The 256,367-nt window shown below is 46.7% G+C and overlaps 1 protein-coding gene across 12 annotated transcripts; it reads right to left on the bottom strand.

The window, feature by feature from the left end:
- Positions 1-66,050: 66,050 nt before the first annotated feature.
- LOC147114196 (prolyl 4-hydroxylase subunit alpha-2-like) lies at positions 66,051-219,875 on the bottom strand. Of its 12 annotated transcripts, XM_085995853.1 has the most exons (17): positions 177,448-177,536; positions 172,716-172,806; positions 166,692-166,795; positions 147,406-147,502; positions 146,437-146,588; positions 136,273-136,410; positions 133,437-133,676; positions 122,458-122,654; positions 118,758-118,934; positions 112,616-112,686; positions 104,186-104,285; positions 102,217-102,270; positions 94,011-94,070; positions 93,871-93,936; positions 81,403-81,471; positions 72,457-72,553; positions 66,051-69,353 (listed from the first exon to the last, which is right to left on the bottom strand). In XM_085995853.1, the coding sequence occupies exons 3-17, from the start codon at positions 166,771-166,773 to the stop codon at positions 69,283-69,285; spliced, it is 1,671 nt and encodes a 556-aa protein (XP_085851979.1). In that variant the 5' UTR covers positions 166,774-166,795; positions 172,716-172,806; positions 177,448-177,536; the 3' UTR covers positions 66,051-69,282. The 12 variants fall into 12 exon arrangements, with proteins under 12 accessions (XP_085851979.1, XP_085851985.1, XP_085851981.1 ...); XM_085995859.1 differs by lacking the exons at positions 172,716-172,806; positions 177,448-177,536 and adding an exon at positions 219,745-219,875; XM_085995855.1 differs by lacking the exons at positions 172,716-172,806; positions 177,448-177,536 and adding an exon at positions 216,444-216,779.
- Positions 219,876-256,367: the final 36,492 nt, after the last annotated feature.

A 256,367-nucleotide genomic window follows, 5' to 3' on the forward strand; every position in this document is an offset into this window, starting at 1 on the left:
TTGGAGTGCATGTCCACAGATCCCTGAAGGTAGCAGCCCAAGTAGATAAGGTGGTTAAGAAAGCATACGGAATGCTTGCCTTTATTAGTTGTGGCATAGAATACAAGAGCAGGGGGGTTATGCTTCAACTGTATAAAACACTAGTTAGGCCTCAGCTAGAGTACTGCATGCAGTTCTGGTCACTACATTATAGGAAAGGTGTGATTGCACTAGAGAGGGTACAGAGGAGATTTTCAAGTTGCCGGGAGTAGAGAATCTTAGCTATGAGGAAAGATTGGATAGGCTGGGTCTGCTTTCCTTGGAACAGAGGAGGCTGAGGGGAGAGCTTATAGAGGTGTATAAAATTACGAGGGGCATAGATAAAGTGGATAGAAAGGACCTATTTCCCTTAGCAGAGGGGTCAAAACCAGGGGGCACAGATTTAAAGTATTTGGGGGAAGGTTTAGAGGGGATTTGAGGGGAAATTTCTTCACCCAGAGGGTTGTGGGGGTCTGGAACTCACTGCCTGAAAGGGTGGTAGAGGCAGAAACCCTAACTACATTTAAAAAGTGCTTGGATGTGCACTTGGGATGCTGTAACCTGCAGGGCTACGGACCAAGAGCTGGGAAGTGGGATTAGGCTGGATAGCTCTTTGTTGGCTGATGTGGACACGATGGGCCGAAATGGCCTCCTTCTGTGCTGTAACTTTCTATGATTCTATGAGAGGTGTTCTCATTGAAACATAATAGATTCTGAAAGAGCTTGACAGGGTAGCTGCAGAGAGGCTGTTTCCCCTGGTTGGAGAGTCTAGAACTATGGGGCACAATTTCAGAAAAGGGGCCGGCCATTTAGGACTGAGATGAGGAGAAGTTTCTTCACTCAGAGAGTGGTGAATCTTTGTTATTGTCTATCCCAGAGGGCTGTGGATGCTCAGTCATTGAGTATATTCAAGATTGATATCGATGGATTTTTGGACTCTAAGGGAATCAATGGAAATGGAGATCGTGTGAGAAAGTGGAGTTGCGGTCGAAGATCAACCATGATCTTATTAAAGGCGGAGCAGGCTCGAGGGGCCATATGCCCTACTCCTGCTCCTATTTCTTGTGTTTCTTATGTTATTTCACAGTCATGTGATAAGTCTTTTATCTTTCTTTAAAGGTCTCTGACATCTCACTGATTACATACACTGTGCGGATTAGTATTGGGCCATACAAGCTAGGCAGGCACCAGGCTCCATCCATGGTATATGCTGAGCATTGGTGCAATGGCTGTTTAACAAGTGTGTCTATTATATGCCATTACAACAGTGACTGCACTCCAAAAAAGTACTTCATTGGCTGTAATGCACTTTGAGACATCCGGTGGTTGTGAAAGGCACTATATAAATGCAAGTCTTTCTTTCTTTTTAGGAGGTTCTGGGCGGCATGGTCTCCCAGAGCATGTTCATCTCTAACACGCCATTTGATGCAGCATTTCACAGTAGAATGCATTACATTATTTAATGGTAATTGGAGGACTGGGTATGCTGGAAAACACTGCACTGCTGACTGGCTACACAGAGAGATCCCACTTGCAAACTAGTGAACTGAACACAATACTGTTAAAGCCCGCTGGACGGACTGTTGAGTGCAGCAACACTAATTGAATGGGCCACGAGGCACCAGAGGAACAAGTCTCGTTCACTGTCACTCCTCCCAGTTTTGAAGTCGGCAATGCCAGGAAGCACACTTGCCAATCTAGAACACAAGCAAAAACTGACCAGTAGCTTCAGAAAATGCCGACTCAGCCCCCAAACTCAAGAACGACCCTAATTCTCAGGATGTGGATGTTGCTGGCAAGGCAGGCATTTATTGTCCATCCCTAGTCGCCCTGGATAGAAATGAACGGCTTTCTAGGCTGCTTCAGAGGGCAGTTATGAGTCAACCTTGGTGTGGGACCGAAGTCACACAAAGGCTAACCCGGGTGAGGACAGCAGGTGTCCTTCCCCTAAAGAACACTAGTGAAAGAGTTAGGCCTAGAAATTGAGTTTGCGCTGCGCCAGGGCTTTAGCGCCGGAAGTTAGCGCCGGCGCTAAGTCCCTTTGCGCGCGCCAAAAATTCAGTAGCGCCGCGCCCAAATGGCTGCCGGCGCTACTGAAGGGTTTTAGCGCCTGAAAACTGGCGCAACGCGCCGCATTGCGGCGCTATTCCGTTGAGGAGCTGCCTGCACCCGGCCGCGGCCCGCGCAAATCTCTTCAAAAATGAGCCCGGCACCTCGGACAAGTGCTGGGCTTGCATCTGTTCCGGGGGGGGGGGGGGAGAAGTCCGGGGAGGGAGCTGCGGGCAGGCGGCCGGCGGGAAAGCGGCCGGCCGCCGCGCCTCCTTAAAGCGCCGGCGCAGACTCCGGCAACACTCGTTTGCCGGAGTCTTAGTTGCGGCTGCCACTGGCGAGGCGGCCGCAACTGAATTTCGGCTTGGGGCCGGGTTACCATGGCAACCGGGATGCTGCGCACACCGATGATGTCATCGGTGCCGGCGCAGCGCTACCGGTCTACCGCCGCGGAAGGGCCCCAGGCAATTTAGGAACCGGCGCCAATTGCAGCGCTAGGCCCTCTAGCGCCGCAAAATCGGTGCTAAGGGCACTGAATTTCTAGGCCTTAGACTTTTACAACAACCCAACAGCTTCATGGTCACTTTTACTGATACGAGCTCTTTTTTTAATTCCAGATTTTTATTTAAACTGAACTCAAATTCTCAAACTGCCATGGTGGGATTTGAACTCATGTTCACAGGATTATTAATCAAGTCATATAAATTACTAGTCCAGTAATATAAGCACTACACTACCACACCTTTGAATATTCACAAAGCAGAGATTCAGCACAAACTGAACTGTGGATTGTGTGGTGTATGTAACCTGTTCCACCTTAAGAGATGTACTACTTTCTCTGGCTGCTGTATACGTAATACCGGTGGTGACCACACCGGTATATAAGCACTGTGTAGTAATATTGTATTAGTATAGTCCCGACCTCCAACCAGTAAAGACCTGTTGAATTTACTCTTGTAGTCTGTGTAGTAATTATCACTATAACACACAGACTTAACAGTGGCGACGAGTCCGATTCTTACCCTGCGGCAGTTATTTCCACGGCGGCTTCGTCCACAGACAGGACGTCGAAGAGAGGTTTCCACCCTCATCACCCTACTGGAAGACACGTCGAGCGGCAGGCATCGAGAAACCGGAGTGCAGAAGACATCCTGACCTCGAAGCCTCCATCAGCGACTGTCAGCTTTCTTCTTTCTACCTCGGTGGTGGGTAAGCCGGGCAGCGACGCGACAGATAGTCAACCGCGTTGGCTGTACAGACGGGGCTGGGAAGACGGAGGAATAAGGGCGGTGAGATCGATCGCGACCGGAGATAAGGGCCGGGCCGCTTTCGAGCGAGAGGCGCAGCGCGGGGACATCGATCGCGACCGGAGATAAGGGCCGCATTCGGGCTAAAAGGCGCAGCATCTGGGGAAACTGAAGGCGCGAGAGCCGCGGTGAAGCGGAGACAGCGTCGGGGGACGGTTGAAGACCGCCAAGCGCGGGAAAACCGCCATTTTGTGGGCGGAGGACGACGACAAGAGCGGGAAGCCGCCATCTTGGATAACATAAAAATACAATAAATTGCAACAATGCCTAAACATGGGAACATTAATACCTTTGATAGTGACATCGAAGATTGGGCCATGTATGTAGAACGCATACAAAATTATTGTAAGGCAAATAAAATTCCTGATGCAGATAAAGCACTAACATTATTAAATTTAATGGGTGCGAAGACATAAGGGCAATTGAAACACCTGTTATCACCAGATGAACCGGCGGATAAGATGTTCGATGAGATTGTTACTGTCCTGAAAAATCATCTAAACCCCACGCCGCTGATGCTAGCGGAACGATTTAAATTTTATGACAGAAGGCAGCTGCAGAATGAAAGCAATGCTGAATATTTGATGGAATTACGTAAGCTAGCAAAATATTGTCAGTTTGGAACAGGACTGACAGAGGCACTACGAGATAAATTTGTGTGTGGTTTATTTAAACAGGATACACAAAAGCGACTGCTCGAGGAGAATGAGCTGACGCTTGAGAAGGCGGTCACTATGGCAGCAGCACACGAAGCCGCAGCGAGAGGCACGGCAGTAATGCAGCTACGGTCACCGGAACTCGGTACAAACAAATTGGGTTTGAGTTCTGTCAAATGTTATCATTGTGGAAAGACAACGCACGATCAGAACCAGTGTTGGTTTAAAAACCAAGAATGCAGAACGTGTGGCAGGCTTGGCCACATAGCTAAAGTATGCCGGTCAGGAAAGAAGACCAGCAACAAAAAGTCACCGCAAGGAAAATACGCAAAGGTACACAAGGTGACAAAGAACAGTTTGACCGAACAGAAGTCAGATTCAGACGCTAGCAGTAATGAACTGGATAGCTTAAGAGTACACAACGTTGGTAAGGATGCAGATCTCCAGACAATTTGGGTCACTCTTCAGATAGCAGGAGTCCAAGTAAAAATGGAATTGGACACTGGATCGGCATTGACGGTCATGAATAAGAAAGATTACAGAAGGTTATTCCAACATATTCCCCTACAGGATACGGAGATTATATTGAAAACATACACGGGGCAAAGAGTGTACCCCATCGTAAAAATAGAGGTAGAAGTGGTCCACAAGGGCGAAGAAAGCCAAGTAATGGACTTATATGTGCTACCTGAAGGAGGTCCACCACTACTAGGACGGGAGTGGATTAGGAAAATGAATATGGACTGGCACTCCTTGAAGGCACTAATGGTAGATTCCGGGGAAACAGATGTCAAACCTAACCGATTGTCCAGAATATTGGATGATGCTAAAGAGGTGTTCTAGCAGGGACTGGGAACACTGAGAGGAATTACGGCAAACATCAAGATTGATGAACATGCACAACCAAAATTTTTTAAAGCCAGACCGGTACCCTATGCAATACGACCTACTGTTGAAGCGGAACTGGAAGCACTAGAACGTTCAGGTGTACTGTCTAAGGTAGATTGGAGTGAGTGGGCTACGCCCATTGTTCCCATTATGAAACGTCCTGCAAGCAACAAGCCAGGAGATCCAGGGAAGGTTCGCATCTGTGGAGATTTCAAAATCACCGTTAATCCGGTGCTTCACACGGTGCAGTATCCGCTTCCACGGATTGAGGATATTTTCGCTTCATTGTCTGGTGGGAAACACTTCACCAAGATAGACCTGGCGCAGGCGTACTTGCAGATGGAGGTTGAGGAAGAGTCACGCCAATACCTCACGATCAACACGCATCGAGGGTTGTACCGGTACAATAGGCTGGTTTTTGGAGTGGCATCGGCTCCAGCAATTTGGCAGAGGGCCATGGAGCAGGTATTACAGGGAATTCCAGGCACACAATGTTACCTGGATGATATTCTGATCACAGGTGATGGTGATGAACAACATCTCGCAAACTTGGAACTGGTGCTCAACAGACTGAAAGAGTATGGACTTAGAGTAAATCGGCAGAAATGTGAGTTCTTCCAGAAGCGGATCTCGTACTGTGGCCATGTCATTGACCGGGAGGGGCTTCATAAGTCTCCTGACAAGATTGAGGCAGTTGTAAAGGCTCCCGCTCCGGAGAATGTCTCTCAGTTGAGGTCGTTTCTAGGATTAATTAACTATTACCATAAATTTCTGCCAAATCTATCCACGGTACTGCACCCGTTAAACACTCTTTTACAGAAAGGGGTACCATGGGAATGGGGCGAAAACTGTAAGAAGGCATTTCGCAAAAGCAAAGAATTGATCACCTCAGAGGAAGTGTTGGCTCACTTCAACCCGACACTGCCTATTCGGTTGGCTTGAGATGCTTCTCCATATGGTATTGGGGCAGTACTCTCACACAAGTTGCCAAATGGCACGGAAAGGCCAGTCGCGTTTGCATCCAGATCATTGACCTCCGCTGAGCGCAACTATGCGCAGATCGATAGGGAGGCTCTTAGCCTTGTATGGGGAGTGAAGAAGTTTAATCATTACCTGCAGGGCCAAAAATTCACACTTCTGACAGACCATCAACCGTTGGTATCCATTTTTAACCCTAAGAAGGGTGTTTCGGTGATGACAGCGCAGCGTCTCCAGAGATGGTCTCTTTTCCTAGGGGCACATCAATATCAAATAGAATTCAAAGGTACGAAACAGCATGGCAATGCTGATGGGCTGTCGCACCTGCCACTACCTGAAGAAGAAGACACGACGAAAGTTGACCCTGTTGAGTTATTTCATTCGACCATCATCGAGTGTTTACCAGTCACCAATGCAAGTATTGAAAGAGAAACCAGGAACGACCCGACACTGTCCAGAGTCTACGAGGTGACAGTGAAAGGATGGCCAACACGGGGTGATCCTCTGTTACCGGCATTTTCGGCAAGGCGAGACCAGCTGTCCGTCTGCCATGGCACCTTGATGTACGGGACAAGAGTGATTATTCCTCCCAAGTTAAGGGAAAGAGTTTTAAACGAACTGCATGAAGGTCATCTGGGGGGAGTTAAAATGAAAAGTCTTGCTAGGGCTTATGTATGGTGGCCGGGTATTGACCAACAGATTGAGGAGTTAATGAAAAGCTGCGCTGGGTGCCAAAAAGTGCAAAATGCACCTCTGATAGCACCGCTACACCCATGGGAATGGCCTTCAGCCCCATGGCAACGCGTACACATTGACTTTGCTGGTCCATTCATGGACTCCATGTTCCTAATCGCGGTGGACGCACATTCCAAATGGCCAGAAGTCATCAAGATGAATACCACTACTTCAGAAAAGACAATTGCGGTGTTAAGAACAATATTCGCAAGGAACGGATTGCCAGAACAGATCTGTTCGGACAACGGACCACAGTTTGTATCAGAAGAATTCCGACAATTCTTAAAGAAGAATGGAGTAAAACATTATGGGCTAGATTTTCAGTATAGGCAGTTTTGGGGCGCTAACCTTAGCGCCCGCCCGAAGTTAGCGCCCGCCCCAAAGTAGCGCCCCGTTGCCGGGAATTCAGTGGCTTCGCCCTAAGAGGTTGGTGGAGCGCTAAAAGAGGCGTTCCACTACTCTCTTTAGGCGCTAAGCCGGCGGTCCAGAGGGATAGCGCCCAGGCGGGGCGCAGCACGGGTGCGGTCATTTTTGCACTGACAGCAGACCCCGTGGTGCCGACCAGCTCTTAAAGGGGGAAGGGACGAATTGGTCTGCTGCCACGCCCTGCACACTGCAGCCTTGCAAAGAGGCCTCAACACTACTGCTCAGCCCCAGGGAGTCATGGCAACGCCAGAGAAGGCCCGTCAGCGTGCCCTGCGCTTCTCAGAGGGTGATCTGGACATCATGGTCACAGCTCTGGAGGTGAGGCGCAAGATCTTGTTTCCAGACAGTGGGAGGAATCCAACCCACCACGACTACACCAAAGCCTGGAAGCAGATCGCCCAGAGGGTGACGTTCACCGGCGAGGCCCCCAGGACCCACACACAATGCCGTAAGAAATACAACGATCTGACCAGGATTGTGAGGGTGAGTAGCCTTTCCAGTCTCCTCCTCATTCTTGCATGTACACCTGACATGATGGGCAAAGGGACCTGAAAGTCCTTTTGGCCAGCCCTCAGCCAGCAGCATTGGGACAGTCATGAGCATCAAATGGCCATTCGGCACTCTACACTTTGGCCAAGCTATTCCACCATGGGAGGCAGTGGACAGTACATCAGGGCTTCACTCTGTCCAAGCTATTCCACCATGGGAGGCAGTGGACAGTACATCAGGGCTTCACTCTGTCCAAGCTATTCCACCATGGGAGGCAGTGCTCACTACATCAGGGCTTCACTCTGTCCAAGCTATTCCACCATGGGAGGCAGTGCACACTACATCAGGGCTTCACTGCGCACTTACAGCCCGTCCTTTCTCTTGCAGGCTAAAGTAGCGTTTAATCGCCAGGCCCGTGCCAGGGGTGGCCGCGCCAAGCTGCAGAAGCTCACTCAGCTGGAGGAGCGCGTGTGTGTGCTCATGGGAGCACGTGTGATTGTCCCCACAGCGTGCGGTGTATCCGACCCTCCACTGCCCGGCAATGGTAAGGACCTCGCCTTTTGGCCCTCTCGCGTCGCACTGGCCCATCCGAGCTACCTCCTTTGCCACTGTCCCAACAATGCGCTGAATCCCACCAGTCCTAACTCCCTCGCTGACGCCGTCTCCTCACTCTGAAGCTACTCTTGTGCATTCCTGCTTTCAGCTGGTGACGACCAGGACCCTGAGGCTGCCAGTGACAGCACCTCCAACCAGGAGGAGGAGGAGGAGCAAGCCGGACCTTCGGGGGAACAGTCACGTCCCGCAGGAGAGGAGGAAATGCTCGACACCTCCTCACTGGACGAGTGCCTGGAGGAACTGTCGCAGGGCAATGCAGCTTCTGGGACCAGTGGCGTCCAGCCACCCAGCAGCCGTGCGCGTGGCCCGCGGCCTTCCCCCCAAAGGGGGGAAGGATCAGAGGGGAGTGCTGCTGCTCGGCACACTCGCCGTCACCAACGCGGCAAGGGTCCCCTAGTTCGGCCCCCTCCTCCCCAGCGGGAGAGTCGCGACTCCAGTCCGGACACCTTCACTTCGGAGGAGGTGCGGAAGCTCGATCAGATGGCCGACGACTCGGACCGGCGCCACACGGAGCTCATGAGCGTGGTGGGGCGCATGCCTGAGGCCATCGAGTCGCTGGCGACCAGTGTGCGCGAGTTCGGGGCAGCAACTGCCGCGACTGGCCGCATGCTAACTGATGCCGTCAAGACCCTGGCGGATGTGATGCGCGCGCACACCAGGACCACAGGGCCACTCACTGCTGCCACACGCGCTGTCTCAGGCAGGCATCGCCAGGGCAGGCGCCGCGCTGGACCATCCCAGCAAGCCGGCCGTCGGCTGATTGCTGCGGATCCTGCAGTGCGGGCCCGGCCGAGTGCCACCGCGCCACAGCACCAGCCAGCGCATCCCAGACGCCTGCTGGCCCACATTGCGCCATCCGTCGCCGCCATTCCCCCTCTGGGCCGTCAAGGGCAAGCGGCTGCAGCTGATGGTGGCCAGGCTCAGGTGCGCCACTCAGGAGACGGCCCCTCGAGGCCCAAACGCCGTGTAGGCCGCCCCCCAGCGGCATCTGGCGGAAGGGCATCTGAGCCTCAGGCGCCTTCCCCCAGCCTCGCAGCAGCCACTGGGCAGAGCTTGCGAAGGAGCAGCAGGCAGGGCAGGGGAGGCAAAATGCTGGCCAAGGTCTCGCCCTCGCGGGCCACTCAGTAGAGGGTGTGGCCAGCTTTCCTTTAATATGGCGGTGGCCATCTTTATTTTGCCCATGGTTGTGCTTTTGGAGGGCTTTTTTTTTGCGTTAGGCCGACGTTGAGGCCCGGTTTCAATAAAGGTGGAGTGGCTCCTCCCCAGTTTGTGGGAGTGAGTCGTTTGTTGGGCTTTTTGTGGGGCCCGTTTATTGTTTTTGGGGATTCATGTGGGAAGGGCTTTTCATTTTTGTTTAATAAAAAATTATCTTTATTCATGCAGTCTCCATGGTTGTTCTTCTTAGTGTTTGTTGGCTTCGCCGGCTGAGGGCTTGCGGAGCGGCTGCATTCATCTTCCCTCATGGCCCCTGGCCATTCCCTGACAGGGGGCTTAGAAGTAACGTGTAATAAGGTGGCGTCGTGCGGCCCTTGGCCCTGGTCGCTCCCTCCTGGGAACGTACTCCTGCTCCTCCTCCTCCTCCTCCTCCTCCTCCTCATGCTCCTCCTGCTCCTCCTCCTGAGGTGCTGGTCCAACGTCAGGTGGCAGTGCCTGAGTCCTGCGGATAGCCAGGTTGTGTAGCATGCAGCAAACCACCACAAATTGGGAGACCCGGTCCGGCGAATACTGGAGAGCTCCTCCGGAGCGATCAAGGCAGCGGAACCGCTGCTTGAGGACCCCAATAGTTAGCTCGATGATGTTGCGGGTGGTTTGATGGCTCTCGTTGTAGGCCTCTTCAGCAGCGGTCCTGGGCGCGCGGAGCGGGGTCATGAGCCAGGTGCACAAAGGATAGCCTTTGTCCCCGAGTAGCCATCCTCTTGGGGGAGGCTGTGCCTGGAACATGTCATGCACAGTACTCTGCCGCAGGATAAAGGCATCGTGGCTGCTGCCTGGGAAGCTGGCATTGACTGCCATGATGCGCTGCTTGTGGTCACAGACCAGCTGCACATTCAGAGAATGGTAGCCCTTCCTGTTGCGATACTGCTCGCCATGCTCCAGAGGGGCCCGCAAAGCCACATGCGTACAGTCAATGGCGCCCTGCACCAAGGGGAATTCCCCGAGTCTGGAAAATCCCAATGCGCGCTGATGCTGGCTCTCCAGGGCCATGGGGAAGGAGATGAATTGGCTTCTCCTTCTGAACAGTGCTTCGGTCACCTGGCGGATGCAGCGATGCGCGCCGTACTGGGAGATGTTTGCTATGTCCCCAGCAGCGTATTGGAAGGAGCCGGTGGCATAGAAGTTCAATGCCACTGTCACCTTCACTTCCACCGACAGAGACGTCCTGCACCTGAGCTTTGGCCGCAGATCTCGGCGAAGCAGGTGGCAGATCTCTGCAATCACCCCCTTCCGGAATCGGAGCCTTTTAACACATCGCGCGGCACTCATGTTTAGGTAGGAGCGCTGCTGGCGGTATAGCCTGACTGGGTAAGGCCTACGTGGCCGACGCCTGTAGCCCCCTCTGCCTCTAGCCAGGGCTGCCCCTCTCACAATGCGTCTGCGAGCCCTACGGACATGGAGCTGCAGCTCCGCGTTGGCACCCCATGCAACCCCCATCAAATCCTGGCAAACACTCTAATTTCCAAATGGCCACTTGCAGCGCTGTTGCCTGAGTCCAAAAATACCTGGCTCTTGCTGCTTGAAACCAGTTAGCTATCCTCCTTGTTGTGTCTCCAGAAATGCGTTGCACAAGACTGTTTTCTGAAATAATGGATGGCCTTTATACTGGAGAGGACGGTCCCTTTAATTAGCGCCCCCCGGGGCCCGCGCTGGTTGTGTTGCGTTCCTTTTTCCAAACGCTCCGGCCGCCCGCCGCACAATGGGGCGGTCCGACTGAAGTTTGCAATCGGGGCGGCCAAAGGGCGTTGCACGAGGATGTGACGTCATTTTCTGCGCGCGCATCCGGGCGGGCGCTAAACTTTGCGCCGGCGCTAACGGGCAACTTAATTTGGGGCGGGGCACAAACTGCGCTGCGCCCGGGCGCTACACGCATAGTGCCCGGAAATCACTTCTCTTAAGGCGCTAACTGCTGGCGCAAGCAACTGAAAATCTAGCCCTATACCTCTGCCCCATATCATCCGGCGACAAATGGGTTGGCTGAAAGATTTGTCCAGACATTCAAAAAGGCAATTAAGGCCATGAACGATGATCAGATTCCGCTGCAACACAAGGTCGACAAGTTCCTGATGTCATATTGAAACGCCGATCATGCAGTGACTAACCAAAGTCCTGCCATGATGTTTTATAACAGGAGGTTGCGGTCCAAGTTGGACTTGTTAAAACCAAATGTGCGGAGGGAAGTGGAAAACAAACAGTTTCGGCATATTAACAACAAGACCACTCGAACTTTCGACGTAGGACAACCAGTGTTGGCAAGGGGCTATGGAAACGAAAAATGGCAGTCCGGAACAATTCGGGCCAGACGAGGACCTCTGATGTACACAGTAGATATTGGTCATAATGTGATAAGGCGTCATGCGGATCAACTGGTAGAGTCGAGAGCAAGGGTCGAACCCATGGTTGTGACTGAGACAACTGTGGAAGACGTTAATGAACCTGAAGCATCTACCTCGGCAGGGAATGTACTTGATGATGATGACACCCAATACATTGGAAACCAAATAGAGGAGGCACCTCAACAACAAGAATCAGAGACTACTGAGAGGCGTTATCCAAGCCGCATCAGAAAGCCTCCTGAGAGACTGAACCTTTGAACTGTTATACCTGAAGTTATATATGTATATATGTTATTATGTTATGTTAAATGGGGATATGACTGTTAAGCTAAAAAGGGAGGATTGTGGTGTATGTAACCTGTTCCACCTTAAGAGATGTACTACTTTCTCTGGCTGCTGTATACGCAATACCGGTGGTGACCACACCGGTATATAAGCACTGTGTAGTAATATTGTATTCAGTATAGTCCCGACCTCCAACCAGTAAAGACCTGTTCAATTTACTCTTGTAGTCTGTGTAGTAATTATCACTATAACACACAGACTTAACAGATTGAATACTATTTCAATAATTAGGAAATTTGACAAAATGTTATGTTATTACATAGAAACTCCATTGATATATAAATTGGGTGAAAAGTAGACATTTACTTCTTTAAGATTACGAATTCTACCTGGGATGAAAGCTCCGAAAGTATCAATATTTTATTTTGATTACACCTCCGTGAAGCACCTTGGGATTTTTTTCTACATTAAAGGTGTTGGCGGTGGTGGTAGCAGTGGCAGTGGTGATGATGAATATGTTAAATAGAAGGTTAAAAAGGATCTGCTCCAGAGGTTATGGTCTGCTGAGTAACTCTTTTTGGATTCCGCAAAAACATTTTGTCCACATCCAGTGCTGCACACGTATGCTGCTTGAGAAGCGTGTAGCAAGTGGCTGAAAGTACGAGCTGATAATGGTGCAGAGACAGAATCGGGGACTCTGGGACCTGAGTGAACAGGGCAAGCAAAAAAGTGTCTCCTTAACCAATCAAATTGTGAAATTAACAGCGCAAGGACTGAGAAGGAAGTGTAAATTAGAGTGGGTGAATTCAAGGTCAAATCAGGTACAGAAACAGAAATAAAGAGAGGGGAAAAAGAAGATTGGATTAAGAGAGAGAGAAAAAAGAGACAGAAAGGAAAAGTAAAAAAAAATGTTTAAATTAATATTTACATTTTTTAAATTGCCAACAATAAGTAAAACCTGAAGGGATGAGACTCCACACTTGTAGGTGTTAATTTTCAGTGCCAGAGAGGTTGTCAGGCAGTAATTAACACTTATCGCGTTGTTAAAAGGGTGTTTAGACTGAAATAGACAAGATTTAACTTTCTGTGGCGAGTTTAGTTCGTATCTACCGCGCAAGTACAGCAACTTCTTGCCATTCAATGCAGTTCAGTGGTGAGCCACCAGCGAGATGCCGTTTTCGAGAAGCTAACGGCAGACCGTCGCAACTCGGACAGCAAATTGTGATTATTTGAGTTGAACCACTGCCTCTGCCCCTCGCCTGAAGTTGCTGTGCCATTTATGCATAAATAATGGAGAGCGCCATTAGCCTCATTGCTATTTTGACAGCAAATTATGGCCCAATATTATTTTTCAGAGAAGCACTCTCCCTGTCACTTGAGAAGAAAAGATTTTTTATTTTTCAGCAGGTCCCTCTGCTCCAGCGTTGTAATTTTTGATAGCAATTGAATTTTGTAACCTGAGACTAAGCTACACTGACTAAACTAAGCTATAGTCAATAGATATAATGACATGGGGTTGATGTCATTAAAGATAAAGTGGCAGCAGTAAAGTAAGAATCAAAGGTCAAAAGTCAAACTCTAGAACTGGTCCATCCCTGTAACACAGTCCCAGAGTTCACGTGACTCTCCAGGTTCAGTCTCAATGGCTCTGACTTCTTTCAGGAGTGTGCTGAAGCTTTACTACCTATGGTACCTCATTTTCTGTAGTTTACCTTCAGAATAAACTTCCTATGAACATATTGAGCCTGATTTTGCTGCCAATATAATAGCGAGTTTAATGGCGCTCTTCTGCTATTAATGTGTAAATCGGCCAGTCATTTGTGGTGAGGAAGAGATACCCTGTGAATTGTGAATTGCCACGAATTGTTGAATGGTTTGCGCCGCTCCGCCATTAGCCTCGCGAAAATGGTAGCTCACTCTCAACCTCCCTGTGATTTTCATGAAATTGCTACATTTGCACGTTAATTGGCAAGTAAACTTGTCGCAGAAAGTTTGGTCTGCTACTTATCTGTGTAAGTCCCACTATCATGATGAGATTTATGTTCCTGCAATGCCGTTCAACCTCTCTGGCCCAGAAAGGGAATAATTGAAACTGTGGAGTCTCATTTCTAAGGTAGTATATTGTTGTTAAAGATTTTTAAAATGTAATTTTTTTTTCTAACTTTTCCTTTCTGTCTTTCCTTTTCTCTCCCTTAATCCAATCTTTCTTTCCCTCTCTTTATTGCTCTTTCTGTACCTGGTTTGACTCTAATTCACCCTATTTCCCTCTCCGTCATTCCTCGCACCAAGTCCTGTTCGCCCATCACCCCTGTGCTCGCTGACCTACATTGGCTCCCGGGTAAGCAGTGCCTTGATTTCAAAATTCTCATCCTTATTTTCAAATCCCTACATGGCCTCGCACCTCTCTATCTCTGTAATCTCCTTCAGCCCCACAACACCCCCCGAGAAATCTGCGCTCCTCTAATTCTGCCCTCTTGAGGATCCCTGATAATAATCGCTCAACCATTGGTGGCCGTGCCTTCTGTTGCCTAGGCCCTAAGCTCTGGAATTCCCTGTCTAAACCGGTCCGCCTCTCTTTCCTCCTTTAAGACGCTCCTTAAAACCTACCTCTTTGACCAAGCTTTTGGTCACCTGCCCTAATTTATCCTTATGTGGATCGGTGTCAAATATTTTTGTCTTAAAATACTCCTGTGCAGCGCCTTGGGACGTTTTACTATGTTAAAGGTGTTATATAAATACAAGTTGTTGTTCCCGTCATTCACCAAGGTTCTAGATGCCCCGTTGCTCTCGTTGCGCTGTTATCAGCTCACACTTCCAGCAACTTGCAGCACAATTTTTTTTTGAGCTGAAAGGTGAGGGGAAAAGGTCTAACTAACGGAGGATGCCACGAGATGTCCCACTCCAGCAAATTCTGGACCAATGCAACTCATGTGGTATAACAGAATGCAACCATATATAATGGACATTAGCATCAATCCCAGAATCTGAAGCAGGAATTGGGAACGGCAGACATATCCATGCCAAACATTTGGGAAGGGAGAGTGTGTGCTACATTGTCACTTTTGGTCATAACAGGTGATGCGCACGGTAGAGCTCCAAAGAAACCCTAAAATTAAAGAGAAAATGAATGTTTCAGTAGAGGGACTCTGATGAAGGGACACACTCAAAATGTTAACAAATTAACCTGCTGTGTGTTTGCAGTATTTTTGGTTTTAACTTTATGTTGTACATATATCAGATGATCTTTTCTTCATTCTCCATTAGAGAAATAATTAAAATAGTCAAAATAGTTAAAAACAAATCCTTAAATGTGTATATATTTTGGCAAATTTGTTTTTTGTCAAATTTGACTTTGCCTGCAGTGCCTCAGTTGATTTTTTTACATTTCTAATATTTCTGTATAGAATCATAGAATCATAGAATGGTTACAGCACAGAAGGAGGCCATTCAGCCCATCGAGCTAGTGCAGGCTCTTTGCAAGAGCACTTCAGCTAGTCCCACTCCCCCGCCCTTTCCCCGTAGCCCTGCAAATTGTTTTCCTCCAGGTACTTATCCAATTCCCTTTTGATAGAATTATCAGATTTAATTAATAAACTAGCAGCCTAGAGCCAGGCCGGTTACTGTGGTAATTTGATTTGTGAATTAGCTATTTAAAGGGAGGATCCTTTTGCACAAATCTGAAATATTTGGGGCTGTTGGTGAGAAGATCACTCTTTGCAATACCCAAGCATCCAGATGTCAATCCATTCCATTTACAAAACAATGGGATTGGCTAAATCTTATGCGGGAGAGCCACCTACTCCCGTATCAAATGGTCGGCATTCACCACAGGGTAGTCACTGTAGCTGATAGATTGGTGGACTCACCCACTATCTCACAGACATAAGGGGGCACTCTTTTTATCTCCCAGGCACAGAGTGGGCTTTGAGGTTAGCAGGCTGGCTGCAATAGAGAGGTGGTCGCATTTTAAATATGTGAGCCATAAGAACATAAGAACATAAGAAATAGGAGCAGGAGTAGGCCAATCGGCCCCTCGAGCCTGCTCCGCCATTCAATAAGATCATGGCTGATCTGATCCTAACCGCCAATCCACTATCACAGAACCATCTCCTGAATCTAACAGAATTAGACACACGAAATAGGAGCAGGATCAGGCTACACGGCCCCTGGGCCCGCTCCGCTACCCATAGGGCCATGACCGATCCGAACCTAGACTCATGTCCAAATTCCTGCCCGCTCCCCGTAGCCCTTAATTCCCTTTCTAGGAAACTGTCTATTTCTGTTTTAAATTTATGTAATGATGTAGCTTCTACAGCTTTTTGGGGCAGCATATTCCATGGACCTACCACCCTCTGAGTGAAGTAGTTCCTCCTCATCTCAGTTTTGAAAGAGCAGCCCCTTATTCTAAGACTATGCCCCCTAGTTCTAGTTTCACCCATCATCGGGAACATCCTCCCCGCATCCACCCGATCCAACCCCTTCACAATCTTATATGTTTCAATAAGATCGCCTCTCATTCTTCTGAACTCCAATGAGTAGAGTCCCAATCTACTCAACCTCTCCTCATATGTCCATCCCCTCATCCCCGGGATTAACCGAGTGAACCTTCTTTGTACTGACTCGAGAGCAAGTATGTCCTTTCTTAAGTATGGACACCAAAACTGTACGCAGTATTCCAGGTGCGGTCTCACCAATACCTTGTACAACTGAAGCAATACCTCCCTATTTTTATATTCTATCCCCCTAGCAATGAAAGCCAACATTCCATTGGCCTTCTTAATCACTTGCTGCACCTGCATACTAACCTTTTGAGTTTCGTGCACCAGGACCCCCAGATCCCTTTGTACTTCAGTACTTTCCAGTTTCTTGCCATTAAGATAATAACTTGCTCTACGATTTTTCCTGCCAAAGTGCATAACCTCACACTTTCCAGTATTGTATTCCATCTGCCAAATCTCTGCCCACTTACTTAGCCTGTCTATGTCCCCTTGCAGGTTTTTTATGTCCTCCTCACTCACTACTTTCCCTCCCATCTTAGTATCATCTGCAAACTTTGATATGTTACACTCGGTCCCCTCCTCCAAATCGTTAATATAGATTGTAAAGAGTTGGGGACCCAGCACTGACCCCTGCGGAACACCACTAGTTACTGATTGCCAGTCTGAGAATGAACCATTTATCCCAACTCTTTGCCTTCTGTTAGATAGCCAATCCTCTATCCATGCCAGAATATTACCCCCAATCTCGTGATTTTTTATCTTAAGCAATAATCTTTTGTGTGGCACCTTGTCAAATGCCTTTTGGAAGTCTAAATACACTACGTCCACTGGTTCCCCTTTATCCACCCTATATGTTACTTCCTCAAAGAACTCCAGCAAATTTGTCAAACATGACTTCCCCTTCATAAAACCATGCTGACTTTGTCCTGTTAAATTATGATTATCCAAATGTCCTGTTACTGTCTCCTTAATAATGGACTCCAAAATTTTACCTACCACACATGTTAGGCTAACCGGTCTATAGTTTCCAGCCTTCTGTCTACTGTCCTTTTTAAATAAGGGTGTTACATTAGCAGTTTTCCAGTCTGCCAGGACCATTGCCGAGTCCAGGGAGTTTTGGAAAATTATTACCAATGCATCCACAATCCCTACCGCCACTTCCCTCAAGACCCTAGGATATAAGCCATCAGGTCCAGGTGATTTATCCGCCTTGAGTCCCATTATTTACCGAGTACCACTTCCTTAGTGATTTTGATCGTGTTTAGCTCCTCCCCCCCTTTAGCCCCCTGTTTGTCCAGTGTTGGGATATTCTTAGTGTCTTCTACTGTAAAGACTGATATTGTGGGAGACTACAGTCTCCCACGTAAAGAAATAGGCAACACAGCGAGCTACAAGAACTAGGTCTTTACTCCAACTCTCACAATACAGTACTGAATTCGTAAAGCCTGCGAGCCTGTGATGACTCACGGATTGGTCACCTGCTGGAACCTGATTGGTTTTCCTTCTCTCAGCAGCAGGCAAGTCTGAACATGCCTTATTCCTCTCAGCTTGCAACTGTCTTGCGGGGGGAGGGGAATACAGCAGTTAAAAGGGAATTATACAGGTTTATCTACATACACACAGTGTTTCCCCAACGCCACAATATAAAATATTCATTCAGTGTTTTTGCCATCTCCATATTTCCCACCATTAATTTCCCGGTCTCATCCTCTAAGGGACCAACATTTACTTTAGCCACCCTTTTTCTTTTTATATAACTATAAAAACTCTTACTATCTGTTTTTGTATTTTTTGCTAATTTACTTTCATAATCTATCTTCCCTTTCTTAATCAATCTTTTTGTTATTTTTTGCTGTCTTTTAAAGTTTTCCCAATCCTCTATCCTCCCACTAGATTTGGCTACCTTATATACCCTTGTTTTTAGTCGAATACTATCCTTAATTTCTTTACTTAGCCACGGATGGCTGTCTTTTCTTCTACACCCTTTTCTTCTCAGTGGAATATATTTTTTTTGGAAGTTTTTTTTGGAAGTTTTGAGCAGTTAAGCTAGAGAAGACGAGTCCGTATTTAGCAAGTTAATGAGTTGGGTTTTTATTATTTCTCATAAATGAGGAAAAAAGGTAAAACTACAAAAAACTGTACACTGTTCATTCATAAATATACCAGTTGTTGGTTTGAAACTGTGCCATGTATCAATATTGTGCTTTACAAAAAGAAAATAATTCACAGGGCAGCACATAATACATAGGAACATAGGAACAGAAGTCGGCCATTCAGCTCCTCGTCCTGTTCCACCATTCAATGAGGTCATGGCTGATCTGTGACCTAACTCCACTTAGTCGCCTTGGCTCCATGGCCTAGAAATTGGGTATAGCCCCGCTTGAGGCGTTAGAACTGGCGCTGCGCAAAGTTTATCGCCAGACGAAACTTATCGCTGCCTGGCGAGATATTGGGTTGCATCGCCCCCAAAGGGGATTGAGGCGCTAACTCAGACGTTGCACGGGGCTCCTAAGGCGCAAAAGTTCAGGCGCTACCCAATATCGTCGCGGACGGGCGCAGCGCAGGTGATCTCAATTACCGGAAACCACGAGACTTCCAGGCGCCGGCCGGCTCTTAAAGGGGTGGTTCAGTCAGCCTGAGCTGCTACACTCAACGCCCTGTAGGCCTCAGAATCGGCGCTCGCCCTTCTCTGGCGCAACAAGCTTGGTGAGGATGGAGAAGGTGAGACAGAGAGCAGAGCGCTTCAGCACTGAGGCCCTGGACCACTTGGTGTCTGCAGTTGAGCGCCGTCGAGATGTTCTGTATCCTGACAATGGCAAGAGGCCGAATCAAAAGGCTTACCGGCGATCTTGGAGGGAGGTTTCTCAGAGGGTCAACTCCAACAGCTTGGCGACCAGGACCGATGTTTAGTGCAGGAAGAAATTCAACGACCTCACTCGGGTCGTTAGGGTGAGTGTTGGTTATGCAAACTTCTGATTCCCTCCATCTGCACCTAACTTCGAGGACCCTGTTGCCATGATGCCCCAATGGCCATCTGTCAGCAAGCACCCATGGCCCTTTCTGGGCACACACATGGACATTTCTCTCAAGGCATCATGTAAGGGCCCTTGCACCATGGGGGGCATGAGATGATCTCTCAAGGCCACATGTAAGGGCCCTTGCACCATGGGGGGCATGAGATGATCTCTCAAGGCATCATGTAAGGGCTGTTGCACCATGGGGGGCATGAGATGATCTCTCAAGGCATCATGTTACAGAACTTCCCCTTCTTTCCCCTGCAGTCCAAGCTGGCGACGATGCGGAGGGAGCAGCGTCGAACCGGTGGCGAACCTCCACAAGTCATCACTCTGACGGATCTCGAGGAGAGAGTGCACCAGATTCTTGGAGGACGTCTGTCTGGTCCTGTTACCAGTGCAGCTGCCGACCCCATTTCCGACAGCGAGGGTAAGGCTCTCTCCTTTTTCAGCTGTTTCCTTCCACTTGGTCTCCCCGCCAGCACGCTTCCTCAGTGTGCAGCCATGTCAGAGCCTTGCCGCAATCTGCCATGCCTTTCCGCCAACCTGTCCTTTTGCTAAAGCCACTCTTCCACCTCCCTGCTTTCAGATGATGCATCACCAACTAGGGATCCACGCCCTGAAGCTGCCAGTGCCAGTGCCTCCGGAGTTGAGGATCAGGAGGAAGCCGGCCCATCTGCTCCAATCTCAGAGGAGCATACACATGTACAGACTGGGGATAGTAGTTCCCTGGAGGGGAGGGGGGGGGCTCTGATGATCAGGCAGTTGCCGGACCAAGCGGCATGCAGCAACGCAAAGGGGGTAGGCAAGTTCGGCCACCGTCTCCCCGGAGGGCAAGGCAGGTAGTGATGACTGCTGCACAGAGCGCAGAGGAGGTGCGTCGCTTGGCTGAAATGAGCACCCAGGCCCGGCTCAGGCACACTGAGCTGAAGGCTGCAGTGGGGAGGATGCCTCAGTCAATAGATTCACTGGCAAAGAGTGTTTTGGACTTCGGGGCAACAATGGAGAGGACTCTCCAGGGCTTCGGGGCAACAATGGACAGGACTCTCCAGGGCTTCGGGGCAACAATGGACAGGACTCTCCAGGGCTTCGGGGCAACAATGGAGAGGTCTGTCGAGGGCTTCGGCACAACAATGGAGAGGTCTGTCGAGGGCTTTGCACCAACAATGGAGAGGACTGTCCAGGGCTTCGAGGCCGCTATGGAAAGGACTGTTCAGGGCTTCGGACAATCCCTGGAAAGGTCTGTCCAGGGCTTGTCCGAGGCAGTGGAGCGGTCAGCACTGGCCTTGTCCGAAGCAATGGAAAGAACTGTCCAGGGCTTCTCCGAAGCACTGGCACCTGGCTCACAGGTCCTCACTGCTGCCACGCAGTCACTTGCCGGCCTCGTCCACACCCAGATTGAGGCAACACGAACTCTCACTGCAGCCACCCTATCTGCCTCAGCTAGGATCACCCCGGGCCCTTCCAGCACCACACGAGGCCAGGAATCAGTGGAGCAGTCGCTTGTGGCGGTGGAGCCGAGCCGGTCCCCTCCGACAGCCAGTGTGTTGTCCGACCATGGTGCAGGTGTCCTCTCTCGGCAGGTGGCCATTGCTCATGCCACCGCTGGAACGTCTGCAGTCCAGCTGCCACCACCTGCAGTTCACACTGCTTCCAGCCATGGCCAGATCAAGCAGCCAGCCTCCGCACCCTCCAAGCCCAGAGGTTGTCCAGGCTGTCCATCAGGGGCTTCTGCACTTCCAGACAGTCAGCAGGCGTCCCCCAGCCTTCACCCTGCCACTGGGGTTCAATTACGTAGGAGCAGCAGGGAGGGAAGGGGCCGAGCGCGAAAGAGAAGTCGTTCTCCATCAAGGGGCCAGCAGTAGAGGGAGGTCCTGAGACGTTTCTTTGGCCAAACTCAAGGAGACCCTCACCTGTTGGAATTGTTGGAAAAAGTTTGTTCAGTTTGGCGGCTTTGCCGAAGAGTTTATTGTTATTTTGTTTGTTATGGTTTCTGTTGACATGACGTTGTTTTGCTGTAAGGAAAGACTTTTGTGACAATAAAGAGAAGTTTAAATGTGCTAAGGTGTACGTGAATAATTACAGTGATGCTGGCCTTCAGATGCTTTCAAACATCCAAAGTGCGCAGCAGTTAAGACACTCATCATTCCGCCAGAGGGGCCTCGAGACGACTCCTCATGAGCCAGTGACGGATGTCCCTTCCACTTTCAGGAGCCCTTCCATCTTCCTCCTCCTGCTCCTCCTCCTCCTCGTCCGCATGCTCCTCCTCCTCCTCCTCCTCCGCCTGCTTCTCCAGGGTCAGAGGGAAGGTGATGAATTGACGCCTTCTCCTATAAAGGGCAGCTGTAACTTGCCGGATGCAGCAGTGGACTGCAGCCTGAGAGATATTCGCGATGTCCCCAATGGCTCACTGAAAGGATCCGTTGCCATAAAAATTGAGGCCAACAGTCAGTTTAGCGGCCACCGACAGAGAGGTCATGCACCGTTGACGTGGCTGCAGATCCTCAGTAAGCAGGTGGCACAGCTCAGTAACAACGTCCATCCCGATTCGGAGCCTTCGCACACACTGCTCCTCCGACATTTCAAGGTATGACCCCTAAAGACCCTCGCAGCATACCCTCAGATTAGGCAACCTCCATTGCCCCTCCTCCTTCTGGCCAATCTCGGCCCTCTCTCCCACCGTCTTTCTGCCCCTTCATAGTGTTCGGCCAGGAGCCCGTCGCCCTCCAAAGCATCTCCCATTCCGATGCCAGTTGGTCAGAAGGCTGTTAGGTCTAGTGCTCCAACTGCTCCGGACAGGTTTGAGGGTCCCAATTATTCTAATGCTAAAATCCAAAAACTCTGCTCCACAGTAGCTCCCCAAATCTCTCCACCAACGATCGCAATGAACAGGCCAAGTGGCTGAAGCTTCTATACTAGAGCTGTCCCCTTTAAATAGCGCCCCCCGACGCCGAGAAGGGCCTGCTAACGCTCCCTCGAACTGTCACTAATAGCGCTAGGCGTTAAGGCTCCGGGCGCCACCCAATATCCGCTCAGGCGCCCCTAAAAGGCGTTGCACGATGAAATGACGTCATTATGTGCTTGCGCGCGCGGGCGCGCGCAAACACTTAGTGCAGGCATTAAATGTATAGTCAATATGGGAGTTGTCGCTATCTTCATTGCGCCCGCCCCAACATTAGGCAACGCCCCAATTCTCGGTCTCTTAAGGCGCTAACCGCTGGCGCAAACAACCCAATTTCTAGGCCCATATCTCTTAATACCCTTGGATAGAAAAAATCTAGCGATCTCAGATTTAGAATAATTAATTGAGTTAGCATTTACTGTTTTTTGAGGGAGAGAGTTCCACACTTCTACCTTTGCATGAAGAAGTGTTTCTTAATACTTTCAATCGCCGTCATATGGATATTACAATCTGTGGGTCATGCTATCATTTAGTTAGATATTTGCAGGAAAAGATGCACTCTTGTTAATGGGAGACTTGTGATCGGCAATACTGAACCGAGAATATCTAATGCAAAAAGCTGAATAGTGTGACAATATATAATTAAAAATTACAGAATAATACAGCTCAGATTGTTTTAAAGTTAGTGTAATGACTCGATAAGAAAATGCGCCATTTTTCTTGTAGCTTATGATATGATCTTAACTGCTAAGCATGCTATTGCCTTGTAGTAGACTTTGGACTAGGTGTTATCCTATGTAATGATACAGAAGTTTGAGTATGAGAATTTAGAAAAGCTCCCTTAACACCATTAAGTGTTGTATTAATGTTGCAATCATACAACCAGTTAAATGGACAAGTTAATCAATCTGCGATAGATGAAACAATTAGCAGGAGCTGTTGCATACTGCTGCATGTGAACTGCCTGTAAATTTTCATAATCCATTATTTCATCACTCAAGCTTGGATTTGAATAAACCCTAGAGCAATGTTAATATAAGAAACTTATACTGATATTATTAACCATGGTCACAAGCCCCAGTATAAATTTCTATAATTCAACACTATTTATTATACAGTGGAACTTCTCATTCTCAATTTTCTACCACAATTTTCACAGGACAAAGCATTGTGGTAGATTTTACCTCATTGGGCAGTCTGTTCATGCAGCTTTTGTTGTTTGTATGTCATATTTTTTGGTGGAAAAATTTATGTTTGTTTTGTTATTTGTTTTCGTTCCTGTGCCTAGAATAACTGCTCCATCAAATGGACAAGATCAGATTTTGAGGAGTTTCCATTATCTACAAGTTTCCAGTATCATCAGGAAGCTTCCCTTCCATTATGGTGGATAATACAAAAAGACACGTGGATGGTTGGAGTGGGAAATGGATGTTTTTCATTAGTGCTGTGAGGGCACCTTTATGAGGTTGGAGATACGACACAATGGGGGTAATTTTGGCGATAGTGTAAAATGGGTGATAGTGAATCGGCAGCCTGTTTTACACCTCTCACAATTTTTATTTCCATTGAGTGGCTTCCACTGGAAGGGGCGCGTGCATGCATGACTGTTGGTTGTAGACTGGACCGGGCTTGACTGGGAGAAAAGCTTGCTGACATTCATTGCCGAGGCTATACACTTGAAGAATACCTTCAAGTGAGGAGGGGTCACAAGGGAAACATTGAGGGGGAATATACCCAGTGTGGAGAATGGGGGCAGCAGATATTCCCTTTCTGCCTTCCTTGCTTCCTCTGTTTTTTGGGGTCCATTCCTGTCAACTTGTTAATTACCAACACACTGACAGCAGCTGTAAAGACGTCTACATCCCACATTGGCTGTTCTTACTGACTGAAGGTGAGCTCTTACTGACTGTAGGTTGACTATTAAGTGCTTTCTGATGTGGCCGAGCGAACCATTCAGTTGTATCTAACCAGGGCAACTACGGATATACAGTAAATGCCGACCTTGCCAGCGACACCACATCCTCATAGAGTCATAGAGTTTTACAGCACAGAAAGAGGCCCTTCGGCCCATCGTGTCTGCGCCGCCCATCCATCCCTGTCCAGTCTAATCCCATTTTCCAGCATTTGGTCCATAGCCTTGTATGCAATGGCATTTCAAGTGCTCATCCAAATGCTTCTTGAATGTTGTGAGGGTTCCTGCCTCTACCACCCTTTTAGGTATTGAGTTCCACATTCCAACCACCCTCTGGGTGAAAAAGTTCCTCCTCAAATCCCCTCTAAATCTCCTGCCCCTTACCCTGAATCTATGCCCCCTTGTTATTGACCCCCCTACTAAGGGGAAAAGTTCCTCTTTGTCTACCCTATCTATGCCCCTCATCATTTTGTACACCTCAATCAGGTCCCCCCTCAGCCTTCTTTGCTCCAAGGAAAACAACCCCAGCCTGTTTAGTCTTTCTTCATAGCTGAGGCGCTCCATCCCAGGCAACATCCTGGTGAATCTTCTCTGCACCCTCTCCAAAGCAATCACATCCCTCCTATAGTGAGGCGACCAGAACTGCACACAGTACTCCAGCTGTGGCCTCACCAGCGTTTTGTACAGCTCCATCATAACCTTCCTGCTCTTATATTCTATGCCTCGGCTAATGAAGGCAAGTATCCCATATGCCTTTTTAACCACCTTATCTACCTGTTCCGCTGCCTTCAGGGGTCTATGTACATGTACACCAAGGTCCCTCTGACCCTCTGTACTTCCTAGGGTCCTACCACTCATTGTGTATTCCCTTGCCTTATTTGTCCGTCCAAAATGCATCACCTCGCACTTTTCAGGGTTAAATTCCATTTGCCACTTTTCCGCCCATCTGACCAACCCGTTTATATCGTCCTGTAGCCTGAGGCTTTCCTCCTCGCAATTTACCACCCCACCAATTTTCGTGTCATCTGCGAACTTACTGATCATACCTTTCACATTCTCATCCAAATCATTTATGTAGATCACAAACAACAAGGCACCCAGCACCGATCCCTGAGGTACCCCACTGGACACAGGCTTCCAGTCACAAAAGCAACCTTCGACCATCACCCTCTGCCTCCTGTCACTCAGCCAGTTTAGGATCCAACGCGCCAAGGCACCCTGGATCCCATGGGCTCTTACCTTCTTGACCAGTCTCCTATGCGGGACTTTGTCAAAAGCTTTACTGAAGTCCATGTAAACCACATCCACAGCATTTCCCTCATCCACCCCCCTAGTCACCCCCTCGAAAAATTCAATCAGATTTGTCAGACATGATTTACCCTTGACAAAGCCATGCTGACTATCCCCGATTAATCCTTGCCTCTCCAAGTGGAGACTAATTTTGTCCCTCAGAATTTTTTCCAATAATTTCCCTACCACAGATGTTAGGCTCACTGGCCTGTAATTCCCTGGTTTATCCCTGCTACCCTTCTTGTATAATGGTACTACATTAGCTGTTCTCCAGTCCTCTGGTACATCCCCTGTGGCCAGAGAGGTTCTGAAAATTTGTGTCAGAGCCCCTGCAATCTCCTCCTTTGCCTCCCACAGCAGCCTGGGATACATCTCGTCCGGGCCTGGGGATTTATCCACTTTTTGGCCTGCTAAAACCGCTAGCACCTCCTCCCTCTCGATGCTAATATGTTCAAGTATGTCACAGTCCCCTTGCCCGATTTCTATGTCTGCATCGTCTTTCTCCATAGTGAACACAGATGCAAAAAATTCATTTAAAACCCCGCCTACATCATCTGGCTCTACACACAGATTGCCACTTTGGTCCCTAATGGGCCCTACCCTTTCCCTGGTTATCCTCTTGCCCTTAATATACTTATAAAACATCTTAGGATTTTCCTTTATTTTGCTCGCCAGTGTTATTTCATGGCCCCTCCTCGCCCTCCTAATTTCTTTTTTAAGTATGCCCCTGCACTTTTTATACTCCTCTAGGGCTTCTTCCGTCTTTAGTCTTTTGTAACTGCCAAAAGCCCCCCTTTTATTTCTAATGCATTTTTGTATATCCCTTGTCATCCAAGGTTCCCTTTGCTTGTTGGTCCCACCCTTGACCTTTACAGGAACATGTTGGCGTTGTACTCTCTCTATTTCCCTTCTGAAAGTCTCCCACTGTTTTGATGTGGATTTTCCTATAAGTAGCTGCTCCCAGTCCACTTTGGCCAGATCCTGCCTTATCATATTAAAATCGGCCTTCCCCCAATTTAGAACCCTTATTTCCGGGCCGTCTTTGTCTTTTTCCATGACCACCTTAAATCTCACCGAATTATGGTCACTGTCGCCAAAATGCTCTCCTACTGATACTTCCACCACTTGCCCGGCTACATTCCCCAGAATTAGGTCCAGTACCGCCCCCTCTCTTGTAGGACTTTCTACATGTTGGCTCAAAAAGCTCTCCTGGATGCACTTTAAGAATTCTGCACCCTCTAAGCCTTTCACACTCTGACTATCCCAATTTATATTGGGGAAGTTGAAATCCCCCACTATTATTACCCTATTATTTTCACACTTCTCTGAGATTTGCCTACATATCTGTTCCTCTATCTCCCCTTGACTGTTTGGGGGCCTATAGTACACTCCCAGCAAAGTGCTTGCCCCCTTTTTGTTTTTAAGTTCTACCCATATGGCCTCATTAGAGGAACCCGCTAATATATCGTCCCTCCTTACAGCAGTAATTGACTCCTTAATTAATATTGCAACACCCCCTCCCCTTTTACACCCCCCTCTGCCTCGCCTGAAGATTCTATACCCCGGAATATTGAGCTGCCAGTCCTGACCCTCCCTCAACCATGTCTCCGTGATAGCAACAATATCGTACTCCCATGTGTTCAACAACAACTTCAGTTCATCCACCTTATTTGCAAGACTCCTTGCATTAAAATATATGCCTTCCAGCCCTGCCATATTCCCTTTTGCCTTCACATATTTGCTCTGCCTTCCCAGCTGACTTGTTTTTTCCTCTGTATTTGGCTGTAAATCACCCCCTACTATAGCTCCACTCTGTACCCAATCCCCCCAGCAGTGCTAGCAAACCTCCCCGCAAGGATATTGGTTCCCCTCTGGTTCAGGTGTAAACCGTCCGACTTGTACAAGTCCCACCTTTCCCAGAAGCAGACCCAGTGATCCAGGAAACTAAAGCCCTCCCCCCTGCACCATCCCTTTAGCCACGCATTCATCTGTTCTATCTTCCTATTCCTATACCCACTAGCACGTGGCACCGGGAGTAATCCAGAGATTACAACCTTTGAGGTCCTGCACTTTAATCCTTCACCTAGCTCCCTAAATTCTTGCTGCAGGACCTCATCCCTCTTTTTACCTATGTCGTTGGTACCAATGTGGACCACGACCTCTGGCTGTTCACCCTCCCCCTCCAGAATGCCCTGCAGCCGCTCAGTGATATCCTTGACCCTGGCACCAGGGAGGCAACAAACCATCCTGGATTCACATCTACGGCCACAGAAACGCCTATCTGTTCCCCTTACTATAGAATCCCCTACCACTATTGCTCTCCCACTCTTTTTCCCCCCTTCCTGGGCAGCAGGAGCACCCCCAGTGCCAGGAAGTTGGCTGCTGCTGCCTTCCCCTGGTGAGTCATCCCCCTCAACAGTATCCAAAGCGGTATACCTGTTTGAGAGGGGGATGGTCACAGGGGTCTCCTGCACTACCTGCCTGCTTCTATTGCTCCGCCTGGTGGTCACCCATTTCCTATCTTCCTGTGCAGCCCTTCCCTGCGGTGTGACCAACTCACTAAACGTGCTATCCACGACCCTCTCAGCATCGTGAATGCTCAACAACCCATCCACCCGCAGCTCCAGCGCCTCAATGCGGTCTGCTAGTAGCTGCAGATGGATGCATTTCCTGCACACGTGGTCATCAGGGGCAGTGTCCCTGAATTCCCACATAGAGCAAGAGGAGCACATCACGGGGCTGGGCTCTCCTGGCATGACCTTCCCTTTAATTAATTTAAATTAAATTCACTAACACCAATTAAAGATATCTCTAAGGCGCTTGTATAGTCTACCTACAGTCCCTGCTACACCAGAAAAGACCCTAGTAACTATAAACTACAGAGTTAAAGTTTAAAAAAGAGAAATACTCACCAACCAATCACTTACCTGCTCCCTGGTGACGTCACACACTGATTACTTTTTACCTCTCTCCCCGCTGCTGAGTTGGTATGCCTCGCTGCTTGCGCCGGCTTTTCTCCCGAGCTCCTCCTCGCCTCGCTGCCGCCCCCGAACTGGTCGGGCCTCGCTGCTTGCACCGGCTTTTCTCCCGAGCTCCTCCTCGCCTCGCTGCCGCCCCCGAACTGGTCGGGCCTCGCTGCTTGCGCCGGCTTTTCTCCCGAGCTCCTCCTCGCCTCGCTGCCGCCCCCGAACTGGTCGGGCCTCGCTGCTTGCGCCGGCTTTTCTCCCGAGCTCCTCCTCGCCTCGCTGCCGCCCCCGAACTGGTCGGGCCTCGCTGCTTGCGCCGGCTTTTCTCCCGAGCTCCTCCTCGCCTCGCTGCCGCCCCTGAACTGGTCGGGCCTCGCTGCTTGCGCCGGCTTTTCTCCCGAGCTCCTCCTCGCCTCGCTGCCGCCCCCGAACTGGTCGGGCCTCGCTGCTTGCGCCGGCTTTTCTCCCGAGCTCCTCCTCGCCTCGCTGCCGTCCCCGAACTGGTCGGGCCTCGCTGCTTGCGCCGGCTTTTCTCCCGAGCTCCTCCTCGCCTCGCTGCCGCCCCCGAACTGGTCAGGCCTCGCTGCTTGCGCCGGCTTTTCTCCCGAGCTCCTCCTCGCCTCGCTGCCGCCCCCGAACTGGTCGGGCCTCGCTGCTTGCGCCGGCTTTTCTCCCGAGCTCCTCCTCGCCTCGCTGCCACCCCCGAACTGGTCGGGCCTCGCAGGAACATTGATCCTGAGAATGAATTTCTAAAGTAGGCCCTAAGGAGAGGAAACTAGGAGAAAATGGGACAGAATGAAAACCACATTCAATATGACATTCATTAGCATTAAGGAACATTGATCTTCCATCATTTAAAATCAATTGCTATAATTATTATTGCCAATCTGTCCAAGGCACACAAACTATATTTCATATTTGGGAACCCAGAGCCAAGCAGCAGATGAAAACTTTGAGTTAGCTCTTTTACATCTAACCATACTTTTACTGTTGACTCCCACCCCACTTCAGTACCTTATTGTCTGTATTACCTTAAATCACTCCTTACGGGAGATGACAGCGCATTTGTGAAATACACACTGCTTTTAGAAAATGCTAAAAATTCATGTGCAGCAATGAGGCTGGATTATGCGGTTGAATGGAATTTGTGATCTACATTGACTCCCAGTCCACCAACACCTCAATTTAAAAATTCTTATTCTCAAGTTCAAATCCCTCCATGGCCTCGCCCCCTCCCTATCTCTATAACCTCCACCAGCCCTACAATTCACTGAGTTCTCTGCGTTCCTCCAACTCTGACATCTTGTGCATCACCCACTTCCTTTGCCCCACCATTGGCGGCTGTGCTTTCAGCATCGAGGCCTTAAGCTCTGGAATTCCCTCCGTGAAACGCACCCCTACCCTCTCCCCTTTTATGATGCTCCTTAAAGCCTACCTCTTTGACCAAGCGTTTGCTCACCTGCTCTAAAGCCTCTCTATGTAGCTCGGTGTCCATTTCTGTCTGATTACGCACCTGTGAAGCACCTTGGCACATTTTACTATGTTAAAGGTGCTATATAAATGCAATTTATTATACTGGCAAATGGCTCCAGAGTAGTTTTTAGTAATAAGGGAGTTTCAAGGGAGATTATTCTTGCGTGCTCCCCAACCCAATTGTGTCACTTCAATCAGGTCTTTTACTCCACCACAAACACCGTCAGTCTGTACTAAATCACAGATTTCTAATATTTTTAAAACATATGTTTCCTTGATACAAAGAATCAAGGCATTTACAATCTGATCATAAGTGTTTCAAAGAATTTATATTAAAATAAGACTTACATTTATATAGCACCTTTCATGACCACCAGACATCTCAAAGCGCTTTACAGCCAAAGAAGTACTTTTGAAGTGGAGTTACTGTTGTAATGTAGGAAACGCGGCAGCCAATTTATGCACAGCAAGATCCCACAAACAGTAATGTGACAACAACCAGATAATCTGTTTTTGTTTTGTTGGTTGAGGGATAAATATTGGCCAGGACACCGGGGATAACTCCCCTGCTCTTCTTCAAAATAGTGCCATGGGATCTTTTACATCCAGCCTGAGAGGGCAGACGGGCCTTGGTTTAATGTCTCATCTGAAAGACGGCACCTCCAACAGCGCAGCACTCCCTCAGTACTGCACCGGAGTGTCAGCCTAGCTTTATGTGCTCAAGGAGTGGGACTTGAACCCACATCATAATCATAATCAACTTTATTGTCATTGTTAGTGCACAAGTGCAGTACAACGAAATGTAGGCTTGTAGAAATGTAACCTTCTGACTCAGTGGCGAGTGTGCTACCCACTGAGCCACAACTGACACAATTAAGGGATTATATAAGATTTGATAAGGTTTCCCAAGTGTATTTTGTTTCGGCCACTGAATTACTAATTACAGGTAGACTACCTTTTATCCGAACTTCCGAAAACCGAAACCCTCTAAAAACTAAAGGTTTTTTCGTTCAGCGTAAGTCGTGCGCACGACATGACCAGAGTGGTGCACGACCCCGACCCCCGCCGACGACTCCCCACGGACCCCCCCGCGGACCCCCGCCGACCCCCCCGCCGACCCCGACCCCCGCCGACGCCCCCGCCGACCCCCCCCACGGACCCCCGCCGACCCCGACCCCCGCCGACCCATCCGCGGACCCCGACCCCCGCTGACCCCCCCGCGGACCCCCGCCGACCCCGACCCCCGCCGACCCCCCCGCGGACCCCCGCCGACCCCAACCCCCGCCGACCCCGACCCCCGCCGACCCCCCCGCCGACCCCCGCCGACCCACCCCCGACAAATTTCCCAGTCTTATAAAATACCTTCCGAAATCCAAAATTTTCCGAAAACCGAAACACGGCTGGTCCCGAGGTTTTCGGATAAAGGATAGTTTACCTGTATATATTGAGGGGAAGTGATTCTTTGGTACTATGGCCTCAGATAGACTGCAATTTATTTTCCATCGGGATAATTTCCCAAAGAAATTTGGTTGGACATACTCAAACTAAAATGTAACAGTAAGATGATAAATAAATAAAGCTAAAAAATATCAGCTGTTGGCACTTGGAGAAGACTATAGCAACTTCAACTGCATTTCTTCATCTTCCCACCATGTGCTGGTTATAAAGCACCCCATGTGCCTGCCACCATAGCTACAGAACTTGGAGCCAATGTGCACGGACACAGTCAGACTCCCAGCATACAGAGCCCCTGCAGATCTGGCTTTCTTAGATGCTTAGAGGCAAGTGGTTCAATAAGTTCAAAGTTCCCTTATTCCCTTCTCCAGAGAACCGTTAGCTTAGTCAGAGTTTATAGTCACTAGTGGATAGTGGCAACTCCCACCCCCCACCACCCCCACTCCCAATTTTCTCAGGTCCTCTCCTGAAGGCACTGACTAACTTTGGTTTTAAGGCACCAGCACCCTTCCAGTACCTTGCCTGGATTGCCATTCATAATGGGGAGCCGAGACCAATAATACCTGGAGGTTGACCGAGACCGGAGGTTGACCGAGACCGGAGGTTGCTAAACATGGGGACAACACGGCCAAGCTCAATTCTGTATTCAACTGAATTACATAATATTACATAGAATTTTACAGCACAGAAACAGGCCATTCAGCCCAACAGATCTGTGCCAGTGTTTATGCTCCACACGAGCCTCCTCTCAACTTACTTCATCTCACCTTATTTACATATCCTCCTATTACTTTCTCCCTCATGTTCTTATCTAGCTTTCCCGTAAATGCATCTATGCTATTCCCCTCAACCACTTCATGCGGTAGCGAGTTCCACATTCTCCCCAACTAAGGATTATTAGCAAAGGGCACTGGCTGATTCTTGTCCCCTCCATAGCCCAGAGGTACTGAGAAGTACAAAGATCAGCACAGTGAACAAGACCTTTAGGCTCACCTCGTCCATCCTTCAGAAAAAACCTATAGTCCTCCCATGACAGCATCCAACTACCTTTTAAATGATTTCAGACTTGCCCAACTGCCCTGTTGCTGCTCCACTGAGATCAGCTAACTCAACAGAGAGCAAGGTCTGTGGCTCAAAACCACTGAACTGTCAACTACTTTCAGGTTTATTTTACTAGAATGGAACCAGGGATGAAGGACCTCAGTTACATGGAGAAACTAGAGAAGCTGGGGTTGTTCTCCTTAGAACAGAGAAGATTAAGGGGAGATTTAATAGAGGTGTTCAAAATCATGAAGAATTTTGATATAGTAAATAAGGAGAAACTGTTTCTGTAGGATTCGCAAAATTGTACTTTATAGTATAAAGGGTCGAATGGCAGAAGAGGCCATGATTTTAAAGACTATTTTAAAGGAAGCCCAGAAAAAGGGGGCATTCAAAATGGCTGCCAGACCCCGTGATCAGCTTATTGGGACACTTTAAAATGGTTCCTGCAAATCCTCAGACAGCTTTGTGGATTCAGCCCAAAGTAAGTTCTGGAAGCCGTTTCTGAGAGAACGAAACCAGACACCCACATATACATATAGATTGGATACAGATACAGTCGAGATCGGCCTGTAGATAAAGGCCATCTAAATGTTGACCCAGACAAAAGGGAACAGTTTCCTATTCATGAGAAGAGCATCAAGGGCCAGTTAAGGACATCACCAGGACATTAAAAACAATGAAGGTCATTCCAGACCAGAGATGGGCCGTTACCGGCCATCCAAGAACAGTTTAAAATATAATAACTACCCCGTTGTGCAACAAGCCCGCCAAAAGTTCAACAAAGACTAACCTGATTTGGCGCGAGATAAGGGCTTCTGGAAAAGAAGTATAAGTGTGAGACCACACGGGTAGGGGTACGACAAGGAGACACGGAGACATGCTCGTCAGCTTTCCAGTTTGCAGGCCTGCCCAGCTTTTGAGCTGGGTGAAGAGGAGTCGCTTCGGGAGAAGATCAGCGGGACTCCTCTCCATCGACGGAGAGGAAGGAGAAGAAGACCAAACCGCCATCAAGAAGACCATTCAAGCCAGCGTCCCGCCCCGGGGTCAAAGATCGGGAGATCATCGACCAACCCCGGGCCGTTGACGAAACGAGAGGCCCTCTCCAGGCTCAGGAGAAGAGACAAAATCAAACTACGGAAAGAACCTGACCGGGGTCGAGCTGACGATCCCCGACCCCGCCGACATCCAGGCCAGCCGGTGTCCAGCCGCCCCCGACCCCCACCTCAGGAGAGAGGTGTGGCGCAGCTCGCTGGGGCTCTACGATCCACATGGAGACAGGACACCTGAAAGGATCAAACGCAGACCTGTTTCAAAACCTTGCACCTCCTAGTTGGATTGGTGAGCATGTTTCTGGCCCTCCATAATCAGATCTAGATAGGTTTAAGGGGGTGGATATTTAAGGGTATAATTAACATGAGTTGTTATCCCTCGATGTTCCGTGTGTTTCCCTATTTCATGATGATTTTTGTAGAGTATAATATGCCTGTATTTGCCTTAGTTAGTATTGTGTCATTATGATTTGTTTGTGTTTTTCCCTCCCATGTACTCTCTTATTTGCTTGCATTTGATTTGTGTTTCCATTTGCAATAAAATTTCATTTCGTTTCATCAAACTTGGTCTATAAGAGTTTTCTCTACATTGTAGTTCCTGCCCCAAAGTCCAGAGTATAGAATCTAAGGGGCGAGTGGGTCGAACCACTCAAGGTTTTACTGTGCAAGAAAGAGAGGCCTCTAGAGAGGGAAACCTCTGCGATCTAAAACCCCTTACAGTTTCCACTGGCAAAAGGCTCGGTAACCAGAGGACACAGGTTTAAGGTCATTGGCAAAAGAGCCAGGTGGGAGTTGAGGAGAAAGCTTTTTATGCAGTGAGTTATTATGATCTGGAAATCACTGCCTAAAAGGGCGGTGGAAGCAGATTCAATGGTAACTTCCAAAAGGGAATTGGATAAATACTTGAAGGGGAGAAAATTGCAGGGCTCTGGGGAAAGAGCGGGGGAGTGGGACTGATTGGAGAGCTCTTTCAAAGAGCCGGCACAGACACTTCTGTGCTGTAAGAGTTGATTCTATAATTCTATTTTTATGTTTGAGTGCTTGCAATATCCATACACTAGTTGCTGTGCTGCACCGCACAGAGTTTCCATGTATTCAGCATGTTTGGGATTCAAGTCAAATCAGAGGCCAACCAACACATCACCCATATTAAATAAAGACTAAAAATAAACGTGGGTATTGAGATTTTAAATGAGAGCTAGGAGCTAGCTACCTAAAATAGCTCTTTGGAAGTGCAGTAAAAGGCATGTATAAACTCATGTCCCAGTAGGTTACTCAAAGATGTTGACCATATGTACGAGAACATCTCCAATTGAGAAAAAATAGGAATAAAAGAAACATGCTATGAAATTCTGAGTTGCCAGTGTTCCTTTCTTTTTATTTCTCACAAGTACTTGTCAGCCGTTCCTGAAAGGTGGTCAGGTTAAACAAACAAATACAGATCGCTGACGCCACACTTGGCTCTGGGGCGGTGTGACAGACTGAGTAAATACTGAGTGCTAGTTAATGGACAGTGATAGACTGAAGAAATCACTGCCAGGGCTACCTTAATGGACAATTATCTACTGCATTCTGAAAACCACGGAGGTGACCAGGGCACTTTTTATTTCACAGTTTCAAAGCTAGCAGGAAAAACAAGACACGTTTACACTGGTAGAGTGCACCCTGACAGTAGAACTCAGTTCTCACACTGCTGGCTGCACCCAGTACTGTGCATCACCTGACATCCAGGGCGACAAAGGCATTATAGACCTAAGAAAACATGGGTCTATGAACCTGCTATTGTGTTAAGGCTGGCTTCAGTCAGAATGGTGAGCCTGCCCAGTGTGTCTAATCTCTAGGCCTCCACGTTATACAGCTGAACACAACACGATATACACTTCAAATGGTGAGGCCGAAAACCAGGAGAGCAGTGCTTGGTGGTCACAGTCTCATAAAATGATTTCTTGACCCAATGCTTAAGCATCAAAGTAAATTCTCCTATTAAGGGTAATAAAAACAAGCAAATTCCTTCTTATAAGCCATTCATCTGTAACATCTTCCAGCTCTGACGAAGGTTTATATACCAGAAACATTAACTGATCTGCTGGATGTTTTCAGCATTTTTCGAGTTTATGTTTCCTATAAAGGTTCAATGATTTAGGGGCTAAATTCAAAATAGCATTGAATAAATAGCTACCCTATGCATTATACCGAACTAGGTCAGCCTTGCCTCAGTGGTAGCACTCTTGCCTCTGAGTCAGAAGGTTGCGGGTTCAAGTCCCTGGGCAGTTTAGCACATAATCTAGGCTGATACTGATAATAGGGTGACACTCAGTCAAGTACTGAGGGAGTGCCGCACTGTTGGTAATGCCATCATTCAGATGAGATGTTAAACCGAAGCCCCGTCTGCTCTCTCAGGTGGACGTAAAATAGCCCGTGCCACTATTTCCAGAAGAGCAGGGGAAGTTATCCCCGGTGTGCTGGCCATCAATTAATCCTCAAATAACATCACTAAAAAGCAGATTATCTGGTCTTTTATCTTATTGCTCTTTGTGGGTCCTTGCTGTGCATAAATTGGCTGCCACATTGGCCTACATACCAAGAGTGACTACACTTCAAATAGTACTTCATTGGCGGTGAAGCAATTTGGTATGTCCTGACATTGTGAAAAGTGCTATTTAGCATCGTAGAATCATACCGCACAGAAGGATGCCATTCGGCCTGTCGTGCCAGTGCCGGCAAATGCAAGTCTTCTTTTCATACAAAAGTGAAGCTTTTTAACTTAGTTCTTTCTTCCTAAGAGTTAACTGTGCACAGTCCTTTTTTAAAAAAAAATCTAATTTTACACTTACTATGGAGGTATAATGCATTGGAGACATTGATAATTATGAATTTTCGTCATCACCAAAACTAAACCTGAGCAGATGATGTCTTCCCTCAACCTGCTCTAAACCTGTTCAATGTCCATTTGGTTTCTGCAAGAGGCTAAGGCTTATGGTCTTAACCGGCGGAAAACCTTGTAGGCTCCGGATTGCCCGCACTGCCCTCTGTGCCCAATTTCCTGATATTACACAGAATTACATCAAGACAACAGCACAGAAACAGGTCATTCGGCCCAAATGGTCTATGCCAGCATTAATGCTTCACACGAGCCACCTCCCACCCCTCTTCATCTAACCCTATATGCTTTCCTGTCAAAAACGGCACTGGGATTCATTTCTCAGCCTTGGGCCATGTTGCAAAGTAATGTCTGAGTGAAACATGAGTCACTGCTGCATTCAATGAGCTTCCGTGGGCCCAATGGCCTTTTCTTTCATTATAAGCTTGTTTAATTATGTTGCATTTCTGTATTGGGACTCAAGCCAAATGACCTTCACATAATACGCTGTGTTGCGCATAGAGCTGATTCAATGAATGTCAAAGCCCATTGTTCATAAACGACATAAGCCTAGATCTACATGCTGGTTATACTGGCCCAGAAATTCCGTTCGCAGGCCTCTCGCGGGTGGAGGGCTGCGATCTGGAAAAATCTGCACCTAGACCGGAGGGCTCCCGGGAGGCGCAGAGTTTCATTGCTGGGCCTCTCCAAACTGCTGGTGGGCAGGGCCCACGTATCCCAGAGGCGCAGGTGGTTCGCAGCGTCCCTGGGATCATGTGGGCATGGGGAGCCAATCAGAAAAGGGAATCGCCCTTCAGACATTTGACAGGAAGACCTGTCAAGTATATGAATGGAGATCAATGAAAAAACATAGTAAAACTTTAAATAAATTTAAGAAAAAAAATCAAATTTATAAAATGGCTTTAAATTACATAAATTAAGTATTTTAAACAAAAATTTTATTTTTTGAAAAAATTGATTAAAGTTTTTAATGGGGCTAAAAATAAACTTACCTTTCTTTAAAGTATTTTTAAATGATAAATCAGTGGAAATTTTTTTTAAACTTTTTTTCAACTCTTATCCTGGTAAAAGCAGGTCTTACGCCTTGCTTTTACCAGGCGCAAGGTCTCCGGGCGGAGGGTCTCCAGAAAACGGAACTCTCCACCCGCAGAGGCCCTGCTCCAGCGCAGCCGGAGGATCTGTCCATAGCTTTCTTGACAGATCGGAAATGCCAGTTTCCAGCGCATGTGCAGTGCATGCCTGAAACCGGCATTTCCGTTGGCCCTACGAGTGAGTACACAGCGCGTACACACCCGTAGGGACCGGAATTTCTGCCTCACTATATCCATCAGTCTTTGTGGGAGCTTGAATGGGAGAATATTAAGAAAGCTGGGGATAACAATAAGGGCTGGTAATGTAATTACATAACTAGGCGCCATCTTTGGTTCAATGGTAACACACTTTACTCTGTGTTAGAAAGTTGTGGGTTCAAGCCTCATGTCACTCATTTAAGTACATAATCCAGACCAGCACTTCACTGCACTATTCAGGGAGTGAAAGGCATTATGTAAATGTAAAGCTAATTTCTTTCTTTTTCACATAGAAATTACAACACAGAAGCTGGCCATTTGGTCCAACCAGTCCCTGTTTGTGTTTACCCTCCACACAAGCCGAACTCTTAATCCAATGTACCCGCCCTGTTTCTATATCCCTTTATCCCCCTTACCTCCACCTACCTATTTAACCTATTTCTAAACATTGACTGACACTGAGAATTAGCGTGGTTTCCACCAAACTTCTGCCAAAGTTATGGCAGCAGAGTGAGAAACCCAAGGAAATTCCAGCCCACGCTCTCTGCTTCAATCACCAAATACGGTAGTGCATTCCACAGCCTCACAACCCTCTGTGTAACTGAAGAGTATCTCTTGTCCTAAATCTCTTACATTTAATATTATATCAACATCCCTTTGTTCCAGATCCCTGAATCACTGGAAACAATCTGTTTCTATCTGCCCGTTTCATCCCTTCATAATTTCAAGCACCTCAGTGTTTCCAAGTCTTTCTTCATATGCTGCCTCATCGCAGTGAATCTGTGCTGTTAATGAAGAGGATTACTAATTATCACATGAGAAAGTGTTCAGGGTAAGAATGATTGTGTCAGGGCGAGAGCGGGGAACAATCTGCCAGGTTCCCACTTTTAAAACACTACTTCATCATCTTTCCTGGGACATTCTGGGATGGGCGGCGCGGACACGATGGGCCGAAGGGCCTCTTTCTGTGCTGTAAAACTCTATGACTCTAAAACTCTATGATTCAACAGTTGCCAGTTGATCGCAACATTGACCCTTCCTGTTAAACAGCCCGGAAAAACTCAAGTTTCTGTTCACGCACAACGAATGTCTATCTAGATGAGTTCCTTGGAGGGTGACCTGCTGTAGAACAATACCCTAGTGTGAGGTCAGGAGTGGAATGGAAAATAAAATTAGAGAAAAATAAATGAATAAAATTTAGTTCATTCTGTAGCAAGTGTGCAAAGTGGGTCTAAATATATATGCTTGGTAATGATCTTAGATATAAGGACATAAGAAATAGGAGCAGGAGTAGGCCAGTTAGCCCCTCAAGCCTGCTCCGCCATTCAATAAGATCATGGCTGATCTTCTACCTCAAGTCCACTTTCCTGCCTGATCGCCATATCCCTTGATTTCCTTAGTGTCCAAAAATCTATCGCTCTCTGCCTTGAATATACTCAAGGACTGAGCCTCCACAGCCCTCTGGGCTAGAGAATTCCAAAGATTCACAACCCTCTGAGTGAAGAAATTTCTTCTCATCTCAGTCCTAACTGGCTGACCCATTATCCTAAGACTATGCCCCCGAGTTCTAAACTCTACAGCCAGGGAAAAAGCCCTTGGTGAGACATCCATCTGTCATTATGCTCGTTCTAGTTCCAAGGTCACTCTCACTAAACAGAGAAGGGCCTGGGTCCTGCTTTCTCTGCCTGACAGCATTCATTTCCATAGCAACTGCCTTTTGTAAAACGTCCAGATAGTAAAATAAAGTTCACGTTGACTTCTTCCGGCTAATCGAAACTGCTCATAGAGTGTGGGAAGGGACCTTGGGATCGCCCCATCAAGCACAGTCGTAAAACTTTACTTAAAACATACAATGTGGTTCTGTTACAAGGCTCCACCGTGAGATTATTTCTCAGATGTAAACACCACAGATTCTGGCATTAGCTGTCCTTAGTTGACATGCTCCTTCAGATCCCAAACACTATACCTGGTTTTGATTTTAGTGCTAAGCTCACTCACCGAGGTGGTGCTGGAACTGGAAACTCTAACTGGACAGCAGTTTGTAAAAAGAACCGTACAAGTAAACTTATCCCACTAGAGGGTTGATTGATTTATTTTTCAAAACCGCAGCACAGCTCGTATCCTTGGCTCCTCGTCAGGTACAGTCAGAGATGGAAATGGATTGGTCACATCTGTTTCCAAAGCATACGCTGCCAGGAACATAAGGTTAGACTGGAGCCTGGGGCTTGGGGAGAAGGAGAGAGAGCTGTTCTGTCAGCTCTCATTTCAAGGATAGGATCCTGGTCGGGCCGCACTTTGAGTATAGTGCACTGTTCTGGTCTCCAAACTATAAAATGACATCGAAGCGCTGGAGAAAGGGCAAAAAAGATTTACAAGGATAGTACCACAACTGAGAGATTACAGCTATTGGGAAAGATTGAACAGGCTGGGGCTTTTTTCTTCAGAAAAGCGAAGACTTAGAGGAGACCTGATAGACAACTTTAAAATTATGAATGGGTTGGACAGGATAGATGTGGAGACAATGTTTCCTCTTGTGGGAGAATCCAAAACTAGGGGCCATAAATACAAGATAGTTACTAAACTTGTATCAGACCTTGGTTAAACCACACTGCGTGCACTTCTGATCACCATATTATAAAAAGGATATAGATGCACTGGAGAGGGTTCAAAAAGGATTTACAAGGATGACACCAGAACTACGAGGTTATATCTATCAGGAAAGGATGAACAGGCTGGTTCATTTCTAGGGGATAGAATTGAAAAGCAGAGAAGTTATGTTAAACTTGTATAGAACCTTGGTTATCAGGAAAGATTGAACAGGCTGGGTCTCTAGGGGTGGTGGGGGGAGGGAGGGGTCGCGAGGGGGGGGCTCCAAGGCAGTCGGGAAATGCGGGAGAATTTAACGGCAGGGCCTGATTTGAATGGGAAGCCTCTTGTTTCACACCTGCAGCCAGCCAGATTGAGAGGCTGGCTGTCTCCGGGCGGGTAGGCCTGTGGCAGTAGGCTGCACAGAGGAGGGAGGGAAGGATTTTGTGGGGGCCGGGGTCGGCCGGGGGGTGGCGGGGGCGGGGAGGGAGTCTGAAAAGATCGCGGGCCGGTCGGAGGAACTGTGGGGGTGAGGGGTGGTGTCCAGACCCCGTATAAGTGATTGAGGAAATGGATGTCTTTTGTACGCCACAGAGTCCAAGAACTTGAAGGCCCTTGTTAAGTCCGTGAATGATTGAGACACGGACTAGCAGGAGAGAAACAAACAAGTCTTTACTGGTGAAAGGCATAAACGAATCTAAACAGAGGCTCTCTAGCGCCTTTTATACAGGCATAACGGTGGCATAATGGTTAGCACTGTTGCCTCACAGCGCCAGAGACCCGAGTTCGAATCCGACCTCGGGCGACTGTCTGTGTGGAGTTTGCACATTCTCCCCGTGTTTGCGTGGGTTTTCTCCGGGTGCTCCGGTTTCCTCCCACAGTCCAAAGATGTGCGGGTTAGGTTGATTGGCTATGATAAATTGACCCTTAGTGTTAGGGGGATTAAATACGTGGGGTTACAGGGATAGGGTGGGATATGTGTTGGTGTAGGGGTTACGGGGATCGGGTGGGATATGTGTCGGTGCAGGCTCGATGGGCCGAAATGGCCTCTATCTGCACTGTGGGGTTTCTGTGATTCTGTGAGGAGTGGTCACTGCCGGTACTGCAGTCTGAGACCAGTTATTCTCTTAAAGGTACATACACAACAATTCCTCCCCTTTTAGATAAACAGTACATAACATTCATTTAACAACTAATGATAACGAATTACAATCACAATTACTGTTGCTAGATACATTGGTTAAGTTTAAGCAATTATAAGTTCAGTCTTTGAGGAGGCTTCCTAATTCTGTCTGGATAACGCCTCTTTGGAGTATCAGGTTCTTCTGGCAATGTTGAGTCGGAATCAATGTCGTTGTTTGGTTCATCTGCTTCCAATATTACCGGTTCTGCGGTAGCTGCAATTGGAACGTCGATTTCATTTCCAGGTGTATCAGATCGTGGTGTGGAGTTGACGTTTTCCAGTGACTCTAGAATCTGGTCAGCATGGCGTCTTACAATGCTCTCCCCAACGTCCACGGTATACATGAGAGGTCCTTGTCGTGTACAAATCGTTCCTGGCTGCCATTTCTCAGTGCGGTAGTCCCGGGCCAAAACTGGTTGACCTATCTTAAAACTCCTGGTCGGCCTTTCATTCATATTCTGAAACTGCCTGTTCTCCACATCTCTTCGGACGTTTGGCTTAACCAAATCCAAGCGGCATCGTAGTCTTCGATTGAAGAACATCATGGCTGGAGTTTGGTTGGTAACCGCATGTGTCGCATTCCGGTAGGCAAACAAGAAGTTGTCCACCTTGTGTTGTAGGGGTATATCTTCTTGATAGCCTTCTTGAATGTTTGGACAAACCTCTCGGCCAATCCATTAGTGGCTGGATGATATGGGGCAGATGTGTAATGCTTAACACCATTGTTCTTTAAGAACCTCCAGAACTCTTCAGACACAAACTGTGGTCCATTGTCAGAGCAAATCTGTTCAGGCAGCCCATTCCTGGCAAATATGGTTCGTAAAACTGCGATAGTTTTTTCCGTGGTGGTTGAGGACATTTTTATTACCTCTGGCCACTTTGAATGTGCATCCACCGCAATTAAAAACATCGAGTCCATGAAGGGACCAGCAAAATCAATGTGCACCCTTTGCCATGGAGATGAGGGCCACTCCCATGGATGCAGAGGAGATTGTGGTGGGGCGTTTTGGACCTTCTGGCATCCTGCACAGCTCTTGGTCATCTCTTCGATTTCTCTATCGATTCCCGGCCACCACACAAACGCTCTGGCTAAGCTCTTCATTTTCACCCCACCCAGATGACCCTCATGAAGCTCATTGAGCACTCTATCCGTCAACTTAGGTGGAATTACTACTCTGGATCCACACATCAAGGTTCCTCTGCACACTGACAGCTGTTCTCTTCTTGACGAAAATGCTGGCAGCAGTGGTTCGCCATGTGCTGGCCATCCCTTCACCGTTAAATCATAGACCCGTGATAGTGTCGGGTCATTCCGTGTTTCCTTTTCTATGTTTGCATTCGTCACAGGGAGACATTCGACTATGGTCGAGTGGAATAACTCCATTGGATCAACTGCAAGGTCTTCTTCTTCCACCGTCGGCAACGGTAGACGTGACAATCCATCAGCATTTCCATGCTGTTTAGTTCCCCTGTACTCGATGTCATATTGGTGTGCCCCTAGGAAAAGGGACCATCTCTGCAGCCGTTGTGCTGTCATTATCGGTACGCCCTTCTGAGGGTTGAAAATGGAGACAAGAGGTTGATGATCGGTTAGTAGAGTAAATTTTTGACCGTGCAAATAGTGATTGAACTTCTTCACCCCCCACACTAGGCTGAGGGCCTCTCTGTCAATCTGGGCGTAGTTACGCTCGGCAGAAGTTAACGAGCGTGACGCAAAAGCTATCGGCCTCTCCAAACCATCAAGGAATTTATGTGACAGTACCGCCCCAATGCCGTAGGGAGACGCATCACACGCCAGCCTGATTGGCAGTGCTGGGTTGTAGTGAGCCAATACTTCCTTCGAAGTGATTAAGTCCTTGCTCTTCTGAAAAGCACGTTTACAATCATCGCTCCATTTCCATGCTACCCCCGTTCGTAGCAGGGCATTCAGTGGATGCAGAATTGTCGACAAATTCGGCAAAAACTTATGATAGTAATTCACCAACCCGAGGAATGACCTCAGTTGCGACACATTTTCAGGCGCTGGGGCCTTAACAACCGCTTCAATTTTGTCAGGGGACTTATGTAACCCCTCTTCATCAATCACGTGGCCACAATACGATATCTGTTTCTTAAAAAATTCGCACTTGGGGCGGTTGGCTCGCAGCCCATGTTCCCATAGTCTAGTGAGCACCTGTTCTAGGTTGTTAAGGTGTTCACTGTCATCTTCACCTGTTACAAGGATGTCGTCCAAGTAACACTGAGTCCCCAGAATCCCTTGCAGGACTTGTTCCATCGCTCTTTGCCATATCGCCGGAACCGATGCTACTCTGAATACCAATCGATGATACTGGTAAAGACCTTTGTGAGTGTTTATCGTGAGCTACTTCCTAGAGGACTCTTCAACCTCCATCTGCAAATATGCTTGTGCTAGGTCAATTTTTGTAAAACGCTTCCCTCCAGACAGTGAGGCGAAGATGTCTTCTATCCTTGGAAGAGGATATTGTACTGTGTGAAGGATAGGGTTCACCGTCACCTTGAAATCCCCACAGATGCGAATCTTCCTTGGCTCTCCGGACTTATTGCTTAACGTTTTCTTCATGACAGGAACGATGGGTGTCGCCCACTCGCTCCAGTCGACCTTAGACAACACGCCCGCCTTCTCCAGATTCTCCAGCTCTGCCTCGACAGCTGGACGAATTGCATATGGTACCGGTCTCGCTTTGAAAAACTTGGGAACTGCATTCTCTTCTATTTTTAACGAGGCGGTTACGCCTTTAAGCGTGCCCAGTTCTTGTTGAAATACCTCTTTGGCGTTAGCTAAGATTGTTGACAATCGTCCAGGAGTGACGTCTTCATCTTTTTTACCGTCCACCGTCATTGCATGAATGGAATGCCAATCTAAGTTTATCTTCCTGATCCATTCCCATCCCAATAATGGTGGTCTACCATTTGGCAGTATGTAGAGATACAATTTCCGTATTTTCTTGCCATTGTATTCGACAGGCACCCTTATTTTCCCTCTGGGGTATACTTTTTGCCCCGTATACGTCGTCAAGACGACGGATGTCTCTCTCAAGGGTATGTGTGAAAATAGCCGCTCATAGTCTCGTCGATTCATGATGGTTAGCGCTGATCCTGTATCCAATTCCATTTTAACTTGGGACCCTGCTAACGTGAGGGTGACCCAAATGGTTCGGTGATCCTCTTTTGCGATTACATTGTGAAGTTTGAGACAGCTTAATCTCCTGTTCTCGGATTCACTATCGCTCATCTGGTCTTCGGAACTACTGTCCGTCATCTTTTGTACTTTCTTGTACGGTTCCTTAGTAGCCTTTTTGTTGTCGCTGGTCTTCTTCCCAGACCTACAAACTCGTGCAATGTGTCCAATCTTCCCGCATTGTCTGCATATTTTGTCTTTGGACCAGCAGTCCTTCTGGTCATGGTTAGTTCTGCCGCAGCGATAACATTTTGCAAATCCCCGTGTCATTTCGTGGGTGCCGTATTCCTGTGGTTTTTGTTGAATTTCTGCAGCTCCCCTGGCTGCTGCTTCATACGGTACTGCCACGCTGAAAGCCTTATCTAGCGTCAGCTCTTCTTCTGCGAGTAACTTCTTCTGTGTTCCTTCACTCAGGAGTCCACAGACAAATTTGTCCCGTAGGGTATCTGCCAGTCCTGCTCCGAACTGGCAGTGCTTTGATAGCTTGCGTAGTTCCGTATGATACTCAGCATTGCTCTCATCTTTGTGCTGAGTTCTCCTGTGGAATTTAAATCTTTCTGCTATCAACAGCGGTGCAGGGTTTAAGTGCTCCTGTAGAACAGCAACAATTTCATTAAAACTCTTCGCCTTCGGTTTGGCTGGAGTAATCAGATCCCGCAATAGGCCGTACGTTCTAGCGCCCATTACGTTTAGCAATATTGATGCCTTTTTCCCCTCCGCTATTTCATTTGCCTCGAAATATACCTCGACTCTTTCCATATACGTGGTCCAGTCCTCTAATGTATTATCAAAAGCAGTGATACAGCCAGTCTTCGGCATCTTGCAAATCTAAAATGGCGTCTCCCGCGCTTTGCCTTCTTCCCCGATTTAACAAAATGGTGCCTCCCGCGCTTTGTCTTCTTCCCCGCTGTTGTTAGCGCTGCTTTCCACGGTTTCCTGCGCGTTAAATATTAATTCATTTTCTTTTATTATCTTCCCGTCGTGGAGCGGACCCTCTGGGACACTTCCCTTCCTCTTCTGAGGTCCGAACGCTGCCCAGCTTTGAAACACCGGCCGCGCCCTGTGTGCTCCACCCTCTCTCTCTCTCCTTGCTTCCCGACTCGCTGCCCGGCCCCGTTGAAAGGCCACCCGATCGAGCTTCAGCCCGCCGCAGCCCAGGAAGGATCAGAGCACTACCTGCCACCAGCCCGATTAGCTGGGAAACCACGGACCGAGGAACCCAGCCTGGCTCTGGACAGTCTCTCCTGCAAGTTTTGAACTCGATGATTGACGGTCGACGCCTGTTTCTCGAGTTTCAATGGCTTATTTTTTTTTTTCTTGCTTCTGTCTCCGACCTTCAACAACGTCGTCGGAGCTGCTGCTGAGTTGCAGGTAAGTTCGTTTCTAACTCGTCGCCAGTGTTAAGTCCGTGAATGATTGAGACACGGACTAGCAGGAGAGAAACAAACAAGTCTTTACTGGTGAAAGGCATAAACGAATCTAAACAACAGAGGCTCTCTAGCGCCTTTTATACAGGGGTGGTCACTGCCGGTACTGCAGTCTGAGACCAGTTATTCTCTTAAAGGTACATACACAACAGCCCTCATAATACAAGAGGCCATTTAATAACACACAGCATCCTTAGCTCTTAGCTGTTCAAGGAAAACTGATAACTTTACTTGAGAACTTTGTTGAGGTAAAAATGATTCTGTTGGAAGTTGGTGTAATGCTCAGTACGGGAGCACTATTCTGTTCGGCAGAACCATTACAAATCTGCTTGTATTTTGAATTTGTTTCTGAAAAGTGAAGCAAGGTCACGGTATAACAGGGCTATTGTAAATTGACCTATTTAACATTCATCCGTTGGCGGCTGTAAAAAGGGTTGTGCTGCAATAGTAAATCTAATGCCAATCTTGGGAACATTGCAGCTCTAAAATGGGCATTGGCAGTGAGATATCCTCTTCAACTAGGGGGCATAGTCTCAGGATAAGGGGTCGGCCATTTAAGACTGAGATGAGGAGGAATTTCTTCACTCAGAGGATTGTGAATCTTTGGAATTCTCTACCCCAAAGGGCTGTGGAGGCTGAGTCGTTGAGTATATTCAAGACTGAGATCAGTAGATCTTTTGGGCACTAGGGGAATCAAGGGATATGGGGATCGGGTGGTAAAGTGGAGTTGAGGTCAAAGATCTGGTTGTTGCTTGTCTTGTCTGAGTGAAGAAATTCCTCGTCATCGCAGTCTTCAATGGCCGACCCCTTATCCTGATAAATGTCAGAGCAGGCTCGAAGGGCTGTATGGTCTACTCCTGCTCCTAATTCTTATGTTCTTATGTTTATTTTTTAAATTCATTTATGGGATGAGGGCATCACTGGCAAGGCCAGCATTTATTGCCCATCCCTAATTGCCCTTGAGAAGGTGGTGGTGAGCCGTCTTCTTGAACCGCTGCAGCCCGTGTGGTGAAGGTACTCCCACAGTGCTGTTAGGTAGGGAGTTCCAGGATTTTGACCCAGCGACGATGAAGGATCGGCGATATATTTCCAAGTCAGGATGGTGTGTGACTTGGAGGGAAACTTGGAGGTGATGGTGTGTGAGGGAATAAGCCATATTTCAGAAAGTTACACTATAATATTCTGATATTTATTAATACGTGATATTCTGGGTTTTAAAGTCTGGAAAGCCTCAGAGACACAGACTACAAACAGAAATACAGGCTTCTGAGATGGGATGGTTTGATATCAAAGTTGTAAAAACCAAACAAGCTTTGAAATGGGAATTTATTAAATATACTAATACAATGACCCTATTGAAATGGCAGTTTGGCGCTTCCAGAGGGTCTAGAGTTTGGGAATAACACAATGGAAGACCCAGTTTAAGGTGTTATAAGCTAACGCTTTGAACAGAAACACAAACATTAAAAGAACCATGTGTCTTTGAAAAGATGACATCAAGTAAAAGAAACACCTGCTGGTCAAATAGTTTTTATGTTAAACTTGGAAGACAGGAAAAATAATATTAAATATGCAACCAATTGAGATAGCTAGAAAACAAGTAAACACTCAGTCAAAGTGTCTTTGATATATACATAGTAAATATGATACCAATAAGCACACTTTGAAGATATGACTTCAATAGATACACCAAGCAATTACATTGTGTTTGTATTGAACTTGTAGTAGTTAGGAGACTCAACGTCTGCTAAAACCAGTAAAGCCAATATTAAGAATTGAATGAAAGAATTTTGTAAGAATGGCATCAAACAGAAACCATTGCTGTCATATTGTTTTTATGATAGTTTTTGAAACACCTAAAGGTAGAGACACAATTATGCATGCAATAGTTGAATTGACAGTAAGATAGAAAGTATTCAACAGAGGTATCAATAAAGACAATGGGGCAGAAATTCCTCCCCAAATGCGTGAGTACGGAAGGGGTACTCATGCGTCTGGCCGGAGGAAATGCCGGTTTTCAGCATGCACAGCGCATGCGCTGAAAACCGGCATTTCCTCTCCTCTCACCCAAGAGTTGAAGAGGCTAGCGTGTGCGCTGTAGGGGGCAGCGCATGCGTCTTGGATTTCCTCTGTTTTGGGGGATTTGCGCATGTGTAAAGGCCTCCAGTCTTTACACTTGTAAAAAGCACACGTATTTATTTTTACAGGTAAGTGGTGTTTTAGTGCAATTTAGAATTTTTTTTCCCACAGGTTTATTATTTTAAAGAATCTACAATAAGGTAAGTTTAGTTTTAGACCCTTTTTATTAAAAATTTATTTTTTTCAAAAAAAAAATTATTGTTTAAATTATTTTTTTTAACTTATTTATACTTAATTTAATGATTGGGATGTTTTTTAAAATTTTATTTAAAGTTTAAGTAGTGTTTTGGGGTGCAGTACTTCTCATGAGTTTGACAGTTCTCACTCTCAAACTTATGAATGAAGTTTCCCCTCCCCTGATTGGCTGAACAGTGCTCACCTGATCCCAGCCGGCACATCGCACTAACTACGCCGCTGGGTCAGGTTAGCACAGCGCGCCGACATCAGAACCTGGCCACTGAAAGGAAATCCACTGCGGGCCAGGTTTCAGATGTCGGCGCGCAGGGTGAGCGCACATCGGGGGCTTGCACGCGCAGCAAGCCCCCGACACCAAGTTCTGGGCCAATAAGCTTACATCAGCAGAGAACTTCACAGAATAAACCACTGCAAAAAGCGTATAGAAATAAGAGCTTTTCAAATGGAAAGTCAGAACTCACTGAATGGGCCAAGCGTTTCTCAACTTTACAGGCACGCTCTGTAAGTTTTTAACTTTAAGTTTCGGGTAATCAAAGTAATTGATTTTGGTGGATAATCTGGATTTAGAAATAAGTAAGAAATGTAGAAATGTAAAGAAGTAAAGATTTGAGAATAAGGATCACTGAGAAATAAGAAATGTAAGCTATTTGTATTTTGAATTGTTAATGTTGCGACTGATTCAACAGCTGTTAACTGAATGTCAGCTCTTAAATAAAACTATATATTTTTAGAATTGTCTCAAAGAGTATTTACGTATAAACTCGCAAACCCAATTTCTGTGCACTCTTTTGTAAGGAGTTGCAGAATTCTGGGGGGTATTCCGGACCCTCATAATATCTGGAACGTTACAGTCTAGTTAAACTTATTAAAATTAATATCTGGAGGACGGCAACATCTTCAGTCATTCCTTTCCTTTAGGGAGAGATAGCCTGAACCTTTAGGCCCATTTAAGCGTCTTATGGAATTCGGCTATCTCTAACTTAAGTTGAAGGCGAATGTGTGGGTAATATGCCTGATCTGGGGTAGCCCGAGACAGGGCTAGGACTTGTAATTATCCCTTCAGGTGTTCCCATGCGCCTGCTGCCCTTGTCCTTCTAGGTGGAAGAGGTCACAGGTTTGATAGGTGCTGCCGAAGAAGCCTTGGCGAGTTGCTGTAATGCATCTTGTAGATGGTACACACTGCAGCCACCGTACGCCAGTGGTGGAGCGAGTGAATGTTTAAGGTGGTGGATGGGGTGCCAGTCAAGTGGGCTGCTTTGTCCTGGATTGTGTTGAGCTTCTTGAGTGTTGTTGGAGCTGCACTTATACAGGCAAGTGGAGAATATTCTATCACACACCTTACTTGTGCCTTGTAGATGGTGGAAAGGCTTTGGGGAGTCAGGAGGTGAGACACTTGCCACAGAATACCCAGTCTCTGGCCTGCTCTTGTTGTCACTGTATTAATGTGGCTGGTCCAGTTAAGTTTCTGGTCAATGGTGACCCCCAAGATGTGCATGGTGGGGATTTGGCGAAGGTAATGCCATTGAATGTCAAGGGGCGGTGGTTAGACTCTCGCTTGTTGGAGATAGTCATTGCCTGGCACTTGTGTGGCGCGAATGTTACCTGCCACTTATCAGCCCAAGCCTGAATGTCGTCCAGGTCTTGTGGCATGCGAGCATGGACTGCTTCATTATCTGAGGAGTTGTGAATGGCACTGAACACTGTGCAGTCATTAGCGAACATCCCCATTTCAGCATGATAGCGGCATGTTGTCAGGGCCCATAGCCTTTGCTGTATTCAATGTGCTCAGCCATTTCTTGATATCACGTGGAGTGAATCGAATTGGCTGAAGACTGGCTTCTGTGATGGTGAGGACCTCAGGAGGAGGCCGATATGGATCATCCACTCGGCACTTCTGGCTGAAGATGGTTGCATACGCTTCAGCTTTGTCTTTTGCACTCAGGTGCTGGGCTCCACCATCATTGAGGATTGGGATATTCATGGAGCCTCCTCCTCCCGTTAGTTGTTTAATGGTCCACCACCATTCACGACTGCAGAGGTTTGATCTGATCCATTGATTGTGCGCTCGCTTAGCCTTGTTTATAGCATGCTGCTTCCGCTTTTTAGGATGAAGTCGTGTATTTAAGATGTAGTCCTGCATTGCAGCTTCCCCAGGTTGGCACCTCATCTTTAGATGCACCTGGTGCCAACCTGGCAGCTCTTCTACTCTCCTTATTGAACCAGGGTTGGTCCCCTGGCTTGATGGTAATGGTAGAGTGAGTGATATGCCAGGCCATGAGGTTACAGATTGTGGAGGAATACAATTCTGCTGCTGCTGATGGCCCACAACACCTCATGAATGCCCAGTGTTGAGCTGCTAGATCTGTTCTGAATCTATCCCATTCAGCATGGTGGTAGTGCCACACAACACGATGGAGGGTGTCCTCAGTGTGAAGATGGGACTTCGTCTCCACAATGACTGTGCGTTGGTTACTGTTACCAATACTGTCATGGACAGATGCATCTGCGACAGGTAGATTGGTGAGGATGAGGTCACGTAGGTTATCCCTCGTGTTGGTTCTCTAACCACCTGCTGCAGGCCCAGACTGACAGCTGTGTCCTTCAGGACTTGGCCAGCTTGGTCTGTAGTGATGCTACAGAGCCACTCTTGGTGATGGACATTGAAGTCCCCACCCAGAGTACATTCTGTGCCCTTGCTCTCAGTGCTTCTTCCAAGTGGTGTTCAGCATGGAGGAGTACTGATTCATCAGCTGAGGGAGGGCCGTAGGTAGTAGTCAGCAGGAGTTTTCCTTGCCCATGCTTGGCCTGAAGCCATGAAACTTCATTGGGTCTGTTGTCAATATTGAGGACTCCCAGGGCCACTCCTTCCCGACTGTATACCACTGTGCCGCCACCCCTGGGTCTGTCCTGCCAGCGGAGGAGTGTGGAACATTGGCTGTAAGGTATGATTCTGTGAGTATGATTGTGTCATTGACTAGTCTGTGGGACAGCTCTCCCAATTTTGGCACAAGTCCCCAGCTGTTGATGAGGAGGGCTGGGTGTGCCGTTGCAATGTCCATAGCCGGGTGGTCCGTCCGGTTTCATTCTTATTGGCCCAGTAATTCAGGTCCCAATGCATGAGTACGGATGGGGTACTCACGCGTGGGCCCGATGGAAGTGTCGGTTTTCAGCATGCACAGCACATGCGCGGAAAACCAGCATTTCCTTTCCTCTGAACCAAGGGGTTCAGAGGTCGAACGCGTGCGCGCTGAAATTCCTTTTTTTTTAAAGGTTTGCCCGTGCGTGAAGGCCTCAACTTTTTACGAATGAAAAAAGCAGACGTTTTAAAAGGTAAGTGGTCTAATAATTAAAGTTAGAAATTTTTTTCCACAGGTTTATTATTTTTAAAGACTTTACAGTAAGGTAAGTGTATTTTTAGACCCGATTTGTTAAAAAATTATTTTTTTCAAAAATTTGAGTAATTGTTTAAATTAGTTTTTTACAGTTATTAATAGTTCATTTAATTAGTGGGATTTTTTTGAACTTTTATTTGAAGTTTAAGTACTGTTTTGGGCAACCGGAGTTTTCATGAGTTTGACAGTTCTTACTATCAAACTCATGAATGAACCTTTGCAACCTCCGATTGGTTGCCCAGTGCTCACGTGATCCCAGCCGGCTCATCGAACTAACTACGCCGCTGGATCACGCAAGCACAGTGCGCCGGGAGCTGAACCGGGCCACTGACAGGAAATCCACGCAGGGCCAGGCTTCAACTGTCGGCGCGCTCTGTAAGTGTAGGTCGGGGGCTTGCACCCGCGGGAAGCCCCCGACACCAATTTCTGGGCCATTATTGTGTTTCTTAGCGGTTTGTTACAACTGAGTGGCTTTTTAGGCCATTTCAGAGGACAATTCAGAGTCAATCACATCTGCTGTGTGTCTGGAGCCACATATAGGCCAGTCCAGGTCAGGACGGCAGATTTCCTTCCCTCAAGGGCATTAGTGAACCAGATGGGTTTTTACAACAATCTGATAGTTTCATAGTTAGCATTACTGATACTAGAATTGTATTTCAGATTTATTTAATTAACTGAATTTAAATTCCCCAGCTGCCGTTGTGGATTTGAACTCATGTCTCTTTGGATCATTAGCCCAGTCTTCTGGATAATTAGCCTAGTGACATTACCACTATGCTACCGTTCCCATAACAATGGTGCTGGTGATGACACACCTTCCTTGATGAGTCGCAGTGGAAAGCCTCTTTAAAAGGGACACTGGCAGTTAGCTGCAGTCTTTAAATAGTATAATGGTTGCATGCATCCCTCTTTAAAAGGTGCATCTCTGATGAAAGTTCCAGTTGAATGGCTTCCAGTTCCCTTAATTTATTTAATACGTGTCTTTTTTCAATTGTCCAATCTGGAATTTTTTCAACAAGTTCAGAACCACAAATATTTTTTTGTCACTTCACAAACAATCATGGCAGTAAATATAAAAAGATTTTCCTGGAATAATCTTGTTATGATTCCCACAATAACTGTGAATTATTAACCATATCATAGAATCATAGAATGGTTACAGCACGGAAGAAGGCCATTCGGCACGTCGAGCCCATGCCAAGTTTCAGCTAGTCCCACTCCCCCGCCCTTTCACCGTAGCCCTGCAAACTTTTTTCCTTCAGATACTTATCCAACTCCCTTTTGAAAGATGAGATTGAGCCTGTCTCCATCACCCTTTCAGGCAGTGCATTCCAGATCCTAACCACTCGCTGCGTAAAAAAGACTTTTCTTACTTCGCGTTTGGTTCTTCTGCCAATCACATTAAATCTGTGTCCTCTGGTTCTCGACCCGTCCGCCAATGGGAACAGTTTCTCTCTATCTACTCTGTCTAGACCCCTCATGATTTTGAACATCTCTATCAAATCTCCTCTTAATCTTCTCTGCTCCAAGGAGAACAACCCCAGCTTCTCCAGTCTATCCCCGTAACTGATGTCCCTCATTCCTGGAATCATTCTCGTAAATCTTTCTGCACCCTCTCTAAGGCCTTCACATCCTTCCTAAAGTGCGGTGCCCAGAATAGGACACAGTACTCCAGTTGGGGCTGAACCAGTGTTTTATACAGGCTCATCATAATTTCCACACTTTTGTACTCTGTACCTCTATTCATGAAGCCCAGGATTCCGTAAGACTTTTCAACTGCTTTCTCAACCTGACTTGCCACCTTCAACGATTTGTGCACTTGTACCCCCAGGTCTCTCTGTTCATGCACCCATTTTAGGATTGTACCATTTAGACTATATGTCCTCTCTTCATTCTTTCTACCAAAATGTATCACTTCACACTTATCTGTGGTAAATTTCATCTGCCACGTGTCCACCCATTTCACCAGCCTGTTTATGGCTTCCTGAAATCTATCACTCTCCTCCTCACTGTTCACTATACTTCCAAGTTTCGTGTCATCTGCAAATTTTGAAATTGTGTCCTGCACACTCACATCCAAGTCATTAATATATATCATGAAAAGCAGTGGTCCTAGAACCGACCCCTGGAGAACACCACTACACCACTGTATACATTCCTCCAGTCCGAAAAACAACCGTTCACCACTACTCCCTGTTTCCTATCACTTAGCCAATTTCGTACCCATGCTGCCACTGTCCCTTTTATTCCATGGGCTTCAACTTTGCTGATGAGCCTATTATGTGGCACATTGTCTAATGGCTTTTGGAAATCCATGTACACTACGTCAACCGCATTGCCCTCATCAAGCCTCTCTCTTATCTCATCAAAAAACTTGATCAAGTTGGTTAAACCCAATTTACCTTTAACAAATCCGTGCTGGCTTTCCTTAATTAATCCACACCTATCCAAGTGACTGTTAAATTTTGTCCCTGATAACTGTTTCTAAAAGCTTCCCCACTACCGAAGTTAAATTGACTGGTCTGTAGTTTCTGGGTTTATCGTTACACCCTTTTTTCAAAAATGGTGTAACATTTGCAATTCTCTAGTTCTCTGGCACCACCCCCATATCTATGGAGGATTGGGAGATTATGGCCAGTACTTCCACGATTTCTGTCTTCAATTTGCTCAGCATCCTAGGATGCAACCCATCCGCTCCTGGTGATTTATCTACTTTAAGTACAGCCAGCCTTTCAATACCTCTTCTTTATCAATTTTGATCCTATCAAGTGTCTCCACTACCTCCTCCTTCACTATGTCTATGGCAGCATCCTCTTCCTTGGTGAAGACAGATGCAAAGTACTCATTTAGTAACTCAGCCATACCCTTTGCCTCCATGTGCAGGTCTCCTTTTAGGTCCCTAATCGGCCCCACACCTCCTCTTACTACCCGTTTACTATTTTTACGCCTACAGAAGACTTTTGGATTACCTTTTATGTTGGCTGCCATTCTATACTTATACACTCTTTGCCCCTTTTATTTTCTTTTTCACTTCTCCTCTGACCTTTCTATATATGGCCTGATTCTCAGATGTATTTTGCGCACTCTCTTTCTGCTTCATCATATTGGCTATCTGTTTCATCATCCAGGGAGCCCTGACTTTATTTGCCGTACCTTTCTCCCTCGTTTTGACAGCAATATTTTCCAATTTGCAGCTAACTGATGTCGTATAACTAATGTTTTGCTATCTTGAGTAATGCTTCCCCTGTTGGGGATGTACTTTCATCAGTCAACCAGACATCTGTTTCCTGTGAATTGGCGAATATGGTCTGTAGAAATGGAGAGGAGCAGCTTATTGCCAAGCTTTTGGGTGAATCGCAGCAATGTGAGTGAGACATGATCAGTGCGAAGATCTGTTAAAAATGTTGAAAGTCAACCATTAACGCTGTAATTAGTTATTTAGTCAGTGAGTGGAGAATGGAAAGACGACACAAATTATGATTGATGTGTTATCTTGCTGCATTGTGAGCTTCCAGCAGTCACAAAAGGCGGTCATATTGTGCTATGTTGATAACTGAGACAGAATCATATTTGAATTACGTACACACATTTAGCTTGTCTTGAACCAATTGTTTTAGTGTTACCCTCTCCGTAGATGGGCTCATCTGGTAGCACACACTATTTACAGCACGGGGGGTCCAGAACATCACTGGCTGGCCGGAGGAGTGGGGGGGGAACTTCCAGACCATCGCGGGCCAGCCGGGACCAGCACGGAGGGGTGGGGGTGTCGGGTAAGGATGGGGGACCGGGAGCAGATTAGGGGGGTGGGCGGGTGGGTGAGGACGGAGGGGGTTGGAAGAGCAGCATGGGGGGGGGGGGGACCTGAAGGGATCAGGGGCTGGAGGAGCAGCACGGGGGGATGGGGGGTGGTTGGAGGAGCAGGGGTGGGGGGGGCGGGAATCGGAGGTCTCGTGGGGGATCTCTGATTGCGGGGGGGTGGAGGGGTGGGTTAGGTAGGGATCCTGGCTCCAGGAGGTAAGTGTAAGGGCACTTACCGCCTGGATGCAGCAGTCCTCACCTTGCATTAGCTAGTGGGTTTCACGAGCTGCGCAAAACCCGACCAGCTAAAGTTCAAGACAAAATGGAGGCTAAAGAAGAGGCTTCCAGACTCATTATAATATTTACATGGGTGATCCGTCTTCTGGCAGCAGGTTGGCTGCCCGTTGCCCATCCCGCCTCCGTTAAAAGTGGAAGTGGACGGATTGGAGGCAGGTTCATGTCGGGATTCACATTTTTAACACTTTAACTGCCCTCATGCCCGCAACCCACCCATTTTTTAAGGTTAAAATTCCCCCAGACAGTAAGGTCGGAATTTTCAGTGGGCAGGATTGGTTAAGGGGCGGGTGAGAAATTTGATATTTTTGACAATGGGTTGGGAACCCACTGCCAACTCCTTCCCACGCAACTTTCCCGATGTCGGATGTGTTAGCGCTGAGCAGACCCGGCAGGCAGTGATGGGCGAACCAATATCAGTAATTAGTGGCTTGTTTAGAGCCACTTAATGATTTTCAGCTTACCTTCTGCATTTCACAGCTCGCCCACAGGGTCCACGCTGGTCATGGACCACGTCTGTCAAGCTGAGGCGGGAGTTCAGTGACCATTGAATCAGCTGATGTGTTGACAGCTTTAAATGTAAAGTAAAAGTTCCCACCTTACAGAGTTATCTTCCCTCAGCCACAAGCTGTTCCTCACTGCATTTCCACAACAGATTCAGGATGCTGCAAGTCTTTACACAAGTCTCCATCCAGTCTGACCTCATTACTTCTCACCATTGACAGATCGCTTCTGTCATCTCTACTTCACCTGCCATCTATTCCATCAACATGGGTGCCCTTTATACTCTCTCAGAGTCCCACCACGATCAGCCCAAACTCCAGCAGCACCAGGCACACCAGCAGCACCAACAACAACACCAACCTTCTGCGCAATCAACTGATGCTGCACAGGACACAGGGCATCAGCACCCGACCACATTGCTGCCTGGGAGGCCAGGGATGCCTCACCATAACCAGATTTACTTCACTTGATGCAGTACACCCTGGCTGCCACATGATGCGCCAGGTTGGCACCACCCCACACCAACAACATAAAACATCCCTATGATGCCCAAGCCATTCCTTTCACACTCATCACCATTGCGGGGGGTACCGTTATTTCTCACCATTCACTGAAACTCACTAAGCCACTTCCAAAGGTGCACATAAATCTGTCCAAGAACGCAAAGTGCTGCAAATAAAGGTTTCAATGTTTGACACCACGTTACCAGAAACTTCACATGAACATTGCATAAAACACCCAAGTGCCTACCCTTGTGTGTTGTTAGTTGGAATGTTTGCACTAGGATGAGGGTGAGTGCGAGGGGTGGCTAGTGAGATGGGGATGTGATAACATAGAGAGAGAGAAGGATGGGTGGAAGTGCAAGGTAAGTTGGTGTGAGTAAGGATGTGCAGGAATAGGGTAGGGAAGGCAGAGTGATGGGGATGTGATGAGAGACACAGCAGGACGAGGTTGAGTGTGGCTTTGTATTAACGTTTCGTGATCTACTGAGATCATTGAAATAGCTGAAGCGCTCCAGCCCAGGTAACATCCTGGTGAATCTCATCTGCACCCTCTCCAATGCAATCACATCCCTCCTATAGTGTGGCGATCAGAACTGCACACAGTATTCCAGCTGTGGCCTAACTAGTGTTTTGTACAGCTCCATCATAACCTCCCTGCTCTTATATTCTATGCCTCGGCTAATGAAGGCAAGTATCCCATATGCCTTTTTAACCACCTTATCTACCTGTCCTGCTGCCTTCAGGGATCTATGTACATGCACACTTGCGCAGGCAGCGCAAGGAGCGCACGTCAACCCAAGCACCCCACCCACCCGCCCTTCAACCACCGTCTGCCCCACCTGTGACAGAGAATGTAGGTCCCGCATTGGACTAATCAGTCACCTGCAAACTCATTTTTAATGTGAAAGCAAGTCATCCTCGGTTCCGAGGGACTGCCTAAGAAGAAGAAGAGGTACATGCACACCAAGGTCCCTCTGATCCTCTTTCCTTCCTAGGGTCCTACCATACATTGTGGATTCCCTTGACTTTTTAGTCCTCCCAAAATGCATCACCTTACACTTTTCAGGGTTAAATTCCATTTGCCACTGTTCTGCCCATCTAACCATCCCATCTATATCGTCCTGTAGCCTGAGGCTTCCCTCCTCGCTGTTTACCACTCCACCAATTTTCGTGTCATCTGCGAAGTTACTGATCACACCCCCTACATTCATATCTAAATCATTAATGTACACCACAAACAGCAAAGGGCGCAGCACCGATCCCTGCGGTATACCACTGGACACAAGCTTCCAGTCACAAAAACAACCTTCGACCATTACCTTCTGCCTCCTGCCACTAAGCCAATTTTGGATCCAATGTGCCAAATTGCCCTGGGTCATAAGAACATAAGAACATAAGAAATAGGAGCAGGAGTAGGCCAATCGGCCCCACTTACTTAGCCTGTCTATGTCCCCTTGCATGTTTTTTATGTCCTCCTCACTCACTACTTTCCCTCCCATCTTAGTATCATCTGCAAACTTTGATATGTTACACTCGGTCCCCTCCTCCAAATCATTAATATAGATTGTAAAGAGTTGGGGACCCAGCACTGACCCCTGCGGAACACCACTAGTTACTGATTGCCAGTCTGGGAATGAACCATTTATCCCAACTCTCTGCCTTCTGTTAGATAGCCAATCCTCTATCCATGCCAGAATATTACCCCCAATCCCGTGATATTTTATCTTAAGCAATAATCTTTTGTGTGGCACCTTGTCAAATGCCTTTTGGAAGTCTAAATACACTACGTCCACTGGTTCCCCTTTATCCACCCTATATGTTACTTCCTCAAAGAACTCCAGCAAATTTGCCAAACATGACTTCCCCTTCATAAAACCATGCTGACTTTGTCCTATTAAATTATGATTATCCAAATGTCCTGTTACTGTCTCCTTAATAATGGACTCCAAAATTTTACCTACCACAGATGTTAGGCTAACCAGTCTATAGTTTCCAGCCTTCTGTCTACTGCCCTTTTTAAATAAGGGTGTTACATTAGCAGTTTTCCAGTCTGCCGGGACCTTTGCTGAGTCCAGGAAGTTTTGGAAAATTATTACCAATGCATCCACAATCCCTACCGCCACTTCCCTCAAGACCCTAGGATGTAAGCCATCAGGTCCAGGTGATTTATCCGCCTTGAGTCCCATTATTTTACCGAGTACCACTTCCTGAGTGATTTTGATCGTGTTTAGCTCCTCCCCCCCTATAGCCCCCTGTTTGTCCAGTGTTGGGATATTCTTAGTGTCCTCTGCTGTAAAGACTGATACAAAATATTCATTCAGTGTTTTTGCCATCTCCATATTTCCCACCATTAATTTCCCGGTCTCATCCTCTAAGGGACCAACATTTACTTTAGCCACCCTTTTTCTTTTTATATAACTATAAAAACTCTTACTATCTGTTTTTATATTTTTTGCTAATTTACTTTCATAATCTATCTTCCCTTTCTTAATCAATCTTTTTGTTATTTTTTGCTGTCTTTTAAAGTTTTCCCAATCCTCTATCCTCCCACTAGATTTGGCTACCTTATATGCCCTTGTTTTTAGTCGAATACTATCCTTAATTTCTTTACTTAGCCACAGATGGCTGTCTTTTCTTTTACACCCTTTTCTTCTCAGTGGAATATATATTTTTTGGAAGTTGTAAAATAACTCCTTAAATGTACACCACTGATCATGTATCATCTTACCCTTTAATCTATTTTCCCAATCCACTCTACTCAATTCCACTCTCATACCTTCATGGTCTCCTTTATTCAAGCTTAGCACACTTGCTTGAGATCCAACCTTCTCACCCTCTAATTTAATATGGAATTCAACCATGTTATTGTCACTCATTCCAAGGGGATCCTTTACAAGGACATTTTTAATTAATCCTGTCTCGTTACACAGGACCAGATCTAAGGTTGCTTGCCCCCTGGTCAGTTCAGTTACATACTGCTCAAGAAACCCATCCCTAATACACTCAATGAACTCATCCTCAAGGCAGCCCTGCCCAATTTGATTTGTCCAATTAATATGATAGTTAAAATCCCCCAAAATTATAGATGTTCCCTTACTACAAGCCTCAACTATTTCCTGATTGATACTCCGTCCAACAGAGTTGCAACTGTTCGGAGGCCTATAGATTACGCCCACTAGTGTTTTTTTCCCCTTATTATTCCTTACCTCCACCCAAACTGTTTCATTATCCTGATCTTTTGACCCAGTATCATTTCTCTGTATTACAGTGATTCCTTCCTTTATTAACATAGCCACCCCACCTCCCCTTCCTTCCTGCCTGTCCTTCCTGATCGTTAAATAACCTGGTATGCTTAATTCCCAGGCATTGTCCTATGGGCTCTTACCTTCTTGACCAGTCTCCCATGTGGGACTTTGACAAAAGCCTTACTGAAGTCCATGTAGACTACATCAACTGCACTACCCTCATCCACACACCTAGTCACCCCCTCAAAAAATTCAATCAAATTGGTCAGACATGATCTCCCCCTGACAAAGCCATGCTGACTATCCCTGATTAATCCCTGCCTCTCCAAGTGGAGACTAACTCTGTCCCTCAGAATTTTTTTCAATAATTTCCCTGCCACTGATGTTAGGTTCACTGGTCTGTAATTCCCTGGTTTATCCCTACTACCCTTCTTGAACAATGGTACTACATTAGCTGTTCTCCAGTCCTCTGGCACCTCCCCTGTGGCCAGGGAGGTTCTGAAAATTTGTGTCAGAGCCCCTGCAATCTCCTCCCTTGCCTCACACAGCAGCCTGGGATACATCCCGTCAGGGCCTGGGGATTTATCCACTTTTAAGCCCACTAGAACCGCTAGTACCTCCTCCCTCTCAATACTAATTTGTTCAAGTATATCACAATACCCCTGCCTGATTTCTATGCCTACATCGTCCTTCTCCATAGTGAACACAGATGCAAAAGATTAATTTAAAAGCACATGGAGGGAGTGGACGGATTGGAGGCAGGTTCATGTGGTGAAGTTACTCCCACAGTGCTGTTAGGGAGTTCCAGGATTTTGACCCAGCAACAATGAAGGAACGCCATTATATATCCAAGTCAGGATTGTGTGTGACTTGGAGGGGAACTTGGAGGTGATCTTGGAGGTGGTGGTGTTCCCATGCGCCTGCTGCCCTTATCCTTCTAGGTGGAAGAGGTCGCGGGTTTGGGAGGTGCTGCCGAAGAAGCCTTGGCGAGTTGCTGCAGTGCATCTTGTAGATGGTACACACTGCAGCCATGGTACGCTGGTGGTGGAGGGAGTGAATGTTTAAGGTGGTGGATGGGGTGCCAATCAAGTGGGCTGCTTTGTCCTGGATGGTGTCGAGCTTCTTGAGTGTTGTTGGAGCTGCACTCATCCAGGCAAGTGGAGAGTATTCCATCACACTCCTTACTTGTGCCTTGTAGATGGTGGAAAGGCTTTGGGGAGTCAGGAGGTGAGACACTCGCCACAGAATACCTGGCCTCTGACCTGCTCATGTTGCCATAGTATTTATGTGGCTGGTCCAGTTAAGTTTCTGGTCAGTGGTGACCCCCAAGATGTTGATAGTGGAGGATTCAGTGATGGTAATGCCGTTGAATGTCAAGGGGCGGTGGTTAGACTCTCACTTGTTGGAGATAGTCATTGCGTGGCACTTGTGTGACATGAATGTTACCTGCCACTTATCAGCCCAAGCTGAATGTCATCCAGGTCTTGTTGCATGCAGGCATAGACTGCTTCATTATCTGAGGAGTTGCGAATGGCACTGAACACTGTGCAGTCATCAGCGAACATCCCCACTTCTGACCTTATGTTGGAGTCAAGATCATTGATGAAGCAGCTGAAAATGATTTGCAGCACCTCAATGCTATAGAACACTGACAGCACAAATGCCAAAAATGAATTTGGACACGGTCCCTTTCAGGAAACCAACTAATGACACGTCATCAAGTGACGTCATCAGACCCGCTTCCTCTAATTGGCTGGGAAACACGCTGGGCAAGCTTAATAAACCCAATCAAGGGAAATTTATTTCACAGAGCGGGATGGAGCCAGCAGCGAGGTCGGGACCTGCCACCGACCTCGCCCGCCACGGACCCGCCGAGGTAAGCAAAATCCAGGCCTAAGTTTCCACTTGTGGGTAAGAGCAAAACTAGAGGCTATCAATATAGTATAGTCACCAAGAATCAAATAGGGAATTCAGAAGAAACTTCTTTACCCAGAGTGGTGAGAATGTGGAACTCGCTACCACAGGGAGTGGTTGAAGTGAATATTATAGATGCATTTAAGGGGAGGCTAGGTAAACATATGAGGGTGAATTAATAGAGGGTTATGCTGATAGATTTAGATGAGGAAAGACGAAAGGAGGCTCGAGTGGAGCATAAATGCTGGCATGGACTGGTTGGACCGAATGGCCTGTTTCTGTGCTGTATATCCTATGTAAAAAGTGCTATATGAATGTAAGTTATTTTTGTTAAAGCTCTGGGGGCTGGGAGAATGTCTGAGAAACCACAATCGATTATAATAAGTATATCTTTAGGAAATTGACTTTTGCTCTTTGTTCTATGCAGCTTCTTACTGGGGAGTGTATGCGCTGTGTCCCTTCGGAAATGAATCATAACTAATAACTTACCCGGGAACATAGGAACAGGAATAGGCCATTTAGCCCCTTGAGCCTGTTCCACCATTCAATGTGATTATGGCTGATCTGTGACCTAATTCCATATATCCGCCTTTGCCCCATATCCCTTAATACCTTTGGTTAACAAAAATGAATTCTCTACAGTGTTATAGTGTCAGCTGTGGCTCAGTTGATAGCACTCTCGCCTCTGAGTCAGAGGGTTGTGGGTTCATAGTCCCACTCCAGGGACTTGGGCCGTGATTTTGCCGACTGAGGCGGGTCCTGGGTGGCCGGGGTCGGTGTCACGGTCCCAGCCCGCTGCCTACCACAGCCGGCACTCTCCAAGTGATTTTTCGTTGATTGGGCTTGTTAAGCCCGCTCTGCGAGGTTCAGCCCACTCTGTGAGGTTCCCGGCCAATTAATAGGAAGCGGGTCTGATGACGTCATTTGATGACGCGTCATCAGCTGGTTTCCTTAAAGGAGCCATGTCCAAATTGATCTTGACAGTTCTGCTGTCAGTGTTCTACAGCACTGAGGTGCTGCAAACACTGACAAGCACTGCACAGAGGTACATGGGTGCACCCAGGCTCTCCCATGACTCCCTCCATATGTTTATGGAGGGAGTCACAGCACACAGGGAGGTTCTCTTCCCTTCCCACAGGTGGAAGAAACCTCTTCAGGAGATCAACGCAGCCTGGTTGCACATTGCACAGGAGGATACAAGCAGGGATGTCATCAGGACAACTAGGCTGCTGTGGTGCAAGCCGTTCAATGATCTGAGCAGATCAAGAAACGTTACTGCCAAGCCACACTCAACCTCAACCTGCTGTGCCAATCATCACATCAACATCACTCTGCCTTCCCTACCCTACTCCTGCACCCTGCACATCCTTACTCACACCAACTTACCTTACACCTCCGCCCATCCCTCTCTATCTACATTATCACTTCCTCATCTCACTAGCTACCCCTCGAACTCACCCTCAACCTACTGCAAGCAGACCAACTAACAACTCACAAAGGTAGGCACCTGGGTGGTTTAGCCAATGTTCATGCGAAGTTTCTGTTAATGTGTTGTCAAATATTGAAATCTATATTTTCAACACTTTGCTTTATTGGACAGATCTGTGCTCACCTTTGGAAGTGTCTTAGTGAGTGCCAATGAATGTTGCGACATAACTTCCCCAACCCCCAAATAGTGATGAGTGTGAAAGGAATGGCTTGGACATTATTGGGATGCTTTATGGTGCTGGTGTGGGGTGGTGTCAACCTGGCGCATCATGTGGCAGTCAGGGTGTACAGCGTCAAGTGAAGTAAATCTGGCCATGGTGATGTCATCGCTGGCCTCCTGGGCAGCAATGTGGTCAGATGCTGATGCCCGATGTCCTGTGCAGCATCAGGTGATTACGGGAAAAGTTGGTATTGATGTTGGTGTGCCTGGTGATGTTGGTGTTGGGGCTGATCGTGGAGGGATTCAGAGGACCAAGGTGAGATTTTTTCAAGGGCACCGATGTTGCTGGAATAGATGAAGTTGAGATGACAGAAGTGATCTGTCAATGGTGAGAGAGCTTGTTTCAGGGAGGTGACAGTGGATCGAGGGCTTACTCCAAACACTTCCAAACTGCATACAGCTCAAAAGTGCCTTCTAAGTCCTGAAGGTTCAAGCTTTTGACATTGGAAAATGAACAGCTGTGAAATGGTAGTTTTCAAACCACTTTTGCAGCTGTCACCTATTCACAGCAATGGGGAGACATAGAGAACCCGACCTACTTACCTGACATGATCTCCAAATGACTTGAACCCCATTAAAAATGTGTTAAAATAGAAACAGGCTGGCAAAATAGTAGTTAACAAGCATTTAATTGTCTTAAATGCCTCCCCAGCCGCTTGGTGTCGGGTGTGTTCTGAAATTGCAGACCCGACACTTTGGAAACTTACCTGGAGGCGGGTTTGGAGTGGGTTCCCAACATGCTGTCAATCATTTTGATTTTGACAGCGGACCCACCTCCAAACTGGCATTCTGAGTGCCGGCAAAATTCAGCCCTTGAGCACAAAAGTCTAAACTGACACTCCAGTGCAGCACTGAGGGAGTGCTGCACTGTTGGGGGTGCTGTCTTTTGAATGAGACATTAAACCATGGCCATGTCTGCTCTCAGGTGGACGTAAAAGATCCTGTGGCACTATTTCGAAGAAGATGGGAGGAGGCTCGAGCGAGCATAAACGCCGGCATGGACTGGTTGGGCCGAATGGCCTGTTCCTGTGCTGTATATCCTATGTAATGCTGTGTAAGTAGAGAAGACCTGGTGAAGGACAGTTTCCAGCCTTTGCTACTTATTCTTTGATAAAGGACGGGGGGCTTGCAATAAAAGTTAAAAAGCTTCATTTTTGTGCAACATTCTGGACCTCAGTCTCACCCTGACACCATTAAGGCTGTAAAGGGAATGACCAGCATAAGGCCCAATTTCTACAGACAATCTGTTTGTCTTTTTGCTCCCCAATCCCCTCTGGAAGCATTGCCAGGTGTCAGCCTAGCTGAGAAACCACTTGAGCAAAATGTAAGCAGAGGATACTCAATGTCTACCACCAGGACTGTGGATTTGAAAGTAGGGTCGGGAACTGAGCGTGAGAGCTCCGAAACGAACGGTGAACTCGGGGAGTCCTGGGACGTGGATTTGAATGAATTCTCCCGGAGTCCCGCCCGAACCCAGCCAAATCCACTAGCTGGCCGCCGGGCGGGAGCGGCAGTTCGGCGGCAGGAGAGGGCAGCCGGGAACCCATGAGTGCGGTCCCTGGCCATCAGTCGAGGTGGGGTGGGGCTTTGGAGGCGATCCGAGGGGATCTCTGGAGACGATCGTAGGTGGCGGGTGGGCTTCATTCTGGCCATGGTCGAGGGGTGGGGGGCTTTCTGGCTGCGATTGGTTGGGGGGGGGGGGGGGAGGAGCCGGAGCTGGGGCAAAGGAGACCAAAAGCTTCCCTGTCAGGCCCGGAGGTGTCCTCATGCCCCTGCCGGCCCACAAGGATACCTAAACTAAAATGTTTCCAAGTAAGCTGCTTGAGCCTCTTCTGGCCCACAGGTCACCTCCCATCAGGTCTGGCCTGATGGAGAAGCTGTAACTGCTCCTCTGCTCAGGGCTCTGGCTAAAATTGCACTCAGGTCCCAATGACATCATTGGGACCCAGTCTGCATATTTAAAGAAAGACCCTACTTGCTCAAAAGAGCGGGTTAATATCGGGACCCAGCGGGTAGGTAGCTGGATCAGAGCTGGTAAGTGACTAGTCTCATTTTAACTGCCCATTGCCCGATTAAAATTGGGGCCTCTGGTTTGGAAAGGATTGCTCAATTGCCAGAGAGAGTTTGGGTCATGTCACCAGGTTTAAATAAAGTTTGAAGTACAACAGAACAGTCCAGAGACAAGTCCCCGCAATGATCTGATTTTCTTATTTTATTCATTCATTCTAGCACAGTAAACAGTTGGACCACAACTTCCTCCAATCACTTTGTGGCATTTGTGCTCCATTCAAAAAATACTAAAAACAAAATTAATTAAAAAAAAGTTAATAAAACCACTCTATATTTAACCAAAATATATGCAATGTAAACCACCAGAGGTAAAAAGGCAAATGAAATAAAACATCAGTAATATTCTGCATTTGCAATGACCCAACCAAACTTGCTATTCGGGTGGAAAAGCAATCTTTTCCCCGTCATCCTTGGAGTGAAATTGGTAAAAGCAGCACAGAATTACACAGGTAACATTCCGCTTCTGTGGGTTTTCAACACAACCTGCTCGATTGCCACAACAGTTAAGTAGAATGACTTAGAGAAGCAACTGTGGTTGGTTTTAGACTTATATAGGGATCAGGATGCATTACGCAGTTTTTGAAGGATAGAAATTATAGGCCACATTAGATCTATTGGTTCCTACAGATTCCAGTTCAGTTACATGGGAGACACAAAAAAGGATTTATAACATCACCGTCAGGTGCTGGCTCAGCACCTTGTCCTTCAAGAAGTGATGCATTATTTTCTTTATCGCTTGATATACACGAGTGCAGGGAGATATTTGACTTATTAACATGTTAAAGGACTTTTAAGGCCTTAAAATGTGGCTTAGCTAAGGCCTTCTTAATTTAAGGAATTACCAGAAGCAGAATCGATTTTGTTTTCAGCGCACTTTTTTTTTCCTCCTGTAAAACTAATTTATTGTGGTCATTTTAACCATTCCTTCTGGGCAGGAAATAAAATTTACAGCACAGAAACAGGCCATTCAGCCCAACTGGTCTGTGCCAGTGTTTATGCTCCACACGAGCCTCCTCCCGCTCTACTTCATCTAACTCTTATCAGCATATCCTTCCATTCCTTTCTTCCTCAGGTACTTATCTGGAGCTTTCCCTTAAATGCTTCTATGCTAGTGGCCTCAACTACTCCTAGTGGTAGCGCATTCCACATTCAAACCACTCGTGAGGTAAAGAGGTTTCCTATTGAATACCATATTGGATTTATTGGTGACTATTTTATATTCATGGCCCCTAGATTTGGTCTCCCCCACAAGTGGAAACATGGGCCCCAATATTTGTGGGGAGGCGGAGAGAGTATGGGGTGGGGGTGGGGGGCCGTCGTAGAGCCCGGAAATGTGAAGAACTGGCCAAATTTAACAGCAGGACCTCATTAGATTCTCTACTTTTCAATTTTATCCCTCTGGAAATTAACCCCAGTGCTTTGTTTGCTTTTTTTAATGGCCTTATTAACCTATATCCCTACTTTTAGTGATTTGTTTATTTGTACCCGTAGACCCCTTTGCTGCTCTACCCCATTTAGACTCTTTTTTCCAAGCAGTATATGGCCTCCTTATTCTTCCTACCACCTCACATTTATCTATATTGAAATTTATTTGCCAATTGCATGCCCGTTCTGCAAGTTTATTAATGTTTTGTATTTTGTCGCAGTCTTCCTCAGTATTAACTCCCCCCCACCCCCAATTTGGTGTCGTCTGCAAATTTTGAAATTGTACTTCTGATTCCCAAGTGTAAATTGTTGATGTAAATGGTGAACAACAGTGGTCCCAGCGGCGATCCTTGTGGAACACCACTTCCCACCTTTTGCCAGCCTGAGTAGCTACCTTTAATCCCTACTCTCTGTTTTAATGAAGGACAATCGGGCGGGGTGCAAAACCCCTGCCGCCCTTTTTCCTGCCTGGCGGGAACAGTAAAAATTGACCCTGTTATGTCGCTCTAACAATGGTATGCTGGGATAGTCTGACTGCTAGTGGTCTTGATTCTAAAATGGCCACGTTAGCGCCATTACAGAGAAGTCAGGTCAATAAAACAGATGGCCTGTATATCATTACTAAACATTTTGCAATTTTAATAACACGTCTAGTTCTGTTAATGTTTAATTCTTAAATTAAAAGCAGGTTTGAGAGAGAGGCTCCATGAGCTTATGTTTCCAGGTGGCAGGTCAAGAGCCAAGTCAAGAAGGAACGTTGCAGAAATAGACTTTGTATAAGGTTGTATCCCTTTCCCAGCATGAACCTGTGATGAGTTTGCTCATAAAATATTCATCCTCAAGTTGGAGATATTAATTTTTTCATCAATTTATTTAGTTTAATATATTCAGCTGAGCCCAATTATTATTTTTCTTTATTTGTTCTCAGGATGTGGGCAACACTGGCAAAGCTGCATGCACTGCCCATTCCTCACTGCCCTGAGAAGGTGGTGGTGGGCTGCCTTCTTGGGCTGCTACATATTAACCTCTGAACCAGGGCTAATTTTCAGTGCAATGTAGGTCCTCAGAGAAACAATTAAGACTGCCACTAAAAATAACTCAAATTGGTTGGACACTTTCTGTTTGCACTTTAGGCTTATTGTAATTTAGAAGAGCTTTGGATTAATTTAGTTGCTTAAAGGGAGCACTCAACATCTGCAATTTAGTAAAAAAAGGATAAAATTATGATCAGATGCTCAAAATCGAATGGAGTTCTGCTGAGGAGATCCTCAAAAGTGAAAATAAGCAGACAAAACGATAATATGAAACCCCCTCATGTAAATAGGTAAGTTAAGCTGGAATGGCCGAACTGTTTTCACGTGAACCTTCTACTTAACTGGAGTGTTTGAACAAGGTTTTGAGGGCCTCAAAAGGCAGAGGCTGCCCAGGAGAGGCGTCGCTGAGCTGTGGCGAATGGGAGATTCGTGGAGCTGCATCCATGTGGAGGGACGATGGGTCCAAACTGCACGTGTCTTGCTCTGTTTCAATTCGTAAGTCAGTAGGATACAAAGGATGAAAGAAAATTGATTGCTCTGATATTTTCATCCACTTCTTTTCCCAAAGTGAAACGATTGTTGTCTTCTCTCAGACAGCATTACATGAGTATTCTAGTCGAATTGAGGGTGAATTACCTGCATGTACACAGTGGACCACCAACTGAAAATACCACAAGGTGGTTTTTTTTTCAATGAATATCACAGTACGTCTCGTTGTGGGGAGGGGAGGGGGAAAGAAAAAAATGGAATGGAATGAAAATAACACAGTGATGAAATGATCAAAGGGGAATGCATAAGGATGCACTTGAAGGAGAAAAATCAAATCCTGACTGTTTGCTTGTCCTGATAAAAGGAGGGAAGGGAATAAAGATGGATAATAGCATGGACCACAAGCTCAATCCACCTCTGTCAATCCACATGGTCTCTTGAACTCTTGTCCTCGCTCATGGATCCATTTGTTGGAAACTGTGAATGAAACAAAATAGTTGGAGAGATTAAAGGTCTGCGACGCATCATTATAGAGTATAAGAATTGTAATTTGTAATCCATCTCCGTACGTCCCTTCCAAAAAAAAATACATTGGTCCGGATTTTGCGGTCAGCAGCGAAGGAACGGCGCTCGCCGCTGACCTCAAAAAAAGCTGCCCATAAAGATTTAGCGGGCTCTAAAGCGCAGACCTCCTCTTTTCCGATGTCAGTTTCAATTTGGCACCTTCTACAGGGGGTGTGTGGCGTCCAGCAACAGGGCAGGCAGCGGGCAGGCTGATCAGTCAATCAGATTGAAGAATTCTCACGGACAACAAAGCAGGGAATTTAAATCACATTTAAATCATTGTACAGACAGCAAAATGGGGTTAAGGGAGAAACGTAAATATCAGAACAAAAACTTAAAAAAAAACATTTTATTAAAAATCTGTGATTTTTAAATGTTATTCTAAGGGAATGAGACTCCACACTTATAAATTAGTTTTTCAGGGAGAGAGAGGTTGTTCAGCATTAATTATGATGTAGTATGCTGTTAAAAACTCAGTTACTCCTGATTGAACAAGGTTTAACTTTATCATTGCTCCTTACAGTAGAATAGTGTGTAAATAGTTAAAGTTGACTACAAATCAGTGATTACTGAATGATTCTATCAGTGAAGACTGAAACAGCGCACCCTGTGGAGGATCAGGGTATCACTGACAGCAACTTCCAGATTTCTGCGTTTAACTGCGCATGTGTGGATGCCAGAAGTTGCTGTCAGTTTTACCCAGTAATGACGACAAGTGCTGACAGCCTAGCCATTATTACTACCGCAAATTCCGAACCATTAATCTTGACTCCTTCATATTTCCTTCCTTCCGTGCTGCATTTCACCATTGTGGCCTTTTTTTTTTCCACGGATATCTTCAGCCAGTACATGCACAGTTGACAAATGAAATAGAGTGAAAGGTGCTCCCTGGGATAGTAAGTGAGCTACAGGAAGCCAGGATTCCTGGCTGTTTCGTTCCCTGTCAATTTGTGAAACTGGACCTAATGTCAATGGGTTGATTTAACGTGGATGTCCAGATTCATCTACGATGCTCCTTATTTGTTGCTACGAGGCAATAAGATCTGTTTTGGAGGCACCCATTTATTACTGAATCCTCCCTTTACTCAACAAAGCCACAGATTCATGTAAGTAATGAGCTATCCTCATTGCAACAATAACTCTAGTCTCCTGAGGGACCCTTGAAGGAATGTGAGGAGACGCGTATGGTGGTGTAATGGTTATGTTATGGGACTAATAATACACAGAATGTGAGTTCAAATTCCGATTTAGAATTTGTATTCATTTTTGAAAAAAATCTGGAATCAGTAAAAGTGACCACGAGGCTGTTGAATTGTTGTAAAAACTCAACTGGTTCACTAATGTCCTTTAGGGAAGTAAACCCGTCGTCCTTACCTGGTCTGGGCTATATATGATTCTTAACTGCCCTCCGAAGTGGCCGAGCAAGCCACGCAGTTTCATCAAACTAGCGATAGGTAATAAATGCTCACATCCTGGGAATTAATTTTTAGGACTGTTCCTTTAGTCTTGGTTGGGAGCACACTGGCTTTTCACTTCTCAGGACAGGGTTAAAATCAAGAGCATGTCAGTGACAGGCAAGAAACTGGAAAGTACTGAAGTACAAAGGGGTCCTGGTGCACGAAACTCAAAAGGTTAGTATGCAGGTGCAGCAAGTGATTAAGAAGGCCAATGGAATGTTGGCTTTCATTGCTAGGGGGATAGAATATAAAAATAGGGAGGTATTGCTTCAGTTGTACAAGGTATTGGTGAGACCGCACCTGGAATACTGCATACAGTTTTGGTGTCCATACTTAAGAAAAGACATACTTGCTCTCGAGTCAGTACAAAGAAGGTTCACTTGGTTAATCCCGGGGATGAGGGGATGGACATATGAGGAGAGGTTGAGTAGATTGGGACTCTACTCATTGGAGTTCAGAAGAATGAGAGGCGATCTTATTGAAACATATAAGATTGTGAAGGGGTTGGATCGGGTGGATGCAGGGAGGATGTTCCAGATGATGGGTGAAACTAGAACTAGGGGGCATAGTCTTAGAATAAGGGGCTGCTCTTTCAAAACTGAGATGAGGAGGAACTACTTCACTCAGAGGGTGGTAGGTCCATGGAATATGCTGCCCCAAAAAGCTGTCGAAGCTACATCATTACATAAATTTAAAACAGAAATAGACAGTTTCCTAGAAGAAAAGGGAATTAAGGGTTACGAGGAGCGGGCAGGAATTTGGACATGAGTCTAGGTTCGGATCGGTCATGGCCCTGTGGGTAGCGGAGCGGGCCCAGGGGCCGTGTAGCCTGATCCTGCTCCTGTTTCGTGTGTCTAATTCTGTTAGATTCAGGAGATAGTCTTGTCATAGTGGATTGGCGGTTAGGATCAGATCAGCCATGACCTTATTGAATGGCGGAGCAGGCTCGAGGGGCCGATTGGCCTACTCCTGCTCCTATTTCTTATGTTCTTATGTTCTTATGACATGCCAGCGATCAAGGTCAACTGATGATAAACCTGGGCAGTCCAAATGAAATTCCTAGTGGGTCTGGTGCTCACAGCGGGAAAGTGCTCACAAACTGGCATAAGAGTGTCCATTGCACTCAGAGGACACATGGATGATTGGTGCGAGAAATGGAAAAGAAAAATATGTTGATGAAGTCAGGAATGTTCTCTTGAGGCTGGAGTGAAGGCACATTTTGGGGGCTGAGTACAGGGAACTTTACTCTGCACTTGGGCTTTCTTACATCTGACTTGGGACTGCTCGATATTGGCACTGAGTGCCAAAGATGCAAAATAAATGTCATTACCGAGCACAGACGCTCTACACCTGAATATAACCGTTAATAAAACTCACCAAAAAAATTGTTAAAAAGAGGTAATTTAAAAAAGAACACGTCACATTCTGACAGAATCCAAGATGCAGCATAGACACGTAAATAGATAGAGAGCTCTATCTTCACTCACTTTACACCACTAACCACAATAAACAGACAGGCACATGGCTATCAACAGCAGCACATAGTGTAAGGACCTTACCCCATTTACTTCCTACTAATACTGGACAGGCTGCGTGTCGTGTTCTATAATCGCCTTCTCCACTTCTAAAAAGGTTATACCAAAAGACTGCCGTGCCCTGCAAATAACGAAGCAAAGTTCAAATTGTCCCCTTATGTATTAGACAGACAAAATGCTTTTTATGAGTAAAGGTGAAGCAGTCTTGTGTTTTCTTTTAAAGAATTCAAATGAAGGGGTTTAGATTGGTTCCCAGTACAGTATGGAAATGGAACACATTTTTGATCAAGGGAAAATTGCAGTGCTGGAGCCTTCATTTGTCATCGCTAGGGACGAGATTCAAATCTAGCCCTGCCAATGGGGGAGGGGAAGGAAAATCTCCACAATATATAGTCGGCAGCAGCATGTCCTAAAAGACCTTGGGGGGGAAAATTTGGTATCGACCATTTTGGGGTGCTAACATCGCCTGGGTGCAAATTTTAGCGCCCGGTGCTAATTAGCGCCGGTGACAGCAAAATTCAGTTTTAGCGCCCCAAGAGGGAGCTGGAGCGATAACTCAAGCACTCCACTTCCTTCTTGGAGCGCTAACCCTGAATACCAGGCCGGAGACTTCAGCAGCGCTACGCACTGGGCCGTGCAGCGCCGCCACGTTCAAAGGCTCCTTCTCTCCCTTAAAGGGAAGGGCCATCGCTGCAGGCTCTGCAATATCAAAAGTAGCTGCCTGGGCCACCAAGGCAGCCGTGATCCCGCACGATCAGCCCAGCACTGAAGCAAAGTGCTGGGCTGATCGATCACGGACAGGAACCCGGAAAAAAAAAACACCAACAGGAAAGGTAATTATATATTTTTTGCTTACCTCAACCACCTTGCCTTTAATCATCACCCCCGAAGCGGTTGGCCGCCCGATGCACACCTCCTGCAGCTGTCGGTGTTTTCGACCGGCGCTGCTGCAGGGGGCAGAAGTCAATTTCAGGTCTGGGGTGCTACCGGGGCGATGCGCACTGCAATGACGTCATGTCAATGTCAGCACGCACCCGGTTGCAAAGCCACTTGCGTCCCATTAACAGCATCCGGGGGTGCTAACAAGAGGCGCAAAGGTACCCAAATTCTCCCCCCTTCTTTTCATCTTTGCGTCTTGGATTCAAATCCAGTGCAGCCATTGGAAATGAGAGTCTTCTATGGAATGGGCACCAGATAGCATAACCTGCTAAAAGCCTTGCTTTACATCTATTTGCTGGTTTCAAATTTAGTCATAGGAACAAGAATAGGCCATTCAGCCCCTAAAGTCTGTTCTGCCTTTCCATCTGATCATGTCTGATCTGTGCCTTAACTCCATTTACCATCTTTTGTTCCATATCTCTTATCCAAGAAAAATCTATTGATCTCAGTCTTGAACATAAGTAGTAAGAGCAGGAGTAGGCCATATGGCCCCTCGAGCCTGCTCCGCCATTCAATAAGATCGTGGCTGATCATCGACCTCAACTCCACTTTCCCGCACGATCCCCATATCCCTTGATATGTCTAGAGTCCAAAAATCTATTTATCTCAGCCTTGAATATACTCAAAGACTCGAATATACTCAAAGACTCAGCATTTACAACCCTCTGGGGCAGACAATTCCAAAGATTCACAACCTCCTGAGTGAAGAAATTCCTCCTCATCTCAGTCTTACCCCTTATCCTGAGACTATGCTCCCTAGTTCTAGACTCTCCAGCCAGGGAAAAACAACCTCTCAGCATCTACCCTGTCAATCCTCTTCAGAATCTTGTATGTTTCAATGAGATCACCTCTCATTCTTCTAAACTCCAGAGAGTATAGGACCAATCTACTCAATCTCTCCTTAGGACAACCCTCTCATCCCAGGAATCAATCTAGTGAACCTTTGTTGCACCGCCTCCAAGGCAAGTATATCCTTCCTTAGATAAGGAGACCAAAACTGTGCATGGTACTCCAGGTAGAGTCTCATCAAGGCCCTGTACATTATAGCAAGACTTCCTTACTCTTATACTCCAACCCCTTGCAATAAAGGCCAACATCCCATTTTCCTTCCTTATTGCTTGCTGTACCTTCATGCTAGCTTTCAGTTGTCCTAGCATTCACAGGCTTTTTTTTTTGGGGGGGGGGGGGGAGCAAATTGTAGATTTCCACTACCCTTTGTCTTAAAGGGTTGTATTCCCACTACTTAGTGAATAAGATCAAATCCCATCACCTCAATCAGTGACTGGCCATCTACTGGCATCCCTTCCAAAATGCTCATTGGTTTGGAAAGTAAGCTGTGAGGAGGACACTCGGGGTAAAATTCAGTTGGTTAGCGCCTCCTGTTAGTGCCTGGCAGGGGCGCTAACAGGGCACTGATGCAGTAGCGCTGGGGTGAGGCGAATCCAGCACTGCACGGCAAATCTGGCCACCCCGTTGAGCTGCCGCTACCAGTTACCGCCAGGAACCTCACTGCCAGGCAGATCGTGACATCAGAGTGTGTAACGCTCACTGGGCACCCGATCAGCCAAATTCATTTTCGCCCCATACCTTAGCGGCTCTCCCCGACAGCGAGAGGAGGCGTCAAGCAGGTGGATGCTGGTTCCGGGGTGGTATTTAAAGGCATCCTCAGTAATGAGTCACAGCTGCCATGTTAGTGCTGTTTCACTGCTTACTTGTCAGTTTGACATTGAATTAAATTGTTGCACAGTCATTTAAAGGTTGTTTAGTATTAGGAGGAGTGTTGTGGCTACTAACAGTTAGTTACATTTATTCTCACAACATATCGAAGTGCTACACTTGGTTACGTTAATGGGGGCTGCACTGGCAGTCAATCTCACCCTCCAGCACCTACGGTGGAGGGAGCAGAGGCAGCGAGAAAGATTGCAAAATGTGGCCAGGGGGAGGAGAAGGGCCATGAGGGCTCTCAGCAGGAGGTTTTACCCTCCGAGGGTATTCCGAGAGCACTTCTCCTACCTCCAATTAAGCGAGGAGTAGTGTATTAGAAGGCTCCGCTTCAGCAAGGATGTGGTCACCGAACTCTGCCACCTCCTGCAACCAGACCTTGAGCCTCAAATCAGGGTGACCATGGCTCTCTCAGTGGCATTTGGCTCAGTGGCAGTCAAGGTCACCATCGCCCTCAATTTTTTCACCAGCGGATCCTTCCAGTCTGCAACAGGAGATATAGCTAATGTCTCTCAGTTCACCATCCATCGCTGCATCCGGGAAGTTACAGAGGCTCTCTACAGTAGGAGAAGGGACTACATTTCCTTTCCCATCACCAGAGAGAAGCAGGATGAACGTGCATGTGGCTTTGCCAGGATAGCGGGCTACCCCATGGTGCAGGGCACCATTGACTGTACCCACATGGCTTTGCGGGCACCACATAACAATCCTGACATCTTCCATAACCGTAAAGCCTACCACTCACTTAATGCGCAGTTGGTGTGCAACCAGAGACAGTGAATCCTCAATGTAAATGCCCGCTATCCTGGCAGCAGCCACGATGCCTTCATCCTGTACCAGACCAGTGTGCCAGCACTCTTCCAGCCATCACGTCAAGCTCACGGCTGGCTGGTCGGAGACAAGGGGTATCTGCTCTCCACCTGGCTCATGACTCCTCACCACAACCCCAACACTCCTGCACAGCACTCATAATGACAGCCATGCCGCCACCAGGAACATCATCGAGCAGACCATCGGGGTGCTCAAGCAATGGTTCCACTGCCTTGACTGCTCGGGAGGAGCCCTCCAGTACTCGGTTGAGCGGGTGTCCCATTTTGTGGTGGTCTGCTGCATGCTCCACAACTTGGCCATCATGAGGGCCCAACCCTTGCCAGCAGGGATTGCAGGACCACCTCGGGAGGAGGGAGAGGAAGAGGAGGAGGAACAGGAGCAAGGGAGGAGGCAGCCGCTCAATCGGCCTTCCGGAAGGGCAATCTGTGACCACCTCATCAGACTGTGGGGTTCCAATAAATTAAACCCCAGATCCCCATTGCTTAGCACATCCCCATCATTCCATCTCTGTCACAGACCACAACACAGCACAAAGCTGAAATGAGAGACACCACAAAATAATCCAAACTGAATTAATAAATTTATCAATAATCAGTGAACACATATTTACAACAACATTGACCCAGAAATTCGGGTCTCCATGGGTGAGTACGCATGGGGTACTCTCCCGTAAGCCCAATGGAAGTGCTGGTTTCGTGCATGCACTGCGCATGCGTGGGAAACCGGCACTTCCGTTCCCTTGAAAGAAGGGGTTAAGAGGTGGAATGCATGCACAGGAGAGGCAGCGCATGCGCTTAGAACTTACGTTTTTTTTGCAGGTTTTCCCGGGAAGGTAAGTCTCCAGAAGATAGACATGTAAAAAGCAGTCGTAAGGCCTGCTTTTTACAAGGTAAGTGGTAAATTAATTAAAATTAAAACATTTTTTCCAGAGGTTTATTATTTTTAAATACTTTAAAGAACGATAAGTTTATTTTTAGCCCTGTTGAAAAAATAATTTTATTTTCTAAAAATTTAAATTGTTTAAAATAGTTATTTCATGTAATTTATAGTTTATTTTAAAAATGTGATTGAAAAAAAATATTTGAAGATTTAGTGATGTTTTGGGGCTTATAGTATTTATAGGTTTGACAGGTCTTCCTGTCAAACTTATGAATGAAGCATTCCCTGGTACCATTGGCTCTCCATGGCCCACGTGATCCCAGGGGATGCAGCGAACTAACTGCGCCCCTGGGATATGCAAGCACTGTGCGCCGGCAGTTGGAGGAGGCCCAGGATCGCAATTCCACATGGGCCCACAGCTCAACGGCCGACGCAGTAGGCAAGTGCAGGTCGGGGGCTTGCACCAGTGGGAAGCCCCCATCCTGAATTTCTGGGCCATTAACAATTCACCCTTGTGCAATCCTTAAGTGCCTCTCGTTACTGTGCCTTTGCCTACTCTAGTGCTCCTACGAAGTGTTGGCCCAGTGGCTGCAGCAGGGCTGGTGGAAGGCTGCTGAGTGTCCGTGCGGGAGACTTCAGATGGCCTCGCAGGACGCTCTCGCCCAGCTCTGGGCCTGGAAGGCCCGGCTGTAGACTGCACCACCTCAGCATGGGCGGCAGCAGTCTGGGCTGGATGAATCACAGACAGCGACAAGGGCAATGGCAGAATGGCAGCGTTGGGAGCAGGAATGCTGTCATCCTGAGAGAGGACAGCAGGTTCCTGCTCCACTGACCCACTGGCACTCCCCCAGGGCAGCACCTCTGCATCCCTACCAGTCTGCTGAGCACAGATTGCTGGCTTACTACAACACCATGAAAGCCCCGGTCGACAGTGGTAGACCCAGCCACGATGGCAGCAGTCAGAGCTTGTGACTGCATGAGAACAGTCTGAGAATTGATGGCACCAAGCATAGACTGTATTACAGCACTAAGACGTTGTGTTGCTTCCGCCTGTGCTGCAATGGAAGCTGCCAGATCGCCCATCATACGCTGCATCAGGTGTGGGTCGCCACGGTCTCGTTGGGAGTCTACCATCCTTTGAGAACTGGAAATGATGGGCTACATGGTGTACACAGAGCCTTGTGCAATGTTGGAGGCTGACTCCTTCACACTTCTTACCATTGCCGAGGGGCTCTCAGGCATCCTTGCCATTGCACCTATCATCTCTGTGTGCAAGCCCACCACCCTTCATCTAAAGGCCTCCCCATCGAGGTCTTCATCTGAGTCCTGTGCAGCAGAACTCGCACACAAATTCACTCTCCCGAGCGCTGGCTCCTGAGCAACCCTTTCCTCCCGGCCTTGCTGCAGCCCAATCGTCACCCCGTGCCTCACCCTGTGCAGATCCCGCTACTATACTAGCCTCTAAAGAGTGTGTAGTGCCAGTATCTGAGCTGGTGCCTGCGGGTGAGACATGCAGTGACGCGATGTCTTCTTCGTCCTCCTCTTCTTCCGCCTCGCTCTCTATGATATCCTCAGGGACAGGCTGCTCTGCTGCTTGCTCATTATCTGAAAGCATAAAGGCGCAAGAGTCGGGTTAAGGTGAGGGGAGGGTGGCAGGGAGAAAGGCATGCATACAGCATGATTAGCTGGAAAGTACAAAAGGCTTCTGGGGTGAGGGGGAAGTGGGATGTGAGAAGAAGGAGTAGGGATGAAGATACTGTTGTTGTCCCCAAGGGGGCCAATGTCACCAGTGGCCAGATTACCCACCACCTGGTGCCCTTTAATCTGCAGCACCCGAGTCTCCAGCTCAGACAGTGGTTGGGCGTCGGCTTGTCCCCCACCTGTGCACTCCTGTTATGAGCCACCTTGGCCTGCAAGAGAAAGGAAAGTGTGTGAGTGAATATGGAGCACTGTGTTTGGGTGATGTTCCTGCCATAGTTGAATAGCTGTCATTGTGTGCAAGGTGTGAGATGTGGGTGTTGAGTGTTGGTAGGTGGAGGTTGTTGGTGGGTGAGTGCTGGGGGTGTGGTGCTTTGGGCAGTGTGTGCAGACTGAGGTTCAGATGGTGGTATGTAGCATTTGTTGAAGCATTGACTCACCCTGATCACCGGAGTGAGGTCGTTAAATTTCTTCCTGGACTATGTGTGGGTCCTGGGGACCACAGTGCTGCCTGAGACATGCTGGCCTACCTCCCTCCACAGTGCGGATGACTTGCAGCAAGGGCTTCCTGCCACTTGCCGGGTAGAGCACCACCCTCCATCTTTCCACTGTGAACACCAATGCCTCCAATGTATGATCGCAGAATCTGCGGGCTCGCTCCCTGGGGCATAGATCTGCCATCATTATGGCTGCTTGAGTCGTCTGGTTCCTTCTCCTTGACCTGCTGCATTTGGCTGAGATGGGTGCATAGCCAGCAATGATGAGAATGAGGTTCTGCAGCATCAATGAACCTCCCCTTTAAGAACTGGAAAGAGCCTGTGGCAATGATGACTTGTGATTAGACTGCACCTGATACTGGTCAGCGCTTCAAGTTTACTGCCACTGAGCTAGGCCATTAGCATTTGATTTAGCGCTCCAATCCTTTCTTTGTGCAATGAGACAACATTTTGCATGCAATCTGAAGCATTAGTGCCTGGCACTCAAACTTTTCTAAAGTTAACGCCCATTCCTGGGCTATAATGAATTTCTCCCACAAGGAGTCTGCAAAGGGATATAGATAGGTTAAGTGAATGGTCAATAAGGTGGCAAATGGAGTATAATATGGGGAAATGTGAGGTTATTTATTTCGGTGGAGAATAGAAAAACAGAATATTTTTTAAATGGTGAGAACCTATTAAATGTTTGTGTTCAGAGAGATTTATGTGTCCTCGTACAGGAAACACAGTTAGCATGCAGGTATAGCAAGCAATTAGGAAGGCAAATGGCAAACACCTTGAGTATTGTGTGCAGTTTTGGTCGCCTTATCTGAGGAAGGATGTTCTTGCCATGGAGGGAGTGCAGCAAAGATTCACCAGACCTGGGATGGCAGGAATGACGTATGAAGAGAGATTGGGTCGATTAGGCTTATATTCGCTAGAGTTTAGAAGAATGAGAGGGGATCTCATTGAAACTTATATAATTCTAACAGGACTGGACAGACGAGATGCAGGAAGGATGTTCCCGATGGCCGGGTAGTCCAGAACCAGGGGTCACAGTCTAAGGATAAGGGGTAAGCCATTTAGGACTGAGATGAGGAGGAATTTCTTCACCCAGAGAGTGGTGAACCTGTGGAATTCTCTACCACACAAGGCAGTTGAGGCCAATTCATTAAATATATTCAAGGAGGAGTTAGATATATTTCTTAAAGCTAAAGGGCTCAAGGGGTATGGGGAGAAAACAGGGACAGGGTACTGAATTTGGATGATCAGCCATGATCTCATTGAATGGCGGAACAGGCTCGAGGGGCCGAATGGCCTACTCCTGCTCCTATCTTCTATGTTTCTATGTTGCAAAGGGGTTGGAGTACAAGAATAAGGAAGTCTTGCTAAAATTGTACAGGGCTGTGGTGAAACCACACCTGGAATACTGTGAACAGTTTTGGTCTCCTTATCTGAGGAAGGATATACTTGCCTTAGAGGCGGTGCAACAAAGGTTCACTAGATTGATTCCTGGGATGAGAGGGTTGTCCTAAGGAGAGATTGAGTAGATTGGTCCTATACTCTCTGGAGTTTAGAAGAATGAGAGGTGATCTCATTGAAACATATAAGATTGTGAGGGGGATTGACAGGATAGATGCTGAGAGGTTGTTTCCCCTGGCTGGAAAATCTAGAACTAGGGGGCATAGTCTCAGGATAAAGGGGTCGGCCATTTAAGATTGAGATGAGGAGGAATTTCTTCACTCAGAGGCTTGTGAGTCTTTGGAATTCTCAACCCCAAAGGGCTGTGGATGTCGAATCCTTGAGTATATTCAAGGCTGAGATAGATTTTTTGACTCTAGTGGGATCAAACAAAATGGTGATCAGGCAGGAAAGTGAAGTTGTGGTCGAAGATCAGCCATGATCTTATTGAATGGCGGAGCAGGCTCGAGGGACCGGATATCCTACTCCTGCTCCTAATTCTTATGTTCTTATGTTCTAATTCTGTCGATTAGGAATTGAAAAATAAACAAGAATTGTTAATCATTTTCTAGATTTAGATTTTAAAATAGCAAAAACACAAAACTTAAAAGATTTGCCATTCCCTCTGGTCTTTTTTCTCAATCTCCAAACAAGCTTTTATTTTTGGCAGTGAATGGTGTGAGGAACAGTCACATTGCAGATCATGGTCTCTCTAACCGTAGGAATATGCAGAGGTCCAGATTCGAAGGGTGAGATGGGCTTTACCAGGCTTGGGCCTAGTATGAAAACTGTGGAAAACTTTCACTTTTGTTATTGAAGGAAGAAAAGAATAAATGACTATAGCCAATGAAATTTCCTTCAGATTTGACAGGACACCACTGATCCATTCGCTTCTCACTTAATCAAGTACAGAAAGATAAACAAACAATAACAGGCAATAAAAAAATCTTGTGTAAATAGTTACCTTTTTTGGGTGTAAGGCAGCACCAAAGTCAGGAAATACTGTGGCTCCTCCTGCTGGGACATCACTCATCTGGTGTACAGAATTGCAAACAGATTTGTAAATATTGTGCAGCTGAGTATTCAGAGAGGCTGCTTTCATGTTAACTGAATGCAGCTGAAGCTACAGAAATCCTGATTGAGACAATCACTTTTATATGTTAAAATGCATGCAGCTGATGCAACATAACCCAGCAGTTACGGGGACCGAAGCTGCAAACAATCGATGTCACCATAAGCAGTGTACCACATGTGAAAAACCATAGAGGATTAGAACGCAGCAACATCGCAGCATGACTCCACAAATGGTTCAAGAGGATGCGGCTCAAACTCCTGCCTTTGTATCTCATCTTCAAAGGCCCTCAATTTTTGTTTGACTCGCTGTCATTGACTGACCTGTAGTGGTGTTTTCTGTTTTTATTTTCTCACTTTTTAAATGTAGGTATGAATCCCGCTGCTTACCCTCCTCTCCCCGCCCCCCACCCCATCTCCCTTGGCTCCACCTGGTGCAGCTCCTGTGGCTCGGAAAGTGAGCAGGAGTACCACTGCAGGGTTCCGTCAAGGCCACTCTTCAGTTGGATACTAGGGAAACATGCGACAATGGCCCAGCAATGATCCTATCGCCTCGTATTAAATTGGGGGGGGGTGCCTGGCTTCCACTCTACACAGCAGCGTAGTTAGGGTTGAAAGTTCTGTGGAGACGAGGATAAACCACCATCACCCACAGCCATGGCAACTATGCATTAGTGGTTTAAGGCCTGGCACCGTCCTAAATCAGTCTTTTTTCCTCCATCAGTTTTATTTTACCCTCTCTAAGGCATTGAGTCCTTGCTGGAGATGGTTCCAAGGGCAGCTGCCAGTGCCTTGCATATCTCTATTCTTCATGTGGAAGTCTGGGTAGTGAGTGTGGCCAGACTAACCAGCGGCCAAGGCCATTGTTGTCCTCACAAAATGAGCGTGGGTGCACACGCGCACTCTAGAAGGGTCACTGGATAGGGTTCAGAAGCATGAATCCAAATGGGCTTTTCTCTCCCTTACCCTATGACTTTAGCTTAAAAATGATAAGTTTTTAATTGCAGAACTATGGAGGTGGAACTAGAACAGTGATGTGTTTATGTGCTTGTTCCTCGCTGTGGCAACATGGTATGAGTTTCCATGGAACAGTGGTTGGTCTTTAGTATCTAAATATGAGCCCAAGACACAGGCATACAAATGTTATCAACTCACTGGGTTATAGGATCTTACTTACTGAGGTTACAAATACTGGCTGCACATACATGGTCCATGCCACTAACAATGGCACACTGACCTTTGGCATGTATTCAGACAGATTGAGTGCACCATGACTAGCTCGACCATTGTAAGAAATCATGGTTGGGCTTTGGCCAGTGCTTGGTTCAGTTAAATTCAAAGGGCACTATGACCAGAGAACCCTGCTTCCCATTATTCACATCAGTGTCCTGAGAAATGACATACTCCACAAGTCCTCCCCCAACCCAAGGCTCCGTCTACAAAAGAAAGATTCTGACCCTCTCGCCCTTCAATAAGTAACTCAAACAAAATCTACAGGAGTTTACTATAATCCGCACTATATGGAACCGAAGGCACTGTGTTACTGGATAATTTATCATAACCCATGTAGGCTTTGTTGAATTCAATAAAAAGCCTGTTAAAAATAAATTTCTATGTGTATTTAGAACACTTCAATGATGCATTAAGACGTGTTGATATCAGACATTGTAAACATGACAATGATTTCTAAAATGTTGCATTCTTTTTAAAAGCATGAAGTAATGAAATGAAACAGATATAGCACATTTCTGGCACTGAGCAGCCAACAGGACAGTCAGTGAACATTGACAGGACAACAAAGCTCTAGACATTACACAAAGAAGCTGAAGAGTAACTCTGAGTGCTGGAAGAACATTGCAGTAAACACCCCTTAAATGGGACCTTTCTACGCAGTGAGAAAAAATAGTCCATTCATCCAACTGTTGGACCAGCCATCATAACGGTATCTCTACTGGTATCAACGCACAGTGGGAGACTGTCAGGATGCAGAATGAATGATTTCAGTGCCTGAGCAAAGACCCCACTTTAAGTGAAAGTCACAATTAACGAGCATCTACTCCGTGCATTTTCCACGAATGGGTTCTGGGCAAGTTTTCATGTTATGATTAAAAATGATGTCCACTTTACAATGAAACCACAGCTCTTCAAAAAATATTCGCAGTACTCTACTCAGAACACATCAAAACTACAAGACGGAAAACAGGCCAGTCGGTCCAACTAGTCTGTGTCGGTGTTTACCCTCCATGTGAGCGAAAAACCTTTTCAAATTAAAAATTAGTTAGTACACAGTATCAAAAAATAGAAAGTACTAGAAAAGCACAGGGAATGGTCAGCATCGGAATCTTTTAAGATAATTGCTCGGCTGTAAGTCTTTATCAGAGCTTACCTGGTCAAACTGGAGAGCTCGTTAATGGGACAAATGAGGATAGGTTAGGACACAACCAAGAGAACAAAGAGGGGAGAGGAGAAAAGGTAGGGATCAAAAGGGGTCATTTCTGATTCAGGATGTTTGCAAATTCGGTATCCTAGTTAACCCTGAGCTGAGCTTCCAAACCCATATCCTCTCCTTTACCAAGACCTCCACCTATGTAATATCATCGACCTCCGCTCCCGCTTCAGCCCATCTGTTGCTGAAATCCTTGTCCATACCTGTCACCTCCAGACCCGACTATTCCAATGCTTGCCTGGCCGACCTCAATCTTCCACCTTCCATAAACCTGAGTTCATCCAAAGCTCTGCTGCCCATATCCTAACTGGCACCAAGTCCCATTCAATCATCACCTCTGTGCTCGATGATATATGTTGGCTCCCAGTCTGGCAATGGCTTGAATTTATAATTCTCAGCCTCGTGTTCAAATCCCTCCATGGCTTCACTCCTTCCTATTTCTGTAACCTCCTGCAGCCCTACAACCCTCCAAAAACGGTGTTCCTCCAACTCTGGCCTCTTATGCATTCTCCCCTCTCTTCACCTCACCATTGGTGGCTATGTCTTCAGCCGTTTAGGTCCTAAGCTCTGGAACTCGCTCCCTAAACCTTTCTGTCACTGTTTCCTCCTTTAAAACCCTCCTTAGAACCTAGCTCTTTGACCAAGATCACCCCTCTTAATATCTCCTTCTTTGGCTCCATGTCAATCTCCATCTGTTATGCTTCTGTGAAGCATCTTGGGGTGTCTTCCTACATTAAAGGCGCTATATAAATGCAAGTTGTTGTTACACAAATACAAGTCAAAATGTGTGAGTAAGTCATTACCTTACAACAGAAGGGAAGCTGCACAATGCGACAGACACTACCTCACTGTGAAAATGGATGTCAACTCTTCACCTCGACCTGTAGTCCTCCTCTCCCCTCCTCCCTTTGTACTTTGGGGTATGTCCTGGTTAGTCTTTTAAAGGGGATTCTTCTAGCTGACCAGATGAAAGGTGCTACCCAATACACAAACCTATCTTTCCCTTTTAGACGCTGACTGCCCACTGTGCATTTTCTGCTTTTATTTCCAGACTCCAGCAATTGCTGTTTGCCTTTTTATCTCCATTGCTGCAGTGTCAATTCAGCACAAAGATAATAAGATGAAAAATGACATTAAAAAACGGTTAAACATGTTGGGCATAAGAAGCCACAGGTACTGATGCACAAACATGCAATGAGAAAAATGATCAAATTAGAATCAGCTTATAGCCCAGATGACAAATTACATTGTAAATATTATCTTGCATGTTATCAGAAATACCAGCATAAAGCATGCAAAAATAGAATTTAAGAGTCAAAAATCTTAAGGGTGGGATCACAAAGGTCAAGTGCCTGCTGAGTACAGCCAACATGTAGTAATTTCCTCATCAAAAGACACCAATTACCACATGCCTTTTGCCCCACTTGCTTCAACAGATCTGAATTTCTGCCACCTCCATTCAGGGTGTTTGCAATCCCCTCTCCTCCTGCCATTGTGACTTGTCCACAATCACCATTAATGCTCTCTCATAATTAGACAAGGGGGGTGGTAAATTTACACCATCATTGAATTCACGAACCATTCCTCCCGCGACCCCCTCCGCCACGTGGGAATGCGACACTTCATTAAGTGGCTTAAACTCACCAAACCTTAATTTTCCTCGCTATTTTATGCTTCACTGTGCTCTCCTCTACTTACTTGACTATTAGGCTCTCTTCTCTGATTAGCCTTCAATTTGCTGGGAGAATTGGTTGAAACCAAAAGGAGTGAACAATCAGCTAAACCAAACAGTCCCAGTAAAGCCTTTCTGAGAAGGATTTATTCAGGAGGAACCGGAGAAATTTGTCTGGAAGAAACCATCGGGGGTGGGGTGGGGTGGGGGAGGAGGAAAGCAGAGAGAATCACAGAATTATAGAACAGTACAGCACAGAAGGAGCCCAAAATAACAACAGAAAATGCTGGAAAAACTCAGCAGGCCAGGTAACATCCGTGGAGAGAGAAATAGAGTCAACGTTTCGGGTCGAAACCCTTCTACAGAGCCCATTCGGCCCATCGAGTCTGTGCCAGCTCTTTCGAAGAACAATCCAGTGAGTCCCACTCCCCCTGCTCTTTCCCCATACCCCTGCAATATTTTTCTCCTTCAAGTATTTATTCAATTCCCTTTTGAAAATTACTATTGAATCTGCTTCCACCGCCCGATCAGGCAGTGCATTCCAAATCCTAACCACTTGTTCCTTAAAAAGATTTTCCCTCATGTCGCCTCTGGTTCTTTAGCCAATCACCTTAAATCTGAGCCCTCTGGTTATCGACCCTTCAGCCATTGGAAACAGTTTCTCTTTATTTACTCTATCTAAACCCTTCGGGGGGAAAATTCAGTTGTTTGCGCCTCTCGTTAGCGCCATAAGAGGGCACTAATGGGGCGCAAAGCAACTAGCGTCCGGGCGCGGCGATGTTTGCGCCGCTCTCGAAATTAACTAGACATTTTGTGGCGGCGCTAAACACTACCGCCACGATCTCCTGCGCCGGCAGATTGTGACGTCAGTCGAGTGCGCAATGCCCCGGTAGCGCCCCGGACCGGATATTGAGTGGTGCCCCCTGCCTTACCGCCTGCCGCTAGCAACGACTGGTTGAGGGGAGCGTTATGCTGTCAGAAAGGGACTAGGGGAGCGCTATTTACAGGCGACTGCTTCTTGCCTTTTTTTGTCGGTGACATTTTTGCACCACGCATCCTGAGAGAGAGAGACTTCTGGAGAGATTCAATGCTGTGTGAAGGAGTTTTGAGTACTGAGCAGCACTTTGCAGGTTTATTTTGATTTGCCCTTCCTTGCTTCACCAGCACTCTGAGGTAGCGCCTCGCTCCTCGGCCTTTGCACCTTAAGACAGGTGTGACGCGCCTGATTTAGCGCTCCAATCACCTCCAGGGGCGATAAAAGCCAAGTTTGCCGTCGGAGGCGATAATTAGCGCCAGGCGCTAAACGTTGCGCACGGCCGATAGTGGCACCCCAAACGGGGCAATACTGAATTTTTCCCCCTTCATGATTTTATACATCTCTATCAAATCTCCTCTTGGCATTCTGTGCTCGAAGGAGAACAACCCCAGCTTCTCCAGTCCCCCCACGTAACTCTAATCCCTCATCCCTAGAACCATTCTAGTAAATCTCTTCTGTACATTTAACATCAAACGCTCTAACAATTATTCAACGCTTCACCCTGCATGACCTGAATCACCAGCTCAGTAGTACAAGAGGAAAATGTGTCTTCCTCTCAACCAGAAAGCCGTTAAGATTCATTTACCAGTGTCATCTACCACCACATTCCGCTCATTTCAGTTCAGGGAGAATCTTGGGAAAAGGCGGCAATTGTGGGTAATTCCACTCGAGTTTCCCTTTTGGAGGATTAAGCTACAGGGAGTTGGAATCCAACAACAACAACAACTTGTATTTATATAGCATCTTTAACGTAGTAAAACATCCCAAGGCGCTACACAGGAGTATTTTAAGACAAAAAATTTGATACCGAGCCACATAAGGATAAATTAGGGCAGGTGACCAAAAGCTTGGTCAAAGAGGTAGGTTTTAAGGAGCGTCTTAAAGGAGGAAAGAGAGGTAGTGAGGCAGAGAGGTTTAGGCAGGGAATTCCAGAGCTTAGGGCCTAGGCGACAGAAGGCACGGCCACCAAGGGTTGAGCGATTATAATCAGGGATGATCAAGAGGGCAGAATTAGAGGAGCACAGATATCTCGGGGGGGGGGTTGTGGGGCTGAAAGAAATTACAGGCTAAAGGGGCGAGGCCATGGAGGGATTTGAAAACAAGGATGAGAATTTTGAAATCGAGGCGCTGCTTAACTGGGAGCCAATGTAGGTCAGCGAGCACAAGGGGTGATGGGCAAACGGGACTTGGTGCGATTTCAGACACAGGCAGCCGAGTTTTGGATGACCTCAAGCTTACATAGGGTGGAAAGTGGGAGGCCAGCCAGGAGTGCATTGGAATAGTCACGTCTAGAGGTAACAAAGGCATGGATGGGGGTTTCAGCAGCAGACCCAGTAACATTAATATGGAAAGAATATTTACATCAGCCTCAGCATGGCTATTAATAGTGTTCCTTTACATCACACCAACTGAATACAATGGCAGCTTGTGTAGCTGGATGGATATTTAAACCGTAATTTAAAAAAAACTCTCCTCCCTTTCTGAAGGTGTTGACTGCTTGCTGGGGTAGCTGATTTAAGCTGATTATAGCAACAGTTGGGTTGCTATAGTTGGCCTCAGCACTCCTTAGCTAGGAAGGATGAGGGTGAAAAAAAAATCACACCGGGTTTCTATTCATGATCGCTAAACACGGACCCCTGTCAGAAAGTGCGCATGAGGAAGTCAGGTGAGAACAGTATCGAGCTCTATTGCCCTTTTCCATGATCGAACAGACTACTGGTAACTGTCTAGGTCATGACCATTCCTACAAAGGGCTGCTTGAATCCGTGGAGCTGTAGCCCAGCAAACGTCAGCACCTTCTGGAGAAGACGGTGGAAAATGGAAAAGAAAACAACTTACTCTATTAGCTAGGCCTTATTTAAGAGATTGCCACACAGCAAACTACAATGGCAGAGAGACCTTTGGCTCCCTTATATGGGGCAGGGAAATGCGGATAGTGAAAGGCGCAGGTTAAATAAAAAAGGGCAGGCTGACTATGTGAACTTGCAGCCGTTTGATTTTATCAGCATCCTAACCAACTGCAGGTTTAACAAGCAGCTAAGGCAACAGCAGTCATTGTGATATTTCTGCAGAATGTGAACCAGCACATGGACCTTTTCAAGTGGTTACATTCAACTTCCAGGAAAAACAACTAGAACTGGTATCTTTGTTGTAAATCTGTGTGACTGCAATTAAATGCAAAGCTCAGTGTGTGGGCAGCTTAACCCTTTGCTTCCCAAAGTGCTTCATAAGTCTTTTCCACAGTGGTGCTGGTTGAGGAGAGTAGCATAGATGCATTTAAGGGAAGCTAGGTAAGTACATGAGGGAGAAAGGAATAGAAGGATATGTCGATAGGCTGAGATGAAGTAGGGTGGGAGGAGGCTCGTGTGGAGCATAAACACTGACACAGACCAGTTGGGCCTAATGGACTGTTTACATGCTGTAAATTCTAAGTAATCTTTGTAATTCTATGTAATCTTTCTCTCTCACTTCTTTCTCCCACAGTAAAACAGTTCACAGCACAAAGGGTTAGTGGGAAGAGTTACTTTTCATTGAGAAAATAAAGGTCAGGGTTCTTAGTGCAGGATACCACCAGGTCTGAAAAGAGTGAAAGGGAAGGAAAGAACATCAGGAAATAGGGATTAGTGACACCAAGGGGATAACTTTCAACTTCAGCGGGGGTGATACATTGGCTCCCGGTTCGACAACACCTTGATTTTAAAATTCTCATCCTTATTTTCAAATCCCGACATGACTTTGCCCCTCCCTATCTCTGCAACCTCCTCCAGCCCTACAACCCTCCGAGATCTCTGCGCTCCTCCAATTCTGGCCTCTTGTGCATCCCCGATTTTCACCATCGCTCCACCATTGGCGGCTGTGCCTTCAGTTGTCTCGGCCATGAGCTCTGGAATTCCCTCCCGAAACCTCTTTGCCTCTCTCTCCTTCCAAAAGACTCTCCTTAAAACCTACCTCTTTGACCAAGCTTTTGGTCACTTGTCCTAATGTCTCCTTATGTGGCTCGTGGTCAAATTTTGGTTGATAACGCTCCTGTGAAGCGCCTTGGGACGTTTTACTGCATTAAGGGCGCTATATAAATGCAAGTTGTTGTTGTGATAAACTAGTGGTGGCGGATTGGCCAGCTGTTATATACCTCACCCAATTTTTCTTTCCATCGAAGTCAACGGGAGGATGGTCTACTACCGTCAGTTTTCCACCCACTGCGCACCCCACCCCCAACCCAAGCTTTTAAATTCCTGAAGACTGCAGTAGAAATAAAAGGCTGAGGGTGGTTTGGAGTTCCATCATTTTTGAGCTCCTGAGAAAGAATGAGTCAAATGAGACTAATTGCGAGACAGTGAGGATACAGGGAGAGTGTAAGATAGTGTGTTTGGGGAGTAGAAAAGGGAAGTTCTGAGGTGCAGGGACTACAGCAGTATTAAAAGAGACAAAAGAAAAGTTGCAATGGAGAGAGAAAAACTGAAATGTAAAAGTGAGGGGAAGGTCCCCTATTAGATGACGAGCAATTACTTCACCTTCACCATAACCTCTTGAAGTGAAGATGCAGCATCAACTAGACCTCTCCAAAGGTGAGGCTTCAAGTAGGTGGGCAAAAGCTTGCTGATGACGTCACCCCACAAAGGGTGTAGCTTGAATCCCCCAAACATAAAAGAACTCAAAGAAATCGGACAGCCTACCATAAATAATCATTACCACACTATTTGGCATTGGATTTCTTTGTGAGCAATACATAACTTGCATGTGTTGACCTGGAAATGGTCTAAAGAAGGACTCTTGTTTGCCAGCATCAGCATCCACTCTTGGTCTCTGGAGCACATTTATTGTGGGTTTACTGGAATTGTCACTGTGTCCTCTATTCTAACTGCTGCAAATTAAAAACAACACTCTGGGGGGTGGGGGGCAGGGTCAGAACACATGCATGAGCCTCAGATGTGCACATGATGTGGTACATGTGCATAGGGTACACTCCTTATCATGGAATGAAGAGTTGGCAACTGCACTCAGCCTGACCACGTGGATTTGAGTTCACTGACCGCGTTGTTGTAAGGTACTTTTAGATTAGTACTTCTGTAGTTCAGTATGTGGGACAGCCATGTCCAGGCACTTCACACATACACATTGCCAGAACTATTTTCACAGGCAGCCTGTTTTAGTGATGTAAATGTGGCAGGTTGGTTCACAGAGGCCACTTTCCCACGATCCGAGCGCCAAATATTAAAGGCATCTTTAGCTCGCCATCTTCTGAGGTAAAGTCCCTATCTTTCTCTTTCAGCATGGCACTGAGGAGTGTGGTAGCACTATTGTGCCTTGACTTTTCATCAAGCTTTAGTGCTGCAAATCTTTTCTTCCACCTTTCCAATGCTAGTACACATATGTTGGCTTAATGAAGAGGAGGATCTTTAAATTATAATATCGGCATACGTGCAGTGACTTATCACGGTCAAAGTATATTGGCATATTTCTTTTCATTTGGAGTTGTGCAGCAACTACTGTAATGTAGGCAAAGATGGCAACCATTCCGCAGCAGCGATGTCCCACAAACAGCATTGGGATGAGCGGCCAAGGAATCTGCTTTTCATATTATTGGTAGAAGGAGGAATTCAGCTGGCACATCCTTCAAAGACTGCCAGTGGATCTTTAAGCTGGTGTTTTCCACTTGTGCGTTCACCAGCCCTCGACTGCCCGACTACTCACTAATGGGTAGGAAAATCACAGGCTGGCGAGTGCCAACGCGGAAAACCACGGACTTAATAGCCATCTGAGCCACAGAACAGGGGTTTAGTTTAATCGCGTATTTGAAGGATGGGTAACATTTAAAAAAATCAAAGGTGGGAAATAATGCAGAGGAAGTTATGGTTTTGCTGAATATAAAATTGGGAGTGATGGTGGAATCATGAACATTAGCATTCCACCACCAATCTGTCATTTACAAATATATAATTAGAATTGTGTCTCATTAAAAGCCTTTAATTCACTCCTCCATTGGCCTTCCAACATGGATGAGGTTCCCATGACATACAGAAGTAGCCCAGTGCAGCACCACATTGACAACTCAATAAAAAAGTGCGACATTTACTGATTTTATGTGACCAACAACAGTATTCTAAAATCAGCTCAAAGCAAAAGAAAGTAGAATGCTAAGTAAACCGATGGTGGCTCCTTGTGCTTTGGAATATTGTACACAATGTTGCTTTGGGTCGCTCTGAGTGGCAGACTGGGCTGTACTGATGGACTGGCAGCACACTACAAGATGGGGAAAAAAGGGGAAGGCAGCACTCAGGCCCACACAAATGCCACACGAACTGCACCGGTTGAAGAAGGCGGCTCACCACCACCTTCTCAAGGGCAATTAGGGATGGGCAATAAATGCCGGCCTTGCCAGCGACGCCCACATCCCAGGAACAAATTTTAAAAATACACAAACAGGGCGAGTTTGAGCAAACATTAATGTAGTTGTGGATGTTTTTATATGACCACTAAACAGTCAATATTCCAACACCAGCAAGCCACCTTTAAACATTAATACAGAACGTTTTCTTCAGTTGGGACACTGTTGCTACCTAAAAGTAAAAACTTGCAGAGAATAGGGAGACAGGAATGATTCAAACTTGATTTACTGAAATTTTAACATCCTTTCCACTGATAACGGATGTTTGGAAGACTGCATTCAGGAGGTAAACCACTCAGATCATTCATTATTTATTGATATCAATATATCCATGCCTTGATGCCAATCGGCACAATCAGTTATTTGATTAACATTATAACAGTAATAAAATCCCTCGGGATTGAGTGCTACACTAACATGTAGCACTCAACTGGAGCCTGAATTTCAATTCAGACCAAACAGAAGGGAGTTCTTTTCTGATGGTTCGTGATATTGTTTTATGTTGCTGGGGACGGGGGTTGCACTCAAATGGAGATCAGTGACCCAAGTGCTGCTCTCCCCTTTTTTCCCCACATTGTAGTGTGCTGGCAGTCCCCGCTGAACCAATTGGAGACCCAACGGAAATGGAGGTCCATGTTTGCTCTGCCTCCGCTGACAGCATTTGGAACCCGTGAAAACTCGGGTCCCAGATACTGTCGGAGGCGTATAGTTCCAATCCTCGATGCTGTTGGTTGCTTGTAGGCGGTGTATTCGTGCAGGTACTGCTGGTGGCAAATGACCAAGGTAAGGTCACCATGAGGATCTCAATCAATTGTCTGATTCTATTTTAAAAGGGTGTAGGAAAAGAGCAGGAAAGGGTGGGGGGGGGGGGGCAGCTAAGCGGATCTCTTCAGAAAGCTGGACCGGGAGCGATGGCCTCTTTCCGTACTGTAGAACTCTATCATTATAACTCTAAAGTTCTGACACTGTTAAATCCCAACTCAGAGGTTAAGTAGATAGATGGTGTTCACACAAACCTCACTTCACCCTACGTGAGGATTCTTCTCTAGTGCTATGTCGCAGCCTGCACCCTTCCTTCCTCTAACTCTCATTTCTTCCTCCCTCTGCTCCACTACCTCTGGGATTCATTTGCAAAACCACTTTCCATTACTACCTTTCCCCATGCATTCAAAGGCTTCCTAGAAACCTGTCCCTTTAACTGTGCCTTTGGCCCTACGCCCTATATTCCTTCATGTTTGACTGGGTGTCTACCTGTTCCATTTGTAAACCACTCTGAAATGAGAGGAGTGCTGTATATAAATATAAATTGTTCAAATGGACAAGTCACACATTGGGCTTTGGCTAGCGGGCTAGGGGAATGTAGTTCCCTTACAATGTACTGAGTTAATACCATCCAGAAAGTATTTGGCACCATCACTGGATGCAATATAGAAATATAGGGACAGATTTTCCAGCTGTTAAGAACATCCATATTGGATTGTCGGGGGCACAGTGCTTAGAGGAAACAGAGTGGAGAGAGTCACACGTATGCAATGGAGCGTGATCAATTTTTTGTTCATTTTGAGTCAACAGATGGAAACTTGGGCAGGCTCCCTTACGGGTGTGCCTGCTTTTCCTCCTTACACTGCACCCAGATGATCCAATATATCCAGGCGGCATAACAGGAACATCCCTCCTCATCTTCAGCTCCTCTCACGTTGAAGAGCACAAGAAGCCACGAAGATATACTGGCTGGGTCGAGAATGAGAACATTAGCTTACCTGCTGACCCATTCAGTTATTAAGCGTACCTCCTACCCAGCTGACTGTCACATATACTTACATAGTTTAAAAAAGTGGCAAGGCGATTTCCAGTGCCTAATTCTTTGAAAGCATCAGGTTCATCTTTCTATAAAACGAAATGAGAATGAATACACGCACACCAAGAGCACGCACCACGGATGAGCACTCACGGGTACTTACATAATTTAGAAACGTGGCTAGTCTATTCCCCTGCGTCGCAAGGTTGCTGTCGAATGGGCGCTGCAACAGATTTTATTTTAAGAAACAAATTTATCCTGGATTTCTTCCTGTTAAGGCTTTAAACCCTCATCAGCTGCTTTCACCACACAAATCCCAACAAAAAGTTGTATTCGACTTTTTGGTTTACTATTTTTGAACAGGCCTATATTTGTGGAATTGGGTCTTGGCTGCAGTCATTAGCAGAATGGAGACAGATTCCTATTCTTCACCTTGTACAAAAGGAGGTTTCGGTCAAGCATTGTTACAAGAAAGTGAAATGTCTAGATGTAAAACAAGGAATGAATTCAAGGTTACCAGGAATGGAGGCCCGAGTAGGTTCAATCCGAATTTTCTCAAATAAAGGTGCTTTCAATGGAAACATTTTATTCCAACTTTTATATGGATTTGTGCCAATGAAAAGTTTAATCGATGAATGTAAATAGGCAATGGAATTAAGCAATGACTCAGTACTGTGTGACTGAGCAGCCGCAGCACAGCAATAAGGAACCAACGAAATGAATGCTGAGGGCTTTAGAGTCCCCTATTCCAAGGTGCGAGCCACTCAGACAGGGCAATGAACTATAGTAGATGGTTGGGGCTAAATCATTTATATTGGGTTAACATCTTTGTTTCGTTGACAGGAATTTATGTGTTCTAATAGATTTTCTTTTCTTCCATTTACTCAGAATAGTTAAGGATTTTGAACTTGTCAATCAATACCATGAATAGATGGATGCCAGCCAATCACAACTCTAGGTTTTATTCAACCATCTACTTGGAAGCATAAGCCAGTACCCTGCAGCTGATGATAGGCACTTGGACTGGTGGAGGCTAAAGATACTTTAGACTGACTCCATGAATGCAATGACCTTTCCTCAATCTCACAGCATACTGTTTTAAATTACTATTCAATCATACCTTGACACGGGAGAAGGCAACTGATCATAATCAGGTTTTTGCAAAACTCCTTTCAGGGTTATTCTATTCACAGACTCTCAAGGCAACTAGGCCAAGGAATGTAGCTGTTCCCCTTATGATTCCCAGGCATCACCTGGACACAGATGCAATGGATTAACATTCTTAAATAAGAGCAGTTCATTTCCTGGATCTTTGGAGATTTCTTGTAAAATTTACGGAACCCAACATGAGCTAAATTTCCTAGAATTTGTTATGGACTGGGACACACACAGAACCATAGCTTTCTTGATTTTTAATGTCCTTGTGATAAGCTAAAAATAAGGGACCTAGTTAGATTTCCCAAAGGCAGCACGGTGGCATAGTGGTTAGCACTGTTGCCTCACAGCGCCAGGGACCCGGGTTCGAATCTGGCCTCGGGCGACTGTCTGTGTGGAGTTTGCACATTCTCCCCGTGTTTGCGTGGGTTTTCTCCGGGTGCTCCGGTTTCCTCCCACAGTCCAAAGATGTGCAGGTTAGGTTGATTGGCTATGATAAAAATTGACCCTTGGTGTTGGGGGGATTGAATGCGTGGGGTTACGGGGATAGGGTGGGATATGTGTTGGTGTAGGGGTTCCGGGGATTGGGAGGGATGTGTGTCGGTGCAGGCTCGATGGGCCAAAATGGCCTCTATCTGTACTGTGAGATTTCTGTGATTTAGTAGCCATCACAGAGCTCATCTGAAATCAAGAAAAAATACTTTTGAAGTTTCACTTGACAGCTGAGACATTGGGAGATTAAACATATTTCTACGAGTGTCCTGGGTATTCTGGGAGACTGAATCAGTCAATTCCATATTTAATTCTCAAATGATGCATTTCAATTTGGGAAACACTCAGATTGCATTGCCAGCTCAGCTGAACAACATAAACTTTGGGCCAGAATTTGCAGTGGGTCGTCATACCGCCTTTGAAATGGCCCGCAAGTTCAGGATTTCCACATGCGCTATCCTGAACTTGTGATCTGTCAACGTACGCATTGACAGATCATCCGCACGGCCAAAGAAAAACCAATTGCTGGTGAAGAGTTGGGCTATTTGCCCATCAACTGCCCAGCAATTGTGTACAAAAATGTTACGGTTGATGCAAACAGGTCCAGGGCCTGTTTGCATCAGCGTAAGGGGATACCTCAGGCATGTTTTAACCATTTTCATCTCAGAATACGGATAGTTTAATTGTATCAAATTATTTTTTCTTGTTTCTGCAAAGATTGGATTTTAATGATGTTGATAATTATTATCAGCAAAATTAATTTTTTACTAACAGAACTAAGATGTAGTGAAGTTGGTGGGAATGAAGCTAATTAGGAATTAAATTCCAATCCTGTAAATTGTAATTAAATCTGATTATGGGATTCCATTAAATCTGATTATGGGATTCCCTTCTGAAATGATGTCAAATCTAATTCTGTTTCCTGATTGCTGGACCAGGACCACGTAATCCCAGGTATGCTTCCGCACAGGCTGCGTCCCTGGGATCCGTGCGCCATTACGCCGCCCTCAAGCACGCAGCGTCAGATCGCAAGTTTACGTAGGAGGGCCGCCATCAGGTAGGTGCGTATTCTTTTTGCAGGTCGGCGGCATATGCCGTGGACCGCAATTTTTAGGCCATTACATCTCTCACCTTAATGTGCAACAATGGATGAAATGTGATACAGCACCGAAGCCTATCATTAAGACTGTTGAAAAGGGGACCTTGTAAAGGTGGGACATGGCAGACTCCATTCAAACAGGAGATTCAAAATACATTCGCAGGTCAGTTTGATGAGAGGCATCCAGAAATTATTTGGAGGAGTCGGCACTTGTAAACCGTTGGGTTCCTGCCGAATCAATCAGCAGCAGATTCCAGCCGGGTATGATCGAATACGGAAGTAGCAGGTATATTTGAAAGCACAGTGCACCAAATATTGCAAAAGGTGCCACACAAGAGACCAGTGGGGCTGTTTTTGTTGGGGGTTGGGTATTATTGCACTATAGATGTCATTCAAGTATCTTGATGGCTATCATTTTAAGTACTATAATAAGTCTGAAAGAAGACCTGGGTAGCACAAAATTCTGATAAACTTGATATAAAGCTCATTGTGGACCACTGAACACTTCATTCACTATCAAGAGGTGTTAAGACTTGAAGACGCCAAGCAGAGTCCGATTTGCTCCATATGGCTAGGAGGTGGTTGGAAGCGATTACAAGGATTAGTGCATATTATTGTCTCTTACTTTCAATACCGCAGATGCAAGGAATTGGGCAATAAAATGGCTCTCTTAGTAAGAAAGCTGATAGGTTTCTGCCTCTAGGAACTACTGGCTGCATTAAACAATACAAATAGGCAAAATCCTAACTAGATGACAAACTCAAATTGATGGTCATCTTTCTTTTCATTTGCCTTTTTAAGGATATTGTGGTTTAACCTCTTTCTTCTCCAATTATTTAAAGAATGTAATAATTCCCAGGTTTCTCCCTGCCCAGCTGTTGACCAGAGTAAACACAACTTGTGCTCAACAGACACACATCTGCTACTTTAGCTTTTTCCATTGTAGGAGATCCAAGTGAAGAGGTTTCATGAAAGGCTCAATAGTGAAGATATGAGATCATCCCTTTTTTACACAGAAAGGAGCTGTTGTTGAAACTGGATATAAGTGATGGTGAAATCCATTAAAACTGAGCTGCAAGTAAACATTTACTGAGTCAACTAATGGCCTTTACTCCCATTCCTTCTGACCCAATTCCCACAGGGCTTATCCATTCTGAGCTCTTCTGACTCACACACTCTGCTCACACAAGCCCCCTCATTTCACTCTCTCACTCTGCTCATACATGTATTTCCCAGACAACAGTGGGCATGTGGAACAGGCTGTCGGCTTGTGCGGTGGATGCTAATTCACTGAATTCCTTCAAGCGAGAGCTGGTCCTGTTTCTGGCTGGGGCGTAGATCACATAGTAGAAAGTGTAGGTACTGCAGAGCATCATCAGGGATCAGAGTGATCGCCTGGACCAGTTTCGGTCGCCTAAGGGGGTCAGAGAGGAATGTACTAGATTTCCCCCTCCAAATTGGCCTGTGCTTTTGTCTGGTTTGTTGCCTCGCTCAGGAGATCACATGGTTTCGGGTAGAGTGTATATATTGCGATGCACAAGGCATTGCAACTGTGTGGGACAGGTTGGATGGACCAGCGGGTCTTTTCCTGGCCGTGATTGTTTGTACGGCATGTTATTCAATGGCTTCTCTTTCCATCACTGCTCTTCTGGGACTTGTCGCTTCACGTTCTCTTCTTGCTGATCCCACTAATCTGAGGTCGCTTATTCTGAAGTTTACTCTTACAGATCGACCCCACAGATCCGTGATCACTCTGGCTTCACAAAGTGACCAAGCACCAAGGTTATTGAAAACTTCAAGGGCTGTCAGGACCTGCGGCTTATTCGGATACCACTGGCACTTTTTACTTTGCTGATGGGGTTCCAGGAGAGCAGAGGCCAAGCAGATACCTGGGACCTCCAACTGCCTCTCTGTGTGCTTTCGATTACATAGAATTACAGAGCGTTTATAGCACAGAAACAGGCCATTCGGCCCAACTGGTCCATGCCAGTGTATGCACAAGCCTCCTCCTACCAATGAAGGAATAGAGAGCTGTACATCTAAGTTTGCTGTCGACACTAAGTTAGGCAGCACAATAAGTAGTGTAGATGGGAGCAGAAAGGTGCAAAGGGACGTCGATAGAATAATGTGGGCAAAACTGTGGCAGTTGGAGTTCGACGTGGGGAAGTGTGAAGTCATCCACTTTGGACCCAAGAAAGATAGATCAGAGTATTTTCTAAATGGCGAGAGGCTAGGAACTGTGGAGGAGCAGAGAGATTTAGGGGTCCAAGTAAAGAAATCACCAAAAACTACTGGACAGGTACAAACAAATCATTTAAAATGTTTGCCTTCATCTCAAGGGTTTAATTTCAAGACATTAATGTCCCTGTGTTGCTCTGACATCCTATTGAAGGGCGAATAGAAAGAGGTGCCTGATATCCGTGAATCCAACACATGCCCTCAGCAAAACCCACTGCATGGTGGGTTCCCAGGTCTTCTTCTTCTTAGGCAGTCCCTCGGAGCCGAGGATGACTTGCTTCCGCATTAAAAATGAGTTTGCAGGTGACTGATGAGTCCAATGTGGGACCTACAGTCTCTGTCACAGGTGGGGCAGACGGTGGTTGAAGGGGCGAGTGGGTGGGGTGCTTGGGTTGACATGCGCTCCTTGCGCTGCCTGCATTTGGCTTCTGCTTGCTCCCGGCGAAGAGACTCGAGGTGTTCGGCGCCTTCCCGGATGCTTCTCCTCCACTTTGTGCGGTCTTGGGCCAGGGATTCCCAGGTGTCGGTGGAGATGTTACACGTTTTCAAGGAGGCTTTGAGGATGTCCCTGAAGCGTTTCCTCTGCCCATCTGGGGCTCTCTTGCTGTGCCAGAGCTCCGAGTAGAGCGCTTGTTTTGGGAGTCTCGTATCGGGCATGCGGACAATGTGGCCCGTCCATTGGAGCTGATTGAGCCCACTGCCCATCCCCCGACCATGCCTGTTCTTTGTTCTCAGTGAGCACTATCTCTTTACTTAACTTAGCTCCCAAATTCCCAGACGTCTCTGTCGTCAAGACTACACTTCTCCACTAGACTAGTGATCTAGTGACTAGTGGATCGCGAGTGGAGCTCGGGGCCAGGGATCGCGAGAATATCAGGGTTCCCAGGTGCTGCTGTGTTGTCCCACCTTTGAAACCACTATTAAATGTAAAGGTGCCTTAGGTCATTTTTATTTTAAGTTAAGAAAAGGGATACCATCCAAGTTTGACATATTTGTGTATACAGCACTCATTCCAAGTGTAAAGCGAGACTGAGCTATCTTAAAATCCTTTGCCAATGATTGCACAATGAAAGATAAATTAATTGTTTAACACGTGCTGCTGCCATAAAAAATTGATTGGGAGCCCAACTTGCACTTTATTTATTAAGCCACTTTAATGTAGAAGTGATGTGAGTCAGTTCCTGCGTACTTGATCACTATAAGCACCATTATTCAAAGCCAAGATAGGGCTTTAATTCCCTCTGGTAATGCACCACTTTAATGCGTTTGTGTAAAATTTTTTTGTATTCCATTTTAACACAGTTATTAACAAATGTGGTACAATGCACCACCGAGGAATTTTGCCAGAGCATGTTAAGATGTGTGTGAGTACAGGGATTCAAATCCCCTGTCGAACAGAACACTTCGTAGATATTTAGCCTTCAGCTCACTTTTGTGAAAACAATATTCACACTTCACTTCTGTAAGTTGATCTAAACAGTATTTCTAATCATCAATTCCATCTTTCACAAAAATGTATTTTTATCCCCCGAAAATATTTTCTTTTTTTCTGTGCCTATTCACTATGTCTAGCAGTAAAAAGTGGCAAGAACATCTGTAGTAACACGGAGCAGCTTTTTCACGTCTTCAAGTTCCACAGACAGGAGGAACCAGCGGAGTTTCGGGAACATGTCCAAACTCAACAACTATCACGCCCAGAAGAAGAGCTCCAAGTTTGTGAACCCAAGCTCAGCTGGCCAAACAGAAACATATAGAAGAAAGTTTCCAGGAAACACACAGTGCCAGTGTGTTGGGTAAGCTAGCAAGGACTAACATGAGAGAATATATGAGGGTCCTCAATTCTCCCTGGATCACCACAGCTAGATATTTTGTTGAAATGCTTAAGTAATGATAAATTCTACTATTAAAAAAAAACCAGATGGCACTGTGACAAGACAAACAATGAAACGAGGTGGTCCATACATTAGGCATGTGAGCTCTTAACATAGAAACATAGGAGCAGGAGTAGGCCATTCGGCCCTTCGAGCCTGCTCTGCCATTCAATGAGATCATGGCTGATCCTCTATCTCAATACCATATTCCTGCTCTCTCCCCATACCCCTTGATGCCTTTTGTGTCTAGAAATCTATCTATCTCCTTCTTAAATATATTCAGTGACTTGGCCTCCACAGCTTTCTGTGGTAGAGAATGCCACATGTTCACCACCCTCTGAGTGAAGACATTTCTCATCTCAATCTTAAATGTCCTACCCGGTATCCTGAGGCTGTGACGCCTCATTCTAGACGCCCCAGCCGGGGGAAACATCCTCCCTGCATCCAGTCTGTCTAGCCCTGTCAGAATTTTATACGTTTCAATGAGATCCCCTCTCATTCTTCTAAACTCGAGTGAATACAGGCCTAGTCGACCCAATCTCTCCTCATACGACAGTCCTGCCATCCCAGGAATCAGTCTGGTGAACATTCGCTGCACTCCCTCTATGGCAAGTATATCCTTTCTTAGGTAAGGAGACCAAAGCTCTTACCAAATAAATTACAGGTGGAAGAGCGTTGATTTATTTCCTGTTGGTGGAGGACTATTCCCCAAACTCTCAATGAATACAAAATCAAAGGGCACACTGAGATCAGAGTGACAGGCCATAGCTCTGGAGCAGTGAGAGGAAAGCTCAGAGTGACAAACCATGTACTGCAAGGGCTAGGGTTACCAACTCTGGTTGGATGTATTCCTCGCGGTTTCACGCCTCCAACCTCCCCGCCCAGTTAAACGTCTTTTTCTCTCTGTCTCTAAAAATGTTATAACTAATAAATAAAAGTGTTGAAAGAAAATGAAAAAAAAAATACAATTAAAAAAATATCCCCCTATTGGTTTTCTCCCGGGTGATGCTCGCGACAGTGTCCCGGAGATTAGTCTTCAATTCCTGGAGACTCCAGGGCAATTCCGGAGGGTTGGCGACCCGAAACTGGGCTAATAAGAGAATTTGGAGGTTTAAGCCATGGCACCAGTGATAACGTGAGAGGTTAGTGCAGGATAAATGGACGTTGTGTGAATATGGTCAAAGGATAGTGTAGAATAATAGTCATTAGTTGAATCAATGCTTACATGCGGTTTGAACATAATGGGTTTCACCATTTTACCAACAGCGGCATCCAGTTTCAACAAATTGCTTCTCTTGGTTTAAAAGGGGCAAGGGTTACTTTTAGTCCCACATTTTAACCATTGTTCAGATTTTGAAAAGGTCATGCATTATGAGCCGAGTTATCAATTTTGGGTCGTGGTGTGACTTCAATCCATGGCCGAAGGTGCCAGAGTCTGAACTGCTGCACTCCAGTGCAGACATCTGCTGGAAACGTTTTGAGTCAAGCTCTGAATGGGTATTATCGCCACTTACTCTGGAGAAATCGAAATGAGGCTCGTACTGTCCTCCTACTCCATAATTTGCCACCTGCAACAGAGAAACAAACTCGTGAGAGGCGGATGAGCTTCCGAGTGCTCAGAAGGGACGTAGCTGGCAGCTTGCACAGCAGCACGTCTCAGCTGTGGTGCGAATATCACACCACAAAACAGGCGCCTTTCCGACCGCACAACAAACATTGAACTAATTCTAGGTGACGCTCGTCGATCCTGTGGTTGGCTTCACTCATGATGCAGTCAGGTGCGCCCCCCATTTAACCCTTTGATGACAAAAAACATTTGAAAAGGTGGCGTGTGGGGTTTCCGTCAATTTCTTTTTGGATGTGTTGAATATTGGAGGATAAAATGAGAAAGCCGACCTACGTGCCACAAAGCCAACCTCTTTCAAAGAGCCAGCACAGGCACGATGGGCCAAATGGCCTCGTTAAGTGCTGAATGATTCGACATGGGAATGTCTTCTATCTGTGGGAATGTCTCATGTCAGGATGATACCTGCGGTGGAGACAATTGCCATTCAAGGTTGCATGAACAAGTTTGGTTACCTGTAGAGTGCCAAACACTATTGCGCCGCGACTCTCGTCTCAACTGCTGCTGCTTCAACCCCTTCACGTATTCAGAGGACAAGCAGCTTTCCAGCATCTTATCTTGAAAGCATTAAAACGACCTCAGCTACATAAAATAACTTCTTTTGGACTGAGGGAATGGCGATCACATATTCTCACGAGAGCTTTTGTTGCGCTCTCAACAGTTAGTGACACGCCTCGAAGGTTTCTTTCCTCTCTATGTTAATCGGCCAGGTTTCCCTGGTTTTGTGCTCACTACCCAGCAATCGCTGCTGCAAAGCGTGACATGTGTGGATGCCAGGCAAGGTCAGGATCATCCTGGGCTGGGATACCCAACCTGAACCGAACAGTCTGGTGATCATAGAATGCTGCAGCATAGAAGGAGGCCATTCGGCCCTTTATGCCTGTGCCGGCTCTCCGAAAGTGATAGCTAATTAGTCCCACTTCCCTGCCCTTTCCCCACAGACCAGCAAATTCTCCCCCTTTGAGCATTAATCCAATTCCCTTTTGAAAGTTATTATTGAATCTGCTTCCACCACCCTTTCAGGCAGTGCATTCCAGATCATGATATCTCGCTGCGTAAAAATGTTTTTCCTCCTGTTGCCTCTGGTTCCTTTGTCAGTCATCACGTCTGGGCGAGATACCAGATGAATACCAGCCCCCTTGTGGAATTCTACCCGGGCACAAGTTACCAACTTCTGGAAAAGTGGAAGGAAAAATAAAAAGCTAAGGAGAGAAAACCGCAAAAGTTTCTTCTGTCTCCCTCAGGACGTGAACTGACCAACTGTAATACTGCCGTGCAAAAATACCCACAACTGGCATTCAAAACGTCACAAATATCTAAAGTTCTGTTGGAGTAGCTGATGATTCTTGATAATGATAATGACCGTCTTAATTCACATGGCACGCACATGACTATGATTTTGTACATGATATTCAGGCGTTCATGGCGGCCACCCAAAACAGGCACTGAGCCCTTTTCATATGTTAATGAGTGGCCTAGTTTCAGGACCCCCTCCTAAATTGGTCAGCACTGAGCGCACACGAGTCACTCAGGAGTTACTGCGTTTGTTGCAGCCTACCCAGCGGCCACTAACAAAAAAAGGTATGTTTATTTTTATATACTTACCCTCACGTGAAATCAGGAGGAGCAGGAGTGCGCCTACCTGCTCCACAGCACAACTGTGGGCGGCTGCCGGCCCACGCTAGCCCTTCTCCTGTTCTCCTAGCTTTGGGCGAGCCTCGGGCCTTCAGCGTCTGGTGCGTGCTCCTAGCGCGCTGGCCAGCTCAGACCCATAAATGGGCCTAGACGATTTTCTAGGCCATCGTCTCCAAATCCTTGCCCCTCCTTACACTGCAGTTTCAGAGGTTTGAATTGAGTACCTGAAGTAACTCGGCAGTCTCCATTTCCAGGCCCGTGATGTCCCCTATTCGCCGGTTGACTCGATTCACAACAGCATCTTCGTCATCGTCCAACCACGCGCTACAGGCAGGAAGTAACATACAAAACAAAACTAAACAAAACACAACACAACTCGGAGATGCATCCAACTTGGAGACTGTGCATAGCCAAAACTGGAATGAACCAAGATCCAATAATGGAGAAGACAATGGACATGCTGATATAGCAACAGTGCATAACTGGCATTCTGCTGTTGGGCTCAAGAATCCGCACACCAAAGTTGGACCAGACAGATTGTTGATTTTTTTTTTAAATTACCCCCACCCTCATAAGGTCAGGCTTCATATGGTATAGTGATTTCCCACTCATAAAAACATACAGGGGAATCCTGACTGGTAATGTAACCTTTGAGCGGAATAAGATGCAACAGTGCACAAACAAAAAGCACTTAAAAAGGAAGAGACTGGTATAGAGACAGACTGGACCACAGTGACACACTGATAGTGACAGACTGGTATACAATGACACACTGATAGTGACAGACTGGACCACAGTGAGACACTGATAGTGACAGACTGGACCACAGTGACACACTGATAGTGACAGACTGGACCACAGTGATACACTGATAGTGACAGACTGGACCACAGTGACACACTGATAGTGACAGACTGGACCACAGTGACACACTGATAGGGACAGACTGGACCACAGTGACACACTGATAGTGACAGACTGGACCACAGTGACACACTGATAGTGACAGACTGGACCACAGTGAGACACTGATAGTGACAGACTGGACCACAGTGACACACTGATAGTGACAGACTGGTATACAATGACACACTGATAGTGACAGACTGGACCACAGTGATACACTGATAGTGACAGACTGGTATACAATGACACACTGATAGTGACAGACTGGACCACAGTGACAAACTGATAGTGACAGACTGGACCACAGTGAGACACTGATAGTGACAGACTGGACCACAGTGAGACACTGATAGTGACAGACTGGACCACAGTGAGACACTGATAGTGACAGACTGGACCACAGTGAGATACTGATAGTGACAGACTGGACCACAGTGAGACACTGATAGTGACAGACTGGACCACAGTGACACACTGATAGTGACAGACTGGACCACAGTGACACACTGATAGGGACAGACTGGACCACAGTGACACACTGATAGTGACAGACTGGACCACAGTGACACACTGATAGTGACAGACTGGACCACAGTGAGACACTGATAGTGACAGACTGGACCACAGTGACACACTGATAGTGACAGACTGGACCACAGTGACACACTGATAGGGACAGACTGGACCACAGTGACACACTGATAGTGACAGACTGGACCACAGTGACACACTGATAGTGACAGACTGGACCACAGTGAGACACTGATAGTGGCAGACTGGACCACAGTGACACACTGATAGTGACAGACTGGACCACAGTGAGACACTGATAGTGACAGACTGGACCACAGTGACACACTGATAGTGACAGACTGGTATACAATGACACACTGATAGTGACAGACTGGACCACAGTGAGACACTGATAGTGACAGACTGGACCACAGTGATACACTGATAGTGACAGACTGGTATACAATGACACACTGATAGTGACAGACTGGACCACAGTGACAAACTGATAGTGACAGACTGGACCACAGTGAGACACTGATAGTGACAGACTGGACCACAGTGAGACACTGATAGTGACAGACTGGACCACAGTGAGACACTGCTGGTGACAGACTGGACCACAGTGAGACACTGATAGTGACAGACTGGACCACAGTGAGACACTGATAGTAACAGACTGGACCACAGTGAGACACTGATAGTGACAGACTGGACCACAGTGACACACTGATAGTGACAGACTAGACCACAGTGAGACACTGATAGTGACAGACTGGACCACAGTGAGACACTGATAGTGACAGACTGGACCACAGTGATACACTGATAGTGACAGACTGGTATACAGTGACACACTGATAGTGACAGACTGGACCACAGTGATACACTGATAGTGACAGACTGGACCACAGTGACACACTGATAGTGACAGACTGGTATACAATGACACACTGATAGTGACAGACTGGACCACAGTGACACACTGATAGTGACAGACTGGTATACAATGACACACTGATAGTGACAGACTGGACCACAGTGACACACTGATAGTGACAGACTGGTATACAATGACACACTGATAGTGACAGACTGGTATACAGTGACACACTGATAGTGACAGACTGGAACACAATTACACACTGATAGTGACAGATTGGATCACAGTGACACACTGATAGTGACAGATTGGATCACAGTGATACACTGATAGTGACAGACTGGATCACAGTGACACACTGATAGTGACAGACTGGATCACAGTGACACACTGATAGTGACAGACTGGACCACAGTGACACACTGATAGTGACAGACTGGATCACAGTGACACACTGATAGTGACAGACTGGACCACAGTGACACACTGATAGTGACAGACTGGACCACAATGACACACTGATAGTGACAGATTGGATCACAGTGACACACTGATAGTGACAGACTGGAACACAATTATACACTGATAGTGACAGACTGGACCACAGTGACACACTGATAGTGACAGATTGGATCACAGTGATACACTGATAGTGACAGACTGGATCACAGTGACACACTGATAGTGACAGACTGGATCACAGTGACACACTGATAGTGACAGACTGGATCACAGTGACACACTGATAGTGACAGACTGGACCACAGTGACACACTGATAGTGACAGACTGGACCACAATGACACACTGATAGTGACAGATTGGATCACAGTGACACACTGATAGTGACAGACTGGAACACAATTACACACTGATAGTGACAGACTGGACCACAGTGACACACTGATAGTGACAGATTGGATCACAGTGATACACTGATAGTGACAGACTGGACCTCAGTGACACACTGATAGTGACAGCCTGGACCACAGTGACACACTGATAGTGACAGACTGGACCACAGTGACACACTGATAGTGACAGACTGGACCACAGTGACACACTGATCGTGACAGACTGGACCACAGTGACACACTGATAGTGACAGCCTGGACCACAGTGAGACACTGATAGTGACAGACTAGACCACAGTGACACACTGATAGTGACAGACTGGACCACAGTGACACACTGATAGTGACAGCCTGGACCACAGTGACACACTGATAGTGACAGACTGGACCACAGTGACACACTGATAGTGACAGACTAGACCACAGTGACACACTGATAGTGACAGACTGGCATACAGTGACACACTGATAGTGACAGACTGGTATACAGTGACACACTGATAGTGGCAGACTGGATCACAATGACACACTGATAGTGACAGACTGGACCACAGTGACACACTGATAGTGACAGACTGGTGTACAGTGACACACTGATAGTGACAGACTGGACCACAATGACACACTTATAGTGACAGACTGGACCACAGTGATACACTGATAGTGACAGCCTGGACCACAGTGACGCACTGATAGTGACAGACTGGACCACAATGACACACTGATAGTGACAGACTGGACCTCAGTGACACACTGATAGTGACAGACTGGACCACAGTGATACACTGATAGTGACAGCCTGGACCACAGTGACACACTGATAGTAACAGACTGGAACACAATGACACACTGATAGTGACATAGTGAACCGCAGTGACACACTGATAGTGACATAGTGAACCGCTGTGACACACTGATAGTGACAGAGTGAACCACAGTGACACACTGATAGTGACAGACAGGACCACAGTGACACACTGATAGTGACAGAGTGAACCACAGTGACACACTGATAGTGACAGACTGGTGTACAGTGACACACTGATAGTGACAGACTGGACCGCAGTGACACACTGATAGTGACAGAGTGAACCACAGTGACACACTGATAGTGACAGACAGGACCACACTGACACACTGATAGTGACAGACTACTACACATTTTAATTTGAAGCCAACAATTTATTTGGTCCAACTTTATGATTCTTTTGTTTAATTTCAGAAAGCTCCGCCATGGACAGATTGGTATCAAAGATCAGGAAAGAGGAGGCAAGTTGATAAAGAGTTTCAGATTGAATTGAGAGCCCATTGTTTCAGTAGCAAACAATAAGGTGTTCAAAAAACAAAAGTGCCAAGCCTTTTAGTGCCTGCCAATGTGCCTACCACTGTTTAATGCCATCAATTAAGATGGGTTCATGCCCTTTCATCAGGCGCTGAAGGTTCTCACCGAAAACATGAATCTATTTTTCTCTTTCAGACACTGAGCAGCCCCACTGCGCATCTGTATAGCTTTCATTTGGGGAGACATTTTTAACGGGGGTGAGGGGGGCAACAGGAATGTCCTGTGCCATTGTTATCACACAAATGTTACGTGCAAGTGACATGTGTCTCACTGTGGCTAGCATCATTACATTTTGTGTTTTCAAACAAACCACTCGCCATTAAGCCCATAAATCTTCAGGAGACAGGAAAAAGCTAGTCATGTGACATGAAATCTCTCCCTCATCCCTCGTCTCCAATCTTTCTTGTGTATTTCTATTGATATGGCTGTGGTCCTTTAACCTACGAACTTTTCATTGTTCCAAGCTACACACTCTTCCTTCTCCCTACATTCTCAACATGGAAATTAAGCCATTCTTTCCCACAAATGCTACACTGCGGAATGCCTTAACTCCATCACTTATCCCTGTTCTTCCGACTTCAAGACTTTTCCCCTTCATTTTGTATCAGATTTTCTCCCTTCACTCCGCCTCACCTGAAGATGTCATCAAGGTACAATTCCACGGATGTTGCTTGCTCTCCGATACCTTGTCCAAGTGGTCACTCTCCACCTGAGCCCAGGCAGCGAGTGTAGGTGGGCTATTGGACTATGGGAGCCATCGCTGCGGATCCTGTGCTCACCAGGTGTTTAGACAGCCACACTTGCACCGGATGGAAACCCTGGCCAAGTTCCTGCTCCCTAACCCAAGGTGTGGAGACCAATGGTACTGCCACGAAGTTAGCAAGGACCAGGGCAATGCCAGTCTGTATGGATTAGCCACTCAATGGCTTAAGCAACAGAGCCTTCAGGGGCTTCTATCACCAAACTCAAGCTTGGTGTCAAACTAATCACTAATTCCCGATTTACTTTGGCTTCCTATCCACTCATTTCAACCTTGGTAGCGTCCTATACACTGAGCACTGGCCATCTACCTACGTTTCTAAATTTAAAAAATGTTGGCCCTAATATCTGATAAGATGGTGCCCCATTAATGCAGGAAAGTCCTTGGTAACCTCCTAAAGCTTTTCATGAAGTAGAAAAACTGGCATCAAATTCGAATTTCAGGAGGAGAGAGAAGCATAGTGCACTCAACACCATTCTTTTCTTTCATCCACTCAAATCCATGTCAGAGAGAGAGAATAAAAGTCTTTCCTCACTAATGGTTTCCTTAAAAAAAATACCCTTTAGTCCAGTTCCTAACTCGCACCAGGTCCCATTCGCACATCACCCCTGTGCTCGCTGACCTACATTGGCTCCCGGTGAAGCAAAGCTTCGATTTCAAAATTCTCATCCTTGTTTTTAAATCCCTCCATAGCCTCGCCCCATCCTATCTCTGTAACCTCCTCCAGCCTCACAACCGCCCACCGCTCCCCCACCCCGAGATATCTGCGCTCCTCCGATTCTGCCCTCTCGAGCATCCCTGATTATAATCGCTCAACCACTGGTAGCTTCTGTTTCTGAGGCCCTAAGCTCTGGAATTCCCTCCCTCAACCTCTCCTCTTCTCTTTCATCCTTTAAGACGCTCCTTAAAACCTACCTCTTTGGCCAAGCGTTTGGTCATCTGCCCTAATTTCTCCTTATCTGGCAAATTTTTTGTCTTATAATACTCCTGTGAAGCGAATTGGGACGTTTTACAACCTTAAAGGCGCTATATAAATACAAGTTGTTGTTGCTGTTCCTGGTGGGCACGAGTCCACAGCGCAGCCTGTAACTCCTCACTAACTGGGTAAGCTCAGACTGCAGGCTCAGAACAGCTAGTGTGAGTGGACAGCTGAACTGCGCAGAATTTACAGCTGCACGTGAGACTTGGCCCGAGTTAGCTGGGTATCAATGCCTGAGGAGGTCATTCTCTGGGTTTATGCTGGTGGCACACACGCTCACCCGCGGGCAGCACATGTTGGAAAATCGGCACTCCACTCATCGGCACTTACGTCTACTAACTAATCCAATATTTAACAGCAGAAAGGCATCGCGCCTGCAAAAGAAAATTCAGACGTCTGAACAGCTTTATGTTGCCATCTACTGTTGATCTTGACAATGGTCAGCTTGCACCTGGCAATCCTTCTCTCTCTGTAAATCATAAAGGCCACTTCTCAAGATTTGCCAAGACATCACAAGATCTATTTGGAATTCAGTGAGCTAAAAGCTTTTGAGTCATGCGGGCTAAATACATCATTTATCACACCAGAAAAACATAGAAACATACACCACAGAGAAGAAGGCCATTCGGCCCTACCTGCTTGTGCAGACTCTTTGGTAGAGCTATCCAATTAGTCCCACTCCCCTGCTCTTTCCCCATAGCCCTGTAAAATTTTCCTTTTCCAGTATTTCTCCAATTCCTTTTTGAAAGTTACTATTGAACCCGTTTCCACCACACAATTTCAGGCAGTGCATTCCAGATCATAACAACTCGCTGCGTAAAAAAAAAAATCTCCTCATCTCCCAGCTGGTTCTTTTGACAATTATTTTAAATCTGTGTCCTCTGGTTGCCAACCAACATTGGCGTAAATATGTAAGCTTTAAAATGACAGATTTAATCAAAAATATATTTTTTGAATAAATCTGCCACCTTAAAGCTGACATATTTATGCCAATATCCTACCTGTTCTGTCACACTCATTGCACACTCACTCTAAATCATCCCCAGTACCTCAAAAATGTGGAACTCTTTAACTCTCAGTCTGTCCTTTCTTTCAAAGCCTCTACCCGTCATCTAACAACAACTTCTCAACTTATCTCATCTTCTGCTCCTACTTCTCTGAACTTTAATGGTATTCCGCACTACCTGCCTTAGACGCCAGCTTACATTTCTCAACAAAATCTCCCCATTTTCCCTTTCATTGCTGTTGCCGCACTTTGCCTCCGGTTGGGGAATCACCGAGTCTGGGGCCACAGGCACCTCTTTGATCTTTGTAGAATTGTGACTGGAAAATGCCCTTCCTTAGAATCACTCAGTGATAACTCTGCCAGGCAAAGTGGGAACTGATGAAGCTCGCCCAATGACAATTGGTAAATTTGAATAGCCAAGGCTGGCAGTAAAACATTCGAGTACTGGCCCAAACATCAAGCAATGTAAAAATGGTGTTTAGTATTAAAATATTAGATCCATTTCAATAAAATGAGGAAAACCAATTAATTAAAACCCTCCAATTATGGAAACCCATAAAGAAATCATGTTCTTGTTACAATAAATGACAACCCTAGGGAAACAGATAAATCACAAAAGGAGCATTAGAAAAAAATCTTTAAACAGAGGGTGTTTAGAATGTGGAATTCCGTGTCACAAACCTGTTGAAGTAGGGTCCATAAATTATGTTAAAAGGGAATTTACATAGTTGTTTGATAGTAGCCATGGTGTGGAGATGCCGGTTGGACTGGGGTGGACAAATGTAAGAAGTCACACAACACCAGGTTATAGTCCAACAGCTTTATTTGAAATCACAAGCTTTCGGAGCGCTGCTCCTTCGTCAGGTGAAGTCACCTGACGAAGGAGCAGCGCTCCGAAAGCTTGTGATTTCAAATAAAGCTGTTGGACTATAACCTGGTGTTGTGTGACATCTCATAGTTGTTTGAGAAAGAGGAACATTAAAGGGTTTGGGGATCGAGCAAGAGAAGGCTCATGTGGAGAAAGACGCTGGTACACACTTATTGGGCTGAATGGTTCATTTCTGTGCTGTTATTCTATTCCACAATGGTTTAAGGACGTTAAAAGATACATCGAAGTGTGACCTATACACCAGATTTTACAAGAACAGTGTGTGTGTGTCTGGATGTGTGAAGCCTGCACAACCATGGAAAAGAAATAACATGGCCCTGAATGCTACTGAAACAGTGTCAGTTTCAAACAGATTATTTGCAAGAAGCTTTTGCACTAATATTAAGATTTCCACCTCGACATCCTCACATGCAGTTGTTTGAATATTACAAGCCATTCCTCTTTTTTTCTCCCTCGAGATGCCTTTAAGAGCAGAATATGGTTTGGCACCCAGAGACCCCATGGCTTTCTGTTCAAAGCTTACCTTTGTGACACTCTGTAATTGGCTACAGTTAGTTCACCCGTTTTAGGGTCACGCACTGTTGCTCGAGTCAGCTGTGTTAAAAAAATAAAATGTGATAAATCACAGGACAAGCACAGACAAAGACAACCAGCAAAGCCTCCAGGTTTTATTTTTGATTGACCATTTGATTTGACAGCAGACAGTTAAAAGGGGCTATGAAGCCAATCAAAAACCCTGTTTGCTTTGGTTGCCACGGCAATCATCTTACCTCTTACTGATTCTATAGTTCGCTGTCTCTAGCGTCCCTGTGACTGAGTTCCTAACTGTGGCTCGGGCCAACTGTGAGATTGAAAGATCAGAAAGTAAAGTTGGCTCTTTGCACAACAGAAATAGATTGAAAAGTGAATACATTTGGATTGTTTTATGGTGAACCCCTGTGCTAATCACCATTTGACCAGGGTGTCCCATAATGACCTTCAATTGAGTGACTGTCATCAAACAAATGGCTTTGTCCAAGATGCTTCATGAAACAGCTCTGATGGAGCTAGTCATATCTCATCAAATGGCTGTGGGTTCTGGCACTGGATCACGTCCTGCTCCACTGCTGGCCGAACATGACATTCATGAACAGCAAGGCACAGAACACAAAGATCCAAGTCATCCCGACCACTTGGCTCAAGGGTATTGTCAACAACAGCTGCCGCATGGATAATAAGTACCAAACATTGGGAGGAGGGGCAGAGAGTGAGGATTCTGTTTTCCTCATGTTTTGGGTCGGGATTTTCTGGCACTCTGCTGCACCAGCCAGTCACTATTTGTTCCATCATGACAACATTAGATTTATGCACCAGTAAGATGTCCGTCAAAGCTGCTGAGCTGTCATTAAAACCCAACCCAACTGATGTCAGGTACGTCAGTATCTGTAGAGAGATAGATAAGTTAACGCTTCAGGGGTACACCCACTGTTAAACTCACCTGTTCTCTCCACAGTTGCTGACTGACGTGCTGAGTGTTTACCAGCATTTTCTGTTTTTGTTTCAGATTGCCAGCATCTGCAATTTTATTTGCTTTTATTTTTATTCATTCATGGGATGTGGGAGTTGCTGGCAGGACCAGCATTTATTGCCCATCCCCAATTGCCCTTGAGAAGGTGGTGGTGAGCTGCCTTCTTGAACTGCTGCAGTCCATGTGGTGACGGTGCTCCCACAGTGCTGTTAGGGAGGGAGTTCCAGGATTTTAACCCAGCAACTATGAAGGATCGGCGATATATTTCCAAGTCAGGATGGTGTGTGACTTGGAGGGGAACTTGGAGGTGGTGGTGTTCCCATGTGCCCGCTGCCCTTGTCCTTCTAGGTGGTAGAGTTTGCAGGTTTGGGAGGTGCATTTGAAGAAGCCTTGATGAGTTCTGGTTCACTAATGTCCTTCAGGGAAAGGAACCTGCCACCCCATTTTGCTTGGACTATATATAACTACAATCATACACCACATGGCTGACTCTTAATGCCTCTGAAGTGGCCAAGCAAGCCAATCAGTTGTAAATAATCACCATGACCTTCAATAATAAGGCAAGAAAGCAGACAGACATATTGGCAATGATCCAACTCTTTGTTTTTTGGTCAACGTCCTGGAATTCCCTGCATAATACCACTTTGGGAGCACCATCACCACAAGGACCACAGCAGTTCAAGAAGAAGGCCTACCACAACCTTGTCAGGGCAACCAGGGATTAGCAATAAATATAGCCTTGCCTGCATCACCCACATCTAGGGAACAAAAAACATTATATTTTTGCAACTCAAATGACACCACTGTACATCAAGTTACATCGAGTCTATGCACAGAAACAGGCCATTAGGCACAATTGGCCTGTGCCGACACTTTTGCGCCACACAAGCCTCCTCCCACCCCTCTTCATCTAAACCTCTGCAGTTTCTGCTCTGGGCACAATTGGTGAAACGGGTGCAAATTGTGCCCAAAATTGTGCCTGTTTTGAGAAGTGTTTTTTTTTCCTTGAGTTTCCGTTCAAACTTATTTGCATATTGCTGAACGCAAATTCTGCCACGAACCAGCGCAATCGAGCAGCGCTCTAAAATCCAATTAAAAAAAAAATTGCTTTAAAAAATACTCCTTGATATAGTTAAGAGCGGTAACTTGGTGCAGTTTAATTAAAATGGGTTTATCAAAAAAAAGCATTTTTAATTGCAGCGTCAATCCACCACCTGTGAGTAACCCGATTTTAAATGACTGAAAACGACTTTTAAAAACTTTACAGAACCATTTCCCAGTTATATTGGTGTATAGTAGTCAGTTTCTTAGTAAATTTAAAAAAATTACATTCAAAAGCTTTTAAAATGTGCCTGTTAGTGTCCCTGTGACCAAAAGAACCAGATTTTAGAGGTCTGCAAACGAGTGCAATTAGCGGAAACCCCCAATGGTGACTGATTGACCCTGGGGGCGTGGCCAGTTTTGTGGGCGGGGCCTGTTTCTAACGTGATTTTTTAAAAACTAGCGCAAAAGATCGCGGAGACGCATGTCTCGCTGAACGTAATTTGTGCTTGAAATTCCGCGATCGTTTGCGATGGTTACGCAGATTTTGGCACAATTTACAGCACAGAAATAGGCTATTCAGCCCAACAGGTCTGTGCCAGTATTTATGCTCCACACGAGCCTCCTCCCACACCTCTTCATCTAACCCTATCAGCATATCCTTCTATTCCTTTCTCCCTCATGTGCTTATCTAGCTTCTCCTTAAATGCATCTATGATATTTGCCTCAACTACACCTTGTGGTAGCGAGTTCCACATTCTAACCAGTCTTTGGGTAAAGAAGTTTCTCCTGAATTCCCTATTGGATTTATTAGTGACTACCTTAGTGATGACCTCTAGTTTTGGAGTCCCCAACAAGTGGAAATGCTTTCTCTACATCTACTCTATCGAACACTTTCATTATCTTAAAGACCTCTGTCAGGTCACCCCTCAGCCTTCTCTTTTCAAGAGAAAAGAGCCCCAGCCTATTCAGCCTTTCCTATATTGTCCAATTGTCAATAAAGTTACAAAACTGCACTAATAACCGGAGAATGATGATGGTGATGCTCCCCCAATACTCCCACCAACACTGCCAATGACAATAGGATCCCACGTCCCTCCCACCCAGGACTGGCACACAACACACTAGGCCATTAAAGACTGAATCTGCCCCAGAAACCTGCCAACATCTATCAAAGTTAAACTACCATATACAGGTTCCTGGCATTACAATTAAATCTCCATTATCAGCCAGAATCTACACAGGACATCACCTCATTGCACAGCTTATTTTGTTATTTGGGATTCCAACTTCTTTTATTGGCGAGCAAAACTATACCATGCGTCTTATGCTATAGTCGCTTTATTGTCTTCACTCTTGTACCTGCATAAATGAGAAATGAAAACAGAAAATGCTGGAAATACATAACTAGGTCTATCAGCATTGGAAAAGAAAAGCGATGAGGCTAATGATTTAGCTGTAGACCCTTTGCCAGAATTGGGGACTTTGGTTTACTTTTGGGGAGTCTCAATTATCCTACGGTTTGTAATGTCCCTAGGGATAGGTTGGACCTTTTGTTATGTGGATAATGAACGGTTCAATGTACTATTTAAAAAAAAAATGCTATCCTGAGGTGACTTATAGTTGGAAAATTGGAGCCATTTGTAGACCAATCTGTATTCCACTCTTAACTCTGCCATGATAGGAGCGTTGTGTCCTAGAAGGATGAGGTTTGATAGGCTGAGTGGCATTTCCTCATCCCTGATTTTTGTCACATCTCTATATTCACCGACAAGAACCACGCACAACAACAACTTGAAGTTATATAGCGCCTTTAACATAGTAAAACATCCCAAGGCGCTTCACAGGAGCGTTATCAAATAAAGTTTGACACTGAGCCACATAAGGAGATATTAGGATAGGGAAAAGAGTTGGTTTTAAGAAGCATCTTAAAGGAGGAGCCAGAAGTAGAGAGGTGGAAAGCATTCCAGAGCTCCCAATGGAATAATGAAAATCTGTGATGTGCAAGAGGCCAGAATTGGAGGCCTCACATCTTCAGTGCACATTCAGTGCAAGCTGTGTGGCGGTGAGCAATGGTACAGCGACTGTAACATGTGGTTAACAGCTTGATGTGGTTAATACTGCTATAGTTGCCACAGTGCTATAAATTGGTTACAAACTTCCCCTAGTAGGGTAAATGAATCACTGGGTGAGGTACTAAGTTATGCAGAAAAGAAAGCTCCCAGGAATGCGCTGAGTTATCTGATCTCAGGGTTAATGGCAGTTAGGGTGCTTTAGTGACCCTTGGCTAAGGAGGGAAAGTCATCTGGAGAAAATGAGCATAAAAGTATTAAAAATTAATATATACTGGCAGGTCTCTTGTGGCAGTGCTAATGGTGAGTTGGAGGAATTACTGTTTTATAAAAACAGAGGTGTTATCAATAACGTGTGATGGGAGAAAAGTACAGAACGTAAGTGTGATACATGAAAGGAAGTGATTTTTGTACGCAAGCTATTTAATATATTATTGGGTGATACCTGATGGTATTGCACATGGGGAGTCAAGACCAAGTGTAGTAGTCTTTAAGTGAAATGGGGTTAGAGGGTGGGAGATATTTTGGGAGAGAGAGAGAGGAGGGGGGAAGAGAGAGGAGATCGGTGAGAGAGAGAGGAGATCGGAGGGAGAGAGTTACTTGATTACACATTCCAGATAAACTGCTGGGTGTGTCTTGCCCTTCAAGGGGACCAATCAGAAATCTGGTCTTGTCCTCCAAGGGACCAATCAGAAATCTGGTGTTGCAAATAGATGTGACCATATAAATGCAAGCCGTTGTTGTTGTTGTTGTAGGGTGCACAGAGGTAATTCAGGGCCTATTTTGCAGTCAAATATTCAGTCCTTATCTCTATTTATACTTTGCTTCTTTATTATTTTTAGTCGAATAATAAAATGTGTGGCAAAAGCAGAGACGTAGACTTGGTTGGAGCACAGGAGTTTCTCTACAGTAGTAGAGCTTCCCCCTCATTGCCTCTATCTTAGAATTTCGCTGAGATTACCATGGCCGAGATTGCATCAACTAAATCTATCGCAAAATAGCAGTATTTCCTTAACAATGTATATGGCTGGACAAGCACAACAAACCTGAAAAGGAAACTCTTTAAATTAAGCACGGTGAGTTTAAGGCCTTCTTTCCCCTCCAACCAGGTACTGATAAAGAAATGATCCAATCACAGAAACCCCACAGTGCAGATAGAGGCCATTTCGGCCCATCGAGCCTGCACCTGCACACATATCCCACCCTATCCCCGTAACCCCACGTATTTAATCCCCCTAACACTAAGGGTCAATTTATCATAGCCAATCAACCTAACCTGCACATCTTTGGACTGTGGGAGGAAACCGGAGCACCCGGAGGAAACCCACGCAAACACGGGGAGAATGTGCAAACTCCACACAGACAGTCACCCGAGGCCGGATTCGAACCCGGGTCCCTGGCGCTGTGAGGCGACAGTGCTAACCACTGTTTTGGCATACACGACAATGACTATCTTAGACTTGCAGCATGAAGGCCAGAATTGCACAATGATCTGATTAAAAAATGTCAGGTGTTGGGGGAAGGCCAGGGAATTCGCTGTTGAAATGAGTACTTATGATTTGACCTGAATAAAACATTTTCATCCAAACCAACATTCTTGGACTGTGTTGAACTAGGATATTTTACATTTGGTGCACAGAAGCAGTTGGATTTGTACATCAGCAATTCTATAATACTGTTCCGAGCTGGTCAATGAGTTTCACAGTGCTCGAATGACCGATGTTACTAGCTGATTGTAATATTTTCCACAGTCGATGATTCATGCATAAATAAGAATGCATAAGTGATGAAAGCATCATGCACAGAAAGGTCCTAATGTCACAGTAAAATAGGCACACTGGAAATGAGATGTGCTAGCGTTCTTCATGGGTTCAGGCAGAAACACTGATGCCACTTGAGCCAATCTTATTAATGGATTAGACCCTCAACAATTCAGGCCCAAAGGTCAAGCAGTCAAACAGCTGTGACAGACAATAAATCACAACAAGATATACAAAGCAGCGCGGAGCCGCACTTTAAGAAATTAAATGGGGTTCTTCACTCACCCTGGGCTTCGCCAGCTCTTTAATTCTTTTGATTTCTGCATTGGATAACACCTCATGGTAACGCACAATGTGAGGACTGTCCCACTCGTCCTCTTCTTTGATAGGGGCGATAATTAAGCGAGGGTGGTTGTTGTTGTTGTGATAACGGCAGAACAGCCTTCTTTGTCTTCGAGTGGTCTGCAGGAAAGTGAAAAGGTAATGAATGAAGTCCCTTTAAAATAAAATGTGGCTTCGACATGCTCTCCCTCCTCAAATGATGTGTTTACCGGATTATTTCGAGATTGCCCTGGTTGTCGAGAGACTGATTTATCCTTCTTCTATGCTGGAAAATCCTATAGCAGAAGGTGGTTTTATAGAATAGAATCATACAATGATACAGCACAGAAGGAGGCCATTTGGCCCATCGTGCCTGTGCCAGCTCTTTGAAAGAGCAATCCAATTAGTCCCACTCCCCTGCGCTTTCCCCTGCAAATTTTTGCACTTCAAGTATTTATTCAATTCCCTATTGAATGTTATTATTGAATTTGCTTCCACCAGCTTTTCAGGCAGTGCATTCCAAATCATAACAACTCGCTGTATAAAAATTGTCTCCTCATCTCACCTCTGGTTCTTTTGCCAATTACCTTAAATTTGTGTCATCTGCTTACTGACTCTTCTGCCACTTAATTCTGCAATTTAATTGGAAAATAGTCAAACAGCCCTCAAGATGGCACAGCTGGTCTCATCCTCCCGATCCTCCAGAACTACACCATGCATCCACGAACTTGCAGACCATTCCTCCAACACCTATATCTAGGTCATTTATTAAGGTAGTAAAAGCAATGGCCCTAACGCCGATCCCTGTGGGACACCACTGGTAACCGGCCTCCAACGGATCCACAGTTATCAACAACAACATTTTGCCTAGGGGAAGGCAGCCAGTTCTTAAACCACTGCAGCAACTTCCCACCGAACCCACAAGATTCTGCTTTGTAGAGGAACTGATTTCAAGGTACCTTATCAAATGCTTTCTGAAGTGCCAAGTAGACAATGTCTGCTGGGATACCCATAGAAACATAGAAGATAGGAGCAGGAGTAGGCCATTCGGCCCTTCGAGCCTGCTCCGCCATTCAATGAGATCATGGCTGATCATTCAAATTCAGTACCCTGTCCCTGCCTTCTCCCCATATCCCTTGATCCCTTTAGCCTTAAGAAATATATCCAACTCTTTCTTGAATATATTTAATGAACTGGCCTCCACCGCCCTCTGTGGCAGAGAATTCCACAGATTCACCACTCTCTGGGTGAAGAAATTCCTCCTCATTTCAGTCCTAAATGGCTTACCCCTTATCCTTAGACTATGACCCCTGGTTCTGGACTCCCCGACCATCGGGAACATCCTTCCAGCATCTAGTCTGTCCAGGCCTGACAGAATTTTATAGGTTTCGATGAGATCCCCTCTCAATCTTCTAAACTCCAGTGGGTATAAGCCCAATCGACGCAATCTCTCCTCATACGTCATTCCTGCCATCCCAGGTATCAGCCTGGTGAATCTTCGCTGCACTCCTTCCATGGCAAGAACATCCTTCCTCAGATAAAGCGACCAAAACTGCACACAATACTCAAGGTGCGGTCTCACCAAGGCCCTGTACAACTGTAGCAAGACATCCTTATTCCTGTACTCGAACCCTCTTGCTACGAAGGCCAACATACCATTTGCCTTCTTAACCGCCTGCTGCACCTGCATGCTTACCTTCAGCGACTGGTGCACAAGAACACCCAGGTCTCTTTGCACTTCCCCTTCACCCAATCTATTGCCATTCAAATAATAATCTGCCTTCCTGTTTTTGCCTCCAAAGTGGATAACCTCACATTTATCCACATTATAGTGCATTTGCCATGTTTCTGCCCAATCACCTGACCTGTCCAAATCGTACTGGAGTTTCATGACATCCTCCTCACAGCATACCCTCCCACCCAGCTTTGTGTCATCTGCAAATTTGGAGATATTACATCCAATTCCCTCATCCAGATCATTAATATATATTGTGAACAGCTGGGGTCCTAGGGCCGATCCTTGCGGTACCCCAGTAGTCACTGCCTGCCACTCGGAAAACGACCCGTTTATTCCAACTCTTTGCTTTCTGTCCGCCAACCAGTTCTCTATCCAAGTCAATACCTTGCCCCCAATCCCATGTGCCTTAATTTTGCATGCTAATCTCTTATGCGGGACCTTATCGAAAGCCTTCTGAAAGTCCAAATACACCACATCCACTGGTTCTCCCTTATCTATTTTACCAGTTACATCCTCAAAAAATTCCAGTAGGTTAGTCAAGCATGATTTACCTTTTGTAAATCCATGTTGACTTTGTCCGATACTGTCACTGCTTTCCAAGTGCTCTGCTATTACATCTTTTATAATGGACTCTAGCATTTTCCCCACTACCGATGTCAGGCTTACCGGTCTATAATTCCCTGCTTTTTCTCTGCCACTTTTTTTGAATAGTGGGGTAACATTAGCTACCCTCCAATCCATGGGTACTGTTCCAGAGTCTATCGAGTTCTGGAAGATGACCAGCAATGCATCTACTATTTCTAGGGCCACTTCCTTAAGTACCCTGGGATGTAGATTATCAGGCCCTGGGGATTTATCGGCCTTCAGTCCCATCAATTTTCCTAACACCATTTCCCTACAAATACTGATTTCTTTCAGTTCCACCCTTTCATCAGACCCTATGTTCCCCGGTATTTCTGGGAGGTTATTTGAGTCCTCCTTTGTGAAGACAGAACCAAAATATGTATTTAGTTGGTCTGCCATTTCTTTGTTCCCCATTATAAATTCCCCCGATCCTGACTGCAAGGGACCTACGCTTGACTTCACCAATCTTTTTCTCTTCACATATCTATAAAAGCTTTTACAGTCAGTTTTTATGTTCCCTGAAAGCTTACTCTCATATTCTATTTTCCCTTTCTTAATTAATCCCTTTGTCCTACTTTGTTGAATCCTGAACTGCTCCCAATCCTCAGGATTATTGCTTTTTCTGGCCAATTTGTATGTCCTCTCCTTGGATCTTATGCTATCCCTAATTTCCCTTGTTAGCCACGGTTGAGTCACCTTTTTTGTTTTATTTTTATGCCAAACTGGGATGAACAACTTCTGTAGTTCATCCATTCGGTCTTTGAATGTTTGCCATTGCCTATCCACCGTCAACCCTTTGAGTGCCATTCCCCAATCAATCCTACCCAACTCGCTCCTCAGACCATCGTAGTTTCCTTTATTTAAATTTCTTTATTTAGATTCCTCATCCACTAACCTAGTAACTTTCTCAAAAAATTCTAGCAAATTAGTAAGACACGGCCTTCTTTTTCAGAAGCTGTGCTAAGTGTCCCTAATGACTCCTTCTTTATCCAATTGATAACAAAGAGCATCTTACCTATAACTGATGTCATACTAATAGGCCTATAGTTCCCTGGATCTGACTTGTCACCCTTCATGAAAATAGGAATTACATGAGCATCCCTCCAATCCAAGGGAAGCAGGCCAGACTGTAGTGGGCTGTTAAAGATATGGGCAAGGGGCTTGCAAAGCACTTGTCCCATCTCTTTCATCACCCTCGGGTGGATGTCAACTGCAACCAGAAAATGGATTCTACTGTGGCATTCTAAACATTTCCCTTTTGTACATTCTTACTACTTTGACTTCCCTCATTTGTGTTCTTACCATTTTAATTTCTTCCCCTCTACACAGAGCTTCGTAGGAATCCCGCTCAGGTAGATCGCTGTCTGGTCGCGTGTAGACCCCCTCCTTTGACTGAGATTGAGAGAATTCTTCATCTGTTCTTTGATCACCTTGCCTCTCTTCACTCAGCAAATTATTAAAGTAACGGAGGTTACTCTTTGCCCTTACATGTGTTGGATCTAAACATGGAGGAAAGCAGTAAGATCCTTTTAACTTGCAATGGAAAATATATATATTTTTAACTACACTATTCAAGAAATAGCTAGAAAAGCAAACTCAAATGGTGACAGACACCATTGGAGTACTGCATGCAGTGCTAAGCGCCTACAGTAATGATTAAAACGGTGTCCTTGAGAGGTTACCGACACGAGCAATAAACTTGACTGAGAACTAAAGTTATGAGGAAAGTTAACAAAGTTGGACTTGTTTTCTTTGGGAAAAAAAGAGCACCTTTTGCTTCCATGTAGTAGTTAGGGTTGTGTTCAGTTCCATTCGCAATTCCTCAGATAATGAAGCAGTCCATGCCCGCATGCAGCAAGACCTGGACAACATCCAGGTTTGGCAGGTAACATTCACTCCACACAAGTGCCAAGCAATGACCATATCCAACAAGAGAATCTAACCACCTTCCCTTGACATTCAATGGCATTACCATTGCTGAAACTCCCACCATCAACATCCTGAGGGTCACCATTGACCAGAAACTCAACTGGACCAGCCACATAAAGGCCGTGGCTACTAGAGCAGGTCACAGGCTGGGTATTCTGCGGCAGGTGGCTCGCCTTCTGACTCCCCAAATCCTTTCCACCACCTACAAGGCACAAGTCAGGAGTCTAATGGAATACTCTACACTTGCCTGGATAGGTGCAGCTGCAATGACACTCGTCACCATCCATGACAAAGCAATCCGATTGATCGGCAGTTCATCAGATGCCTGCAGTTCGCCGGCAAACTGACTGTAAATTTTGGCGACGCCGGCAAAGGCCCTCATGTAGGTCCTAAGGGGTTGGGGGAATTGAGAGGGAGGGAAGCGATAGGGGGGTGAGCAGGAGGAAAGGGAGGTGATTGGAGAGGGGCCGTGCAGCGGCCATCAACGTTCTTCAGGACTGCTGTGGAGCCAGGAGGACCAGGAGTGTTCCTCCCAGCTCCACATTCAGACAAGTATATAAAAAAGCTCACCTTTTTGGGTGGCCTCCAGCGGTTCCGCTAAGGTCTGCCGGTTAGGCCACATGTAGACTTTGTTAGAACATAAGAACATAAGAAATAGGAGCAGGAGTAGGCCAATCGGCCCCTCGAGCCTGCTCCACCATTCAATAAGATCATGGCTGATCTGATCCTAACCTCAAATCTACTATCACTCTCCATCCCACCCGAACCCATGTGACCTCCCGGGAGAGGCAAAAAACCAGGTAAAAAAACCCAATGGCCAATTTGGGAGAAAAAAAATCTGGGAAATTCCTCTCCGACCCATCTAGGTAATCGAAACTCTTCCAGGAGATCACTCTGTCCCTATATTTTCTACAGTACTTACCTTCTGTAAAAGGCGATCTCCACTCCAGCCAGGAACAGGAATAGAACCATCTCTTGAAATCTAACATAGAATTAGAACACCAGAAGTAGGAGCAGAACCAGGCTACACGGCCCCTGGGCCCGCTCTGCTACCCACAGGGCCATGACCATTCCGAACCTAGACTCATGTCAAATTTCCTGCCCGCTCCCCGTAACCCTTAATTCCCTTTACTTCTAGGAAACTATCTATTTCTGTTTTAAATTTATTTAATGATGTAGCTTCCACAGCTTTCTGGGGCAGCAAATTCCACAAACCTACTACCCTCTGAGTGAAGAAGTTTCTCCTCATTTCAGTTTTGAAAGAGCAGCCCCTTATTCTAAGATTATGCCCCCTAGTTCTAGTTTCCCCCATCATTGGGAACATCCTCACCGCATCCACCCGATCAAGCCCCTTCACAATCTTATATGTTTCAATAAGATCGCCTCTCATTCTTCTGAACTCCAATGAGTAGAGTCCCAATCTACTCAACCTCTCCTCATATGTCCACCCCCTCATCCCGAGGATTAACCAAGTGAACATTCTTTGTACTGACCCGAGAGCAAGTATGTCTTTTCTTAAGTATGGACACCAAAACTGTATGCAGTATTCCAGGTGCGGTCTCACCAATACCTTGTACAACTGCAGCAATACCTCCCTGTTTTATATTCTATCCCCCTAGCAATAAAAGCCAACATTCCATCGGCCTTCTTGATCACTTGCTGCACCTGCATACTAACTTTTTGAGTTTCGTGCACCAGGATCCCCAGATCCCTTTGTACTACAGTACTTTCCAGTTTCTTGCCATTAAGATAATAATTTGCTCTATGATTTTTCCTGCCAAAGTGCATAACCTCACACTTTCCAGTATTGTATTCCATCTGCCAAATCTCTGCCCACTTACTTAGCCTGTCTATGTCCCTTTGCAGGTTTTTTATGTCCTCCTCACTCACTACTTTCCCTCCCATCTTTGTATCATCTGCAAACTTTGATATGTTACACTCGGTCCCCTCCTCCAAATCATTAATATAGATTGTAAAGAGTTGGGGACCCAGCACTGACCCCTGCGGAACACCACTAGCTACTGATTGCCAGTCTGAGAATGAACCATTTATCCCAACTCTCTGCTTTCTGTTAGATAGCCAATCCTCCACCCACACCAGAATATTACCCCCAATCCCGTGATTTTTTATCTTGAGCAATAATCTTTTGTGTGGCACCTTGTCAAATGCCTTTTGGAAGTCCAAATACACTACGTCCACTGGTTCCCCTTTATCCACCCTATATGTTACTTCCTCAAAGAACTCAAGCAAATTTGTCAAACATGACTTCCCCTTCATAAAACCATGCTGAGTTTGTCCTATTAAATTATGTTTATCCAAATGTCCCGTTACTGTCTCCTTAATAATGGACTCTAAAATTTTACCAACCACAGATGTTAGGCTAACAGGTCTTTAGTTTCCAGCCTTCTGCCTACTACCCTTTTTAAATAAGGGTGTTACATTAGCAGTTTTCCAATCTGCCGGGACCTTTGCTGAGTCCAGGGAGTTTTGGAAAATTATTACCAATGCATCCACAATCCCTACCGCCACTTCCCTCAAGACCCTAGGATGTAAGCCATCAGGTCCAGGGGATTTATCCGCCTTGAGTCCCATTATTTTACCAAGTACCACTTCCTTAGTGATTTTAATCGTATTTAGCTCCTCCCCCCCCAGAGCCCCCTGTTTGTCCAGTGTTGGGATATTCTTAGTGTCCTCTACCGTAAAGACTGATACAAAATATTTGTTCAGCGTTTTTGCCATCTCCATATTTCCCACCATTAATTTCCCGGTCTCATCCTCTAAGGGACCAACATTTACTTTAGCCACCCTTTTTCTTTTTATATAACCATAGAAACTTTTGCTATCTGTTTTTATATTTTCTGCTAATTTACTTTCATAATCTATCTTCCCTTTCTTAATCAATCGTTTAGTTATTTTTTGCTGTCTTTTAAAGACTTCCCAATCTTCTATCCTCCCACTAAATTTGGCTACCTTATATGCCCTTGTTTTCAGTCGGATACTATCCTTAATTACTTTATTTAGCCACGGATGGCTGTCTTTCCTTTTACACCCTTTTTTCCTCAGTGGAATATATATTTTTTGGAAGTTGTAAAATAACTCCTTAAATGTACACCACTGATTATGTACCGTCTTACCCTTTAATCTATTTTCCCAGTCCACTCTAATCAATTCCGCTCTCATACCTTCATAGTCTCCTTTATTCAAGCTCAGCACGCTTGTTTGAGATCCAATCTTCTCACCCTCTGATTGAATATGGAATTCCACCATGTTATGGTCACTCATTCCAAGGGGATCCTTTACTAGGACATTTTTAATTAATCCTGTCTCATTACACAGGACCAAATCTAAGGTTGCTTGCCCCCTGGTCGGTTTAGTTACATACTGCTCAAGAAACCCATCCCTAATACACTCAATAAACTCATCCTCAAGGCTGCCCTGCCCAATTTGATTTGTCCAGTTAACATGATCGTTAAAATCCCCCATAATTATAGCTGTTCCCTTATTACAAGCCTCAACTATTTCCTGATTAATACTCCGTCCAACAGAGTTGCAGCTGTTCGGAGGCCTATAGACTACGCCCACTAGTGTTTTTGGCCCCTTATTATTCCTTATCTCCACCCAAACTGTTTCACTATCCTGCTCCTTTGACCCAATATCATTTCTCTGTATTATAGTGATTCCTTCCTTTATTAACATAGCCACCCCACCTGTGCCAGCTTGCGTTCAGGGCAGCCCAATTTCAGGAAGGAGTCCTGAAACAAGCATTAGGCACCTTATTTGTATATGCAAAGGGCCTAATGCTTGTTTCTGGCGTGGGCCCTGGACGCCTATACTTCAGCCTTTACCAATATGGTGGACGGCACACCTCTAGTGCGCAATGAGCCTGAACATACACGCTGAGGCGCCTGTTTAACATTTGTAAAATAGACGTGGCATTAATGAATTTCTAGCTTATTATGTTTAAAATAACAAAGTAAATGTCACAAGGGTGGCCTTTACACAGGAAAAGGGAGTCCTGGCAGGCATAATATCCCCAGAATTCTCAGTAGGTGTTTACCATGGCAACCCAGGTGGCCTAAATAAGTGGCACAGAATATTTTCTAAACAGATGAATAAGAAACTACTAAAAAACATTAGCACTCATTAAAAGGAGAAGAAGAAAGGCAGCAATGTGATGAAAGGAATTATTTCACCATTAATGCTTAGATTGCTTTAAAATGCTGGATATTTTCCCCCTTCACAGCTGTTGGTCGACAATTAAAAGACTTTCTACAAAGCACAGTGAAGTTAACAGGAACATTTCTTAGTTGAGACCTGGGAGTATAGGCTGTACATTTAAACAAGACATAAACATTCTGGACTATTTCCAAATTGGACACACTTCCTTCACAGATGCTTACTTTCAAAATGTTATATAAATATAACCTCAGCACCACATTACATTAAGCAATAGATCTTGGACAGATATACAGCTGCTATGATTTAATAAGCAAGGATAACAGAATATACGCACTGCCTTTGCCTAGATCACATGTCCTTCACATGCCTGTATCAGAAAATTTCTGTCGTGTAGCAAAATTCTGGTTAAATCCTGCAAACGCTTAACACAAGAAGGCAGGGGACTTATTAAGCAGTGGCATTAATGATTTCAAAAGGTAGGTAGGGCTAAAGAAGTCTTTTGGCTTATTTCATCTCATCTTTTCAGAATACCAATCATCATCCAGTTGGCCTGGCCTCAACCACGCTTCCTGGTAACCATTCAGTCTCTGTTTCAAGAAATTCCTCCTCACACCTATCCTAAACGTGCTCTTAAACAAAGCTAAACCTATTCTCTCAGGGTTGCAGTCCTGCTGCCTTGGCATATCTGATCATATTATTTCAGGTTTATACAGTCAGTGATGGTGTGCAGCTGTTTTGGCATCTGTGTTAAGAGTTCCATTTGAACTGCCTATAAATAAGAACATTAGAAATTCTACAAACAGGAAAAGACCATTGCTAACTCATTTTTTTGGCTTGTATTACTTGGTATCTGATCCCTTGGCTGAAATATAAAACCTGGTGTACAAGTCAACATTTGAGATATCCTTCCTTGTAGGAACAAACCCACAACCTCTACCACCCAGAAGGACAAGGGCAGCAGGCGCATGGGAACACCACCACCTCCAAGTTCCCCTCCAAGTCACACACCATCCTGACTTGGAAATATATTGCCATTTCTTCATTGTCGCTGGGTCAAAATCCTGGAATTCCTTGCTTTGCACTGTGGGAGTACCTTCACCACACGGACTGCAGCGGTTCAAGAAGGCTGCTCACCACCACCTTCTCAAGGGCAACTAGGGATGGGCAATAAATGCTGGCCTTGCCAGCGACGCCCACATCCCATAAACAAATTTTTAAAAATAGGCCATTCAGCCTCTCAAGCCTGCTCCACCATTCAATTAGATCATGGCTGATCTGTACCTCAACTCTATTTACCCACTTTAGCTCCATATCCCTTAATACCCTTTCCTAAACAAAAATCTATCAATCTCAGTCTTGAAAGTATCAACTGACCCAGCATCCACAGACATTTGAGGGAGAGAGTTCCAGATTTCTACTCCCCTTTGTGTAAAAAAGTATTTCCTGATTTCCCTCCCAAATGGCCGAGCTCTAATTTTAAGATTATGCCCCCTTGTTCTTGATACCCCCACAAGAGGAAATAGTTTCTCTGTATCTACCCTATCAAATCCTTTTAACATTTTAAACACCTCGAACAAATCACCCCTCAATCTCCAATACTCAAGGCAATACAAGCCAAGTTTATGCAACCTGTCCTCATAACTTAACCTTTAAAACCCTTATAAGGAAGAGGCTTTCACATTGATGATCATGACACAGCACACCAGTAATGTTTTACACCATTCAATTCATAGCACATGGATGTGCTTTTCCATCATGCAATAGTATATGGGTTACTAAATCCTATAACTCATTGCAATTATTGACAACACAGTTGCTCATATGTTGCTTACAATTACATCTTATCTTACTGTTAATTACATTCAAATGGTGTACTAAATTATGTTTACTCAATAACGGTGGTTGGAAAAAGGGAATGATTTGCTAAATACTGAGGCTGAAACAAAATCACCATAGGCCACAGGCTGATCACACCGGGGGAATCCTCTGGGCTCACATCACTTTAATAAGGGACTCATTCTCCCACAGAATGTGACAGAGCCTCTTTTGGCTGCTGGGTTTTATTAAAACACAACATAAAATTCTGTCTGGACGTATTCCAGGAGGTTCCATCACATGATCTCCCACCTCCAACTGACGGGCAGCCATTGGTTGCCTGATATGTCCATCCCAGCGAAGCACCACCTTGCCACGGCCAATTGGAAAGCGAACAGGCTCCTCGTTACCCGATTGGTTGATCCTTGACTGTCAGTCAGCCTCCCCAACCCCACATCTCCAATATTTTTATAACTAATAAATAAGTGTTCAAAGAAAATGGAAAAAAAAGCACACCATTTTTTTTTTCAATGCCCCTAATGATTTTTCTCCTGGGTTGCTTGCAGCAGAGTCCTGGAGCTCAACCTTTATAATTCCTGGAGACTCCCAGGCAATCCTGGAGGATTGGCAATCCTATATAAAAGGGGTAATTTTTTTTTTTACTCGTTCCTGGGATGTGGGCGTCACTGGCAAGGCCAGCATTTATTGCCCATCCCTAATTGCCCTTGAGAAAGTGGTGGTGAGCTGCCTCCTTGAACCGCTGCAATCCGTGTGGTGAAGGTACTCCCACAGTGCTGTTAGGTAGGGAGTTCCAGGATTTTGACCCAGCGACGATGAAGGATCGGCGATATACTTCTAAGTCAGGATGGTGTGTGACTTGGAAGGGGAACTTGGAGGTGGTGGTGTTTCCATGCCCCTGCTGCCCTTGTCCTTCTAGGTGGAAGAGGTCGCGGGTTTGGGAGTTGCTGCTGAAGAAGCCTTGGCGAGTTGCTGCAGTGCATCTTGTAGATGGTCCACACTGCAGCCACGGTACGCCGGTGGTGGGAGTGAATGTTTAAGTGGCTGCTTTGTCTTGGATTTTATGAGTCTACACTGTCAGCTGAGAGTCTTGCCCGCTGCTAAGTGTATATCGGGAATTCTTGCATGTGCTGCCCATGATTTCCCAATTCCTAAGCTGCCAATTCGAGTTTCCGACAGGCGAGGGAAGATCCGTAACCACGCAGCAGCCGGCTTTCCTATTTTCTCACCCTATTCCTGCCCAATGTTGATCTCTTCAATTTAACATGGGTGCTAAAGGCCAGTAATGTATTGGCAGCCCTAATGACTGCTCTTTTGGATCAGCTCATTTCTCACATGACACGTGAATATGGAGAAGTTTCTTTGTTATTATATTTTCACTTTCCAATTTATTTTTATTATAAAAGCAACATCTCAGCAAGTGAGATTTGGCCAACCTAGTTCCTTAGAATTTTTGGTTATTCTTTCGACATAGATTTAGAATATTGGTAAAAACAGCATTCCTAAACGTGAAGGAAGCTCAGTGTCCGAGGAAAGCAAACCATTTTGGAAGTTTTAATGTAGGGTTTTAATCCCAAGTCATTGAGGTATTAATGTTAGGTTGTACAAACACACGAGCACAGCTCAAAATATTGCTATTTGTTAAAAAATCGCAGTGTGAGTGTAAAATGTGTCACCAACTTCAAATACCCGCTGGGACGCTGAGACGCCAGTTGTTATTCACAAACATGCACACACATACTACCCACATCGACCAATCATGAGAGGAAAGCAGGACCTGAGGACAAGTCACCTACAAAGCTCAAAATGTAATGGAATGTTTTTTTTATAAATATAAGCGATGTCTGTGTAAAGGAACTGTCCAGTGTCATATTATGTAGCAGCACTGGCTTATTGTTCATCTTTGAAAAGGAAGCTCTGAAAACATATGCTGCAACCCTATAAAGGGCTCCAGCAGTCCTTTAAGATTTAAGGTGTGAACCTTGGCTCAGTGGGTCGCATTCTCGCCTCTGCGTCAGAAGGTTGTGGGTTCAGGCCCCACTCCAGAGACCTGAGCACAGAACCTAGGCTGACATTCCCGGTGCAGTGCTGAGGGAGTGCTGCACTGTCGGAGGTGCCGTCTTTCGGATGAGACATTAAACTGAGGCCCCGTCTGCTCGCTCAGGTGGATTTAAAAGATCCCATGGCCCTATTTTGAAGAAGGGCAAGGGAGTTATCCCCGTTGCCCTGGCCAATATTTATCCCTCAACTAGCATCACCAAAACAGATAATCTGCTCATTATCACGTGGGAGTTTGCTGTGTGCAATTTGGCTGCCGCATTTCCTACATTACAACAGTGGCTACATTTGAAAAGTACCTCATTGGCTGTAAAACGCTCTGGGATGTCCTGAGGTTGTGAAAGGCGCTGTATGAATGGACATTCTTTCTTCTCCTCATCATTGCACCCCAGCTCTCTCTGCCTGTTGTGCAGTTGGAAGTTGATGTAAATCTCAGATTTCTGGTGTGAACACTAATAGTCGGCGGGGTCTCCCGCAGCGCACCATTTCCACCAGAAACCTGCACATCCAGAAACACTTGTCCTTTGGTAAAAAGATGGGGCTGATTTAAGAAAAAAAAAGGATGGGCCTATTTGACCTAATGACCTTTTCCAAGTTCTTGTTTTTATTGCTGTTCTAGATTTACTCGTATCCTTTGCAATTGTGTCCCAACCCTTCCACTGGATTACTTGCTTCTCTTTCTAGCTCTGTTTTAATCACAAATGCGAATTCAAAGCGGTTTGCAATAAGATAGCAGAACGTAGCAAGTTCGGCGTTTAAAATGCAAATCAGGACGTGGGCGTCACTGGCAAGACCGGTATTTATAAGAACATAAGAATTAGGAGCAGGAGTGGGCCATTCGGCCCCTCGAGCCTGCTGCACCATTCAATAAGATCATGGCTGATCATCGACCTCAACTCCATTTTCCCGCCCGATCTCCATATCCCTTGATTCCCCTTGACCAAAAATCTAACTATCTCAGCCTTGAATATACTTAAAGACTCAGCATTCACAGCCCTCTGGGGCAGAGAATTCCAAAGATTCACAACTCTCTGAGTGAAGAAATTGGGTGAGTAGCGCCACCTGTTAGCGCCTAAAGAGGCAGTCAGTGGCTGTAGCGCCACTGGCTGCGCCTCCCGTGATATTCAGCGGGGGCGCTAATGGTGGCGTAAGCCATTTGCGCTGCGCCGCCACCGATGACATCATCGGTGTGCGCAGCGCCCCATTCGCACCCCGTTCGCGATATTTGGTAGCGAACGGCGCGCCCGGTTCACAGGGCCTTACTGTGCCGGCAGCGGCGCAAGTTAAGGTGGAGGTGTGGGCGGCCGCCTGCCAGCACCTCCGTCCCCGGCCTCCTCAACCACCCCCCCCCCGCCGCGGCATTGCCGGCTGTTTCCCGAGAGCCCGGCACTTCTCCTTGGTGCCGGGCTCATTTGCCGGCACTCGCGAGCGGGGATTGCGCTGTTGCAGGCCCCTCCCCCTTAACAGTGGGAGGAAGGCCTGCAGTACTGCAGCGTGCCATGCCGCAGCAGGTGGCGCTGCAGCATGTTGCGCTGCGATATTCAGTTTCAGCGCCCTAAGAGGGACGCGGAGCGCCTTGAGCCTCGCCCCGTGTCCCTCAAGGGGCAATGAAACTGAATATCTGACAATCGCTGAAGCCTCGAACGTTGCGCTAAATTCTGCGCTCAGGCGACTTTTGCGCCACTTTGGCGCCCCAACCCAATTTCTAGGCCTCTGAGTGAAGAAATTTCTCCTCATCTCAATCTTAAATGGCCGACCCCTTAGCCTGAAACTATGCCCTCTAGTTCTAGACACTCCAGCCAGGGGAAACAACCTCTGAACATCTACCCTGTCAATCCCCTTTATTGCCCATTCCTTAGTTGCTCTGAGAAGGTGGTGATGAGCCGCTTTCTTGAACCACTGGTAGCGGTTTGATACAACTGAGTGGCTGGCTAGGCCACTCCAGAGGGCAGTTAAGAGTCAAGCACGTTGGTGTGGGACCAGAGGCACCTATAGGCCAGACCGGGTAAGGACGGCAGATTTCCTTCACCAAAAAAGCAAAAATGACCCATGTTGGGTTTTGACGACAATTCGACAGCTTCACTGTCACTTTTACTGATACCAGCTATTTATTGCCCAGGTTTTATTTCAAACTGAATTCTAATTCTCAAACTGTCATGGTGAGATTTGAACTCAGGTTCACTGTACCGTCAGCCTGGGCTGTTGGATTATGAGTCCAGTAACAGAACCACAACACTACCATCCATCCCCCTGCTGTTGTGGTAGTTATTCCGTATTCTTACCCACAGCAATGAGGCGTTTTGTCAGTTCAACAGCGCGGTGGAGGTCACCCATCTGGTACACGGAGTAGCTGAGGTAGTCCAGGGCTTCGGCCTTTGTTACCACGCCAGGCTCCCCTTCTTCCAGCTGCTTGATGGTTTGCTGCATCCACAGTACAGTGTGGTAGTAATCGCCATCGTTGTATGCTATCTTGCCCAGCTCAAAGCAGTCCTCCACCGTGAGAGGGACGACGTACTGCACACCTGCGAGAGAACGTTGGCAAGTGTACAGACCAACAACAACAACAACAGCTTGTATTTATATAGCGCCTCTAATGTCATAAAATGTCCCAAGGCGCTTCACAATAGCGTTACCAAACAAAATTTGACATCGAGCTGCATAAGGCGATATTAGGACAGGTGATTAAAAGCTTGGTCACAGAGGCTGGTTTTGAGGAGCATCTTAAAGGAGGTCGCGAGAGGCAGAGAGGCAGAAAGGTTTTCAGAGGGAATTCCAGAGCTGAAGGCACGGCTGCCAATGGTGGAGCGATTAAAATCGGGAATGCGCAAGAAGCCAGAATTTGAGGAGTGCAGTGATCTCGGCGGATTGCAGTGCTCGAAGAGGTTACAGAGATAGGTATAGATAGACCAGCACCAAATAGATCAATAGAACAACCCAATGCCAAGCGACTGCCGGTTCTGACTAATCATCAAGGCGTACTAGAAACTACACTGGAGGCTAAGGCATTTCGAAAAGCTAATGCTCAGATTTACCTCCTGCCCAAGGGACAAAAGAAATTGCCAAACAATATAGATTTTAATTTTTTTTTTACAAGCAAAGATATTTTTAATTAAAATATATCTGCACTATTAAAGTCAGCTGGGTTCACAACAGCATAACTGGTGGACAATTTAGATTCATTTAACCGCTCTTGTATTTTTTCTCTCTATTGTTTACCAGCAAATAAACTAGGAAATATTTCAAAGATAGTCTTGAAGTTTAGGAAATGCAGGTGAGATTTCTTCCAAGAAAGTTACAGCCCTAAAGGATAATAGGGCCGAGTATCCTGGCCCTTGCCCTGGGAAACAGGCATTTCCCAGGTACAAAGGTCAGATAGAGGGTCAAGTATTTTTGGCCCGGGTTCCACCCCTTTTGTGTTGCCCTGGGATTTTGGGGGTTTCCCTGGTGATGGGTGTTGGTGGGGGGGGGGGGCGGTGGGGTGAGGGGGGAAGGAAGTGGGTCTGAGCCTGCAGATACACCACTCCTGTGTGTGGGGGGAGGGGGCAGTGGAAAGAAAATTGCCCCCGATACAGCTATGAAAAAAGGGCACTAGATTTCTATCATTAGCTTCGAGAGGAAAAGTTGAAATAATGTGGTAGATTTTATCAGATGGAAGCTTGTTGGGAGTGTGTGCTGAGCTCCACTAACTTGTATCTTGAATCTGTCTCCCTTCTAAAAAAGGTGTTTTCTTTAATCGAATATTCTAACTTACAATATGAGTTAAAATCTATCAAACATACTGAACAGCTGACTTCAGCAGTTACTCTGGGTAGAAATACAAACAGGACTCAACCTATTGTTCTGAGTCATTTGCATTTCCTTCCTCGCAAAACTGTGTCATGTACGATCTCCTGTTCAAGGAGCATAGCAACCAGCCTCATGCAAAAATGACTGCCACCTCTGCCTACACAACAACAGCAGTCGCTGCAGTCCAAAGTAATTCGTTATATGTGTGAGAGATATGATCAAATGCTGTCAAAAATCTTTTGCCCCCATGCCACATTGGGACCGGAATTTTAATTTGGAGGTGGGTGGCTTCGGGGGGAGATCGGAAGGGCCGGAGGGTGTCCGATCGCAGGGGGTTGGCGAGGCTGGGATGCTGGATCCAGCAGGTAAGTGGAAAGACACTCCTGGATCCAGCAGTACTCGCCTCCCTTTAGCTGGCAGGTTCCACGAGGCCTGGGAAACCCGGCTAGCCAGAGTTAAATTTGAAATGGTGGATCACCACGAGGCATGGAGCCTCATTATAATATTTAAATAGGCGACCTGCCTCCTGGGAGTGGGTTGGCTTCCCGCCCTTTGCCCCACCTCCGTTAAAACGAGGGCGGGCTGGGGTCGGGATTTAGTTTTTTAACTCTTTAACCTCCCACCTGACCCCAACCCACCTGTTTTTTGGGGTTAAAATTACCCCCTATGTGTCTACTAAGAGATTGGTACAAATGAACTTGGCATCAAATTTTCATTCTTTCTCTAAAGAAGCCCCTTATTTGTTGTCATTCTCTTTCCAACAATACTGAGATAGGGAACTCACCATTTTTTGATTTACACCAATGCATCGCAGTATCAAGGTGGACATCTCTTCACCAGCTTACTAATGCAAATTGTTTTTAAATTCATTCACAGGGTGTGGGCATCACTGGCAAGGACAGCATTTAATGCCCATCCCTTGACAACTGAGTGGCTTGCTGGGCCATTTAAGAGTTAACCACCTCACTGCGGGTCTGGTGTCACATATAGGCCAGACCGGCTAAGGACGGCAGATTTCCTTCCTTAAAGGACATTAGTGAAACAGATTGGTTTTTACAACAAATACGATAATTTCATGGCCATCCTTACTGATACTAGCTTTTTAATTTCAGATTTTTATTTCATTAACTGAATGTAAATTTCCCAGCTGCCGTGGTGGGATTTAAACTCATGTCCCCAGATCATTAATCCAAGTCTATTGGTCCCAGTAACATAACCACTCCCTAATGAGAATTTCAAATTAAAGTCAAGCAGCTGCAATGATGCAACTCAATACAAGATGCGCTTTCCACAATTTATCAACAGAAACCAGTATTCCAATGTTCTCAGTACCTGGCAGCCTGCCCTTGGAAATACTTTCTGAATCCAGCCTGTAGGTGTCCTGCAAACGCATGAGGGCCTTCGCCGCTCCACTCTCATCTTCATCCGTTGGAAAGTTCTGCCGTTGGATCGAGAGGTTAGCAATGAACCCTACCCAGGAATGGGAAAGAAATGCAATTATGAGAAACTCCAAAAATAGAAGTCAAATGGGTGAACAATACGCTTCATGGATGTCTAATTTAACACAATACCGCCCAATTGTTTGCAAAACCAGAAAACAGTTCATAGAGCTGTCCATTAGTTACAAAAAGGGTAGCTCAGTGAACCACTTGATGAATATTGAGCCATACAAACCAAGCTGGCTCAAGATTCAATCACCAGTCTGTGCTAAATTGACTGACTACAGCTAGTGCCTATTGTTGGGCCAAGCTTCCCTGGACTAGAAAACAGAAAAAAACTTCAACCAGGCTGTAATGTATATACCTTTAAGGGGGGAACTATGTTTTACAGCTCATGTATACTGCAGTACCGGCAGTGACCACACCTGTATATAGCACTGAGTAGTAATCTGCACAGATCAGTTGCAGTGTGAGCCACGTTGAGTAAACACCTGTTGTACCGTTCTCCGCAGTCTGTGTCTTATTATACATGGACGCAATATTGGCGACGAGGCAGGTTCGAACCTACCTGCAACTCTGCATCACCTCCCGGGGATTCGTTCCTGGAGATCAGTGGATTGGAGGTCAAGGCCAGAGACTCGGGCGTCGACCGCGGGCAACCGCCCAGTCATCCAGCAGAGACTTGAGAATTGCGGGGGAGGCTGTCGAGAGCCAGGCTTGGCTTTCCAGTCGAGGTGGTCCAGCAAAACGGGCTGGCAACAGGTAGTGCGCAGACCCTTCCCGGACAGCGGTGGGCTAGAGCCCGACCGAGCGGCACAGCAAAGGGCCGAGCAGCGTCGACGGGGGAGAGAGAGAGAGGGCAGAGCGCACAGGGCGCAGCCGGTGTTCAGGGGCCGAGCAGCGTCGGAGAGAGGGAGAGAGAGACGCGCAGAAACCCGCGAGGCGTCGCCATTGCCACGAGGGCCGCCGAGAGCGGCGTTGGCAGCAGCGCAGAAGAAGCGCGCGAAACCTACAGGGCGCTGCCATTGCCACGAGAACCGCCGGGAGCGGCGTTGGCAGCAGCGGGGGAGGAAGGAAAGCACGGGAGACGCCATTTTAAGCCATTGGGAGACGCCATTTTAAACCACACCCAAAATGCCAAAGAGTGACAGTATCACCGCATTTGACAATGAAGTCGAAGATTGGACTACATATGTCGAACGAATAGAGGTGTACTGCAAGGCAAATGAGGTGTCAGATGACAAGAAAGCGTCGGTATTGTTAAATTTAATGGGTGCAAAGACGTATGGTTTATTACGAAATCTAGTAACCCCAACGAAGCCAATGGAAAAGCGTTTTGAAGACATAGTAACGATACTAAAGGAACATTTAAACCCCACACCGCTGCTGATAGCAGAAAGATTCAAGTTTCACAAACGGAACCAGCATAAGGATGAAAGCAATGCTGATTATTTAACAGAACTGCGCAAACTATCGAAACACTGCCAGTTTGGAGCGGGACTGGCAGATAACTTAAGGGACAAGTTTGTGTGTGGGCTTCAAAGTGAAGGAACCCAGAAACGGCTTTTATCTGAAAAGGACCTTATGCTGGAAAAGGCTTTCAGCATTGCGGTATCATATGAAGCAGCAGCACGGGGCGCTGCAGAGATACAACAGAGACCGCAAGAATATGGCACAAACGAAATGTCATATGGAACAGAGAAGTGCTATCGCTGCGGCAGAACAACACACGACCAGAATGATTGCTGGTTCAAAGACAAAGTGTGCAGACCGTGTGGAAAAGTAGGACACATAGCACGAGTCTGCAGGTCGGGAAAGAAAACCAGCAATAAGAAACCTACCAAAGGAAAGTACAAGAAGGTACATAAGATGACGGAGAATAGTTCAGATGAACAAAAGAGTGATAACGACTCTGAAAGCAGGGAACTGAGTTGTCTGAAACTACATAATGTGATCACAATGGAGGATCACCAAACCATTTGGGTCACTCTCAAGTTAGCAGGAGTCCAGGTAAAGATGGAATTGGACACAGGATCAGCCCTAACAGTCATAAACCGACGGGACTACGAGCGGCTATTCTCACACATACCTTTGAGAGACACAAAAATTATTTTGAAGACGTACATGGGGCAAAAAGTCTACTCCAAAGGAAAAATAAGGGTGACCGTTATATATAACGGTAAGGAAACACCAAAACTAGACCTGTATGTATTGCAAGATGGAGGACCACCATTACTGGGACATGAATGGATCCGGAAAATACAACTGGATTGGCATTCCATACAGGCACTGACTGTGGCTGACAAAAAGGATGACGACGTCACACCTGGGCGACTGTCAAAGATCCTAACTGACGCCAAAGAAGTGTTCCAGCAAGGACTCGGAACACTAAAAGGCATGACAGCGACAATTAAAATTGAAGAAAACGCAAGCCCAAAATTTTTTAAGGCCAGACCTTATGCGATCCGCCCAGCCGTCGAAGCAGAGCTGGAGAGTCTGGAACGTTCAGGTGTACTGTCCAAGGTAGACTGGAGCGAGTGGGCTACACCCATCGTCCCTGTGATGAAAAAGTCATTGAGCAGCACGCCTGGGGAACCAAGGAAGGTTCGCATCTGTGGGGACTTTAAGGTAACAGTGAACCCGGTCCTTCACACCGTACAATATCCACTTCCGCAGATTGAAGATATTTTCGCCTCGCTATCTGGAGGGAAACGCTTCACTAAGATTGATCTGGCCCAGGCGTATCTGCAAATGGAGGTAGAAGAAGCATCAAAAAAATACCTCACAATCAACACCCATAAAGGTCTCTACCAATACAACCGGCTGGTATTCGGGGTAGCATCAGCTACGGCTATTTGGCAGAGGGCAATGGAACAAGTCCTGCAAGGGGTCCCAGGGACCCAGTGTTATTTGGACGACATCCTGGTCACGGGCGAAAATGACAGTGATCACCTTGCCAACCTGGAGCAGGTGCTCACTAGATTGCAGGAATATGGGCTCCGAGCTAATCGCCCCAAATGCGAGTTTTTTAGAAAACAGATCTCGTATTGTGGCCACGTTATCGATAAAGAGGGTTTACATAAGTCCCCAGAGAAGATTGAGGCAGTAGTCAAGGCTCCAGCACCGGAAAATGTGTCACAACTGAAGTCGTTCCTCGGGCTGGTAAACTACTACCATAAGTTCTTGCCAAATTTGTCTACAATACTACACCCACTGAACACCCTACTGCAAACTGGGGTGCCATGGAAGTGGAGTGACGAATGTAGACGAGCTTTCCAGAAGAGCAAAACACTAATCACATCGAAAGAGGTATTGGCCCATTACAACCCGGCATTACCAATTCGGTTGGCATGTGATGCGTCACGCTACGGCATTGGAGCAGTGCTGTCGCACAAATTCTCGGACGGCTCAGAGAGGTCAATAGCCATTGCGTCACGATCACTAACCTCAGCCGAGCGTAACTACGCCCAGATTGACAGGGAGGCCCTCAGCCTAGTGTGGGGAGTGAAAAAGTTCAATCACTATCTGCACGGGCAGAAATTCACCTTGCTGACTGATCACCAGCCTCTTGTCTCCATTTTTAATCCGAAGAAGGGCGTTCCGGTGATGACTGCGCAATGACTACAAAGATGGTCACTTTTTCTAGGGGCGCACCACTATGAGATTGAATATAAGGGCACGAAACAGCATGGAAATGCTGATGGGCCATCACGCCTGCCACTGCCTACTGCGGAGGAAGCACCAGCAGTGGATCCTGTCAAAATATTCCATTCAACTATAGTTGAATACCTACCGGTAACTAATGCTTGTATCGAAAAGGAAACCCGAAATGACCCGACACTGTCTCGGGTATATGATTTGACGGTGAAGGGATGGCCAGCACATGGCGACTCACTGTTGCCAGCATTCTCGACAAGGAGAGAACAGCTCTCAGTGTGCCGGGGGACCTTGATGTGTGGATCCCGAATAGTAATTCCACCCAAGTTAAGGGAGAGAGTGCTCAATGAGCTTCATGAGGGTCATCTGGGAGGGGTAAAAATGAAAAGCCTAGCCAGGGCTTATGTGTGGTGGCCGGGAATCGATAAACAAATCGAGGACCTGACCAAGAGCTGCTCAGGATGCCAGAAAGTCCAAAATGCACCACCACAGGCCCCTCTACACCCATGGGAGTGGCCCTCATCTCCATGGCAATGGGTGCATATTGATTTTGCTGGTCCATTCATGGACTCAATGTTTTTAATAGCCGTGGATGTGCACTCGAAATGGCCTGAGGTCATCAAAATGTCCTCCACCACCACGGAGAAAACTATTGCAGTCCTACGGACCATTTTTGCCAGGAATGGCTTGCCAGAACAGATTTGCTCCGACAACGGACCATAGTTTGTGTCCGAAGATTTCCGGAGGTTCTTGAAAAAGAATGGGGTAAGGCATTACACATCCGCCCCGTATCATCCAGCCACAAATGGATTGGCTGAGAGGTTCGTACAAACCTTTAAGAAGGCAATAAAGGCTATGTACAATGACAACATCCCGCTGCAGCACAAGGTGGACAATTTCCTGTTCGCCTACCAGAATGCGACACATGCAGTCACCAACCAGGCCCCAGCCATGATGTTCTTTAACTGAAGGTTAAGATCTCGCCTGGATTTGCTCAGACCAAATGTACGAAGAGATGTTGAGAGTAAGCAATTCCAGCACATCCATGAGAAGCCAACAAGGAGCTTCAATGTAGGACAACCAGTCTTGGCCCGCGACTACCGAACAGAAAAATGGCAGCCAGGAACGATATGCACACGGCAGGGCCCACTAATGTACACAGTGGACATTGGGGAGAGCATCGTGAGACGCCATGCTGACCAGATCCTAGAGTCACAGGAACAAGTCAACCCCATGCCTCGCCCATACATACCTGGTGATGAACCCAACGTACAGGTCGCATCTACCCCAGAAACAGTAGCATCGGAAGCTGATGAACCAACCGACGACAGGGGGCCAGAATCGCCTCCGCACCAAGAGCAAGACACTCGGGAAAGGCACTATCCAGAAAGGATCAGGAAGCCTCCCCAAAGACTGAATATATAAATAGACTATTTTCAGCTAATGTTGCATGTTAAAAGTGTTAATTGTAATTAGTTTGATATTTAATTGTTAAATGAGTGTTATGGTACTGTTAATCTAAAAGGGGAGGAATTGTAATGTATATACCTTTAAGGGGGGAACTATGTTTTACAGCTCATGTATACTGCAGTACCGGCAGTGACCACACCTGTATATAGCATGGATTAGTAATCTGTACAGATCAGTTCCAGTGTGAGCCACATTGAGTAAACACCTGTTGTACCGTTCTCCGCAGTCTGTGTCTTATTATACACGGACGCAACACAGGCCTCTTGCTTCTCACTTCTATCAGGTGACCCCCGATGAAAAGAGCATATGTGGACATTTGTAAGAAGTCACACAACACCAGGTTATAGTCCAACAGCTTTATTTGAAATCACAAGCTTTCAGAGCGCTGCTCCTTCATCAGGTGAAGTGGAGAAATGCATAAAGACACAGCTTATATAGTCAGAGAATAATGTCAGATGTTTACAGGTAATCTTTCCAACTGCCATTTATCACACCTCGGCAGAGAGATAATCACAGCAATCAAAGGTGTGAATGGTGTCCAAACAGGTCAGTCAGGAAAACATTACATCAAAGAACAATGCAGTGGGGTCACAAGGGGTCAAATGTTGCAGATGCTGGGGTCTGTATGAAAAACAAAAAAACAGGCAAAAAACATTTTTTTTGCTGGAAATCACAGCAGGTCCGGCCGCATCTGTGTAGCGAGATCAAGCCAACGACGACTCAAGTCTGGATGACCCTACATCCGGTGGGGTTACATGTAGCGTGACATGAACCCAAGATCCCGGTTGAGGCCGTCCTCATGGGTGCGGAACTTGGCTATCAGTTTCTGCTCGACGATTTTGCGTTGTAGTGTGTCTCAAAGGCCGCCTTGGAGAATGCTTACCCGAAGATGGGAGGCTGAATGTCCTTGACTGCTGAAGTGTTCCCCGACTGGGAGGGAACACTCCTGCCTGGCGATTGTTGTGTGGTGTCCGTTCATCCGTTGTCGCAGTGTCTGCATGGTCTCACCGATGTACCATGCTCCGGGGCATCCTTTCCTGCAACGTATGAGGTAGACAACACCGGCATCTCCACACTATGTGGACATTGGGTGAGATTGGCTGATTATGCCCGCCTGAAATTCTTTAGCGCCACAATGGTTTTTCTCAGCCGCATTACTTAATGGTGGGACATTCTGATTAAAATGGGACAGTTGCGAGGTATGAGTAAAGAAAGAAAGAAAGACTTGCAGGGTGGTTGGATTCTGGAACTCACTGCCTGAAAGGGTGGTAGAGGCAGGAACCCTGACAACATTCAAGAACCATTTAGATGAGCACTTGAAATGCCATAGCATACAAGGCTACGGACCAAGTGCTGGAAAATGGGATTAGAATAGAAAGGGCTTGATGGCCGGCGCAGACACGATGGGCCAAAGGGCCTCTTTCTGTACTGTATAACTCTATGACTTTATATAGCGCCTTTCACAACCACAGGACATCTCAAAGCACATTACAGCCAATGAAATACTTTTGAAGTAGAGTCACTGTTGTAATGTGGGAAATGCGGCAGCCAATTTGCGCACAGCAAGCTCCCACAAGCAGCAATGTGGTAATGACCAGATAATCTGTTTTTTTTAATGTTGGTTGAGGGATAAATATTGGCCAGGACACCGGGATAACTCCTCTGCTCTTCTCCAAAATAGTGCCATGGAATCTTTTATGTCCACCTGAGAGAGCAGACAGGGCCTCGGTTTAACGTCTCATCCGACAGATGGCACCTCTGACAGTGCAGCACACCCTCAGCACTGCACTGGAGTGTCAACCTAGCTTTATCTGCTTAAGTCCCTGGAGTGGGACTTAGAAACATAGAAAAATAGGAGCAGGATTAGGCCATTCGGCCCTTCGAGCCTGCTCCGCCATTCAATATGATCAAGGCTGATCCTCTATCTCAATACCATATTCTCGCTCTCTCCCCATACTCCTTGATGCCTTTTGTGTCTAGACTTGAACCCACAACCTTCTGACTCAGAGCCACAGCTGACACATGAGTACAATGTTACAGTAGCAAACTTTGTGCTTATGAAATTTGGAGGAAAAGGCAAACAACGGGATATAAAAGACGAAACAAAAGAATAGAGGGGAAATGAGATTTTTTTCTCACTTTGTTAAGATCTGGAACGTGCTACCTGAAAGGCTGGTGGAACTTTCAAAAAGCAATTAGACATGTACTCGAAGAGAAATAATTGGCAGGGCTATGGGGACAAAGCTGGGGTGTGAGACCTAATTGGATAGCTCTTTCAAAAGAGCTGGCACAGGCATGACAGGCTGAATGGCCTCCTTTTGCGCTGTAAGATTCTATGATTCTATAAACCATTACCAAGATTCCCGTCAAGCTGCATCATCCAATTCCTGTGCATATGTACAAAACAATGAACAAAGTAAATAGCAGAGCCATCCTGGAACACCAGCAGCATGGTGCAAGATCAATTTGCTTTCTATCTATATCTGCCACTTTTGGAAAATTTGTCAAAAATAGTGTAATTAATGGAAAACAAAAAAACATTCAAATCTGAATAATGCCTCACAGGAACCATGTTGCATTAGTTTAGCCACCCTTGGAAGACTGTTCCACTTTAAAACAAAAAGGGGTTACAGAGCTTCATAAATAAATATCCTGATGTGTAAAGTACTCAGATTAAGAATTTCTGGGGCTCAGTGTGACAGACCCAGACCTTGGACTGCAATGTGAAGTTTGATGAAATTGGGTGCAGTCTCTCCATCACTCTGATAGCACCAGTGCAATAGTATTTTTGCACAAGCACACTCTTGACTGTGATGACCTGCAGCCTTCGATCACACTGCTACCACCAATCTGTTCTAGACCCAAATTTTGAAGAGATTATTCAGCTAAAGTCTAAAATACCGACACAGAAGTATTTGTCAAACACATGGTAATGTTTAATCAAGGCATACCCGATTAATAACAACACTACAGCCTCTGAAACATCCATGAGGACCCATGCCCACCTACCAGAACACCAACCAAATCTAACTACGCATCTCTGTGATTTTTTAGCTTTTCAAATGTTAATGTTAGTTATACTGTTCAGAAACCCCTCTCTCTCTTTCCAACTTTAAAAACCTTCTCAAAATCTCTCTCTTCAAATAAGCTTTCAATCACCAGTTCCAATCTCTCCCTCCATGGCCCTGTCATTATCTCTATCCTTGTCTCGTTCCTGTTCTCTATCCCTATCTCCTCATTATTCTTCACCTCTAATCCATGGCTATATTGATTGGGCGTTCATCTGTTCTTTGTAAAGCACCTGGAATGTTATCGACGTTAAAGCTGCTGCATAAATGCAAACTGTTGTTTTTAAAGGACTTTCTGGATCCTGAGGACAGTTGTAGCTGGATGTCAGATACTAAGTGAAATGCATCATTCACTTGACACATTTAGTGAGCAGAACATTATAAAATAGATACTTAAGTCCTGATTTTAACTGGAGATGTAAGTGGGAGGGGGTCGATAGCAGGGGGAAAATCGTTCGGCTTACTGCAGATTGAGACCCGGGAGATTTTAACTCCTGATCCTCAATTAAATGATTTCAATCGGACTCCCACCAGAATCCAGCGGGAATGACGAGGAGGCTGCGGCATACTCAGGGGCTGGTCTCCGGCATATGGTAAGTGGGGGGTGGGGGGAGGGGTTCCTGGGGCGATCACGGTCGGGGGTGGTTAAGCTGGGGTGGGGGAGGCCCAAGGCTTCCTTAGGGGGCCTGGAAGATCATTCCTGCTCCTCCTGGCCCACAAGGAAACCTTCAAAAAGCAAATTGGTATCAAAGTTACCTGGGCCTCTTCTGGCCATGGTCCTGCCTGACACCAGGTTTCACTGGCGACTCCGTCACTGGACATCAGAGTAAAAATTCCATTGGGGTCGGAATGATGTCATTGGGCCCTAACATTTAAATATTGATGTCAATGGAGAGACGTGAAACGGGCTACTGATTCGCTATCACCCATTTTACACTATCGCACAAAGTCAAAATCTACCCCAGGGTGTGTAAAACACCAGGTTGACCACATAAAGTAATCCCCGAAATGATAGTCTCAATAGAAATTCTAGCTACCACTCTCCTGACAGGTGAGAATGCCAGCAGAAATACTGCACCCATTGCATTCTCCTTCCAACAGATGGAAATCCCAGTGGATATCTGTGCTGCCTTCCTTTAGGAATTTATGTTAGTTTTCCAGTTAATTCAGGGGTTTGAGCAACTTGGGTCGATTTCCATTGTGTGCCGCCACCTAGTGGATATTGGTACCTAGCAAGTGCAGTAAAGCGCAGTAAAGTGCAGTAAAGTAAACTACTGTATATCACAGAACTGCAGCCACACATGGTCTGGGAAGTTATTTTCCTGCTATGCTCCAGCCTTGGACACTATTTGTCTGTAAGTACTTGAGAATGTTATAGATGATTAGTGTACACTATATTTTGCAGAAAATGTTTAGTTTGTAACTTTTCTCTGTAAGCAAACTTACACAGCTAGCCATGAAGTGCTCGCTCTCTGTCTAGCTGGTTAACTTGTAGCTGTATTTTGATGCACTATGTACAGGGCTAATTTAAAGTGAATGTAAGAGAATGCCTTTCAGTTTGCTAAATGTATATTCACAGTAAGCTGTGTTTCCACGTGTTTTGGTAAGTTACATGCCAAATGTACTGTGTTGCTCAGGCGTACCTAAATTTGTGTATGCATATCAGTTATGTGCTTGTATACTAATGTGTGCTTCCATTTCTGTATTGTATTTCAGTTTCACAATAAGAATCTTTCAGTAAAGTTTACAAGAAAAGTCAAGCCTTGTGATTTTTATGGGAAGATATCAAGTTGTTAGCTACCCGTCTAGCTCTGCATAGGAACGCGCTGCAAGGGCAGAATAATATCACTTCCGTTACTTACCATCGGAAGTATGCTGCAGAACCAGGCTCTCCAGTTTTAGCCAATCTGTGTTCAACCGTTTCATGAGCTTGTATGCATTCACTGGATGGCCCAGATATCCTTCCGGGTCAGAGGTTGATGTGTGTGTCAGCTGATCCAGCTTTTCAGCCCAGCTATAAATGTGGCAGAAGGTACTATTATTAGGATTTCCCTACGTTACAACAGTGACTACACTTCAAAAGTACTTCATTGGCTGTAAACCACTTTGGGACATCCTGAGGCCGTGAAAGGCGCTATATAAATGCAAGTCTTTCTTTCTAGGATGGGAAATTGTAATTCCACCAACATTGTATCCACCAAAAGATCTCTTTTTTTGTTGTTAAATCCTAGTAGGGACAGGACTCCCTATTGCTTTGCTGTGCTGGAGTAGCCATTCATCATTGTAAATCTGAAAAGCTGGGGTGTGTTCAATGCCTCCCCATAAGTTGTACTTTAGCGCTGACTGAATAATGTACGGGAAGGCATTGGTCCTATTTGCATAAAATGGATGATTTCACTTCTGTTGTAGATTAGTATGTGCTCGACAGTGTGAGAGAAATCAGTGCTGAAGAACAAAAGGATCTCATTTTAAGCACCTAGCTGAGGAGCACACAGTCAGATTCAGGGTAAAGCTCCCTCTACTCTGCTTGGACTATGTGTTTTAGCTCCAACCTCAAATGACATGCCTCAATGGGTCTTTTAGTTCTGGATATGGATACTTTAAAGTGTAGGTACCATAGGGTGACATCTTCAAACCCATGCTCACGGCAGGGAACAGTGCTTAAAGTGACCATGGGTCCTATCTTCAACTCACACTGGAGGCACAGGATCGATCCTCATAACACTGAGCGCTAATAAGGGACATCATCTTCAGCAGGTTATAAGGAAGCAAGTAGCTACATAATGATTAAGATTACTAGAATAAGGCTTAAATATATTGCCAATAAATACCTTTTAATTTCTGTTAATTTTGTCTCTTCTGCTTTTATATATTCTTTCAGGGATTTCACCAGGTCTTTTTCTGCGTAAATTAGGTCTGTCATCTGACCTGAAGGAAAGACGAACATTTTTTAAAGAAAGTTAATTGAAGAATGCTTATTCCCAAACATTTAAACTCTTGGATGCAGATTATCAACAATAACATTAAATGTTGTAAGCCAAGATTTCCCTGCATCTGCAAAATACAATCACCAAACTCAGGCCATTTTTGGCTCCTTTTACCGTGTAGGAGTATGAACCAATTTTGAAGTGCACAAAATTGTATGAGGAAGAACAGTCGTGGCTACGCACAAGGTCGCTAATAGTCTTTACCGTTTGACTTCCACATGGTTAATATACAGGAAACTTTGTGATATCTGGCACCGACGGGACCGAGCTGTTGCCGTCCCATCAAAACTGCCGGACAAACCAGCGCTAATGTTGAAACATACGGAGATTTTGAGCTCTGTATCTGGCAACAAACCCTGTTGCTTAGCAACAGCTTCTAAACAGTCGGCCGTACCTTGCAAGCGTCTCTGTAGCTTAGCAACAGCTTCAGCGAGACCTTGCAGAGCCTGACTGGTGAAAAAAAAGCAACGAAAAGAAAAAAAAACTAACAAAACGGCTCCTGATTTTTGCCGGTGGCTCGAGCATTCCAGACAGTTAATCTCCAGATAAACCAAAGTTTCCTGTACAATGTTGTGACTAGCCCTTTAAGAATTTACTTGCCTTAGCAGAAGCTCTTTGGAGATCAGGCAGTTCCAAGATGACAACAGGATCTCAGCACCAAGTCAACCTACTGTGGCAGACTCAGTAACACAATAACTGAATCAGACAGCTCCGCAGTACTCCAGGGCACTATTGATGATTGACCAGCCAGCTGGAAACCTGGAAGGGTAGACCTATCTTTGGGGGCTGGGGTTCTTCCCACTCAGCTCCAGATAATCCTGAAAGCCAATGCCCCGGGATAGAGTGGTCCTAGCTGGGCAAACCACACTGGTAAAGACCTGGTTTTAACTGACTAAACTCCAGACTGCACACACTTAGGGACTTAAGCCTTGGCTTTGCCAATCTGCACCCAAGCTCTTTGGACTTAAGCAAGTGACATAGGTTCCTGTGGGAAGAGAGTGTTTACTCAGTACTAGGCAAACAAAACCCCTACAGGTGGGTGCAGATTTCTCAATATCTTGACTTCAATACTCAAACACATTGATGGGCTTTTGCATGTGTCAAACACCCACCTAGCCAAAAATAATTAGTTATGCTCAATCTGAGACTTGAGCACAGAATATGCTGACACTCCAGTGCAGTACTGAGGGAGTACTGCACTGTCGGAGGCACTGTTTTCAGAGGAGACATTAAACCTGTCTTCCCTCTCAGGTGGATGTAGAAGATCCCATGGCAATATTCGAAGAAGAGCAGAGAAGGCCTCCTGATGTCTTGGCCAACATTTATCCTCAAACAAAACCTAAAACAAATTACCTGGTTAGTTATCCCACTGCTGTTTGTGGGATTTGCTGTGCCTAAATTGGCTATTGCATTTCCCTATATGACAACAGTGACCATACCACAAAAGATTTTGTTACTTTCTTTTTTTCTCGTTTAAGCATTAAGAGCCCGTTAGATCCCAGTACAAAGGTCTTTTCATTGGCTAAGTCACATTCCTTATCATTTTACATAATATATGCAGTGGTTATGAAATGATTGAATTAAGACTGATTGCAATACATTACAGGTTACTGAACATAAACTAAACCAGAAAGGAATTCTTAACAATTCCTCTGCATAATATTTATTTCAACCAAAACAAGAGAGATCCGGTCACTTGAAAAATAAAAGTTAAAAATAAAACCAGGCTCCACCTTGTCCATGTGGTCAGGTCATATGAACTGACACTCCCCACTTTCCTTCGATTCCTTGCTTAGTGGGCGGTGAGAGGCAAGTGACGGAGTGCTTCTTGTGGAACAGCTATTGTTCCTGTACAGTTAGAGCCACATGGCCTGCTGCACTTTGATTTTCTTATGAACACTGCTGTGATCTCAATGTCTCAGCATTCCTGCTACAGCTATGTTTCAAAGTACAGTACCAGGCGTTCCTGAACATGGGGGAAGTGAAACTCAAACCATTTCGGAGAAGAAAACATTGCACTCTGGCTCACGGCCAAACCTCAAAGTTATTTTTCCCTGACACTGATAGGGGGGATGGGGAGGGAGGGCGAAGGGAAATATGCCCTTACCACATAGGAGTTGTTTGTAAAAATATTAAGTCAAATCATTAGAAAGTGGCTGTAGAAGACTTGGTTCTTTTCATAATTTAAAGAGTGATTACTGCCAATGCAGCCTGTTAATGACAATCTTATGATTGTGCGTGACAATACAAACTAGCTTCAGGAGAACAACATCAGTGCATTGCTTAGGTTGCCAACCCTCCAGGATTGCCCTGGAGTCTCCAGGAGTTCATCTCCAGGACACTGCTGCAAGCAACCAGGGAGAGAAATCATTGAGGCACTAAAAAACATTGTGGGTTTTTTTTCATTTTCTTTGAACACTTCAATGTATTCATTGTAAAAATACGGAACAAAAGGCTGTTTGACTGGGCTGGGCAATTGAAGGCAGGAGGTCACGTGATGAATGAAACCTCCAGGAATGTGCCCAACCAGAGTTGGCAACTCCATGCACAACCCGCCTGTGCACACTCAGACTAAGTGTAAAGTCTGTGGGTTGTATAGCGAAGTAATACACAGACTACAAGAGTAACTTAAACAGGACTTTACTATTCGAAGGTCAGGGCGAATCTGCCCAATAAATTCTGCCACAGCACTTATATACCGGTGTGGTCACCGTCGGTATTACAGTATACAGCAGCCAGGGTAAAGTAGTGCCACACCTAAAATAGTTCTCTTAAAGGTGGACGGTTACATACAATAGTTCTCTTAAAGGTAGAACAGTTACATACACTACAATCCTCCCTTTTTAGCTTACAACATACTTATTCCCCATTAACATAACATCATAACATATCCAACTTCATGTTACAACAGTTCACAGAGGTAGTCTCTGCGGAAACAGTTCACAGATTCAGTCTCTGCGGGAAACAGTTCACAGATTCAGTCTCTGATCTTCTTGACTCGGTCCGGACCACGCCTCCGCGGTGTAGTCGGGTCACCTTGCTAGAGGGACTCATCCCATAGTCCTTCCCTAGACTTAACAGCTTTACTTCCATCACTTCTGAACCAGCATTGCTGACTTTTTAAAACAAACAAAAAACAGTTGGATTGCCTTGGGAAATTTTCCTACTTTCCAACTGATTTGGCTCCGTTCGGGGGACCACGTGTGTGATCGGGTAGAGGTAATAATGGTTCAGATGGTTATCATCTTCTGCTTCGTCTTTTCCTTTTTTGCTTCTTGGAGACTCTCGGGGCTCCATTGTCAGCTGCCAGCTGTAACGCCACCATCTCCCTATGTTCCTTAGACTTTAAGTGATTCATCCTGATTTCGGCACTTTGGGAGTTCTCGGCACAAGCTGGGCAGACCAGGTCCTCGTAATATTCAGTGTCACTCAACAGATCATGGTAATATTCGGTGTCGTCCTGAGCTAGGCCAGCGAGAGGGTCTTCTATTTCCTCCTTACCCAGCTGGACGTTAGCCGACTTTTGTTCCAAATCCCGACATCTGTCCTGAAGAGACTTCATCATGCGTTCAGATTCATCCCGCTTTTTCTGGGCTTCCTGCAAGTCTTTTACTAATGACCTCATTTGTGATTTCAATACTTCAACTTCATTCGGAGATTGATTGATCGGACTATTCAATCCCTCTACTGAAGTAGCTGTTTCAGTATTCTGTTGTTCTACATTGCCGTGCGTCAGCGTACTTTTGGCATCCAAGGGCTGTTCTGCTGCAGACTTCTCAGTCTGGGTTGCCACCTCAGCTCTTCCAATGACTTTTGAGAGCTCCCTTCCCTTTGAAGATTGAGGCTCGTATTTAAGTTTTTCCCATTTTAGAGTTTTATCCCTCAGCATATGAATGAGTTGGCTGACTGTTAACTCTTCTGCCATCATCCCTTTTCCATTAACTACAGGGCTGTTTATAACCTTGTCCTGGGGCTCCTTTGCTGCTTCTACTTCGCCATCATCCGCAGCCCCCATCATTCGAATTTCCACCAATGAATCGTCCGGTGATGCTGCACCCAACTTCAGTAGGAGCTCGGAAGTCATGTCGACCAACTCAGCTTTTTCTGCCTGCAACCTGCTAACCAGCGCCTTCAGTTGCGGCACATCTTGTTCCACCGGATTGGAGCACGCCCCTTCAGAAGCCGAATCAGCTTTGATTCGTTTGGCTTCCTCGTGCAGACGGTTTGTGTACTCCTGCTCCCTTTTCTTCCCCAGCTGCTTCTGTTGTCTTTCCAGATTCTCCCATTCGGTATCATAGAACTTTTTCATTGCTTTCATCTCTTGCTCGAGACGGCAATTCAATTGTTCTAATTGCTGTCGTAATCTGAAATAAGTTTGCGTTCGAGCTCGATGTTCCTCAGTAATATATATGTCTGTAACTTGAACAGACTCAGAATTCTCTGTCAAGCTATGTTGTTGTTCAGAGGAATTCTGGTCTGAAGCTTTGTTCTCCTCTGGAGCATAAGCCTTTATGCCCACATTCGTTCTACCAACCTTAGTCAGCAAGTTCATTTTAGACTTGTCTTTCATGCTTGGGCTGGTCTTATCGTCATCCGTTTCAGAGTCTGAGCTGATTGTCTGCCCCGAGTCCTCACTCGTTATTGCTTTGAGGTAGTGCCATTCCATGTCTATTTTCTTGATCCACTCCCGTCCTAGAAGTGGTGGTCCTCCCTCAGGTAGTACGTATAAGTCCATTCCGGGGTGTTCTTTGCCCCTGTCTCTCACCTTGACTCTTATCTTTCCCATGGGGTATACTTTATGCCCCGTGTATGTCTGCAATACGAACTTGGTATCTCTCAAGGGTATATGTGAGAATAGCCAGTTGTAATCCCTTCGATTTATGACTGATAGGGCTGATCCAGTGTCCAATTCCATTCTCACTTGGACTCCGGCTATTTTTAGCATGGCCCAGATAGTTTGTAGGTCAGCTTCCTTACTCACATTATGAATTCTCAGACTACCCAGTTCCTGGCCGCTTGGGTCTGAATCTGAATTCTGTTCATCTGAACTCTTCTCAACCACCTTGTGTACTTTGTTGTACTTTTCCTGTGATGGCTTTTTTTTTTGGTTGTTGGTCTTCTTCCCTGACCGGCATACTTTGGCTATGTGACCCAGTTTGCCACATTTCCTACAGTCCTGGTTTTTAAACCAGCATTGGTTCTGGTCGTGTGTTGTCTTCCCACAACGATAACATTTCGTTGCACCCGAAGTAATTTGATCCACACTGAGGACCGCTGCCTTCAGCTGCATTTCTGCAGTTCCTTTCGCTGCGGCTTCGTGTGATGCTGCAATAAGGACAGCCCTATCCAGTGTAAGGTCGTTCTCTTCGAGCAGTCGCTTTTGCGTTCCTTCCTTCGACAACCCGCACACGAACTTGTCTCGCAATGCCTCTGTCAGATTTCCTCCAAACTGGCAGTATTTCGCTAGCCTACGCAGTTCGACCAAGTATTCCGCGTTGCTTTCCTCTTTCCGTTGTGTTCTCGCATAAAATTTGAATCGTTCCGCCAACATCAGCGGTGTGGGGTTCAAGTGATCCTTCAGAGCAGCAACAATATTATCGAAGGTTTGATCCGCCGGTTTAACTGGTGCTAGAAGATGCTTCAATCGCCCGTATGTCTTCGCCCCCATCGAGTTTAGCAAGGTTATAGCTTTATCATCATCCTCTATTTTATTGGCCTCACAATATATCTCAATGCGTTCTACATACGTGGCCCAATCTTCTACCTCGGAATTGAAATCATTGATGTTACCACGCTTAGGCATCTTCACCTCCCTGATAAACAACAACAAAATATTTCTTTAACTCTTTTTTTAAAATTTATTTTTTTTTATTTTTTTTTCCAAGATGGCGGTTTCCCCGCGCTTATCTTCTTTCCCCGCCCCTTTCAAAATGGCGGTTCCTGCTTCTGTCTTTTTCTCCGCCTACTGGCGGCTTCCCGCGGTTTCCCGCGCTTATCTTCTTTCCCCGCCCACTTTCAAGATGGCGGTTCCCGCTTTTCTTCCCCTGGCAGGAGGGGTAAGCTTTTCCCTCGGGCAACGGCCGCTGGCTTTCGGGGTTCGCAGCCTGCGCTTTGGCTTCAGCGCGTTCCCTTCTCTCGGCCGGGCAACCGGCTCTGGGTACAACCCGTTGACGGCGAACGGTCTCAGCCGCTGGCTGGATCTCGCTCAGTCTCCCTCGCTCGGGCTCTTTCTCTCCGGTGCTGGGTACAACCCGTTGACGGCAAACAGTTTCAGCCGCTGGGCTGGATCTCGCTCAGTCTTCCTCGGGCTCTGTCTCTCCCGCTCGCGCGGCTCTCGCTCGCTCTCTCTCGGGCTCTGTCTCTCCCGTTCGCGCGGCTCTCGCTCGGGCTCTGTCTCTCCCGCTCGCGCGGCTCTCAATCACGCCTCCCAGCCCTCTCGCAGTCCGGTGCTTCCCTCCCCGGCTGCGGCTGAGTTCTCCGCGATTTATTTATTTTATCTCTTCCCGCGCCTTACGATCCCGGTCGCAGCGCTTCGTGGCCTCGGTCACTGTCCGACCTTTTTCACCCAATCGCTCCTCCCAGCCTCTCGCAGTCCGGTGCTTCCTCCCCGGCTGCGGCTGCGTTCTCCGCGGTTTATTTATTTTTATCTCTTCCCGCGCCTTACGATCCGGTCGCAGCGCTTCGTGTCCTCAGTCACTGTCTGGCCTTTTTCACCCCAATTGCGCCTCCCAGCTTCTCGCAGTCCGGTGCTTTCCTCCCCGGCTGTGGCTGAGTTCTCCGTGGCTTATTTATGTTTATATCTTCCCGCGCCTTACGATCCCGGTCACAGCGCCTCGTGGTCGCGGTATTTGCCCGGCCTTTTTCACCGTCGCGGTCTAGTCGTCTCACGACGCTCCCCAGCCCGCTTGTACCGCGGCTTCTGCTCCACGCTGCCCCAGTCTCAGCGCCTCTGGGCCCGACTTCTGTCCGGCTCCTTTCCCCCTCGACCGTGGTCGAGTGCACCGCCCTTATCCTCCGTTTATTTGTTTCTATTTTCCCTTTACTCACAGTCACCGTGGCCGACTTGCTTCTCGTGTTGATCGGCTCACTCACCACCGTGGCAGAAGGGACAATCCGTGCCTGTTGCTGATGGAAGACTTCGTGTTTGAAATCTTCCTCCTTTCTTGGTCTGCAGACTCGAGTTTTCTCTCAGCAAAACGACGAGGGCGGGTGCCTCTTCTCGACGCTCGTTTACTTCTTCAGAAGTATTGTTGCCGCAGGGTAAGATCGAACTCGTCGCCACTGTAAAGTCTGTGGGTTGTATAGCGAAGTAATACACAGACTACAAGAGTAACTTAAACAGGACTTTACTATTCGAAGGTCAGGGCGAATCTGCCCAATAAATTCTGCCACAGCACTTACATACCGGTGTGGTCACCGTCGGTATTACAGTATACAGCAGCCAGGATAAAGTAGTGCCACACCTAAAATAGTTCTCTTAAAGGTGGACGGTTACATACAATAGTTCTCTTAAAGGTAGAACAGTTACATACACTACACTAAGGAGTCAGTCTACATAGGCATACTGGACTCCGCTTTCATAGAGAGCCACAGAAAGGAAATTTGATGCGCCCAGCTCGCTGCCTTTACATTACTAAAAGCACCTTCCTTCTCCCATGGTAGAATCAAAGGCCAACATTTTACTGCATCTAGAATACTCCCATTGGAACCATGCATCTGGGGGTAGAGTTTCCGCTTTGGGTGCAGTCAGCGATCCGGGCGCAAATTGCACCCACAATTGCGACCATTCTGAGAAGTTTCTTTTTCTCTCGGATTTCCGCTCAAACTCATTTCGAACGCAAAATCTGCCATGAACCAGCGCAATCGGGCATCGTTTTAAAACGTAACCTTAAATAAAAAAGTTGGCTTTATAAAGTATTCCTTGATATATTTAAGAGTAGTAACTTGGTGCAGTTTGCTAAATACAGCTGGAAATGGATTTATCCCCCAAAAATAAGCATTTTTAATCAGGGTGTCGATCCACCACCTGTGAGTAACCTGGTTTTAAATGACTGAAAATGACTTTAAAAAAATATACAGAACCATTTCTCGGTTATATTGTGGTACAGTAGTCAGTTTCTTAGTCAATTTTAAAAAACTACATTCAAAATCTTTTAAAACATGAATATTTATGTCCCTGCACCCAAAAGATCCAGCTTAATTTTCGGAGCCTCTCGAAGGCCCACAAACGAGCGCAATTAGCGGAAACTCCCAATGGTGATTAATTGACCCTGGGGGCATAGTCAGTTTTGTGGGTGGGGCCTGCCTCTAGTGTGATGTTTTTAAAACTAGCGCAAAGGTTGAGAAATCTAGATTTGCGCTGAACACAATTTGCGCTTAAAATCTGCAATTTCTGCGAGGGTTACGCCGATATTGGGTGAAGTGCGCCGAAAAGACTAGCACAACCGAGCGGAAACTCTACCGCCTGCACCCACCCCCACCCCGCTGGAGTCAGCTTCCATAGCAGAAAAGCAACTTTTCTTGTCACAAAGAAAACCATTCATCTGTAGGTAGCCTTGCTGTGTTGACATCCTGTACAATGACACAAGACATTCTTGACTAGGATAGCCTGTTCAATGGTAGCAATATGCTTTAGTGCAAAGGTCACGTCTCTCCAAGCCAGTGGAAAGAACCAGGATCCAGACTGCTTTTAAAAGTAAAACAAATGAGTTTTTTTTATTTCTCGGTCTGGAGTACTGTGAGTCTGCCAGCCAGACGGGTTCCAAGGTCTGTATTTTCGAATGTGGTTCTGAGGGACCTGTATTACTCAAGACAATGCTGAGCTTTGAAACTGCACTGATAAAAACCAGGAAAGAGAATTAAACATGCTTGCCGGCATCTCCTGTTCATTTGGAACTTCTATTTGCTGGTGACGTAAGTTTCCACATCCAATTATTCCTATCGTCAGCACTGGCGCATTTATATTTGTACATAACCTCACCTGGATTCTGGGGAAGGGGTGCTGTGTCCTCACTTTTACACCCAGACTGGGGGAAGCCGGGCTCCACTTTGGAACCAAGCCCCGAGAACGATCGTGCACACGAGCAGCTCCCTGCATTGTGACATTACCAAAACCAGCTCCATTCTTCTACCAGATCACCAGGTCCACAATGACTTCATGGAGGAGATCCAGGCCCAGATTGGGCCATGTGTCGTCCGCTTTTCAGGCAATCCTCCCCCACCCCAGCACCTCTAAGGCCTGCAATTTCCCCCACCTCTGAGGCCCGCAGTTCCACCCCCACCTCTGAGACCCGCAGTTCCACCCCCACCTCTGAGACCCGCAGTTCCACCCCCACCTCTGAGACCCGCAGTTCCACCCCCACCTCTGAGACCCGCAGTTCCACCCCCACCTCTGAGACCCGCAGTTCCACCCCCACCTCTGAGACCCGCAGTTCCACCCCCACCTCTGAGACCCGCAGTTCCACCCCCACCTCTGAGACCCGCAGTTCCACCCCCACCTCTGAGACCCGCAGTTCCACCCCCACCTCTGAGACCCGCAGTTCCACCCCCACCTCTGAGACCCGCAGTTCCACCCCCATCTCTGAGGCCCGCAGTTCCACCCCAGCACCTCTGAGGCCCGCAGTTCCACCCCCACCTCTGAGGCCCGCAGTTCCACCCCCATCTCTGAGACCCGCAGTTCCACCCCCACCTCTGAGACCCGCAGTTCCACCCCCACCTCTGAGGCCCGCAGTTCCACCCCCACCTCTGAGACCCGCAGTTCCACCCCCACCTCTGAGACCCGCAGTTCCACCCCCACCTCTGAGGCCCGCAGTTCCACCCCCACCTCTGAGGCCCGCAGTTCCACCCCCACCTCTGAGGCCCGCAGTTCCACCCCCACCTCTGAGACCCGCAGTTCCACCCCCACCTCTGAGGCCCGCAGTTCCACCCCCATCTCTGAGGCCCGCAGTTCCACCCCCACCTCTGAGGCCCGCAGTTCCACCCCCACCTCTGAGGCCCGCAGTTCCACCCCCATCTCTGAGGCCCGCAGTTCCACCCCCACCTCTGAGGCCCGCAGTTCCCAGCCCCTCCTCTGAGGCCCGCAGTTCCACCCCCACCTCTGAGGCCCGCAGTTCCACCCCCACCTCTGAGACCCGCAGTTCCACCCCCACCTCTGAGGCCCGCAGTTCCACCCCCACCTCTGAGGCCCGCAGTTCCACCCCCACCTCTGAGGCCCGCAGTTCCACCCCCACCTCTGAGGCCCGCAGTTCCACCCCCATCTCTGAGGCCCGCAGTTCCACCCCCACCTCTGAGGCCCGCAGTTCCACCCCCATCTCTGAGGCCCGCAGTTCCACCCCCACCTCTGAGGCCCGCAGTTCCCAGCCCCTCCCCGGCCACCGATCACTTGTCTGTGGCCCAATCTTCCATCACTTACCTGCGTGGCCTCCTCCCACAGCACCCTTCATATGGGAATGATATCTAGGGCTCCTCGGACCCTACTGTTCATGTACGGGGCAAGGACCCAAAAACGGCCACTCACGGATTTTTAGGCCGCAATTCTTCCAATTGGGAGCACCCATACACCAGCAGATTTTATTAATTAGTGCTCCAATCATACCAGCTGCACACAGAACGCAAATCCAGAATTCAGGTTGACAATTTTCTGTTCATTAAAATAAATGCCATGAGTTGCTCGGTACCTGGAGTGCTAACTCGGACAACCTAATCCACCAGGTAAATGTGCCTTGTATCTTGAACAAAATGCCTCAAGGAGAGGCTGAGCGTGATCTTTTTTAACATATCAGAGAGGACGAAATGTGACAGTGAAGCCTTGTGAAAATTGGTGAAGATTCCTAACATTCTTTAGAGTGAAAGATATTATGAATGAATGCTATTCCTACACAAGGTAATAAAGAAGAAAGTGGTCTAATTTCAAAATCCTTTTCTGACTACTGTCAGCTTTTGAGATGCACAACACAATGCAGTGGGCCAATGTTTCCCTGGCAACTACTGGTCTCGCTAGGATTTAAGAAACTTCCAATCCTGGATTGAAGGGGCCTAGGCTGCAATCAGAAGCTGCATAATACCTGCCTCAGTAAAGAAAAAAATGTCCAACTCACAAATAACCGCAGGTCTATAACAAATTAGTATTTATTCCCATTAAGTGGGACTGCAGAAATGTTGTTCAGAACCACCGCCTCACCTGACTAAAAATATCTATCCCATTTTAAAATGAAAATCTCCAGTGTTGCTGAGTAAGGTGATTGGTTTGTCAGATAGGAGATAAAGAATGATCCAGCCAAGAATCTGAACTGGTTTCACTTATTTTCCCCAAGGAATCTTTTCAACAAGTGTTACTTTGGGATATGTATCAAATTAAATCAAACGCACCAGAATATCATTACACTGATCGGATGTTCTCAGTGCTAAAGTGGTCCCTGCTTTCAATCAGTTTCCAGTGCCTAGAAAATCGCCAGGCCCGCGTCAACTGAGTGCCGGAAACAATCCCTGCATCGAATGGGTAGGCCCGAGGCCCACCCGATAGTGGGCCTCAGGCTTTATTTAAATGGGACAGGCGAGCTGTGGAGAGCGAATGGGCATCGCTACACAGCTCGCTGGCGAAGAGGCTTTGAATTTCGTCACAGTGGCCCTCAGGTATCTCTTTAAAAGGGAAGGGGATGTGATCGGGATGTGGGGCGGGTGGGGGGGGGGGACAGTGGGCAAGACGGCGATCAGGAGGGAGGGTCAAAGCGGCGATCGTGCCCGGCTGCAGCTAGCAATCTGGACAAGGGACAAGAGAACTAGATGTAATATCTCCAAATTTGCAGATGACACAAAGCTGGGTGGACATGTGTGCTGTCAGGAGGATGTCGAGAAACTCCAGGATGATTTGGACATGTTGGGTGATTGGGCAGAAACATGGCAGATGCAATATAACATGGATAAATGTGAAGTTATCCACTTTGGTGGCAAAAACAGGAAGGCAGATTATTATCTAAATGGCAATAGATTGGGAGAAGGGGAAGTGCAACGAGACCTGGGTGTCCTTGTGCACCAGTCGCTGAAGGTAAGCATGCAGGTGCAGCAGGCGGTTAAGAAGGCAAATGGTATGTTGGCCTTCGTAGCGAGAGGGTTTGAGTACAGGAACAAGGATGTCTTGCTGCAGTTGTACAGGGCCTTGGTGAGACCACATCTTGAGTATTGTGTGCAGTTTTGGTCGCCTTATCTGAGGAAGGATGTTCTTGCCATGGAAGGAGTTCAGCGAAGATTCACCAGGCTGATACCTGGGATGGCAGGAATGAAGTATGAGGAGAGATTGGGTCGATTGGGCTTGTACTCGCTGGAGTTTAGAAGAATGAGAGGGGATCTCATCGAAACTTATAAAATTCTGACAGGACTGGACAGACTAGATGCAGGAAGGATGTTCCCGATGGCCGGGGAGTCCAGAACCAGGGGTCACAGGCTAAGGATAAGGGGTAAGCCATTTAGGACAGAAATGAGGAGGAATTTCTTCACCCAGAGAGTGGTGAACCTGTGGAACTCTCTACCACAGAAGGCGGTGGAGGCCAGTTCATTAAATATATTCAAGAAGGAGTTGGATATATTTCTTAAGGCTAAAGGTATCAAGGGGTATGGGGAGAAAGCAGGGACCGGGTACTGAATTTGGATGATCAGCCATGATCGCATTGAATGGCGGAGCAGGCTCAAGGGGCCGAATGGCCTACTCCTGCTCCTATCTTCTATGTTTCTATGTTAATGTGGGGTCGGAAGGAGCACTCCTGCTCTTCCTGGCTCCACATTCAGACAAATATTGTTTTACAAACGTGCCCTTTTGGTGACGGCCTGCAGTGGTCCCCATAAGGTCCTATGGTTGGGCCTCATGTAGATTTGGTTTTCCTGAATGGTGCCGGCCTAGCGCTGGATACGTTTAGGGCAACCGACTTTTGCACAGGGGACCTCAAATAAGCGTTCGGCCCTTTGTATGTGCAAAGGAACTAATGCATGTTTCAGGTGCTGGCTCGGGGCACATTTATTTTGCTATACAAATCTGCGAGGTCGTAATAAGAACGTGTTTCCTGCCTGCCAAATTGGAGGCTTAGGTGCCCGGTTAGCACCTGAAAAATGGGTGTGACGCCATTGAATTTCTCGGCCTAGATCACTAGAAGCTGCATATTGGCTAGGGTTTGCTAATTGATCCGCTCGCTCTCTATTGTCTCTCTTTCAATATGGCACCGTGGTGGAATATTACATTAAGTGTGTGGTATCCTGGATACAGTAACGTGCTGCAAGGAGATCTGGTAAGAGGAAGAGAGCAGTTCCTTTTGCGAGTACTGAAGACTTTGTAAATGGCTCCCTTTGCGCTATTCTTTGCCTCTTCAAAACTGCCTTCATTACCTCAAAAAAAAAATCAGCTTTGCCTTTGCCCTCTCCAACTACTGCACCGTGAATAACCTGCCTTCATTTTCTAAGGTCCTCAAGCAAGTCATCACCACCCACAATTCCCTGTTTGAATATCTTCAGTCCAGCTTCTGTCATGCCCACAACACTGAGTCCACTCTGGTTAAAGTCACCAATGCCATTATGTGACTGTGATACATTATCCCCTCCTTAATCTTTGCAAAGCCTTTGATGGCAGTTGACCCCTCCATCCTACTCCACTGCCTCTCCCATGGTTCAATGACAAGACATTTATGAAAGAGGATGTCTTTTAATCTAAAGTCTGTTCAACTCTTTATACAGCATTTACAGGAGACATCATGCTAGTGATGCATCGAGAACGAAACTGAAACCAAACTCAACTGCCTTGCTTGTCTCGGTCACATGCCCTCTGCTGGTCAGGCACAAGCAATCAATACATGCAAACATGCTGGTAAGGCATCATAATCAAACAGGCAAATACCATCTCTATTTGCTGATATCATTACATCTCCTTTTCTTAAAACAAAAGTATTTTACTTTTAACTAACAACATGTTTTCTTTGTATTAATCTGCATTTTAACTGTAACACTTAATGAACTTACATTATCATTATCATGATCAAGGTTTTTTAACCTTGCTTTGTGTGTTCACATGAAATATGTCAATACACTAGAACTTGAAGAAAGAATAAGATAACATTACTTCCTTCTATAACAATAGTCCTTAAATTTGCTCAATGAGTCTCTCAGGAGGCTTCATGTGTCTTGAGGATTTTCTGATTGATTGTCCTTGAATCTGAGTTGTTGCATCAGATGATGTGTTCTCAGCTGTGTGATCAGGTTGTTCAACAGTATCAGTCTCTTGACCTGCTATGGCTGGTCCCATGAGAAGATCTCGATGATTTCTTCTCAGAACAGCACCCTCATCTGTCTGAATGGTGTATGATCTTGGTTGAACTTCACTCAGGACAGTTCCCTTCTGAGTCCATGTGTTTGTTTTGTCTTTGAACCTTACTTGGTCACCAGTGTGGAGTTCAGGTAGGTTTTGTGTTCCTCTGTCATAGTAGTACTTTTGCTTTTCTTTCTGTTGTTCTTTGAACTTCCTCACTTTCTCCCCCTCTTTTGTTTTCAGGAGGTTCTCCGGGATGGGTAGGTTTGACCTTAGCCGACGTCCCATCAGGAGTTGGGCTGGTGACATACCACACTCGAGCGGCGTTGTGCGGTATACAAGCATGCTCTGGTAGAAGTCAGTTCCACTGTCTTTTGCCTTGTACATCAGTCTTTTCACTGTGTTTGCGGGCTCTCCTGGGTCAACAGCTCTGGACAACGTGTCTGCTGTATACATCAGCTTACCCGGTGTGTACGCAACATTCAGTTCATCATAGACTGTCTCTCCTTCGCTTTCCACAACGAGGACTCTCTTTACCAGGTTCAGTCTCTCACAGGCTTTTAAACCTAGTATGGCTTGCACATCCTTTGGCACCACGATTAATGCTAGCGTGTGCTCTCTGTCCTTGTGTGTTACTTTGACAATGCATCTTCCTTTCACTGGTATATCAGTACCTGTGTATCCTGTCACTTTCACTTTTATTCCATGTATCTTTGGTCTGGGTCTAATTTTCTTAAAATCAGTCTCTGATATCACATTAACTTGTGCTCCAGTATCCAATTTAAATGGAATATGTATGTCATTCACTTTTAGTGTCAACATCCCACTTCTGACACCATGTATTGATTTCTTTGTGGGTTCAATGACGAGACATTTATGAAAGAGAATGGCCTAGAAATTCAGTGCCCTTAGCGCCGATTTTGCGGTGCTAGAGGGCCTAGCGCTGCAATTGGCGCCGGCGCCGAAATTGCTTGGGGCCCTTCCACCGCGGTAGACCGGTAGCGCTGCGCCGGCACCGATGACGTCATCGGTGTGCGCAGCGTCCCGGTTGCCATGCCGACGGGCCCCAGCGCCGAAATTCAGTTGCGGCCGCCTCGCCCGTGGCAGCCGCAACTAAGACTCTGGCAACAGAGTCTTACATGACTTTGCGCCGGCGCATTAAAGGCCCCGCGGCGGCCGGCCGCTTTCCCGCCGGCTGCCTGGCCGCAGCTCCCTCCCCGGACTTCCCCCCCCCCCCCCCGGAACAGAAGCAAGCCCGGCACTTGTCCGAGGTGCCGGGCTCATTTTTACAATGATTTTCGCGGGCCGCGGCCGGGTGCAGGCAGCTCCTCCTTAAGGGAAGGAGGAGGCCTGCACTTCCCGAACCTGCCGCACCGCAGCGGGCGCCGCAGCGCCGGAATAGCGCCGATATTCAGCGGGTAGCGCCAGTTTTCAGGCGCAAACAGCTCTCAGCAGCGCCGGCAGCCGTTTGGGCGCAGAACTATTGAATTTTTGGCCCGCCCAGCGCGACTTAGCTCCGGCACTAACTTCCGGCGCTAAAGCCGTCGCTGCGCCAAAACCCAATTTCTAGGCCAATGTCTTTTAATCTAAAGTCTGTTCAGCTCTTTATACAGCATTTACAGGAGACATCATGCTAGTGATGCATCTAGAACGAAACTGAAACCAAACTCAACTGCCTTGCTTGTCTCGGTCACATGCCCTCTGCTGGTCAAGCACAAGCAATCAATACATGCAAACATGCTGGTAAGGCATCATAATCAAACAGGCAAATACCATCTCTATTTGCTGATATCATTATACCATGGTCCTCCTCCTTGGGACTACCCTCGCCAGGTTCCACTTCTACTTGTCGCAATGCATCCAGCACATTTGCTGCAAAGGTTTCTCCTCCCGCCCTCTCATGGTTGCTCACCGAATATGCCAAAATTCCATCCTTGGTCCCCCCCTCCTTTAATGTTTCCCCTCGATGACGTTATTTGTTAGGCACAGGGTCAGTTTTCACATGTATGCTGGCAACTCCCAGTCTACCTCTCCACCGGTACTCTCGACTCCTCGGTATTGTTTAGACAACTTGACTGACATCAAGTCAGGAATGAAACAGAACTTTTTCCAATTGAGGATAAGAAAGACCAAAGCCACCTTATTCAGCTCCACCCAAAAGCTCTGTACCCTTGCCCACAACTCCATCTCCGTCCCTGCTGTTAAATCAGGCTGCACCAAATGGCGCACAACCGCAGTGCCTTGGAGCTCGCTACCGCAAGGAGTAGTTGAGGCGAATCGCAAAGATGCATTTAAGAAGAAGCTTGATAAACACATAAAGGAGAAAGGAATAGGAGGTTATGCTGATAGGGTTAGATGAAGAGGTTTATGCTCGTGTGGAGCATAAACACCGGCATAGACCAGTTGGGACTAATGGCCTGTTTCTGCGCTGTCTTGTTACATTTGGAGGTGAATTTCAACCCACATATCCTTGTCAAGGGGGGAGAAATTCAGTTACGCCCCGTTTGGGGGCGGTAACTGAATTAGCGCCAGACCTTTAGCACCTGGCGTGGGAGTACTGCCCCGGCCGCTAAATTGGGCTTACCGCCCCGGCAAGGAAGCAGGGCGCTAACTTGAGCAGTGTTGGGGGAGCAAAGCGTGGTAGCACTGATGTGTTTCACCGCCCCTCCCCTCCCATTTGACAGCCTCCACTAGCCCACCAGGGCACCGTGGTGCCATGGCCGCAGCCCGGCACCGAGACACGGTGCCGGACAGCGCGATGGCCGCAACAGACCATGCCAAGGGCCGCCAAATGAAAAAATGTCGGCGCAGGGCGCAGCCAGACCGCCACTTTCATTGCCACTCTGCCAGCGGTGTGTGGCCCGGTTCACGACCCACGAGGCTGTCGCTGACATCGCCCGCAGCAGCTTTGCCTGGCACAGCTGAATTTCTGCACGGGCCGGTGATTGGCCACGGCGGGGCGCTAAGGGGTTGTGTCGCTCGGCGATGACGTCATCGCCGGCGGCGCAGTGGCCCGGGGCACTACTGGCAGAGCACGGCGCTATCGGCCAGCGCTTCAGCAGCACCCTGCCGAATTTCTCGGGAGGCGCTATTATCGCCCCTCACCAGGCGATAACTCCTTTGTGCCCCGTTAGCGCCCCCAGGAGGTGCTAACGTTGGGCGCAAAGGAGGCGAATTTCGCCCCCAAGATCTCTTAACTTCCACCTCTGCAGCATTGCCTAGCTCGGCAGCGACTTCATTTCCTCTGAAACTCTCATCCCTGCTTTCATTACCTCCAGACTGCCTATAGTTACAAGGCCCAGATGTTCATTAAAGTGCGCTCCACCACAGCTGGAGATGGTAGTAACTCACTGGTTTTATAGGCTGTAAAATAATAGCACTGAAAAAGAAATAAATATGATTCACTTTTTGTTGTTACCAGTTACTCTTTCATGGAGGAGATCTGGAAAAAAAATCATAGTTCTGGCAACTTCAACTCTGTTAGCAAAACAAAATGTCTTCAGAAGGATTATTCCTCAGATTCTAAAAGCAATTTAAAAAAAAACTTCTGCGTCCTCACATTTATCACTCTTGTTTTTAGACTTTTCTTGGCACACAGCCCCCTGAGGAGATTCTGGTTTTCATTCCAGAACTGCTGTACTAAGCACTAATTGGGGAGGGAGTGGGATGGGGGGGGTGGTGGGGGAGAGAAGAGAAAGAGTCTCTGCTTTCTCTCACAAAAGGGGCAAAGTGGCAACTCAAGCAAGATCGACAAATCTGTGCAAAGTCAATACCCTTATCGCGGAAAGTTATTTCAGAACTTGGCACAGCATCCACTAGTCGCAGCACAGTCAGAAAAACATCACAACAGTTTCACATTACTCATGACACAGCACTCTATAGAACCGACAGTTACCAGCAGAACAGAGAGAGATATAGAGACAAAGGGAAAGAGAAAAATTGGACCCCGTTGCACCCGTTTTCTGGGCGTGAAATGGGGCAATAATGACTAATTTCATGAGGATATATCCCACACAACAAGGGCGCCTGAACTACGTCCGGTGCCATATTAACCCGGGTGATATTCAGGCGTCCACCAAGCATTAAGCCCTTTGCAGATGCAGTGAGAGGCCTAATGCCTTTTAAGGACCCCGCTTTAAAATTGGTCAAAAAACTAGGGAGAGCTTGCACTACGCAAGCTCCGACTAGTTTTTTCAAGTTTTAAGAGCGGACTAACCAGCGGTCCCACCGTTAGAGGCCGCTGCAGACAAGGCAAGTATAATTTTTTTCACTTAACTGAATGTGGAGGCAGGAGGAGCAGGAGCGCTCGGCCTGGCTCCTCTGTAATACTGCAGGCCGTTGCCAGCACAGGCTCGATCCCCGTCCCGTTTGACTCCCCTAGTCCTCTCAGGGCCTATATGAGGGCCGCTGCTTGCATCCGAGCCAGCCGATCTTGTTCTGGACCCGACCGCCGAGCTGCACCGGGATGCCAGATTGGCGTCCACAGCACGCTGGTTTCATGGCAGAGGCCCGAAGACGAATTTGGAGAGATCCTCTCGAGAACGCCAAGCAGGAATTCCAAAACCCAGAAAATGTCTCTTAAATCAGCAGAAGGCGGCCTAACGGAGGTGCTTTACAAATGAGGAGTCTCTGACCATCAACAAAAATAAGCCAACTAAAGCGATGAATTTTACTTAAGACTGGTAGGGGTCTAGTATTGGTACATCTTACCATTGAGGGTTATCATCTCCATCATCTCTGGTTTGAGCCAGCACCAGAAGAGACTGTAGAAATGTCCTGCAATATGACGGATTAAGAATAGTTTGCTGTATTCCTCCAAAAAGATGAACATTCCAATAAGCCTTACCTATGGATGTGAAGAATTCAGCCTGCGTTTGCCGGACATAGCACCAGCTTGCCAACAGAAGAAAGAGAGCCCAGTGCTTCATTTTCAAAGAGTGTGGAAGAGACCTAAAGAGTTAAAACACGGCATCATTAGGGAATCGCCATTCAACTCAGCAAATACCCAGGTATCTCCACATAGATCAAAGTGACACCTTTTTAGATCAGATGATGAGGCAAGCCTGGTAGTTCAGGCGAGCAAATGCTTAGCTTTCAACTGGAAGAGCTTGGGTTCCAGATCCAGAACTAATAGTAGTATCAGTCTGGTCTGGAGGTAGTCATTTTTTAAAAAAAATAGCAGGCTGTTTCAATAAGCCATGTTGTCCTGGCCAATATTTATCCCTCAACCAACATCAATACAACAGATGATATGGTCCATTATCTCATTGCTGTTTGTGGGACCTTGCTGTGTGTGAAAATTGGCTGCTCTGTTTCCTACGTTACAACAGTGACTACACTTCAAAAGTACTTTGTTGGCTGTAAAGCGCTTTGTGACGTTCTGAGGTCATAGAGTCCTAGGGGGAAAAATTGAGTCGCGCCCCCTTTGGGGCGCTAACTTCGCCGGGGCGCTAACTTCGCCGGGACGCTACTTTTAGCTTCCTTCCGCCAAAATGCATCACCTCACACTTCTCTGTCTTAAATTCCATCTGCCACTTGTCTGCCCATTCTGCTAGCCTTTCTATGTCCTGTTGTAGCCGATTGGTATCATCCTCACTGTTTGCCACACCCCCAAGTTTGGTGTCATCAGCAAATTTAGAAATTCCACTTTGTATTCCAATATCCAGGTCATTTATATATATATCAAAAAAGCAGTGTGCCCTAGCCCTGACTCTTGGGGAACACTACTGTCTAGCAGCCTCCAGTCTGAAAAACAGCCATTTACCACAACTCGCTGTTTTCTGTCCTTAAGCCAATTCCTTATCCAAGCTGCCACTGACCCATCTACTCCATGAGCCTCAGTTTTGTTAACCAGCCTTCTATGTGGTACTTTATCAAGCGCCTTCCTAAAATCCATGTAGACAACATTCATTGCATTCCCTTCATCAATCCTCCCTGTTACTTCATCAAAAAATTCAATTAAATTAGTCAAACATGATCTGCCTTTTACAAATCCGTGTTGGCTCTCCTTAATTACATTAAACCTCTCCAAGTGTCCGTTAGTAAAATAGGAGAGGAATTTCCTCATCACAAGTGTGATGTACAAATTGATATATGTCAATAATTTAGTCCTAAAATTAATCTTGAAGGAAGATATCTGCTCAGCATAGGGACAGGAGTAGGCCATTCAGCTCCTCGAGCCTGTTCCACCATTCAATTAGATTGTGGCTGATCGATATCTCAACTCCATTTACCCGCCTTGCTTTCATATCCATTAATACACTTGCCTGACAAAAATCTATCAAGCTCAGTATTGAAATTTTCAATTGACCCCACCCCAGTCGCTTTTTGGGAATGAGAGTTCCAGATTTCAACTACCCTTTGTATGAAGACGTGTTTCCTGACATCACCCCTGAATGGCTCTAATTTTAAGGTAATGCCCCCTTGTTCTGGACTCCTCCACCAGAGGAAATAGTTTGTCTCTATCTACCCGATCAAATCCTTTAATCATCTTAATTTTCTATATTCAAGGGAATACAAGCTTAGTCTATGCAACCTGTCCTCTTAATTTAACCCTTTAGCCACTGGTATTATTCTGGTGAATCTGCGGTGCACCGTCTCTACCTGAGGGAGTGGAGCACTGTCGGAGGTGCCGTGTTTTGGATGAGACGTTAAACCGAGGTCCCGTCTGCTCTCTCAGGTGGACGTAAAAGATCCCATGCCATTTTTTTGGAAGAGGAGGGGAGTTCTCCCTGGTGTCCTGGCCAATATTTATCACTCCATCAACATCGCTAAAAACAAATGATCTGGTCATTATCACATTGCTGTTTGTGGGAGCTTGCTGTGTGCAAATGGCAGCCGCGTTTCCTACATTACGACAGTGACTGCACTTCAAAAGTACTTCATTTGTTGTAAAGCGCTTTGGGATGTCTGCTGGTCATGAAAGGTGCTATAGAAATGCAAGTCTTTCTTTTTTTAAGTACTCCAGCATCTAACAAAAATTATATATTGCTCCTGCTGGCTTTGAATGGAGCTGCTTAAAATGGGAGACGTGTCAGTTAAAGATCCTGTGCCTGAAAATTTGCTAGACGTATTTCTCCTGCTTAAGTGTTTTTGTAGAATGTCAATTGGAATCCACAAATGTAGGTTTACCATCTGCTGCAGCTTTTTGTTTTTTGGTATTTAAAAATAAAGAAAGACTTTCATGGCCTCAGGACATCTCATAGTATTTTACAGCCAATAAAGCACTTTTGAAGTGTAGTCACTGTTGTAATGTGGGAAACGTGACAGTCAATTTACGCACAGCAATCTTCCACAGACAGCAATGAGATAATGATCAGATCATCTGTTTTAGTGATGTTGGTTGAGGATATAAATATTGCCCCAGGAGATTGGGGCGAACTCCCCTGCTCTTCTTCGAAATAGTGCCATGGGATAGAAACATAGAAGATAGGAGCAGGAGTAGGCCATTCGGCCCTTCGAGCCTGCTCCGCCATTCAACGAGATCATGGCTGATCATCCAAACCCTAGCACCCAGGCCCTACACCGACAGCCATCCCACCCAAGCCCTATCCCCGTAACCCTGTAACCCCATGTATTTAATCCCCCCTAACACTAAGGGCCAATTTTTTATCATGGTCAATCAACCTAACCCGCACATCTGTGGACTGTGGGAGGAAACCGGAGCACCCGGAGTAAACCCACGCAAACACGGGGAGAATGTGCAAACTCCACACAGACAGTCACCCAAGGCCGGATTTGAACCTGGGTCCCTGGCGCTGTGAGGCAACAGTGCTAACCACTATGCCACCAATCTTTTACATCCACCTGAGAGAGCAGACGGGGCCTCGGACTCATCAAACAGACGGCACCTGACAGTCCAGCAATCCCTTAGCGCTTCACTGGAGTGTCAGCTGAGATTTTGCGCTCAAGTCTCTGGAGTGGGACTTCAACCCACAACCTTACTCACCTGAGCCAGCAGCAAAGCCCAGTGCTGTGTTTGAGAGTAGTTTCCTTTGGCCAAACTGAACTGTGTTTATTGATATTGTGTTACAGGGGACTTTTCAAGCATTACTTCTCAAGACCTAGGCTTGCGAATAAAATGAACACTTCTACATGGAGACTTCTGGCTGTCTTACATTTGTCGGTTGAAGCGTCCTCATGGCTGTTGACACTGCTGAAGCGCATTTAACGGCTGCACGCACGGGTGAGCCTTAGTGAGGATGGCAAGGGGAGCGGCGATATCCAAAATGGAGGAGCGGGCATCAACTCGGCGTTGCACGTTGATTGACGTCACGCTCCAACTAATTACAATACTTTTGGAGAGCGCAGACAACAGCAGCGCTGCCGACCTGCCGAAAATGGCAGCTGCCGCGGGACCCACTGGGAGCGGGCGAAAGTGCGGCGGCCGCCATTTATCCCCCCAAAATGGGCCTTTACTGCCTGCGGTAAGACCTCGAATTTTTAGCCCTAAATAAATAAAAATTCGTTCTTTAAGCAGCATATGTACTCACTCATCAGAGAAAAAGTAGATTAAAGCTCATTCAACTTTACGCGCACTTACTCTCAACCAAAAACAGAAGCTTTAGTTGCAGCTGTGAGTTGGGTTGCGCACATCTCCACCACACTCACTACCAGAAGATAATGTTAAAATTGCCCAGCATTCATTTTGAAACCTGTGCATTCTAGCTGCTGATACACGAGGGTCAGTACTTCTACTTAGTGTCAAGTGTGTCAGATGCATCTTTATTTCAGGGCGTACTTGCACACCGGTAAGCAAAAGGAGAAGTATAGCTCACCGAATTACCTCAGAATCGGTAATTGATTAGAAATCTTGCATATAACACACACTTCCTCTAAGTGTCACACTCACTCCTGTCACACTTTAATTATCACATTTCAGATTCTCCTCTAACACACTGGTGAGCAATGTCACAGGAGGTCTGCTGGTGGCTTTGGTTGTGGACTGAGCTATGCTAGTAAACGTTAATATTTAGAATCATGGGGCAATTCAGGAAGCTCTCTGCTTTCCTCTTTTTATATCAACAGAAACTTCTTTTAACAGACGTACCAGTAACTGTTACAGTAAAATAGGAGGAATTGCCTCATCACAAGTGTGATGTACAAATTGAGATATGTCAATAATTTAGTCTTAAAATTAATCTTGAAGGAAGATATCTGCTCAGCATAGGGACAGGAGTAGGCCATTCAGCCCCTCGAGCCTGTTCCACCATTAAATTAGATTGTGGCTGATCGATATCTCAACTCCATTTACCCGCCTTGCTTTCATATCCATTAATACACTTGCCTGACAAAAATCTATCAATCTCAGTATTGAAATTTTCAATTGACCCCACCCCAGTCGCTTTTTGGGAATGAGAGTTCCAGACTTCAACTACCCTTTTATAGTAATCTCGGATGTAATGCTTAAGTTATCCACCAGAGGGAGACAAATGTTAAGGGTTCATTTAACAGTGTTTTAAGGTAATGTTGCATTGTGGGAATGATTCATAGGATCATCCATCTTGGATGCATCGTGCAGTAAAATTACAAGTGCATGCCTGTAGCTTGTAAGAGCTCTGTTCTCTCCTTATTCTGTGTAACTTAAAAGTAAAGTTTTGAGTTCCTGAAGTCTCACTTATCGTAGTTATTGGACCTTACTACTCGGATACAATGCCTTTGTATGAAGACGTGTTTCCTGACATCACCCCTGAAAGGCTCTAATTTTAAGGTAACGCCCCCTTGTTCTGGACTCCTCCACCAGAGGAAATAGTTTCTCTCTATCTACCCGATCAAATCCTTTAATCATCTTAATTTTCTATATTCAAGGAAATACAAGCTTAGTCTATGCAACCTGTCCTCTTAATTTAACCTTTTAGCCACTGGTATTATTCTGGTGAATCTGCGGTGCACCCACTCCAGCTGAGGGAGTGCTGCACCGTCGGAGGTGCCGTCTTTTGGATGAGACGTTAAACCGAGGTCCCGTCTGCTCTCTCAGGTGGACGTAAAAGATCCCATGCCATTATTTTGAAGAAGAGCAGGGAAGTTATCCCTGGTGTCCTGGCCAATATTTATCCCTCAATCAACATCACTAAAAACAAATTATCTGGACATTATCACATTGCTGTTTGTGGGAGCTTGCTGTGTGCAAACTGGCTGCCACATTTCCTACATTGCAACAGTGACTACACTTCAAAAGTACTTCATTTGTTGTAAAGCGATTTGGGATATCTGCTGGTCATGAAAGGTGCTATAGAAATGCAAGTCTTTCTTTTTTTAAGTACTCCAGCATCTAACAAAAATTCTATATTGCTACTGCTGGCTTTGAATGGAGCTGCTTAAAATGGGAGACATGTCAGTTAAAGATCCTGTGCCTGAAAATGTGCTGGACGTATTTCTCCTGCTTAAGTGTTTTTGTAGAATGTCAATTGGAATCCACAAATGTAGGTTTACCATCTGCTGCAGCTTTTTGTTTTTTGGTATTTAAAAATAAAGAAAGACTTTCATGGCCTCAGGACATCTCATAGCATTTTACAGCCAATAAAGCACTTTTGAAGTGTAGTCACTGTTGTAATGTAGGAAACGTGGCAGTCAATTTATGCACAGCAATCTCCCACAGACAGCAATGAGATAATGATCAGATCATCTGTTTTCGTGATGTTGGTTGAGGATATAAATATTGCCCCAGGAGACTGGGGCGAACTCCCCTGCTCTTCTTTGAAATAGTGCCATGGGATCTTTTACATCCACCTGAGAGAGCAGACGGGGCCTCGGACTCATCCAACAGACGGCACCTGACAGTCCAGCAATCCCTTAGCGCTTCACTGGAGTGTCAGCTGAGATTTTGCGCTCAAGTCTCTGGAGTGGGACTTCAACCCACAACCTTACTCACCTGAGCCAGCAGCAAAGCCCAGTGCTGTGTTTGAGAGTAGTTGTTAGATCCGTGTATCTTGATGTTGTGTCCTTCAATAATTAGACACAGACTACAAGGAACAATCAACAGGTGTTTACTGAATGAGGGTTACTCTAAAACTAACTCTACAGATCCCTACTCAGGGTTTATATACAAGTGTGGTCACTGCCGGTACTACAGTATACAGGAGCTGTAAAAAGTAGTTCTCTCCCTTAAAGGTACATACATTACAATTCCTCCCCTTTTAGATTAACAGTACCATAACACTCATTTAACAATTAAATATCAACTAATTACAATTAACACTTTTAACATGCAACATTAGCTGAAAATAGTCTATTTATAAATTCAGTCTTTGGGGAGGCTTCCTGATCCTTTCTGGATAGTGCCTTTCCCGAGTGTCTTGCTCTTGGTGTGGAGGCGATTCTGGCCCCCTGTCGTCGGTTGGTTCATCAGCTTCCGATGCAACTGTTTCTGGGGTAGATGCGACCTGTACGTCGGGTTCCTCACCAGGTAAGTATGGCCGAGACATGGGGTTGACTCATTCCTGTGACTCTAGGATCTGGTCAACATGGCGTCTCACAATGTTCTCCCCAACATCCACTGTGTACATTAGTGGCCCCTGCCGTGTGCATATCGTTCCTGGTTGCCATTTCTCTGTTCGGTAGTCGTGGGCCAAGACTGGTTGCCCTACATTGAAGCTCCTTGTCGGCTTCTCATTGATGTGCTGGAATTGCTCATTCTCAACATCTCTTCGTACATTTGGTCTGAGCAAATCCAGACGAGATCTCAACCTTCGGTTAAAGAACATCATGGCTGGGGTCTGGTTGGTGACTGCATGTGTCGCATTTCTGTAGGCTAACAGGAAATGGTCCACCTTATGCTGCACTGGAATGTCGTCATCGCACATGGCCTTTACTGCTTTTTTAAAGGATTGTACGAACCTCTCAGCCAATCCATTTGTGGCTGGATGATACGGGGCGGATGTGCAATGCCTTACCCCATTCCTTTTCATAAATCTTCGAAACTCTTCGGACACAAACTGTGGTCCGTTATCAGAGCAAATCTGCTCTGGCAAGCCGTTCCTGGCAAAAATGGTCCGTAGGACTGCAATAGTTTTCTCCGTGGTGGTGGAGGACATTTTGATCACCTCAGGCCATTTCGAGTGCGCATCCACGGCTATTAAAAACATTGAGTCCATGAATGGACCAGCAAAATCAATATGCACCCATTGCCATGGAGATGAGGGCCACTCCCATGGGTGTAGAGGGGCATGGGGTGGTGCATTTTGGACCTTCTGGCATCCTGAGCAGCTCTTTGTCAGGTCCTCGATTTGCTGATCGATCCCCGGCCACCACACATAAGCCCTAGCAAGGCTTTTCATTTTCAGCCCTCCCAGATGACCTTCGTGAAGCTCATTGAGCACTCTCTCCCTTAACTTGGGTGGAATTACCACTCGGGATCCACACATCAAGGTCCCCTGGCATACTGACAGCTGTTCTCTTCTGGATGAGAATGCTGGCAACAGTGAGTCGTCATGTGCTGGCCATCCCTTCACCGTCAAATCATATACCCGAGACAGTGTCGGGTCATTTCGGGTCTCCTTCTCTATACCAGCATTAGTTACTGGCAAGCATTCAATTATAGTCGAATGAAATATTTTGATAGGATCCACTGCTGGTGCTTCCTCCGCAGTAGGCAGTGACAGGCGTGATAGCCCATCAGCGTTTCCATGCTGTTTCGTGCCCTTATACTCGATATCATATTGGTGCGCCCCTAGAAAAAGGGACCATCGTTGTAGCCGTTGCGCAGTCATGACCGGAACGCCCTTCTTTGGATTAAAGTTGGAGACAAGTGGTTGGTGGTCAGTCAGCAAGGTGAATTTCTGCCCGTGCAGATAGTGGTTGAACTTTTTCACTCCCCACACTAGGCTGAGGGCCTCCCTGTCGATCTGGGCATAGTTACGCTCGGCTGAGGTTAGTGACTGAGACGCAAAGGCTACTGGCCTCTCCGAGCCGTCCGGGAATTTGTGCGACAGCACTGCTCCAATGCCATAGGGTGATGCATCACACACCAACTGAATTGGTAGTGCTGGGTTGAAATGAGCCAACACCTCTTTTGATGTGATCAATTCTTTGATCTTCTGGAAAGCTCGTTTACATTCGTCATTCCACTTCCATGGTACCCCCGTTTGCAGTAGGGTGTTCAGTGGGTGTAGTACGGTAGACAAATTCGGCAAGAACTTATGGTAGTAGTTCACCAGCCTGAGGAACGACCTCAGTTGTGACACATTTTCCGGTGCTGGAGCCTTGACGACTGTCTCAATCTTTTCAGGGGACTTATGTAACCCCTCTTTATCAATAACGTGGCCACAATACGAGATCTGCTTCTGGAAAAACTTGCATTTGTGGCGATTAGCTCGGAGCCCATATTCCTTCAATCTAGCGAGCACCTGCTCCAGGTTGGCGAGGTGATCACTGTCATTTTCGCCCATGACCAGGATGTCATCCAAATAACACTGGGTCCCTGGAATCCCTTGCAGGACTTGATCCATTGCCCTTTGCCAAATAGCCGGAGCTGATGCTACCCCGAACACCAGCCGGTTGTATTGGTAGAGACCTTTATGAGTGTTGATCGTGAGGTACTGTTTCGAGGCTTCTTCTACCTCCATTTGCAGGTACGCCTGGGCCAGATCAATCTTAGTGAAGCGTTTCCCTCCAGATGGCGAGGCGAAAATATCTTCAATCCGCGGAAGCGGATATTGTACAGTGTGAAGGACTGGGTTCACTGTCACCTTAAAGTCCCCACAGATGCGAACCTTCTTTGGTTCCCCAGGCGTATTACTCAACGATCTCTTCATTACAGGAACGATGGGTGTAGCCCACTCGCTCCAGTCCACTTTGGACAGTGCTCCTGAACATTCCAAACCTTCCAGCTCTGCTTCGACGGCTGGGCGGATCGCATAAGGTACCGGTCTGGCCTTAAAAACTTTGGGCTTGCATTTTCCTCTATTTTGATCATTGCTGTTATGCCTTTTAGTGTTCCGAGTCCCTGCTGGAACACTTCTTGTGCGTCAGTTAGCATTTTTGACAGTCGACCAGGTGTGACGTCGTCATCCTTTTTGGCATCTACAGTCAGTGCTTGTATGGAATGCCAATCTAGCTGTATCTTCTGGATCCATTCACGTCCTAGTAGTGGTGGTCCTCCATCTGGCAATACATATTTGGTGTTTCCTTGCCGTTATATATAACGTTCACCCTTATTTTTCCTTTGGGGTAGACTTTTTGCCCCGTGTACGTCTTCAAGACAATCTTTGTAGCTCTCAAGGGTATATGTGAGAATAGCCGCTTGTAGTCCCTTCGGTTTATGACTGTTAGGGCTGATCCTGTGTCCAATTCCATTTTCACTTGGACTCCTGCTATCTTGAGTGTGACCCAGATAGTTTGGTGATCCTCCGTTTTGATCACATTATGTAGTTTCAGACAACCCAGCTCCTTGCTTCCGGAGTCTGTATCACTTTTCTGTTCGTCTGAACTACTCTCCGTCACCTTATGTACCTTCTTGTACTTCTCCTGTGGAGATTTCTTGCTGCTGGTTTTCTTTCCCGACCTGCAGACTCTTGCTATGTGTCCTACTTTTCCACACTGTCTGCACACTTTGTCCTTGAACTAGCAATCATTATGGTCGTGTGTTGTTCTGCTGCAGCGATAGCACTTCACTGTTCTGTATGACATTTCATTTGTGCCATATTCTTGCGGTCTCCGTTGTAACTCTGCCGCGCCCCGTGCTGCTGCTTCGTGTGATACTGCAATGCTGAAAGCCTTGTCCAGCGTAAGATCCTTTTCTGATAGAAGCCGTTTCTGGGTTCCTTCACTTTGAAGCCCACACACAAACTTGTCCCTTAAAGTATCTGCTAGTCCCATTCCAAACTGGCAGTGTTTCGATAGCTTGCGCAGTTCCATTAAATACTCAGCATTACTTTCATCTTTATGCTGGTTCCTTTTGTGAAACTTAAATCTTTCTGCTATCAGCAGCGGTGTGGGGTTTAAGTGGTCCTGTAGGATTGACACTATGTTTTCAAAATCCTTTTCCACTGGCTTCTCTGGGGTTACTAGGTTTCGCAGTAAGCCATACATTTTTGCACCCATTGAATTCAACAATACCAGCACTTTCCTGTCATCTGGCACTTAATTCGCCTTGCAGTACACTTCTATGTGTTCGACATATGTCGTCCAATCTTCGACTTCATTGTCGAACGCTGTGACACTGCCACTCTTCGGCATCCCTGGGTGTGGTTAGACTGGCTCAAAATGGCATCTCCTGCGCTCTCCCTTCTTCCCCGCTGCGGCTCAAAATGGCGTCTCCCGCACTTTCCTTTCTTCCCCGCTGACGCTGCTCGGCCCTTGAACACCGGCTGCGCTCTGCGCGTTTTCCTGCACGCCTGTCTCCCCCGTTGACGCTGCTCGGCCCTTGAACACCGGCTGCGCTCTGCTCTCTCTCATTGCCGCCGCTCGGTCCTGAACACCGGCTGCGCCCTGTGCGCTCTACCCTCTCTCTCTCCTCTCACTCCCGTTGACGCCGCTCGGTCCTGAACACCGCCTGCGCCCTGTGCACTCTACCCTCTCTCTCTTCCCCGTTGACGCTGCTCGGCCTTTTTCTGTGCCATCGGTCGGCTCTAGCCGCCGCTGTCTGGGAAGGGTCTGCGCAGTACCTGTTGCCAGCCCGTTTCGCTGGACCACCGTGACTGGAGAACCAAGCCCGGCTCTCGACAGCCTCCCCTGCGATGCTCAAATCTCCGCTGGGTGACTGGGGGGTTTCCCGTGGTCGACGCCCGTGCTTCTGGACTCGGCCTTCTTCCACTGTTCTCCAGGAGCGAATCTCTGGGAGGTGATGCAGAGTTGCAGGTAGGATTGAATCTGCTCATTGCCAATGTTAGATCCGTGTATCTTGATGTTGTGTCCTTCAATAATTAGACAAGAGACTGCAGGGAACAATCAACAGGTGTTTACTGAATGAGGGTTACTCTAAAACTATCTGTACAGATCCCTACTTAGGGTTTATATACAGGTGTGGTCACTGCCGGTACTACAGTATACAGGAGCTGTAAAAGGTAGTTCTCTCCCTTAAAGGTACATACATTACAGTAGTTTCCTTTGGCCAAACTGAACTGTGTTTTTTGATACTGTGTTACAGGGGACATTTCAAGCGTTACTTCTCAAGACCTAGGCTTGCGAATAAAATGAACACTTCTACGTGGAGAGTTCTGGCCCTCTTACATTTGTCGGTTGAAGCGTCCTCATGGCTGTTGACACTGTTGAAGCGCTTTTAACGGCTGCACGCACGGGCGAGCCTTAGAGAGGATGGCAAGAGGAGCGGCGATATCCAAAATGGAGGAGCGGGCATCAACTCGGTGTTGCACGCTGATTGACGTCACGCTCCAACTAATTACAATACTTTTGGCGAGCGCAGACAACAGCAGCGCTGCCAACCTGCTGAAAATGGCAGCTGCCGCGGGACCCACTGGGAGTGGGCGAAAGTGCGGCAGCCACCATTTTTCCCCCCGAAATGGGCTTTAACTGCCTGCGATAAGACCTCGAATTTTTAGCACTAAATAAATAAAAATTCTTTCTTTAAGCAGCATATGTACTCACTCATCAGAGAGAAAGTAGATTAAAGCTCATTCAACTTTACGCACACTTACTCTCAACCAAAAACAGAAGCTTTAGTTGCAGCTGTGAGTTGGGTTGTGCACATCTCCATCACACTCACTACCAGAAGATAATGTTAAAATTACCCAGCGTTCATTTTGAAACCTGTGCATTCTAGCTGCTGATACACGAGGGTCAGTACTTCTACTTAGTGTCAAGTGTGTCAGACGCATCTTTATTTCAGGGCGTACTTGCACACCGGTAAGCAAAAGGAGAAGTATAGCTCACCGAATTACCTCAGAATCGGTAATTGATTAGAAATCTTGCATAGAACACACACTTCCTCTAAGTGTCACACTCACTGCTGTCACACTTTAATTATCACATTTCAGATTCTCCTCTAACTCACTGGTGAGCAATGTCACGGGAGGTCTGCTGGTGGCTTTGGTTGTGGACTGAGCTATGCTAGTAAACGTTAATATTTAGAATCTTGGGGCAATTCAGGAAGCTCTCTGCTTTCCTCTTTTTATATCAACAGAAACTTCTTTTAACAGACGTACCAGTAACAGTTACAGTAAAACAGGAGAGGAATTGCCTCATCATCGCAAGTGTGATGTACAAATTGAGAAATGCCAATAATTTAGTCTTAAAATTAATCTTGAAAGAAGACATCTGCTCAGCATAGGGACAGGAGTAGGCCATTCAGCCCCTCGAGCCTGTTCCACTATTCAATTAGATTGTGGCTGATCGATATCTCAACCCCATTTACCCGCCTTGCTTTCATATCCCGAAGTACCCTTGCCTGGCAAAAATCTATCAAGCTCAGTATTGAAATTTTCAATTGACCCCGAGCCGCAACAGCTTTTTGGGGGAGAGAGTTGCAGATTTGTACGACCCTTTGTATGAAGATGTGCTTCCTGACGTCACCCCTGAAAGGCCCAGCTCTAGTTTTAAGGTTATGCCCCCTTGTTCTGGATTCCCCCACCAGAGGAAATAGTTTGTCTCTATTTACCCTACCGATTCTTTTAATCAGCTTAAACACCTCAATTATATCACCCCTTAGTCTATGCAAACTGTCCTCGTAATTTAACCCTTTAGCTCCGGTATCATTCTGGTGAATCTGCGCTGCACCCCCTCTCAGGCCAATATATCCCGCCTGAGGTGCGGTGCCTAGAACTGAACTCAGCTGTGGCTCAGTTGGCAGCACTCTCAGCTCTGAGTCAGACGGTTGTGGGTTCAAGTCCTATTCCAAAGGTTTGACACTCCTGTGCAGTACTGAGGGAGTGCTGCGCTGCCGGAGGTGCAGTCTTTCAGATGAGACGTTAAACCGAGGCCGCATCTGCTCTCTCAGGTGGACATAAAAAATCCCGTGGCACTATTTCGAAGAAGAGTAGGGGAGTTATCCCCGGTGTCTTGGCCAATATTTCTCCCTCAATCAACATAACAAAAACAGATTATCTGGTCATTATCACATTACTGTTTGTGGGAGCTTGCTGCACCCAAATTGGCTGCTGTGTTTACCACATTACAACAGTGACTACACTCCAAAAGTACTTCATTGGCTGAAAAGTGCTTCGAAATGTCCATGAAAGGTGCTGTATAAATCCAATATTTCTTTCAGTACTCCAGCATCTAACAAAAGTTTTATATTGCTACTGCTGGCTTTGAATGGAGCTGCTTAAAATGGAAGATGTGTCAGTTAAAGATCCTGTGCCTGAAAATATGCTGGAAGTATTTCTCCTGCTTGAATGTTTTTGTAGAAAGTCACTTGCCATCCACGAATGTAGGTTTACCATCTGCTGCAGCTTTTTGTTTTTTGGCTGAGCAGATGAATCTATGGCCAGAATTTTCTGGGGCCCGTGTGGGTGTGATTGAAGCCGGGTCGGGTGTGAAATTTGGAATATCTTGCAGTGGGTCGGGAACCCGCCGTCATCCCGTCCCCACACGCCTTTCCCTTGGGCGCTTCTGCCAGTGCGGCAGCAACCCAAACGGCAGAGGCGGCTGAGCTAATTTAAATCATTATTAGGTACTTGTCAGACCCTTAATTGTCTTTTTAACCCTACCTTTCAAATTTCCCTGGATGAGCACAGGAATCACGCAGCTCGGGAACCAGCTCTGTGAACCTGAGCCGGAAGTTCAGTGGCCATTGATCCCCTTCATTAGTGCACAGCATAGAAAGCACGCATGTGGCCATCAGGGCACCCCATCATTACCCAGGAGTGTTTGTGAACCACAAGACCTTCCACTCCCTCAATGTGCAGTTGGTCTGCAACCATAGGAAGATCATCATGCATGTGTGTGCAAAATTCCCTGGCAGCTGCCATGACTCTTTCATCCTTCGCCAGTTCAACCTCCCTCAGCTTTTCATTCCTCCAAACAGACCTTCCGGCTGGCTGCTTGGAGACAAGTGGTATCCACTGAAGAGGTGGCTCATGACACCCTCGAGGAGGCCAAGTACTGAGGCTGAGGAGAGATACAATGACAGCCACATATTCACCAGATGTGTCATAGAGCAGACAATAGGCATGCACAAAATGTGCTTCAGATGCCTTGACAGATCTGGAGGAGCCCTTTAGTACACAGCAGCCAAGGTCTCCAGAATCATCGTGGTCTGCTGCGCCCTGCACAAAAGAGCGCAGCAGACCACGATGATTCAGGAGACCTGGAGACGAAGGAGCAGCGCTCCGAAAGCTTGTGATTTCAAATAAAGCTGTTGGACTATAACCTGGTGTTGTGTGACTTCTTACATTTGTCCACCCCAGTCCAACTCCGGCATCTCCACACCATGACATTTAAAAAGAAAGACTTGCATTTATATAGTGCCTTTCACGGCCTCAGGACATCCCATAGTGCTTTACAGCCAATTAAGTACTTTTGAAGGTAGTCACTGTTGTAATGTAGGAAATGCGGCAGCCAATTTGCGCACAGCAAGCTCCCACAAACGGCAATGTGATAATAACCAGATAATCTATCTTAGAGATGATCATTGAGTGTTAAATATTGGCCCAGGACACCGGGGAGAACTCCCCTGCTCTTCTTCGAAATAGTGCTATGAGATTTTTTATGTCCACTTGAGAGAGCAGACGGGGCCTCGGCTTAACTTTTCATCTGAAAGACAGCACCTCTGACAGTGCAGCACTCCCTTAGTACTTCACTGGAGTGTCAGCCGAGATTTTGCGCTCAAATCTGTGGAGTGGGACTTGAACCCACAACCTTAGTTAGTGAGCCAGCAGCAAAGCCCAGTGCTGGATTTGAGAGTAGTTTCTTTTGGCCAGACTGAACTGTGTTTTTTGATATTGCATTACAGGAAACAGACGCCACTGTGATTAATCGTATTGTGCAACACTAAGACTTATTTATGGCTGCACCGAGAGGCAGCGGAAGCTGCGATTCCAGAAGTCAATGTTAGAAAAACAGCTATAGGTTTCCCACTTATTTTTGGCATCTACCATCTAATGGATGAGCACAACTAAAGCATGCTATATAAGAAAACAACCAATGGGGACCAAAGTGGCTTAAATGTTTAAAGAAAAACATTGCACACACACAACTCCGCCAATATAAGTGCATGCACGAAACCGGCACTTTCGTTGGGCCTACGCGTGAGTACCCAGCGCGTACTCACCCGTGGGGACTCGAATTTCTGGGCCAATAATTTCCAAGAATGAGCCTGGTTAAAATTTATTAAGTAAAGAAATTCAGCAACTACATCTTACAACAATGTGATAAAAAAATTACCACAGCACTGTCCCGGTAGCACGCAGGAAAGTTGGGTTATGTAACTAGAACTATAATGAAAAACATTACACTCATCTGTAAGTCTAAATGATATGCAGGTTTCCTTAACCTTGGTAGATAGCTTTGATAGGATTGACAATGGGTGAGCTAGGACTGATAATAGGATCAGTCGATAGTATCTTCTCAGATTCGGTTTCAACACTTTCAAGGTTCACGACCTTCGTTGGAGACCATGCTGGAGAGTTCACACCAGAATCAGGAGTATGAAGAATGTTGGAGGTGGTTGGTTTGCTACACCTGGGGAACAGTAACAGCTACTTCCTTAGATGCAATAGGCACTGGTGGTAGGTCACACGCAACATTATAATTTGGTACATTACAACAGTGACTCCACTTCAAAAAGTAAAGTCCAGTGGTCGTGAAAGGCATGATATAAATGCAAGTCTTTCTTTTTTACATCAAAGACAGTAGGTCGATGCAGGTCCGGTAATTGATCCTCACAACGTTGCCACAGCAAACCATCCACAAAAACACAACAGCTCTAATCTTCTGTTCAGTAACACCAACACTCAATTTTCTCACCTTCCCACTGAAATGAAGCCGTAATGCTCTTTCTCCCATGAGATATTGCTTCGAAGTTGGCACCCCAAAATTATGAAATTTCTTTCTCGACACTGATGTTTCCGAGTCAGGTTTAAAAATATCGAACACGTACGTAACCTCCTTCCAGTGAATAGCTCAGCCGGTGTCACACTGGTAATGGTATGATGTATCACACGGTAACGCTGAAGAAATACAGCTAATTCCTGATGCATGGTGCCAGGATCTTGTGACACCTTTAGCGAAGTTTCGAATGTAGGTACAACCCTCTCGATTTCCCCATTTGACTGCGAGTGTCCAGGCGGAGAATTACTAATCACAAGTGAGCCTGGGAAAGATCTCATTTAGAAAGCTGTTGGCCTCCATTGAGATTGGCGAACAACTCTTCAGCTCTGGGCAGAAGGTATTCCTGAACATGTAAACTATTCAATAGTCACCACAAACTCTTATCCCGCCATCAGGTTTTACTACAGGCACAGTCAGACTTGCCCAGTCTCTGTGAATGATATTCTCTATTATGTCCTAATGTTCCATGATCTAATTCCACTGATAGCCTTTCCTTTGGAGCATAGTGTACCACTCTGAGCTTAAAACAATTGGCTTCACCCATCCTTCACATTAAGGTGTACCTGGAAACCCTTTGCTGTACTGTTTCAGACTGAATAAGGACTCGTATGTCCAAGGGTCTTTGAGCAGTGATCATCTTAGTATTGGCCCAGTTTAATCTCAGGCTACAAAACCAATCTCAACCCATTAAAAGGCACCTTTGCCTTTAACTACAATTATTGACAATCGTTTCATCTGATTTTCATATCTCACTTGGTCATTTATTTTCCCAAGGACTGGCGATGGGTGTCCAGAATAAATTTTCAGTAAAATGTCAATTTTTTTATAGGGCAAGTTTCCCAAATTTCTTATATACTTTTGATGACACAATAGTTACCGCAACCCCAGTGTCCAATTCAAATTCACATTTAATACCTTCTATCCAGATGGGGACTTCAATTTAGTTTTTTCCTCTTTCCTGTTGTGGAATACACAGGAAAAAGCGAATCTGCTTCATCCGTCTCACCTTATGGTACAGTTTCTTCCTCAGGCTTCTTGTCAGAATCGACAGTGGCCACTGGATTTTTGTCTTTTGTTCTGTTGATTCTTCACAGCGCTATGATATGACTCGGGGTCCTCTTTTCTTCTCTCTGCCTCCTGTCTAGCAGCACCTACTAGTTCCCATGCAATTCTGGCATGTAACCTTCTTACATAGACATCAGCCTGGGTGATGCTTATTTTTACAGCTCCCCCGACATAGTTGATCAATTCCGCTAGCCTCTGTGGCCTGTAGCTCACCAGCTTGTCTGGCAGCAGTTTCCATCCCAAGTGCTATTTCGAGAGCTCTGGCACACTTGGGTCTATCTTCACTCAACAGTTTCCTCTGTGTCGGCATTTCCTTCCAACCACAGACACTCTTATTGCAGCATCGAGATACCCACAAAAGTCACATGTTTTGGACCATTTCCTCTGGACACAAACTGAGAAATGTTGCCTCCTCTATTTAAACATGAACCATTCCGCAATAACAAGCGGTTTCGGGCTCAGATGTTCTTTGAATACTTGGGACCAGGAGCGATTAGATTCTTAATCAATGTATGTGTTGCGGGCCTGCAGATAGTGAGGAAAAACTGCTCCTTTCTGACATCGGTTGCAAGTTAAATTGCCTCAAAATAAAAATTAAGTGTTTCTACACACTCACTCCAGCTCAACCCCATTTGGTACTATTCAATTTTCCCAAGGAATGCCGACATGACAAAAATAAATTTCAATGACAAGGTAGACCACAACCTAAGTAACAAAGATGTCCGATCGTCAATCTTTTTAACAAAGCATTGTCATTTATTCTCATCACCGCTGTTATGCCTGAATAAACGCTCAAATTGATGGTAATGACTAACTGCTTTTAATTCCAGACCCTCTAGAACATTTCTGTTAAAGGGCAACAAAGGAATACAAGAGAAATTGAGATGAAGAATCGAAATCAATCACACTGAGCACCAAAAATGTTGAATATAGTAAAAGACGGCATAATTCAGAAACTGCAAATCAGGCTAATCAAGCTTCGGATTTAACAGCCTGATGGTTCAGGAAGGAAAGGTTTTGAAACTGGTCTGGAATGGGAAATACAGGCACACTGCTCCTGTCCAGTGGAGAACAGGCCTGGGAAATTGGCCCCTGTATTTATATTGCTATCTTACATTCACACCAAGAAAGCAGCACAGCTTTTCTTATCCACGTTAATTTATTACATTATCACTGTTAAACTGGGATGGAAACATGTACCTTGTGGCCGATCTACAAAATTGACATTTTCATTTTTCAAATCAAATCAAATCAAAATCAAATCAACTTTTATTGTCATTGTTAGTGCACAAGTGCAGTACAACGAAATGTAGGCTTGCGGCTCCCGAGAGTGTACATTTGGATTAAGACATTTAAACATTCAACATACATTTGGCTTCTAGTATATTAACATAAATATAACAATAATAAAGTGCATTGGCAGATGTGCAGGCTTTAGAGTTTATTTGTGGAGTTCAGTAGGATGACAGCCCTGGGAAAGAAGCTGTTCCTAAATCTGGTCGTACGGGTGCGAATGCATCTGTAGTGTCTCCCAGATGGCAGGAGGGCGAACAGACTGTGGCTGGGGTGGGTAGGGCCTTTGATGATGGACCATGACCTCCGTAGACAGCGTTTCTGGTATATTTGCTCTATGGTCGGTAGCCGGGTGCCGGTAATGCGTTGGGCAGTTTTGACTACCCGCTGCAGGGCTTTCCGGTCACAGTAGCTACAGCTGCCATACCATACTGTGATACAGTTTGTCAGGATGCTCTCTATAGTGCAGCGGTAAAAGTTAGAGAGGATCAGGGGTGACAGGTTACATCCCTTCAGCCTCCTTAGGAAATATAGGCGCTGCTGGGCCTTCTTCACCAGAGAGGAGGTGTTGAGGGACCAGGAGAGGTCTTCCGTGATGTGGACTCCGAGGAACTTAAAGCTGTCCACCCTTTCCACCACAGCCCCATTGATGTGGATGGGGGTGTGACTTCCACCTTTGGACTTCCTGAAGTCCACAATGATTTCTTTGGTTTTCTTGGTGTTAAGGGCCAGGTTGTTATCGGCGCACCACTTCACGAGATGCTGGACCTCCTCCCTGTAGGCTGACTCATCGTTGTTGGTGATCTGGCCTACTACCGTGGTGTCATCCGCAAACTTGATGATGGTGTTGGAACCATTAACAGCCACAAAGTCGTGGGTGAAGAGGGAGTAGAGGAGGGGGCTCAGCACACATCCTTGTGGGGCCCCCGTGTTTAGGGTCGGGGGGGGGAGATGTGGTTACCTAATTTGACAGACTGGGGTCTGTTTGTTAGGAAGTCCAGGGTCCAGTTGCAGAGGGAAGTGTTCAGGCCAAGTTCAGTTCAGCAATTTCAGGTGGCACAGTGGGTTAGACCTTTTATCCCTGGAATTTGAGTTCTAATCCTAATCGGATTAAAGTCTTATCTTTCTATTGGCTTTAAGATGTCTTTGTGAAATACATTTGGGAAGTCTGGGTCCACTCTACGGTGGGCATGGGCTAAAAACACAATATTGACAATCTCACTCAAATCAGAGACTCTTCAAGGAAAATCAGTGTGGAAAGGTGAGGATTCTCACTGGGGTAACATTTCTGTGGGGGGTTCGACTGATCTCCCGCTGTAATTTTGGCAGATATTTGGCATAAAACTTGGAGAAATGGGGGGACATCAGGAGAGCTCCCCCGACAGAAATTTTATCCCACTGTGACAACCTTCTGAGGTACACTGTTGCAGCTGAGGTACATTGTTGAGAATTGGGGCAGCTTTACTCTGTAACAAAAAACTGGGCTGGATTTTCTCCATGGGGAGCTTTTGGAGGCGGGGCTCCCACTTGTCAGGTTTTAGTTCCGTCTCCATTGACTTGTGGTCAACCCACGCTATTTTCCGTTGACTGACCTTGTTAAGCCTGCCTAGCAGGCTTAGCAGGCCAATTAAGGGAAAGCCGGTTACTGGTGACGTTAGCGAGTGACGTTTCATCTGTCAAGAGCTTTTGACAGAAGAAATGTCAGCGTTTGACAGCTCTGTGAAGCTGTCAAACACTGACAATCTGTCCTCTAAGTTGAGTCCTTCCACTCAGGCTCAGTTAGAGATCTCTCCTGAGTAGAAAGCAGAGGCTGCAGCTTTAGACAGTTCAGCGGCCATTCTGCTTTCTGTGCCGGTGAGCAGATGGGACTCCCGAGATCTGAAGGGAGGAAACCTGCAGGAAGAAGTAAAGGTAAGTAAAACTTATTAAAACACTTTACACTCACCTCACACACTCACCTCTCCACACTTGCACTCATCACTCACCTGCACACCGGACACCTCGGCCCCTCTGACCCCCGCAGACCAACGGCTCGCCTCGCTGACCCTGGCATGGTATGGAGTCGTCGGGAAGCACACACTTCAGGGCTGAAAATAGGGATTCGCCAAAAACCTGCCTGTTAACTACCTGTTAACAGGCAGTTAATTGGCACTAATCCCCTTCCCGACTCGGGGAGGCAGCTCCCAGCCCGGGTTGGGTATCCGCCTCCTGGAAAGATGGCACAGTGGCGGGTTGGGGGTGGGATGGGCACCCGCCCCCAGATTCTGCCATTTTCCCGCAGTCCCGCCTCCAAACCTGCCTCCCCAGAGCTGGCAAAATCGCCCCCAGAATGCTGTAAACACTCGGCAGATTAGGCGGCAGTATTGGTGGAGAGCACAGACAAGTTGATGTTTCGGGTTCAGAACCTCTGTCAAAATGCTTTGGACCCTTTATCCAAACCCAAAATATCAACTTGTCTATTGTCTCCACAGATGCCGCCAGACTTGCTGAGTGTTTGCAGCGTTCTTGGTCTCTTCTTTCAGATTTCCGGCATCTGCAGTGTTTTGATCTTTGAGTTTTACTCTATAGCTGGCTGCGCTATATCTGGCCTGGGAGTGTTAAATCCTAATACTGTGTGACAAAAGAAGGGAGTGGCTGTTTTTATGCAGCGAGTTGGTATGATCTGGAATGCACTGCCTGGTGGAAGTAGATTCAATAGTAACTTTCAAAAGGGAATTGGGTAAATACGTGAAAGGGAAAAAAATTATATGGTTATGGGGAAAGAGCAGGGGAGTGGGACTAATTGGATATCTTTTTCAAAGAGTTGGCACAGGCACGATGGGCCGAATGGCCTCCTTCTGTGCTGTATGATTCTACGTGTTCTACTCCCTGCCCTTGTAGAGCAGAAAATTGACCCTATCTTTGGATTAATAGTTAACCTTGAACTTCATGCCATTTCTCGGCTATCTAAAAAGCAGACTAGAGAACAGGACTGCGGAGCTAAATTTATATCAGCGTCCTGTAATTTTACTCAGTATAGAATTACAGACAGTTGTACTTCCAAGCATGTGGTAATTTATTTTCATGATTGTCTTTAAACATACTTCGCTCTTGATAGCGTTTTGATTTGACTTTAGTTTAGCGGCCCTACGCTCACTGTTCAATTGCCGCGGTGCTTACTGGAAGCTGTGGAGTTTGAGAGTTGACAGGCCACAGCCAGTGTCATGTGAATTAGCTACAAATTTGGAGTTTTAATCTTCGCTGCTACAAACTCGAGTCATTCTGAAGAAGCAAACTTGAACATTGTAAGAGTGCGGCTCCAAATGAGTCCGATTTCTCGCAGTTGTGTAATGGAAGCTTGGCAGTTCAGCCAAATTTCCATGAAGGAATACCAAATTTAATTCTTTTGGATTTGATTACCGGCCATTTGCTCATCCCCAAATATAACTTTGCCCACCCTTAATATAACTCCCACTGACTGCCTGCTTATGTTGGAGGAACGAAGGGAGGATAAAGCTGTGTACTTTTTAACTCGTCAAGGTGCAGGATGACTGAGTACTACTGGCCAACTGTGTTTATGCTCCACACCAGCCTCCTCCCACCCCTCTTCATCTCACCTCATCAACATATCCTTCTATTCCTGTCTTCCTCAAGTGCTTATCTAGTTTCCCCTTAACTGCATCTATGCTCTTCGCCTCAACCACTCCTTGTGGTAGCGATTACCACATTCTCACCACTCTCTGGGTAAATAAGTTATTTCTGAATTCCCTATTGGATTTATTGTTGACTATCTTATATTTATGGCCTGTAGTCTTGGTCTCCCCCACAAGTGGAAACATCTTCTCTACGTCTACCCTATCAAACCCTTTCATAATCTTAAAAACTTCTATTAGGTCACCCTTCAGCCTTTTATTTTCTAGAGAAAAGAGTTCCAGCTGGTTAAGGCATTCCTGATAATTATATCTTCTCAGTTCTGGTATCCTCCTTGTGAATTTCTTTTTTGCATCTTCTCCAGTGCCTCTATATCCTTTTTAGAATATGGAGACCAGAACTGTGCACATTACGCTAAGTGTGATCTAACCAAGGTTCACTTAAAATCACGCCGGCCATTCTGGGAAACAGCAGCCAATATTCATGCAGCTGGTATCGACCCACTATCCAGATGAACAAAATGGTGGGACGCACGCTACATAAGGAACCAACGCCTCATCACTGACCCAACAACAGAGGACCCTGGCTCCAACCTCTCTCGAAGACAGTGGACAGCGTTCAGCCCAATCCACACAGGGCATGGACGATGCAGCCACCTGCTCCATAAGTGGAAGATCAGGGTCGACCTGAAGTGCGACTATGGCCACGAGTCCCAGACCATGGAACACATCACATCAACCTGCCCACTGAGATCTGTTGCGGGAGGCACCCCATTATAAGCATTTCCTGCCATATGAAAATGGTAGTAGTAGTACCAAGGTTCGACACAAGCTTAACAAAAATGGGATACAGGTATATTTCTAATAAGTATGATGCATGTCAGATACAGCAATCATTAACAGCAAAGGGCTGGTGCAATGAGGTTATGACATATTTTAAGAACCTAAGAACATAAGAAATAGGAGCAGGAGTAGGCCAATCGGCCCCTCGAGCCTGCTCCGCCATTCAATAAGATCATGGCTGATCTGATCCTAACCTCAAATCTACTATCACTCTACATCCCTCCCGAACCCATGTGATCTCCTGGGAGAGGCGAAAAACCAGATAAAAAACCCAATGGCCAATTTGGGAGAAAAAAATCTGGGAAATTCCTCTCCGACCCATCTAGGCGATCGAAACTCGTCCAGGAGATCACTGTCCCTATATTTTCTACAGTACTTACCTTCTGTAAAAGGTGATCTCCACCCCAGCCAGGAACAGGAATAGAACCATCTCCTGAAATCTAACACATAATTAGAGCACCAGAAGTAGGAGCAGAACCAGGCTACATGGCCCCTGGGCCCGCTCCGTTACCCACAGGGCCATGACCGTTCCGAACATAGACTCATGTCCAATTTCCTGCCCGCTCCCCGTAACCCCTAAATCCCTTTACTTCTAAGAAACTGTCTATTTCTATTTTAAATTTATTTAATGATGTAGCTTCCACAGCTTTCTGGGGCAGCAAATTCCACAGACCTACTACCCTCTGAGTGAAGAAGTTTCTCCTCATCTCAGTTTTGAAAGAGCAGCCCCTTATTCTAAGATTATGCCCCCTAGTTCTAGTTTCACCCATCATTGGGAACATCCTCACCACATCCACCCGATCAAGCCCCTTCACAATCTTATATGTTTCAATAAGATCGCCTCTCATTCTTCTGAACTCCAATGAGTAGAGTCCCAATCTACTCAACCTCTCCTCATATGTCCACCCCCTCATCCCCGGGATTAACCGAGTGAACCTTCTTTGTACTGACTCGAGAGCAAGTATGTCTTTTCTTAAGTATGGACACCAAAACTGTATGCAGTATTCCAGGTGCGGTCTCACTAATACCTTGTACAACTGCAACAATACCTCCCTGTTTTTATATTCTATCCCCCTAGCAATAAAAGCCAACATTCCATTGGCCTTCTTGATCACTTGCTGCACCTGCATACTAACTTTTTGAGTTTCGTGCACCAGGGCCCCCAGATCCCTTTGTACTACAGTACTTTGTGTCAGCTTGGCTCTGAGTCAGAAGGTTGTGGGTTCAAACCTCACTCCAGGACTTAGATAAGCTAGGCTGATACTCTGGCGCAATACTAAGGGAATGCTACACTGTCAGAGATGCCCTCTGTCAGATGAAAAAATAACCTATCCCTTATCTGCCTGTTCCGGTGGACATAAAGAAAAGAAAGACTTGCAGTGATATAGCACCTTTCACAACCTCAGGACATTCCAAAGCGCTTTACAGCCAATTAAGTAATTAATCTATCATCACCAATGAATTCATGCAAGATGCAATTATTTCATGTCTGCGAGTATTATTTCCACTGCAGATGCAACTAATTGTTCACTTAAGCAAAGTAAATAATTAAAACAATTTGCTTTGGTGAATTGTTGTTTCATAGTCACCACCATGCACAGCATTCCTGAATAAATTAGTTCCACATGGCCCAACCTGCTTTAAGGCAAGCTTTCATAATCCTGCTCCAAAACAACTGTAACCCAGCAATAAACAGAACATTTCCCAGTGAAGGCATTCCACACAAATAAACCAACCTCTTCCAGCTGGTCATATAGGAACATGTGGTTAAGGTTTGACTAAGGAATAGCTGGACAGCAACTATATTCCAATATGCACTCAGTGCTGCATAGTTGCAACATTTGATTTCTATTACTGAAGGAAATAAGCTGTTCTGTAGCAGGCTCTAGAGGTGGATATGGGCAACACTCCAATTCATCATTATTATCCATTGATTAGCTGGATTACACAGTAAGATGTTCTCCAAATTAAGATGGTCTTTGGACCTTGGTTTAGTGGAACTACTGCCAAATATAATCACTTTGTTCCCATAATCATGAACATCTATTTTTCCCCCTCCATTTGTTTTTGCTCCCACTTTTCCCAATGACATCCAAAATGGAAGCCTGCCAATTAAGTGGTGGGGAGGGCAGGTCAGCACAGTACCACAAGCAAATGTTCCACGTTCGCTTGGCAACGACAGCTTTATGAAGGTTGTTACATTTTTTGTGAATTTTGTGCTCCTCGAGGTGAGTGAGGTCAATGCTGGGGAATGGAACAGTTCATACTTTTGGAACCAGGTCTTATAATCAAGCATGCAAAGAGCAATTGCAGTACAGTTAGATAACAGATTAAAGCTCGCTCCACTTTAATCTGTCAGCCGTGGCTCAGTGGGCAGCACTCTCACCTCTGAGTCAGAAGGTTGTGGGTTCAAGTTCCACTCTGGAGACTTGAGCACAAAATCCAGGCTGACACTCCAGTGTTGCTACTGAGGGAGTGCTACACTGTCGGAGGTGCTGTCTTTCTGATGAAACCGTGAACCAAGGCCCCGTCAGCCCTCTCAGGTGGAAGTAGAATAGAAACATAGAAGATAGGAGCAGGAGTAGGCCATTCGGCCCCTCGAGCCTGCTCCGCCATTCAATGTGATCATGGCTGATCATCCAGAATATCCCATGGCACTATTTGAGGAAGATTAGGGGAATTTTCCCTGGTGTTCTGGCCAATATTTATCCCTCAACCACCAACACTAAAAGAGATTATCTGGTCATTATCTTATTGCTGTTTGTGGGACTTGGTTGTGTGCAAATTGGCTGCTGCGTTTCCTACATTACAATAGTAACCACACTTCAAAAGTACTTCATTGGCTGTAAAGCACTTTGGGACATCCTGAGGTTGTGAAAGGTGCTATATAAACACAAGTTCTTTCTTCTTTCTTACTTTGCACTAGCCACAGAAGAGACGCTCCACTGCACTCAGTGTGACATTTTCCATTTCCCACATCTGCCATCCTGAGTGAGATTGCCAATCTGGTGCCAAAAAAGTGCAACATTTTTTTTAGGTAAACAGTAACCATAAAGAAAGGTGCAACCTACCTAAGGGTGCATCGGATAGTCCGGGTTTTGTGGTATTTTAACTACTTCAGTGTTAAAAATCACAGCGGACAAAGCTCTGCTGCTCATTTTTGGGAGTAAATTGGTATTCACTTAGGGAAGGTGACAAGCATAAGGGAGGTGAAATTGGTCTTGGACAATGGCCTGATTTTCTTTTCCGTTGAAGTCATTAGACATGCTTTACAATGTGGCTATATAGAGTGACCAGAGGAACAATCCAACCACCGCCCCCCACCACTCTACCACATTCCATTTTCCTGTTTCTATGAACATAAGAACATAAGAACATAAGAAATAGGAGCAGGAGTAGGCCAATTGGCCCCTTGAGCCTGCTCCGCCATTCAATAAGATCATGGCTGATCTGATCCTAACCGCCAATCCACTATCACAGAACCATCTCCTGAATCTAACAGAATTAGACACACGAAAAAGGAGCAGGATCAGGCTACACGGCCCCTGGGCCCGCTCCGCTACCCACAGGGCCATGACCGATCCGAACCTAGACTCATGTCCAAATTCCTGCCCGCTCCCCGTAACCCTTAATTCCCTTTACTTCTAGGAAACTGTCTATTTCTGTTTTAAATTTATGTAATGATGTAGCTTCTACAGCTTTTTGGGGCAGCATATTCCATGGACCTACCACCCTCTGAGTGAAGTAGTTCCTCCTCATCTCAGTTTTGAAAGAGCAGCCCCTTATTCTAAGACTATGCCCCCTAGTTCTAGTTTCACCCATCACCGGGAACATCTTCCCCGCATCCACCCGATCCAACCCCTTCACAATCTTATATGTTTCAATAAGATCGCCTCTCATTCTTCTGAACTCCAATGAGTAGAGTCCCAATCTACTCAACCTCTCCTCATATGTCCATCCCCTCATCCCCGGGATTAACCGAGTGAACCTTCTTTGTACTGACTCGAGAGCAAGTATGTCCTTTCTTAAGTACGGACACCAAAACTGTACGCAGTATTCCAGGTGCGGTCTCACCAATACCTTGTACAACTGAAGCAATACCTCCCTATTTTTATATTCTATCCCCCTAGCAATGAAAGCCAACATTCCATTGGCCTTCTTAATCACTTGCTGCACCTGCATACTAACCTTTTGAGTTTCGTGCACCAGGACCCCCAGATCCCTTTGTACTTCAGTACTTTCCAGTTTCTTGCCATTAAGATAATAACTTGCTCTACGATTTTTCCTGCCAAAGTGCATAACCTCACACTTTCCAGTATTGTATTCCATCTGCCAAATCTCTGCCCACTTACTTAGCCTGTCTATGTCCCCTTGCAGGTTTTTTATGTCCTCCTCACTCACTACTTTCCCTCCCATCTTAGTATCATCTGCAAACTTTGATATGTTACACTCGGTCCCCTCCTCCAAATCGTTAATATAGATTGTAAAGAGTTGGGGACCCAGCACTGACCCCTGCGGAACACCACTAGTTACTGATTGCCAGTCTGAGAATGAACCATTTATCCCAACTCTCTGCCTTCTGTTAGATAGCCAATCCTCTATCCATGCCAGAATATTACCCCCAATCCCATGATTTTTTATCTTAAGCAATAATCTTTTGTGTGGCACCTTGTCAAATGCCTTTTGGAAGTCTAAATACACTACGTCCACTGGTTCCCCTTTATCCACCCTATATGTTACTTCCTCAAAGAACTCCAGCAAATTTTTCAAACATGACTTCCCCTTCATAAAACCATGCTGACTTTGTCCTATTAAATTATGATTATCCAAATGTCCTGTTACTGTCTCCTTAATAATGGACTCCAAAATTTTACCTACCACAGATGTTAGGCTAACTGGTCTATAGTTTCCAGCCTTCTGTCTACTGCCCTTTTTAAATAAGGGTGTTACATTAGCATTGAACATACGCCTTCAACAGTTACAAGAATGTATTCTCATCTACTGGACCAGTATTTATCTCCCAAGTTACACGGCAGTGTTTGCATCGATGAGAAGTCAAAGATACTTTGGGCTAGAAATTCGGTTCCTTTGCGCTTCCAGGGGATGCTAACGGGGCGCGAAGTGCTTATCACCCAGCGGGGTGAAAAAAGCACCTCCCGAGAAATTCAGCGGGACATTACTGAGGCACTACCCGATAGTGCCGCACCCCCACCGGTCGCGCCCTGGGCCGCTGCACCGCCAGTGAAGACATCATCGGCGCGCGCGCCAACCGCTTAGCGCCCCACGGCAGAAATTCATCTGCGCCCCGCGAGGCTGCCGTGAGCAGTGTCAGCGCCAGCTTCGCGGATCGTGAAGTGGGCCAACCTCTGCTCGCGGGGCAGTATTTAAAGGGGAGGTGCGACCGCGACCCGCGCCATTTTCTTTTTTTGGCCGCCCTCCAGGTTGGCCCTCCATGGTGGGCCGTGGAGTTGTCCTGGCTGTCACTGCGCAGCCCCGCACCGCGTCTCGGTGCCGGGCTGCGGACGTGGCACCACGTCGCCCTGGTGGGCTAGTGTGGGCCATCGGAGGCCCTGCAGCGTGTGCAGCGACCCTCCACTTTAATTGAAGGGGCGGGGCGCTGAAACGCGGCAGCGCACCACGGAGCACTGCCGATCGTGCCCCGACATTGCTTCGGTAACCAGCCCACCAGGAAGTGGAGCGCCCAAGATTGCGCTCCACTTTCTTGGCAGGGCGGTAAGCCGAATTTAGCGGTCGGGGCGGTGCGGTCGGGGCGGTACTTCCGCGCCGGGTGCTACATGTCCGGCATTAACATGGTTACCGCCCCCAAACGGGGTGTAACTGAACTTTGCGCCCTTTATATCAACGCACACCATGTACTTTAACTGGTCGGGTGATAATGTGCAGGCTCTACATTCTAAATCAAACAGAAAAAAGTTGAAATTGGTTTCCTTGGCACTTCACAGAATGATCTATTGCTGACTTTACAGGGTTCATTGTCTGACTATAAAAACTTCAAAGACTGAGCTTGGTAAAACCAGTGATCAGTATTGGCCTCAGACAAACAAGCTGTCAGAATGCCTCCAGGGGTTCAGGTCATCATGCTGAGGAGGATGAGGAAGCAGTAATTTTAATTGTTAAACATGGTACCTTAAAAGATCAATACAATTAAATGATTCATTGAAGACTGTGACACAAGTGAAGCAATTTTCATCTGTGATTCATCATAGATAACTATTTTAAGCAGAGGGATACATAGTTAAAGCAGATGAAGATACAGGGATATGGAGAGAAAGCAGGGTAATGGGATTAGTTTCAGATTACTCCAGCAAAGAGCCAGCAAAAACACAACTTGCATTTATATAGCACCTTTAATGCAGCAAAATATCCCAAAGTGCTTCACAGGCGCATTAACAAACAAAATTTCCCGTTGAGCCACATAAAGAGACATTAGGACAGGTGGCCAAAAGCTTGGTCAAAGAGGTAGGCATTAAGGAGAGGCTAAAGGAGGAGAGAGAGATATAGAGAGGCGACGAGGTTTACGGAGGGAATTCCTGAGCACAGGGCCTCGGCAGCTGAAAGCACGGCCGGCAATGGTGGGAAGATGGAAACCGGGAATGTGAAAGAAGCCAGAATTGGAGGAGTGCAGAGATCTGGGAGGGTTGTAGGACTGGAGGAGGTTATAAAGTTAGGGAGGTGCGAGGCCATGGAGGGATTTAAACAAAAGGAGGAGAATTTTAAATTTGAGGTGTTGCCGGACTGGAAGCCAATATAGGCCAGCGAGCACACGGGTGACTGGCTTGGTGCGAGTTAGGATACAGGTGGCCGAGCTTTGGATGAGCTCAAATTTACAGAGGGTGACCGGCCAGGAGAGCATTGGAATAGTCGAGTCTGGAGGTAACAAGGGCATGGGTGAGGGTTTCAGCAGCAGGTTTAATGGGCCTCTTCCCCCCTCCCCCTCCCCCTTGCTTCTTTGCTGTATACTGCTACGATTTTATGGTATTGGCTTCTTTCCCTCTGTCATGCTGCACATGGGGTTATAACCAGGTTTACTCCCAGAAAATGGCCCAGCTTGCTTTGATATTGCAGCTCCAAAATATAGACACTGGGGGTAAATTTCAACTTCCACAGGGCCTGAAAACTGCTGGTATCGGATCGACAATCTGTTATACAACCTTCCCCACCTTCCAAGTCATTAAAGTCAATGGAAGGAACATTGGGTGGGGTGTCTAACGGGCGGACAATTGGATACCACCAGCTTTCCATCTCCACCCGAGTTGAAAATTACCCCCATCGTGCCTGGCCAGGTGTCTGAGAAAGGAGTCAAGACATTCAATTCAAATACAAGCATCTTGTGGGTTATACTGTACAGACATATATATATATTTATTTATTTATTTAACAGCTCGCCTGGACACATATTTTGTTGGTTCAGGTCGTTTTGTTTGAAAACTATTTATCAGCTGTGTCTTGTAAAAGTTGAGTGGTCTGCCCAAAGCCTTCTGATAGTCCAGAGACTTCCCAATCAGTCAGCAACAAACCACCACAAGGTTCAGGGACCTTGAGCCTGGTCCAGTTTACACTGACGTTTAGCTCAGCCGACACAACTGTTAGTGAGTTTTTAATCTCCCGACAGAATATAAATCTATATTGTGTCATTAATTCTGTTCACTAAACAGAAGATTTATTACTAGTTAATAAATCTCTTTGGCAGTTTATAGCCTAGGTTACAGTCTAGTGAAGTGTTTATTCTGGAGTTTCTGAAGTTTAGGAAGATTATGCAACGGCATGTGATATATCCAGTAATTAAAATGTAGTAATGAGAACATAAGAACATAAGAAATAGGAAAAAGGAGAAGCTGGGGTTGTTCTCCTTGGAACAATGGAGGTTAATGGGAGATTTGATAAAGGTGTACAAGATTATGATGAGTTGGACAGGGTAGACAGAAAAAGGCTGTTCACATTAGTTGATGGCACAAGGACTAGGGGACACAGATTTAAGGCTTTGGGCAAGAGATACAGGGGCGATGTGAGGAAAAACTTTTTTATGCAGCAAGTGGTGAGGACCTGGAACTCGCTGCCGCTGAGGGTGGTGGAAATGGAGACATCAGTGATTTCAAAAGGAAATTGGATAGGCACTTGAGGGAAATAAACTTGCAGGGCTATGGCAATAGAGCGGGGGAATGGGACTGACTGGATTACTCTACAGGGAGCTGGCATGGACTCGATGGGCCGAATGGTCTCCTTGTGTGCTGTAATGACTCTATGACTGTATGAATCTAGGAGCAGGAGTAGGCCATACAGACCCTCGAGCCTGCTCCGCCATTCAATAAGATCATGGCTAGTCTTCGACCTCAACTCCACTTTCCTGTCCTATCCCCATATCCCTTTATTCCCTTAGTGTCCAAAAGTTCTTGCCGGAGAATTTTGTGTTTGATCCCTAAGCTAGATATTGGACAAGTGAAGTTGATCGCAATAGATTCACTTCTCTACCATAATGGTTAAAGTTGTTGCCTACTCAGCTTACAACATGGAATTTATTTTGTTTACATATCATAAGCTTCTGATAATATCCAGATATTCAACTAAAGCAGAAACCAGAAAGCAGTCTGTTATGCAGGGGCCTTCTTTTCTATTTTCTCCTGCTGTCAATACTTCTGATTATTGCACGATAACCAGGTGAAGGTTTGTTATTACTGTCTTGGACACGACCATCTTGCAAGAAGCTGTCCAGACTTGTACTGTTATAACTGCAGTGAGTCTGGACATATCGCTCGGAGCTGCAAGGCGGAGAGCTGTGGGGTGTGTCACAAAGGCCCCACCCACTGTGAGTGTGAGGCAGAAGGAAGCTCTATGAGTGATGAGGGCATGGGAGAAGGAGCAGGAGGTGTGAGTGGAACGGCCGGAGGAGCGGAGCAGTCGGAGGACACAGCTGGTGAATGGAAGGAGAAAAAAGTGCAGGAAGAGGCAGAAAATTGCGGAGCAGAGAACAGTATGGAGATGGTGGAGAACACACCAAGTATGGTGGAAAAGGAGAAAGACAGCAGAGGGCAGCACAGGTCAAGGGCAGAGTCGAGTCATAATATGGCTCGGCTCTCCCTAAAGAAGCTGGTATCTGCAGGGGGAGAGGATGCGGGAGCGGGGTGCGGGGTAAGTGTAAGTACTCCAAAGGAAAACGAGGAGTTGGACATCTCGGGGAGAAGCAGGGGAAAGACAAGGAGAGGGTGCAAGAGGCAGGAGCCTTAAAGGGGCAGCAGGACGGGAGCGGGGAGACAAAGACGCCAGAAGGGAGCAAGATAGCTGCAGATGCGCCATTGTTCCAGAGAGAGAAGAAACGGGGGGCAAGGGTCAGCAGTGGAGAGGATGCCGAAGGTAGTGGCACTGTTGGAGAAACCGGGATAGCAGGAAGACTCTCTAAGGGAGATTATGTATCTGACAGGGAGCAGGGACGGGAGGTTACAGAAGAGCTCGAGAGTGAGGAGTCAGAGGGGGACAGAGACATGGAAGTTGGGGGGTGGGGTGGCATCATGTGGCAAGGGAGAGGTTAGTGAGGGGCAGAAGGAGGGAGAAGGGGCAGCTCCTCAGCCCAAACCTAATATAAGGAAGAGGCTCAAACTGCAGGGAAGGTTCAAATAGGAGGTGAAAAAGAGCTGGAGGCTGCAGGAGAAAGCAACAGCTGCCTGAAAAGTTGGGAAGGAGCATGAGAGGAGGGATTGTCAGGCACACTTCCCTTATTCGGAGCCATGATTACATTGGTCTCGATTAATGTGAATGGACTGAGGGGTGAACGGACTGAGGGGTGAGAAGAAATTGCAGCAGTTGCTGCAGTGTTTTAAAGGCACTGACTTGTTGTGTCTGCAAGAAACCTTTTGGGATGAGGATATCCTAGAAAGAGTTTGGAAGATTTGGAAGGGAGAGGTGTTTGCAAGTTGTGCAAACAATAATAGTAGAGGGGTGGCTGTTTTAGTGAGTCCGTCCATAAAGGAGAATGTTGCCTTGGTGGACAAGGACACTGAGGGGTGAATTTTATGGCTAAAGGTAAAAATGGAGGAATTTAATTGTGATCTCTTTAATATCTATGCCCCGAACGACCATTGCAAGCGTTGCGATTTTTTCGGTGGTTATTCACTGAAGCGGCAGAGGCAGAAAACCCTTGTATAGTGAGGGATTTTAATGTATTTTTATCTCGGATGGACATTTCAGCCCAGATGTCCTTTAAGGATTATAGCTCCAGAGGGAAGATTGTAAAAATGATGGCAAATTTAAATTTGAAAACTTATGGAGGGATCGGAACCGCAAAGAAAGGGAATTCTCCAGAAGAGGTTGGGTGGGTGATGTTTTAAAACAGCCGAATAGATTTTGTGATAATGCAGGAAAGGTTAAGTTCTGAGGTGAAAGACAGGGATGAAGTGGATCGATTAAATTGGGAACCGAAGGTTAGGAAAATTAAAAAGATTTGGGGAAGATGGGAAAGAAGGTGGTTGAAAGTGCAAGGAAGAGCGACAGTGGTGTCCGCTCTCCTGCTATCTAAGCTATGGTACTTAGTGACGGTGGAGGATATTCCTTAGTGGGAGGAAAAGTCCATCCGAGAGGCTTGTATTAGGTTATTATGGGAAGGGAAACTAGCCTTGGTTGCTTACAATACCATCATTGGACAGAAAATCAGGGAGGACTCAAATTCCCAGATATTGATTTGAAGAAAAAATCCTTTAGAATCAAATGGCTGAAGAGATTTCTTCAGAAGCTTTTGGAAGAGTTGTTTTGAGCATTTTTTAAAACGAAGTGCGATAGGAGGGCAGGGGATATTGTATATGGAATACAATAATGGCCCATAAATTCCGTTCCCTACGGGTGAGTACGCGCTGTGTACTCACCCGTAGGGCCAACGGAAGTGCCGGTTTCAGGCATGCACTGCGCTGGAAATTGGAACTTCCATTCTCTGAAGAAAGGGGTTCGCAGGTCAAACGCCTGCACCGGAGAGGCAGCGTGTACGCCTGGAACTTCTGTTTTTTTCGAGGTTGATGCAGTCCGGGTAAGTCGATAGCAGCTGTGCCTGGAAAAGCAGGCGCAAGGCCTGCTTTTAACAAGGTAAGAGGTGATAGCAGTAAAATAATTTTTTTTTTAACACTTATTTATCATTTTAAAATACTTTAAAGAAAGGTAAATTTATTTTTAGCCCCGTTAAAAACTTTAATTAGTTTTTTCAAAAATTTAAATTTTTGTTTAAAATAGTTAATTTATGTAATTTATAGTCATTTTAAAAATGTGATGTTTTTTTAAAATTTATTTGAAGTTTTACTTCTGTTTTGAGGGTGATCTCTATTCATAGATTTGACAGGCCTTCCTGTAAAATCTATGAATGGGGGCTCCCCATGGCCCACGTGATCCCAGGGACGCTGCGAACTAGCTGCGCCCCGGGGATACGCGGGCCCCTGGGATACGCGCGCCCTGGGGATACGCGGGCCCCGGGATATGCGCGCCCCGGGGATACGCGGGCCCTGCGCTCCGGCAGTTTGAGGAGGCACAGCAACGAATTCTATGCCGGCCCAGAGCATTACTCTCGGCGTGGTTCGTTTGTGCAGGTCGGGGGCTTACGCCCGCGGGAAGCCTCCGACCGGAATTTCTGGGCCATTAATATGTTTTTGAAATTGATTAAACCTCTCCTTAAGTTTTATAAGGGGGTTGTAGAGACTTGGGGGAAAAAATTTGGTTGGTTAGCGCCTCCCATTAGCTCCTCTGGGGGGCACTAACGTGGCGCTAGGAACTTAGCACCCGAGCGTGGCAAGTTTAGCGCCGTGCGTGAAATTGACCAGTCATTTTGCGGCAGCGCTAAACACTACCGCCACAATCGCCTGCGCCCGCAGATCATGACTACAGTCAAGCGTGCAATGCCCCGGACGGGATATTGAGTCACGTCCCCTGCCATACCGCCTGCCGCTAAGAACGACAGGTGGAGGGGAACGTTTTCAAGTCGGGCAGGGGCTGGGGAAACGCTATTTAAAGGCGGGCGCTTCCTGCCTTTTCTTGTTGGCAAAGATTTTGGTACACGCAGGTTGAGAGGGAGAGAGACGTCTGGAAAGATTTTACACTGTCCTAAGGGGTTTTGTCCCTCAGCACCACTTTTGAGGTTCCTAAGTGCCGAGCTCTTTCCCTGGGTCTATCAATTAGTGTATCCAACACAATTGCTTTAGAGGTCTCTCCAGGCCGAGATTCAAGGAGGGAAAAGTTCAGTTGGTTAGCGCCTTTCGTTAGCACCTCTGGGGGACGCTAACGGGGCGCTAGGAACTTAGCGCCCGAGCACGGTGATTTTAGCGCTGCTCGCAAAATTGACCAGTCGTTTTGCGGCGGCGCTAAACACTACCGCTGCGATTTCCTGTGCCCGCAGATCGCGACATCAGTCAAGCGTGCAACGCCCCGGACCGGATATTGAGTCGCGCCCCCTGCCTTAGCGCCTGCCGCTAGGAACGACAGGTAGAGGGGAACATTTTCAAGTCGGGAAGGGGCTGGGGAGTGCTATCTAAAGGTGGGCGCTTCCTGCCTTTTCTTCTTGGCAACATTTTTGGTTTTAACACTGTCCTAAGGAGTTTTGGCCCTCAGCAGCACTTTTGAGGTTCCTAAGCGCCGAGCTCTTTCCCTGGGCCTATCCATTAGTGCTTCCAACACAATTGCTTTTGAGGTCTCTCCAGGCCGAGATTCAAAGCTGCAATGAGCAGGGTGTGGCTGGCCAGCAAGATGGCCCCTCCCCTCTAAGAACTGGATGGCGCCAGTCTGTCTGGCTTCCATGGTAACTGGCATCGCCTGAGCTTCGGTAGCGTTCTGAGGTAGCGCCTCGCTCCCTGACGTTTGCGCCTTAAGAGAGGTGTGTAGCGCCTGATTTAGCGCTCAAATCACCTCCAGGGGCGATAGAGGCAAATTTTGCAGTCGGAGGTGATAATTAGCGCCGGGCGCTAAACTTTGCGCCCGGTCGTTATTAGCGCCCCAAAATGGGCGACACCAAATTTTTCCTCCAAGGCTGCAATGAGCAGGGTGTGGCTGGCCAGCAAGATAGCCACTCCCCTTTAAGAACTGGACGGCGCCACTCTGTCTGGCTTCCATGGTAACTGAAATTGCCTGAGCTTCGGTAGCGTTCTGAGGTAGCGCCTCGCAGCCCGATGATAGCGCTTTAAGAGAGGTGTATAGTGCCTGATTTAGCGCTCCAATCACCTCCAGGGGTGAGAGGCGAATTTTGCAGCAGAGGCGATAATTAGCACCGGGCGCTAAACTTTGCGCCCGGCCGATATTAGCGCCCCAAAATGGGCGATACCGAATTTTTCCCCCTTGGGCTTAATTTTTAAAACGTGTGCAGTTTCTACCCAAGGGTGCCGAGGAATTTTAAGAACAGCCCTTATTTTTGAACAGGTGGGTCAACGTTGAAGGAGAAGTATTATTTAATCAAGCTCTTATAAAAGTTGGTATTATATGTGTGAAAGATGTATTATACGAGATAATTCCAGGTTGGTTGCCGGAAGCGGTAGTGAGGGATATGGTGTGGGAGGAGGATCAGGGGGTAGAGGAAAAAACAATTATGATCATGTATGAGAAGATTGTGAGGGCAATGCCACAGGATTGGATGGAAGAAATAAATGCAGAAATCTCCAAAGGAAGTAAAATGCGTCCCGCTTTTCCAAGCTTTCTGCTGGAGAAAGGGGAGTTGGTCCAATGTGACAACTGTAATACTCGAGATTTCTATGAGGTATTTAGAGAATGAAGATTCAAGACACCTGCTGGTCAGGAGTTTTGGCAAAGTGTATACCCACAGCTGGACTACAACAGAATTAGGGAGTGTGGGCAATCGATTCATATATGTTATGGGAGACAAATTAAACTTGAGGTTTTGATGTTAATATGTGGTGGAGGAATGGCTGTACAGAGTGGCGGAATGGATTTGTATGATACAATAGAATGGTGTTGTAAATGTCCTTAATGTTCAATAAATATATATATATTTTTAAAAAAGTTGGTAGCACTCTCGCCTCGGAGTCAGAAGGTTGTGGGTTTAAGTCCCACTCCATAGACTTGAGCACACAAAAGTAGGCTGATACTCCAGTGCAGTGCTGAGGGAATGCTGCACTGTCAGAGGAGCCGTCTTTCAGATGAGACGTTAAACCGCAGCACCATCTGCTCTCTCGGGTGGACATAAAAGATCCCATGGCACTATTTTGAAGAAGAGCAGGGGAGTTATCCTCGGTGTCCTGGCCAATATTTATCCCTCAATCAACATCTAAAAAACAGATTATCTGGTCATTATCACATTGCTGTCTGTGGGAGCTTGCTGTGTGCAAATTGGCTGCCGCGTTTCCTACATTACAACAGTGACTACACTTCAAAAAGTACTTCATTGGCTGTAAAGTGCTTTGGGACGTCTGGTGGTCGTGAAAGGCGCTATATAAATGCATGTCTTTCTTGTCTTTCTCTTTCAGCTCTGATGTCCTCTGTGTGATGAAATATTCCATTCATCACTGCCTGTGACTGTGGTCGGTTTCAGGTTTCTCCTCACCATTGTATTGTATATCACTGCCTGTGACTGTGGTTGGTTTCAGGTTTCTCCTCACCATTGTATTGTATATTGGAATGTATGGAATGCATTGTGTGTAGGGCTCCGCCCATACCTGGCCCCGATGTAAGCAAGCAGTCTGGCCTCATATCCAGTACTGCAGATCTCCAGATGGAAGATACCTCTCTCCACTGCGTGTTATCTTCTAAGTTAATAAAAGCCTTGCTTTGTTTCGCTAACATCGAGTCTCGGAATTATTGAGGCACATCAATTTTATTAACTTATTTTTCAACACAATGGACCAACTCCTGAAACCCGAATGTTTGGATTTGGATCAGCATGCTCCGGACGCATCAGCACGCTTCGGACACTGGTTTATGTGTATGGAATTCTTCCTGGACAATTCCGCAGCCGTCAAAGACGCTACGGACGCTGCGAGGATGAAACTCGGAATTCTGCGGAATTGGGTAAGCCACCGGGTTTACCCCCTCATCCAAGACGCCGACACGTACCTGGCCGCCTGCGACATCTTAAAGGCGCATTACCAGCAGCCTACGAATGAGGTGTATGCTAGGCATCTGCTCACCACTCGCGCACAGCGACCTGGGGAATCGGTGGAGGAGTTCCTAGGCACCCTGAAAATGCTTGGCAAAGACTGCAACTGCCGAGATGTAAAAGCCGCAGTGTACACCGACGAGCTTGTTCACGATGCCTTTATCACAGGCCTCAGCTCCACTTACATCCGGCAAAGACTGCTGGAAAAAACGGGATTGGACCTGAAACAGGCTGCGGACACCGCGCGATCCCTGGATGTGGCCCAGAGAAACTCGGACGCCTACTCTTCAGCCCGCGCCGTCCACGCCGCCACGTGTGCACCAAGGGCGCCGCCATCTTGGAAGGCATCTTCCCCGCCCGGCAGCCCGACACCGTCGGGGCCCCGCTCTCCCCCCAGAAGCCCTACGACAGCCGCGACGCGTCGGGGACCCAACTGCTACTTCTGCGGGCAGACAAAGCATACCAGAAACCTGTGCCCGGCGAAAGGCACCACCTGCTTTAAGTGCGGTAAGAAGGGGCACTTCGGGAAGGTGTGCAGAGGGAACCCCGCCGGAAAACCAACCGCCGGAAAACCCGCCACCGCCGTGTGCGCGCCGTGGGAGCGGCCATCTTGGACGCCATCTTGCCCGACCTCGTGGGGTCCGCCATCTTATGAGCAGACAGCGTGGACGCCATCTTGTCTCGATCAGGGCCCTACAGTGGCATCGGTCACAGTGGACCAGACCAGGCCGCACCCGCAATCCAAATCAATGGTGGATATCGAGGTAAACGGGTGCAGGGTTAAATGTTTAATTGACAGTGGAAGCACAGAGAGTTTTATCCACCCTGAACTGGCACAACAACTCTCCCTAAAGGTGGTCCCTACTCAGGGTACCATCTCTATGGCTGATAAAACCCAAACATCGACCATTCTGGGTTACTGCATGGTACAATTGGCCGTTAACGGAACTGTTTATGATAATTTTAAAGTATTAATCATGAAGAATCTATGTGCGAGCGTGATCTTGGGCCTGGATTTCCAGTGCAACCACCAAAGCATCACGCTCAAGTACGGTGGGTCCCAGCCGCCCCTCACAGTGTGCGGTCTGGCTACCCTGAAGGTAAAGCCGCCTTCGCTATTCGCGAACCTTACCCCTAACTGCCGGCCAATAGCGACCAAAAGCAGGAGGTACAGCTGGGAGGACAGGCGGTTTATCGCGACCGAGGTAGACAGGCTCCTGAAAGAGCGCATTATTGAACGCAGCAACAGCCCGTGGCGTGCCCAAGTGGTAGTGGTAAGGGGTAGCGAGAAGAAACGGTTGGTGATCGACTATAGCCAAACGATCAACAGGTACACCCAACTAGACGCCTACCCACTACCCCGCATATCAGAAATGGTGAACCAAATCGCCCAATACCGGGTGTTCTCCACCATCGACCTTAAGTCAGCGTACCACCAGCTCCCTATCAGACCAGAGGACTGCCCGTACACCGCCTTCGAGGCGAACGGACGCCTCTACCAATTCCTCAGAGTCCCCTTTGGGGTGACGAATGGGGTCTCGGTCTTCCAGAGGGAGATGGACCGCATGGTCGATGACCACCACTTGCAGGCAACCTTCCCCTACCTCGACAACGTCACCATCTGCGGTCACAACCAGCAGGATCACGACTCGAACCTCGAGAGGTTCCTGGAAACCGCACAAAAACTCAACCTCACCTACAACGAGGACAAGTGCGTTTTCAACACCACGCGCCTCTGCATACTAGGCAGCGTGGTGGAGAATGGGGAAATCGGACCAGACCCCGACCGATTGCGCCCCCTACGGGAGCTGCCCCTGCCCAACACTCCCAAAGCCCTGAAAAGGTGCCTGGGGTTATTTTCTTATTATTCCCAATGGGTCCCCAACTACTCCGACAAAGCCCGCCCCCTCTTGAAAGCATCCTCTTTTCCGCTCTCTGCTGAGGCCCACGCCGCCTTCAAAAGCATTAAGCAGGATATTGAGCGGGCCACGCTACAGGCAGTGGACGAGAACACTCCATTTCAAGTGGAAAGTGATGCGTCTGACTTCGCCTTGGCGGCCACCCTCAACCAGGCGGGGCGGCCCGTAGCTTTCTTCTCGAGGACCCTCCAAGGGCCCGAGATCAGACACTCCTCCGTGGAAAAGGAGGCCCAAGCCATCGTGGAGGCAGTGCGCCACTGGCGCCACTACCTAGCCGGCAAACGCTTCACCCTACTTACCGACCAGCGGTCGGTAGCGTTTATGTTCAATAATAAACAGAGGGGGAAGATTAAAAATGATAAGATTCTTAGGTGGCGGATCGAGCTCTCCACCTTCGAGTATGACATCATTTACCGGCCAGGGGCCCTTAACGAATCCCCTGATGCCCTCTCACGAGGGATGTGTGCCAGCGCCACCGGGGATCGGCTACAGACCCTCCACAAGGCCTCTGCCACCCAGGGGTCACGCGGCTGTTCCACTTCATAAAGTCCCGTAACTTACCCTACTCGATTGAGGAAGTTCGGTCTCTGACCAGGAACTGCCGCACTTGCGCTGAGTGCAAGCCTCGGTTCTACCGCCCAGATAGAGCCCACTTAATCAAAGCTACACGGCCCTTCGAGCGGCTCAGCTTAGATTTCAAGGGCCTCCTCCCGTCCGTCGACCGCAATGTTTACTTCCTGAACATTGTGGACGAATACTCCCGGTTCCCATTCGCCTTCCCCTGCCCAGACATGACCAGCGCCACGGTCATTAAATGCCTCAACAGCCTGTTCTGCCTGTTTGGTATGCCGAGCTACATCCATACGGATAGGGGAGCGTCCTTCATGAGTGAAGAGCTACGCCAGTACATGCTGTCCAGGGGGATCGCCACGAGCCGTACCACCAGCTACAACCCCCGGGGTAACGGCCAAGTGGAGCGAGAGAACGGGACAGTATGGAAAGCAGTCACTCTAGCTCTAAGGACCAAGGGCCTCCCTATCTCCCGCTGGCAGGAAGTCCTCTCGGATGTGCTCCATTCGATACGGTCGCTATTGTGTACTGCCACTAATGCCACGCCTCATGAACGAATGTTTGTCTTTCCCCGGAAATCCACCTCAGGCGTATCCATGCCGTCATGGCTCTCCACCCCAGGTCCGGTATTCGTGCGAAGGCATGTGAGGGGCCACAAGACGGACCCTCTCGTGGAGCCAGTGTACCTACTCCACGCCAACCCCCAATACGCATATGTCCGGCACGCCGACGGAAGGAAGGACACCGTGTCCATAAAAGACGTCGCCCCAGCCGGTAACGACAACAACCACGGCGATAGCAGCGACAACGATCGCAGCAACCCTTACCCACCCACTACTCTTTCATCACCCCCGGAAGAACATCGACCAACGGCACCCCCACCAACTACCCCTTCAACAACCCTGGCAGCACCCCCGGCAGAGACCCAGGAGGCCCCCGGGGACACCCAGCCGACACCCGCGACGCCACATCAGCCACGTCGGTCGCAGAGGACTACCAAACCCCCGGACAGACTAAATCTATAGAAGGGGTGAATGTGATGAAATATTCCATTCATCACTGCCTGTGACTGTGGTCGGTGTCAGGTTTCTCCTCACCATTGTATTGTATATTGGAATGTATGGAATGCATTGTGTGTAGGGCTCCGCCCATACCTGGCCCCTATGTAAGCAAGCAGTCTGGCCTCATATCCAGTACTGCAGATCTCCAGATGGAAGATACCTCTCTCCACTGCGTGTTATCTTCTAAGTTAATAAAAGCCTTGTTTTGTTTCGCTAACATCAAGTCTCGGAATTATTGAGGCACATCACTCTGCATTCAGTTTGTCTTCTAATAACTCATCATCAATATCCACACCTGGCAATGGGGCGACCAGCACCCTTGGCGCTCTACCTAGGCAATAGCTTCAAGAAAGAGGAGAAAACTGGAAAGAGAAAACAAGTAACTAGGCTCCATTGCACAATTACTATTTAATCTGTGCAAAATGCAATTGGCTGTTCAGTAGCTTGAAATGGCTGCTTGAGGAATTGCGTGACTCAAAATATTTTAATGACACTGTCTGCCTGATTGCATTGCTGCTCTCTGAATTAGTGACCCATGATATAAATACCTTCATTCTCCCCATCTCAGAACAAGATGAAACAGGGCCTTCCCGTGCTGTAATATTCTAAAACTCTAGGGTGGAAGATAATTAAGCTCAGACACTGTATTGAAAACTAACTGATCTGCAAGGCTAAACGTGAAATATCTGATACTGTGACATGCATGCAGATTTAGGGGTTGGCGTTACAGGAAGGGGGGAGAAGCATCACTGAATTTGGAACAGGTAGTGATCAGGAGGACTCCCTGACTTGTACTCAAGGGCCACACACTTGCACTGACTTAATGTGAGGAACATTCTCGTAGCCCTTCCATAAAGCAACTCCATGTGCTGACTTTCACTGTATTTAAAAAAAGCTTTACCCCCTCTCTTTAATGCCAGAACTGAACTGGTGGGCTATGAATTCAAAACGTGAATGGGCCCGTGTGGGAATAGTTGATTTGCTAAGAGGCACATTTGAAGAGTAGGCTGGCTGCAACTGGAACCCTGGGTTGTATTCCAAGTACCCGTGAGCTCGATGAAAAAACAAGTAGCTCACAGCAATTATTTGCTGATCCCTGGTGCATTGGGGCATGCAGAATAACTTTACCATTACCTCAGCTGAATCAGCGAGTAGCATGAGCAATAGTAACCTTAAACTGAACTGGAATGCACTCGCCTGTCTTAAAGCTGATCTTGTTCCAACAGATTATGGCTCTGGCTCAGTTAGGTCATGACTTTGCTCCACACGTACAATTCAGTCAAACACTTTAAAGTTAAGATGCTCTAAAAAAAAATTAAAATGCTTTTTTTAAATTAATATGATTTAATAATTGCACTCTCGTTCTTTCTGAGGCTACTTCTTTTCAAAATATATTTTATAATGAATAAACAGGGAATCGATTCCCAAAGTCCGAACTAGTAAATTGTAGCTCTGTACAATTTTGATTGATAATGCTGCTGTGCCGGGCCTTGGGATGTTTTACTCCATTGAAAGTGCTATATAAATGCAAGTTGTTGTTGTTGTAGACCTCACCCCCCTCACCCCTGGTTACGAGTCCCTGGAACCTAAACACGTGCACCAACCTTGCAGATAGTTTACAGGCTACTTTCAGTCCTCTGAACAAAACGTACTGTGTGAGCAATGGCCCGGATCCTTCTCCGCCCCTCAACACATTGCCAGCGAAGTGCTGAAATAAATCGATACCCCATTGCCTACCTTGTGTATGCCTTCCCACAGCTCTCTTGCCTCCTAGTCAGCTGAAGTAAAAGATGTAATGGCATCGCGCTCGTGACCTACTGCATAATGCCGGGGAAACAAAGCTGGTGGGGAATATGCGACTACATTCTGCTCCGACATGCAAAAACAGTAGCACTGACAATGTGGCAGGAGTACAAGATGCCCAGTTCCTTTCATATCTGATCAGCCAGCTCAGTAATAAAAATTGCGGCTGCTATCAACGGATTAGAAAGTAAAATTAAACTTTATTTTTATGCTTTTCCTACAGGTCCACCCAAAGGCAAGTTAGTACCATGCAGTGTACTACAAATGGAAGGATAGGATAGGGTGGGGCCATGTGGAACGGAGGTCTTTGTGTTAGGTCTGGTGTCTGGTGTCAGCTTGCTCAGTTAGTAGCACTCTTGCCTCAGGGTTAAAAGGTTGTGGGCTTGTGCCCAGCTCCAGGATTTGAGCTATAATCTATGCCGACACTGTCGTGCAGCTTCTGCGACTGAAACCCACAACTACCTCGTTAAGAATCGATCTGTAAATAAATACTGACGTTGGACTCAGCAACTTAGTTATTTAACAGATCAGGTTTCCATTTGCTGACTTTCAGATGTGAAATTTTTAGATACAGACCTTTTATATTTTGGCTGTATTGCAAGCCAAATCAGTGTGAGACCCAGGCCTGCGACTCATTGCACATAATTATTTCAGTACGGGGCATGACGCTTTAGGGCCACACACTGCAGGCATTGGGAACTGACTGGATCGCATGGGTTAGAGCTATGTTTCAACTTGATTCCCACGGAAAAGCCATGGTCAGTTTAAATAGTTGATTAGTTAAAGAAAGAAAGTGCGTTTCACAACCTCAGGACATCCCAAAGCACTTTATAGTCAATGAAACACTTTTGAAGTGCAGTCAATGTGGTAACGTAGAAAATATGGCAGCCAATTTGCGCACAGCAAGGTCACACAAACAGCAATCAGATAATCTTATATAGTGAGATAGCAAAATACTGCAGATGTTGGAAGTCCGAAATAACAACAGGAAATGTTGGAAAAACTCAGCAGGTCAGGCAACATCCGTGGAGAGAAATTTGAGTTGATGTTTCGGGTCGAACCCTTCTTCAAAACTGGAAAGAAAAGAAAATAGATCGAAGGCAGGGCTGCGATCGGACAAAAGAAGTGAAAGAAACAAAAGAAGTAAAAGAGACAATAAAAGGTATTAGAAGCTAGACAAGATGGTAATAGGCTGAGATTAGGTGTAAAGCGTACTGGCAGGACACCTCCGTTCAGTCCGTAAGGGTGACCCCGAGCTTCCGGTCGCCTGTCATTTTAATTCACCACTCCATTCCCACTCGGACCTCACCATCCTTGGCCTCTTGTATTGTTCCACGGAAGCTCAACGTAAACTCGAGGAACAGCACCTCATCTTCCGATTAGGCACTCTGCAGCCTTCCGGACTCAATATCGAGTTCAACAATTCCAGATCATAACCTCGGCCCCTGTTACATTTTTTCTTGTAATTTTTCCACTCCTTTTCTCCCCCCCCCTTTCCTTTTGTTTCTCTCTCACACCTGGCAGCTATCTCTTGCCCTGCCAGTACACTTTACACCTAATCTCAGCCTATTACCATCTCGTCTAGCTTCTAATACCTTTTATTGTCTCTTTTACTTCTTTTGTTTCTTTCACTTCTTTTGTCCGATCGCAGCCCTGCCTTCGATCTATTTTCTTTTCTTTCCAGTTTTGAAGAAGGGTTCGACCCGAAACGTCAACTCAAATTTCTCTCCACGGATGTTGCCTGACCTGCTGAGTTTTTCCAGCATTTTCTGTTGTTAATCTTATATAGTGATGCTGGTTCAGGGATAAATGTTGGCCAGGACACTGGGGAGAACTCCCCTGCTCTTCTTCAAAAGAGTGCAGTGGTATCTTTTACCACTGTACAGCAGGCACCTCAAAGCACTGGAGAGGTACCACCAATGCTGCCTCCGTAAGATCCTGCAAATTCATTGATAGCATAGGTGCACCAACGTCAGTGTTCTCGCTCAGGCCAACATCCCCAGCATTGAAGCTTTGACCACGTTCGATCAGCTCCGATGGACAGGCCACACCGTCCACATGCCCGATATGAGACTCCCAAAACAAGCGCTCTACTCGGAACTCTGACACAGCAAGAGAGCCCCAGGTGGGCAGAGGAAACGCTTCAAGGTCACCTTCAAAGCCTCCTTGAAAAAGTGCAACATCCCTTCCAACACCTGGGAATCCCTGGCCCAAGACTGCTCAAAGTGGAGGAGAAGCATCCGGGAAGGCGCCGAACACCTCGAGTCTCTTCGCCGGGAGCAAGCAGAAGCCAAGCGCAGGCAGCGTAAGGAGCGCACGTCAACCCAAGCACCCCACCCACCCACCCCTTGAACCACTGTCTGCCCCACCTGTGACAGAGACAGTAGGTCCCGCATTGAACACATCAGTCACCTGAGAACTCATTTTTAGTGTGGAAGCAAGTCATCCTCGGTTCCGAGGGACTGCCTTAGAAGAAGACTCCCTCAGTACCGTGCTGGAGGGCCAGCTTAGATTTTGTGCTCAAGTCTCTCGAGTGGAACTCTGAACCCACAACACTCTGACTCAGAGACAAGAGTTCTATCGACTGAGCCACAGCTGACACAGGTCTTAAGATTTTTCAAACACAATTTTATTCTGAAAATGTTTTATTCAGGAGAGGGAATGGGTAGAAGTGAAATTAAAAGTCAGGCTATATACAATACATGGAGGAGAAACTTTGACTTACAATTAAAATGTTTTTTTAAAGATCTTAAATTTCCATTCCCATTCACTACGAATTTGTAATTTGGAAATTTTTCTTTAAAGAGTAAAACTTCCACCTTCTCCTTCATTCAACCTTTCCATCAGGAGTCAGAAATCCTTGGTAAATAAGTCGTGTGGAATAGACGGCTTGGACATCCCTCGTTATGTGAGTGGCCAGCGCCAACCTGAACTTGCACAACCTGTACTACAGACAGGGTTTTATTAATTATTTCTCATCCACCTCAGCTCTCAATGTGATGGACTGGTGCAGAAATAACAGCACATTCCTTAACAAGTGTGTCATTAAATAGTAGCTCCAACATCTGAGGAACTTAACCCTTGATCTGCACAGAATAGCAAGTGGTATCCAGCCCAAAGTGTTCAGGACACTTTACCCATGTGGGCACTGAATACATTATTTTAAAAAAATTATTGTGGAATATCAGACTTTAAAGCAGATCCGTACCTCAAAGCATGGAGTGAAGTTACTTTAAATAGCGTCTCCTATTCTCAGTAAACAGTTCTCTCAGTCTTCAAAACTAACGATTTAGTTCCGCCCCCCTCCCGGTTCATTTTGCTTGGCTTATCTTGCTTCAGCAACACATATGGAAACTGAAGACATTTGGACAATTTAGTCCATCCAGTTCAGACAAGCTACCACATTCTTTCACTTCAGAATTATCCAACATTCCAAAACTAACAGGAGAGACATTAGCAAAGTATACAGTCACGCACACTGCAGCAGCATTGGCTAAGGACAACTATATGTAAATGGATCAAAGCACACTGCTTGCATCGTACTAACTCTAATGAATATGCAGAGGTAATACCACCAGCTGCATCCAAAGTTATAATTACTACTTTTAAAGACAAGACTGGTTCTGTGTGATCAATTCCCAAGGCCCATACTACTGTGGCATTTCTTTTCAATGGCCTCTGAACTGCAGCACACCTGTCCTTTAGTATATTTTAACCCTATATCTTTTCCAAGTCATGTATTTTTGGTACAAAAGATGTCTATTTTTGGAAAGGAACCTTTCCCGTGTTTCAGCAGGGAGACAAGCATATTGCTGTTGACCATCAAAACATGTCCAGGAGCTTGAAGCTCTTGACCAAAACACTTACAAATCACACCACTATGTTATCTTTTTACAACAACAGCTTGCCTTTATACATAGTGCCTTTACACCGAAAAAAACATCCCTAAGGCACTTCACAGAAGCATAATCAAAAAAAATGGCTGCTGAGCCAACAGGCATTGTTTGAATTGAATTTTCGAGGATCAGCACCAGAAGACTCCAGTCTTTGAGGCTTTTTGGTATTTCCACTCCCTCCCAAGATTCTAACTCCAGGACAGCAGAACTTCCTCAAACCAATACAGCAAAATCACAAGGAACAAGAGAACTATAAACCTCTTGGATTGGATTTGTTCTTCCTCCTAAATGTTCATGATCCAAGTTTGATGCTTTTCCTCTGATTCATACTTGTCACAGGCAAACAACGATCAGATCCAACTTTAAACAAATGGATTAGTCATGGGGAAATACTTTGCATACCCCAGCTGTTGCTGCATCTCCTCAGTACTGATGGTTTCCAATCAGAATCCAAGGTTAAGGAAGATGAACTGTGAAATTCCTTATGGAGCCAACACCAGTACTTCCCATCCCCTGCCACCCCCTACCCTCTTTAATTGTTCTGGCAGGAGAGTTTACTGGGATTTAAACACAAGCACCAGGAATTTCCTTGGAGTTTCTCCCGATCAGCCACTGTAACTTGGTGGAAACCTCGGATAGATACATAAGTGGGGTTTGGGCCGATCTTCCATCGATCGATTAGGAGAACCCCCCGCCAAGGAAATCACACCCGAATATGCTGTGGGCCTTCAATATATGATAATCACTAATAAATCTAATAAGGTATTCAGGAGAAATGTCTTTACCCATAGAGTGGTTAGAATGTGGAACTTGCTACCACATGGACTAGTTGAGGCGAATAGGTGTGAGGTGTGCCGAGGTGCGATAAAGGGCAGTTAGAAAGATTACCTGTAATCATCTGGCAGTGTTCTCTGACTATATATGCTGTGCCTATATGCATCTCTTCACTTCACCTGACGAAGGAGCAGCGCTCCAAAAGCTCATCCTTTGATGCCTGTGATATCACACATTATTCATTGTGCATTTTGCTACCCAAACAATGCAGAATTGTTTCCACGGATGATCGGGAGAAGTCCAAAGGAAATTATTGGTGCTTGCATTTAAGTCCCAGTAGAATACACCCCCCCCCCCACCACCACCACCACCACCACCCTCCCAAAGCAAACAGCTGGGCCCAATTAAAGATGGGGGTAAAGAGAAAATCAAATACACAGGTTACACACACACACACACCAAGTTCCATAAACTTTGTACAATGAACGGTCAGGAAGCAACTGTAGAACTCTGCAGATTCCCTCGACTCCTGATTGGTTCGGAGCTTTTGTTGTGTATTAATAGCTTGGCCACTCATGCACATATTGACCTCAAGCCAAGTCCAGATCATGCTTAGGCCTGCACTTCGCTATAGCCCAATGCTATGCCGTATATACTGCCCGCACACTATATAATTAGTCCATCAATCCATCAAACAAGTGGTTCCACTGACTATTACTTCCACCTGATGTTCTCTTCACAATTCTCACTCCGTTAGTCCAGCTGCAATGGTACAAGTTATGAAAACTGAATTTCCTCCATTTGGAATCATGGGAGCAATTTTAACTTAACCAGCCAAATGGGAAACTGACAGGATCGGGTGCACTGTTGGTTTTACACCCGAGAGCCACTCATGCCAGCAAAGCTCCAAGTTTAATCCCTGCATTTGTGGTCATTTTGCAGGCTTTAAGCGGGGCAACTTCAAGGGTACTGCAATTGGTTTCAGTGGCCCTAGACAATGTGGAAAACAAAAAATCTGCCAGAGATTGGACTCCTGACTGCTATTCACATGGATGTTGCTGATAAGAAATTATGTGTGAATATTGGATGAGAACTGGGTGAGGTTTGGCTGTGTTGCCATTAATAGGTGAATAGCTGCTGAATCTCACTCCCTGAGATCACTCAAGAATGAGCACTTGCAAACGATCCAGGCTGACACTCCAGTGCAGTGCTGTCGGAGGTGCCGTCTTTCAGATGAGACGTTAAACCGAGGCCCCGTCTTCCCTCTCAGGTGGATTCCATGGCACTATTTTGAAGAAGAGCATGGGAGTGGCCTGGCCAAAATTCATCCCTCAACCAACAATACTAGAAAATAGATTATCTGGTCAATATCTCGTTGCTGTTTGTGCGAGCTTGCTGTGCGCAAACTAGCTGCCACGTTTCCTACATTACAACAGTGACTACACTTCAAAAAGTACTTCATTGGTTGTAAAGCACTTTGGGACGTTCTGACATTGTGAAAGGCGCTATATAAGTCTTTTCTTTTTATGAAGTACCAGGGTGCTTTCAAGAAAAGGGAATTAAACTGAGGGGAGGGGATATTTTGCAATCTGCAATTGAACACAAGAGTCTGTTTACGGACACCCTTAAATGAAATGTAACCTCATAACTGCCCATTTTTTGAGCCAATACATTATTGCAGTCCTCAAAAGAGTTTCAGCAAGATTGCAAAAATTACCTGACTACGTTTTATGAATACTGGAACTATTGTCTGGAACTTGCTCTACAGCTGTGTGCAATCTGTTGGGTCTTGCCTTGCTACCAGACTGCAGTTCAGTTGCCACACCTCTCCAGTTCCACACAACCAAGACTTGGCACAGTTATATCCATTCTACGGCAAACAGTTTCAGGGTCGCTTCACCTCAGCTTTCTTCATAAGCCGCAGTTTCTCTTCAAGCGCCTCAACACATTAGGTCACCTTTTTTATAGTCTACTTCACTGCAGCGTACACCCACGGAGCACATTGTTCTCCTTAAGAAGTGCGTCCTTCTGCAGAATTGTTCCAGGAACCATTTTGTTTGCAAACACACGCACACTGCATTGATAGAAGCTGAGTCAAAACACATTGCTAGATCTGAAATATGATCGTGGGACTGTCTGGTGGCACCACCAAGGCAAAAAAAATGCATGCAGTTCTTCTGGCGATTGAGGCCAAGCAGCTCAGTTGGTTGCGTGCCAGGTACAAGATGAGAAGACTAACCTGATAAGGTTAACTTCGCCCTTGCATCCTGCCAAGTGAATGAAATGAGCACAGTGTCTTGGGACATGTGAAGAAAATAGGAGACAGCAGAGCCTGAGGGGCGATGATCACAATGTTGCAGGAGCTCCTACTGTTTGGCAATAAAGGGGATTCTGCCTCCATTGCAGACTGAGGGTAATCTCTCAGCCTCTTGCTCTCTCTTAGGTGTCAGCCATGGCTCAGTGGGTAGCACTCTCGCCTCTCATTCAGCGGCCTGTGGGTTCAAGTCACTCCAAGGACTTGAGAACCTAATCTAAGCTGACACTCCCAGTACATTACTGAGGGAGTGCTGCACTACTGGAGGTGCTGTCTTTCAGATAAGATGTTAAACTGAGGTCCCTTCTGCCCTCTCAAGTGGGCATAAAAGACTACATGGTACTATTAAGAAGAGCTAGGGAGTTCTTCCTGGTGTTCTGGCCAATATTTAACCTTCAACCAACAACATTGATCACTATCACACTGCTGTTTGTGGGAGCTTGCTGTGCGCAAATTGGCTGCCGCGTTTCCTACATTACAACAGTGACTACACTTCAAAAGTACTTCATTTGAACATCCCGAACTCAGGAAAGGTGCTATATAAAGGCAAGTCTTTCCTTCTCTGCCAATGTTTATACAAGCCTCCTCCCACCCTACTTCATCTAAGCCTATTTGCATAGCCTACCCATTCTTGCTCAACCATTCTGTGCAAGTACAAATTAGTGGCCATAATAGACAATGACTGGACAATGCAAAGTACAGGACTGCTCTCTGTAGGATAACTCCCACTGGCTTGTATCAGCTGTTGGCTAAGGCCAAGAATTGGAAATCCTACATAAAAGGGGTATTTTTTAAAATTTGTTTATGGGATGTGGGCGTCGCTGGCAAGGCCAGCATTTATTGCCCATCCCTAATTGCCCTTCAGAAGGTGGTGGTGAGCCGCCTTCTTGAACCGCTGTAGTCCATGTGGTGAAGGTACTCCCACAGTGCTGTTAGGGAAGGAGTTCCAGGATTTTGACCCAGCGACAATGAAGGATCGGCGATATACTTCTAAGTCAGGATGGTGACTGCTATAGGCACAGGCAGGTGGCCACTTTATAAAGGTGAGTTCCACTGCGGCAACTCAGTACATGTCTACTGAAGTCACATCACCGTCATCTTACCACACACCACAACACCCTCTAACACTAATACTCTTAGCTAGGGTTCCCTGAACTGTACAGAGGATGGTAATTCACGCCATCTATCCACATATTGCCAATGCAACAGTGAGAGTGGGCAAGCTACTGCCAACCTTCCGCCTGTGCCAATGCTGCTCTATGAATGCCTGCCCAAGGCATTAGTACTGAGCACCCCAACAACAATGTACGGCTTTAGTAAAGAAAATGTCTCAGAGCATTTGATTAAATAAAAACAACAGGCACTGAGAAGAAAAAGAGCAATGAATGAAATTGGTAGTGGGCCAAAAGGGTTGTCATAGCAAGGTTGTTCGGGAGGATGGAGGTGAGATTTTTGCAGGGATTTCCACAGATCAGGGGCATGCTTACCTGGGGTGACTTTCCGTCAGATTTCCCTACCCTCTGCTGTAACCTCTTTATAAGACAATATCAATACACTGGACATTGGTTCAGTTAAAGGGGCGAGCTGAGCAGGCAAAACAACCCAGTCCCTTTAAGAGGGTGCTGCTACTGCCAGATTGTGGTGTTTTGGTCCAAGGAAACTTCACCCCCCTCCCTCAAAAAAAACTCATTGAAATCACCGGTGATGCTAAACCCATTTGAGCTTTCACTTGGCAGCAGTATTTGGTAACTTCTGCTAGTTATTGACTTTAAAGGTGGGAGGGGGGCGGGGGGGAGACGTAACTTCGAATATGAAGGAGAACAAACTTTCAGGGATATGGGGAAAGAGCGGGATGGGGGGGGAGGGAGATAGTGGGGCTAATTGGATTGCTCTTCGAAAGAGCCGGCGCAGACTGGATGGGCTGAATGGCCTCCTCCTGTGCTGTACAGAGGATGGTAAATCAGCCGCCAGCAGGGCTGTCACTGCTTAAGTCAAGAGCTGGGTCCACATCCACTGCAACACAGCTGGAAGCAGCTTGAACAAGTAACTCTGCGCGGCCCTCACTCTGCACTGAAAGTGATGGATTGCTGTCAATATCGGCCGCGTGTGTGCTGCAGGCAAAGGATGGCGAAGTACTGAAAAAAAAACACATCCAGACCTCTAGTCACTACATCGATGTAACCCGCCCTTTTTCAGATTTGAGTCTAAATCTGTTTTTGCCACAATTAATGATTTTATTTAATGGGAGGGACGGAACATGAAACACTTATTTCCATCGCCAGAGATGTTTGCAAACCTACCGCTTTGCAACTGAACATGGCAGAGGGGTGAAAAGGACACAGTTATGTAACAGTGGCAGGCACTCTTGTCATCTAGCTTCAAGCACGGCTCTGTGTGGAGGGGGCTGCGGACAGAGCCGGGGGGACCAGAGGCTTCACATCCCCTGAAACATGCCGAAGACCAGACGGGGACAAAAGGACGAGAGAGAGAGAGAGAGGCAGAGCTGGAGGACGAGATCCATTCGCCGCGATCGGTCTCTCTCCCTGATTTCTGATTGCCGCGGAGTCTTGGCTGAGATTTCGGGCTGATTCTTCAATCTGCAGCTCTCGCCAGCGAACAAAAAAACCCAACCCCAAGACATCGCAGTCAGCCCCCTCCCCTCCCCTCCCCACCCCACCTCCCCTCAACCCCAGGGGTATCTCACCTCCAGCGGGATGCTGTGTCCTGCGTGTTGATCCGTGGCAGCCCCCGGTTCCTCTTTCTCTCTACTCTGTCTCTCTCCTTTGCCTTTCTTCTCCTGATTCCCAGATCTTCTGAAATCTCTCTCGGCTGCCACGTAGGGATCGGCCCCCGAATGCCACATTTCTTCTAAAATCACCGCCTCCAAATTCAGCTGAAAGCTGAGAGTGAGCGAGACCAATCCTCTCACTGGCGCGTACAAAACACCCGAATTAAGGGCAATCACAGATTAAAGTCCGCCAGATTCATTCTATTACCCCACTCAGGGCGTAATTGAAATAACGTACTTATGTATTTTTTTTAAAAAGTAGATTAGTAGAAAATTATACTTTCCCACATACAAACAAATTAAACACAAAAATATTCTACAATGCTGTTGGAAACAAGTATAAGCAATAATATATGGAGGCTGCCAGTGAATTCTCAGATCCCATATATTTTCCACCTATTAAAATGCAGAAAAAAATAAAAATAAAACACTACTAGTGATAATTGCTCAGTTGCTATTGTGGAAAAGGCTTCTCCAGATTGTACACCTTCCCTACTCCTTTTTTTACTACTTGTTTTAAAACACAGAAATCAGAGTGTTAGGCGATAATGGTTCCTTTGTTTTGAAAAATTACGGTACCAGGAAGCTGCTCCATTCATTCTCATGTCATTGAATCGTGCATTAGTGCACGCTCGCACATGGAGACGCTGGCCAGCAATGGGGGAGCGCCTCAGATCCATAGTCAGCCTGTTAATCTTTATTGGAGTGTTACATTATAACTACTCTTAAAGGTAAACAACAACTCCAGCAGCTTAATGTATATTTTAATAAGCAGCAGCCCTTCTCCAGTATTGAACGATATATATAACAGAAACTGCTAGAATGCTACAAAAAGGGAATATGAATGTGAAATGCCAGAATGACACAGCACAGCAGAACCCCCATGCATCTGAAGTTGAAAATGTAGTTTAACGTTTTGTCTGGGACCCATCAATAGACCCATGAATTGCGTTAAATGGTCCCAGCCTAAATATAAACCTTCCTTTCTCTTTTACTTTAACTGCCGAGGCCCTAAGCTCTGGAATTCCCTTCCCTAAACCTCTCCGCCTCTCTACCTCTCTTTTCTCCTTCAAGACGCTTCTTAAAAATAACCTCGTTGACCAAGCTTTTGGTCATCTGCCCTACTTATGTGGCTCGGTGTCAAATTTTTGTTTTATAACACTCCTGTGAAGTGCCTTGGGACATTTTACTATGTTAAAGATGCTATTTATACACACTAGTTATTGCTGTTTACGTACTGGTCAATCTGTTCTGCCGTTCCAATCTCTATTTCTGTTTTCCAGCTTTAGTACTTAACTTTTATTAACCTTAACAATTGTGTTTTTCCTGTTAATTGTCTCCCTCCTCTCGCTCACCCTCCGCTACATTGCCCAGGCTAGTCTAGACAGTGATTAACAGCAAGCTAACTCAGAGACCATTTGATAAGCGATCAGTAGCAGAAACCTTGACTGATTTTCTCTTCTCTAATGAAATGGGAGCAGAGGCCACTTGTTACTCCTCCAGCCTCACCAACTGAGAGCAGCTAAGTGAGGGCCAGGGATTGAACCTGGCACTTTCCGGATCGGCCTTAAGCAGCTGAGCCTGGGTGTAAAGTTTAAGACCGTGTAGCATGGTTGTCCTAATGAGCTCTGCCAATGAGTGTTAGGACGTGGGCTAGACTCTGCATCTCCTCCTCAATCACAAAAGAAAACCGAATGACAGTAAAGACTTTTGAAAGACCAAGCGTAACATATCAGGTTTTTAAGAATTTAAGAACCCTTTACTTCAGCAATTCCCACTCCTATCCATAAGAGCCAGATCAAGATTAGTTTTAACAGAGGTCTTAGATCAGGTTGTTTGCCCACTGTCTTAGCTGGTGAGAGGGCCAAAAATATCATAGGACAAAAAAAACTTTCTTTTGGCTATTTGGATTTTTGCAAATAGAATCAAAGAATCATAGAAATTTACAGCACAGAAGGAGGCCATTCGGCCCATCGTGTCTGTGCCAGCTGAAAAAGAGCTACCCAGCCTAATCCCACTTTCCAGCTCTTGGTCCATAGCCCTGTAGGTTACGGCACTTCAAGTGCATATCCAAGTACTTTTTAAATGCGACGAGGGTTTCTGCCTTTACCACCCTTTCCGGCAATGAGTTCCAGACCCTCACCACCCTCTGGGTGAAAAAAGTTCTCCTCAACTCCCCTCTAATCCTTCTACCAAATACTTTAAATCAATGCCCCCCTGGTTATTGACCTCTCTGCTAAGGGAAATAGATACTTCCTACCAACTCTATCTAGGCCCCTCATAATGTTATACACCTCACTCAAGTGTTCCCTCAACCTCCTCTGTTCCAAAGAAAACAACCCCAGCCTATCCAATCTTTCCTCATAGCTAAAATTCCCCAGCCCAGGCAACATCCTTGTAAATCTCCTCTGTACCCTCTCTAGTGCAATCACATCCTTCCTGTAATGTGGTGCCCAGAACTGTACGCAGTACTCCAGCTGTGGCCTAACTAGTGTTTTATACAGTTTAAGCATAACCTCTCTGCTCTTCTATTCTATGCCTTGGCTAATAAAGGAAAGTATCCCGTATGCCTTCTTAACCACCTTATCTACCTGTCCTGCTACCTTCAGGGATCTGTGGACATGCACTCCAAGGTCCCTCTGTTCCTCTACGTTTCTCAGTGCCCTACCATTTATTGTGTATTCCCTTGACTTGTTAGCTCTCCCCAAATGCATTACCTCACACTTCTCCAGATTGAATTCCATTTGCCACTTTACTGCCCACCTGACCAGTCCATTGATATCTTCCTGCAATCTACAGTTTTCTTCCTCACTATCAACCACACGCCCAATGTTTGTATCATTTGCAAACTTCTTAATCATGCCCCCTACATTAAAGTCTAAATCACTGATATATACCACAAAAAGCAAGGGACCTAGTACTGAACCCTGCGGAACCTCACTGGAAACAGCCTTCCAGTCGCAAAAACACCCTTCGACCATTACCCTTTGCCATTGAGCCAATTTTGGATCCAGCTTGCCACTTTTCCTTGGATCCCATGGGCTTTTACTTAACTGACCATGTGGGACCTTGTAAAAGCCTTGCTAAAATCCATGTAGACTACATCAAACATGCTACCCTCATCGACCCTCGTTACATCCTCAAAAAATTCAATCAAGTTAGTCAGATACGACCTTCTCTTAACAAATCCACGCTGAGTATCCTTGATTAATCCGTGCCTTTCTAAATGACGATTAATACTGTCCCTCAGAATTTTTCCAATAATTTGCCCACCACTGAGGTTAGGCTGAGTGGCCTGTAATTATTGGTCTATCCCTTTCTCCCTTTTTAAACAATTGTACAACATTAGCAGTCCTCCAGTCGTCCGGCACCGCACCTGTTGCCAGAGAGGATTGGAAAATGATGGTCAGAGCCTCCGCTATTTCCTCCCTTGCTTCTCTTAACAGCCCGGGATACATTTCATCCAGACCTAGCGATTTATCCATTTTCAAAGATGCTAAACCCATTAATATTTCCTCTCTCACTATGTTTATCTCATCTAATATTTCACACTCCTCCTCCTTAACTACAATGTCTACATCGTCCCTCTCTTTTGTGAAGACAGATGCAAAGTATTCATTAAGAATCATACCCATGTCTTCCACTTCCACACACGTTACCTTTTTGGTCTCTAATAGGCCCTACTCTTTCTTTAGTTATCCTCTTGCTCTTTATGTATTTATAAAACATCTTTGGGTTTTCCTTGATTTTACTTGCCAATATTTTTTCATGCCCTCTCTTTGCTTTCCTAATTTCCTTTTTAATTTCACCCCTGCACTTTCTGTACTCCTCTAGGCTTTCTGCAGTATTTAGCTCTTGGTATCTGCCTTATCCTACCCTGTATGCTCCTTGACATCCAGGGGGCTCTAGATTTGAGAATCTCACCCTTTTTCTTTGTAAGGGGGGTGGCGGGTGTGGCACGTGTGTGCGCCCAGTCAGTTATGCCCCTGACTGTTTGTGAGCGGTTCGAATCGCTCCCACGCCCCTGGGTTCTAGACACCAGACTTAGGTACAGGCAGCGATACAGAAAGACTCGAGTAGACAGGCGGTTTGGATGTAAGAAAACCAAGATTTTATTAAAACAGAAATTAACACAGTCTTACGAGAAATTACTAGCATAAAATACAGGCAAATGCAAAATAACTTATATACTTATACAAGGAATGGGGAACACACAGCACATCGAGGGAAAACTGACTATATTAACAATCCCCTTATCCTTATCCCACCCCCTATACCTAACTAGATTAAGCTATGAGGGGCCAGAATTCATGCTCACCAATCCAAAGCAAAGCCAACTGTTAACGAAATGCAGATGTTGAGGTCTGGTTCTCTGTCCTCTTAGGTACCCCGTCGCCACGTGGTCTTCAGGGGCGCGGTGCTGGAGCTGCTACTGCGATGCACCTTCTTCTCCTCCGCTACCGTCGTCCTCTCGTCCCGATGGGTACTCTTCTTCTCCCTCGGGCGGTCGTCGGTGGTAACGTTATGTTTATCGGACAGTTAACAGTCTTTGCTGTTTAGATTTTGTTACCCATGCGTCAAACACCAGTATATTCGTCGTGGTGTAGACACCTGCGTTATCGCAATGTTGAACAAGATGTTCGTCTTCCCAAGCGCCAGCTTATAACTCGGCGCTTGGTCTTTATCGATACGTTTTTCACTGCCCTGCTCTGCCCTTATCGAGTATTATCGTCTTCTTCATCTCTATTCGTCTCGTCTCTGGCTACCTGCTCGAATTTCGTCTCGCCCCCCTTTGCGGCCTGGGCGTCCCAGATGACGAGGGACTCGGGTCTCGTTCCCCTCCCCGGCTGTTGGTATGGTGTCCTTTTCTGCTGAAAACTCACCGCGGGGAGCGAGGAGAGACCCGCCACGAGGCCAGGGCACGAGTGAGCCTGGAACCAAGAGCGAGGGCCAAGCGCAAGAGAGAGAGCAGAGAGAGAGATTGCTACCCGGGGCCTGCAGTTATACCCGTTGTTTCATCCCTTATTTGCGCGCCACATCAGGTTAGTTCATTGTTCCAATTTCGGCAGGCTGTTTTAAATAATTACAGCAATCTAAACTAACTGTTTTTAGATGGCCGTTTATCGCACCTAATGGCCTGATGTCCAAGCTGTATCTATATATATAAAGCGGCTCTTCTGTCTGTCCCGATGTCTGTCTGTCCCGATGTCTGTCTGTCTGTTCTCTATACGTTTGAAAGTTACAGAGCGTACCGACGCGCGCGTCGCCTCAAAAGAAAGCTTGCGATTCCGGACCGGTCATAGGCATATTTACGTTTCGGCCGGACAGAAATCCCGCCCGCGGTATCCCAAAAACGTTCAGCGTTCCGCTCATTAGCATCTCATTAGCGACCATGTGACGTCGAGGTCCACCAATCGGACGGCGGGTTCCTTCCTACAGTTGAGTGTCGAGTGACTCGACGATTGACCAATCCTATGCTTCGGTGACCTGACCGGTCGACCAATCGGTGCGTGTGTGGGCGGGCCTTATCCTTCTGAACCGAGGTGAGTGGCCGCCATCTTGATTTTTCACAATTTTTTCCCCCACACTTTCTGCGTGTTAGGGAACTAAGGTAAATATTTTAATGATGTGTTAGGGAATTAAATAACAATTTAATGGAGGGGGGAGAGCCTCGGGAAATCGCGGGGGGGGGAGAGCCTCGGGAAATCGCGGGGGGGGGAGAGCCTCGGGAAATCGCGGGGGGGGGAGAGCCTCGGGAAATCGCGGGGGCGGGGGAGAGCCTCGGGAAATCGCGGGGGGGGAGAGCCTCGGGAAATCGCGGGGGGGGAGAGCCTCGGGAAATCGCGGGGGGGGCGAGCCTCAGGAAATCGCGGGGGGCTCGCGCCGCCCGCACTGACCGTGCATGCGCCGCCCGCACTGACCGCGCATGCGCCGCCCGCCCGCCCACAGCAGCCGTCCATCAGCCGCGCGATACGCGGGGGACCTCAGTTCCGGACCTCAGGCGCTAGGCAGGGGGAGGGGCCGGAGAGAGGGACAGAGGGGAGTGGGGGAGCGGGCGAAGGGAGGGAGAGGGGGGAGAGGAGGGAGGGAGAGAGGGGAGGGAGGGGGGAGAGGAGGGGGAGGGGAGGAGGGGAGGGGGGAGGGGAGGAGGGGAGGGGAGGGAGAGGAGGGGAGGGGAGGGGAGGGAGGGGAGGGAGAGGAGGGGAGGGGAGGGAGAGATAGGACAGGGAGAGGACATGACAGGGAGAGGGGGGACACACAGGGGCAGGGAGACCAAGCACCCCAAAATTGCCCTCGCAACGCAGGGCTCCCCAGCTAGTCTATATATATAAAAGAGCTCTTCTGTCTGTCTGTCCCGATGTCTGTCCCGATGTCTGTCTGTCTGTCCGTCCGTTCTCTATACGTTTGAAAGTTACAGAGCGTACTGACGCGCGCCTCGCCTCAAAAGAAAGCTTGCGATTCCGGACCGGTCGTAGGCGTAGTTACGTTTCGGCCAGACAAAAATCCCGCCCACGGTATCCCAAAAACGTTCAGCGTTCCGCTCATTAGCATCTCATTAGCGACCGTGTGACGTCGAGGTCCACCAATCGGACGGCGGGTTCCTTCCTACAGTTGAGTGTCGAGTGACTCGACGATTGACCAATCCTACACTTCGGTGACCTGACCGGTCGACCAATCGGTGCGTGTGTGGGCGGGCCTTATCCTTCTGAACCAAGGTGAGTGGCCGCCATCTTGATTTTTCACAATTTTTTCCCCCACACTTTCTGTGTGTTAGGGAACTAAGGTAAATATTTTAATGATGTGTTAGGGAATTAAATAACAATTTATTGGGGGGGGGGGGAGAGCCTCGGGAAATCGCGGGGGGGGGAGAGCCTCGGGAAATCGCGGGGGGGGGAGAGCCTCGGGAAATCGCGGGGGGGGGAGAGCCTCGGGAAATCGCGGGGGGGGTAGAGCCTCGGGAAATCGCGGGGGGGGGGAGAGCCTCAGGAAATCGCGGGGGGGGAGAGCCTCGGGAAATCGCGGGGAGGGGAGAGCCTCGGGAAATCGCGGGGGGGGGAAGAGCCTCGGGAAATCGTGGGGGGCGGCGAGCCTCAGGAAATCGCGGGGCGCTCGCGCCGCCCGCACTGACCGCGCATGCGCCGCCCGCACTGACCGCGCATGCACCGCCCGCCCGCCCACAGCGGCCGTCCATCAGCCGCGCGATACGCGGGGGACCTCAGCTCCGGACCTCAGGCACTAGGCAGGGGGAGGGGCCGGAGAGAGGGACAGAGGGGAGTGGGGGAGCGGGGGAGGCGAGGGAGGGGAGAGAGAGGAGGGGAGGGAGAGGAGGGGAGTGGAGGGAGGGATAGGACAGGGAGAGGGAGAGGACATGACAGGGAGAGGGGGGACACACAGGGGCAGGGAGACCAAGCGCCCCAAAATTGCCCACTGACCGCACATGCGCCGCCCGCCCGCCCACAGCGGCCGTCCATCAGCCGTGCCATACGCGGGGGACCTCAGCTCCGGACCTCAGGCGCTAGGCAGGGGGAGGGGCCGGAGAGAGGGACAGAGGGGAGTGGGGGAGCGGGGGTGGGGGTGGGCGAGGGGAGGGAGACAGGGGAGGGGAGGGAGAGGAGGGGAGGGGAGGGAGGGATAGGACAGGGAGAGGACATGACAGGGAGAGGGGGGACACACAGGGGCAGGGAGACCAAGCGCCCCAAAATTGCCCTCGCGCCCCAAAATTGCCCTCGCAACGCGGGGCTCCCCAGCTAGTCTATATATATATAAAAGAGCTCTTCTGTCTGTCTGTCCTGATGTCTGTCCCGATGTCTGTCTGTCCATCCGTTCTCTATACGTTTGAAAGTTACAGAGCGTACCGACGCGCGCGTCGCCTCAAAAGGAAGCTTGCGATTCCGGACCGGTCATAGGCGTATTTACGTTTCGGCCGGACAAAAGTCCCGCCCGCTGATCCCAAAAACGTTCAGCGTTCCGCTCATTAGCATCTCATTAGCAACCGTGTGACGTCGAAGTCCACCAATCGGACGGCGGATTCCTTCCTACAGTTGAGTGTCGAGTGACTCGACAATTGACCAATCCTACGCTTCGGTGACCTGACCGGTCGACCAATCGGTGCGTGTGTGGGCGGGCCTTATCCTTCTGAACCGAGGTGAGTGGCCGCCATCTTGATTTTTCACAATTTTTTCCCCACACTTTCAGTGTGTTAGGGAAGTAAGGTAAATATTTTAATGATGTGTTAGGGAATTAAATAACAATTTAATGGGGGGGGGAGAGCCTCGGGAAATCGCGGGGGGGGGAGAGCCTCGGGAAATCGCGGGGGTGGGGGGGGAGCCTCGGGAAATCGCGGGGGGGGGAGAGCCTCGGGAAATCGCCCGCGGTATCCCAAGAGCCCAAGCTTTAAAAATCTTGCAGGCTTTTGGCCACGAGGTGCGGATGCCATCTTTTGGGTACCCTTTTTAAAATGTCCATGCAGGGTCCCTTTTATTAATAACTTTGGGGAAATGTGGAAATTTTGCGAATGCTACATCTTTGTGGGAACATATTTGCTCTGAACCCTTACTATCTCCTCCTTGAATGCCTCCCACTGCTCTGAGACTGATTTACCTTCAAGTAGCTGTTTCCAGTCCACTTCTCCTAAATCACATCTCAGCTTTGTAAAATTGGCCTCTCCCCAATTGAGAACTTTTACTCCTGGTCTATCTTTGTCCTTTTCGATAGCTATGCTAAATCTAACTGAATTATGATCACTACCGCCAAAATGCTCTCTCACCGATACCCCTTCCACCTGCCCAGCTTCATTCCCTAAAACTAAGTCCAGAACCACCCTCTCTCATGTTGGGCTTGCTATGTACTGGCTAATAAAGTTCTCCTGAATGCATTTTAAGAATTCTGTGCCCTCTATACCTTTTATACTGATTCTATCCCAGTTAAAATTAGGGTAGTTAAAATTCCCTACTATTACTGCCCTATTATTTTTGCACTTCTCAGAAATTTGCCTACATATTTGCCTCTGACTGGGGGTCTATAGTACACTCCCAGCAGTGTGATTGCCCCTTTTTGGTTCTTCAGTTCAAGCCATATGGCCTCATTTGATGATCCTTCAAACACATCATCCCTCCTCACAGCTGTAATTGTTTCTTTAACCAATATTGCGACCCCCTCTCCTTTTTCAGCTCCCTCTCTATCACGTCTGAAAATCCTGTAATCAGGAACGTTGAGCTGCCATTTCTGCCCTTCTTTCAGCCGTGTTTCAGTAATAGCTATGATATCATACTTCCACGTGTCTATCTGTGCCCTCAGCTCATCTGCCTTATTTACTAGACTCCTTCCATTGAAGTATAGACCATTAAGCACTGCCAAACCTCTTTGTTGTCTATTTTCTAGCCTTTGTTTACTTTGCCTTCCAAACTCACTTACTAATTTACTGCCTTCCATTTCCAGCTTTGCTTCTCTCCCTTCTAAATCTATGTTCAGGTTCCCATCCCCCTGCCAAGCTAGTTTAAACCCTCCCCAACAGCACCAGCAAACCTCCCCGCAAGGATATTGGTCCCGGCCCTGTTGAGGTGCAACCCGTCTGGCTTATACAGGTCCTGTCTCCCCCAGAACCGGTATATGTATAAAGTACCTTAAAAGTGCTGGGTTAGGTGGTTAAGCAGGTGAAATTGCTTTGACCAATATTTGTAATAAATGCTTGTATGATTTTTTTTTCTGTGCACTTTAATGGATCTATTTCTTTAAATGGCTTAACGAACATGTCAAAATATCTCCCGTAGGAATATCACGAGACATTGTTTAAAACAATCTCACTCCACAAGAGTCTTACTAGACTGTTTATTTATAAGGAGAGGAGGGTGTGAGGACTGATGTGATAAATTAATCATTCATTGCAGGTAAATCCTCCCCTGCACTGGGAACTTACTGTGACTTCCAATGTGGCAGCGCGACAGCTGAGATTTGCAGATAGGCTGTTCCCGGCAGTTCCCGATATTGGATCACCTCAAAAGTTCCCTCGGAAGGTGATAACATCTCTTTAATGTATACTGCACCTTTTTGTGTGAATTGTATATTCATCAATGTAAATGTTAGACCCCAAATTGGTCCTAAATTAGGAACCTGACTCAGATAGACTATAAGAATGGCTGGTGTGGGAAATTAAAAAATTCACATTGGTGCAGCTACTATGAATGCTCACCACATCCATTATAATATCATTTTACACTATTGCCACTAAATTGACCTGTCCAATGGATTGTAAAATGCAATAATTCAAATTAAGCAGCTTAATAATTGTAAAGAGCCCTCTTGAATTTTGTTAATGACTGTGATTTATGTTCTACTGACAATCACTGATAAAAAATGACTTAATGAACCACACTAGAAAGGCATCAGTTTCATGTTTCAATAAAATAATTCATTGAAAGATAGGAGGAAATCACTTACTGAAAAAATACATTTATTCCAATCAAGTGGGCATTGAAGTCTGAGATTAGAAACGTCCCATCCGCCTAAAGGTATTAATTAAATCTTCTCAACAAAAAGGGATGCAGAGGATTGAAGAAAGCACCTGAATGACCTGAAAAGACTGGAAAGGGTAAAGCTGACTCATTGTTTGAAGGGCAAGAGTGGAGCTGTGTCAACAAAAAGGTTATTGTTTGCTGCAGAAAAAATGTGGCTCTCTTTCTGATTCAGATTTGAAGAGCAGGACACACCCATCAAGTCCTCAGACTCTGCTAAAAAATATTTTTCCATTACGCTGAATGAAATTCTATTGCAGTTACATTTTGTCACTCACTGTCCAAACATATCAAACAATAACAACAACAATTTGCATTTATTTAGCGCCTTAAATATAACAAAATGTTCCAAGGTGCTTCACAAGTGTGTTATCAATCAAAATTTGACACCGAGCCAAAGAAGGAGATATCAGGACAGATGGCCTAAAGCTTGGTCAAAGTGGTAGGTTTTATGGAGCGTCTTAAAGGAGGAGAGGGAAGTAGAGAGGCGGAGAGGTTTAGGGAGGGAATTCCAGAGCTTAGCGCCTAGGCAGCTGAAAGCACGGCCGCCAATGTTACAGCGATGGAAATCAGGGATGTGTAAGATGTCAGTATTGGAGGACCGCAGAGATCTCGAAGGCTTGTACGGCTGGAGCAGGGAGTGGTGAGGCCATGGAGGGAATTTGAAAACAAAGATGAGAATTTTAAGACTGAGGCGTTGCCGGACCGGAAACCAATTTATGTCAGGAAGCACAGAGGTGGTGGGTGAATGGGAATTGGTGCAAGTTAAGATTCGGGCAGCAGAGTTTTGGATGAGCACAGTTTATGGAGGGTGGAAGATGAGAAGCCGGCCGGGAGAGCGTTGAAATAGTCCAGTCTAGAGGTAACAAAGGCATGGATGAGGGTTTCAGCAGCAGATGAGCTGAGGCAGGGATGGAGTCAGGCGATGTTGCAGAGGTGGAAGTAGGTGGCCTTGGTGATGAGGCGGGGTATATGGTCAGAAGCTCATCTCGATGAAAACCTTTAATTAGTTTGCCATTCGTTGGTGACTGGCTCCCTCTGTTGGATTCAGAATGACAGCTCACTCTTTGAAAAGAGTTTCTTCAATGGAGCCAAGCTGTATGGAAACACAAAGAAGGTTCTCGTCCTCTATTCCTTTCAGTGCAGGAATTCAGTTGTGTCACTGTGGATTGCTTTGTGGGAAACATTGCTGTATGCTGCATACCCAGCATTGGCATTGATCTCCTAGTACATTAGTTGTAGTACACAATGCAATTAGGACTGACAACCTGGATACACACCACCAGCTTGCATTTCTATAGCGCCTTTAACACAGTAAAACATCCCAAGGCGCTTCACACAAGCGTTATCAGACAGAAATTGACACCGAGCCAAAGAAGGCGATATTAGGACAGGTGATGAAATGCTTGGCCAAAGAGGAGGAGAGACAAAGCGGTTTGGGGAGGGAATTCCGGAGTGTAGGGCCTAGACAGTGGTACTGTGCACCATTATTTCTTTGCAGATGCTGAAAAAATCAATATACCAGCTCATGTGATAGTGGTGGTGGTGATTTGGGAGCGGGGGGAGGAGCCATTATGCATTGTTGTCATTATTTTATGTTTGAATCTCCCCAGCTTTGGGAGGCAGGGTCCCTTTAATTGATGACGAATTAGCTCTCTTCCCACCACAGCGCAAGAATTGCAGCTGAACAAAAGTACCTCACAAATTAACTCATGGTTTGCTCATTTATCTAATGTCTCAAAATATTTTGAGACCAAACGATTTAGTGGGGCATAAGATTGTTCACAGTGCTGTGCTTCGCACTAATGCTAATAGTGAATATTTCATCAAATTCCGTGCCAGTGTAATAATACTTTAAAAAGGTCGAAACATGCCCTCGAGATTTTGTTACATGTTTTCTAGGTGAGCTGAGGACCATAGTCTGAGGGTGAATATCTGTAACCAGGGCCCCATGACCCCTGTGCTCGCTGACCTACATTGGCTCCTGGTCTGACAACACCTCAATTTTAAAATTCTCATCCTTGTTTTCAAATCCCTCCATGGCCTTACCCCTCCCTATCTCTATAGCTTTCTCCAGCCCTACGACCTTCAGAGATCTCTGCGTTCCTCCAATTCTGGCCTCTTCCCGCATCCTTGATTTTTATCACTCTACCATTAGCGGCCGTGCCTTCAGCTGCCTGGGACCTAGGCTCTGGAATTCTCTCCCTAAACCTCCCGACCTCTTTCCTCCTCCTTTTAAGACGTCCTTAAAACCTACCTCTTTGACCAAGCTTTTGGCCACCTGCCCTAATATCTCCTTCTGTGGCGAGGTATAAAAATTTGCATGATAATGCTCCTGTGAAGGCGCTATATAAATGCAAGTTGTTGTGGTTGAATGCACAAGAATCTCCAGTCACATGATTGTGCGATCAGGTGGCATCTTGTTCCATGAGTTCGAGGGCTATTCACTCCTAGACTGAGTGAAGAAATATGGGGTGGCAAAGGGACTAAGTGTTATCAGAGAGCTTGTATGTGGGGTTCTCCCAATCTACTGCCATAGCTTTGGGGGAGCTCCTGGAGAATTGGCATAAATGGCTGCTCTTATTCATTTATTCTGTTTCTCTGGTGGTTCCGCCGATCTTCTGCCCAAGTTACAGCAGTAGATCATGAGAAATAGGAGCAGGAATAGGCCATTTGGCCCCTCGACCCAGGAGAACCCCAGAAATTCCAGGAGAATGAAGTTAAAGACACAATGATAGACGGGTGAAATGATAACAAAAAACATTGTTATATAGTTCATGAACATTTCATGTTTAGGGAGTATGTTTCCCACCTTTCAATAGTGTTAGTAGTAAAGTTCGACATGAGGCTGAAGCAAATTTCCCCATCTCTACTCATGCTGAAATTTTTGCTAAAATTATCTAAGAGTGAGCACACCCCATAGTGTATGTAATTCTATCAATGGTCCCTGAGAGCTTGGTAGATAAGGTAATTACCCAGTGTGCAACTGGGCCAAACAGACCAAGAAGGGGTTGGGATTGGTCACTGGCCTGTACTGTCACAGCTAAGTGCCAAGTCTTCATTTACTATCACTGTTGCGTTTGCAAAGATAATCCAGAGGCCGTAAGGAGAGCTCAGTTCATGTTGCTTTTAATGGCTGATCCAAACACACCCTACAGGCAAAAGCAATCAAATACCTATATCCAATGTCAGACACAATACAATGATAACAGCACCATCAAACTCCATGTGCTCAGGCCAAGGCAATCGAGTACCTATCACCAATGTCAGACATAACATTTCCTCCCCCCTCACAGAATTTCAAACATGAAATGTAGTGACAAAGTCCTGTAGGTGGCCAGGGCGAGATCGTGTACGAACAGGCCGAGCTGCGGACTGGTGAAGAGCAGGCCGAAGTGGGGACTGGTGAGGAGCAGGCTGAGGCACAATATCTGCTTGAGGGTTGGCTGGCTGAGCCACACGTGCATCCCGCCACTCTGGGGGTAAGGCTTGGGGATTAGGTCCGTATAATCCCACATCAGGGGGTGCTGGCACCTTCCGAAGGCGGCTGGCATGCCACCGAGAGCCGTCAGTGAGGCAGAAAGTGGCTGGTCCAAGTTGGCGGCTGATTTGGAGAGGGGAGGACCAGAATGAGGCCATCTTATTGTTGCGGTGAGGCCTGCGGACTCTGATCCAATCGGAGACTGAGGTGTTGGGCGCCTTGGCCCTCTTCGACTGGTCGAAGCGGAGTTTCATCTTCTCCTGCTGTCTAGTGACTGTGGCTTGAGCCGGTGGAGCAGGGCTCTGAGCTAGCGAGGGGCGGAGCCTGCCAAGGGGCAGCATGAGCTCACGGCCTAGCATGAGGGATGCGGGTGAGACCCCTGTAGTGGAATGCTGGGAGGCTCTGTAGTGCAGCAGTGTGTGGAGGAGGGCCTTGTCAAATGCACACCCCTGGGATAGGTGTGCTCTGAGGCCATTTTTCAGTGTCTGGTTAAAACGCTCCACCCCCCCATTTGACTCGGGGTGGTAGTACGCTGTGCATATGCGACGGATGCCCTTGCTCTCAAGGTAAGAGGAGAGTTCCGAAGAGACCATTTGGGGGCCATTGTCTGTGGTGATGGCCTTTGGATGCCCCCAGCGGGAGAAGAGGGGCTCAAGGATATCGATGATGACCCGAGAGGTGACGGAGCCCACGGCAGTGACCTCTGGCCATTTTGAGTGCAGGTCATAGGTCACCACTAGGAACCGTTGATGGTGGGGGACACCATGGATCTCCCCGCAGACGTCCAGCTGCAGGTGCTCCCAGGGCTGAGAGGGCCAGGCAAGGGGTTGCAGGGGTGGAGGAGCTTGGTGGCCAGTCTTGCCACTTACAAGGCAGGCTGCACAGTCCTTGACCAGGGCCTCGATTTCCCTGTCGATACCCAGCCACCACACTAGGTCTCGGCATCGTTGTTTGAGCTTCACTATGCCCAAGTGGCCCTCATGCGCCATGGATAAAACACGCGCACGAAGGGCACTTGGGACCACAGTGCAGAGCCCACCTGCAACACAGGAGTCATTCCAGCAGGAGAGCTCCTCTTTAACTCTGGAGTAGGCAGACAGTTCCTCAGGCACCTTGTGAGGCCAGCCATCTCTGATGAAGGTGCACAGCTGGGAGAGGGCCGGATCCTGTTCAGAGGCCTCTTTGAGCTCCTGGAGAGAGACTGTGGTTTGGAGAGGCGTGTGTAGCATCTGTACGATATCCTGTTCCACATGTTCAGACCCGACGAGTGGGGCTGGGGCAGAGACAGTGCGGGAGAGCAGATCTGCAACAACATTGTCACGTCCTGGTGTGAACTGGAGACTGAAATTGTATTGGCGGAGGCGGTCAGACCAGCGGTGTAGACGCAGTGGTCTGTGGCCCATGCCGGATGTCGACAGCAGGGCAGTGAGAGCCTGGTGATTGGTTCACAGGGTGAAGGCACGGCCATACGTGTACAGGTGCCACCGCTCACATGCCCAGACGCACGCCAGCGCCTCACGCTCGCCTACTGAGTACTTCTGTTCAGTGGGGCTAAGGGCTCGCGAGGCAAAGGCGTTTGGTTTCTCCACTCCATTCTGTATCTGCGATAACACCACCCCCACAGCTGCAGCGGATGCGTCACAGGTGACGAGGGTGGGGCTGGCGACATCAAAGTGAGCCAACACTGGAGGCGACGTGAGCTGCGATTTGAGGAGGCGAACAGCTTCCATACAGGCTTGTGACCACACCCAGGGCTCATTCTTTCGCAGGAGCTGGCGCAGTGGGGCTGTGGTGGCTGAGTACTGGAGCAAAAACTTCAGGTAGTACCCAGTCATGCCAAGGAAGGAGGCAACCTGTGCTGCAGAGCTGGGTTCTGGGATGCTGTGAATGGCATCCGCGTTTGACTGGAGTGGGGATATACCGTCAGCCGACAACCGAAACCCCACAAATTCAATCTCTGAAACAGCAAAGACACACTTTTCACCATTCAGTGTGAGCTTGTGTTTCGCTAGAGCCGTGAAAACTCTGTGAAGGCGTTTGTCGTGAGTGGAGGTCGAGGGCCCATGCACGACGATGTCATCCAGGTAGATGGCCACCCCAGGAATGCCCGCGAGCACAGAGGACATCACCTTTTGGAAGCAGCTGAGTGCAGAGCTAAGTCCAAATGGCATCCTGGTGTACCGAAAGACACCAGCATGTGTCACAAAAGCAGTGAGGTCCCTGCTGCTGGGGTGGAGGGGAACCTGTAGATAGCCCTGTCGAAGGTCCAGTTTCGAGAACAGGATGGAACCATAGAACTGTGCTGTGAGTTCCTCTGACGTGGTCAGTGGATATTTGTCAGGGATTACGGCCTTATTCACTGCTCGATGATCGACACAGACGCATAGACCACCTGACTTCTTCGTTGTGACCACCAGGTTGGAGACCCATGGGGAGGCATCAACTGGTTCGATGATGCCAGCTTCCAGTAGCTGCTTTAGTTCAGCTGTGACCCCGTCACGGAGAGCAAGCGGGATGCGGCACAGTGGCTGAATGACAGGGGTAATGGTGGAGTCAACCATGGGCTGGTGGGTGAAGGCAGTCAGGCAGCTCAGACCCTCGAAGAGTGCTGGCCATGTTTGGCGCCACGGTGAGGCGACGTGCAGAATCGCAGACCCGCCGGTGTCCAAGAGAGAAAAACCCAGGTCAGTGAAAAGATCCAGTCCCATCAGGTTAGCTCCTTGGCGTGCCACATGAAAACAAAAATCTGGCAAAACTTTTGTTCCATAGCGTACAGTGAGGTTGACTGAGCCCACTCGTCCAATTTTCGAATTACCATACCCGTAAAGGGCAGTGGAGGGCGCAGAGAGTGGCAGGGAGCTGAAAAAGCGTTTGAATGTGTCCACATTCAGCAGTGAGATGCTGGCACCGGTATCCAACAACAGTGGGATGCACACATCATTCAGGTTAATTGTGCATGACTTGAAAGCCACTACTGGCCCAGAGCTCATGTTGTGAATTATAGTGCTTGAGGACTGAGAGTGTTCATTTGTAGCAACCGGGGCAGAGCGGCAGACATTGGCAAAGTGATTTTGTTTTCCACAATTGCGACAGGCTTGGCTGCGCGCGGAGCAATTCTGTGCTCTGGTAGCATGTGAACGAGATCCGCAGTTTCCACACTGTTGCCGCGGTAGTGCGCGTTGCTGCCGTCGCGCGAGCATTACCGTGTCAGAGCTGTCGGGGCCGAGGGCGCTGTCACTGGGTGTGTGTGCTAGTTTCACTGCACATTCGGCTGCAGACTCCACTTGAAAGGCAATGTTGACTGCCTGTGACAACGACAGATCATCGGACTCGAGTAAGTCTTTCACGCACTCTCACATTGTTGGTGTGCTCTATTAGTTGATCACGCACCATCTCATCTTGTAGTGCACCGAACTTGCACAAGCTAGCTAACCCCCTCAAATTAGCCACGTATTGATGCACCGACTCGCCGGGGAGTTGGTGACGCTGTCTAAAAATGAATCGCCGCAGGAGGGCACTTTGTGGGGCAGAGAAGTGTGTGCTTAACAGAGCCACAGCCTCATCATATGTTTGAATTGCGTCTGCTGTGCATAATGTCCCAAGAACACGCTGGCCCTCTGCTCCCAAGCAATGGGATAACAGTGCCTTTTTCCGTGATGTACTCACATTTTCTAGTCCAAGAGCAATGAGGTAGGTTTCAAAGGACTGTAACCAGCGAACCCATGAGATCGGCGGCTCACCGGGTAGTGCAAGGAAGGGAGGAGGTGGTGGAAGAGAGATTTCAGCCATCCTCGTCGCCAAATGTTGCGTTTGCAAAGATAATCCAGAGGCCATAACTGAGATCAGTTCATGTTGCTTTTAATGGCTGAGCCAAACACACACTACAGGCAAAAGCAATCGAATACCTATATTCAATGTCAGACACAATACAACGATAACAGCACTATCAAACTCCATGTGCTCAGGCCAAGGCAATCGAGTACCTATCACCAATGTCAGACATAACAATCACCAACTAAATGAACCCATCCAATCTGAGGTAAGGTGAAATTATTTAAGCTTACTATTGTTAACAGCAGAAATAAGCCACTTGACCCATGTAAATGGCCTGCTGGTAAAGGAAGTCGGGCGGGGAAAGATAGTCCAGATGTTAGTGCCCACTAGAGTGGGCATACCAAGCTGCTCAGTTGTAAACAATTTACAACGCTTTCTCAGATTAACTGGGGCTGGGCATTAAACATGACCTTGCCAGTGTTATCCGCACCCTAAGAACAAACAAAAAGAAAAGAACGGCCTGGTGAGCTGGATGGTTCTGAAGGTCATTTTGTTTATTGATAACACATTTTAAAAACAGGAAAGGAAGCATGCACTATTTAGTACAGAAATAACGCTACTGAGCGATTCAATCAATGTCCATATTTTCAATCGATGTTGAAGAATGTGCAAAATTTGCAGAGGTTTGTAGCAATCAAGTGCACAATCCAAAAATTGAAACTGCAAAAGAAAGTTAAAATGTACTGCACAGGGAGGCCAAAACCCACCAAGGAAATACAAGCCGATAAAATCATTACAAAACTGCTCGAGCTAAAGGACCAAGAACAACAACAGTTCCTTTTCAGAACCTCCTGTTACATCTGATGAGTGATTCTATTTGTTATTTTTTGTGATCAGACTTGTATTACCTTGATTAAGGGGTGATCTAATTCAGGTATTTAAGATGATTAAAGGATTTGATAGGGTAGACAGAGTGAAACTATTTCCTCTCTGTGGGAGTTCAGAACAAGGGGACATAACCTTCAAATTAGAGCTCGGCCATTCAGGAGTGATGACAGGAAGCACTTCTTCACACAAAGGGTAGTGGAAATCTCAACCTCGCTCCCCCAAAAAAGCTGTTGAGGCTGGGGGTCAATTGAAAACTTCAAAACTGAGATTGGTAGATTTTTGTTAGGCAAGGGTGTTGAAGGATATGGAACCAAGGCGGGTCGATGGAGTTAAGATACAGATCAGCCATGTACTAATTGAATGGTGGAACAGGCTTGAGGGGCTGAATGACTTACCCCTCTTCCTATGTTCCTAAATCCAAAGAAACGTTTTGAAAATCTTCTCTGTTATACGTGTCAACAGTATGCTCTTGTCCTGTATCACTTGCTGTGCTTCAGTACGTATGTTAATCAGTAGGTTCTCTATTTTCAGCGACAGTCTTAATGTAAGCACTTCAGGACTTAGTGAATAGTTCAAATAATATTATGACTCAATTTGTAAGACTCCATTCCTGGTGTGGAGCCTTGTTCAACGGAAGCACAGATTGGAGAATTGGGCTGGGAGGTCATTACACCCACTTCACTGTGTATCTGATTCTCCAGTCTGCGCTCTTGTTGAGTGAGACTCCATTCTGTTTGGGGCTGTAATGTCGACAGTCTCAAGCACCTCCACAGATGAATCAATCGCCAATCACTAATCCCAAAGACAAGAGCAATGTGGTTACACATAATGACATGGCTAACCAGGGGGAAGAAGTAGCTCCACATGCCACAGGATATGGGTCTTAGAAAATTACCGCCGTTAGTGAATGGCGGGGAGCGTTATACCTCTGGCTGTAACTTCTTTGGATTGTGCTGTATAAGTTGGAGTATTTCCCATTAAATAACAAAGGCCATTTTCCTAAATAACAACAGAAAATGCTGGAAATACTCAGCAGGCCAGGCAGCATCCATGGAGAGAGAAACAGAGTTAACGTTTCAGGTCTGTGACCCTTCGTCAGAACTGGAAAAAGTTAGAGATGTAGCAGATTTTAAGCAGGTACAGAGGCAGGGAAAGGGGGAGGGGAGGAAAGAACAAAAGGGAAGGTTTGTGAGAGGGTGGAAGGCAGGAATAAATGCTGCAAATGGGGATGGCAGAAACATCAACTGTTGCCGCCTGAAAAAATAGGGGCAGAGGTTATGGTCTGAAATTGTTGAACTCAATGGGCCAGAAATTCGTGACCAAAGGCGTGAGTACGGTCGGGGTACTCACGCATCTGGCCGTTGGAAATGCCGGCGTTCAGCATGAACAGCGCATGCGGGGAACGCCGGCATTTCCAGACCTCGGAACGAAGGGGTTCATAGGCACAGCGCGTGCGACTGCACAGGCAGCGCTTGCGCAGTGAACTTCGTAGATTTCATTCATGGATTCAGTGAGGGTAAGTCCTTACAAGTTACACTTGAAAAAAGCAGGTGTAAAGTTGTTCCAAGGCTGCGGAGGAAGATATATTTTATCGTGGAGCTTCTGAAAGGCAATATTTTTGTTTGGGAAAGGGAGGGAAGTTATTTTAAGAAATTTTAAGTAAGTTTTAAAGTTTAAATTTTTTTTTTTAAACGGGTTTTCAGAACGGTAGGTAGAAGGAGCAATTGTGGCTGTGTGAATGGAATGTGAAAATGAGTGTTCTAAAATGAGTAATGTAACATTTCCAGCACTTTTAAGAAAGAAACTTTTCATCAGTAATAAGTAATTATGTATGTATGTCCGCATATATTCCTTTACGTATATGTATGTATGTTTTCTATTCCTTTACTAATGTGTATGAATGTATGTTTTTAATTATGATTTTCCAATAAGTTGAATATATACATAACACGCAAAGGAATATATACAGACATACATACTTTCAGAAGCTCCACGATAAGAAATATCTTCCTCCGCAGCCTCTGGAGCAACTGTACCCATGCTTTTTCATGTGTAAGTTGTAAGGACTTGACCTCACTGAAATCATGAATGAAAGCGGCGAATTTTACTGCGCACGCGTTTTGCCTCTGAACCCCTTCGTTCAGAGGACAGGAAATGCCGGTTTTCCCCGCATGCGCTGTGCATGCTGAAAACCAGCATTTCCTCCGGCCAGATGCGTAAGTACCCCGACCGTACTCGCGCATTTGGAAGGGAATTACTGGGCCAACATTTTACATGTAAAAAAAATGAAAAATTTAACAATTGCACGATTTGCCCCCTCACATCTGCGACTGAGGGTCCAAGGAGGTGCATTGCGCAAGAGGTCATCGTCGTACATATCCTCACACTGTTCCCTTTCGGGAACTGTATGAAGTGGTGGAAGGATTTATGGCCGTGATTAACGCTCATTCCGTGACCGTAACCATCTTTGAACCAGCCATTAGGGTGGTTAGTCCTATGGCGTGAGGGTTTTACGGGCTCCCACAACCCATCTGAGGGGGGGGGGCCACCCACACCCACGGACGCAAGTATCCCGCTGGATGTCCACCCAGAATTTATAGTTGGCGCTCCGACTCCACTTGCCGGGACTGTCTGGAGTGGGGTTCGAAACCCTACTCCTTCTGGCCCAGCGGCGGGGATGCTTACTGCTACGCAAAAGGCCCACTCCGCACAAAAGGTGACACCCATACGTTTCCTGCGCCTTTTCCCTCCCCGTGACTGGAGCCCTATGCTGCCACTTGAAAGACCAAGCTATCATCTGCCCTTTTTGCGGCGCCTTTGACTTCTCATTACCAATGATGAGCAGGCGTTGCGCCTCCACCTCCTTGAGGAGATTGCTGAGGTCATCATCAGTTCAATTGTGAGTTCTTTTAATGCCGTGAATTGTGCTCATTCCAGCCATTTCACGTTGTTAATCGGATTGGGCCTTTGGCATAGCGGTAGGATCCCCGCCGCTGGGCCAGATCAGGGATAGGGTTTCGAACCCCGCTCCAGACAGTCCCGGCAAGTGGAGTCGGAGCTCCGGCTCTAAATTCTGGGTTGACATCCAGTGGGATATTTGCGTCCGTACGTGTGGGTGGCCCCCCCTCCTTGTATAGCTTGTGGGAGCCCGTAAAACCCTCCCGCCATAGGACTAACCGCCCTAATGGCTGGTTCAAAGATGGTTACGGTCATGGAATGAGCGTTAATCATGGCCATAAATCCTTCCACCACTTCATACAGTTCCCCAAAGGGAACAGTGTGAAGACACGTATGACGACGACATTGCTAAATAAATACATGGAATTAAAAAAATTCTTTTAGGGCTTTTAAACGTCTTTAAATTGCTTTAATTCTCTTTAAAACTACTTCAGATTCTTCAAAATAATGTAAACGTTTTTAAAATTTTATAAAAGTTCACAAAACATTCATAAAATGGCAGATAACTTACTTTCCCTGCAGCTGTGTAACTACAAAGTCCTCTGCAGCTGCTTGGAGAGATTGGGGGCGTGTCCTACTACAATGAGACCTTAAGGGGCGTGTCTCACTTGCACTGCACGCTCCAGGCTTTGCGCTAGCTGCACTCCTGGGCGGCGTGACGTCATACGCTGCCCGGGATTCTTCTTTTTGAAACACCAATTCCAGGCATCCCTGGAGGTGATCGGCAGGAGCGTCGGGTAAGTGCATATACGGGGCTTGCATGCGCGGCAAGCCCCGTTCACGAATTTCTGGCCCAATGTTGAGTCCAGAAGGCTGTAAAGTGCCTAATAGAAAGACCATTTTCCTGCAGCTTGAGGTTGTATAAAATACCCCTTCAAGGCTATGGCTCAGCTTCTTCCTGTAGGGAGCTGGTTTAGGCACATTCTGAAGTCAATTAGAGGCTAATTCATGTTGCCGAGGGGAGGTTCTTTAGATTGGCAGGTGCTGATAAATCCCTAGCTCCAAGCCTTGGGGAGAGCCCAGGTTATGAAAGTCAGAAGAAACCAGCAGTAAGATTATTCAAGTTGTGACTAATCAGGTGCAAGTGTGACATACATTTTGATGGTATGACAAAGTGTGATGCTTTCAAGTGTAATATGTTGATGTGAGATACTTTGGGGTACGATGGACATGTGCAGATTCAAAACTTGTAGATACGTACAGATACAGATGCACGCAATGCAATATATTCAACATGATTAACACCAAAATACGTTAACGGCCCAGAAATTCGGGTCTCCACGGGTGAATACGCATGGGGTACTCACCCGTAAGCCCAATGGAAGTGCCGGTTTCGTGCATGCACTGCGCATGCGTGGGAAACCGGCACTTCCGTTCCCCTGAAAGAAAGGGTTCAGAGGTGGGATGTGTGCACAGGAGAGGCAGCGCGTGCGCATCGAACTTACGTTTTTTTTGCAGGTTTTCCTGGGAGGCTAAGTCTCCATGAGTTACACTTTTAAAAAGCAGGCGCAAGGCCTGCTTTTTACAAAGTAAGTGGTGAATTAATTAAAATTAAAACATTTTTTCCACACGTTTATTATTTTTAAATACTTTAAAGAAAGGTAAGTTTATTTTTAGCCCCGTTAGAAAATGTAATTAATTTTTTCAAAAATTTAAATTATTGTTTAAAATGTAATTTATAGTTTATTTTAAAAATGTGATGTTTTTTAAAATTTATTTGAAGATTTAGTGATGTTTTGGGGCTTATAGTATTTATAGGTTTGACCGGTCTTCCTGTTAAACTTATGAATGAAGCATTCCCTGCTACCATTGGCTCTCCATGGCCCACGTGATCCCAGGGGACGCATCGAACTAACTGCGCCCCTGGGATACAGAAGCACAGCGCGCCGGCAGTTGGAGGAGGCCCAGGATCGGAATCTCACGCGGGCCCACAGCACAACGGCCGGCGCGCTAGGTAAGTGCAGGTCGGGGGCTTGCACCCGCGGGAAGCCCCCGACCCGAATTTCTGGGTCGTTATTTATTTTTGTAAATACTCTATAGAATTGAGAGAAAATACCGGAAATCCGCAGCTGGTCCATTAGCATCTGAAAATAGTATAGACTTTTTGTCTCAGCTCTCTAGAAGCATTAATCTGTTTTTTTCTCTTCACAGACGACGAGTTGCCTATTTCTTCAAGAGTGACACTGGGATGGAGGACTATAAAAGTTGAAGAAAATCAATTTTTCTTTAAGAGTGAGGCTGGGGTGTGCAGGGTAAAGAGCAAACAGCTGTCTGTCCTACAGATTTGTAAATTAATTCATTTACATTGCTTTGCAGAGAGTCTCCAATGTTTCCCTTCTCCACGGGTGACTGAATCGCAGGAGAAGGCTGCCAGGAAGATGATTAAATATTGCATTTTTAAGTGAGTGGCACCCTCTGCAGGATTTCAACTTAAAGTGCACCTTAATTGCTTTTCAACAAAAGACCTCCTAGAACATAAGAATAGGAGCAAGAGCAGGCCATATAGCTCTTCGGGCCTTCTCCGCCATTCAATAAGATCATGGCTGCTCTTATACCTCAACTCCACTTTCCCGCCCTATCTTCATATCGCTTGATTCCTTTAGCGTACAAAAATCTATCGATCTCAGTCTTGAATATACTCAACGACTGAGCCTCCACAGCCATCTGGGGTAGAGAATTCCAAAGATTCACAACCCTCTGAGTAAAGAAATTTTGCCTCATCTTATTCCTAAATTGCCAGCATGGTAAACCCCTTTGAATCTAACACAGCTCCCGTCATGTACATGATAAGCTAGTTTTAAAGGAAGTAGCTGAGGAAATTGTGGATGCTTTAGCCATAATCTTCCAAAGTTCTCTCACAGAATCATAGAATCTTACAGCACAGAATGAGGCCATTCAGTGTGTCGTGCCTGTGCCAACTCTTTGGCCGTGATTGTCCTCACCTTGGCGGGTCCATGGCGTACGACGTCGGTGGCAGGTCTCGACCCCGCTACTGGCTCCATCCTGGCCTCGGAAATGAGTTTCCCTTGATCGGGCTTGTTAAGCCCACCCAGCGAGTTTGCCAGCCAATTAGATGAAGCGGGTCTGGTGATGTCATTTAATGACGCGTCATCAGCCGGTTTCCTTAAAGGGACCATGGCCAACTTTATTTTGACATTTGTGCTGTCAGTGTTCTACAGCATTGAGGTGCTGCAAAAACTGACAATCACTGCACGGAGGCACAGGCTTCACCCAGGCCCTCCCATGACTCCCTCCATATGCTTATGGAGGTAGTTACAACACACAGGGGTGGAGAAGACCTCCCGAGGAGATCAACGCAGCCTGGTTGCACATTGCAGAGGAGGGCACAAGCAGGGATGTGGTCAGGCGGACCTGGTGCAGTGCCGCAAACGTTTCAATGATCTCAGTAGATCACGAAATGTTAGTACAAAACACTCAATCTCATCCTGCTGTGCCTCTCATCACATCCCCATCTCTCTGCCTTCCCTACCTTACTCCTGCACATCCTTACTCACACCAACTTACCTTGCACCTCCACCCATCCCTCTCTATCAACATTATCACATCCCCAAATCACTAGCCACCCCTCACACTCACCCTCATCCTAGTGCAATCATACCAATGAACAACACACAAGGGGGGAAAAATTGGGTGAGTAGCGCCACCTGTTAGCGCCTAAAGAGGCAGTCAGTGGCTGTAGCACCACTGGCTGTGCCTCCCGCGATGTTCAGTAGGGTCGCTAATGGTGGCGTTAGACATTTGCGCTGCGCCGCCACCGATGACGTCATCGGTGTGCGCAGCGCCCCATTCACGCCCCGTTCACGATATTTGGTAGCTATCGCCGCAGTTGCGCCGTTCGCTACCCGCGCCTGGTTCACGGGGCCTTACTGTGTCGGCAGAAGGGCAAGTTAAGGTGGAGGTGCGGGGCGGCCGCCTGCCAGCACCTCCGTCCCCGGCCTCCTGGTCCCTCCCCCCCGCGGCATTGCAGGCTGTTTCCCGAGAGCCCAGCACTTCTCCTTGGTGCCGGGCTCTTTTGCCGGCACTCGCGATCGGGGCTCGCACTGTTGCAGGCCCCTCCCCCTTAACAGTGGGAGGAAGGCCTGCAGTACCGCAGCGTGCCGTGCCGCAGCATGTGGCGCTGCGGCACGTAGCACTGCAAAATTCACTTTCAGCGCCCTAAGAGGGATGTGGAGCGCCTCGAGCCGCACCCTATCTCCCTCTAGGGGCACTTCAACTGAATTTGCGGCGATCGCTAATGCGGCGATCGCGGCGCAAATTCCAGCGCCCAGGCGAACTTTGCGCCGCTTGGGCGCCTCAGGCCAATTTCTAGGCCAAGGTGTTTTATGCAATGTTCATGTAAAGTTTCTGTTAATGTGGTGTCAAACAATGAAACCTTTCTTATCAACACTTTGCGTTCTTGGACAGATTTGTGTGCACCTTTGGATGTGGATTAGTGAGTTGCAGTGAATGGTGAGACGTAACAATACCCCCCGCAATGGTGATGAGTGTGAAAGGAATGGCTTGGTCATTGTAGGGATGCTTTATAGTGTTGGTGTGGGGTGGTGCCAACCTGGTGCATCATGTGGCAATCAGGATGTACAGCGTCAAGTGAAGTAAATCTGGCCATGGTGAGGCCATCCCTGGCATCCTGGGCAACAATGCAGTCGGGTGCTGATGCCCTGTGTCCTGTGCAGCCTCAGTTGATTGTGGGGAAGGTTGGTGTTGTTGGTGCTGCTGGTGTGCCTGGTGCTGCTGGTGTTGGGGCTGATCGTGGTGGGATTGTGAGGACCAAGGTGAAAGAGTATAAAGGGCACCCATGCTGATGGAATAGATGGCAGTTGAAGTAGAGATGACAGTTAAGCGATCTGTCAATGGTGAGAGAGGTAATGAGATCAGACTGGATGGAGACTTGTGTAAAGACTTGCAGCATGCTGAATCTGTTGTGGAAATGCAGTGAGGAAGAGCTTGTGGCTGAGGGAACTTATCTCTGTAAGGTGGGAACTTTTACTTGACAGTTGAAGCTGTCAACTCAACTGCTAATTCAATGGCCACTGAACTCCTGCCTCAGCTTAACAGACGTGATTCCCCGAGCAGCGTGGACCCCGTGGGCTAGCACGTAAAATCAAACGGTGAGCTCAAATGTGTTCTTAATCATCTCTTGCATTTCTATAGTGCCTTTCATAACTTCAGGACCTCCCAAAGCACTTCACAGACATTGAAGTAAATTTGAAGTGTAGTCACTGTTGTAATGTAGGAATTGCGGCAGCCAATTTGCACACAGCAAGCTCCCACAAACAGCAATGAGATGGATGACCAGATCTCTGAGACAGTGATGAGCCAGTGCTTCCCAAGCTGTGAATTGCTCATCCACGCCCACCCAGTATTGTCAATTCAAAGGTCTTGGAGAGAAAGTTTATTAGGCGCAGTGACAGACACTCCAACTAGCCTGAAAATAGGAAAGTACATTTGCTTACACAGTTACAGAGATACACAGTGTTACATAGTGTTATACAGAGTTACACAGAGTCTACAGCACAGAAACAGGCCATTGTTCTGGTATCAGCCTTGTAAAAGTACTTTCTCTTGCGGGACTGTGATTTCTATATGAACTGATGCTTCACATTACATTTTTCTAAAAGGATCCATTCTCTGTGTGTTAGATTTCACAGATAAACCCATGATATTCCCCGCTGAAATTACTGCAGGAAAGCGTGTGAACGTAAGCTGCACCTTCCACACCACATGCTCTGGAACAGCACCTGACTTAACCTGGGTCAATCCCGCTGACATACCTGGGTCAGTCTCAAACAGTGTAACTCAGCATGGTGTCACTCTGATATATACTTCTGTTCTGACCCTGATCCCATCACTCAAACACCACGGACAAACACTCACCTGCAGAGTCAGATATCCAAATGTTTCATCAGAGCAGACACTGGCACCAACTGTAAGTATGAACATATATTATTCTAATTTGCCTGTAATAGTCTACATTGTGCACAGCAAGATCCCACCAACTGCAATGTGGTGATGACCAGATCATCTGTTTTTTACTGATACATATTGGCCAGTAAAACGGGGTGAACTCTACTTTGAATACTGTCATAGGATCGTTTAGGTCCACCTGAGAGTGTAGACAGGGCCTCGGTGTAATGTCTCATGTGAAAGACGGCACCTCTGAGAGTGTGGCACTCACTCAGTACTGTCTCTCCGACAGTGCAACACTCTCTTAGTGCTGCCCCTCCGACAGTGCGGTACTCCCTCAGCACTGCCCCTCCGACAGCGTAGTACTCCCTCAGTACTGCCCCTCTGACAGTGCAGTACTCCCTCAGTACTGCCCCTCTGACAGTGCAGTACTCCCTCAGTACTGCCCCTCTGACAGTGCAGTACTCCCTCAGCACTGCCCCTCCGACAGTGTAGTACTCCCTCAGTACTGCCCCTCTGACAGTGCAGTACTCCCTCAGTACTGCCCCTCTGACAGTGCAGTACTCCCTCAGTACTGCCCCTCTGACAGTGCAGTACTCCCTCAGTACTGCCCCTCTGACAGTGCAGCACTCCCTCAGTACTGCCCCTCTGACAGTGCAGTACTCCCTCAGTACTGCCCCTCTGACAGTGCAGCGCTCCCTCAGTACTGCACTAAAGTGTCTGCCTGGTTTATGTGCTTTGTGATAAAGGAACTTGCATTGATTTCACACCTTTCATGTTCTCAGGCTCCCTCAAATTGCTTCACAGTCAATATAAATTAACCGATCATTATTTGCTTTTAGATGCACCACGGAATCTCTCAATTACTTCTATTGATACGATTAAAGATTCATTGATCAATATAAAAAAAGCGATTTCTACAGTGATACTCTGCTCTGTTGCGAGCTTCCCACCTGACGTGGCGATATTTTGGTGTCACAATGAATGGAACAAGTTCCAACAACAAGCTGTGGTTAGAGTTTCCTCATGTTACATCCAGGGTCGCTGGAGACTATCAGTGTGTGGCTGAGAATGAACATGGAGCAGTGGAGAGGGTCATAACCATCACTGTGGAATCTGAGTGCACAGATACTTTCACATTTCTCACAAACACACACATGCACGCAAATGCACGCACACAAACATACACGCACATGCACGCACACACCTACGCACACACACAAACATGCGCACATGCATGCACACACACATGCATATATACACACACATTTTTTATTCATTCACAGCATGTGGGCACTGCTGGCAAGGCCAGCATTTATTGCCCATCCCTAATTGCCCTTGAGAAGGTGGTGGTGAGCCGCCTTCTTAAACCGCTGCAGTTCGTGTGGTGAAGGTACTCACTGTTAGGGAGGGAGTTCCAAGGTTTTGACCCAGCAACGATGAAGAAACGGTGATATATTTCAAGTCAGGTCTATGTGTGATTTGGATGGGAACATGGAGGCGGTGGTGTTCCGATGCGCCCGCTGCCCTTGTCCTTCTAGGTGGTAGAGGTCGCGGGCTTGGGAGGAGCTGTTGAAGTAACCTTGGCGAGTTGCTGCAGTGCATTTTATAGATGGTATACGCATGCACACACAGACACACACACGCAATTGCACACGCATGAACAGAGAAAGACACATTCGCACATTCAGATATGCACACACAAAGGCACACTAAAACACACTCTCAGGATCACACACACACACCTGTGAGTTGCCTGATCTCTCTCAGTACTGCACTGGAGTGTTGGCCTGGATTCTGGGCTTCGTGTTGAAACACTATAAACAAGAGATCAACAAGGCCCTGGATGAGACGAGCAGTGTCCTGCACAGAGAATTGTAAGTTTCTCCCTCAATACTCCATCGTTCCCTCACATTGCCCAAACAGAGGTCACGATCCACAAGGGCAAACAAAGCTGAACAACAGAAAGAAAGAGCTTGCATTGATATAGCACCTGTCACATCCTCAACACCTCTCTGATTGTTTCACAGTCAATGCAAACTGACTGCCATGTTTGTCTAGATAAAAAAAGTGACAACATTTCAAAGAAAATTCATTGGCTGTCAAGCCCTTGGGGACATCCTAAGGCATGAAAAGCACTTTCTTTCTAGAAGGACAGCACCTCCACTGGTGGGAGCGTGCAATTACAGCGTGACAGTTTACATAGGCAGTGTCTATTATAAATGTTGACATAGGAACTTATAATGGGGAAAGATGCCTAGAAATGCATGCAGGCATAAGATACAGAAAGATAAAGCATGTATTCTTGCTGTGCGCTGTGTTTGCTCATAATAAAATCTTTATTTGTCTTTATGCACACCATGGAAACTCTCAATTACTTCTTTTAATACGATTAAAGATTTATCGATCAATATAAAAGAAGGGAATTCTGCAGTGATACTCTGCTCTGTCGAGAGCTTCCCAGCTTCTAACCTGACATGGCAATATCTTGGTGTCACAATGAACAGAACAACTTCCAGCAACAAGCTGTGGTTGGAGTTTCCTCACGTTACATCCAGAGTCGCTGGAGACTATCAGCGTGTGGCTGAGAATGAATATGGAGAAGTGGAGAGCGCCATAATTGTGGAATGTAAGTGTACAGATACTTTCACATCTCTCTAAATACAAAGAAATTAATATCTACGGGAGACTGTGGAATTTACAAAGTCTATGACAGACACTCGCATGCGCATAAACACACACACACATTCTCCGCCTCTCTCTCCTCCTTTTAAGAGGCTCCTTGAAAGCTGACCAAGCTTTTGGTCACCTATCTTAGTATCTCCTTATGTGGCTCTTTGTCAAATTTTGTCTGAGCCTCTTATAAGAGAAGAGAGTAGCGAAGAGGTTTAGGGAGGGAATTCCAGAGCTTAGGGCCTAGGCAGCTGAAGGCACGGTCCTCAATGGTTGGACGAAGGGTAACGGGGATTCCCTCCCTCAACATCTCTGCCTCTCCCTATCTCTAACTCCTTTAAGATGCTCTTTACAACCTACCTCTTTGACCAAGCTTTTGGTGCCCTGTCCTTATGTGATAAGGACAACACCTTATAAAATTAGAGCTAGGTCGTTCAGGGGTAATGTCAGAAAGTGCTTTATCACACAAAGGGTAGTGGATATCTGGAACTCTCTCCCCGAAAAAGCTGTTTCGAACTAGTTTTTTTCCCCTGGAATTTATTAGTTTAACGGCTGATTCGATCAAAGTTTCCAAGATCTTAAGAGGAACTGATCGGGTAGATGGAGAGAAACTATTTCTGCTGGTTGGGGAGTCTAGGACAAGGGGACATAGCCTAAAAATTAGAGCCAGGTCTTTCAGGGGTGACGTTAGGAAACACTTCTACACACAAAGGGTGGCAGAAGTTTGGAACTTTTTTCTGAAAATGGCAGTTGATGCTCGGTCAATTGTTAATTTTAAATCTGAGATATATAGATTTTTGTTAACCAAAGATATTAAGGGATATGGGGCAAAGGCGGGTAGACGGAGTTAGCTCACAGATCAGGCATGATCACATTGAAAGGCAGAACAGGCTCGAGGGGCTGAATGGCTAACTCCTGATCCTATCCTATGTGGCTCGCTGTAAAATTTTGTCTGGTTTACGCTTCTGTGACGCACCTTGGGATGTTTTACTACATTACAGGCTCTATATAAATACAAGTTATTGTTGTCTGATAAAAGGCAGCTGAGTGTTGCATCAGTCAGAGCTCCCCAAACATTGCAGAATGGTCCCAGGGATAAGGGACTTCAGTGATGTGGAGAGAGTGGAGAATCTAGGATTGTTCTCATTAGGGCAGAGAAGGTTAAGGGGAGATTTAAGAGGTGTTCAAAATCATAGAGTAGATAGGGAGAAACTGGAGGTTGACTAATATTACATCTTTAGATATTACACATACAAATATTACATTTACAAATATTAAATATATAAATGTTATATATATAGATATTACATAGAAAAGGAAGACTTGCATTTATATAACACTTATATACGTAGTCCCAAAGTGCTTTACAGCCAATGAAGTACTTTTGAAGTGTAGTCACTGTTGTAATGTAGGAAACATGGCTGCAAATTTGCGCACAGCAAGCTCCCACAAACAGCAATGTGATAATGGCCAAAAAATCAGTTATTTTAGCGATGTTGGTTGATATTTATATGCAAATGTGTAGATATTACATATATAAGGTGGTTCACTAATGTTCCTTTAGGGAAGGAAACCTGCCGTCCTTACCTGGTCTGGGCCTACATGTGACTCCTGTCACACAGCAACGTGGTTGGCTCTTCACTGCTCTCTGAAGTGGACGCTCAGTTTGTATCAAACCCGCTACCAACAATTCAAGAAGAAGGTCTACCACCATCGTCTCAAGGGGAAACTAGGGCTTGGCAATAAATGCTGGCCCACATCCCGAGAATGAATTGTCAAAAATTGAGTGAATGTGCCACTTCTCGAGGTACATCGGAGCACCGTTCTCAAACTGTACTGCAGTAATTAATGGCTGTTTTTACAGGTGGAGACTCCAATGAATGTAAAGTAGGATTGCTTGTTGCTGGGATCATATTGAGTGTTGAAGTGGCTGGATTCTTAATCTTCAAGTATGTGCGAAAGTAACTGCAAAGGTTTAACTTTTTTTTTACTTCAAAATCTTTACTCCAATCTTCTCTCCTTGATTTTTTTCCCTCGGGTTCAGAACCAGATGCCACTCCGGTAAGCGATCCCTGCATTCCCTTTGATCTGGAGTGCATCTTTCATTCCAGGTGAATGCTAACGAGACCCAAGGATCCCTCACTCTGCACGCTAGCTGCTGGACTCTATCAGGTCACCTTGCGAATCGACAAAACCACAGTGACTACACCTCGGTAAACAATTCATGGGCTGGGAAGCAGCTTGGGATATCCAGAGAATGTGAGTCAATAACTGCACATTCGTATGTTCTTTCTTTCTCGAAATTTATTAGAATGATACCCAAACTGAAAGGTTCTAGCTATCAGGAAAGATTGAACAGGCTGGGACCCTTTTCTCCAGAAAAGAGAAGGCTGAAGGGCGATCTTGAAAGAGATCTTTAACATTATGAAGGGGTTTGATAGGGTAGGTGTAGAGAAGATGTTTCCACTTATTTACCAAGAGAGTGGTGAGGATGTGGAACTCGCTACCACAGGGAGTGTCTGAGGTGAATAGTATAGATGCATTTAAAGGTGAGATAGATAAACACATGAGGAAGAAAGGAAGAGAAGGATATGTTGATAGGGTGAGATGAAGAGGGGTGGCAGGAGGCTCGTGTGGAGCATAAACACCGGCACGGACCAGTTGCGCCAGTTATGGGGAGGTTTAACAGAAGTGTTCAAAATCATGAGGGGTTTTGATAGATTAAATAAGCAGCAACTGTTTCCACTGGCAGGAGGGTCGTTAACCAGAGGACACAAATTTACAGTCATTGGCAAAAAAGCCAGAGGGGTAGATGAGGAGAAATATTTCTACGCAGCGAGTTGTTGTGATCTGGAATGCACTGCCTGAAAGAGAGGTGGAAACAGACTCAATAATAACTTTTAAAAGGGAATTGGATACATACTTGAAAAGGAAAAATTTGCAGGGCTCTGGGATAAGAGCAGTGGGGAGTGGGACTAATTGGAGAGCTCTTACAAAGAGCCGGCCAGGCATGTTGGGGCAAACGGCTTCCTTCTGTGCTGTGTGATTCTGTGATTCTATGTGTGTGGACAGAAGCCATTTAAAGAGACAGTGCAGTAGTTGCTGTAACGTTACAGCGGGGTCTGTGTCTGTCTGGCACTGACACTCTGATATATGATAACCACAGTGCGATATTCTGCTATTTCAGGAGAAAGGCAGCGACTGAGGCGAGAGCTGCAGAGCCCAGTGACCTTGCAATGACCTACAGTCCACTCTCCGCGAAGCACCAGGCACAGGAGCTGTTTGAACTTAGTCTGAAGCCTCAATCTCAGTGTGTAGACAATACGTGTCAGAGATTCCCAGTTGGGTTGCCCACGTTTCTGCCTATGGTATCAACCGTGGCTCAGCAGTCACTCTCACCTCTAAAGGTCATGGGTTCGAGTCCCCATTCCATAATCCAGGCCAACACTTCCCAGTTTGAGTACTGAGGGAGTGCTGCACTGTCGGAGGGTCAGTACTGAGGCAGCACTGCACTGTTGGAGGGTCAGTACTGAGGAAGCATTTTACTGTCTGAGGGGCAGTGCTGAGGGAGCACTGCACTGTCAAATGGGCAGTACTGAGGGAGCACTGCACTGTCAAAGCTGCAGTACTGAAGGAGCACTGCACTGTCTTAGAGGCAGTACTGAGGGAGCGCTGCAGTGTCAGAGGGGCAGTACTGAGGGAGCACTGCACTGTCTTAGAGGCAGTACTGAGGGAGTGCTGCACTGTCAAAGGGGCAGTACTGAGGGAGTGCTGCACTGTCAAAGGGGCAGTACTGAGGGAGCACTGCACTGTCTTAGAGGCAGTACTGAGGGAGTGCTGCACTGTCAAAGGGGCAGTACTGAGGGAGCGCTGCACTGTCAAAGGGGCAGTACTGACGGAGCACTGCACTGTCTTAGAGGCAGTACTGAGGGAGTGCTACACTGTCAAAGGGGCAGTACTGAGGGAGCACTGCACTGTCAAAGGGGCAGTACTGAGGGAGTGCTGCACTGTCAAAGGGGCAGTATTGAGGGAGCACTGCACTGTCTTAGCGGCAGTACTGAGGGAGCGCTGCACTGTCAGAGATGTCATCTTTCACATGTGACATTAAACCAGATGCCCCATTTGCTTCTCAGGTGGACATAAAAGATCCCAAAGCCACTATTTCGAAGAAGAGCTCTCCACGGAGTTCAGGTCCAATATTTATCCCTCAACCAGCATCACTAAGTACTTCATCAACTGTAAAATGCTTTGGGACATCCTGAACCTGCTCTGCCATTCAATGAGATCATGGCTGATCATCCAAATTCAGTACCCTGTCTCTGCCTTCTTCCCATATCCCTTGCTCTCTTTAGCCGTAAGAAATATATCTAACTCCTTCTTGAATATATTTAATGAATTGGCCTCAACTGCCTTCTGTGGTAGAGAATTCCAGAGGTTCACCACTCTCTGGGTGAAGAAATTGCTCCTCATCTCAGTCCTAAATGGCTTACCCCTTATCCTTAGACTGTGGCCCCTGGTTCTGGACTCCCCGACCATCGGGAACATCCTTCCTGCATCTAATCTGTCTAGCCCTGTTAGAATTTTATAAGTTTCAATGAGATCCCCTCTCATTCTTCTAAACTCCAGCGAATATAAGCCCAATCGACCCAATCTCTCCTCATACGTCATTCCTGCCATCCCAATGTCAACTTCTTGAAGATGCCCAGCAGTGACGAGACTGTTGACAGGGCACGGATTACGCAGAAATCAGATTCCAGTGAAACTAAGCGTGAAATGGGGAGAGAGGTGAGGGGTAAGGAGGTGCGGTGGGGAATGTTTGCGATTCCTGGTAACACCAGACAGCCTGCTGGGAGAGATGTTGGGTGGAGGGAAGGGACTGAAAGGTTTTCCGCTTGGCATGATTGGAATGAAATATTTGACCAGGGACAACTTGATGCTGACCCATTGGGGCAAGAGATTCAGAGGTCTGCCTCTCTTCGCACAAGCACCTTTCATGCACAATTTTGATAGGTGGAGGTAGTGACATGAGCTCAGTCTGTAGAGTCATGGAATTCTATAGCGCAGGAGGCCGCCATTTGGCCCATTGCACCTGAAAGAGCTAACCCTTCCTTCCCATTCCTCCACCCTTCTGCCATTCGGCCCATCAACCCCGTGCTAGCTCTCTGAAAGAGCTACCCTCTTTGACCCAATCCCCTGTCCCTTCCCCCATTCGGCCCATCTCCCCGTGTGCTAGCTTTCTGAAAGAACTCTCCACTCAGGCCCAATCCCCTGTCCCTTCCCCCATTCGGCCCATCTCCCCGTGTGCTAGCTTTCTGAAAGAACTCTCCACTCAGGCCCAATCCCCTGCCCTTTACCCATTTGGCCCATCTCCCCGTGTGCTAGCTTTCTGAAAGAGCTACCCTCTTTGACCCAATCCCCTGTCCCTTCCCCCATTCGGCCCATCTCCCCATGTGCTAGCTTTCTGAAAGAACTCTCCACTCAGGCCCAATCCCCTGTCCCTTCCCCCATTCGGCCCATCTCCCCGTGTGCTAGCTTTCTGAAAGAACTCTCCACTCAGGCCCAATCCCCTGTCCCTTCCCCCATTCGGCCCATCTCCCCGTGTGCTAGCTTTCTGAAAGAACTCTCCACTCAGGCCCAATCCCCTGCCCTTTACCCATTTGGCCCATCTCCCCGTGTGCTAGCTCTCTGAAAGAACTCTCCACTCAGGCCCAATCCCCTGTCCCTTCCCCCATTTGGCCCATCTCCCCGTGTGCTAGCTCTCTGAAAGAACTCTCCACTCAGGCCCAATCCCCTGCCCTTTACCCATTCGGCCCATCTCCCCGTGTGCTAGCTCTCTGAAAGAACTCTCCACTCAGGCCCAATCCCCTGCCCTTTACCCATTCGGCCCATCTCCCCGTGTGCTAGCTCTCTGAAAGAACTCTCCACTCAGGCCCAATCCCCTGTCCTTTACCCATTCGGCCCATCTCCCCGTGTGCTAGCTCTCTGAAAGAACTCTCCACTCAGGCCCAATCCCCTGCCCTTTACCCATTCGGCCCATCTCCCCATGTGCTAGCTCTCTGAAAGAACTCTCCACTCAGGCCCAATCCCCTGCCCTTTACCCATTCGGCCCATCTCCCCATGCTAGCTCTCTGAAAGAACTCTCCACTCAGGCCCAATCCCCTGCCCTTTACCCATTTGGCCCATCAACCCCGTGCTAGCTCTCTGAAAGAACTCTCCACTCAGGCCCAATCCCCTGCCCTTTACCCATTCGGCCCATCTCCCCGTGTGCTAGCTCTCTGAAAGAACTCTCCACTCAGGCCCAATCCCCTGCCCTTTACCCATTCGGCCCA

The sequence above is a fragment of the Somniosus microcephalus genome, chromosome 8 (assembly GCF_052327205.1).
Source record: "Somniosus microcephalus isolate GS21.2 chromosome 8, FLI_Smic_1.0, whole genome shotgun sequence".
Classification (NCBI taxonomy): Eukaryota; Metazoa; Chordata; class Chondrichthyes; order Squaliformes; family Somniosidae; genus Somniosus; species Somniosus microcephalus.

Bases quoted from the DNA above. Each gene is read 5' to 3' on its own strand.
- LOC147114196 (XM_085995847.1), bottom strand. From the start codon at position 153,364: ATGCCTAAGCGTGGTAACATCAATGATTTCAATTCCGAGGTAGAAGAT.